Raw genomic sequence first — 282,891 nt, forward strand, 5'->3', positions numbered from 1 at the left:
TCCTTTTTGCATTAATTTAACTGTAAAAGTGCCCTTTTCCACTTTTAAACTACTTTAATGGTAGGCTTACGGCAATGCAGCTGCATTATATATGCAATTATATAATGCTCCATGGTTACTTGGGAATGCATATCTAAAAGTCAATCCCGTTCAAAGTAACCATTTATCTTACGAAAATAAATTGTAAAAAATAGGTAGGGAGCCGGATCCTATTCTTGGCACTTTTGATTCACTTCGGCAGTGGAGTTTTTTGAAAGCTACAAAGCTCATATTTGGTGACAGTATGCGTCGTACGGATGTGTTCCTTATTGCAAAGTTTCAGACAATTCGGCCGACAAAAACCCCCCATGCCAAAGTGAATCATGGAAGTGCCCAAGTAGCTCTGCACCCTAATTATAAAGCACATTTGTAAATCCACTGTGGGTGAGCCAAGAGCACCACCGTGAGCTTCAATGAATACAAAAAATGAACACGTTAGCACTGCCTTTTCTCAGTCGATGATGATGATTGTTTTCAAATCGTTCTAAATGATCAGTGAAATGCGATCAAAACAATCATCACTCGGAAAGAAAAAGCAATGCTAACTTGTTCAATTCATTCGTTTCCGGTACATGTGTCATGCATGATTTAACTATCATCAGGTTGCGATGCGGTGCTCGATCTTTGGGCATTTATTATAATTTATTGCCTTTAGCAACATGTAATCTGTTGATGGTCAATGAATTCATAAAAGTATTATGTTTGATTCCCGTTGAGGGGCTGTCCATTAATTATGTAAGGGTTTATGGGGGAGGGGGGGTTTGAGATTTCTTACGTGCCATACAATTTATTTTTAATTTTCATACAAAAAATCTTACCATGGGGGGGAGGGGGGTTGAAAAACCCCGAAAATTGTCTTACGTAATTAATGGATCGCCCCTGACTAGGGCCTGAAAAAAATAATACCAATGCATGTTTTATATACCATGTTGTCGTCGTCTTCCCTCTCCACGTTCTCCATTTCTCTCATCGGCTGCTGCTCGGATAGTGTCTGCTGCGGGTAGTCGGTGCTGCGGCTGCTGCTAGCGGAAGGCGATGTGTCGCTCGAGAAATCCGTTTCAAGAATGAGCCTCTGCTCAAAGTTCACCCGTATTTATATTCGCGTGGAATCCGTTTTCGCTTCCTATTGGTTGCTGAGTTCGACAAATGGCAGACCTTTTGCATAACAAGCATGCTATTGGGCAATGAATTTAACGAATGGCAGACAAGCAAACATGTGGGAATTTTCACAACGTTGGTAGAGAAAGATGATGCAATGAACTTAGGAATAGATTATCACTTAATGTATCGGCAATTTCTTTCATTCTGAAATATTTTCAGTTTCGTGTTTTTCTTAATGAAGGTGTGTAATTAGTGTCAACTATAATTTATATTTATTCCTCTCTTTCTACATGTCTTCCCACCTCTACACTTAATCGAAAATCGTATACAGAACCATATCATCAAATTTTCTCGGTTTTCGATAATTACGCTTGGGTCTTCCGCATGAAACTTCATCGGGTTTACATTGATCCTGGAGCAGGCTACCTTCTTCGGGCACTTCCGATGTTCCCTCTGAACGCCGATCACTCACGTTTTCCATCTCCTGATGCTCTTTGTGAAGCAAGTCTGCAGAAAATTAAAAAAAAAAAAATTGAGGATAAAGAACTACCCAAAACCACTCAAAACGTTTCTTCTTTTTTTTTTTACTTACCAAATGCCGTATTGTTTTCCAAACGTGAATCATCGTCGACATTTGTACCATCCATGATATCCTCGATTCTCTTCGCGTCTGCTACATTTCTGGCGAAAAGTATTCCTCGATCGCTGCGTACCACTATCTTTGCTCCATCTCTGGCTACAATTGTAAACCTCTCGCTGCCAAAGTTTGGGTCGGATTTGTATCGCTTCAACTGAGTTAAAAATACTCTGTCTCCCACGATTAAATCTGAAGATTTGGCACCACGTTTTGAGTCTGCGTATTGCTTGCTAATTAACATTGACATAGCATCTTTTTCGCTAATATCCTGCCGATCGAGTGTTTCGGATGCACCCGACCACATACACGGAAACGTGCCTCTGAACTTTCTTCCTACCAAAAGCTCGAAGGGGGTTACGCCCAACCTTGAAAGAGGTCTTACTTTGTTGTGCGCGTGTACGTAGTTATCAAGGGCCTGTCTCCAGTTCACGTTGTCTAGTTTGGCCGCCGCTAACGCCTTTTTAATGCCTTCGTTTTGCCTCTCAACAGCGCCGTTGGTCTGTGGACTCAGGGGAATTGACTTTCGAATTTTAATTCCTTTATCCTCCCATATCTTAACAAATTTGGAGCTTTGGAATGGGGGGCCGTTGTCACTTTGTATAATTAAGGGGTATCCCCAATTCAAGAAAACTTTGTTGAGTGCTGCGTTGGTAGTCTCTGCATCCATACATTTCATTTCAATAACGTGAAGGTAGCGTGAATACGTATCTACTATCACTAGAAACTCTCCAGTTCCAAAACTTTTATCCGTGAAAAAATCTATTTGCAGTATTTCCCACGGGCCGCTTGGAAGACTCCTACTACTCAGAGGTATGGGTCGATTCTTCTTAGACAATCTAAGACACGTTTCGCATTGTTTTAGACGAGCCTCTACGTCTTTGCTCAGCCGTGGCCACCAAAAGTAATCTCGCAAAATTCTTTTTGTGGAACCTACTCCAACATGCCCTTGATGAGCAGCATCAATTGCTTTTTGTCGAAGAGTGTCTGGGAGTACAATCTGTTCATTTCTATATACCAATGATCCAAAGACATGTAGCTCTTTTGATTGACATTCGAAACGTCGCAAATCAGTTTCCCAAAAACCAGTTTCGATGGAGCTTTTAACTCGAATTATTTCCTCGTTATCTTGTGCGTGAGATTCAATATCGTTCAATGAGATTTCCAGCATACCTGAATCCAGCAGAAACAGTAAATGTTTTTCGTTCATATCATCGAAGGATTCCGCTGTCTGAGATTTTTCAACCAGTCTGGAGAGTGCATCGGCCACGTTTGTTTTTCCCGGAACACGTTCAACGTCAAATTGGTATGGCTGGAGTCTCAGAGCCCAAGCTTCTGCTCTCGATACCGCTCTTTTGCCAATACGATGCAATCCTCCGAAAATGTACTCATTAGACTCTGCATCTGTTCTTACTGTGAAGTTTAAACTCATCAAGTACATAGAGAAACGCTCGGTTCCCCAAACCATAGCCAATGCCTCTCGTTGTGTCTGAGGATATCTTTGCTCCGTCTCCGATAATGCTTTGGAAGCACATCCAGTCACTCTGGGCACTGAATGTTCATCGAATTGCACAAGAACTGCACCCAAGCCATATGGAGAAGCGTCCACATATATTTCCGTTTTGTCGTCTTTGTTGAAATATCCCAATTTGGTAATCACGTTCAGTGCATCGTTTTTTAGATATTCAAATTCATCCGCGAGATCCTTATTCCAATAAAAATGGTCTGATTTTGCCAGTTCTCGAAGCCTTTGAGTTTTATCCGCTCGATTGTGAATGAAACGATCCACAAAGTTTATGAGTCCCAAAAAACTTTTCACTTCGCATATCGTTTCTGGATTTCGAAATCCTCTTATGGCTGCAATTTTGTCATCAGAAAGCATCCATCCTTTGGATGAAACCGTGTGTCCTATGAAATTCACGGACTGTTTACCGAAAACGCATTTCTCTTCGTTAATCTTGACATTATGATTTTTCAAGCATGCCATAACCTTTGCGAGGTTTTCATCATGTTCTGCCTTAGTTCTTCCGGACACCATAATATCGTCCAAATAATTAACGGTTCCTTTGCACCCGGCCAATACGATAGTTTGTAAAGCCTCCTGAAAGATGTCCGGTGCATTGCACAGGCCGAATGGAAGACGTCGGTATCGATAAATTTGATCACCAGCAAAAAAATTGGTGAGATGGCGCGAATCTTCATTAAGCTCCACATGGAAAAAAGCACTTGACAGATCAATAGTTGAAAACCACTGTGCTCCATGAAGCTCCAGTAGAATTGACTCGAAAGTCGGCATCTTAAATGGTGTTCGATAAATACACCGGTTAGGTCCCCGGAGGTCGGTCACTAAACGAATATCGTGTTTTCCTTTGGGAACAACTAGTAGCGATGAACAAAACGATCGATCCATATCGGTCGTCACCTTCTCAATTATTCCGGCACACAGCAGGTCGTTCAACTTCTTCTTAGTGAGATCTTTGTACACCGCCGGTATGTGTGTGTAAACATTACGTGAGGGCGGCATGGTCTTATCGTATCTCAATGATACCGGAGTTATGTTAAATTTCGGGAACTCCTTTTGCTGATCAAGCACGTGACAGCACAAATCGTTGTCGAGTTCACACTTCCAAGAGGAGTTCGCGCGAAGAGCATTAACTGCAACATCCAACCCCACTTCGAGAACACTGTATCTAAGGGCCGTATTAAATCCCAAAAGTGATCGTATTTCATCCACGACATAAAATTTTTCAATCGATACTGGTCTGTCTTCAGAGATAACTAGTTCAGCCGAAAAGTTAGCAATCACCTTGATTTCATTATCAGAAGCGTACGCTTTAAGACGCTTGTCCGTAGAATATTCCAACGCCAGAATGTTATCTCTGCCGTCAGTATTAGCTAGAATTCTCTCAAAATCCTTCTTTATGATGGTGTTGACTTGCGCTCCTGAATCAATGAAAAATTTCACGGGTGTTTTCGCCACATGAGTATCAATGTAAGCGATGCTTTCGGTAACGATTCTCTGAATATCGTGGGACGACTGCTTCGGAAGGAAATTATCAAATTGTATGGTTTTTTCGGCGGATTTTGAAGTTTGTTGAGCGATTTCCATTTCAGATGCAATAATCTGTTTTCTCTGTAATCAGTAAAAAAAAAATCAACAGTTCATTTATTTACTTCAAATTTTCCCAAAGAAAAAAAACAGCAAAAATAATCAATCAAGAAGAAACTTCTTCAATTTCTCGTACCTCATCTTTCCTATCTCCTACATCCTCGATAGCTGCGATCTTGGGACTGATCGCCTCCTCTTTGACAACGTTGTGACGCTTACGAGGTCCTGATTGCCACATCTGACCTGGCACTTCCGAACAAACTCGCGCAATATGCCCCTTAATTCCACAGTTGCGGCAAACTTTTGGAATCACCGGACACTGGTTAGCCTGATGGTAAACACTGCCGCAACGCCAACAGTTATTGGTAGGGGCATAGGATCGATTGTGCTGAAATCCTCGATTTGGTAATCCTCGACCCCGTCCTCGGTTTGATCCATGTCGACCTCTGAATCCGAAGCGCCAGTTTTCAGATAGGTTTGGACGATAGTTCTGCGTCTGTCTGGGAAATTCTCGAGGTTGTTGTGAAAGAGCTGCAATCGCTTTCGTTTCCTCGACTCTGTGACTCCGCTGGAATTCTTCCTCATTTGCTCTTTCGAGTTCTCTATCTCTTACGAGATCGATGAGGTCCTTCATCGATCCCTGTTTAACCCAATTTCGGTGAGCAAGAACTCGGACCCTAGCATCCATCGCGCCCTTTGTCATAACTCGTACAACGGCCTCCATTTCTTCTTCCTCGGTGTAATTACACAATTTGGCTGCGGTTCCCACACGCCTTACGAACTGAATGCTGGTTTCTGTAGGTGTTTGAGTCATATTCATTAGTTTGCCTCTCTGGGCAAGGATGTATGTCCGAGAACCAAAATATTCGTCCAGACGCTCCATAGCATTCGAGAAAGGACACGAGATTTCATTGGACATCCCTGGGTCTGACACCGTTGTTTGGTAAATTTCTCGCAACTTCGATCCCGCCTTAACTTTGAAAAGCCCGAACAATACGAGTTCATCAGTAACATTTATCAGCTTAATGGAAGAAACAAATGTGTCCTTCCAGTATTCGTAGGCACGTTTATCGATTTCGTCTTCTCCCTGCGATGGGGTGCATTCGGGTATATTGATCGTGCTCAATGTCCAGCTGCTCATAGTTGACAGCAAATTCGAATCGTTCCTTACAACCAGGGTTGCCACATTTCAATCTGTATTTTTTCTTCCAAATATCTGTATTTCTATATCCTAGAACAAAATATCTGTATTTTAAATCTGTATGCTTCAAAAATGAGCTAGAAGTAAAAATTAAGCAAGAAATTCATGAAAATACCAATCATTTGTAACTACATTGCGGAATTGTAACATCAAAGGTTAAATTATAAAGTTTTCAAAAATAAGAAATTTCATTTTACTCAAAAATCTGTATAAATCTGTATAATTTTGGCCAAATTCTGTATACAGAATCTGTATATCTGTATTGTAACAAAAAATCTGTAATCTGTATATACAGATTCTTGGTCACAAAATATTCGAGAAATTCTGTAAAATACAGATAAATCTGTATATGTGGCAACCCTGCTTACAACCGCAAGCTCATCGTGATTTTCTGACAACTTATCAACAGCCACAACATTGGAATGGTCCTCTTCACTGTCATCGTCATGACCATCGGGCATTGACTCTTCGAGCTGAGCCATACGCGCCCGCAAAGAATCGTTTTCTTCAAGAGCGGCACGCAATCGCTTCTTGATGGCGGTTTTCGTTTCTCTGAAATTAGATTCAAGAGAAAAAAAATAAGCTAGTCTAACCGTATAATCCAATGCTATCACACAGGTCCAGGTGGAAACAAAATGAGTTTCAATGCACTAAATGTATGCGTTCCGTTTTCTACGAAAATCGGACTACAATTGACAAATGAATATAGGTATTTTTTTTTTGCTCGTCGTGCTCGTCTTTTCTACCGAACACTTTTAGTAAAATACTCCGTCCTTTTCCACGGAAGTTTTCAACCACTGTATTGAAAAAGTATTCCGCCCATTTCCATCGGAATATAAAAATATGATCTCTCTCCGTCTATTTCCACCGGAGAGGCTTACGCACACGTTTAACGCTTGAATTGTAGTCGTCTATTTCCACCGAACACCAAGCACCAATCGACATCTATTCCGCCTATTTCAATCGGGATAGCAAAGCAAAATGATTTTTTTTTCGATTACAACCCAAGTAACCACATGCATTATATAATTGCCCCAATTTGATTTTAAATTAGCATCTGTATTACCAAGTTGCTTTTTATTAGCATATGTTTAGCAATGATACTTTAAAACTGCATTACAAAAGTGTCAAATCGTTGCATGTTTTTTAGTTGCATTAACATTGCATGATGGCATTAATGCTTCATCGCCCTAAAATTTGCATGCATTTATTGCACTATAAAACCCATAGCTAATGCTTTCAATGTTTATATTTAGCATAATAAAAAAATGAAAGAAAAAATAAAAATTATGATCATGTTCAAAACAAAAACGCTGAAGAACAGTTTCTCATACTAACATGACATTTGACATTATTTGTACAACCACTTCTAACGAACGAACTTGAAGCCAAAGCCGAACTAATCTGAAAATTAATTGACCCCTGCTTGCAGAAAAGTTCTGTAGAGCGCTTGTTGTGCACCCTCATTCATGTTTACGGCGGATCCAATTTTCGATCGAATCCTATTCCCTATTCGTTCGAATCCATGGCCCATTTGATTTTGCTGGCGTAAACGGGATAGCCAAATGGTTTGGCGATTTTGTATCGTGATTTTTCCGAAACATAGCAGATCGTAACAGGCTTAAACGGAGGCCTAATAATGGAGAAACCTATGGAAATCAATGGACCCGACATCACAATTTCAATTTGTTTGAACTTTCTTCTTTCTCTATTTTTTCTCAGAATAATAATTCTAACAACCCTTGTCTAAAGAACGTAACTAAAATAGTGTGTTTAGAACATCAGATTTCAGCAGCTCTTATGGCATCGAGGAACAGCGCACCAGAAATTCACTACATCGATCAGCATCACATCAGCAACCTGAGTTCGAATCCCGTTCCGAGCCTTACTTGAAGAACAATAAATACTTGCAGATCGAATAACGGCAGTGAGAGCATTTTTTGTTTATTTTGTTTTGGTTAACTTTAAGTGAGCACTTTCTAAAGCACATATACGTCATGCACTAAGTATGCATACTCAAAAGTTTTATTGAAGCTTGTGCTTTTATATTGCATTAGCAATGGCAGCAATCATGCCTGCATGTATTGCATTAAAACAACTATTGTGGGGCCTTTTTCAACTTTATTTGTACTTTATTGAGCTCTATAGGATAATATTACCCTAACTCATAATTTTATAGTGCAATGTAAAGTAGAAATAGTGTATTCATATAGGGCTTCACGGTTACTTGGGAACATTCCGTCCATTTCCATCGGAATTTGATTCGTGGCACTATCACACTTCATTGTTCTCTTCAACTCACCTCACGATGTGGATGACTGCGCCATTGTCGTCGTCTTCCGCTGCTCGGATAGTGTCTGCTGCGGGTAGTCGGTGCTGCGGCTGCTGCTAGCGGAAGGCGATGTGTCGCTCGAGAAATCCGTTTCAAGAATGAGCCTCTGCTCAAAGTTCACCCGTATCTATATTCGCGTGGAATCCGTTTTCGCTTCCTATTGGTTGCTGAGTTCGACAAATGGCAGACCTTTTGCATAACAAGCATGCTATTGGGCAATGAATTTAACGAATGGCAGACAAGCAAACATGTGGGAATTTTCACAACGTTGGTGGAGAAAGATGATGCAATGAACTTAGGAATAGATTATCACTTAATGTATCGGCAATTTCTTTCATTCTGAAATATTTTCAGTTTCGTGTTTTTCTTAATGAAGGTGTGTAATTAGTGTCAACTATAATTTATATTTATTCCTCTCTTTCTACACATGTATATTGAGAAAACTGTAATTTCTGGGTACAGCGGAGTACAAATTTGGATCAAACAATGTTAAAACTCACTTTGATCTTGTTAGCATGTTCGACAAACTTTAACATAATAGAATAGACCATTTCCGTCAGACCTTACCCCCTATTTTTATATTTTTCTTCGAAAGACGATTATTTTTAATGATTATTGACGCTTTCAGATCTAATTTATATGCACTCCTGATTTTATTGTAAATTTTTGAAAATTCTAGAATTTACCACATTTTGAGTAGTGCGGCACAGTTGTTTCAACCCTGTGGGTAAACAAAGTGGAGATTTTCCCACAACTTTCAAAACCCCTGCGCTGAGTGTTTGTAGATATGACGAAATGTCAATGTCAAATCAAGCACACGAGACGACACGACAAAATGGAGAAATCTGAGGTCCGATGGGCAAGCTTCGTTGTAAATGAAGCCCATCCTTTACTATTGTACTTATAACAAAAACTTTTACCGGAAGACGACTGCTAATAGACCGTTTTAAGCTTAGCAAGTGATGGAATTCTCCTTGGAAGCATTTCTGCAACGCTGCGGAACGTTTTCTACAAGAGGGGCATATTGGCCGGTTTGTTTTGAAACGTCAAGAATTGGACCGTTTGCAGATAACGTCTTGTACTCGCTTTAGAAGCTACCTGGCAAGAGAAAGTTGAAGGAAAGCATGATTAACTAAGTAAATAACACTTTGACACCAAAAACTGTATAAGTAATGGATTTGCCACTGCGATAGAGCAGTTTTTCCTTAGGGGGGCCTATACCTGTTTACCCTACCGTTTGATATCTGCTGCTTATGTCGTCAAGCTGTTCCGGAACCATATGACCAATGGATTATACATACTTCCCCATTTTACCACTCTCGTAGGTCTCCCCGAAAAATCTGCAAACGGTCCAATTCTTGACGTTTCAAAACAAACCGGCCAATATGCCCCTCTTGTAGAAAACGTTCCGCAGCGTTGCAGAAATGCTTCCAAGGAGAATTCCATCACTTGCTAAGCTTAAAACGGTCTATTAGCAGTCGTCTTCCGGTAAAAGTTTTTGTTATAAGTACAATAGTAAAGGATGGGCTTCATTTACAACGAAGCTTGCCCATCGGACCTCAGATTTCTCCATTTTGTCGTGTCGTCTCGTGTGCTTGATTTGACATTGACATTTCGTCATATCTACAAACACTCAGCGCAGGGGTTTTGAAAGTTGTGGGAAAATCTCCACTTTGTTTACCCACAGGGTTGAAACAACTGTGCCGCACTACTCAAAATGTGGTAAATTCTAGAATTTTCAAAAATTTACAATAAAATCAGAAGTGCATATAAATTAGATCTGAAAGCGTCAATAATCATTAAAAATAATCGTCTTTCGAAGAAAAATATAAAAATAGGGGGTAAGGTCTGACGGAAATGGTCTATTAGCTTTCAAATAGTGGTAATAGCAAGTGGTTTTGATTTTCCACATGCTAGTTATGAATTTTCAAACCTTGAAATAAGCCCAAAAACACATTTTCAACTTGAAGCATACTGAAATCTTTATCAAATGAGCTGAAAATTTGACCAGACATTGTTCTTAGCATGAAAATTCCGAATACTGCTTGACCGGTAATTTCCAGACATTTTTTTTAAATATGAACAGGTCTACTAGAGAGGTATTCTCAATTAGGACGAAACTACAAATCTACAAAATGTGAAAATTTAGAGGTATCCAGTTTTTTTTACATATTCTGATTCTACGTTAAAAACTGAGCCAGAAATCAAACTTTTAATTTTTTCCGTGACCCGGAACTATTCTTAAAACACGATTGAAATTAGTATGGAAATCACTTTTGATCAATTCTGCTCCTCGGTGAGTTTTACGGGATGAACTGTCATTATGTGAATTGAAATGTTATTGAGTTCACGGTGGTTTGCGAATACCCTTCAATGGGTAAAAATGTGTGTAAAAAGGAGTAAAATTTTACTCATTAATGGGTGAAAAAATAGTTGGAATCGAAAGAACAATCCTGAGCGACCATCATCAGCTGACGGAAGAGCCATTTCTCGAGCCGTTGAAGTTAATGTTAATAGTACAATCTTCCAGGAGGCCATGGCGCGCAAGTAAATACAATATTTTTAACGAATACCATATTCATTTTGAAATATTACAATTATATTATGATTATTCCAAATTTCTTTCATTTTTCCAGATCTTCAACAAAAAAATGGAAAAACCTGTGCAGGACGCTGTTAATGCTGTATGTGTCTTTTAATGTTAATGCTTGGATTTGATTCATATAAAACGGAAATAATAAATGTTTTATTATCATATATTTACTTTACATCACCAAATTTTCTTGTTTGAAACGCCTAGCTAAATATGTTTGCCAAAAAAGGGTATATTTTTACCCATTTTGTAGTACAGTCGACTTTTCTACAATGAGTAAGAAAATACCCATCCATTGACATAAACCGCATTTACCCGTTAAAGAGTAAACCGTGTTTACTCATTAAATGTGGAGAGGCACTTCTAGCGGAAATGGGTGAATTTTTACCCATTAAAGTGTATTCGCAAACCACCGTGTATAGATTGAAATATTTATTTATCATTTATAATATCAAAATCTAAATATTGAAGCGCAATAAAAATGTGTTATACTTACTTTATTACTTAAAAATGTACTCTTTCGATCAAGCTACAAAAACATTTTCATCGCTACACAATTGGGTCCTAAAATGTTTAATGAAATCTTGTTTTCATTTCATAACACGAAAGAGCATGTTACTGCAACTACTTTAGCAATTTTTCCCGCTCAAATAACGGATATATCATATTAGAACTTTAATTTAAAAATTGGATCCATAAATGAATCTTGACACTTAAGCCCCAAGCACAATGTGAGCGGCAGCGCGGTACAGCGGCAAAACGGCAAGCCCATCTTGAGCTACACTCTACTTGTCAAGTCAATGTTGAAAAGGATTTAGTCAACACTGGATTGATAAGTAAAGTATCGATCAAGATGGGCATGCCGTTTTGCCGTTGTACCGCGTTGCCGTTCACATTGTGCTTGAGGCCTTAAGATCATGTTTGACGTTCGCTTAGTCGACAAAAACACCACAGGAGTTTTAGTTTTAACACTGGGGTTGTTCCTATCTGACATTTCGGAAGGGACACGGAAAACAAAATACACCCAAAATTTGAGTTTAAGCCAAGGGGTGTGACAAAATCTAAAAAATGTTTTTTGGACTCAAACCAACGGAAAACATTACAAAATTGAGTAATCATGTGTTATTGGCCTTGGGCCCAGATAGCCGTAGCGGTAAACGCGCAGCTATTCAGCATGACCATGCTGAGGGTCGTGGGTTCGAATCCCGCTGGTCGAGGATCTTTTCGTAAAGGAAATTTTCTCGATTCCCAGGGCATATAGTATAATCGTACCTGCCACACGATATACACATGCAAAAATGGTCAATCGGCAAAGAAAGCTCTCAGTTAATAACTGTGGAAGTGCTCATAAGAACACTAATCTGAGAAGCAGGCTTTGTCCCAGTTGGGACGTAACGCCAGAAAGAAGAAGGAGTGTTATTGGCCTAAACTTAAGCGTTTGGCACTAAAATTAGGACAGGGCTTTAGGACCCTAGAATTTCATTTCGGTCAACTTAAATGACGAATTCAGCCGGTAAAATAGGGAGACTTACGGCTTCGGCACCTTGCGACTATTATTGGCAACCAAATTTCAAACGCCAAATACACAGTATTTTACTATCAAAACACACCAATAAAAACATTCAGATGATTCTTCGTTCTGTCAGCTACCCGCTAACGAGATTTCCGAGACGGAATGAACAATTGGGTCCTAAAATAATGAATGAAATCTTGTTTTTATTTAACGACACGAAAGAGCATGTTACTGCAACTATTTTAGCAATTTTTCCCGCTCAAATAACGGCTACATCATATTTAAACTTTAATCTTAAAATTGGGTCCATAAATGAACTTTGACACTTTTGATCATGTTTGGCATTCGCTTAATCGACAAAAACACCACAGGGCTTTTAGTTTTAACACTGGGGTTGTTCCTATTTGACATTTCGGAAGGGGCACGGAAAGCAAAATACACCCAAAATTTGAGTTTAAGCAGAGGAGTGTGACAAAATCTTAAAAAATGTTTTTTGGACTTAAACAAAAAGAAAAACATTAAAAAATTGAGTAAACATGTGTTTTTGGCCTAAACTTAAGCGTTCGGTACTAAAATTGGCACAGGGCTTTAGGACCCTATTTCCCCAAAGATGTCAGCAATTCAAAATCACAAGAGAAGCGCGACATCGGCTTAGGCTGCCGAGAATACGTAAGTTCCCCTTTTTTTACTGAAATCTTGTTCAATTTTGACAGATGAGCGACATTGACATATGAAAATTGACGAAAATCGGTAGTTTCCACAAATGACTGAGACTCGATAATCCATTTTACCAAAACAATCAGCAAACAAATATTTTTACTGAATTTCGGCAAAGTGCATTTATCAAAACCGAAATCACCATGTGCTCGAAATATGTTAAAACATTTTTGGAAAGAGGAAGAGCCCCTACATGTAAGTATTCACATAATTTATTGTATGATGGCATATATTTGTGCCTATAAATGATTCATGCAGACGAGTCAGCTCAGTTAACGTTATTTTTGTTACACTTTTAGCAATATTCCCGGGAACTTCTACTCCTCGCAATCGAAGTACAGCAAAAATGGTAGTGCTTATTTAAATGGAAAGCACGAAATTAAGTGGTTGTTGCAAAACATAATAATATATTAAATATATATAATTTTAATTTGAATAAATTTATTTTGATCATTGAAATTTATTTGTAGTTTGCTTCTTTTTATTCTTCTTCCAAACGAAAAATAACCATTTACCGCATTTCGGTAGTGGTGTACCGAGATTTTCAGTAATTGATTGCCGAGCTTTTCGTCAAATTTTGACAGCTGATTTGATTTCACATTTTCCTGTTCAATCGGCACTTTGAATTTTTAATAACATGAATGAGCATGTAACGGTAGGGAGATCCAAAATTAAAAAAATGTTTGAAAATCCAATCTTCTATATGTTTCATAGCATCCTTACCATAAAAATGGTGTTCTGTGAAATTTTCAGTTTTTTCGGTGGTGGTTTAAAGCAGAGAATATGATTATACTAGAGAAACGCAGAGAGGATTTTCACTTTGTTTATAAACAATATTTGCAATGACTATCAATAATTGAGGTCATTCAAACCATCTTTTAGTGTGCGTGTCATTCTGTGAGTCGCCATAAGAAACCAAGCTTATCAATGACGTCACTTTCGTATCGCTTTTCACTAACACACATCCATCGTCTCTTTTGCGTAACATCTCTCTGAGTCTCATTGAATTTGCTCGATTGGAACCACGTTTGGTGGTTCAATTGGAACCTTTGGTTTCAGAATCCGCGTTTCTCTATGGACCAATGCACGAGTTCACTAATTTGACGTTTGAGCGGTGCTGAATTCATCGGTTTCCATGGTCACATAAATAACACGGCACCGCTAAAACGTCAAATGGTGAACTCGTGCATCGATCCATATAAACAAATTCTCTGGTTTAACGGTGGCCCAAGGACAATATAGGTTTATATGGAAATTACTATGGAGACATGTTGTCGTTTCGTAAAATGGACTGTATATTTTCAAAACGTATCAAATTGAATTTGTTTTTTTTTTTTTCAATTAGCCCATTGCGTTTGGGCCAAGGGGTGGATCACTGATGCATCTGATAAATCAGAATAATTTCATGCATTGAAATGCATTTAAATGCACACTCAGCAAATTTTTAATTCATGGCTTGCTCCAGCTAACTGTTGTCCTTTTTGAAGTGTCAAACTTTATCTTCTATAAACTCAAGAGGAGCTGCCTCCTCACCCAAAACAGTTCCAAGAGGGACTAAAAAGTGGTTTTCAGCAAGTACCTTGTATCAGTTTTGGATACCGTCATTTGGATACCTAATTCTTTTTAAAAATCTTCAAATCCCCTCTTAGACAATAAGGCTGATGACAAGGTGGACCCTGGCTACGGGGGAGCGCGAAACACATTAGCAGATTGTTGGCGTGCTCAACGAGGAAGCAAACCTGTCCATGATAGTAATTAGTTTTCTTTTCGAAGCTTATAATTCCTACACGGCAGATTGAACGGGTAGCTGTATGTCTGTGTAGGATCAAAAAAGGCTGTGTTACGATATTTTTTTATAACGATTGTGGATTATGGAAGGATGATTGCAAGGCCATGAAATAAATTGAATTGACGAAGACTCGAACCTTTTTATTATAATATTTTTCACTTTACTAAACCACACCTCAATAACAACAGTTGTTCGGGATCTCCGGAAGACCCTGGATGTGGTCAATTTTTAAAGATTTTTATTTAGATTCGGATTGGAAGCATATACCTTTGGTTGATCGGATAGGATGTTCCAATCAATCCCGATTTTAAAGGGCACTGCTTTTATGAGAGCGAAGGACAATTTATTCCTGATAAGCTATTATTTTATCCCCTATATTGTTCGCCGTGATCTTCCTTGAACAAATGTACTATATCCTCAAAAATCAGATGCCCAATGGCTCAAAGATTCCTGAGCGTCATCAGTCGGGCTCCTATTTCCAATTTTATATATTTACAGTTTTAAACAGCTGCTTGATAACCTGAAACAAATAAAGTTTGCGATTAATTGCATAGTATCAGAGAAAGCTTGTTTTTGTTAGAAACAGTTTCCAGACTTCCACAACAAACAATGGCGCGTTGCTATATGGCAACAGCGGCCCGGATAAAAAATACAATACAAAAACAATATAACGTATTGAAACAGTACCATTCAATATATTGGAAATACAATACAGTATATTGGAAAATGACAATACAATTACAGTACAATATATTGTTTTGAACAGTTCACTGTATGGTGTATGAGATTTTTGCAATATAATGTATGGGTGGTTAAGTATCGTAACAATACAAATATAGATATTTTCTCATACAAACATTTTGAAAATACAATACGATATATTGTTCATGTATTGTCTTGATACGCAATTCGAGTATTGTTGTACAATACAAAAACAATTCAACAAACTGTATCATGGTTGCATTCGTCGTTACAGCTAATGTCACGTGTCCTCTAAAAAACTACTTATTTTTACTTTTTAAATATTTTCCCTCCAACATTTCTTGCTTTTTGAACTTGTTTTGTTTATTTCTTTCAGCAAAGCTACATAGAAAAAAGCAACAGTTGTTTTACGCGAAAATAGGAATTTGACCAAAATTGTAAGGTATAAAACCAATTAAAAACAATACAATGTTCTGTTACAATATATTATATTGTTTTTGAATTGTATATCAAAACATGAATAATATTGCTTCGACATTCAATTACAATACGCTGTATTGTATCCAATACGTTATATTGTACATTAATGGTTTATTCCATTCACTGAATGATATGTTTTTATCCGGGGGGCCAGGGCTAAGTTGATGTGAACGTCCAAAAAATGCATTTGATGCAAACAGATGTACATTCAATGTGCATTGAACAAGTGATCCACCCCTTGGTTTGGGCAGTAGAAGCATTAACCTAAGAATGCTAATGTCGCTGCTGTTCATGTTACCAACATCTAGTTTGCCACGAACTGACAGCGTGAGTACCGGTCATCAAAGTGTCAAATTAATTATAAAAATCAAAACAACGACATGGTATTGAACAAACTATGAAAAAACATAATTTTTTTTTTCTCAAATGAAGACTTCTGAGCTTTCGGGAAAATGCGATTAGTTTTCCAGCCTTTGAATTTCGGTCTTCCGATTTCGGCTCCGAATGCACGTGAATGGCGAGATGTAAGCCGTTTATTTGTGTCACAACATCCACCAGCAGTAACGCTCCGGTTACGCTCGGAATGACATATTTTGAAGATGAAAACGAAGAAGATGGTGAAAAACCGTCATCACGTCATCATTATGTCGTTTGTTCGCAGCTCGACTTCGACTTTCGAGCTCATTGAGCTCGATTCGTTTGCGCTGGCAGCCATTACAGTTTATCGTTAGCCATTGCAGTGAAAAGTTCGTGTCGTCCCGCATATCTGAAAGTGAAAAAGTGAAAATTTGCTGGAGAAACTATTCGAAACTTGATGAAAATTGTGCAAAATCTTACCGAAGGCGTAAGTAAAGCGTTTTATGTAGTTTTCGCTTGAATTATGCTTGTTTTTGGTCCATTTTCTTCGGATTTTCGGTCACCGAAATTTGCTCCCCTCTGATCTGGTGACACACCCAAGTTGAAAAGTGATGATGAAGTGAAAATTTAATTTGGACCACTTTCACAGCAAATCGGAAGCTTAACGCCACCATTCAAGTCTTTTTTTCTCCCGAAAAATGCCGATGATACCGTTGCGCCGTTTATTGCTGCTTTTGTCATTGCTGTGCTCAAATTAGTGATTTTTAGATGGAAAATTTTCTTCGTCGCACACGGGACGAAAAATCGATAATATCACCGATAGCGAGAAAGGTCACCGTTTTCAACGAATCGAAACTTGCGGAAATATTTTGTGCTGGAGAATAATAATTGAAACAAGCTAATACCAAATTATCAAGAAAACTTAAATTTAAACATAAAGTAACTCTTGTACTACTAACATGCATCTTCTGTCCGAATGATAAATAGTTTGGTTGCAGTGCCGCATACAAGAACGGTTACGTCATCATTTTGTGGCTATTTTTAGTTCATTACGGTGTTTTATGCTGTGTTTCTCCTTCTTCTTACCGTTGATTCGCTCCTCGCTTTGCGGCGGATGCGACAGTCAGCAGGACAGTGAAGTTGTTGTGGTTTTTGTTGATTGTAATGATCGTTGATGATGGGTGGTGCTGATGATTGCGTGGAGGAATGCGAAAGAGTGCTCGAAAAGCAGTCCATGGAAAACAATCATCGATCTTGAATGAGTGTTCGAAATCAATCACAGAGACGCATGGAAAAGGGAATGATTTTGTGCGTAATGATGATTGTAATTTTTGAATGGATGAAAACTTTCCAATGGACCAGTGCACGAGTTCACTATCTGACGTTTGAGCGGTGCCGTGTTATTTACGTAACCATGGCAACGAGTGAATTCGGCACCGCTGAAACGTCAAATTAGTGAACTCGTGCATTGATCCATTGGAGTGCAATGGACCGATGCACGAGTTCACTAATTTGACGTTTGAGCGGTGCCGTGTTATTTACGTGACCATGGCAACGAGTGAATTCGGCACCGCTCAAACGTCAAATTAGTGAACTCGTGCACTACTCCATGGACCAGTGCACGTGTTCACTAATTTGACGTTTGAGCGGTGCCGAATTCACTCGTTGCCATGGTCACGTAAATAACACGGCACCGCTCAAACGTCAAATAGTGAACTTGTGCATTTCTCCATAGCGAAAACGCTCTCTTAGTGGAGGTAGTGTGTTTTGCCTAATTTCGCACTAGTAAATGACATAGTGATGCATTTTTCTATGATGTACGACGCAAAAATGATACAAGCAATTGAATAATATCAAATAAATTTTATAGTAAAGTTATTTATAACAATTTGTTTTGCTAAAAAAAATTAAGCTTGTTTGTATATATCATAATGGGGCTCTGCACTGTTTTCATTTTGGAAGGAAATTTGACTTTTACTGGCCTTGTTGTTTACAAGATTTGTGAAGGAGTAAAAGAGAAAGAATGATTTTTGTGCAGAACCCCATAGTGGTGCAGCACTATCCATAGCAGGCCAACGAACCGGGAACAAGACGGGATTTTAAATCCACCTGGGAAAAGACAGGAAAACCGGGATTTTGAGATCACCGGGAACATCGTTTTGAAGGAACATCTACAAACCATAAGTTGTAGAAACCCGTTATGTTTGAATGAATTGTAATTCAGCATTTGTGAAATAAAATTTTTCATTTTAATGCTTTAAAATGTTCAATGATTAACTTTTTTACTTTATTATATTATGCTTCTTAAAAAATGTTTCACTTTTCTCACAACTTCGTCAACCATGTTTCGATATTTTTTTTTCAAAGTTTCCACTGGGTACTGTCAGGGATTGCATTTTGTTTTGAACTTTTCTCTAGCGATTCTTTTTAGAAGATTTTAACATTCAAACGTATTATGTTGGAAATTTTATTCAGTTATTGGACATTTATATCAGGCCCTTCATTAGCCGAGTGGTTACGGTTAGAGTCCGCGATTACAAAGCAATACTCCACTGCACTGTGACGTCACGCATCAATTTTGACAGGTACTGGTCCTGTTGTTTACAGTTTGGACTTAGTACTTTTTTCGAATCTTTCTTAATTTCGTGAGTTTGCTCCGAGGAGAGGTCCACTGCAGATACCCACGGATCGTATTATTCTATCTTCCTACCGTGGAAAATCGTCACCATCAGCATGCTGGTGATAGAAATGCGAAGATGAAAAAATTATGGAAAAAATGACTAAGTCCGAAACGTAAACCACAGGACCAGCAGTTGTCAAATAAGTGAGGTTAGGCCCGTCATATGCAACGATCTATACCATGCAGAAGATGTCTGGGTTCAATTCCCGGTCGGTCCAGGATCTTTTTGTAATGGAAATTTCCTTGACTTCCCTGGGCATAGAGTATCATCGTCAGTGCTGGGAATGGTAATAGTAGTAGGCTTGAATTTCGCGTGGGTCTTCCAGTACAGCAGTTCAAAAACGAGAATCTTTTCAAGTAGCCTATGTTGGGTGCATGAATTTTTTAGAACGTTAGTGTCATTAAAGGCACTAAATGCGGGAAATGCAGCGGGATATAGAACATTTTTCTACAGTAATTTTGGGTTGCCCTTAGCAAATTTTCAAAGACTTTGCCTACAGCAGCGATGGGCCTGAGTTTCACTGGCTACGCTGACTGTGATTGGCTTTGATTGGCTACTGTAGAGTGAATTTCAATATTTTCCCAGCCCTGATTATCGTACGTACCTGCCACACGATATACGAATGCGAAAATGGCAAGTTTGGCAAAGAAAGCTCTTAGTTAATAACTGTGGAGGTGCTCGTAAGAACACTAAGCTGAGAAGCAGGCTTTGTCCCAGTGAGAACGTAATGCCTAGAAGAAGAAGAAGACATTTATACCACAATTATTCGGGATATGTATTTTTGAAAACAATCCTTTATATATGAGAGTATCTAATATGTCATTATTTGACAAATCGACTAAGAGTTTAATAAATAAGATCGCGATAAATGTTTCTACTTATGTGGAAATCAAAGAATTGCGAAATTGAAGGACCCATGCCTTTTCTTTCTCACGCTTACTCGGAAGTACCCTTTAATGGGTACTTTCGTACCCATTTGCAACTAAAGTGGTTTAACCCATTTAATGAGTAAAGCCGATTTACTCATTAAAGGGTATTCGGCAGCAACTTCAAAACATGGGTATTTTTCACTCTTGATAGGTTTCGAAAAAAATAGTAAAAAAAACTTCATCTTTTGTCGATTTCGCCCTTTATTTAGGTAAAGTTTTTCAACAAATTATAAAAATGAAACTCAAACGAATGAAATTTTAATTATTATATTCATAGATTACACAATCATTATTTTATTAGTAGCGTGAAATGGTCTATTTACAGGACACTTTCCCGATACTCTTCCTCGCTAAGTGCAATCTTGTACATCGGAAATCGATTCCGGAAATTGTTGCGCCACATCCAAATTCGTTCTAGAATGAAAACGATGAAAATAATTACCCTTTGGCCAGAACAAAATCGTTCCAGAAACAACTTACCTTAAAAAATTATTTTAATATTTTTTGCCAGAAGGATTCAAATCCGAATTAACAATCCAAATACGAATAATTTCAAAATGGCGATACTGCTCGTCAAAGTATCATGCGTATTATATACCCATTATTGGTAAACGAATGGGAACTTCATTATGGGGATTAAGTACCGTAAAACGGGGTATCTTTGATAATGCGGGTAACTTTGATAGTGCGTAACCCACCACATACTAAACGAAATATCATAATTTCTGTTAATCGGTTATGCAAAACGAATGCAAAACTGAAGAATATTAGTATGACACTCCATATAAAAGCTGTTTTCATTTGAATCGAGACCATTTGAGGCTTTTTACACGAATATTAAAAATTGACACAATTTTAGCATTTTTGAAACGCTTACAAACAATCTGTTCTACGATCACTATTTGATGTACTTTTGAATAGTTGGCCACTTATATTTGGCAGCCTAGTTATCATAGAAATTGAATACGGTCTCAAATCTCTTAGCGAAAAGCATTTTCACAAACTGGGACCATTTTTGTAATCTAAGTCAAAAATTTCCATATAACGTTAAACGCCTATAGGTATGCAATGCCCTACAAATGTTCGTAATTCATTCAATTTTGTTCGATGCATACTCCATTATCAAAGTTACCCCAAAACAGAAAACCGACTTTCGATTATATGAAAAATTATATATCCATTCAAAATAAATCTTTAGGCAATCTATCAACATCAATCGATAGGTAGGATGCCAGTACTTGTTTTAAAAATATAAATTATAATTCTTTGAAACAGCATGCATAAATATTCAAGTTTTCTTCGAAAAAACTATCAAAGTTACCCCGTTTTACGGTACTCTTTTTATGACATTCGAAAAATACCCTTTTTTCTGACAATTCAGTACTGGTCATGAAAATGGGTACATGGAACTCATTTAATTGGTACTTCCGAGTTAGCGTGCTGGCGTTACCAGGGTGTCCATTGTCCATCCATCCGGGAAATCCTGGGATTACAAATGACCGGGAAAAATACAAGAAATACCCGGGAAGTTGGAGAATACACCGGGAATAGTAGTTTACGGAACAAGTTGCAGAATGATGATGTTTACAGCACGAGTCGTAAATTTATTCTACGAGGCTTGCCGAGTAGGATAATTACGACGAGTGCTGTAAAAATCGAGTTCTGCAACGAGTTACGTACAACATTTTTTGCAATTACGTAGAAGACCACTTGAGGATATCAAAAATTATATCGCAATGCATTCACCATTATTTTACAATTTCTGAAAAAATGTTGTGTTATGATTCATTACGCAACTCAAAACAGTTGCGTAATGAGAAAGTGTTGCGTAAAGAATCATTACTGCACTGGTTTCAGTTGCGTAATGACTATTCCCGCACTGCATACTTCAGTGCAGGAAAGTAGGCCGTTTTATGACAGATTGGCGTGCCTATTACGATGAAAAATTGCAAAAAATATGTATTTCAAGCATCAGACTTTTCGTTTGTTTCAATTTATTTTGGGGAAACTATAAAATTGTTCTAGAAGGTGTACGAAAGGCTGTTACTCGTACTTCGCATAATGATGAGTTGACAAAGAGAAAGTTAACGATTTGAATCTTTGAAGGGTAAACAAAAATCTAGAAGGGTACATATTGAGGGGTTCCTGGCAAGGTTCTTGACTAGATGCTTGTTAGCTATAGCTATTCATTTAGATTCATGACAACACTTTAATAAAATCTTAGCTGGAATCCTAACGGGAATCGAACCGAAAATTGATCAGTTTTTTCCGAGAGATCACTGAAATGGTAATTGCTTATAAGGCTTAAGTGCATTCTAGGAAAGATCATTGGCTGGTATTGCTTGAATTTTTAGTAGATTAGTAGCCGTAGCGGTAAACGCGCAGCTATTCAGCAAGACCAAGCTGAGGGTCGTGAGTTCGAATCCCATCGGTCGAGGATCTTTTCGGGTTGGAAATTTTCTCGACTTCCCAGGGCATAGAGTATCTTCGTACCTGCCACACGAAATACACATGCAAAAATGGTTATAGGCATAGTAAGCTCTCAGTTAATAACTGTGGAAGTGCTCATTAGAACACTAAGCTGAGAAGCAGGCTCTGTCCCAGTGGGGACGTAACACCAGAAAGAAGAAGAAGATGAAATCCTGGACTGGTTCATTAACGATCAACGCTCCGTCATCGTAATCATCGTCATCATCGAAACTTCAAAAGCAGTTTTTCTGTTCAAAACTAAAAATTATTCGATGAAAATGTGTTCAGTGTGTTTCGGTTGGAGAATAGAATACAGTGAACACATTTTCCTGTAAACATTCTTGATTTTGAACGAAAAAACTGCTTTTGAAAATTCCGAAATCAATGACGGATCCTGCCCCCTTAAGAACTCCTTATGATGATTACTAGTTTGACTAGTCCTTGAGGCCCTTGACGAGATTTTGTATGGATTTCTGCAGATTTACAGCGAGTTTCTTTAATAATCCCCAACAAATTTCTTGTTAGATTATTCATGAACTCATAGCAAGATATTTGTTGGATAACGAGCTCGTTTAGGTATTCAAGGCAAGCTTTTTTATAACATCTTAGATATAGGTGCAGAACCACTTGGGCACTTCCATGATTCACTTTGGCATGGGTGGTTTTTCTCAGCCGAATTGTCTGAAACTTTGCAGTAAGGAGCATTTCACTACGACGCATATTGTGGCCAAATATGAGCTATATAGCTTGCAAAAAAAACACTGCCGAAGTGAATCAAAAGTGCAAAGAATTGGGTCCGGCTCCCTATTGCTCGGAATATCCAAACTTGGGTTTATGTAAAAAGCCAGCCTCAGAGGAGATAAAATGTATATGGAGATGTCGTTTCTGTTTCCTTGAATCCAACATGGTCAAACACAGATCGAAAAATGAAGAGTTGCACCGTTTAGAGCAGGCCTGCCCAACCTTTTTGAACCGCGGGCCACATTTCAGCAATATTATTGCGCGGTGGGCCAAAACATTTCCATTTATTTTTTTAAATTACAATTCTTTAAAAAAAAAACAACAATAATTTCACTTAGTATTTTAATAATGATGATAAATGATGATCTTGTGAATGAGTTGTGTTCAAAATTATGTCAGTATTTAGTTCAGGAATCGCTGAAAATCCTGAACTTAATTATACATGTATATTAGAATCATGTTAAATAAATTTCAAGAATCCTACTCATAATTTTGTCACCATTCCGCCCTTCATTATTTAAAAATCATACCTAGGATTGTGAACGATTTCAGCGTGACATATGGCAAAACTCCAACACCCTCAGAATCTCCATTCTTAAATCATGTTATGGAATCTGCGAGATATGTGTCCAGGATTGTACATGAATCCTGTTGAGAATTATATCATAAATCCACACAGGATTATGTGGAAACACTGCCCAGCATTTTGTAAAAAAAATGGTTCAAAGGATTCTGATAAATTCTGCTAATGTTTTGGTGAGAATTAATAAGTTTTCTGGAACTTTTGTACTTTATTATGCAAGAATCAAGCCTTTTCGGTGATATTAAGCTTGATTGAAGTTCAGTCTTTCTTATCAAATATTGAAGAATGTCATGGCATAGTGTTGTTGAAATTTGAATTAAATTATTGTAATTATTAAAAGTATGATTTCTCATTGTGAACTTCAAATTGATTCTCACAAGCTAGATTTATGCGTAGAATAATTTTAACGATTATTAACTTCGAAGCAGAGTGCTACCAAACTTTCTAGTATTAACAATAACTAATAAATCACTAGTTGAAAAAGCTTTAACAATGTTGCCCCTCGTGTATGTCATGAATATTTTTCTTGAGATTGTATTCCAATCGGCAAAATTTGGGACAAACGATTATTGCGTGTTTTGCATTTGTTTCGGTAACAATTTGATTTACTGAATATTTCTTCTTCTTCTTGGCATTTACGTCCTCACTGGGACAGAGCCTGCTTCTCAGCGTAGTGTTCTTGTTAGCATTTCCACAGTTATTAACTGAGATCTTTCTTTGCCAAAGTTGCCATTTTCGCATTCGTATATCGTGTGGCAGGTACGATGATACTCTATGCCCAGGGAAGACAAGGAAATTTCCATTACGAAAAGATCCTGGACCGACCGGGATTCGAACCCAGACACCTTCAGCATGGCTTTGCTTTGTAGCCGCGGACTCTAACCACTCGGCTAAGGAAGGCCTGAATATTTGCAGAATATGATATTGCATCATTTCAATTATTATTGTCATCAACTAAATTTAGAAGATTTAAAAACTAATTAAATCATCATAATAGCTGAAATTATAAGCGTAAAATTCAATCGAAACTTTCAATAATGATCCTTGTTATGTTCTAACTTCAGAAAAGGAGTCTGCGGGCCGGATATAAGAAGAGTCTTCAAACTCGTACGTTTTGCAGTCCTGCAGGTGGATTCCGGCGCACATTTTCTTCGAAGAGAAGAAATTTTCTTCCATAATCCACCAGCAAGAAAATTTTCTTTTCTTCGAAGAAAATACGCACCGGAATTCGCCTACTGGTTTAAAAAGTACTGGATGTGACCAATCGGATTAATGTCCTGAAGAATAGACTATACTGAATCGCAAGTCAGTCCCATCTGTAAAAAGTAGGCATTTAGAAAATGGACTGTGAAGTTTCTAAATTCGTTTTCCATACGAATATTCAAAAAAATCCAGAGGATTTCATCACGATATCCTAACAAGAAAATAATAAGGATTATGAAAAAACGGTTCATTTTTGTATAACACGGTGCGGAAATCTGTAGTGGAACTGTGGTGCGGTTACTTTTCATTACGGGACAATTGAAGTCAGTAAAAGTTTATCGTACTTCGGTACCTAGTGCTACAGTGCATTACCGAACCAATGGTAATTTGAGGTTTTTAGACCGCCATGTTTATTTGTGCAGTCAAGAACTGCGATAAAGGAAACTGTCGCGCAGGTCGTGCATCGTTTAAGGCAAATAAGTCGAATAAATGTTACCTATCACAGATTAATCCAAATCGTTATTTTTACAAACAAAAGTTGATCCATCCAAGACGGAATTAGCGGCACCAGTTTTGTCCACTAGAAAGGGCGAATAGCTGCAAACGTCCCGCAGGACTGCGTAGAATTTGCAACTTGCTTAAAGGATGATTGTGGTTAACAGCGAAATTATATTGATAAGTTAACCTTCGGGCTGTTGTACATTGTACAACAGTTGTGATTTATATCATTTTGCAACAAAGGCCTTATTGGGCATGGACATTTTACTTTTGTTTTGCAGATATTTCAGGATCCTGACCATTTAGAACGATGGCGTCTTCGGCAAAGTTGTTTAGTAAGTTAAGGACTATCATTGTTCGAGCTAGTTGATTCAAATTTCTGCCACTAGGTGGCGCTAGTGAGCATGAAACTTTTGTTTGCAGATATCTCAGGAGCCTGACCACTTAGAAAGATGGTGGCAAAATTTTGAATCAAATAGTTCGAACAATGATTGTCCTTGAGTTACCGAACAACTTTGCCGAAGACGCCATCTTTCTAAGTGGCCAGGATCCTGAGATCTGCAAAACAAAAGTTTCATGCTCACTAGCACCGCCTAGTGGCAAAATCTCGAATTTCTTGTCTGGCCCTTGAGCTACTGAACAATTTTGTTTTTGATCGTCCTATCCAATTCTGACTGCCTGCAAATATGAGCAATGCGTTCGGTAAATGATTTCACAATATTTTGAGAGCTGCGTTTTGATTCAAATTACGGATTGTTCGGTTACTCTTAACTTTATCGAACGCTCAGCGGTTTAGACTTCGATAAAAAAATAATTGACAATATGCTAAAAAATACAAAAATTCATTGGGTATATTTGTTTTTTTTTAGTGAGGTGATCAGTTTTGTCCGTCACTGTTTCTCTTTCTTATCTAAAAGACTTTCTGTCGTGACCATGACAAAAAATTTGGATGATTAGAGCAATACTTTCGATCACGCCTTGGCATCTATTCAAAACAGCGGAGTTGTTTTTTCGTAGGTAATAAAAAATTCCAATTTCAATTTTTCATCACTTTCGAGCAACCGAGGGATGTGTATAAATTCCATTTAGCTTTCGTACTGTTCGTACTGCATTCTTTTAGGTAGTGTTAGTAATATCAAGAGCTCACCCCCTATCATTACATAATTTGAGGCCAAGAGAATGAAGCACACATTGGAGTGGGACACATGAGATGCGGTAAAACATGCTTATGATTACTAACGGATGGACGGCGGCAGAATGTTAATCAATCCAATTTACTTTTTTTTTTCAATTCGTAGTGGTTCTCGTAACACATTCCATTCCAGTCGGTTTACATATAATGTTGCCTACTTTCCCAGTAAAAGTACCTATGACGAATCAGAAATATTTCTTCCGTTATATTATAATGCGGAATCAAATGATTTGATTTATCGGTTAAGTCGATAAGATATGGAAGCCAACTTATGATAAATTGAACTCAAAAGCAAATGTTGCGTAATCTCGTTTGTAGTACATTATAGCAGCACACTCAGTATCAGTTGCTTTTTGACCTTTCATTGAGCTGAACATTTCACAAATCCTACGTTATAGGGACGAGTAACTTCATAGCTAAACTTGTACCATATACCTATTTCAAATGAATCTTTTTCAAGGTCACTCTTGAATGATTTAACGATTATCATTAATTATTGCAGCAAAATAATGCACAATGTTTTGAAGACTCCCACATTTTTAGAATATTTTTTAGGAATTTATACGCATTAGAGAACATTTAGGTGCTGGCGATGATGATTATCTCTGAACGTGATTGAAAGAAAATAGTGTTAGTTTTGACATTACATAGGTACTCTTAGTTTGGTTCCACTATGATCATCTGGAGCACTAACCAGAACAAAGCAGAAGTGCCTTTTGTAGTCGTATCAGGTTGCAACCGCAACCATGAAACGGTTTCTTATTGTATACAAAACAGAAATGAAGAACGCGCGTCGATCGGTATCATCGGCTCCCGGTGTAGTTTTGGTGTGTTTCTGGTCCTTAATCATGGATATTAGATTTTCAATCAACCCAAGAACAGCTCTGGTGTGGATCAAAAATCGAAGAAAATCATCATCGCCTTGCACTGTTTTCATAATTTCTTCAATAAAAATTAATAACACACGTTTGTAATTGGAATCAATTATCTCATGTGTTGGTGAATTACTAATATAAATCCGCTCTTGAAAATTTGTAACCTTAGAAGCATTTTGAAGTAAAAATTGATGCTTTTTTCTTCTTTTTCATTGTAGTTTGATTTTATAGCGTAAAATTACCATACTAGATCTTAATCACACGAACAAAATCCCTCATTTCCTACAAAAAATCGCGTATAGACAACGAAGTGACTAGCTGTAAATCTGACTGGCTACTTTCTCTCTTTCTCTCTCTTATTTTGCTGGCATCCTCAAAACAAATGCACCGTAAAGAACTAAAAATAACTACAGAGCTCTATCTGCAAAAAGCACACTATTGAAAATTTCAATAATGGCTCAACCAATCGGTACTACTGGGGGTGATAGTGGAGATTTAGATGAAAACCTGTTCATAAACCCGTCCGACGGCCTTCCGAATGAGCACCCGGCTTTGCCTAGTGCCTACGACTCGGACAACGAATCCAATCCAGTAGACGACGATCTGCTGGAAGATTTACCGACGTCAATTATCGTTACCAACATCCACTCTGAAGTATTTACCAGTGACGAGTTGAAAGCTCGTATGGAAGAGCTGTTCAAGACTTTTTCGGAGAATACCACATTTCAGTGGCTGAAAAGCTTTCGACGGCTACGGGTAAATTACGATACCGCCATTGCAGCAGCTAATGCTCGCATCCAGCTGCATCAATATCCCTTTGGAAATTCCATCATTACCTGCTACTTGGCCCAACCGGTGACTCCGGTTTCCAACACCAATCTTAAGCCTCCGGCTCCAGTCAAACAGTTTCTTATATCACCACCGGCATCCCCTCCAGCTGGCTGGGAACCGGCCGAAGAAAATGAGCCCCTGGTCAATCACGACCTGCTGGCCGCATTGGCCAGTTTGACCCCGGGAGAGATTCACGAAATTCACGCCCAATCCGAAAGTCATCCCGGTATTGTGCTACACACGGCTCACGGAGGTGCTGCAGACGACGAATTGAACAATCGGTCGTCCGGCGGAAGCAGCTTCGACGAGGATGACGATGGCAGTGGTATCCCACGTAAAGGTCGAATCGTACAAACCCGTTGTCCAGAGCGACAGAATTCCACCTAAAGCGGTACTTCGGGCGAAGCTCGACAGTTTAGATAATATTTGTGATTTTAATGATGTAACTTCTTTTGTTAGATGTTTTTAACGTTTAGTATCGTCCGATAGCAATGTTTTACTTTTGTTGGTGCAGCAGTTAGGTTAAATGTGTGTTAAAATAGTGCTCATGAGGAAGTTCATATTATTTTTGTAAATAATGAATCATTGTAAATAAACACAATTGTTTCGGTACTAATTTCATTCGGTTTGCTACAGTGATAAATGCCTTGATTATATCATATCGTGAAAATATTTTTTTGATTTATTCATCTTCTTCACGATTTCAGTTTCTATCAATTAAAAAAAAAGTTTGAAATGTTCTTACAAAAAAACCTATAACAAATTATCAACCCTATTCAATAAATTAGTTGAACACCGAAATTTAGAATCCATAATACGTAGATCACAAATACAGCAAATAAGTGGGTGTTGGTCGGTGGGCTTGAACAAATGTCCACAAATAAGTGCTAAATTGAAAGCATACACGTGTGGTGCTTTGAGCTTCCAAGATTCCATATATTCTAGTGGAAATTAAAGCAATGGATAAAAACTTATAGTTTCACAATTAAGTTGATACATATAAATTCATTCAACCCTAACTACTCATCAAGCTTGTATGACAAAGACAATAAAGATACGGAGCTTAAACATAGTTGAATCTATTCTATAGCTGAGGTTATTTGAATCGAATGTAATTTGCAATTATACCGTGTTGTTTTTCCATAAGGGCTTATCTGCATTCATCGATTTCTCTTCATCGTTGCTCTCTTTGCGCTATTGCCGCAAACTGATTATCTTTTCCTACCATATGTTTGTGCTGTAGGATGAAGAATCACTATATCTTGCTTCATTAACAAGAAATATTACAGATTTATCTAATTTAGCGAAGTTGTTAGCGAAAGAGAGGATCGATGAAGAGAAATCTCTCATGTCAGATAGGCCCTATTGAAGTAACAGCACAGATATGTCCAATATAAGCTTTCTTAATTATGTTACAAGAACCATTATATTTTTTGTATGATTGTTATCTAGCACCAAATTTGTAGTAAAAACTTACACAAATCAAACTAAAGTATACTTTAAAATGTGTTCAACAACTAGATTGTCCCAAAAAAGTTATAACCTTTCAATTTTTGATAGATGTAATTATCACCTTTTCTATTTAGTATTTTTATCAACAGGAATACAATATAATGAAGTTATTACGCAAATGTTGGGAAAGTGAGTTATTTTTGGGATTCAAAAAGAAGAATCTGAGTTAGGACAACACCGTATGTATTTTTTTCAAATTTGAGTGAATTTTAACTAGGATAAAATACTCATTTCGCACTTTTGTTTTTGTTTCTCTACTCATTTCTTTTTTTTCAATCGTCTTGTTACTTTTATGCTAATACATATTTGATAATAAAAGTGTCATACAACTTGTATGGAGTGATCAAGTGTTGGAAAGTTTATTGAGTCATGAAGTTATAAATGCAGTTTTGCATTCAGAAAACACAATGGATTGATGCTAAATTTGAACTTTTTTGACCACAAAAATCGTCCCGTGCATCAACACCCACTTGATTCGAACTGCGTTGGGAAAACTGTAGCTATAATCTGCCTAGTATAAAACTCTCATCTGAAACCTAATCTGGCAAGGCTGGCTGAAACCTATCCTTTATGTAATCGAAACGTAAGAAATCAAAGTGAGACTCGGTAGTTGTGAAAGGAATCTCGTACATGCGTCTAGAGCATTGTGTAAGCTTTAGTAATGAAAGAAATAAAGTAGAAACACCTTATAGGATGGCAAACTAAAACGAAAGTAAAATGAATTAATTTATAAGCGAAGTGTAGACGAAGAGATGCAATGGACAGTAAGTCGACTGTGACAAGTGAAAGTGGAAGAAACGGGAAATGAAGAATAACACTAAATGTGAAATCCTAATAAAGTTGTAACAAGTAAAATGCAAAAGACTATTTTTAGGAAAAAATCAATAGAGAATGAAACTGACAAGTGTTAATGAGTTTTAATTTATTGAACGATATATACCGTGTACTTGTCAATAAAATTTGAATAGATTTAATTCTCAGTTGTCTCAATCATTCCGCTTCGAAATGCAAACCTTTAGAAATAGACACTGGACGGCCTTACTGTACACTAGGTGCTTTCCATTTAGTGTGTGTCTCAGAGACGTGACTTTTCACGAGTTAGATAATAGAAAAGCACAGCAGTGGCAAAACAGCGAAAATGGCACCACCAAGTAGAATACAGTTGAAGACGGTTCAATTGTGTGCTTTATCGCTCTCCCCCTTAAAGACTCGAAAATCGGTTTTCTTACGATCCACTTTGCTTTTTCCAGGAGCAATAATTGTGTCGGACAAGAACATACACGTGCAGGAGAATTGAACGAAGCGAACTCGTTGATAATACAACACAACCAAACGAATATTGAATAGAGGTAAGTCTGTTTGCCTTGATAACATTTGCGTCTGACGGTGTTAATTCGAGCGATGAAGTCATCATTTAGTAGCATTCATTTTGCCAGCTCATATTTTTCTTCATTCTAGGCTAATCGTAAGTGAAAGGAAGACGACTGTCAAAAACTCTCGAGCATGGAACAGTTTACCCCCAAGGAGGTAAAAATCCTCGAAAGCGCTGAGGATATTCAAGAGCGCCGTGAACAGGTGCTCAACCGATACAATGAGTTCAAGGTCGAAACGCGCCACAAGCGCGAGAAGCTGGAAGATTCGCGTCGTTTCCAGTACTTTAAGCGTGACTCGGACGAGTTGGAAAGCTGGATCCACGAGAAATTGCAGGCCGCTTCGGAGGAGAGCTATCGCGATCCTACCAATTTGCAGGCCAAGATTCAGAAGCATCAGGCGTTCGAGGCTGAAGTTTCGGCCCATAGCAATGCGATCGTAGTATTGGACAACACCGGTCAGGAGATGATCAATCAGCACCACTTTGCCTCGGACACTATCCAACGTCGCTTGGATGAGTTGCACCGTTTGTGGGAATTGTTGCTGTCCCGTTTGGCCGAAAAGGGAATGAAATTGCAACAGGCTCTGGTCTTGGTGCAATTCTTGCGCCACTGCGAGGAGGTCATGTTCTGGATCAAGGACAAGGAAGCTTTTGTGACGGCCGATGAGTTCGGTCAAGATTTGGAACATGTCGAAGTCTTGCAACGTAAGTTTGACGAGTTCCAGAAGGACATGGCTTCGCAAGAGTATCGAGTTACTGAAGTCAACGAGTTGGCTGACAAGTTGCTCTCAAACGGACACCCTGAGCGTGAAACTATCACTCGCAAGAAGGAAGAATTGAACGAGGCTTGGCAACGCCTGAAGCAGCTGGCTATTCTGCGTCAGGAAAAGCTTTTCGGTGCCCATGAAATTCAACGTTTCAATCGCGATGCTGATGAAACCGTCGCTTGGATTGCTGAAAAAGACGTTGTTCTGTCGTCGGATGATTATGGACGTGACTTGGCTAGTGTTCAAGCTTTGCAACGCAAGCACGAAGGGGTAGAGCGCGACTTGGCTGCTCTGGAAGATAAGGTGGCCACTTTGGGAGCTGAAGCCGGTCGCTTATGTAGCATCCACGCCGATCATAGTGATCAAATTCGTGAGAAGCAAGCTGAAATTGCTGCCTACTGGCAATCATTGACTGCCAAGGCCAAGGAACGTAAGCAAAAACTGGATGAATCATATTTCTTGCACCGTTTCTTGGCTGATTTCCGCGATTTGGTTTCGTGGATCAACGGAATGAAGGCCATTATCTCGGCTGATGAACTTGCAAAGGATGTAGCTGGAGCTGAGGCTCTGCTTGAGCGTCACCAGGAGCACAAAGGAGAAATCGATGCCCGTGGAGATAGCTTCAAGGTTACAACCGAGGCTGGTCGTCAGCTTTTGGAACGGGAGCATTATGCCGCTGCTGAAGTGCAGGAAAAATTGGCTGCTCTAGAGAGCGATAAGAGTTCGCTTCTCGCGCTTTGGGAAGAACGTCGCATTTTGTATGAACAGTGCATGGATCTACAACTGTTCTATCGTGACACTGAGCAGGCAGATACTTGGATGGCCAAACAGGAAGCTTTCCTAGCCAATGAAGATCTAGGAGATTCGCTTGATTCCGTCGAAGCGCTGATTAAGAAGCACGAAGATTTCGAGAAAAGTTTGGCGGCCCAAGAGGAGAAGATCAAGGCTTTGGATGTTTTCGCTACAAAGCTCATCGATGGTCAGCATTACGCTGCTGACGATGTTGCCCAACGTCGTTCAATGTTGTTAGCTCGTCGATCAGCCTTGCTCGAGAAGTCTTCTGTACGCCGTCAACTGCTGGAGGATTCCAGTGCTTTGCAGCAATTTGAACGTGACTGCGATGAGACTAAAGGATGGATCAGCGAAAAGCTTAAATTTGCCACAGATGACAGCTATTTGGACCCAACCAATCTGAATGGAAAAGTTCAGAAACATACCAACTTTGAGCATGAATTAACGGCCAACAAGAGCCGCATTGAAGACATCACCACCAATGGTCAGAATTTAGTCGAGAAGGGACACTACGGTGCCGATCAAATCAACTCGCGCATGCAGGAGATTGTCACTTTGTGGGAATCTTTGGTTCAATCATCGGACAAAAAGGGCTGCAAATTGCAGGAAGCATCCCAACAGCAACAATTCAATCGCACCGTTGAAGATATTGAACTGTGGTTGAGCGAAGTGGAAGGCCAACTAATGTCCGAGGATTATGGCAAAGACCTGACCAGTGTCCAGAATTTGCAGAAGAAACATGGTTTGTTGGAGGCTGATGTCATGGCCCATCAAGATCGCATTGAAGGAATTAAAGTTGCAGCGAACAAGTTCGTCGAGAGTGGTCATTTCGATGCCGACAACATCCGTAATAAGGAATCTGCGCTGTCCAAGCGTTATGGAGCTCTGGCTACTCCGATGGCTGAACGAAAGCAGCGTTTGTTGGATTCCCTACAGGTGCAGCAACTGTTCCGTGATCTGGAAGACGAAGCTGCATGGATCCGTGAGAAGGAACCTGTCGCTGCATCCACCAACCGTGGCCGCGATTTAATCGGTGTTCAGAATTTGATTAAGAAGCATCAGGCCGTGTTGGCAGAAATCAACAATCATGAAAATCGCGTCGCCGGAGTCATCGCGAATGGCGAGCAAATGTTGACTGAGCAGCCTTTTGCCACCGAAGATATCAAATTGCGTTTGGATGCTGTTAAAGATCAATGGAATTCATTGAAGGAGAAGGCTAATCAACGGAAGCAAGATCTGGAAGATTCGTTGCAGGCCCACCAGTACTTTGCTGATGCTAACGAGGCGGAATCTTGGATGCGTGAGAAGGAACCTATCGTATCGAATCAAGATTACGGCAAGGACGAAGATTCGTCTGAAGCTTTGTTGAAGAAGCATGAAGCATTGGTGTCCGATTTGGAAGCTTTTGGTAACACCATTCAAGCTTTGCAAGAACAGGCCAAGAATTGTCGTCAGCAGGAAACACCAGTGGTGGACATTACCGGAAAGGAATGCGTCATGGCTCTGTATGATTATACCGAGAAATCTCCTCGTGAAGTTTCGATGAAGAAGGGGGACGTATTAACTCTTTTGAACTCGAACAACAAGGATTGGTGGAAGGTAGAGGTCAACGATCGTCAGGGATTCGTTCCGGCTGCATACATTAAGAAGATCGATCCTGGCCTAAGCGCCAGTCAACAGAATTTGGTTGATGGCCATTCAATTGCTAAGCGCCAGGCTCAAATCAACAGCCAGTACGATAACTTGCTTGCTTTGGCACGTGAACGACAGAACAAATTGAATGAAACCGTAAAGGCTTATGTTCTGGTACGTGAAGCTGCTGATTTGTCCGCTTGGATTCGCGACAAGGAAAGCCACGCTCAGATTAAGGATGTTGGCGAAGATCTGGAAGAAGTTGAAGTTATGCAGAAGAAGTTTGATGACTTCAATGATGATCTGAAGGCTAACGAAGTTCGTCTAGCTAAGTTGAACGAGATTGCCGTACAGCTGACTTCGCTAGGTCAAACCGAAGCAGCATTGAAGATCAAAACTCAAATTCAGACCTTGAACGAAGAGTGGACAGTTTTGCAGAATATTACCCAGGAAAGGGCTAGTCAACTTGGATCGGCTCATGAGGTTCAACGCTTCCATCGTGATGTAGATGAAACCAAGGATTGGATTGGCGAGAAGGACACAGCTTTGACGAATGACGATCTTGGTAAGGATCTGCGTGGCGTTCAGACCCTGCAACGCAAGCATGAAGGTTTGGAGCGTGATTTGGCAGCTCTACGAGACAAAATTCGTCAATTGGACGAAACTGCCAATCGCCTCATGCAATCCCACCCGGAAACCGCCGAGCAGACTTATGCCAAGCAGAAGGAAATCAACGAGGAATGGCAGCAGGTTGTTGCCAAAACTCAGCAACGCAAGGAGAAGCTGTTAGATTCTTATGATCTACAGCGGTTCCTGAGCGATTATCGCGATCTGATGGCTTGGATCAGCTCAATGATGGGCTTGGTCACGTCCGAAGAGTTGGCCAACGATGTCACCGGGGCTGAAGCTTTAATCGAAAGACATCAGGTAAGTTTTCATTTTTATGTTGGATGTGTATAGTTAATTCAATTTCAATTGTTCGATTCCAAAGCAAAAGAAGACAGTACTCTTTGATAAAAGCTCCATTTGTGATGTCTTCCAGATAGTTCTACTCATTTGTCAGTGTTCCCATTTGAGTGTGTGTGTCCCTACAAGTTTTTCGTTTGTTGAAATTTCACACACATCCACTCTGTTCAGTTTAGGTTTTTTTTTTTCTAAATAAACATTTTCGTTTTGTCTAGTCATAATATTATGTTAGGTAGATAATACCTGTATTACTTAATTTATTTGTAGTAAACATTTTCGAATACGATCCATTACAATGTTCTAAATTCTAAATTTCGATTTTCCGTAGAATCATCGTGCTGAAATTGATTTTCGTTACGGTATCCCGCAGGTATACGTTCGAGTAAAGATTAAGCTCTAAATTTGTCTAAAACCTCTTAATACTTAGTTGTTATTAACCCAAAAAACTGGAAAATGCCATTAATAGCTTCTGTTCGGATACGTTGTTTTCTAATCCAAGTTTGACTATTATCATTGTTTCGTAATAATTGGACGCCAAAATTATAGTACTCATATGTTGCGAAATTTGTCTCCGTTTGATTTAGTTTTTTCTGTTGTTGTAGAAATATTGGATAAAGCTAAATTTCTGATTTACATTGTTAAATGTTGAAACATTTGTATTTAACACAATCGAAAGCAAAACCTTTACTCGTCCACTTACAACTGGCAGCTTATACCATCTAAACAATCTATGGATTCACACTTACACATAATTTGAATCATTTTCGTGCGTTTCTGTTCCTTACTCGGTTGACTTTTTTCTAAGGAATCTCGTTTGGCATATAGGTAATACGGAGCAATAATTAATTATTTCCGACGATCAGAACCAATGCAGATTGAGAACGTGATAGCTCTATCAGATATTGACTTATCTGATTACCTTATGAAATTATCGAATAGTCTTTTTGGTTGAAAACGACTAGACGATTCAATAGAATATGGTCGAAACGACGCGTCGTCTTATTCAACTAAGGTAAATCGCCAAATGTTGAACGGTTAAGATAGACGTTTTTATGTTATTTGATTTTAATGGAAATCATGATAGAAAGGTTGCTAAAAAAAGCATTCAACACCGTAGGCGATTGTTTAACATTATTCCTGTTACATTTTTGGTAGATTGTATAACATTTTGCGGTAATCCACTTCGCGGTGTATCATTTCGCGGTTTGTCATGTCGCGGTACGACATTTCGCGGTTAGTACCATTTGGCGGCATGTCAATTCGCGGTCAGTACCATTTCGCGGTGTACCGTTTCGCGGTTTGAACCGAGATGTTTTATCTATCCTAATAGTGCAATTTGAAGGATTGCCTGTGTTCAAAAGAAGGGTAAATCACCGATGAAAATATTATTAGTGATAATGCCAACAATTTTCAGTGCAACTCGTAGGAAAAACCACACCGCGAAATGGTATAGATCGCAAAACGGCATACCGCGAAATGGTACTAACCGCAAGACGGTAAACCGCAAAATGATATCAACCGCAAAATGATACACCGCGAAATGATTGACCGCGGAATGGTTTACCGCGAAATGTCGGACAACCGTTGAACACATACATAACCCATCTTATCCTAATGTTGAACGATTGTCGCTGAAAGTTGACCGCTTTACTCCCGCGTTCATTTAACTTGCAAGTTCACGCTCCTCGTTGGTTGTGAGGACAGGGTATGGTCCGCGAAGCATTTTCCCTGACCACTCTGGGCTGAGACGGAAGTGAATCGTCCCCTTCGGCATTCCATAGACTTTAGCGGCTTCTCCTAATGTACATTATCTTCGACATTACAGCATCAATCGTGAGATTGAAGTTATACTCCGGATAAATCGGCAGCCGATGCGTAATTTCAATCATGATGTAAACAAACATGGTGATGGCATTGATGCCATAGTGAAGATAGTGAAATTCGAAAATTATTCAGGATATAGCCAGGGATACAATTAACTATACTTTACTGAATCGTGTTTTTCATCATTGCAACAGACACCATTATAGGATTATTTTTATGAATTTAATGTGCTAATTAAATTTATTGTGTCCAATAGTACAGATAACTTTCAGAATAATCTGTATAATTTATTGAAACTGTTTGAAAATGGTTCAATTTCCTGTTTTAACATGGTTTCATCAGATCGTTCTACATTTGGGTAGCGTTCAACAATTAGCGAATTACCCTAAATATGCTGTTAAAATAAGCGACTATCTTGTCGATAACTTCACCAACTGTACCAAACTGCATTATTTGTGTTCTGAGGTCAGCTATTTTAGAGGACTACCAGCATGAAGCCGTTTGGTATAACATGGAGATTAGTTTTGAAAACAAGAAGAGTAACTATGATGAATTCCCAATTATGCCAAATGGCTGTTACGCCAGATGCAATCATACCAAATGATCACTCAGAGCTTAAGCAGAGATATAACATAGACGTAACACTGACGAAATTTCCATCGACCACTCATTTAACGATCTTTTCAAATTCGCTGTTACAAATCTCTTAACCAGAGGCGCGCGCATTATTTTTCTTTACGTTTGATGTTTCACACTTCCACCATCTGCCGGTCTTGTTGCACATGCTCACCAGATGATGACGGTGTAAACTGGGCGATCGATTTCGAAGAAAATTGTTCTAAGTGTTACGTCTGTTTGTCTGTGGCATAACCCTCTAATATTCAACCCCGCCTTTAGATGGGGTACCCTTCAGAATTTTGTGTGTTTTTTCGTAGCTCGAAAATTAAAATGATTTTGTTTTTTGACTTAAACTTTGGCTGTTTACTCGCAAATCAGGAAAGTTTTTAATAACTTTTTAAATGATAATAAATCTTCGATCTGTTTAGTACTATACCATTTAATTCCACTAGAGTGTGTATCCTTTGACGACTCTAGTACACGACACTGAAGACGGCCTTACAGTTGAGGTCGAACTACGCGTATCTGTCAAAGGATGCAAACTCCAGTGGAATTAAATGGTATAGTACTAAATTCGTTTTTTTCATCTACTTAACTTTTTAAACATTTTTGTATTTTCGAAAAATGATTGAAAAATTCATTTTTTACAACCTACAAATGCTTGATTCTCATTCAATGTGTAATTTGGAAACTTTATATTTTTCCACTATCAACCTTTTTTTAAACAAAAGGGGGAAATCTGCAAACAAACCACTGAGAAGCTAACTCAGAGAGTGTGGGGATGCCGCACCAAAGACGACTCACTAAAACCAGCCTATGCACTGTACATGAGCCATTCTCACTGCATTGCTCAAATGGTGTACAGAGTGCACAGACATTATCCTTGGTCTCAGACCCTTATCTCTCCGGAACCACCTTACGTTATTTTTCGAGGAAGGGCCAGTGCATGTAGCACAACACATGTAGCAGAAGTAGTCTAGTCAAACTGCTTCTCCCAGTCGACTTAAACAATGTTATAAGGGACCAGCCTCGGCAGGGCTAATCCTCTGCAGCCAACTCTTGGTCGGCGTGCCATAGGCGCTGCAATTCTAACATAATGTGAGTGACAGCCGTAGTTACTGCATTCCAGCACTGGGCATCCGCTCACATTCTCTCTATTATATTGTCGGGGGACGTGTCTCCTCCGCATGTAGCGAGCATGCGATCTCTCACAACAATTAAACGGGGGCAATCGAACACGACATGCTCTGCTGTTTCTTCCACACCAGCACAATTAGGGCACGCAGGAGATTCTTAGTGCCCGAACCTATGCAGGTACTGCCTATAGCAACCATGTCCTGGCGTATTAAGATTTCAATATTCCAGGATTATATCAAAACACATTTTTGCAGTGTATACAAATTATGACGTTTTCATGTCCAAACGTAAACAGACAGTAGCTGTTAAAAGTTTCACTTTGATATAATCTACCAAAAAAATGTGAAACGATACAATTTCATACAAGTGTAGCCACAAATGTTTCTTATAATTTAAGTTAATTTAAGGGATCTAATTTATAATTCGCTTTTTTCATAAATGTAGGGTACAAAAATCGAACAGCAACAAAAATAAACTATAAACAACAAAACTTTCGGTCCTAGGAGGCCTTATAAAGATATGTAAACATGATGCTTTTAAGGCAAATGAGCGCACGAGAAGCAGCCACCAGATATGATGTACAGTCATCTCTCCATAACTCGATAGTGAAGGGACCATCGAGTTAGGGAGATATCGTGTTACAGAATACGAAACCAGTGCAAATATGCGATTCAAGGGACCATCGAGGTAGCCGTGAACACCGAATTTTACTATGGTTCTCTAATTAGATATTGAGATACGGAGATCGAGTAAGAGGGAGTTGACTGTACCTAAGAACACACTTCAACCAGAGGCGTCGCGTCCACATGTGCAGCATGTGCACTGCACAGGTGGCAACTTGTTCATCCTAACCACCTACAATTTGTACTACTTTTGAAGTATAATTCAATAATTCTATTAATAATATTAAATTTAGCCCATTTCGTTATCTCTATTATTGATAGTTTGTAACGCAATTTTCATCTGACAAAATATCTGTCGGTAAATTTTTCTATGCAAATTAAATGCAAAAGCTGTTTGATGCGATGCGCGATTTGTGACCACATTTTCTCTACGCGCTCAGCATGCTGCATGCTACGCAACATTTTGTTCAACGCTACACTTCGCTGCTGTGACGATGAAGACCAACGCGTGCACTCTCATCGGGAAACGCGCTGCCTTGTATCGTACACGCAATTCTGTATATGTGGTAGAAAGCTTTTTGAGCTACAGATGCAAGTTTGTAAGTTGCCAAAGCATCAACTCTGGCCGGTGCACAGTTCTTCTACATTACCAATTCGATCGGTGCTAGCGTGCGAATGGGAGAGATAAGAGAGAAATCAGTCTACTGGAGAGATCTATTTTGCTTGCTCTCTTTTGACCTTGGCGCCTTCAGCATCACCAAGCTTGTGGTGTGAAGTCAGGTGGATTTTTCGGGCGACTGACGGTAGGAACTTCCTACTAGGAAGTTTCTTCTCGTTTGGCACTCGCGCTGCTGTTTTTTTAACTAAACTGGTTAAAAATCTCGCTTTTCACATACAGCGCGGGGGTACTTGCAATGGTCAGTTAGATGGAAAACAGAAAATAAACTCAAGAGGGATGTATTTTAAAAGCGAGCATTTTTCAAAATGTATGCACTACACGATGCTACATCTTGAATTAACTATATGTATGGCGGCGCTCATTTTAAATCCACATACAGCGGCGGCGGTAACGCGCAATTCAAACGCAACGTCAAAATTGAAGTAGGCTAGGATTTTTTTTCGTTCTTCAAATATGCAAATGTTTCAAATTTGCTAAATCTGAAACATTTGGTGATTTTCATTATCACTGCGACGGTATATCGACATTTTCAGATAATCGCATTACGTGGATTTATCTTGCAGAGCACAATAAAGATATGTAAGCTATGATTGTAGTGTTGCAATATAAGCTAGAATCCATTGTTTTATAAGTCGTCACTGATGACCCACATAATTATAATATTCAATTTTACAATTTGCCCATAATGATGACTAATCATTAAAATTGAGAAAGTGTTGGTTGAGTTGATAAATCAAACAAAACAACCCGATTAGCACATAAAATCTTAAATATTTTGAATCAACTGAGAGAGCCAGTGGTTACACATTTTTATTAACTTTAAAAAATGGTTTGAATCCAATAATGCAAAAATAATATGACACTAAATTTGAAGTGCACAGGTTGATAATTAGACCACGCGACGCCTCTGACTTCAACCTTCAAACTGACGAAGAAATTGTGAAGAACTATAAACGCGTTGAATTCCCGAAGACATTTTCATCTGAATACGAGCAACCGCTTATCCAACATAGATTAATATGGCGCTAATCAAGAAGGAGTTTATGAAACTGGCCTATGATCTCGCTAATATGCTTCATACGCTGTACATCATGCAAAGATTGAACCCACAAGGCATGTGCTGACATACGAAGCACCCCTTGGCCTTTCTGTGGGTTTGGTGTACACTTTGATGGTGAAAATCATAGTGTCCGAGCATAGAGGACATAGTGTCCGGCCATAGAGGACACTTTTCAGTGCACACCTTTCTTGGTACATAATGTAATCCACCATAAAAATGAATTGTAAAGGTTTATTTTTGTTCTCATGTGAGTTTTAACTCAAAATAATATGAATTTTTTATACTGTACAAAAAAAAATTAACAGTAAAACTTATGTAGATTTTGAAATATTACCAAAAACAAAAAGTGTCCGGGCATAGAGGACTTCCCCCGTGCAAAAACAGAATGGGTTGTACAACGATTATTGATTGCAGCAACTCGGACGACTTCTCTTGGGACGCTATGGCACCCTTGGTCTTAGCCATTACCACTCTGTACGCGTCACCCCACGGACTCGAGTTGGCACTCTGGCATAGACTATTAAAGCATGCCCGTTTTGTGTCTTTTTATGTTCCTAATATGATTTAATAAGAGTGCTTCATGAAGCCCAAGCAGGACAGTTCGGTTTTGCGTCGTCCGATGGATTTTGCTCACGGTTTCGCGCGTGTTTTCGTCGCCGGAATTTTTTTTCCCCTGTTTTGGAGCGTCTTGTTGGGTAGGTATTTGGGAAGGCCCAAGCAAGACGGTTTGTTTTCGGGACGCCAAGAAGTTTTGCTGTCAATGTCAGTTTTGTGTTCAGTCGAGAATGGATTACCAACTGGTGAGTTCGTTTCATGCTTATGATAACACATTTTTTCTTGAAAGCGTAACTTTTATGTAATATTAAAACAAACTTTGTATGGTTCGTCACTATAAGTGTCGTCATTATGCTTTTTTCTTGTACTTTTTCAATATACATATATTTTTCTCTTTTTGACATTATTAAAAATTATCTTTTGAATTGTTCGACATTGTGAATGTTGACGTATTTTCTAAAACTTCTACCATATCGAGACAAAATGCACAGTAATACTCATATGTAATTTTCAAACAAACTATGTGTGGTTCGTCACTACATGTGTCGGCATTTTTTCTGTTTCGTATAAGTTAAAAAATATACATGTAATTTTCAGTTTTCGTCATTAATAAAAACGTCTTTTGAGTTGTTCGACATTATAGATGTTGACGTTTTTTTCCCAAAACTTCTCGAGACAAAAATACAAAACTAGCTTTAAATATAAGCACGGTGTGTTTCGTAGAACAAGTGTATTACAAAAAAATAGGTAAGTCTGAAACTTCTCCACAATAAAGTCTAGGTTTCTCGCGTTCATTTGCTGCTAAAACCAAAATAATCGGTCGGGGGGTCCAGAGTAATTTTTTTTTTTTTGATTTCGAGAGACTTGCACATACGTTTGAATTTGCCTATTTATGTGTTTATGTACATTGGGGCGGTTCAAAATTAAAAAATGTTTGAGAATTCAATCTCACATATGTTCCTTACTATCCTTACTATAAAAATAGTGTTCTGTGAAATTCGCAGCTTTCTAGGTGGTGATTTAAGATGGCCCAAAGACAATGTAGGTTTATATGGAAATTACTATGAAGAAATTTTGAGGTATGTTCCAAACACGCTTGTACTGTAATGTAAGTACAAACTTATTATCCCATTGTAAAAGCTCATTCTTGAAACCATAATAAAGAAATTTGCTGAAGAGAGAAATTCAATTCGACAGATAGCAGAAGAGATATCATGAGTTTGTTTGCTATTATTTAGCTTAACCCCTCTACCGGCCGCTTCATTTTTTCAGCACAAAAATATATTTGAATTGCGATACCTTTTTTGTTTCTCAATATTTTTCCACCATTTTTTCACAACTTCTCAAAAAACTCTTCTACTTTTGGAATCTATCGGTATTGACCATTGGTCAACTTGTTTTAAAAATAGTTCGGTGTTCCTTGGGGGACCGACACTTCCCATATTAAATTTCAATATGTGTAAGCCAGTATAAGTCTAAATGAGGCCTGTAGAGACTATATTCTGGTTGTAGTAATTATTTTGCACATCCCTAGACTGGCTAATCGAGTCTGTAGTCTGTGTGTTAAGTCATCGCTCAGTCTACTACCACTCTTGGATAAAAATACGGGGCAGTTAGTCGTTATTCGGTTGCCTGTCATTCAAGTCGTGGTTGGAAAAGGCTGGGGCTCGATTAGTTTGGTTTGTCATGGTTGGAGGTTCACATTTCAGAAGTGGGATTCGATTCGCACGATCATTTTGCGAATTACATAGGAAAGTGTAATTGTAAGTATGATATATGTTGCAGAAGTGGAAGGTTTATGACTAGATCGAGTTTACACGCTACATATTGGATTACAATCGGCACGCCATTCATTATGGGATTGTATTGTATGGGTAAGAAAAATGTGCAAATAATTGCGCATGTGTTGACTTCCGGTGAATCTGATAAGAGAAAATTCATAAACTATCACATGTGTTCATCGTGTTTTAATTGTCATTTATTTGTTTGTTGAAAAGTATGTGTGTTTGTGTGTGTGGCGGCCGCCCATGGATGTAATGAGACTATGGAGGAATGTGTGTGATGCAAAAACGTTAAGCGATGATTTATTGGTGAAATTTATTGAGTACCTTAGTTCGAAAATGCAAAAAGACGCCATTGCTAAAATATTTCGTCAGTCGATCGGACGCTTCGCGATTACTGTGCAAAATTAAATTGATAAAAAGTAGAGCTAGCAAAGAATACTCTTGTGTAGTGAACAAGATTTCTTCCGAAGAAAATTATTGTAAGTGTTTTATGAATTCGCCTCAGAACAAATCGCTTAAAGATAAATTCACTTCGATTGTTTTAGCCTGTCATCGGCCATTGTTAGCCAAAGCTTCTTGTTTTCTACGTATACGACAAATCAGTTACAGCTACTGGTAAGTCCTGAAAATGATTTTGCTTGGTTACCGTTAATAATCAATTATTTAAATAGTCAACATGAACCGTGTGCGTGTTGATTATGATCGTCATCCGAGACGAGTTAACCATCGAGACGAACAAGATGGAGGCCTCGCGATGCGCTCAAACGAGGTGGAGGCGATCATATCCGAATTCGATCCAGACACGAATCGTGGTCAATCCGCAGAAGAGTGGCTCAACGAAGTAGATTCCATGGCAGAGATCTTCGGATGGGACCCGAGACGGACACTATTGTATGCCCGCATGCGCCTCAAAGGGCCAGCAAAGTTTTGGTTTGATGGTCGTAAGCAAGAGCTTCGCACTTGGGAGCTCTTCAGAATGAGGTTATTGGAAAATTTCCCCACTGTCGTTGACACGGCTGGAATTCACAAAAAACTTCTCAACTTGAAACGAAAGCCAGACCAATCAGTGGAATCTTATTTTCACGAAACAGTCGCCTTGGGTCGGAAGATAAGACTGTCGGATGATTTGATCAAACACTATTTGATTAAAGGCCTTCCGTATGCTTCGACTCGTGCCGTCATGGCGCAGGATCCAGCCGTTACTCTGCCGCAGTTCCTGAATGCATTGATCCGGGTAGAACGAGCGACGAAGGATGGAGAAAGGCGAGATGCTGCTAACGCTGGACGATTTGGGATGAACAAGACAATCGGTCGAAAATCAATGGACGCCAGAGGGACTACAGATAACAGTCGAGTTGACACTGTTAACCAAAACAAGACTCCAGCCAGGTTCGTCGAGGAAGCTGACACAAACTCCGACAAGTCAGAAAAGACAGTGCTTTATTTGCCGATCTGAGGACCATCTCGTGCGCAAATGCCCTCAACGCAAGGATTTTCGTTCCGAGGTGGTACAGAACCGCGCCACCATGTAAACAATGTGGTTTACACAAAAATCGCTATCATCAAAGGATTTCAGCTTACTGCCTTCATTGACTTAGGTAGTGAGAGAACGCTTATGAAAGAACATATTGCGAGGACACTGGCGATTAATGTTGAATATGAGAGGTCACTGCTCAAAGGATTTGCTGGTGGTGTGTGCGTAACAGTTGGAGCTGTAACGGAAAATATCGAAATAGATGGAATCGTGAATGAACTGAGGATTCTAGTTGTTCCAGATGATGTAATGCAGTATGACATCCTAGTAGGGGATGATTTCTTCCGTAAAGCAGGCGTAAGTGTGTTGAAGACAGCAGATACACTGACCATCCAATGTGAGAAATCATCGATCGTTGAGAAAGTGAAATCCGGGAATACTGTTCGACCACCACTAACAATTGACGATCTGAATGTTGAACCGGCTTCACCCGAAAACGTAAAGTTACAACTGGTTGAACTGGTTAATCGTTATCGTAATTGTTTCGCATTGAACCTCAAGGAAATCGGTTACACGGATATCGAAACAATGCGCATCTCACTCAAGGAAGATAAGGTGGTAAGACATGTTCCCTATAGGGTTGCATACGGTCAGCGCAAATACTTGCAGAACGAAATAAAAGACCTTCTCGAGAACGACATTATAGAGGAGTCAACGTCTGAGTTTGCCAGCCCAGTAGTAATCGTACCAAAACGCACTGGTGGACATCGGATGTGCGTGGATTACCGTATGCTTAATGCCATCATCGAAAAGGAATATTTTCCCAGCAATCTCGTAGAAGAAGAGATCAACAATTTGAGTGGCAAACGTGTGTTCACATTGTTGGATATGATGAATGGTTACCTTCAAATCGGCGTTGCTGAGGACTCCCGCAAATACACCGCCTTCGTTACACCGGATGGTCAATATCAATTCAAGCGTGTGCCATTTGGTCTTTCCAACTCCGTCAGTGTATTTTGCCGAACGATGAGCAAAATCATTGAGCCATTGAAAGAAGAGGGTATTTCATTCTATTTCGACGACGTCCTGATTGCCACCAAGACGGAGGAAGAAAATTTGGCACTACTTGAACGCTTTCTTATCGAGGTTTCAAAATCAGGTATGACGCTTAAGGTGAGTAAATGCGAATTCTTCAAAACATCGTTAGAATATCTGGGACATGTCGTCACGGAGGGATGTGTATGTCCTGGAGAAACTAAAACTGAAGCCGTTGAGAAGTTTCCTGTTCCTGTTGATCCAAGAGGCGTTAGACAGTTTTTGGGTCTCACAGGATATTTTCGTCGCTTCGTACAAAATTACGGTCAAATAGCAGCAGGCTTACTGGTAAGGTTCCCTTTGTTTGGGGTGAAGTGGAGGAGAATGCATTCCAGAATCTGAAATTTGCATTAACTAGGCGGCCGGTTCTGGCTTTGTACAATCCCAGTCTTGAACATGAAGTTCATTGCGACGCGAGTAGCTTTGGGTTAGCAGGAATTCTCATACAGGTCAATGAGAAACACGAAGCTCAACCAGTAATGTATTTCAGTAGAGCTACAACCGATCCAGAATCCCGATACCACAGCTATGAATTAGAAGTTTTGGCCGTAGTTGAAAGTTTGAAAAAATTTCGCTACTACTTGCTTAACAAACACTTCACCGTTTACACAGACTGCCAGTCGCTAGCTTTAACGCGAGCTAAGAAAGAACTCAATCCTCGTATAGCTCGATGGTGGTTAACAATTCATGAGTTCTCTTTTGATTTGAAATTTCGATCTGGACGGCAAATGAATCATGTTGATAGTCTCAGCCGAAATGTAGTACGACCTACTGAAGAAACTGAACGAGTCATGGCGATAAATGTGGATAGCTTCGATTGGGTTGCTGCACTTCAACTACAAGATGGAAAAATCTGCAAGGTAAAAAAAATGTTAGAGGGATTATTGACACCCGAGAAGGATATCGTCAAGAACTATGAAGAGGTTAACGGTCGCATTTTTCGTATAACTCCAAATGGATTGAAATTTGTTGTGCCAACGAAAGTACGCTTCCATGTTGTGAAGTCGTTGCACGATGATATGGGGCATCCGGGTATAGAGAAAACGACCGAGTTGGTGAATCAGGACTTCTGGTTCGAAAATATGAATGCTTTCATAAGACAGTACGTAAAATGTTGCATTGAGTGCGCAGCGAACAAGCGGGGACTTGACGAAACGCGGATTACAATTCATACTCACCTGAAGCAACCTATTCCTTTCTGGGTAATCCATGCTGACTATTGTGGCCCTTTTCCTAAAAGTAAACGACAGAATACTCAGGTCCTCGGTATCATCGATGCCTTCACAAGATTCATTATTTTGCGCCCCACTAAAACTTGCAGTACAACTGGAGTGATTTCAGTACTGAAGGAAATTTCACAGTATTTTGGCACACCCAAGATTCTTGTGACCGACAGAGGAGCCGCATTCATGGCAAAGACGTTCGCCGAATTCTGTGAAGAACGAGATATTAAACATTTACCAGTAGCAGCGAAAACACCTAGAGGGAATGGACAAATAGAGAGGTGTTTCCAGTACGTAACTAATGCGTTGAAATGCTTTTCTACGGACACGGACGAACGTGATTGGGATTTGAATCTACCTGCTGTTCAGTGGGCTATGAATACTGTGGTAGATCTGGATGTTAATAAGCAGGCCGTGCCTCTGGTGCTAATTATTATCACTAAAGCTGTCAACGAAGAAGCTTCACATTGGCGACGAGTGAACCCAGTTTCGTTGGCGAAGGCTATCAGATTTTGGATTATATCTTGGTTTATACAGCGAGGAAGGGAGTAAGTGAAGAAAACAGCAGCAGTTGGACCATTACGATATATATTGCAAACGAGAATTCCTTCATTTGACGACACCAAATTCTTCTAATAAGATGTTTGTTTCAAAGGAAAAAGGCGCTATGTGTAAGTAAAAATTAAAAACTTCACCTTAGAAGGGAAGTTGCCTAAGCGGCGGATTCGATCCGTCGGGTCAGGCTGTCATAAAATAAGTTCACCTCAAAAGGGAACTTATAGTAATAAATGGCTCGCCTTAGAAGGGAGCAGCCGTAGCGACAGTTACGAACTGTCGGGTCCGGCGGAAAAGGAAACAGAGTGCTCGCCTTAGAAGGGGGCAACCGGGGCGGATACGATCCGTTGAGTCCGGTCAATATTGAAATGCTCGCCTTAGAAGGGAGCTGGCGTAGCGACAGTTTCGAACTGTCGGGTCCGGCGGAAATGCTTGCCTTAGAAGGAAGCAGCAGCCATAGCAACGAATACAATATGTTGGGCTCAGAGGAATCTGGAATGCTCGCCTTAGAAGGGAGCAACCGAAGCAACAGTTTCGAACTGTTGGGTCCGGTGGAAAGTCTAATGATCGCCTACAAGTGCGACAAGTACGATCCGTAGTATTCGGGGAAAATGTGAACGCTCACCTCACGTAGAGGCGTAGACAAATATAATCAGAACGGTTGGTTTTGGGAAAACCTTCCGTAGCAGCGGATGCAATCGGTTGGACCCAGAAACAAAAGGATGACAATTTTCACTTGGTTGACTCAAAAGTTAAGTAACTTCCTGAAACACATTGCAATGCAATCAATTTGAGCCAAGTAGTGCAAAAGATATTGAACACAGTTGACCAATGTTGTAAATACCGACTGACGGTAAGTGAAACATTGTTGCTTTAATTATCTGCTGAATTAATTGCTTTGATTAATACGGGAAAAGCACAACTTGTGTTAAACAAAAGGAGATGTGGTAGATCTGGATGTTAATAAGCAGGCCGTGCCTCTGGTGCTAATTATTATCACTAAAGCTGTCAACGAAGAAGCTTCACAAATACTATGAAAAATCGAACCACGGGAGAGAGTCCGCAAGTCTTACTGCTTGGTTACCGTCCACGAAATATATTGAGCAATAAGCTGCTTAATGCATTACGGGATGAATCCGATATCGTTGAGGATACCGAGCTGCTTCCAGAAATAAGACAAAAGGCTCTTGAAAGAATGACTCGCAACTCTAAACAACAAGCTGAACGGTATAACGCTTCTCACAAAGCTCCTCAGTCGTATAAAGAAGGTGATTTGGTTCTTCTGCGTTATGAGCCTCCAGCTGACGGTGGATCTCGGAAATTGATGCCGCGATACCGTGGCCCTTACGTGATCGATAAAGTTCTTGATGCCGACCGATATGTAGTCAAGGATACTCCTGCTACACAAGTAACGCAGAAAGCATTTGAATCGGTGTATGCAGCGGACAAGATCAAGTTGTGGGGTCATCCGCCAGAAGATGATTTTCCAGAAGTCTGTGAGGAAGACAACAGCGAAATCAACGGGGATTGAACCAGGTACAAACCTGCAGATAGTCAAAAAGTATATGATTATTAATTATTATTTGATAAACTTTATTCACAGCCACGAAGGAACAAGGATGCTAAAAGGTGTTGGAGAGTTCAACATAATTAAACGATTAATTTGTTATCGATTTGTTTTGAATTTAATAAAAAAAACTGTTTTTGTTCAAACGTTGGTTGCTTAGATTGAAAAAAAAAAAAAAATAATGCGGAAAGAACACGCTTGCTATACACAGGAGTGGTGTCTTGAGTTATGTGAAGAGTAGTTTTAGTTGGTGATGTCTTACCACGTGACATTTTGGAGGCCAAAGGCAACGGCTGATCAGTAACGGTTCTTTGTGAGTTGCTGTTAATTGGCTGTACTTCTATAAAATTATGCATAGTAACGGATCTTGTGAGTTACTAAGCATTGACAATGGAACGTGATGAATTGTCAATACGCTACAGAACAACTTTTAGGCAATAATCCGTAGAGCGTATCTCCGAGACGGAGATAAGCAGGATGGCCGAATGTAAGCCAGTATAAGTCTAAATGAGGCCTGTAGAGACTATATTCTGGTTGTAGTAATTATTTTGCACATCCCTAGACTGGCTAATCGAGTCTGTAGTCTGTGTGTTAAGTCATCGCTCAGTCTACTACCACTCTTGGATAAAAATACGGGGCAGTTAGTCGTTATTCGGTTGCCTGTCATTCAAGTCGTGGTTGGAAAAGGCTGGGGCTCGATTAGTTTGGTTTGTCATGGTTGGAGGTTCACATATGATGTTTTAAGAAGTTTTCAAGATCTCGTTACGGCTAGAGTGATACCAAAAACATAAAAGCTTATTGCTCAAAAACAGTTACACCGATTTATTTAATTTCTTCACAATAGACTTTCATCAAAGTTTAGTTTTGAAAAGCGAATAACCGAATATGAGAAAAAATCTGAAGCCAGAGATAATTACGAGAGTTATGGCTATGCGTCGGTCCCCCAAGGAATTTCGGAATATCTCCGAATATAGATGACCAATGCTCAAAACCGATACAGATTCTGAAAATAAGAGAGTTTTTTGAGAAGTTGTGGATTTTTTTTTTCAAAAATACTGAGAAACAAAAAAGTTATCGTGGTTTGAATATTTTGAAAAAATGAAGCTGCCGGTAGAGGGGTTAATATGGGGTTATAGTACTGCAAACAAGTACAAAAATCCCAAACCCATTTTAGCCTTATGATGTTAGTTTCTGATCTTTTCATAAGCACTGTGCCATAAAGAAAGTAACATAAAAAATATAAGATTTGAAACTTCTCAAATACCATTCAAATTAGCGTATTTTTCAGCACCATGGGGCAAGTATATTACAAGCCTTATAACAAGGTTTATCACATGCGAAGCCCTCTACTAGTTAATTCGAATAACTCAAATTGTGTTGTTTGAAAGGCGGATAAGTCACTTTTGTAACGAGTAAAAAGAGAAATCTCGCATAATTTATGATCTCGTCCCAGTTAACCATAGCTTGTTATTACTGAGCAAACGAATAGATTTACACTTTATTTCACAATGCTACGACGAAGAGAAGATCCTCCTCTGTCTCGCAGCGGTGACAGTATTTATTTTAGTCCGTTTATCTGCTTAATAACAACGAGCAACACACTCGGTTATCAATGGTTTTAAGGGTGAATATACATAGAAGCCAAACCTCGAATTTTCAAAAGCACAAGTCTAGAGAAGCAGACAACCGGTAACTCACTGGTCACTCACTGGTGGTGACTAATCAATAAAATGTGCAACGCAAAAGGTTGTCAGGTTCTCAAGATACAAATCTACAAACAAGCTTTTGAAAATTCGAGGTTTGATATCGATGCATCTTCACATATTAAAAATATTTTCAAATAACTTCTTACATCATTATGACCAATTTATGTACGATTTTCAAGGTTTTTCGTGGAAAATAACTAAAATAACGTTTGAGACAGTTTTGCAATTATGCGTATATCATATGTCATATATGCTTATTACAGCTCTTTTGAGCAAGAACAACTTTACCTTCCAAGCCAAGGTTTTCAAATGGTTTGATCTTGCAGTTTGTTCCGTATCTATGTTCAACGCAATGTGTGTCGGTAAAAAAAACACATATTCATGAATACTTCACACAAAATAAAAAATAATGTTCTGGACCCCCCGACCGATTATTTTGATTTTAGTCGCAAATGAAAGAGCAAAGTCTAATTGTTTTTAGTTCGAAATTTCAGACTTACCTATTTTTTTGTAATAAAGTTACTCCACAAAGACACCGTGATAAGTCGTATATTTCCCCCTTGTCCATGGATCGCATCACCAACCAGAGGTGACTCCCAGATCTTTTCCTCCCTCACTAATAAACACCCTTCCCGTGGTGATTGTGGAGATGCAGAGGTATTCTCGGTCTCTAGAAGCAGCAATCATTACACCCCAACATTCCTTCCCCATCCCAACTGACTGTAAAGACTTGGCCGGCGCCGTTATTGATCAATAATATTAGATCTGCTAAAATTGCACTTCGAGAGTAAGCGGAAACTCCCATCCCTTATTCATTTGGATCGTAGTGCAATTCTTACCAGTTCCGATCAATCACGGAGTAGCAACCATTGGCATGTACAATCAGTCTATGCTATGCTATGCTATGCTTTTTCTGTTCCTAATATGATTTAGTAAGTTGGGAAAGTAAAAGCAGTAGTTAAATTTTATGGTCGTGTGGTATCGTGTCCCACAAAGGAAAAAAAGGCAGTAAATATGTTCTATTACGGAAGGTATCTTTATGCTTAACGACTTAATGCCAAACGAGATCCATTTGTACCTGTTTCATGAATAGGGCATATACAAAAAAGCTATTCATTTCTTGACATGAGAGGAACTCACATTTGCGTACTCACACAACCGTTCAAAACGCTTTTCTCTTGAATAATTTCCGTTTGTCGCTTTCCACGCTTGGTTGTTCATATTCCTCATTATATCGTGGCGTTTTCCATTACAAAACCCAAAACCAAATCCATATATTTCTCACACCCGGTATGTGTTGTTCCGTTTTCATCCAATGTGTGCCATTAATTTCTGTTCCCGTATCCAGTAGACCACTGACGCAATACTAATATTTTGCTTTTCTCGTTTGACTCGTCTTATCGTCGTTTCTTGTCCTCCGTTCAAACAATCCGAATTAAACGAAAATTTAGGAACACCGTACCGAGGTAGATGCCCGCGCTGGAACCTTCGCTGCGTTCGATCAGTTTGGAGCTGAGCTGTTGCAGGCAAATCATTATGCGTCACCCGAAATTCAAGAGAAAATTGAAAACTTGGCCAAGGCACGTGAGGATTTGGAGCGTGCCTGGACTGCTCGTCGTCTGCAGTTGGACCAGAATCTGGATCTTCAGCTGTATCTGCGTGATTGCGAACAGGCTGAGAACTGGATGAGCGCCCGTGAAGCATTCCTGAATGCCGAAGAAGTCGACTCCAAGGGCGACAACGTGGAAGCATTGATTAAGAAGCACGAAGACTTTGACAAAGCTATCAACGGTCATGAGGAGAAAATTGCCGCCCTGCAGGTGCTGGCTGATCAATTGATTGCCCAGGAGCACTACGCAGGAAAATTAATCGACGACAAGCGTGCAGATGTGTTGGATCGTTGGCGTCACTTGAAGGAAGATTTGATTGAAAAACGATCTCGCTTGGGAGATGAGCAAACTCTACAGCAATTCTCACGTGATGCTGATGAAATCGAAAACTGGATTGCCGAGAAGCTGCAACTAGCCACGGAGGAAAGTTACAAGGACCCGGCCAATATTCAATCCAAGCATCAGAAGCACCAGGCTTTCGAAGCCGAATTGGCTGCTAATGCCGATCGTATTCAGAGCGTGTTGGCGATGGGAAGCAATTTGATCGATAAGAATCAATGCAGTGGGTCCGAAGATGCAGTTCAGAAGCGTTTGACACAGATCGCTGATCAGTGGGAATATCTGACCCAGAAAACAACGGAGAAATCCCTGAAGCTGAAGGAAGCTAACAAACAGCGCACTTATATTGCTGCTGTCAAGGATTTGGACTTCTGGTTGGGTGAAGTTGAGAGTCTTTTGACCTCAGAAGATGCTGGAAAAGATTTGGCTTCCGTCCAAAATCTTATGAAGAAGCACCAGCTGGTAGAGGCTGACATCCATGCCCATGAAGATCGCATCAAGGATATGAACGCCCAAGCCGACTCATTGGTCGAAAGTGGCCAATTTGACAGTGCAGGAATTCAAGAAAAGCGTCAGTCCATCAACGAGCGTTACGAACGTATTTGTAATTTGGCAGCACATCGCCAAGCTCGCTTGAACGAAGCCAACACTTTGCATCAATTCTTCCGTGACATTGCCGACGAGGAATCCTGGATTAAGGAAAAGAAATTGTTGGTTGGTTCGGATGATTATGGTCGCGATTTAACCGGTGTCCAAAATCTGAAAAAGAAGCACAAGCGTCTTGAGGCTGAGTTGGCTTCTCACGAGCCAGCAATTCAGGCTGTTCAGGAAGCTGGTGAAAAGTTGATGGATGTTTCGAATCTTGGTGTTCCAGAAATTGAGCAACGTCTGAAGGCTCTGAACCAAGCCTGGGCTGAATTGAAGAGCTTGGCTGCTACTCGTGGTCAGAAACTGGATGAATCTCTCATTTATCAACAATTCTTAGCTAAGGTTGAAGAAGAGGAAGCATGGATTACCGAGAAGCAACAACTGTTGTCGGTTGAAGATTATGGAGATTCGATGGCTGCTGTCCAGGGTCTTTTGAAGAAACATGACGCCTTCGAGACCGATTTCGCCGCTCATCGTGATCGTTGCGCTGACATTCATGACAATGGTCAAACTTTGGTGACCAATAATAATCATCACGCCGAAAGCATTTCGCAGCGCTGCACACAACTGGATAAGAAGTTGGAGAATCTGCAGGCGTTGGCTACTCGTCGCAAGAGCGCCCTTCTGGACAACTTTGCTTATCTTCAATTCATGTGGAAGGCCGATGTGGTTGAAAGTTGGATTGCCGATAAAGAAAATCACGTCAAATCGGAAGAGTTTGGACGTGATTTGTCTACTGTTCAAACATTGCTAACCAAACAGGAGACATTCGACGCTGGTAAGTACTTGTGCAATTTCAAATAGCAGATATTTTCTAATTGTTGCTTCTTTTTCATAAAAGGTCTCTCTGCATTCGAACATGAAGGAATCCATAATATCACTGCGTTGAAAGATCAACTAATTAACGCCAATCACGCCCAATCGGCCGCCATCCTCAAGCGCCACGAAGATGTGTTGACCCGCTGGCAGAAATTGCGCGCTGATTCGGAGGCTCGCAAGTATCGTCTATTGGCCATGCAGGAGCAGTTCCGTCAGATTGAAGATCTCTATCTGACGTTTGCCAAGAAGGCTTCCGCTTTCAACTCGTGGTTCGAAAACGCTGAAGAAGATCTCACCGATCCGGTGCGGTGCAATTCGATTGAGGAAATCAAGGCGCTGCGCGAAGCTCACGCCCAGTTCCAGGCATCGTTGTCATCAGCCCAGTATGACTTCCAAGCATTGGCCGATCTAGACCGTAAAATCAAGAGCTTCAACGTTGGTCCCAATCCGTACACGTGGTTCACAATGGAAGCTCTAGAAGACACCTGGCGTAATCTGCAAAAGATCATCGAAGAACGTGATGCTGAATTGGCAAAGGAAGTTCACCGTCAAGAAGAGAACGACAAGCTTCGCAAGGAATTCGCCAAACATGCCAACTTGTTCCACCAGTGGCTTACCGAAACAAGGTTAGTTGAGAGCTAAAAGCTTAACTTCTCCTTTTGTTGGATATTTTTTGATTCCCTTTTTCAATTTGTATTTTTTTTCTCGGGAAATATCTGATCCATAAACGATTCGCAACGTAATTAGATACAGCATTCTGGGATGGGACAAAAATGGGTAATGTTGGAATAATAAAGTGTTCGCCGAAGCAGCTCCTAATATTTAAAGCTATAAATGATAAACGCTGCGTAACAATAGCTGATATGCGATTTTCAAAAGTTTTCATAAGCTTTCGATAAATTTAATGATGCCTTCAAAACCCAAAATATGCTTATAAAGTGGGCTCCTAATATTTTTCTGCATTTTGTGTTCTATATTTAAATTGTCTTGTATTCATATTACTGAACTCTAAAAAATAATTGTTTGCAGAACATCTCTTATGGACGGATCCGGTTCGTTGGAGGAACAATTTGAAGCGCTTTGTCACAAAGCAAATGAAATTCGCGCTCGTCGTGGAGATCTGAAGAAGATTGAAGAGTTGGGTGCCACCTTGGAAGAGCACCTTATTTTGGATAACCGCTATACTGAACACTCAACTGTAGGCCTTGCACAACAGTGGGATCAGCTTGACCAACTTGCCATGCGCATGCAGCACAACCTGAGACAACAAATCCAAGCCCGCAATCAATCTGGCGTCTCGGAGGATTCACTCAAAGAATTCTCAATGATGTTCAAGCACTTCGACAAGGACAAGAGCGGCAAGCTCAACCACCAAGAATTCAAATCCTGTTTACGTGCCCTGGGTTACGATTTACCAATGGTGGAGGAAGGCCAGCCCGACCCGGAGTTCGAGGAAATTTTGAATGTGGTGGACCCGAACCGCGATGGACATGTTTCACTCCAGGAATACATAGCCTTTATGATCTCCAAGGAAACGGAGAACGTACAAAGCTACGAGGAAATCGAAAATGCTTTCCGCGCAATCACCGCCTCCGATCGTCCTTACGTCACCAAGGATGAACTTTATTCCGTATGTTTTTCTATTATTACTTCAAATAACGTTAATTCTCAACCAATCTTTGTACGTTTTTTAGAACCTCACCAAGGACATGGCAGATTACTGCGTACAGCGGATGAAACCGTTCAACGACCCGAAAACGGGCCATCCCATCACCGGTGCCCTCGATTATGTGGAGTTCACGCGAACTCTATTCCAAAATTAAACCTATTTCAAACATATAAACTTTTCAGCCAATAAAGAATGTATGTTCGTACTCGTATTAAGCGCAAGAAACCCAGTCGGCTTATTATATTGATTTTATTTTATTCTGCAATACATAATCCCATATTAAGGAAGTACTCACGAATGCACTTACCTCCGCTGATCGATCTAGAATGCTTTTCATGTTTCGCTTTTACCAATATAAAACGTTGAACTTTTCTAGATGTTAAGAAAAAGCACAAAAGTTTTCAGCTTAAAAACACATCTAACTCTTTATAATAATGTTCTGATCAATTTCTGGATACGAAGAAATTGGCTTTGAATATCGACATTCGCCGAAACATACCTGAAAACTTTTAAACGATCTACCGAAATAAAACGAAATCTTTAACGAACTGTTTGATGTTGAAAAAAAAGCAACCAATAAAAAATAGCAAATAAAAAGCATTTAGATTGATGAGCAACATTTTAGATTATGGCTAGCTATGTAGCAGCTTTGAAATATTTCAGATATTTATTATATAACCATATGCATTTCCTATCTATTTATTCGGAAATAAAATACGCATTAGCACGAATAGGGTTGTTTGTTCTCAATTCCTTAACTCCTCTTATCAGATTAAATGGATTAAACTGAAAGAACTTAATGATGAGGCGGGTTCCGTTCAAAGAGCTTACGGTGCGTAAAAGTCATCTAAGTCGAATGATATAATGAGTTGTACTCTGTGGATTTATCTGGTGTAATATAGTTTTCTCCAGCTCAAATCGTTAAAAATCCTCATTCATTAAAAAAAAACAATTATTTTTGAAGACAATTTGATAGAAAGGATCGCTAGATCAACATTACCCAATAAAGTACAGTGGGGGAAGTGTATCAACGAGGTAAGTAGATCATTTGAATACATTAAGTATAAATACCTTAAACGGATAAACCCCGTTAGACATAATAGCCGTTTGATATGCCATTTGAAATAACGTTCGTTTGGCACAATTTCGAACTGGCATAAACGCTGTTTGGCATAATTCTGGAAAGTTTAATCAAATTTATTCCATTACGCCCCTGAGGGGTGTCGACAAGCTGCTCGGGATTGATTTTGTGCAGATTTCTGCTTAATATTCTCACGCGGGCGGCTGCGTTTTGCATTTTGTGACAGGTTTAGCTCGTTCCGCGTTCTGTTCTTTTTTTTTAATTCAGCTGATGCAAATTACATTCGACATATGGTGCTCTGTCACGTGCAAATGTTCTGTACAAACATATTTTTCAAAGTGATAAAAATGTTTTTTTTTTCGGGGATTATGAAGATGATATGTGGAATTTTATCGATTTGAGCGCGTTTTGCTCGAATCGAATTCGTTTCACGTGACATATCTCCTGTGTTTGTTAAGTGTATTGATTTAAAAATTGAATGTGGATGCTCGTTTGGGGATGGATTATCAACTGCAGTATTTTGTTGATTTTTCTCGCGGTGCATGCATTTTGTTTGGCAAAGACTCAAACAAGCGTGTCCGTTTATGTTATTTAGTGTTCATTATTGGAGGAGCGACGGAGATCTGAGTGTGCTTCCGAAAACCCAAGCAAACGAGCTTGTTTTGTGCGTCACCGGAATGATTATCAATCTTGTCTAAGAGTCTAGGCTTAGTCCCAAATCTTTGACTATGATAACGAACGAGAAGGATGCAACCTTCATACAACGGTTTAGGACTGTACTGCCCATATTTGTCACATTCGACATTTTTGACAATTTCGGGTTAATACCGGGCAGAGTCATAAAACGACAAATACTTTCGATCCACTTACTGAAATCTGTGAGATTGTTCTAGAAAATACCTCTAGAAAAAAAAAATGTTTTAGAAAAAAATACCAAGTTGTTTTGTCACATTGGAAATTGTAACCGCATAACAGTCACATTGAGATTATACATGAGGCCCATAATGCAGTAGCAACGAAATTTCTATTAGAATTATTTTCTTACTATTCACCCAAGTAAGTTGTACAACATTTCAGCCTCAATTCAGCAATTTTGAATTCTTAGTGATTTTTTGAAATTTTAGTTTGCTCCCATACTGCAATAAAAAGCAAACTTGGTATCCCATTTACTCAATGCCTACTTTTGTCGAATGCTACAAATATGCAGTTATGGGCAGTGTACGACCTACGAATTTGTGCGAATTGCTTAATGCTAATGCTTAGGTTATCTGTTAAATGACAAACGGCATTATGTTGTTTAGCATTATGCCAAACGGGGTGGACAATGTTTTTAAGAGGACATTGTTATTGTTTTCGAACGATTCATTGCTTCGCTTAAGGGGGCAGGATCCGTCATTGATTTCGGAATTTTCAAAAGCAGTTTTTTCGTTCAAAATAAAAAAATACAGGAAAATGTGTTCACTGTATTTTATTCTCCAACCGAAACACAGTGAACACATTTTTATAGAATAATTTTTAGTTTTGAACAGAAAAACTACCTTTGAAGTTTCGATGATTACGATGACGTAGCGTTGATCGTTAAATTGAACTAGCGAGTAGTGTGTGGTATTTTTTATATATTTGATACAATCGTCAGAGCCTTATGGCGCCCTTGGCGAACCGTAATTTGAACGCTCCTTGTTCTAGGCTCTTCCTGTTTTACTGGTTGACGTAAAATTCCAGAAAATTTTCAAAGATTCATTTCAAAATGCTTTAGCGTTTCTTGTTAATATTGTTCATCGGAATTCTCAAAAAAAATGACATCATAAAGCTCCGATAATACTTAAATATTAGCTTACACTGATAAGGCTTGTGCAAGAAAGCATAACTCGATATTCAAAATTACTGTTTATATGGCCAGAGACGAATTTGAAGAAACCACTGGATTCACAGCCCAGAACCTCGCGTCGCGTCTTTTATGTGCCTCTTTTAAAGTTTCAATGAAATGCATACTCCCGAATATATTGTAGATATTGCTGATACTTTTGTTTCTCCATAAGTTTACAATACATTTGGCCAATGCTTGTTCCAAAAATCTCGATAAAGATATTGATTAGTCATATTTAGTTGGTTTAAAAACGAGGAGCAATCGCAAAACATATCCCAAAAAATCCTGATCAATTCCTTTAATTATCAAGAGTTTATCGAATATTTTTGCCATGAGCCATACAAGAAAGTTTTTAAAGAATGTTCATGAAAACAGCACATTGGATTTGTATAAACAAGTTTCAAAGTTAACGCAATAAATTTGTGTAAAATAGCTTAAGATTTTATATTCAGGAAATACTCATAATTTCAAAGAAGTTTCATTGAATAAATGAAATTGAGGATATAACAAGTTTTGTACAGATTAAAACATTTATCAATCAGTTTGTAGCATTTTGTCAAGAAATATAAAAAAATCTGTTGTTTCATAATACCCTATTCCATTTCTTATATTCTGTGATATTTTTTTAGGATTGAATCAATTTTTTCGTTAGGACTCTATCACTAAATCTTGCTTGACGTTCTGTGAGTACAAGATTAACTAATACCAAAGAATCTTGCTCAGAGTTCTGTCTGGAACTCGTCTAGTATTCTGTTATAATATGGGTTATTTGGGATTTTTAATTACTTTTTGTGGAAATTGTGTGCCGAGTTGTTTGAGAATCCTTCCAGAAATTCTGTGGAATCCTACTATTTTACTTATCAGATGTTATCTACATATTCATTTTGAGAATGTTTTATAGATGTTTTAAAAATAGGCACCGTGCATAAGCTTATTTATCATTGCTAGGGGCACAGATAGCCGTAGCGGTAAACGCACAGCTATTCAGCATGACCATGCTGAGGGTCGTGGGTTCGAATCCCGCTGGTCGAGGATCTTTTCGTAAAGGAAATTTTGTCGATTCCCAGTTTTATATCCTGTAAATAAAAATAAAATAATATGTTTATCAGTCCACAGTCCGGGAAGTCTCTCTTTCAGCTTACGGCAGCCACAAGGAAAATTTTTACATTCACGATGATTGCTTTGATCGAACTAGCGTAAAAAGCTGGATAGCTCAGAAATCCCGTAGGTACGAACAAGTAAAAGGTACCAGAGTCATAAGAAATATCACTTGAGATAGGTAGACATGACACCCAGGGCATAGAGTATCTTCGTACCTGCCACACGATATACACATGCAAAAATGGTCAATCGGCAAAGAAAGCTCTCAGTTAATAACTGGGGAAGTGCTCATAAGAACACTAATCTGAGAAGCAGGCTTTGTCCCAGTTGGGACGAAACCGCCAGAAAGAAGAAGAAGAAGATGGATAACTGTTTTCGAAATTATGGAATGAACTTTTAATGATAAGTATCTCAGAAATATCCTATTTACGCATCATTGAACACCTTATGAAATGCTTTGAAAATGTTTTGTTCAAAACGTTCCAGAAATAGTTTAAATCTATCATGTCATAAACATAAGCTTATAAATATATATAGTTATAATGACGTAACTTTGTCCGTGATGCAGTTCTGTATCGCTATTTGTTTATATCTATTATCGTTTTTTTTTTTTCTAGATTCGGTGGCTGCAGAAACGCCTTTACTAAATGTGCCTCTAAAAAAAATCCCAGGTGCCTCAAGCATTTTGGCGCCCCCTGAAACCCGGCGCCCTTGGCGGGTGCCAACCTGGCCAACCGCTCGCTACGGCACTGACAATCGTGCTTGAATGGGCATCTTCTTCTTCTTCTTGGCATTGACGTCCTCACTGGGGCAGAGCCTGCTTCTCAGCTTAGTGTTCTTATGAGCACTCCCACAGTTATTAACTGAGAGCTTTCTATGCCAAAGTTGCCATTTTCGCATTCGTATATCGTGTGGCAGGTACGATGATACTCTATGCCCAGGGAAGTCGAGAAACCGAAAAGATCCTGGACCGACCGGGAATCGAACCCAGACACCTTCAGCATGGCTTTGCTTTGTAGCCGCGGACTCTAACCACTCGGCTAAGGAAGGCCCCCTAATCTAATCTAATTTCCCGAAAGGGAACCACGTGATTATTGTGCTGAAATCGGATTCAGGTTAACTACTATGTTAATGAGTCCTCTCGTTGTGTAGGGGTAATGCGCCCTGTCTAGTGAACAGGGAGTCGTGAGTACGATTCTCACCAAGAAGACGTGTAACTTTGTCACAAATTTCACATCAATTCGTCCATTTAATCCAATTGCAAGGTAGCTATATGTAATGTTTAGTTTTAGGGTAGTGGTTAAACTTCCACTCGGCTGGTTAGCGTTAGCGTTAGCGTAGTTACGGTATACTTCGTAGATTGGATACTAACAATATTCATGTGTCATTTAATAATCTCATCCAGACTGCTTTCAGGAACAAGGCTGGGGAGTTAACCTTGGCCCAATCTTGAACAATATTACTAAAAGCATGAGTACTGATATTCCTGGCCACGCCCATCTTTAACGTAACTTGGGATAGGGGAAGGAAATGTTGATGCAGCACTTACTTAATGAGAGGCCACCGACTCAGCGACGCCCTCATAAGTGCTACGGAGGTAGGGGTTGGGAGGGGTATTAGGTCACGTCAGGATTCGCCTGAAAAGCTGGCGATGGACCCAGAGCATTTGTGGTTAAGTGTTAATTATTTAGTCTTTTGAATGCCGGCATTCAAAGAGGGAAACGAATTTTATAAATTACAGTTTAGTTGATTTCAGTTCCGGTAGTGGTTTTCTGCTCAGAAAATAGTAAAAAGCAGAATCGATCCCTCCAGGGTCATCGTATTGGGACGAAAAAAAATGCCGGTGTTGAATGCAAGTCATTTTCACGTAAGTAACAATCAATCCGCAAACGACCCAAAAAAAAAACCCTGACAAATTTTACGCCATGCGGCAGGCCCAAACGCGTTAATTCAACAATATACTGTACTTCGAATAAAAAAAAAAAAATCTAATTGCAACGCAAAACCAGCTTCGTAACTATGTAACTACCGACAGTTATTAAAGCATACACGAAATCCTATAAAACCGATAAATAATACCGGAATCCGAATCCGGAAACATTCCGTTCTCAACCACGTATGTAATCCCGTTCATAAAGGAACAAACTCACCAAATGCTCCTGGAAGATAACGCCGTGTGGAACTAATTGGGCTGTACGTATCACCACGGGAAGCTAATTTATAAAGTAGTACGCCGTTCTAGAGCCATCAACACAAACTTCTCCGACAATCATCACTTCGCACTTTTTCTTCAATCTAATTAATGCACAGTGCTTTTTGACACCAAAAGTCAATCTCCCGGAATCGCACTAAAAAGATGTTCCGATCAAACAAATAGTTCGTAAATGACCTTAAACTTCCACTCGGCTGGTTAGCCGTAAACTACGAATCATAATTAAAAGCATAAAGAGGTAATCATTACTCAAAAACAGTTGTACCAATTTGTTTCATCATAGTATTAATATAATATTGTCAATTGAAATAGTGACTATGCACAAAAGTGTGCTCCTTCCTAGCTAAGGCTTCTAAGCAGGGTTGAGAAAAAATCTGAAATTCATTCTACAGTAGCCAAGCAAAGCGAATCACAGTCAGCGAAGCCAGTGAAACTAACGCCCATCGCTGCTGTAGGCAAACAGCCTTGAAAATAGCAAAACACCCGTTGCTAAGGGCAACCTAAAATTACTGTAGAAAAATGTTCTATTTCCCGCTGCATTTCCCGCATTTAGAGCCTTTAATGACACTGACGATTTAGAAAATTCATACACCCAACATAGGTTACTTGATGAGATTCACGTTATTGAACTACTGTACTGGGATGACCACGTGAGTTTCTCGAAATTCAAGCCTACTACTATTACCAGTCCCAGCACTATGGTTCTAAGAGGTTCTAAGTATCGATTGCATTGAACGAAAGCTCAACAAGGAATGTGTGATACAGTCATCTCTCCCTTACGAGATATTGAAGGGACCATCGAGTTAGAGAGGTATCGAGTTACAGAACACAAAAGCAGTGCAACTGCGTTCCAAGGGACCATCGAGTTAGCCATGAAATCCAACTTTTACTATGGTTCTCTAACTCGAGAGAGTTAACTGTATAAAATCTAGAAACAGAAAAAGGTAATAAACATGTTGATGTAAAACGTAATTAGATAATAATAGGATCAATTTATTAGTCAAAACATGTAGAAATCTTTTATTACTACAATACAAAATATAAAGGCACTGCTCTGTATAAATGCACATTCGTTACGATCTACGTTTTACGTAGGTTTGATTTACCTGATGGTCGTCTTACTTGCGTGATTCGTCATTCATTTGTATTCATTATTCAGGGCACGGCCGATAATCATTCGGCGAACTTCTGAAGTGCCGGCACCAATTTCATACAATTTAGCATCACGCATGATGCGTCCCGTTGGATAGTCGTTGATGTAACCATTTCCACCCAAAATCTGAATCGCATCCAGCGCGACCTGGGTGGCTTTCTCCGCGCAGTATAGGATGACGCCGGCGCAATCCTTAGGGTTGGCTTTTCCCATATCACAAGATCTGGCTACCGAGTACAGATAAGCACGGCAAGCGTTCATCGTAGTATACATATCGGCCATTTTACCCTGGAGCAGCTGGAACTCACCGATGCGAGTGTTGAACTGCTTCCGACTATGAGCATACTCGAAGGCTACATCGCAGGCAGCTTGCATCAATCCGACTGGACCAGCGGCCAACACCAGTCTTTCGTAGTCCAAACCGGACATTAATACGTACACTCCTTTGTTCAATTGACCGAGCATGTTCTTCGCTGGGACTTTGACGTCTTCGAAGACTAGTTCACACGTTCCACTACCTCGAATACCAAGTTTATCCAGTTTCGGACCTCGCGAAAATCCAGGGCTGTCCCGTTCGACAATGAAGGCCGAAATTCCATGCTGGGGCTTAGCACTAAGATCGGTTTTGGCGTAAATGATGTAGGTATCGGCATCTGGTCCGTTAGTAATCCAGAACTTACTTCCATTCAATACGTAGTAATCGCCCTTCTTCTCAGCTTTCGTTTTCATTGAAACCACATCGCTGCCGGATCCAGCTTCAGACATGGCCAAAGCTCCGATGTGCTCCCCGGAGATCAATTTGGGAAGGTATTGCTGTTTCTGCTCTTCGGTTCCGTTTCGGTGGATTTGGTTGATGCACAGATTAGAATGTGCACCGTAAGACAACGAGATGGCTCCGGAGGCGCGAGAAATTTCCTCGTTGATGACACAATGGTCCAAATAGGTTCCACCTAGACCTCCGTATTCAGGCTTCACGGTTGGGCCAAGTAGTCCGAGATCACCCATTTTCTTCCAGAAATTGCGAAGGTCCCTGCAAAAAGTTAATATTGCATAAATAGTTTAGACTTTTGTTAATGAAGAATGTAGGAGATGCCATAATCATGGAGCTTAGCGAACGAAATCGAAGAATACTTATTTCAAAAATACTACCAAATAGGTAAATATCGGACAACTCATGCAAAGCTTTTCACTAAAATAACATATAAATAAACACAAAACTAATGTCTGATGTTCCAGAGATTGATATAAAATATCAAATACGATTGAAAGGACCTGTATTTCACACCTTTCTTTGAGACTTACATCCCAAGGAGGTGCGTTCCCACTGGGCTGGTAGCAGGTATCTTGTTACTGTTTTAATGCAAATCTATAAAAAGTCGGGGTAACAACCAAACTACTGTTTGACATTATAGCAATTGGAACTGGATTGGAGATTGTTATTAGAGATTAGATTTGATGAACTGAAGTACAAAGTTATAGAAAAATCATTTTTAAGAGTTTTTTAAGTTGAGATAACTATAGCATAGATATCAAATGATTCTTATTACACATCTACATATATCGATTGATTTTCTTATTTCGACATTGAATTCAACATAAATCAATCGTTTTTGGAATTGAAATGGAATTCCGAACAAAATCGAATGAATTACATTAGGTATGTAGGACATTGCATGCCTCTAGGCGTTTAACGTTATATGGAAATTTCTGACTTTGATTATAATACGGCATTGAAAAATGATTATCGCTAAGAGATATGAGACTAAAGTCAAATTCTCCTATTACTAGGCTATCATGTAAAAGTGACGCTTTACAGCATAATCAAATAGTGATCGTAGAATACAGTCGACTCTCCGCAACTCGATATTCTATAACTGGATATACCCTAAAACTCGATGGATTTTTCGGTCCCTTTAAATTCCCATACCTTGTGCTCTCCTTAAGTCAATATTTCCACTAAGGTGTGGCCCACTTAGAATTGGAACAAACATCTTTGGTTCTTACAACGACTCTAGTGGTCCAATTTAGAAGCTGAACCGTCCATGCGTGCTCTATAATAATAATAACATCACATGATTTTCGTTGCAGCTTAATTCAAACGCATTTCTGAGAAATTCAACATGGAAGAAGAGAGAAGGGAAATAATGGATCATTGAAGGTATAGTTTTTGTCAGTGCTCACCGCATCAAAACAAAGGCGCCACTGTATATATTATTTAACATTGGGGCAGCATTGCTGTTCTGTAAAACACACAAGCACAGACAAACAGACGTCACACTCCCATCGTTGTCCATCGACTACCTTTTTAACGGTTGATTCGAAAATATGGTAGGTGGCCAATCCGCCACCCGCAGCGCTCACATCGTTTTTGTTCGTGTTTGACGTTTGCTCAGTACCGCCATCTGTTGGCGCGTCGGCCAAACACACCGATTTTAGTATTGGGCGTACATGTCCTCGTGACTATGAATTCGATCGAGATTTGTTCTAAGTGTACGTCTGTTTGTCTGTGACACAAGGCTACGGTGGCGCTATCTATGCTTTCCATAGCGGCCGTTTTGATTATTTTAATAATCCATTGCGCACAAAAAATAGAAAAAAAAAACCGTCTTGATCAGGAATATAAATTGTAAAAGTGTTAGGTTTTTCAATAAATACTGTGTGGCTCATACTGAATAAGTACAAAGTAACTATTTTAACAGATCGCAAGCCACAAAGGAAGCGTCGGGCAGTTGCTGTGCACCGTCAGCTGTGGATTAAAATCAGGACTATTGATTCAAATCCAAACATCCAAACCGTGATATGGCCAAAGCCGAACTTTTTGCCGTGCAGTACCGTGCAATGGATTCGACTTCGGATATTGAAGCCTCCGATCACACCATGTCTGCAGACAACAAAATAGGGAACAAAATTAGAGAAATGTGGTCAAATTCCGTACCATGAAGTTGTTTGATCAAGTGTTAACGAAATTTAAGGATTTTTTCATGATAGGTGATACCCTCGTAATTGACCTCAACTCAGCCCAGTTAAGAGATTTTGGGCTATTATAAAGCGGAAGCTTAGAGCGAATCAAAGTATCGCCAAAACATCGACGAGCTATAAACTAAATGGGATGAACTTGTCAAAAATATGGATGAAAATAGTGTGCACAAATTAATTATTCTTCTTATTAGGGAAATGGACTGTTTCTTGTTTAGAGTTGAATAAATACTTGCAAGTTGTAGTAAATGTTAAAAAACATTAAGGTAAAAAATTTGTTAACGTGATATTGGGAGCATATCGATTTTTTTTTCAATAATAGTTTTTAAAATACTACCAACAAAAGAATATTGCTTTCTTACTGCAGAGTTCATCTATTTATTGGAAATACAGAAATTTGTTCCTTTGATTTTGTTTTATTTTTTGTGTCGGTATATTCTATAACTCGATATTTCTATAAGTCGATAGTCTCTTGAATATCGAGTTATGGAAATCGACTGTAGATTGTTTCTATGCGTTTCCAAAATGAAATCTTATTAATTTTATGTATTCGATTTTAAAGCTTCATATGTTCTTGATTTCAACGAAAATAGCTCTGACATGAAGTAACATAATATTACTCTTTTCCTTTGCATTTGTTTTGCTTGATTGATTAACAGAAAATCTGATATTTCGTTGAGAATGTTGTGGGCCTCTCGCTATTAATGTTACCCGCATTATTGCGATTTTTTTCACCACTTAGACTTTAGTGATTTGAATTTCGTCTTTCTCAGATTTCGCCTTCGATTTCGCTGCCCCTTTTCGATCACCGCCGCCCATGCAATTATCCTGATGTTCATGACAGATTTCTCCGGCCGGCTCAATGTTTACCATTTTTTCTTTGTTCTCGACTCACCAGCTGGTCTTGTGTACACAACAAAGCCAGCTGGTCCTCCGATGTTTACAGTCATCGTCATTGTTCTCATGCTCCAGCTGATCGTGTTCTCGTGTCAAAACCAGCTGGTAGTGACTGAAATCAAGGATGAAAGGTGGATGGTGTTCGAAAATGTACCAGAAGTACATTATTGGCAGCTTCTCAATTTCGTCATGAAAGTCTAATCATTCGTGAAAATTACAATATCAGAGTTGCACCGTTTTACAGTGCTGCAATTTTGTCCATCTTTTGGGATTTATCTTTTTTTAAATATTATAAAAGCCTTGAATGCAGACAAAAAAAAAAGTTATTTTAATGCTAAGCATTATTTTTTACATAAGAAGGTAAATCCCTTATGGGGTGAAATTTGTCAATCACTTGTCTCAACTAACCTTTTACAAAAATTGGCTTCTGAATTCGAATATGCTCCCTAAATGGCAGTTTTGAGCACAATTTTTTTTTGCGTGCGCAAACTTGCAGGTTGTTGCTGTAGAGATTATGTTGAACTTTTTCACATTTTAATTAAATACAAAAACACTTTTTTCCGGCATGTTTAAATCTTTGATTAGAACCAGAAGTTATTATAGCGTAATTTCAATATTCATACAATGGTTTCTAAAAATTATGGTTATAATATAAAATTTCAAGAATTTACATGTGACTTATGTTTTTTTCGCTTATTGGATGTGTTAAAACATTTTTTTTTATTATTTAGTGATAATTAAAAATTCGGGGAAACAACATTTGACATGAAGCCATTAAGGATAAAATAATTTACACGTTTCATGGACGTTTGGCATAATCATTGAAAACTGAGTTCAAGAAAAAATGTTGTGGGTACTACCCGCTTTCCTATTACCGTAATTTGACAATGCTGCTATGTTTCAGGCATTATTATTGCTAACACGTTGTAACACGTTGCTTTCTTACGTTGTAAAATAATGGTTTGGATTTTAGCTAATAACATTTTTATTGATAATTTTCCTTCTTTCCTACATAAATTTTTAGCATTATAACTGCTATCATTTTCATCGATGGTTACCCCTTTTGAACACAAGCTGTTCTTTTAAGTAGTAGGTACCATTTATTTTTCAATTTTCTTTGTATCATGCCAAATGTTTATTATGTCTAATGACCATTATGCGAAATGATCTTTATGCCAAACGACTTTATGCCAAAAGGGCTAGTTACAATAAATTAATTAAAATTCAATACAAGCAAATATCACCAGACCCATGAAATACGCTCGTAAATCTGCATTAATGCGACCTTTCAGTGTGTTTCAGCAGATGGCCAAGTTATATCAACTACACCAAAACCACAATTCATTTTGGACATCACTTGATTTATGCCTTATATTAAAGTGGCCAGGCTTCAATGCGGGACATAAGTTGTTAACCTTTGAAAATTATTGAAAAAAAAAATAACACAAAAAATATGATCAAATTTTTTTGTTGTAAGTTTTTGAAATCAATAAAAAAATTATTGGTAGCTACTTATATTTATGAATTTTTCTGCATTTTTGCTCAGAATTTCACATGTGTGTGCAAGATTGTGCTGCTTTTCAACGAGTTTCACTTCCCCAAAATGCCATGACCCTTTCCCCGAATGACCCGTTTCCACGGAAAGTGATACCGTTTTGTCTCAAATTCCGAACAGACTCATATTCCGCACACTCGGTTTTTGTATGGCGATTTGGTTGAAATGTTTCGCTGAAATATGTCATCAAATCGCCAGGAAATGGCAGTCAATTGCAATTCAATTTTAACGTTTTCCAATCTATTTTATACCTCAGGAGTAGTGATGATTCTCTAGTTTATGGCCAGTAGAACTAGCTCAGATGAATTTATTTGCAAAATTATTCATTCACATACGTTTTATTCGTGCTGTTCGGAATTTGAATCAAGGTGTTCGGAATATGAGACAAAATGAACACAGTGTTTGGCATTTGAAGCAAAATGTTAATCCAGACTTTTAGGGAAAAACAATACTAAACATGTTTAAAATAACAATTTTATCACCAAATCCAGCAGCTAACAGTTAGACTTTGTGAAGAAATTAAAATTTTCACAAATATCAGCTAATTTATGGCTATCAGATGCATTTGAAGTCATTGTTGGTCTTAAGTGTTCGGAATATGAGTCAAAACGGTACACGTTTTCAAATATTCTAGTGGGGTTTAAAACCGAATTTTAAAGGAGTTGCAATCAAATTTTGTGAGTTTTTCAAATAGCAACATTTTACACACTGAATCCTTGTAAGATTCTGTATTGTTTACAATCCAAGAAAGAGTGCCGGAATTGAGAAAACATTTTGAGAACAAAAAATGCATTGGTTTCTTATTCTAAGATTCTGAACAAAATCGTGAGATGTTTTTCAACAGTGTGATGAGAAGACTGTATCAAATCATAAGCTGAAAATATATAGAATCAAAAATGCGAAGATTCCATAATATTTTCAGCATTTGTATCGACTTTTCCTTAAGGTGGCCAAACTGCCCTACTTTTTCCTACATGATTTTTCCGTACATACAGAGGATAGATGAAATGATTGAGATAGGAAAAATATTGCCTAGTTTCAAATGCTTAACTTTATGGAAAATGAATGCAATTTCATGCATCCGGAAGCAGTCGACGGAAAATTTAGCCTATTTTCAGGAACTCGCTTGGCCATACATATTGGCCACCGGACACCGGATAGGCTCCGGATTTTCCGAGGTCATGTCAAAATTGCATTCTTTTCGCTTGTATTTTTGTGCGGTGTGAAGTTGCATGAATATGATTAGTCATGTTTGTATTTCCAATCACGTATATATTATCCGGAGCTATATCCAAGTGAGCATCAAACTTCAAGATAATGTTTCCAGCAGCATATTCAGAATCATTAGATGAACTGACCACTCTATAGTAGGTTCCAGGTGTCCCGTGCAATGTGGCCAATTCAAAACATGTCCGAAATTACATCAAATGGGTATAAAATATCAAGATTTTAGAAGAAGTTGCTTCTGAAAGTACTTTCAGAGCTACAGGCTGCCATGACCAACGTATAGTAGATTCGAGGTATCCCGATGGAAGTTGCAAATTTCGCACATGTACGGAATTATATTAATATGCGTAACAAACTTCAATATATTTTTTTAAATTCATGCTTCCGGAAGCAGTTTTAGAGTCACCGTCTACCATGAACAGTAGGTTCCATGTGCCTTGAAGGATGTGGAGAGTTTTCAGAACCACAAGATGCAATAATCTCTCTAAAGTAGATTCCAGGGGCCCCTAGAGAAGTGGACAATTCGGAACATGACCACATCTCCTGGGCCACTTGTCACCTGCTATACAGTGGTCTGACAGCTGGTGATTCTGGAAATGCTTCCGGGAGCGTCACCTTCGAAAATCTTAAAGTTTGATTGATATGATTCCAGACATGTTCTTAATTGGACACTTCCCCTAGGGCACCAGGAACCTACTATACAGTGGTCATAGAAATAAATTGATCTGTAAATGCTTCCAGAAGCTTCTTCTTGGCATTAACGTCCCCACTGGGACAGAGCCTGCTTCTCAGCTTAGTGTTCTTATGAGCACTTCCACAGTTATTAACTGAGAGCTTTCATTGCCAAAGTTGCCATTTTCGCATTCGTATATCGTGGGACAGGTACGATTATACTCTATGCCAAGGGAAGTCAAGGAAATTTGCATTACGAAAAGATCCTGGACCGATCGGGAATCGAACCCAGACACCTTCAGTATGGCTTTGCTTTGTAGTCGCGGACTCTATCCACTCTGCAAAGGAAGGCCCAGACAACCAGAAATCGCATGAAAGTTCACGTTACAACTCGTTTATTCATACTAATTACATCAAACCCGCAAAACACTGTGGATAAACTCGTCAGATTGATGAATTTCCTCGCATAAAACACTTCTTTTCTGAGTTCATTTGTATATTTTGTTTTGTCTCGTACACTCGTACAAAGTAAATCGAATCAATCCGTAGCAGCTGTCAAATCAACATTTGTTATCATACGTTAAGTCGCATAAGATCACAGGTTAGTTCGGTAGAATATTTATACACTCGCATTGTATGTTATTATTCATCACATAATATATGCACGCATATCGCCTCCACTTTTGTACGTAGAAGGCCTTTTCGCGACATCTTATAAGTGAAATTTTGCACATACAAAGCCTCCAGGTGATTTCGTTATACGTACATTTTGGTTGTCTGGGGGCCCAGAAGCATAGTTTATACCCATATTGATGTGTTTCCAGACATTTTTTGAATTGGCCACATCCCCCGGGGCACTTGAAACCTCCTATACAGTGACCATGGCAGTCAGTGTTGCTGAAAATGCTTCGGGAAGCATCACCTTTGATAATCTTGAAGTTCGATACCCATATTTATATTGTTCCGATCATGTGCCTAATTGGCCACATCCTACTACTCTAACTTGTTTACAATTCAGTCATTTTTCAAAGAGATTCGGAGGGTTGTTCAAAGACAACATTAAATAATCAAGCTTTTTTTAATTTAATCAAAAAAGTTGTAAATGATTGGTGTGTTATCAAAGTTTGCGTAACTTTTGAAAGTGAACAATTTTGTCGAATAAACCATTACCCCACAACTTACCGTTATTTAATTAAATTGAAAACTCTCTTTCATAACATCATAACAACTCTTTGAAAAATAACTGAAATTCAATTAATAAATCACGTACAAAATTACAGTTGTAGTTCGTCATTCAAATTTAAGACAAATAGTACTACCGAAAGCTAAGATATAGATTCCCAAAATTGGTAATTTTGTATAGACAACAGCATTTGGCTAGGTACCATCAGTGTACATTGACAAGATTCTCACAGAATTTTCAACGAATTCAATACATAATTTTGTAAAATCCGGGGCAAGATTACAACATAACGTTATATAACATTTTGCCAGAAAACTAAACGAATTAATAATAAAATTATGAGTAAGTTTGTTTGTAAATAATTTTAAGCATTTTTAAATATTGCTAGGTGGCATTTCAAAATGATTATTGAGTGAGATTCCTAAGGAAGCCTAGGAACGAAAAAGGTTGAACAGGATTCTAGCACTTTTCAGTTCATGCTAATAATATTAGGTTTGATTCTGACAGAATTCAAATTACGATTTTAAAAACAATCGTGGATGTTATTTTCACAGGATCCAAAATTTCTGGGGTAAATTCTTCAATATATTCTGGACTAGATTATTATATAATTTTGAAAGGGACTCTCACAATGTCCAGCAGAATGCTTAGCAGCAATTATCTTTTTAACGATTTCTTCAAACGAAATTTACTTCATTTATTGATTTTCGTCAGATTTTATGAACTTCATTTATTGATTTTCGTCAGACTGCATGGAAATATTTGTGTGTTTAAAAATGTGGCCCGCGACACAAAATTATTCCGGCGATGCGGCCCGTGGTTCAAAAAGGTTGGACAGGCCTGACTTAGATGCATTAACAAATGCAATTAAATATTTTTTGAAAGTTCTTTTTATTTCGCCGCTGATTTCCTATACTTGGGGCTACATTGTGACATAAAAATAGTATTGATCGACACAATAGTTATTTTATACTAAATATTTGAACACATAGCTTCCCTTAGATGAGCGGAATCTGGTGCACTAATGGTACTAACTGTTATATATTATTATACTTTTTCGCTTCAATTGCGAGTTTCGGTGCACTTATCTTGGGGTCAGCATTAACCTGGCGAAGAAGCTAACATTCAGCCGCTTCATTGAAAATTATCCTCAACGATGTTTTGGGTTTGTTTTTACTTCAATTGTCAGCGTATCGTCAATTGTAGCGATTTATTATACTCTACACTATAGTACGCCCTTTTCCAACAAATTTGGTAATTTTCAATTAGTTTTTGCCATTTTTGTGAGTTTTATCACAAGTTTTCTTATATCTGACTATGTCTGTTTATTTCGTGCCATTTTAATGAAAATACTGTAAAAACTAAACCGTTCTTATTTTTCCATAGCAGATCATGCTTGAATGTATGTGTGTGCGCGAGTTAAATAAATGAAATGAATGAAAACTGTATAATATTACCGTCGATGGGGGTGACAATGGGTCTAGGGGGTGAGATTGGGTCAAAACGGAAAAATATGTTTTGTGAAATATTTCAGCTAATAACGCTGATATTACTAAAATTAATAATTCATATGTTAGGGAACATATTATTACACATAATTCATAACAATATGCATTTTTAGAAATAGTAGTTTTTGTTTACTACATCAATAAACTTGCATGTTGAAACAAGATAAAATTTACAACAATAAATTTCTCCTGTACAAAGTATCACGGATGTACTCTAGCCTCTATCGTTGTATTAGTAGAATGTTGAAAGTCTTTTCATTACACATCACATGTATTTTCCGGAATCTGTTTGATTTTCCCACAAAAAAATCATTTTATTCGGTACGATGTCTAAAACATTGAAAATGGGGGTGAGATTGGGTCAAGCAAGAACGATAGTAAATGAAATTCCAAGTCCACTTTTTTGACATTTTACGGTGCCGGGTGTTCTCTTTTTTCATTAAGATGTGTTTATTCTTTCTAAATACAGCATCTCTGAAATATCAAACAAGTCTACTTGAGTATTCCGTGCATTGAATAACAATACAACGCATTTTGACAACTTCTCAAACCAGCAACTGTGTTTCGTGCGCAGCAACATCGTAAATTTTTATCAAAAGGGTGTTTTTTCCAAATTTGATTATTTATCAGTGTTTTCATATTATAGAAACATCTCACGGAAGTACAAATGAGTTGGATCGCTGAAATACTGGGATTATGACGTCAACTTCTGCCTGAAATTTATTGATCGTGGAATGTCGCACCGAAATTTAACTATTTGCGAAGGATTAAAATAATCACTGTTTCAGTACACCCTTGGGGAAACTAAATGGGCTTTATAGCAATGGGGATGAGGCTTTGAAGACAATTTGAGGGAAACACCAAGAAAATTTATATAAACATGACGAAAAATGTTGGGTTTACATTTTTTTTCTCATAGCTCTTCAATTTTCAGTATAATCTTTCTTTTAAGTGGGTTTATCATACTTGTGAAACATCTTAGATATCTTTTTGTCTTGTTTGCATCGTTTTTTTGTCAAGATTTTTCAGCTGTGAATGGTTTTGAAATCATATTTTCAAAAACAAGTTATTTCAATTACAGTGACCCAATGTCACCCCCTCTATGGGGTGAGATTGGGTCATTTTTCATTCACTTGTGGTGCCGCTGTGAATAAATATTTGTCTCTAATTTTTTGAACAGTTGTTAATGTACCATCAAAGTACATACACACCAGATTTGAAGTTTATTGGAATTAAATTGCGATAATTATTCAAAAAATAAATCGCACATATCCCTTTTTGACCCATTGTCACCCCCAACGACGGTACACAAAAAATCATGCATAACGACAGGGTGGACGAGTTTTACTGTGACCTTGTTATTGATTATTTTTACAAATTTAGAGCTTAATCCATTCTAATATAATATTTAATGACTTGAATTGCATACAATTATCAAGACCCTTGTCAAACTAACGTAACGAGCCATTGAATTTGAATTCTTGTTTTATACATGAATAGTACGAATTACTTGTCTGGTAATGTTCAAGGTGGACGATTTTCACTGTGACTCACTGTATATAAAAAATCATTTTTTTTTAAACAGTTCTGGATCAGCTAAGGGGTTCTTAGTATGCCTCACTGTGAGTTGTTAAAAATCAGCTTTAAAAATTTGAAAAATAAATCATAATTGCACAGGTATACATTAGATTCGAAAGCGTCAAAAAATAATAAAAAGGATGCTCTTGGAAAATCATAAAATCTTGGAAAGACTAAAACTTCCTTTTCAAGAAGGTTAAATTTACAATCCAGAAAAACTTGATACATACAGTCATCAAGAGTTGCATTGCGTAAAACAAGCCCAAGGATACTCACTTGAATTCATTTTGCTTATCTATTTCCTGAGCAAAGGGGGCCAATTCTTTCTGCGCAAAATTGAATACCGTCTGACGTAACTACAAATAAAAAAATCGATGCAAATGTGGCTCAATTTTTTGTTGGGTTATCTACGTCACTAATGCCGAATTTTGTTATTTACCTGTTGCTGCTCTTCGGTGAGTCCAAAAATCGTCTCATCGATCGGGTAGTGGGACATAGAACGACATCCCGCACCAGCCAGCGCACTTCCCTGAGGTCGCAGCCCCTTGGTCAGGAATTTTGCTGCAGTTGTTAAGTTGCGGATCGACATCGTTTCCTTGTTCTATCTGGCGCACGACTACGACAGCAACAACACACCCAGGGCCAGTCAACCTGGTCAAGCAGTTGCGATGGACGAAGTTATTACTTATGTGATAAGCAAAATGTGCGAGGATTGGAAACAAACACGTTTACGCTCACTTTCTATGCGTATCGAACAACCGGTAGGTAACTGGGTGTGTAGTGAAGTCGCCAGGCTGAAACGATGATCCATTAGCGCATGAACGTATACCACAATACAGAGACTTACTGTTGCTGTGGTGGTTTTGGAAGTTGTTTTGCAAAATTAATTTAAATATAGCAGCAATGCGAACAATAAAATTTGGTCAACGTTATTAAGTTATAATTTTCATAAAAAAACATGTAGCGACTTTCTACGTTATTAATAATTAAAGTTTGGCACATAAAGATACTCTGTTCTACTTCTTGTGTAATGTTATTTTAGTTCAAGTAGGTATCATTTTTTCCATTATGTTTAGTTTAGATCAACAATATTTTTATCAATATTTTTTTAAATGATGTTCATTTGGTCTTAATCATAAGGGTTGATAACAATTGTAGTATTTAAACGTGTACCGTTTTGTCTAAAATTCCTAGCAAACTCATATTTCGAACATGACGATTTGGTTGAAATGTTTCGCTGAAATATGACATCAAATTTTCAGGAAATTGCAGTCATGTATAATTCAATTTTTATTGTTTTTTAATCTGCTTTATACTCTAGGAGTTGTGATGATTATCTAGTTCGAAGTCATTAAAATCAGCACTGATTAATTTATTGGCAAAATTAGTCATTAGAATGCGATTTCTTCGTGCTTCGGAATTTGAATCAAGGTGTTCGGAATATGAGACAAAATGTTGCACACTTTTGCGTAAAAACGATGCTAAAATAAAATAAATGAACATTATTATCGGTACACACAACAACTAACAGTTGAGTTTCATAAAAAAAAACCTGAAATTTTCACAAATTACAGCTAATTTATGCCTATCAGATGCATTTGATGTCATTGATGACCTTAAGTGTTTGGAATATGAGTCGAAAAGGCACTTTTTTTTATTTTTTATTTTGTGTTTCATACCACTATTAAGTTGGTAAAACAAAATCAGGCTATTATTAACAATTCAAATTCTTTGCAAAGAAAGCTCTCAGTTAATAACTGTGAAAATGCTCATAGGAACACTAAGCTGATAAGCAGGCTCTGTCCCAGTGGGGACGTAATGCCAAGAGAGAAGAAGTAGAAAACGAAGAAAAAGACTAACAGTTCATATTTTCTTTAAAATACTTATTCAAACCTTCAGTTTTGGCTTAGACCTGCAAGCCAGATTTTATTGTGCACAGCCTTTCAAGTAAATTGATCTTTGGTACGGGGGTTCGACTACGTTACAGTTCAGTATGAAAAAACAATTAAGCTTTGGTCATATTTGAAGACCTAATTTCAGGATGGGACAAGAAAAAACAAAAATTGTATGGGGTAAAAATATTCGTCTCAGGGTAAAAAAGTTTGAGATATTAAATATTGATGTGTTTGATTAATGAAATCATGATCATCATCAAATTTTGATGTGTTTGATTAATGAATAAGCAATATATTTTTTCAGCAACTAAATAATAATGAAAAGCTGAAGAAGTGAATTAAGGCTTTGAGTTGGAAATGAGACCATTACATGGTGATGCTAGAAGGCAAATATTGACAAATCTTGATTACTTTTTCAAATCGAAGTAAGGTTTTGGGAAAATTAATAAAGAAGAATCATAATCAGTCTTCTAAAACTGTATTAAAATGAATCAGCTCTTTAACATTTTTTCGCCGTGTACATCGCTTAAATTTTGCATACAAAAGCTCGCGTTCATAAATTAGGTAGTTTCTATCATTTCCCACAAAAATATGACAAAACTGTCGCCACGCGTAATTGAAAAGCAAATTTCACCATGTCTTTTTTTATCGATATATGATATAGAAAGCTCTCTGCAAAATTTCAGTAAAAAATCTTTGTTTTTCGATTTCTGACATTTGTTTTTAGTTTATTGATTTTTTCGGTAGTTCAAAAACCCAGTCATTTTTATCGAACAGATTGAGTGTGTAGTCCAAAAATCCGACATAGTCGTTTCCTGCACTGCCTTGAACCTCCATGACTGTGCCCTTAGCACCGTTCAAATGTTTGTCGTAGTGCTGCTTCCATCTTTCAATCTCCTCACTTTAATCTTGTACATGCCAGCTCGCGGCATGAAGGAGGTGGAGTATGAAACAATGGAGTTGATGTTATATATTAGAGAAACGCAGATGTTTTATCACCAGCTCAGAGCACCCACAGTTTATAATAGAACTTCTGAGTTTCTCAAGCATATAACATCAGCTCCTTTGTTTCATATACACAATATTACGTAAATTACTCAGAAAAGAAAAGAGATCAACTAAATATATGAGAAAATTTCAAAGGTTCATGCTCAAATTATAAATTTGGGCTGAATAAGTACAGTGAGTGACAAAAGTTAGTAGCCAAATGTGGGTTTTCGATACAAAATGCTTTCTAGACAAAACATCAGGTTATTTGTAATTCGTCTTGGGTATTTTGTATAAAAAAAAAGAATACTAACGTTTGTCACTGGCTGTATGATTTACTTGTTATCATGGAATGCTCACGAAGATAAAGTTGTGGTGAATGATTGGTTGCGACAATAAATACAGTTTTATTTTAACAAAACAGAGGAGCTCTATTATTTTCTGATAATAAAAACTGTCGAATTTCAAGGTGTGTAAATGAACAAAAACAATAATATATATGAAAATATACCAAATTTTATTAGTTCATGAATTTTTAATTATGAAAAGTTGACCAAGCTTAATCGATTAAGTTTAATCGTATACGTATATACTGATAAATTGTCATTTTATTCGCTTAATATAAGGGCAAACTTAACCCATCAGTGAAATCCATAGTAGATATGAGTAGATACCATGATGTTGATGCGATATAGAATGTTTCGATTTGTCCGCAGTCAGCCTGTACAAATCAGCAATTTTAGGCGTTGATAGTGACAGAGAGCAGCTCTGATTGGTACAATGTTGTTTTAACTAAAAATGGCATCTCATATTTTTGAATTTTCAAATAATAGTTCTTATTTCTTCCAAATCAATCGCCAAGGAATTTTCGAAAACGTTCTCTTGATTGAGAATGCTTTCAAAATCCTGAGTAACTTCATTGTGAATTGGACTAGAGAGTCCTGAATTAAAATTGGGCGCGCTTTCATACTGCATAACAAGTTTTTAAGCTATTACGCAATCAGTTAGTAATAAATTGTTTACCTTTTTCAATGCCGAAATAATTTTTTTTTCAAATGTTTAGATATTTTCCAAAAGCGCTTAGAGCTAGGGTTCAATGGGTTACGTGCATGGACTGATTAGCTACTCACCACATAGTAACGCACTTGCGCTAGTGTCCATTTTGTTAACAACATATTACATTTCATTTGCCGTAGCAGTTCAGATTTTTTACAGGTGAGTTGATTTCACCTATGTATGTTGGAAAATTAAAGTTTTTTTAAATTTTACAATCAAGCCTCCATGCCAAACACTGTCGAATGCTTTTTCTATGTCTAGAAGAGCTAGACCAGTAGAATAGCCTTCAGTTTTGTTGGAACGGATCAAATTTGTTACACGTAAAAGTTAGGGGCCCAGATAGCCGTAGCGGTAAACGCGCAGCTATTCAGCACGACCATGCTGAGGGCCGTGGGTTCGAATCCCGCTGGTCTAGGATCTTTTCGTAATGGAAATTTTCTCGATTCCCAGGGCATAGAGTATCTTCGTATCTGCCACACGATATACGCATGCAAAAATGGTCAATCGGCAAAGAAAGCTCTCAGTTAATAACTGTGGAAGTGCTCATAAGAACACTAATCTGAGAAGCAGGCTTTGTCCCAGCTGGGACGTAACGCCAGAAAGAAGAAGAAGAAGAAAAGTTGATGAGTGGTCGAATGTCCATGGCGGAATCCGAACTGTTCATTGGCAAAAATTGAATTTTCGTTGATGTGGACCATCATTCTGTTCAAAATGACTAAACTAAAAATGATAAGCTACTTTCTGGAAGTTTCTTGATGAGGATGAAGAAAATTCCAGCATCGCCAGGAGCTTTCATATGTTTGATTTTTTGTAATATTAGTTCTCACTTCTTCCAAACCAGTCTCCCAGGTATTTTCGAAAACGTTCTCTTGATTGAGAATATTTTCGAAGTCCTGAGTAACTTGATTTTTAATTGTACTAGTAAGTCCTAAATAAAAATTGTGCGCGCTTTCAAACTGCATAGCAAGTTTTTGAGCTTTTTCGCAATTAGTTAGTAATAATTTGTTTTCCTCTTTCAATGCCGGTATTGGCTTCTGAGGTTTTTTCAAAATTATAGATAATTTCAAAAAGGGCTTAGAGCCAGGGTCCAATTGAGAAATCTTATTTTCTATATTTTTGTTTCTTAATTGTGCGAAACGTTTCTTGATTTCTTTCTGCAAATCCTGCCATACAATTTTCATAGCAGGATCGCAAGTGCGTTGAAATTGCCTTCTCCTCACGTTTTTAAGACGAATCAAGAGTTTAAGATCATCGTCTATAATCACGGATTCACATTTTGGAATTGCAATACTCCTGGCTTCAACAATGGAAGAGGAAAAACATGTAGGGCTATCGACGAAAACAGTTGATGTTTTATACGCCTATGATGATTGAAACTCCCTCACATGCCCCATCAAGTCGATCATTACGATAAACAAAAAAGTTAGGATTTCTTTTGAGTTTAGATCCAGGTTTCAAATACGTTTTAGAAATAACTGCTATATGCACGTTATTAGCTGTTAGAAAATTAAACAGCTGGTCCTTTCTACCATTCAGAGAACGAGCATTCCAATTTGAAATTTAAATTATTATTTGGATCCATTGGAAAAACGTAATCCATTAACAATTTGGTTAGTAAATTTTACACCAACTTGGACTGCTTCAGTCATAGTATGGGCTTTGAACATTGAATCAATCATTAGATTCAATTGTTCAGTTAGAACATTAAAATGAGAAAACTCCTGATGATAAACTGTGGACAAGAGCAAAGCAGGCAGTCCATTGAGTAATTGTATTTTCAAATTTTTTGTTCCTAATAAAACGTTTTAATTTTTTTTGTTTGCAGCTTCTACCATATAATTTTTATAGCAGGATCGCGAGTGCGTTGAAATTGCCTTCTCCTTACGTTTTTAAGACGGATCAAGAGTTTAAGATCGTTGTCTATAATCACGATTTCTTTAACCTTTGAGTTATTTCATTCAATTTGTCAAATGAAAGATTTTAATTCTAAAACATGATTTTCTATCGGCTGTTCTAAAACTCGGATGTGTAATAAGTATAAACAATCGATGAGCTGTATTCATTCGAGGCGTTTACTAAACTAGTTCTTTTTTTTCTAAGACATATTAATAAGATATTTGCTATTCCTTTCTCATAGAAAAATAAGACATTTAGTATCAATATGCCTAAGACTCCCAGCTTAGCAAGTGGAATTTTTTCATAATTTCACCCATAATTTATTCATCTTTACCACGCGTAATGAGTTAATTAATTTAAATATATTTTATTTCAAATAATCATTTTGAAAATAAATAAAAAAACGGATATGACTAAAATGTTGGGTCCTAAAAATCAAGATAAATTTAATTATTTTCAATTATTTATTTCTGAGTTATTAATGACAGTTTTGAAAAGATTTTTAAGTTCTCATAAACTTGCATGATCCGACTTCGGCAAAATGATTTTGTTTTGACGTCACCAAGCTCCATTTTATGCCATCACCAATACATCCTTTAAGTGGCATCACCTCGTACAAATATTTTCCATGTTCGAACGATGAACTATGTTTATGTTATCCTCCTCACTTGTCCTCAGCTTCTTCGGCTTACTGCCTGCACTAGTTTGACGGTTTATGCTTTGTTTCGGTATTAGTTACCTTCTAGTTTGTTTTAGTTCGCAAAGGCAAAAGTAGCAAAAAAGTGGCAAAGGTGCAGTTTTTGTAAAATTTTCCTCCCAGTTCCCATCATGGTTGAACAGCTAGATAGTCTAATTATTAAAAATGAACCATTCTATGCCGTTGAAGAGCCAGACCTTCTCAATGGCATAGGTAACAGCAACTTTTCGTTGGGGGATAGTGATCTACGTACGCTTTGCCTCAATAGATTAGGACTATGTGAGGAAACTGTGGCTCTATTGGAAGGTATAGAAAGCTCTGGTTCATTGTCGGAAATAAGATTTAAAAGGTTTTTCTATCTTACAGCCCAGCAAATCGATGTCGAATGCTTGAAGAAAATGCGATTTGAAGATGTAGATACCTTGTTTGATGGTCGTCCTCTGGGGCCAAAGATTCATTTGAGAGAAGCGCTTATATCATGGAGAATAGATATTGGTTTACCGATGAAGAGCTTGCGAATGATTTCTTACCGCAAGCGATCCGTAGATCAGCTTGATTCCAGACCGATAAAATATCCCAACAATGTTAGCTGTGATCCGATGGGGAATAGTTCTATGATGGTTGAAACACACAAATATCACAAACCAACATCTAATATTTCTTATAAGACTTTTGCATGGCCTATGACGGTGGAAGTTTTAAAGGATATTCTGAATAGTTGCAATGTTGGGAGAATGATTTTACATTCGGGAGAGCTGGGAAGTTTGGAAAAGTCCTTCCAAAGTCAGCTGACGGCGATAGTGATCGATTATCATATGGAGTTTGACACAAAAATTACAGCCATGCAGCTAGAAAACTATCAGAGATGCATCACGACGTTGTTCCCTCATGAAAATAAGGTAAAAAACTACATCTAAAACAAGATTTAATACAAAAACTGTATTGAAACATCACATGTTTCTAAAGAAAATGCAAGGTTTCATGTGATGAAACTTAACTTAACAGAATCTTACTATATTTGTATATGTAGTTAGTGTTACTATACAAACATTTGTATGGTTATCATACAGAATTGTATTAAGATCTTGCAAGTACTAGTTGAGTGAAGAAGTTTTCCAACTCGAAAGTTTTCTATGTAACAAAAGATGCATTATTCGTTTCAGAATACGTATCACATTCCTCGAGGACCTACAAGACGAAATCCCGGCGGCTCATTATACTCAAGGTTCATCAATCAAAAGATTAGCAAAAAAGCACTAGCTATCGGCAGTGGACTGGGGTCCCCTTACAACATGTGAACCTTAAGCTGAATGCTTTTTATTTAGTTGCTTACCGTGTAAGAAATAATGCATGTATGAGACGTTTTTCAACAGTTAAGTTAACATCCTTTATTGTATTCTTGAAATAAATATTTATTTGATGGAAACACTCAAATTTTGATTATGAAATCTGTATTGGGAATATATTTTAAGCATTCTCATAATAATAAATCTTCGAGCTGTTTAGTAGAATACCTATAAGTAGATGAAAAAACCGAATTTAGTACTATACCATTTAATTCCACTAGAGTTTGTATTCTTTGACAGATACGCGTATTTCGACCTCAACTGTAAGGCCGTCTTCAGTGTCGTGTACTAGACTCGACTCACATGTGTCGAGTCTAGTACAGGGCCGTACATTTTCATTTCATTGAAAGCATTTCCAGTACCCAACTGACTGATTCAAGCTTGCCTTTCAATTGAAACTCTACTGTTTCGTTTCAATCCGACAAACCTTTCCTTTCATCTCAGCAAGCGTAGTCTTTCATTTCTTTCTTGCTGCTTGTGCATCGCGCGTCGTCATAAATCAGAGCCTCACCGCAGCGAGCTGGTCTTTCAATTGATAGTCTCTAAATTTATGAGCTGATCAATTCAAATAAACGACGTGGTGGCCCGCATAGATTTTCTATCCTAATTTATTACTTAACATATGACATACATTACTATTGCAAAAGATAGGTAAAATTCAATTTCAAACATTTCAATGGGTTTCAATGAAACCAAAAGAAACGAAATTCTTACTCTTTCATTTCACCTCTTTTTGTTCGTTGCTTTCAATCGGGCAACGAAACGAATGAGTGTGGAACGAAGAACGAAGCGACGCAGTTGTTCGTCACCATCGAGACGACACAACCAAGCCTTCGTGTTTCACAAAATGCTTTCGAAAATGCACAGCCCTGGACTCTAGTACACGACACTGAAGACGGCCTTACAGTTGAGGTCGAAATACGCGTATCTGTCTAAGGATACAAACTCTAGTGGAATTAAATGGTATAGTACTAAATTCGGTTTTTTCATCTACTTACTCATTCTTATAAATTTTCAGGCTGACACCATGTTCAAATCCTTGTGTTGAAATAGAATTATATAGATGTCTGTCAAACAGGGATTGAATCCAGAAAAATTTGAGAGAATCTCTCACGTATCGCTTTCTGTAACTATCATAACATGCAGCACTTTTTGAGAGACTGTTTATCGTATACTGCTACAACTTTAATTAGATCGGGGGGATAGCAGTGCATGATAAAACCCCTCTTAACAAGCTCCAAACCTGGGGGGCACTATTGCTATCGAGAGTTCGGGGAGTGTTTATCGTGCCAGTAAAGTAAAACACCTAACCCCAACGGAAAACAAGGGAGAAAAATGGATTTTATCATCGCTCTCTCTTTGGGGCTCTTGTTTGCTGCTCCTACTTATCAGACTTGTTACAACTTGCGATACATAGTTCATCATAGACCGCTACAGATAGGATATTTTTTTTCGCTTGCTTTGATCGTGCTTCAAAATCAAAAGAGAGCGAATTCTGCAATGCCGGCTGTCAACAGATGAATGCTATATAATTTTCATGGAAATTACCATGTTTCAACACGGAAAATTTCACTACACACAATTCAAAAATAGATGGAATGATGGTCAATTTCACCCAAATCTATGGTGCTTATAATAGGCCTATTGACATTTCGATACCCATTTTTTCCATCTGTAAAGCCTTTTAACCACTGCTTCCATTATTTAGGAATACAGTCGAAGCTCGTTATAACGACAACTTTTATAGCGACAAAAGCTCTCTATAGCGACATTTTTCGGTCCCTTGAAAAATATTTCAATGTTATAGCTATTCTCTATAGTGACATTTCCCTATAACGACGGTCCCTTGCGATGTCGTTATAACAAGCTTCGACTGTATTGTGGTATGACCCATGTTTTATTCGGTGTTCATCAAATATCCTTTCACAATTGAGATGTGATAGACATTGGTTGATGTGTCACACTGTCCCAACTGGGCACAACTCGTTTTATAAAGTCTATTACCCTATTAGGACTACATTGCCAAATTTCCAAGGACTCTAATAACCCTTTTCCCAATGTTAACATTGATTGATTAAGCAGTGCTCCGCAGTTGCTGAGTAATTGCTCAGCAGTTTCGTTTTCAGCTTGACAAAGACGGCACTCAGATGATTGTATTTTTCCTATCTTTTTAAGATGATACTTACTTGGGCAGTGACCGGTCATCAGGCCAGTTATTACCCTAAGATTTCCTTTATAAAGATTCAGTATAGTCCGGGCTTTAGCTAGACTGGGTTTTATGAATCTTTTCGCTTGCTTGGATATATTCGTGGCGTTCCAATTGGATTCCACCTGGTAGGGAGGCACAGATACTACACACGAAATATGAATCAAAACTTTTCCAAATTGCAAGATAACTCCCGCTCATCAGCGACAATCAAGGAAAAATCGTTAGTTTTCTTTTGTTGTGTACCTTCAATCTTTCTGGACAAACATGGAAAAAGGACCATAGTTTTATGTGCATTTAATTTTCATTTTGATTGAAAAAAGTAAAAAGATGCGTGAATCAATACTTTATATTCGATCAAATTAAAAGGTGCTATCGTGACGTTGCTTTCGGGTGTGCAGGAATTGATTTTCAACCGATATATGTTTTGATCAATTACGCGATTTTATCATGTTTGTCCATTCTTTAAGATCCGGGCTCACAGTGACAGTTCGTGACAGCAGAATCTCGGCTCACTGTGACGTACATAAATTTTGTATAGGTTTCTCTATCCCAGGATTCCACCATGGACAATTTTTCAGTTTCATCCTGAGAGTTCACTCAGGAACACCACAGGGTCGACAAAGCTCGAAGCTGCACCTTGTGTTGCTAGATTGTCGGCTATTTCATTCCCCTCAATTCCACAATGGCCGGGCACCCAGTACAATTTAAGTTCGTTCCTATTGGTCAATTGCTTCAGAGAAAGAATGCATTCCCACACTAACTTTGATCTACACGTGAATGCCTTCAGAGCATTCAAAGCTGCATGACTGTCCGAGCAAATACAGATCTTTGCAAACCTATAGTTTCTTTTGAGATAAACATTTGTACAGTCAATGATGGCTTGTATTTCAGCTCGGAACACAGTGGGACTGCGCCCCATAGCGATTACCTTGCTGATACCAGGGCCGAAAACTCCAGCTTCGGTATTGTCGCCCATCTTTGACCCGGCTGTATAAAATAAAATAGAACTTGGACGTAAACTTGGCCCACCTGAATCCCAAATATAGCGGCTTGGTTTAACCACTTTGAAGTAACTTTCTAAGTTTGAAGTGAACATCATAGTTGGTCTTCGTTGTCATCCAATCTTCTATTGATTTCGATTCCTATAATAATAGCTCAAACCGAACCAGATATGCTGAGTAATTACCGACCCTTATTTTGATGTTAAATGTTTTGTAAGTAGTTCAATACATCAAAATAAACAGATTACTTTAAATCAGTGGTCCTCAACCTTTTTGAAGATGAGACCCCCTTTGTAGTTCTACAAACATTTCACGGACCTCTGAAAATGAGTATTCTTTAAATCAAAATTTATGAAAATGAAGGATTTGTTCATTACATAAGCAGCACTGAGTCAATTGAACTCAATGCTGTTAAAAATTGAAATTAAACTGAATTGATTGGCATTACTGCACTTCATCTAACATCTGCCTGATATATAATTAGGCTCACAAAAACAGCGTTATTCTCACTCAACCGGCAGATCAAATAACTCAACTTCCAGTACTATGCCACTTACTGAAATTTGAGGTAACGCACAAAAGTTCGATTTTTGTGTTGTTTAGCAATTTGCTCTCTGACAACAATAGAAGGGGCGAATGAAATAGGGAGAGAAGAATATCTCAAAAATAAGTTAAAAAATACTCAAACAGGTATGGGTTTTCCGTTTTCTCCGTGTAAAAAGTTTGTTAAAAAGCTTAAAAAATTACATATTTTTTATCTAGGTAATGTTTAATAGCTTCAAAACCATTCCCAAATGAGATAATCATTCCTGTTTCCAAACACTTTACCAATGTGCGTCCTTGACTTTTATATAGAGAGATACCAATAAAGTCCTTATCTTTTATATTTCAGTATCACTTCACACTTTTTTACTCTTATTATAAACAGTGGTTGTATATTTCATTATACTTTTAGCTTGTTGCATGCCAAAAGTATAATGTTTATACATTATACACTGTTTATAATAAGAGGAAGAACTCTCTGTAGATGATTCAAGATAAAATTTCGAAAATGAAGCTGAAGCTCCCTCCATGGTATAGTACTAATGAGTTACATAGAATATTCAATGTTGAGACATTAGAACAAATGTCGATTAAAATTATTAATAATTTTAGACAAAAATCGTTGCAAACTTCTATTGCCACGATAAATGCGTCATTTATCTAGGTTAAGTTAATTGAAAGCGTTTTATTCCTCTTATAAGCAGTTGAAATCAACTCACCTGTAAAATTTTTGAACTGCTACAGCAAATGAAATGTAATATGTAGTTAAAAAATGTCAATAAATGCTTAATATAGTTTTACCAAATTAGGAGGATAGTGTTTTCTAACACAGAACACATAGATATAAGAAATGTATGTTATGTTTGGAATGATACTAATGAAGAATTAACAAAAAAATATAATAAATATATTACAAATGTTTTAGTAACTAAGAAGAAATAGAGAGGGTATTCATTTAACACCCCACTTATTGTCAAAAAAGACATTTCCATAGAAATTACCACAAATCGAAAACTAGATAAAATTTGAAAAGTTTTTGTCTGCATTATGATCGCTTATTTGCTATGTCAAGTAGGTTACTCAATACTTATTACGTTTTCCAATATTTGTTTTGTAAATAATTGTTTTGAATTCATAAAATCCAAACGAAATTATTTTGAAACGTTTTCAATATTTAGAATCACCATACTTCATATTATCAGACACAATGTAGCTCATAATCCTCGGAACACATTTAGAATTTCAGATGACTGATGAACTGACCTTTAGTGTTTATGTCACTAGTCAAACTTGATAGAGAAATCCCTTTATACCCCACGTGCCCTTACACCTAATTTAACTATACATCCATTTTTTATAATCTACCGGTTCAAACATAGCGTATGTTGTTAAACAAAACTAAAACTCTGAGAAATACAATATACAGTCTGGTCACAAGCTTTGCATTGTTAATTCAATTTGTAATAATTGCATTTTGATTTAAATATTAAGGCTAAGCAGCCCGTCATTCGTTTTGGCAGCCATGTTGGTTTTGCAGTTCGCAATTTTAAAGTGATAAACTCAGTCTATATAAATAATATTGATTCAAAAAAGTATCACTACTTCCCGAGGAGGAAAGAATAACTCGCCATAACTTATGCATACCATATTTTGGTATCATGCCATAATTAGGTATTGTTCAGTTGTCAATACCTCATTTTAGTATTGTAATGGTTTTTGATAAAAATGTTTAAAACAATTAAAAATACTTCATTTTGGTATTCGATAGCTATCGAAGACTGCTGGAGGTATTGAACTACTATTGAAATATTTCACGTTTATATGAAAATCGATCATGTATTATTTAGGTATTACAATATCTGGTCCAATTATCAGCTTGGTATTTGTAGAATATGCAGAAGGTATTATTTGAGGTATTTCACTTCTTATGCAGGGCTCATTCATACCTCATTCAGGATGTAAGTATTGAAAATTATCTGGTATGGAATACCTCAATTTGGTATTGAGTAGTTATTTTCTTCTGCTCGGGTTGCGCTTATATGCAGAAAGTAAGCTGATATTTTTTTCAGTTATGTCAATGCAAACCCAAGTGATTTTCTTTAATTCGTAATCGAGAGACAAATTAACCACAATCATGAATGCCCAGTACAAATTTCAATGACGGCCTACTTCGCCATAAAGAAATTCCCAAAAAAAATTGCTCAATGTTACCCCGACGGTATGCATTCTTTTACCTAAGAATTTGCACAAATCTAGATTTGTGGAAGAACTCGATACAAGTTACGTTAATTTGATAAAGATCACTATTATCAAACATTAATATCATATCTAAAAGGCTATAACAAAGAAAATAAGACATTACAGAAGCGAATAAAAATTTGATTGTTGGGCTTGCAAAATATTCCCAAACATGAAACAACTAGGTATTATTTTTCAACTCTTATTCTGATGGTTTTATATTTTCATTACCATGCCGTTAAATCGTAAGATGAAGCGCTTCAGAGGAATTTACATTTACATTTCCAAGATAAGTGACGATACTAGTATTAGAACCTAAATTCAACAACTTGTGTTTCATTGAAAGTAATGACGCGACGATTATATCTTGCAAGAAATGCTACGTGATGCTACCCTTAAAAAAAGCATAAACAGATAGGTTCATCAAAGTTTGGTTGGGCGCCGTCTGTCGTAACAGTTTTGTAAGTTAGTCTCATACATTTGATACTGAAGATCAGAACTATTCCACGTGCATTACGTATCTGAGTCTACAAGAACCAATCTAAAGTTCTTTTTCCTGAACAAATATCTCTCGTTCTTGGAGTAATAGAAATATGAAACATTGGTTCACAATCACTCTGTTTGTGGCATCATTCGTCATAACAAAATCGCAGTTCAGTGGTAACGGTGTTAGTCATATTGAAGTGTCATCGACTTATGCGCTGTGGAATTCGTTCTAGATCCCTGTGGTGTCAACGAAGTGTTCCGTTTCTGTGGGCCACCGGTCAACTGTCAGCACAATTGTCCTCGCTTATTTCGTCAGAACGTGATGCCATGCATTCCGGGATGCCGAACTGGCTGTACCTGTAGGCCAGGGTACGTCCGAAATGCTCTCAATTTGTGCGTTCATCCTTCGGAATGCTTTATGAACAGACTTGTCGGAATGGTGGCCGATACTCCTTCTTCTTCATCACGCTTGTCGAGGACACCAATATACCCGTTAAGCAGTATACCGGCAAGATTTTTCGGGCTACGTTAATTATTCTGTGAAAATAGTAAACTCTGTGTATTACGTTACTAAATTTAGTTGTAAACGTGTTAACTGTTAACTGGAACTATTATTTCGGGTGAAATTGGTTTTTTTTCCCGTTTCCTGTTTTTTAATATAATGTCGACAATTTCAAACAACTGAATGCAGAAAAACGTTACCCACGATGGTGAACCTCATTGGCTTATGTACCGAAATTTGTTAACAAATGTGATTCCAGTGTTAAACATTATCTATTTCAGGGTGTAAATAATCACTTGTCAATGCGATTTTTGCTATTTTTTTTTTGATAAATCTGATTTCTTTTCAAAGATGATTAACGTTTCGTTGGCATCACAGACATTCCATTTTTTCTAGTTTATAGATGCCTAATGACGATTTTTAATTATTTCATTTTTATGAATGTCAGTTTTGTATAGAAATATTCACAGGTGAAGGTGTGTACAATATAGTAGATCATGGCAGTACTTAATAATCCGATGGTGATTAAGCCTTATGCAGATTTACTAAGTTTATTTTTGCAATTCAATAATCACATACATGAGTTGTAAGAATATTGATATAAAAATCTCCTTTTTTTCACGTTAAAATAACTTTTTCGAATTTATTTTGTAGAAACAGTGAAAAATTCGAATTTTGAAAAATATGTGTTCTGCATCTTGATACTTTCCTAACATATCGCTTCAATATCGAGTTAGGGAGAGTGAACTGTAGAAGTAGGAAGAATAAGCTAGATAAAAATCATTTCTTCCCATTAGGTATAAAATATAATTCTTATAAATGTTGAAATGCATTAGTCAAATATACAAATTTGAAAGTCATGGAGATCGTTAATGAACAATTTGAGTGCGGGATGTTTTGGGAATTCTAGACCCAACAATTTATCCTTTTGGTCGGACACTCACACTTCCCTAAACGCCACATAGTTTACGAATGGCCTCTACATATGAGGATGTCATTGAGAATCTAAACATGTACATCATCTTCTTCTTCTTGGCATTAACGTCCTCACTGGGACAGAGCCTGCTTCTCAGTTTAGTGTTCCTATGAGCACTTCCACAGTTATTAACTGAGGGCTTTCTTTGCCAAAGTTGCCATTTCCGCATTCGTTTATCGTGTGGCAGATACGATGATACTCTATACCCAGGAAAGTCAAGGAAATTTCCATTACGAAAAGATCCTGGACCGACCGGAATTCGAACCCAGACACCTTCAGCATGGCTGTGCTTTGTAGCCGCGGACTCTAACCACTCGGCTAAGGAAGGTCCCAACATGTACATTATGAGACACACAAAACTGATCACCAAAAATTAATTTTAAATCGGATACCTCATTATTCATTGATTTTTTTCCCAAGCTGAATGCTCGTACATTTCTCTTAGGGTAAAAGCACCGGTTTTGGCCAGCCTAAGAGAAAATATCAATAAAAATAAAATGGGAAGCCGTATTTATACTACAAATATGTCAAATACAAGCTTTCAATCCATATTATGTGTGTAAAATATCAAAACTGGCCTAAAACCATTTTTTCGCTTTGAAAATCCCGTTGGTCAATATGGGTCAACGGAACCAGTTTCGGCCATAGATTTAACTTCGGTGCCTAAATTGGCCAATTGCATTGATTTCTCATGAGAGTGGCCAAATTAGGAGTGCCCTGGCCACATTAGGTGTGTGGGAGTTGTAATTATAAGGAAAATGAATTGTTTTTCTTATGTTTTGAATCAATTTGGACGAGTAAATGAAAGTAGCTCTATCATATGAATGTGATCTACTGAACACAAGAAGTTTCATGCTGATTGGCTATGTAAAACGGTGTATAATCCACTATGGCTACAACTGGCGTATGGCCAAAACCGGTGCTTCTACCCTAGCACTGCTCATGAGATCTTGGGCGAGGCTTTGTCCATCTTCCTTACACAATTTCTCCCAGTTTTTCTTCAAAGCTTCATCGGTTTTGAATGTTTTCCGCTTTTCTTCAACTTTTTCTTAATTATCGCCCAAAACTTTTCTTTCTGGCGAAGTTCTGGTGTATTTGGCGGTTTCGCCTCCTTCGAGACCACATTAACGCCCTTCGCTTCGTACCAATCTATTACAGGATTGACGTAATGACACGAAGCGAGATCTGTGAGAGTGGAGGAAGGGCAGCAAGCGCTTCAGCAAGCATTCCTCTCGATAAATCTGCCCGTTTATGGTGACGGTTGTAAAGAACGGTTTGCTGTACCGTCCGCACTCGCAGATCGCCTGCCATAACAGGTACCGTAAAACGGGGTTACTTTGATAGTTTTTTCGAAGAAAACTTGAATATGTATGCATGTTGTTTCAAATAATTATAATTTACATTTTTAAAACAAGTACTGGCATCCTCACTATCGATTACAGTTGATACAGGTCCGTCCCACTCGGGCTCAGATTGGGTACCACTTCTAGTACTGCATTTGGTCCCTCGGTAGTGCAAAAGGTACCCAAGTTTAACAGATCGCAGTACACTTCTCATTCTATATTACCTTATGAGCCATAAAATTTTGGGCAACTACAAGAGACATGGAGGTCTTTAATTTGTCTTTGGTTGATAGATTGCCTAAAGATTTATTCTGAATGGGTGTATACTTTTTCATATAATCGAAAGTCGACTTTCTGTTTTGGGGTAACTTTGATAATGGAGTACAAATCGAACAAAATTGAATGAATTACGGAACATTTATAGGGCGCTGCATACCTCTAGGCGTTTAACGTTATATGGAAATTTCTTACTTAGATTACAAAAATGGCCCCAGTTTGTAAAAATGGTTTTCGCTAAGAGATTTGAGACCGAATTCATGTTCTACTATAACTAGGCTGTCAAGAATAAGTGAGGAACTCATTATGACTTCATCAAATAATGTTCGTAGAACAGATTGTTTGGGAGCGTTTCAAAAATGCAAAAATCACATCCTATTTTAATAGTTACATATAAATCCTCAAATGTACTTGATTCCAACGAAAACAGCTTTGAAATGAAGTGTCATACTAATACTATTTACTTTTGCATTCGTTTTGCTTAACTGTTCAACAGAAACTTTGTTCTTTTGTTTACAATGTGGTGGGTCTCGCACTATCAAAGTTACCCGCATTATCAAAGTTACCCCGTTTTACGGTACCTACCGTAATTTCGGGTGAAATTGGTCACTTTTCACGGTTTTTGTCTGACTTCTATAATGTTGACAATGTCAAACAACTGAATGCAGGAAAACAAGTATGAAGGTGAGCCTCATTGAATCAAGTATCGAAATTTTCCAACAAATGTAATTTTAATCCTAAAAAATACATATGTCTAAAATATAAAATCGGGAGATCTCATTTCGGGGTGAACTTGATCACTTATCAATGCCATTATTGTTAGTTTTCAAAACAACTTTACATAATAAATATGAGCTCCCTGAATCCGAATATACTTGCCAAATTCTTAACAATACAATATTTATAGAAATAATGAATGTTTAAATTTCAAGAATAACGCAGAAAACGCCTAAATGTATGCAATTGCCTAAGGAATTTCCTGATATATACCAGAAATTCAATTATTTCAACCAAATCAACGAATTGGTACGAGGTTTGGTTATGAAATCTAGTTTGGGGATATATCTTAAGTATACTCACAAACTTTCAGGATTATACCATGTCCAAATCCTTGTCTAGAACTAGAAGTTTATTGATGTTTTATCTATCTGTTTTATTGATGTTTTTCGGTGAACAAATAAAACATTGGGATGATCTCCCAGCTGGATTGGAAGGAGGTAGTTTCAGCTGTGGTGATTGATATGCGTCTGAAGATGGCCGAATTAGTGCAGTAGGCCGAAACCAAAAAAAAAAAAAAAAAAAAAAAAAAAAAATATATATATATATATATATATATATATATATATATATATATATATATATATATATATATATATATATATATATATATATATATATATATATATATATATATATATATATATATATATATATATATATATATATATATATATATATATATATATATATATATATATATATATATATATATATATATATATATATATATATAAGTTACAGACATAACCTCCCAGGCGGCCCGCCTGAAACAGCTAGAACAGCAACTTGTATCATCAAACTCTACCCTTGCCACGTTGGACCGGGCGTAATGCGAGAATCCAACACTGTCTCCAAGCAGACCGCTGGCAGTGCACCGGATGCAACCTGAGTATTGACGACGACGGACGGCGACGGCGATTCTTACATGGAATGCGGCGTTTGCAAAGTTCAAATATTTAGCTAGGTAGATTTCATTCAATTAGGAGGAAATAAATTAGTTCAGTTCAACCGCTCGACCAGGACAGTTCAGTTTTAGCCTTTTTTAAAAAAGCAAATGAGAAAGCCCGGCCCTTAAGTGGCGCAGTCGGTAGGATCCTGCAGTGATTTGAAAGTCAAGTGATTTTGTTCGCGTAGCATCGCCGAGGGAACATCGACGAAAAAAGGACAAACTCCAGCTTTCAACACAGGACGCAGGCTTTCCCGGACAACACTTACCAGCCCCAAAGCGAAGGAATATCGCGCCCCCCTTTCATCATCATACCAGTTGCGAAGGATTATCGCGACCAATCGTGGTGAGTAGTTTTTAATTTTTATTATTAATAATTAACGGAGAGATAATTGCTTTCTTGAAAAAAATAAAAGCTTTATCTACTCCAACAAAACTTAAATCATACTAATTCAGAGAGACGAGCCCGGTGCGCCGTAAGCGACTCTCTTCATATCACAAACCACACAGAATACTAACGTAAAACAATTCCAATCAATAAATAATAAAAAAAAATACACAGTGAATGTTAACGAGAAAAATGTCAGAAGAAATTCTTAACCAAATCGATGCTCTTGAAATAGAACAACAGAGACTGCAGATCGAAGCTCTCTCTACTCGCGCAAATTCCGACGAAACAGGTCCATCTCGAGTAAGGGCCCCGGTAAATTCAGCCCCTTTTTTCGACCCTTCGAAAGTGCCGGACGCTATAAAATTAATTGTCCCGTATCGTGGTGATAAAAAATCATTGGGCACTTGGATTGCCTCAGTAGACGAAAAAATTGAGTACGCGAAGACTCTTTGCCCTTCCACGGTAGAAGTCACCCAGGTGATGCCATTATGGACAAGCATCATTAGGGACAAGATAACAGAAGAAGCCAGTGAAGCCCTTGTTGCACGTCATACCCCATGCGAGTGGGATAATATTAAAAAAGTTCTAATGGAGTATTTCGGAGATAAGCGAGATTTATCCAGTCTCGTTACTCAAATTTGTTACCTAAAACAAGGTAATAGATCTATCACAGACTTTTATAATGAGTATCGGGAACTGCTTTCCGACATCGTTGCTAAATTAACCCTGGACCAAAATTTAAAAACCAGCATTCAAACTCTCTCCAAAAGCTATGAGGACATGATCCTCAATTCATTTACTGATGGATTAACTGAACCTTACTCCACTCTCGTAAGGACATCGTGCCCCACAACGCTTTTGCTTGCGTATCAGCGTGCACTCGACCAATTTAATGCCGCACAGCGTAAGAAGGAAAAATTCCCAAACATTCAGTATAACGCCCTTAGAACACCCGTGTATCAAAACACGAAATTCAACAATAATGTACCAAATACGAAATTCAACAATAATGCACAAAATCCCCACAACAAAAGTTATCGTCCTAATCCGCCGAACGGATTCCGACAACCAATCAATTACAGGCCCCAAATTCCTATTCAAAACAATAATCGCTACCAAAATGTCAAGTTTGAGCCCCCATCTTCATCAAACTTTAGGCAAAATAAACCAAACCAAGGTAACACCAATATCAATTGCCACGAGGATCAAAATGCGTGTGATCAAATTTTCCCAAATTCTGCTCCTTCTGATCAATACACAGAAGAGCCATACGAGGAAACATATGAAGAATACTACGACGACCCAAATTTTCAACCGGATTTAGGAGAAGGAAACGAAACGTAAATAATTTCCTCCCTTACATTATTATTCAAACACAAGCGGGACAGCTAAAATTCCTTATTGACACCGGTGCTAATAGAAACTACATCGACCCGGCTAAGATTACGTCAGAAGAAATCTTAGATTGCACACCTACATGTGTAAATAATATTAATGGCTCACACGAAATCAATCAGAAAATCAAACTAACCGTATTTCCTAACAAACCTCCTTTAGATTTAAAATTGTTCAAATTCCACCCATTCTTCGACGGTCTCATTGGGTACGAATCTCTTAGAGACTTCGGAGTAGAAATTTTGACTTCCACTAATACTCTAAAGCTTCCGGAATATTCTATCCAAATGTTACGAAAATATCCCGACTCATTCTCTGTATCTCTTAACGCACATGAGGAAGTTCCTGTTGTTTTAAACACAAACATCAATAGTGGTGATTTCTACATTGACCATCCCTTTCCCTTGACAGAGGATGTAATGGTTGTACCAGGGTTATACAGAGCTAACCATAACAAAGCTCAAGTCTTACTTAAAAATTGTTGCAATTTCTCCGTTAAATGTAGCCCAAATCTTTCAATCCTCTCTGAGCTAAATAATTTCGAAGAACTAAAATTTAAAAAAAATGACAAAAGAGAATTTATTATTGACCCGTCTCCGATTGACCCGAAACTAAAAAATCAACTTCGCATCGATCACCTCAATTCCGAAGAAAGAAATAAACTTCTCAACCTCATTTCCAAATTCCAAGGTGTTTTCTCCATCGAAGGTAATGACTTGACCTTTACAAACGTAGTCAAACACAGAATAGAAACGAAAGACGAAATTCCCACCCATGCAAAGAGTTATCGATACCCCTACTGCCACAAGCAGGAGGTTCAAAATCAAATTAATAAAATGTTAGCCGAAGGCATCATCCGACCTAGTACATCCCCATGGTGTTCACCAATTTGGATAGTACCAAAAAAAGCTGATGCCTCTGGAAAACAAAAGTGGCGTCTGGTCGTCGACTATCGTAAACTTAACGATAAAACGATAGACGACAGATATCCGTTGCCAAACATCACCGAGATCCTAGATAAACTCGGTAGATGTCAATATTTCACCACATTAGACCTGACTTCCGGCTTCCATCAGGTCGAGGTTCATCCGGCAGATGTACCGAAAACCGCATTTTGTGTGGAATATGGCTTATACGAATATCTTCGCATGCCATTTGGGCTAAAAAACGCGCCTGCCACCTTCCAGCGCGTCATGGATAATGTTTTAAGAGATTTAATAGGCAAGTGTTGTCTTGTTTACATGGACGACATCATTGTCTTTTCCACTTCCCTACAAGAGCACATGGAAAACTTAAATAAGATTTTCCAAGCTCTCCAGAATGTTAATTTGAAAATTCAACTCGATAAGAGTGAATTTTTAAAGAAAGAGGTTGCTTTTCTAGGTCACATTGTGACTGACCAAGGGGTTAAACCTAATCCCGACAAAATCATCGCCATCCAGAAATGGCCAATTCCAAGAAACCAGAAAGAACTAAAAGGCTTTCTGGGCATCCTAGGTTATTATAGACGGTTTGTACGTGATTTTTGCTAAGATCACGAAACCATTAACTGCCCAACTTCGTAAAGGAGAATCTGTTGAACATACGCCTTTATTCAAGAAAACCTTTGAAACCTGCAAAAGCTTGCTTACGCAAAGTAATATTTTGCAGTATCCTGATTTTGAAAAACCATTTGTGCTAACTACAGACGCTAGCAATTTTGCATTGGGAGCAGTGCTTTCGCAAGGTCCCATTGGCACAGATAGGCCTGTAGCTTATGCTTCAAGGACATTGACTAAGACCGAAGAAAATTATTCGGCAATTGAAAAAGAACTGTTGGCTATCGTATGGGCCACGCGATACTTTCGACCGTATCTTTTTGGCAGAAAGTTCACCCTCTTTACAGATCATCAACCTCTAACATATGCCCTCAATCTTAAGACACCAAACTCGAAGCTGGTTAAATGGAGGCTTCAATTATCTGAATATGATTTCGATATTAAACACCGCCCAGGAAAACAAAATGCAGTAGCGGATGCATTATCAAGAATCCCCGAAATTAATGTAAATGATGAATCATCAGATTCAAATTCGGTTCATTCGGCAGATACTGATGTGTCAGAATTTATCGAATGTACCGAGCGCCCCATTAACTTCTTTCATAACCAGATCATTCTCAAAATCGGTATCGAAAATTCTGAAACATATAAAGAAATATTTCCGAGAATTCATAGACGGGTTATAACAAAAATACATTTCGGTGTCCCAGCATTGATTCAAATATTTCGAGAATATATGGATCCCTCAAAACAAAACTGTATACTCTGTCCCGAAAGCTTAATGAATTCCATCCAAATTGTTTACAAAAATTACTTTAGTAGACATAAAACCTTCAAAGTGAAAATTTCCCAAAAATTGCTAATGGATGTAACCGATGTACATGAACAAGACTCACTCATAGAACAAACCCATGAAACCTCACATCGCGGAATCAGAGAAAATCATGCAGAAATTATCAGGCGATACTAGTTCCCCAACATGAAAAGAAAAATTCGAAAATTTCTCATCCTATGCCATGTTTGCAATAAGGCTAAGTATGAGAGAAGGCCATACAAGTTAAAACACGGAGAAACCCCCATTCCAAAGAAACCGCTAGATATCATACACGTTGACATCCTTATATCTCAACCGAACATATTTTTGTCAGTTGTCGATAAATTAACACGTTTTGGAACCCTTATCCCTGTAAAATCTAGAGCCATACCAGACATTAGAAAAGCCATACTCAAATATTTTGCGCTATATGGAACTCCTCAATTAATAGTCTCCGATAACGAACCGGCTATAAAGTCCATCGAATTAAGAGGACTGCTTGCAGAATTAAATGTTCAGCAATATTTTACACCCGTCGACCGAAGTGAAACTAATGGCATTGTAGAACGCTTCCATTCTACAATTGCCGAAATTTTCAAATGCAATAGACACAAGTATCAAAATGTCACAGTTAAGGAAATGTTTTTGATAGCCTGCACGTTGTACAACAATAGTATCCATTCCGCAACAAACCTAAAACCACGAGAAATATTTTACGGAATTCGAGATAATGAAGAAAGACCGTTAGACAGAGAAAAGATACTAGAAGCTCGGAATAAAATTTATGACGAAGCCATACATCAAATCTCACAAACCCAGCAAAAACAAAACGCACAGAGGAACCTAAACCGAGAAGATCCACCAACCCTAGAACCAGATCAATTAGCTTTCGTTAAACGACAAGGAGTGAAAAGTAAGAGACAAGATTTCTTTAATCCTGTTGTAGTCGCTGAAAACAGACAACAAACCTTTCTTGATGAGGATAACCGAAGGCTCCACAAAGGAAAAATACGAAGAATCCGGAAGTAGCTGCTGATTTATTTTGTATTTTATTCACGCTTTACTACTAATTGCATTTTTCAAGTAGAAATTAGTTCTATAATAATTCATTCGCATACTAACCCCGTTAAACATTATTATTATGCTATTTCGCATCCTATAGAACTGCCTTGCCTCAAACCTCTTGTATTCACCTATTCCCATAAAAATGTCATCATCGTATTCACGAAACTTCTTTATTTTAGGACGAGATCATGAAGGCCACCTTACTCATATGGTTAAGCATCTACACATTAATCATCTGCACATCACCAACAGAATCTGCTGCCAACATCCAAATAACCAACCTTAACAAGAATCCCGGCCTCCTAACATTGGACATAGGTAAAACATTTGTAAAAATTGGGAAACATCAAGTTTACCACATTATTGATTTAAAAAGATGTGAACCTATTTTTACAAAACTTGAAATTATCCTTCAAGGATTGCATAGCTTTCACAATTATACAGATATAACCAGAATGCTTGAGTCAAAATTTAACAATGCTCAAACCCTATTTCTGAATTTAATGCCAAGACATAGAAATAGAAGAGGATTGTTCAATTTTCTCGGCTCATCGATCAAGCAAATCACGGGAAATTTGGATAACAATGATTTGATCAAAATTTCAGAAAACATCAGAAAATTAGAATTGAACAACGAAATCCTAATTACGGAAAATAATCAACAAGTCAAAATCAACCATCAGCTAGAGGATAAAATCAATAGAATCATTAGCCAATTAGAAAGGGACCACAATCAGATTAGGAGCAGTTTAATTCAATCAAGGTTGAGTTCAGGCATAACAAAACATTTCTCTATTCTTCAAGACATCCTAAAACTCAACATTTTAATAGATAATGTAAACGAATACTTGAGAACCATTTTTGAGATAGCACAACTAGCAAAATTGAATGTAATCTCTAAGGACATCTTATCCCCTGATGAGTTAAAAATTGTACTAGAACAGTTTAGAATTCAAAAGCTAACCATAGAGAGTGTAGACCAAATTTATGATTTTTTAGATATTAGGAGTTTTTATAATGAAACCAAAATGATTTTTGTAATCGAAATTCCAATTCTTGACATTCCTGTTTATCAAACCTTCTTGCTAGAACCTTTAATTATCAAAAATAGGACGCTTAAAGTACCAGCAACCGTAGCAATCGCCAGCAACTCCAGCTTCTACTTTATCAACAAACCTTGCCAACAAATAGGACACAATCATGTCTGTAGCATGGAACATCTTCAGAACTCAACAAACGATGGATGTTTCTCGGAATTGCTGAACGGAAAACCTGCAAACTGCTTATTTAAGGAAATAAGCCAAATATCGGTGATAAAACCGATAACCCCAAACCATTTGGTCGTTAAACAAATCATCAATCAAGAAATTACTAGTTCTTGTGGAATTCAGAATAGATCTCTCTCTGGCACATTTTCAATCGAGTACCATAATTGTACCATCCACATTAACGGATTGGAATTTACCAATAAAGAATGGTACAGAACAGGTCAACTATTCATCGTTCCACTGGACGGCTTGAACATTCAAGTTAAGGACCTAGAGCCTGAGATGAGTTTCGAAAAATTCCACCTCACCAATAGACACCATTTGGATACTCTACGAAAAAGTACAAACTCCGCTGTTTTTACGTCATTGTCTTTATCAGGCATTAGCCTGCTTTTTGCAATAACAGCCATCATTTTCTTATTTCTGAGCAGGAAACTTATCATCCGTAAGAAGCAACGAGCCGAGTTAACCGTAAACGAGGACGTTTCGGACTTCAAGGAGGGGCCAGTTACAGACATAACCTCCCAGGCGGCCCGCCTGAAACAGCTAAAACAGCAACTTGTATCATCAAACTCTACCCTTGCCACGTTGGACCGGGCGTAATGCGAGAATCCAACACTGTCTCCAAGCAGACCGCTGGCAGTGCACCGGATGCAACCTGAGTATTGACGACGACGGACGGCGACGGCGATTCTTACATGGAATGCGGCGTTTGCAACAAAGTTCAAATATTTAGCTAGGTAGATTTCATTCAATTAGGAGGAAATAAATTAGTTCAGTTCAACCGCTCGACCAGGACAGTTCAGTTTAAGCCTTTTTTAAAAAAGCAAATGAGAAAGCCCGGCCCTTAACTTATATATATATATATATATATAATATATATATATATATATATATATATATATATATATATATATATATATATATATATATATATATATATATATATATATATATATATATATATATATATATATATATATATATATATATATATATATATATATATATATATATATATATATATATATATATATATATATATATATATATATATATATATATATATATATATATATATATATATATATATATATATATATATATATATATATATATATATATATATTTATATATATATATATATATATATATATATATATATATATATATATATATATATATATATATATATATATATATATATATATTATATATATATATATTTTTTTTTTTTTTTTTTTTTTTGAACATTTTTGAACGCAAAACACTTCACAACACACAATTTGAACATACTTACGATAAACAACGTTCATTCACTGCAGGTTACATTGATATTTGTGCTCCATTAGGAAGAAATAAAATCGAGTGACACAGTGATCAATTTCACCCGAATTTATGGTACTTCTTCGCGAATTTGGTCATTCTTTCTCTTTCCAGAATTTTTCCAGAACCTCCATGCGGGACGTACCGACAAAAAACTCGAGGCCGGGGATTTGTTTGGTGTCCACCTTGATGGATGTCTCGTCGTCTATGACGAGACAGTCTGGCTTGACCAGCCACTCACGGTACAGCTTCTGCGCACGCAATTTGGCCACCGTGTTTTGCTTGTCAGTCCGATTTTGCGCCTTCCTGACCTTAAAAATACGTAGCCCAGCCCGCTTATGGTTTGCTGGACGACCCACTTCAACGAATTGACCTTTTTGACGACGTCTCGGATGGAAAGGTTCGGATTACTCTTAAAGTACTGCGTTATCTTCCGCGCTTTCTCTGAGTACTCCGTTTTCGATGGTCATCGTCTACTAGAACATCTTCCCAACGCGGGACACGGTGGAATGGAGGATTCCAACCCTTTTACCGATCCACCTGTGTGACTGACCAGGACTAACGATCATCGTGCCTAAGATTTGCTGGCGTAGCTCTTCTTTAAATTATTTAAGTCATTACGCGTGGTAAAGATGGATAAATTATGGGTGAAATTATGGAACAAATACTTTTTTGTAATAATTTCACCATAATTTATCCATCTTTATCACACGTAATGAATAAATTAATTTAAAAACCATGCGGATTTGATTACCGAACAGCTTAATATAAGCGTCAATCTTGTTTCGAATGCATCTTGAAAACTACTTGACAGATCGCGATTTTGTACACATAAACACATAAATGTGTGCTTTTGAAAATATCTCAAGAGTTAAAATCGACATTAAGACCTGCTTGGTTTAAATCGTATAAAATGGCGAGGCCTAATAACCTGGGTAAAAGGTTAGCAAAATTTATGGAGAAAACATTTATGAACTCAAGAGCATAATTCAGGCTCTACATCTTTAACGTTTGAACCTGAGCCTACCTTGAGGCCGCAATTAGCTACATGGAGGCAACACTAGTTTAAGTTAAAATAAGTTACAAATTATTTTTTGTAAACGTCCCTCAAATACGCGCGCTCAAGGCCATGGTCCTGACGTACGGTTCTGCCAACTTTAAATTTAGTCCACCTGAATGAACGAAAATAAGGAATAATCAAGGTTAATTAAGGTCTGTTACAAAACTTATTCTTGCCATGTGCATTTTGATTTTGGGGTCTTAGAATTAACAGTAGTTGTAGGAACTATTTTCAATGTATTCGAACCCTCTGAGCAGAATCTCAAGAGACTCAAAAAAAATGGATATCTTTAACAGATACGCGTATTTCGACTACCAATTGCAGTCTTCTTCAGTGTCAGTTACTCGTATCCAGTAGAATAAGGTACTCCAATTTATTTTTTTGAGTTTCGTACAAGCTATTTCAAATTTGTATTTCTATGATAAATTCTTACCGCGGTTTTGGGGCCCCTAGCAGCTCGGGCCCGGAGGGGATTGCACCCACCACACCCTCGTAGCTGCTCTATTGCGTTGTGGTTGTAGAGACCATTCGTATTTTGGTCACATTGTTCACAATTCGGGAATCTTTCAGGCACCTGGTTCCGTGGCTATAAACGGATCAGTTATGAAACTAAGCTTACGACATATCAATCTTCAAGATTTTGAAATGGCCCGACTCATTGGGTCATTACTAGAACGTTTTAATTTATACTTTTTGCCAAACGATGTTCAAATAACGATTGATTTTACTTTAATTTCTCGGTGAAAATCAACAATATTTCACTTTTTTGTCTAAGTCGTAAGCGTACATACAATGTAAATTCGTACCGGAACAATCTGCATCGAAAACGGACTAACAATTGGAAAGTCGGATCATGGAACTGTAAGTCTCTCAATTTATTGGGATCATTCCTTGTTGTGCGCTTGAGCAAGTTAGTTCAGTTTTTTGCAGTCGGCAGCTTTTTTGGTTTTTTTATTTTTTCCACCGCCCGTGTGGGTTTTACCAATTGTGCCTCTAGTGCTTAAAACCGCGCGCATCGAAGGAAGCGAACCAGGTTGGCAAGGGTCAACGGGTATCGTTCCACCGATAATTGTTCCCCCGCGTACATCTGCTGCGAGGACGGCGAGACATATTTGCCTACCTACGACGTGGAAGGCTAGCTGCTGTGCCGTCATCAAACGGGAACGGATAAGTAGCAATTTTCTATACCTATCCATACTCTATTGAATTGCTTTCGCATCTCCCGAACAAACAGTTTTGAGTTCAAGGTTGTTTTTCGCTTCTCCTCTGTCTCTCTCCCGGTGCAAATTTGTTTGCAGGGTTAGGGGAAGTGTGTACAAAATAGTCCACTGACTGATTTTTTTTTCTTTTCAAAAGTTTTTTTTTTATTTTATTTTTTTTTTTTTTGCCTTTATAGGGGAGGTGTGTACAAAATAGTCCACTAATTGATTAATATTTTCCAATCGTTTTAATTTTTTTTTTTGTTTTTTTTTTCTCTACATTTTTTTATTATTATTGTTGATTCGGTTGCGGTTGGATTTTTTCCCGCATGGACGAATCGGATGGAGGCGATACGCCTCCTAAAGATCTTGTTGCTCGAACGCGGTTTTATCAACCGTCTTCGCCTGGGCCTTGGGTTGTCTATTTCCGGCGCAAAAATAAGATTTTGAACGTGCTCTCGATCTCTCGAGAGCTGACGCGTAAATATCCTGGGACCGTTATTCACCAAGTGAAGCAATCCAAGCTGCGTGTAACCGCACCTAGTTACAAAGCAGCGAATGAGATTGCTCAGCATGAGGCTTTTGCTGTGGAATACTTTACCTATATTCCTGCACGAGAAGTCGAGGTGGAAGGGAAAATCATCGACGCGAGTCTGACATGTGAAGACATTAAGACTGGCAAAGGTGTTTTTGATAACCGGTCAATTCCTGATGTGGCTATACTGGATTGCAAACAATTGCAATCAGTTTCCATGGAAGGAAATAAGAAAGTTTTTTCGCCGTCAGCCTCGTTTCGAGTAACTTTTCCTGGTTCCGTCCTCCCGAAATTTGTTTGCATTGATAGTGTTTTTTACCCAGTGCGTCTTTACGTGCCGAAGGTATTCAATTGTACCAACTGCAAGCAGCTTGGCCACAGTGCTAGCTTTTGCGACAACAAGCCCCGTTGTGGCAAATGCAACCAAGCTCATTTAGAAGATGCTTGCACACAGGAAGCTGAAAAATGCAGCTACTGTAGCAAGGATCTGCATGACTTGCAGAAATGCCCGGCATACAAAAAGCGCATTCGAAATGAGAGTCGCTCAATTGTGAAGCGCTCCAAGAAGACGTATGCGGAAATGGTGAAAGCTTTGAATCCGCCTGCAAAAGAGTCTTCATCAGCCATCCCAGTTGGTAACTCTTTTCAAGAGTTGTCTTCCGATGAAGCGAACGACGACGAAACCGATGGGGGAGATTCTTCGGAGGTACACGCACCCGGTAAAAGAAAGTCTCCATCTTCTCCGGGACTGCGCCGTAAGGTATTGAAATCTTCCCTCAGAAGTTTGCCTAATTCCAAAGGAGGTGGGGCAAATTTGAAAATCCCGAAGAAACAGGTCTTTGATGCTTCCGTGCCGTGTTGCAGCAAAGATCTGCCGCCCCCGCCTCCACAGATAAAATACACTTCGAAAAGAAGCTCTAGACAAGAAAGCAAAAGAAATGCTACTGAAGTCCCTCGCTCTTCCTCGAAAACGCCCCGGGCTAAGCGAGGACTGATAACTTTTACGGCCCTTGTGGATCGCATATGTAATGCTCTCGGAGTTTCAGACTCATTCAGAGGCATACTCGACCTTTTTCTCCCCGCAATAGAAGAATATCTCCGGGAATTGACTATCTCGTGGCCCCTCCTTGCTTCGTTCATATCTTTCGATGGCTAATTCATCAAGTGAGGTACAAGATATGATCACTGTGCTACAGTGGAACTGTCATAGTCTAAAACCTAAATTAGACACATTTAAGTTTTTGCTTCACAATTCCGATTGTGATATATTTGCACTCTGTGAAACATGGCTTTCTTCTGAAGATGATCTTAACTTCTACGACTTTAACATTATACGCCAGGATCGAGATGATAATTACGGGGGTGTGCTTTTAGGGATCAAAAAGTGCCATTCATTCTACAGAATCCCCATCCCGACTCATCCAGGCATAGAAATCGTTGCTTGCCAAATAAACGTAAAGGGTAAAGATCTTTGCGTAGCTTCTGTTTATATTCCTCCAAGAGTTTCAATAAACCGCCGTCATCTTTGGAATGCAGTCTCTATGCTCTCATTCCCGGTTTTAATACTGGGTGATATGAACTCCCATGGTACTGGGTGGGGCGAATCTTATGACGATTATAGAGCGGCTATTTTCTATGACTTATGCGACGATTTCAACTTGAACATTTTAAACACAGGTGAAGTGACACGTATTTCATCCGACGGCAAAGAAAGCCGCCTTGACCTGTCTTTGGGTTCAAGTTCACTATCATTCGATTGCATGTGGAAGGTTATCGATGATCCCCATGGTAGTGATCACTTGCCCATAATAACCTCTATCAACAATAATTGTGAAAGGTCAGAACAGTCAATTCAGGTTCCTTTTGACCTCACTAGGAATATAGATTGGCAAAAATTTGCATCAGCGGTAACTTTCGGTATCGAATCATTCAACACTCTCCCACCGTTGGATGAGTATCGATTCCTATCAGAATTGATTTATAAAAGTGCATTAGAATCCCAAAAGCAACGAGTTCCAAGTGCATCCTTCAAAAGACGACCAGCCACACCTGGTTGGGATGATGAATGCACTCAGTTGTATCGAGAAAAATCTAATGCCTTTAAAGCTTTTCGTAGATACGGTACCTCAGAACTTTATTTAGAGTACTCGAAGCTCGAAAAAAGACTGAAGAATCTTATTAAAGCGAAGAAGCGTAGCTATTGGCGACATTTCATCGATGGCCTCTCACGAGAAACTTCAATGACGACGCTTTGGAGAGTGGCTCGCAACATGCGAAACCGCTCATCCTCAAATGAGAGAGACGAATACTCCAATCGTTGGATATTCAACTTCGCAAAAAAGGTCTGTCCAGACTCAGTTCCAGCTCAACCGCCATTTTGGGAAACCCAGAGAGACGATGCGTTGGACAGACCATTCACTATGCTGGAATTTTCTATAGCTCTTCTTTCATCAAACAACTCCTCTCCGGGACGCGATATGATTAAGTACAATCTTCTTAAAAATCTCCCTGATATCGCTAAAAGACGGTTGCTTGACCTGTTCAACTCATTCATGGAACACAACATTGTTCCACCTGATTGGAGACAGGTCAAAGTAATAGCTATTCAAAAGCCTGGGAAACCAGCGTCTGATCATAATTCGTACCGCCCGATCGCTATGTTATCATGTTTAAGGAAATTGTTAGAAAAAATGATCCTATCCCGACTCGATCACTGGGTCGAATCAAACAACATGCTTTCCAGTACTCAATTTGGCTTTCGCAAGGGCAAAGGAACAAATGATTGTCTAGCGTTGCTTTCATCAGATATTCAACTAGCTTTTGCGGACAAGGAGCAATTGGCTTCGGTTTTCTTGGATATTAAGGGCGCTTTTGATTCAGTTTCCATAGAGATATTGTCAGAAAGCCTGCACAATAGTGGACTACCTGGAATATTGAATAATTTCTTGTACAATCTGTTGTCAGAAAAACACATGAGCTTCACTCTCGGTCAACTGACAACTTCCAGAATTAGCTATATGGGTCTTCCCCAAGGCTCATGTCTAAGTCCCTTGCTTTATAATTTTTATGTTAAAGATATTGACAACTGTTTGGAAGAACCATGCACGCTTAGACAACTTGCAGATGATGCTGTGGTCTCTATGAAGGGCCCACGAGCGGAAATCTTGCAAAGACCATTGCAAAATTCCCTTGATAATCTATCAACTTGGGCTAGAAATTTAGGGATCGAGTTTGCGCCGCAAAAAACTCAACTGGTTGTATTTTCAAGGAAGCGGAATCCTGCCCAACTAAAGCTTAAGCTTTTGGGAACAGACATCGACCAGTCTTTGACTTCGAAATACCTTGGGGTCTGGTTTGATTCAAAAGGCACTTGGCGAACCCATACTAGGTATTTAACGGAAAAATGCCAACAAAGGATCAATTTTCTACGAACAATTACCGGAACATGGTGGGGTGCTCACCCGGAAGACCTCATAAAACTCTATAAAACAACAATTCTCTCTGTTCTAGAGTACGGCTCTTTCTGTTTTCTCTCAGCAGCAAACTGCCACCTGATTAAATTGGAACGAGTTCAATATCGTTGTTTGCGTATCGCCTTAGGGTGTATGCACTCGACACATAATGCGAGCCTAGAGGTTCTGGCAGGGGTTTTACCACTACAGAACCGATTCTGGGAGCTCTCGCTAAGAATACTTATTAAGTGTGGAGTGAGCAACACACTCGTCATCGAAAACTTCGAAGAATTGCTTAAACTGAATACTCAGTCGAAATTCATGAGAGTTTATCTCTACTATATGTCATCTGACATTAGCCTTCCGTGTTATAACCCTCCACGTGTACGCTTCACCAATGATAGTTCCTCTGTTGAATACGATCTGTCCATGAAACAAGCTATTCATGGAATCCCAGATCAACTTCGATGTATAACGATTCCACGTATTTTTAACGCAAAGTACCAGAATGTCGATTCCTACAGGAGATATTTCACTGACGGGTCCCGTATCAATGGATCCACTGGCTTCGGTGTCTTCAATGAAAACTCTTCCGCCTTCCGAAAACTTCAGGAACCTTGCACGGTTTACGTTGCTGAGCTGGCAGCAATCAACTTCGCATTGGGGATGATCTCAAACATGCCCGCAGACCACTTCTTCATCTTTTCGGATAGCCTCAGTTCTATTGAGGCACTTCGATCGATGAAACATGTTAAGCATGCATCTTACTTTCTTACAAAAATAAGAGAGCAGATGTGTGCACTGGTCGAAAGATCATATAAGATTACCTTTGTATGGGTCCCCTCACATTGCTTAATTTATGGCAATGAGAAGGCGGACTCTCTCGCAAAGGTGGGCGCTGAGGAAGGTGAGATTTATGATAGACAAATTTCACACGATGAATTTTTTCATTTAGTACGTCAAAGTTCTCTTCACGGTTGGCAAAGCGATTGGCTAAATGGCCAACTGGGACGGTGGTTACATTCCATAATTCCTAAAGTTTCCTTGCGAGCGTGGTGGAAAGGTTTGGATGTAGGTCGAGATTTCATTCGCGTGATGTCAAGACTTATGTCCAACCATTACTCGCTAGGTACACATTTGCACAGGATTAACCTCGCGCTGAGCAATGTTTGTAATAGGTGTGGTTATGGTTATGATGACATCGATCACGTAGTTTGGAAATGCCCGGATATGGACGCCTCCAGAGCGCAACTTTTGGATACCCTTGCGGCCCGAGGTAGACAACCCTATGTTCCAGTTAGAGATGTGTTGGGCACCCGCGATTTCATTTATATGGTCGCAATTTACGATTTCCTCCGCTTGTCTTGTATAAAAGTTTAATTCTCTTGTGTTCTCTTCTCCAGTTTTTTTTTTTTCTGTGTTTTGTCCCCTGTATGTTGGATTGAGGATCCTGGCCATCCGGCAGACGAATACCGGCAAGAAATTGGTACCAACGCCACTACACGTTCAACGCAATACCACGATATACCTCCCGGATGTGCTGCAGAAAACCCTAAACCCAATCCTCACCATGTCCTTCCTTCCAAAAATTGTGACCATTAACCTCGAGTTGCCACGAGTACCCTGGCTCCATCCCATACTAATCTTAGTACAAAAAAGTGAATGATTTGTAAACAATACAAAAAATGAATTTCGGCTCCGTAAAGCGTTAAACGCGATTGAGCCTCAAATAAATGAAATAGAAAAAAAAAAAAAAAAAATTTATTGGGAAGTATCCGCATTCTTTCCGAATTATTGAGGGTCCGTAAGTTCGACATCGTAGCGCTGCAGGAGGTTTGCTGGAAAGGGATGGTTATACCATCTTACAGAGCTGCGGCAACAGACATGAGCTGCGACAACAGACATGAGCTGGGCACAGCTTTTATCGTGATTTTTTCTGTTTCTGTTAGGTATGAACCACTGCGACCAGTTTTCTTTGATCTTTTGTGGTAGACCCGTGTCCTTTGTTTAGTGCATGTCGTTATACTCCATTACTATTTAGAAATAATGAAGTAGTCATTTTTTATACAAATATCATTCTTTACCATTTTGCATAGAGCCTCTTTAGAAAAAGATACCGCTATTTATACCTTTTGGAGAAAACAGTTTGTCACCATTAAACTCTCAAAAGCGCGCCCCTTAATCAGGTTCGGCCACTAAGCTGGTTGAATGATGCTGATTTTGACCCTGCATCGGTACTCTAGCGTATCAAATTATTGTTTCTACTTATAAGGTTCAAAGTCGTTTTTTGAAACTGTGAACAAGTTTCATCCCATGAAACATTTAAATTCCTTGAAACAAAAATCTTATTTTAGAAGTTAAGAGGTCTGCTACTCCACTGATTCGGAATCGTTTCACTCCTAGATATCGAAAGATAAACTCTTGAACTCGGAAAGAAATTGTCTCATGAGTTGAAACCAAAATCAGATGCTGATTGAGCCATTTTTTCACTTCGACCTCCTCATTATCTAGGACAAATAGGTGGGTCTTAGTGCCTTGTTAATCTCTTATACTCTGCCGACCCTAACTCATAAGTATTCACAAGAACAGATACAACAAGAGTACAATATGGTAGATCTTACCCCGTAACGCACCTCGAAAAGGTGATCTACCCGCGTTACGGGCACGTGATGGGCGAAATAATGAGGTGCGTGATTAGGGTGGGGCTTATTTTCAAAAATCTTCCGTAATCAGGATTTACAAAGTGGAAAATGATCATCGGTCCCAAAATAACATCCTGTGAAAAAAATAGAATTTTTGGTGAAGGTTTAGAGGTGGTGCAGTTTTCCCATTTTAGTGAATTTTGAAAAATTTTGGTATGCTTTTCAGCTTGTTTTGGTGATTTTAGGAATCTTAAGGACAAAAAATCACCTCAAAATTGCAATCTTTCTACTCCTTTAGATGATATTTGACGTAATATATTTATGCATGCGATTTTTGGCCCTTGAATAGGTTACGCTGACTGATTACTATGAACCCGAATAAGCATATGAATAGCTGAGGAGGATTCCTATGTTAGTAGAATGGAACAAAGAGCAATGGAAGAATGAGAGAAAGAACAAAGAACACAGAAGAATGTAAGGTTGGGTGGGTTAAACAGGTGGGAGGGTGAAACTAGTGATATCTTTAGTGTAACTGAGGAATCTTGAAAAATTTTGATTTTACGCAAAGGAGAAAAGTTCCAGGTTATGGGTTCGATTTCCAGCCCCTCCACAAAAAATGCCCAGCCACCAGAAGACGCCGCACGGAGGACCGTGCATTGGGGAGCATATCCATCCTTCGTCAGTATCAGATGGTGACTGAGACAAACTGACCCTCTTCGAAGGGTTAATAATTTTTGATATTAAGGGTAGTTTAATATTACCTACTTCAGAAATATGTCGAGCAATTTTTCTTCAAGTAGGAAAAGAGCATCAATTTTTTACCCATCTCTAGTTCTGGACCCATGCAAACGATTTTAGATTACTCTTTATGGAAAAATTGCAGTAACGGCTAAAATGTCCTCAACTCCATGTGAAGCTTCATCATTATTCTCCTGGTAGGTATAGATAAATGCATGTCCATAAATACTCTTTACTGCTTTAGTTTAGTGATCGTTCGGTTGTTTTTTTCCCAGAATGTTGATAGCAATTTATCGAAAGGGACTGATGCAAAATATACATCCTAGATATTTGGTTTTATTCGAAAGGTTTTCAGCCTGAAGTGCTTTATCTCTTGCACCCTACAAAAGCTCGTGCACTTATTTGAATTTTGACTACTGATTTTTGCCTTATGCTGTTGTTTATAACATCGATTTCAAATACAGGTGTAGAACGATATATTGAACTTCAACTGCATTTGTTTGTCCGAAGTTGAAGTTTGAAGGTGTTGTGGCGAAAGTGAAGTATGAAGCTCAAACGCAAATAATTTCTGAAATGGCATCATAATCCAGAAATTCCTGTGGAAATTATAGGAGGAAGTGTTATTGCTAGAGAGCAGAAATCGTTTATGGATTTACCTAATAAGGATATATCGTGCGGGACCAAAATCCGTGCACCTAAGAAATGAATCTAAACCCAGTTGCTGTACAGACAGAGCGGACTAAGTGTCAAAAAGCAATAAACTGATTGTCCGATAGTAGTTTTTGGCAGTTCTATGGTGTCTGTATGTAGTGTCTTAGAATCTGATCATTAGACCACTATATTTTGACCGGTAGTCAAGATTTTCACTTGGTCCATTCTGACTGAACGCATTTTTGAATATTTCTGATCTTCAATGCCCTGACCCGCAAAACTTTAATTTTCAAGCCATCGTAATGCCACTGATTTTGGTATTGAAGATATGGAATGTTGAAGAATTTACTATACTGATGACGAAGGATATTGATAATCTGTTCATCTTAGAGATATGCACCCAGTTTGACCATGTTGACCATTGTTCAGTCAGAGTGAACCAAGTCATTTAACGGTAGTCTTTAGTTCAGTCGAAGTGAACCAAGTGCACATAATCCATCAAAAAATCATTCTATTAGAGGTTTAGATTATGTTTTTTCGGGATTATTACTTCACATTATATTGTTTGAAAGTAACACAATGATGTGTAGAAATATTGAACCAAAATTTTAACGAGTTTAAAAATTACAAAGTGTTAGACTTTAAACCCATTTTTCTCAAAATATGCAAAATGTCACTTGGTCCACTCTGATTCAACGCCGACTATATAATATCATCTCATACATTCAACCGAGATATTTTCACGGTTCCGCAGTTCATTCTAATATAATATCATCAGTTACACCCTCCCACCTGTTTAACCCAACCCACCTTACATTCTTCTGTGTTCTTTGCTCTTTCTCTCATTCTTCTTTGCTCTTTGTTCCATTCTACTAGCATAGGAATCCTTCTCAGCTATTCATATGCTTATTCGGGTTCATAGTAGGGTTTCAATGCCCCTTAGTAGCTGAGAATCATTCTAGACGCTTTTCCGCAATGATATCTCAGACGCATATACGTTTTGTGGAGTCTAATAACAAATTCAATGTCTTTACTTCATAGTACGTCTATGAAACATACAAAATCATTCGATTTGTCCAGCGAAATATGCATTGCAAAAACTGTTGTCCGAATGCCTATTATGGACCCTCCCGGGGTCCATAATAGGATTGTTTACAAATTTGACGTTGCGTATTATGGACCCTCCATTTGATTCCCATGTAATCCGGCTCGCTGCCGACGAGCCTATTATGGACCCACCTGGAAATGCGTATTATGGACCCTCTTGTGTGGTTTCATTTACAAAACTGTTCAAATATCTGTATTTATGCGTCTCAAACTAAATATTTTGCCTGAAACTGCTGACTAACAATGTAATCGAAGTTCCCCCGGTGGATTTTCATAGTAATAAAGTTGCTTTGAGTGTTAATTTTATGTTTTTCTGTAGGGGGTCCATAATACGCAAAGGGTCCATAACCGGCATCGACTCCCTAATCAGTCAGCGTAACCTATTCAAGGGCCAAAAATCGCATGCATAAATATATTACGTCAAATATCATCTAAAGGAGTGGAGATATTGCAATTTTGAGGTGATTTTTTGCCCTTAAGGGTCCTAAAATTACCAAAACAAGCTGAAAAGCATACCAATTTTTTTCTGAGTTCACTAAAATGGGAAAACTGCACTTACGCCCTATGCGCCACCTCTAAACCTTCACCAAAAATTCTCATTTTTTCACAGAATGTTATTTTGGGACCGATGATCATTTTCCACTTTGTAAATCCTGATTACGGAAGATTTTTGGAAATAAGCCCCACCCTACTGCAGCAAGTGTTGCCTTTAAATCCGTACACTTTTGAATCGAAATCCGGACAATTGTGTGTGCAAAAATCACTAAAATTATGTTAGATTTCAATTACATACCATATATCTTACAATTTGAAGTATTTATGCGACTCACAGTGCTTCAAATGCAGGAATGATGAGTGAAATTTGTATTTGAATTCCCTGCACTGCACTTCCTTACAGTTCAACGGTACTAATAAAAAATCACACAGTTTTTCCCCATAATCCGTTTCATTTTCATTCATGTTGCTTTATATAGTTGTTTTACTAGTTTTCCTTCACTATCACATTTTAAATATTTGTCCACTTCAATTTAACGAGGAGATATAATGTAATATCCGGATTTGAGACATTTGGTTATAATCCCGGACACCCTCTTTTCACACCCCGCAGTACACATTTACACCATATTCCATGACTGTAATGTTATTAAATAGAAAAATACTATCGTTTTATTTCTATTTGAGTTGAAATCACTTGAATATTAACGAAAATAAAATATATTTTTCACGGATAAACACTCGACGTGCGTTTGTCAACACTGCTACCGTGTTGAATAAAAATCCGGACGGGACCAATATCCGGACACTCAATTAATATTTATTGATTTACAGATGAAATTTAAAAATAATCTTGTTATATTGCCTCGTATCTTTAGATTTAAACTTATTTCGTCATTTCACGATAATTTTCCATCTAGTAAGCTTTGCCATAAACATATTAAAAATGAAAACAAATTCGCAACTTCAGTTTTGCTTTTTTCCTGCATCGCTCAAGTTCATATTGCGAAGTTTCCAATTGACTTATCAGAATTGATTCATTCACGAATGTGGGGATATATATTATTTTTACTGCTTGTTTGGTACAGAAAAGTGAATGTGATGATTAATTATATAATATGTTGTGAGAAAATAGTGATTCGGTAAGAAAACTTACTAAATCAAGAGCAAACAGACGTTGTCCGGTTTTGTGAGCCAGTGTTTCTCTAGCCGGACAAAAAATGATATCGCAATATATTTGAAGTGAAAAGCACTGTTTTTGAGGAATATATGAGAAAAATTAAAAGTTATGAATGAAAATTAATGTAATCAAGGATAAGACAATTGTTTTGCGCAGAAAAAGTGCTTATAATCGCCATTGTGTCTGTGGCGCTGCAACACATTTTTAGCATCGAACCACAAACAATGAATGCAGGTAAAAATTTTGTAATTAAAAATAAAGTTGTTAATTATAGTATATTATACAGCATAATGTTATACATAGAACATTACCGGAAAAATCATTTTCTAGTTGATTGTAATGAATTTGATATAGATATAATCAATATAAATAACGTTGTCTGGATTTTGATTCATGAGTGTCCGGCATATTGATTCATGTGTCCGGGTTTAAGGACAAGAATTGCTTAATTATTTTAACGATTCACATGCTATTTTGGCTATTTTTAATGATTTTTTCTTCGTTTTTGTGAAGATGTGATCCTAAACTAACTGTATAAAAATCTCACATTATTCATGTGACGTGAGAATTGAGCTCGAACATTTGGTGCATCTTAAGCTTCCGGATATTGATGCATCACGGTACCGAATGAAATTGCGCTGCGAAGAAATGACGTCCAGCCAAAGCAGCGTAACTTGTTTTCATTTTATGAATTATTTGGCAATGGTTACTAGATTAGAATAAACAGTAAAATGATCAGAAGTATCATAAATAGTTGATGTGATTAAAAACTGGCAGAACAACATTTAATTTTTCCTTTAATTTATAAACATTGTCAGAGTGTCCGGATATTGATACCATCCGGATTTTGATTCATCACGGTATTAGCAGATGCTAAATCTAAAAATTCATTCATTTTGAGTTGTTGTGTCCACTTCACGTTGAATCGTCAACGCAAAGACCTTAACCTAAGCCAACCACGATTTTTATGGGTTTCAAATGTTAAGAGTTAACCAGAAGAGCAATAACATCCCAAATTGGTTTAATTCCGATATGCCTAACGGTGATTGAGCCTTCAAATAATTAAAAAAAAAACTCCAAGCATTGTCAATCACATTGTCTCATTCCGGAAGTCTTCTAGGTACCTGATTTACTTGGAACAATTAATAGTCCACTTATTCCCCTTCCTTGTATGACAAAACCTTATGCCTCTAAACTAAACGATAGGTATTTTGTTTTCTTGTATAATGGTAACAATGGTTAGATTTCTGTAGAAATTTCATCAAAAAACAAGTTTTGATTGCTATTGAGGTTTTAAAGTCTCCCGAAAGAGAATAAGATTTCTGGCCGAAAATAGAAATTCAAACAAATTTATAAAAATGTACAGAGTAGATGCCACGAAGAAGGGAGTAAGCCATAGCATTGCATGACTCTAGATCAGTGATTCCCAAAGTGGGCGAATTCGCCCCCCGGGGGGCGATTTTTAAGCCCAAGGGGGCGAAAATTTGTAAAACAGAATTTGGGGGGCGAAAAATCCAGAAAGGGGGCGAAAAGGTTAACACGGGAGTATTTGAAAATAATTACTCATAATCTTTTAAGGACACACATCTGAAGGTTAATCAATTCAAAACTTAACTAATTCCAGGAATATTTTACCTTGGATCGATATGTTTCCAATCAGGGTAATTTTAAAATAATGATAGACTACACTTTATAATTGTCAAGCACAAGTTATGCATTCAGGTTTTTTAATATCATGTGAGTTTTAAGTATGGCCGGTACTTGAGATTTTCACAAGGTCGGATGATTAGCCACAGATAACATTTAAAACACAACATATTTTGAATGTACAAAACATGAATCTGAGAATTTTTAGAACTTTTTGCAAATGCCCAATATATTATATAAGGATTTTTTTCATGTGGGAACTCTGAGGTTAGGAAGCTAATGTTTCTTTCATTGGCATCCAGCTTTTTTACAGAAAAATAAAATCTACAGTGCCCATTTTGATGTTTTGGTTTCACGGTTTCTTATCATTTCTAATGGTACACATCAATTTCTTGTTGTTACAAAAAATATGAGTTGAAAAACATTATGGATTGTCATGTATTTGTTTGGTGTTTTTGGATTGAATAAAAAAAAAAATCGTTCCCAAAAACGTCAAACATTTATTAATCACAAATTCTGAAAATTATTGCAGTAATTTTAGGAATAAGAGATAAATCAGTATGAAACCACCATTAACAAATCATCCCTCAACTACGCCACAAGTAGGTGCCTATGCATATATTACACTCAATTAGTTCAAACTTGGCCGAACTTGTATCGAAAACTGATTCAATAGCCTGTAAAGCAAGCTAAATATTGTTAAAATTGCTTTATACATTGCATTTAGTAAATCATTCCTAACCATTTTGAGAAATCGATATGCAAGAAAATATTTTTAAATGTACATAATAGTTATTGTGGATATTGAATAGATTCTGTAGATATGCGAGTCGAAGACATTTTTTGATGTACAGCACTTAATAAAATAAAATATTGAAATCAAATATCAGGGGGGCGATTCCAGATAAATGTGGGCCTCAAGGGGGCGAAAGTTGAGAAAGTTTGGGAAGCACTGCTCTAGATGATCGAAATAGTCGAATAATTTAAATGCATAATTATTGACTTTTTCTCTGTAATGATGCGGATTTACGCTTTAAAAGTAGTTTGGAAGAAATTTCGGCATGAATTAAACATCAACTCATGGTTTTTAAACTTTGTTTTATTTAGATTTCGATACCTTTCTGGTCACAAAAAGCCTTCAATAGCTAATAGCTAACTTATCCTTTTTAACAAAATAATGCGTCACATATTCTCGAAACTTTCACTTTTCTGACTGCACCCTATGGTCGTCTCTTTCATTCGTGATTCTTCACAACAAATAATTTAACACGTTGTGTCATTATATGATTTCGATTGCTATCATTAGCTGTGATATAAATGAATTCTACGGTTGAAATAATGTAGTATTAACTAAAATTTCGATTACCTTTCCCCGCATCGGAGAAAACAGTTTCCTTCGGATGGGACAAAGTGTAACGAAAATTGACTAGAACATTCACTCGATGCCATTTTCCTAAGATTGCCTTGCGGAACAATGTGCTGTGATTTTCGAAATATAACAAAATTAGAAACTAGTGAAGCTCGTTGATAATCCTAATTAAAATATTTAATTGATTGTATAATATGTTTATCTGAGGTGAAATGACAACAAAAACATTTTTAACAATGTTACTTTATTTACAGTAGAAGCGTTCGTTACGTTGATTCTGGTTTTCATTTAACAGTGTAAATATTGCTTGTGGAAGCATTCCAATATTCTGTTTCTTTCTATCATTGCTGCCTTTTTCGTTAGTTTGGAGCCCTATACTTCATTTAGCCATAAAAGACAGCTCCAAATGGACAATACGAGTAGTAATATTTAAAAGCGTTTATTCTTCCTCTTATAGTTCTCGAGATATATAAAAAAAATGAAACAAAGTTTCTTTCATCTGCTCTGACCTATCCTAAAATGATAATTTAATAGAAATCAGGAATCCGACATTTACCTTCGCTAGGGGCGTTCAACTGATTTAATAGTCGGTTTCCATCATAACGTGATGCATTAAACGTTTGAAAGATCCACTCTGGTGGATCTTCTCGTTCGGTTCTCCCATCGAGTTGACGTGCTGAGCGAATTCTGGCTGGGGAGCTGGATGGGCCGCGGTTGGTTTCTAGGAAAAGACAGATCAGAAATTATTTCCAATTTTATGATTTTTGTTTTTACTTTTTTTTTAAAGAGACACTAAATTCACTTATGACATTCATTCTAAACATAAATCACACCACATTTCCTAATCTTCGTTATACACATAGGTATTTATATTTTTGTTTACTTTTCAAAATTTCGTATTGTTTTTAATCCGGGTTTTTAAATATTTTCAGTAGTGGGTGCAGAACTCACCTTTCCTGGTACCATACGATTTCCATGGAAGGCACGGGGCTGGACGGGCGTGGTCACTTCCTGAAGTCCCTCGCCAACTCCCTCCTGAAGGGCACGGTAGGTTTCGCTCTTGCTTGGATCAAAGACGACGGTTTTCTTGTAGCTGTTGTAGTATCGTTTGCGATCAAGGTTTTTTTTTAATGGTAATGGGTGGTTTCGTGTGTTTCAGGGTTCGGAATGAAGAGGGTTTGGTTTTGGAGGTTTCATAGTGGAGGGTGAAAAGTAGGAGGTGTATGATGACAGAATGCGCGTTGGGTTTACGCAGTCAGTAAACGAGAAAATGAACGTACAAAACAGAGAAAGAAAACAATTAAGATCAATTTTGTTTAGTGAAAATAGGTCACGAACTTGAACTATTTGTAACATGTCAAGATACACATAAAACAAGGTGGAAGCTTTGAATACGATTGCAACACACAGGGAATATTGATGGTTAGTCGGAAAATATGGTAGATCATAAATTGAAGTAAAAATAAAAACTTGTTTTTTGTTTACTGTTCAACAATTGTCAATTCATCTTAGCACTACAAATAAGTATTTTTCTTTCAATGAATACAAATTTTAAACATTAAATCTCATTTAGGCATTAGACTGGCCCTTAAACAAAAAAGTTGTAAAACTCAACGGGGCACCCTCTAGACATGTGCCTTAGGGTAAGAAAATAGGTCTTTCAAAATATCAACTCAATTGGTTGCGCCACCAGCTGGCGCATTCAATTCGAAGTTTGTATGAGATTTTCGTTTCAAATATATTGAAAATTGACCCTTGGTCACTGTTTCGTTCTGTGTACTAATTGATCGAGTTCAATTGGGCCCAGAATGACAAATACACTAGCTGATACCCTAATGAACATAAATGCAGAAGGTTGAATCTGGATTAAAGCTCATTTTCATTAACATTTCAGTTGTTGAAAGTAAGACTTAGATCAGAACTCCCGTACAGTCACATATATACATGCGTCTTGCGCAGCAGCTCGCCCAGCGTCATAGGTGGCTATGATGCACCTAGTGGTAACCATCATGCTATGTTGAAGAAATGCAGAGCTGTATTGCAGATCTACTTCAGATAGTTAAAACACCAACTTTATCACTTTTAATCATGATACAACCTTCTACAATATTATTCGCTATGGTATCAAGTAGAGTTTTTGACATTCTGGGTTCAATTGAACGCGATCAACAGTTTTCCTGAACCAAACAGTAGATGATGTACTGTTTTCCATATGTTTGAGCTGGGAATCCCATATTAACTTCAATTCAAATGCGCCAGCTCATGGAACGACCAAATGAGCTGAAATTTTCAGGAAGTCTTCCTCTAACCCTAAGGAATAATTCTGTGGGGTGCCCCGTGGAATTATACAACTTTATTTTTCTTCCATACTGAGATGGGCCAGTCTAATAGGCATAATATACACTTTTTTTTAAGTAAATATATTGACGAAACCATATCTTATTAGTCAACTAATGCATTTGCAATTAGAAACCCAAATTATGAAAATGTTCACTACTAGTCAACAAAGAATAAGTTATATGACTTAGTCAGAACGATTCTTAAACGAACTTAACCAGAACCATTGGCAAAGGAGTACTTTGTTCAAGTTATTCATTTCTCAAAAATTGATTCCAGAATTGTAGATTAGGAAAGGATTTATATGATGTGGTCAGTTTCAAACATTTGGCAAGATGAATATTTCTTAGTTAACATCGGTGTACCGTTTTAACAGATTCGTAACAAATCAAGAGCTGGCAGCTGGATGTACACTTCGGATACCTAATATCTCAGCAGTTTTACTGTCAATTTTACTGATATTTATTTACGTTTCTATTGACTTATAATTAATTATTACTTTTCGTAGATAAGCCAAACCTTCGACAAGAAATCTCCTGTGGTGAGGAAACATCGTTGTATAATTTTTCATTGAATTCCATCGATACATAACTATGATCAACATATTTCCTACTATAACATTGTTAACTCTCCTCCCCTACAATTTTGTATTTATTGGCAGAGAAATTGTCTAGTTAATTTTTAATGTTCCTACTGCAAAACGGGGTAACTTTGATAGCTGACGGAGGAAAGTCGCTATATTGCTGAACTTTGCAATGAAGGTTTTATTTTTTATATTTTTTGAAACAAAATGCTATTGATTACAGTTGAAAGATTTATCTACGATTAATTTTTAGGAAACCTGTTCGTGTATTTGAAAATATTTTTTTTAGTATTGCGATAAATTTAATAATGGGTGCAACAGACAGTATGTGCAAATACAGCCAGCTGTATTTTTTTTACAATTCCACAAAAAATTACAAATATTGCGTTTAAGGACAAAAGGTCGAAAGACAAAACGCCAAAAGGACAAAAGGTCGAAAGACCAAAAGGTCGAAAATGATTTGCTACACGGGAAAAAAATCTGTGGTAAAAATTGCCATTTTAGCAGAATACGCCCATTCTCGAAACTACCATGCTATTTCAGACCAATTTACTATGTTTATGGTATATCCCACCACATAACTGGTACATTAGACAGAAATAATTTACAACAATCTGATTTCGACTACAGACATGATATCAAGCGCATTTCGCGAGCGCTTAAGTTAACCCCCTTAAATTGTAGTTTTAGCCGCACAATTTTTTTGGCGTGTGGGTGAGAAATTATTATTATATCCATTATTGAAAAAAAAAATCGTCCTTTTGTTCCATTTTTGTTCTTCGACCTTTTGTCCTTTCGAACATTTATCCTTCGACCTTCTGGCATTTCAACCTTTTGACATAGATTCTTACGTAAAAGTATAAATCATTACATTCATTGGCATATCTGTGGAACCATAATTGGATGCATTTACAGAAGTAAAAGCATTTAGTACAAAATGGAGAACATCGTGAAATGAAGGCGTTACATACCTCTATGCGTTTCAGCCTCTTATGAAATAACTTTATTCATACAAAAAAAAAATATGCCAAAACAAAAAATATATGAATGTGGTTTCCTACGAGACAAGCAAACACACAACGGTTAGCACTCGTGGAAAAGATTGTGTTCAATTTGAACAATCTAAATCTTCAATTCCGCACCCCCTAGAGTATGCCTAGAAGTGTGCGGTCATTATTTCATCACGCTAAACATGTTATACATTTCATGTGACATAGAAAAAATCAACTGTTTCAAGAAATTGTTTAACTTGGTATTATTGTTGCGTAATATTTTCAGAACTTTTGTGAAATATATTTAGCTAACATACGGTAAGAAACTATTTGTTTCAGCTGATTCATTGAACTTATTGCCCTCATCAAATTGCAGAAACTTAGTGTGAAGCATTTTATGTGTGCACCTTGAAAATGGTTTCCAGCGATACAAGCAAACAAACAACGGTTAGCACTGGTGGATAAAAATGTGTTCAAATTGAACGACCAAAATGTGTAAGACCGCACCCCTCAGGTGTATGACCAACATAACGGCCTACTTTTCCTACCAAAATAAACAGTGCTGAAAAGTGCTAATTTTCAGCATTTTTTTCGGAGTGTGATCATGTGGGTTCTCTTTAAATGTGTATATGTGCTTATATAAATTATTCAGCTAAAACGGCATGTTTCGTAATAGCAAAAAATGTTGTATGCAACTCGTTACAAATTTCATTTTTTTAAACACTCGTTGTATTTATCCAAATCGGCAAGCGTCGTTGGATATATGCTGACTGTGCTGAAAAAATACAGCATTTTGAAATTTGTTGCACAGTTTTCCTGAATTTATAAAATCTTATAGATATTCAAAATACTGTATTTATTGTTCAATTTTGCGTATTTTAAAAGTCTAGAACACGTTTCAAAATTTTACCTAATTTTTTTTCATTTAAAAGAAGTAATGATTTTGACGTTTCTATGAAGTACTCTGAAATATTCCGCGTTGCAGAAACATGTCAAGCTATTGAAACTATTTCTATTCCAACATCGTTTAAAATTTTGCTCAAAAATGAAAATTAAGATTCAACATTATTTTCGAACAGCTATCATGAGAATTTCATGAGGAATGAGAACAATTTATTTTAGAATTCCTTGAAGAAACTCTGGAGAAATTTTAAAAGCAGCCAAGGAAATTTCATAATTTTCTGCAAAATCTCGCTTCTTGGTCACATAGCTAAGGTTCCGCGATGTGACCAAGTGATTCCTCAGTGACGTACGCGACAATAAGTCGTCAATGATCCTGAAGAATTTCTGGACTATCATTGTTCGAGCTAGTTGATTCAAAATTTTGACACCTGGTGGTGCTAGTGAGTATAAAGCATTTGTTTTGCAAATATCTCATGAGCCTGATCACTTAGAAAGATAGCGTTATCGGCAGAGTTGTTCAGTAGCTCAAATGCTTTTTTTTGTTTAATCCTTGAAGTTCGAGATTGGGTAAAATAATGATAGCCCCGAGCTTCTGAGCAACTTTGCCAAAGATGTCATATTTCTAAAAAGTCAGGATCCTAAATTATCCGCAAAACAAAAGTTTCATGCTCACAAGTACCGCTTGGCGGCACAATGTTTTCTTTTGGCGCGAATAATGATAGCCCTTGAGTTACTGAACTACTTTGCCGAAGACGCTATTTTTCTAAGTGGTCAGGCTCCTGAGATATCTGCAAAACAAAAGTTTCATTCTCACTAGCGCCGCCTAATGGCAAAATTTTGAATCAACTTGCTTTAACAATGATAGTTCTTAAATTACTGATCAACTTTGCCACAGACACCATCCTTTTAAATGGTCAGTGAGCTCATTATTATGCGACTTCTATTTACTTTTGTTGATTTTACCGCTTTATAAAGGGCCACACTGTAAGCTAAAACTGTCGAGTATTGTTCTTAAGAAGATTCTCGAGAATTACATTTTGGCTTGGTGTCGATAGATATCATTGTTGCAAAGTGATAGCATATAAATCACAACTGTTGTACAAAGTACAACAGCGCGACAGCCCGAAGGTTAACAGATATCCGTTGTTATTGGTAGGTTCATCAAACTGACTAAAATAAAATCGAAAACAATTTTTGAAACAATTTAGATGAGAAAAAAGATTTGAAATATTGTACATGTTTTTAGGAACTTACAAAAAAGTAGTTATGACCAACATAACGGCCTACTTTTCCTACCAAAATAAACAGTGCTGAAAAATGCTAATTTTCAGCACTCTTTTTGGAGTATGCTCATGTAGGTTCTCTTAAAATGTTTATTTGTTCTTATATACATAATTCAGCTAAAACGGCATGTTTCGTAATAGCAAAAAACGGTGTATGCAACTCGTTGCAAAACTCAATTTTTCCAACACTCGTTGTATTTATTCACATTGGCGAGCCTCGTTGGATAAATGTACAAATGTAAACAAGTGCTGAAAAGAAAACGTTATTTTGCAACTTGACCAATTTTTCTGAATTTGTCTCATGGTATACCAATTATATAGAATCATATTTCTCCACTTAACCCTTAAAAGCCCGAGACGGATCTTGAATTTTTAAATGACCATAGATCGGAGACTAATATATCAATTAATTCGAAATAAATTTAGAAGTAAATGCGGTTAGTTGGTCTTACAACATTTGGGAGAGACATCTCCCCTGGAGGGGTCAGGGTCTCTTGGTAACGGAAAAAAGCGTGATAGCACTTGTTCTGCTGAACAGTTTTACCGAAGACACCAACCTTCTAGCTAATAAGGATTTTGAGATACAGATGATTGATTGAAGGGGTCAGGGGGGGATGTCTCACCCAAGGATTGTAAGACCAACTAATCGCTAATGACTAATGACTTCAAAATTTATTTTAAATAATTTGATCTATTAATCTCCGAATTGTGTTCATTTAAACATTCAAGGTTCATCTCGGGCTTTAAGGGTTAACTAATTTTTGAAAATTTAATCGAGTCTGGATGGCTACTCGTACTATCAAAGTTGCACGCATTATCAAAGTTACCCTGTTCTTTGGTATTTAATTTTATAATCCCTATCTATAGAATTCATGGAAAAGTGAGAGAGATTCTAAAAAACCTTTTTCATCGTCAATTAAGACTAGTCCCTTTATGACAGTAAAATACATTCAACATTCAACAAGAAACAATAAAACAACAGATAAAACACAAAACTGTAGCTCTTAAAACTCACACAATTTTATTTATATAGGCAACATTGTAAATTTAGCGTAGTAAATCAGTCCGTGGTCGTGAGTAGTAAATTACACTAAACTAGCAATCATAACAAAAAACGATATGTATGTGTTCCTGTCTCAGCGTTTCGTTTCACGTTCGGCGCTTCGGTTGGGTTTGCAGGGTCCATATTTCAGCAAAAGCAAGCAATTCTGTTTGCGTAAGTAGGGTAGAAGCGTTTCCGTTTACGTTTTTGTTGTGGTAGTCTCTTCTTTCCGTAGGATTCTTTTCGCTTGTGGTTATTGTAAGAACTTGTGCAGGTTCAAAGTGTGTAAGTATTGGAGGGATCTGTAGTTGAACGACGCACAGCGAATAAGCTTATTGTGGATAAAAACGACTATTCGATTGATAGGTTAAATTGCAGTGGTGGTTCCGGAAGGATTGAAATAGATACAAGCATAAGATTAGAGAGCAAGAAAGAATGAGTTCCTCGCTTAACAATGATCAAAATAAGAGAAAGAGAGAAGTTAATGAGAAGAGTGCCGATGATCTTCCCGCTGCGCTTGATAGTAATAATCGCCAGGAAGTGGTGGGATTGGAGGTGGACTCATAGTCGGCTGCCTCGCTGACTGTTGCTGGAGAGATTGTGCCTGCTGTTGATGAGCGTATGGTGACGGCGATGAGTGACCAGATGAGTGAAGCGATGACGATGACGCGTACGATTGGAAGGGATATTTGTTCTGGTGTTGAGTTTCCTGATCGTGCCGCCGTTGTTCCTCCAGAATTTTTTGTTTTTGTTTCAGGAAAGAAAGATCAATGAAAATTCTAATATTAACAGTGCAGAAATGATCGCATTGCGGTGGGGGTGATTTTGATAGATGTGCCTCAGAGCTCTGAAAACCGTCTCCCCGAATCCATTTGACTCTCACCACATCAAGAAAGTGGCATTACCATATATTGGACGCCATTGTGACAACAATGCAATTCATTCAAACACTCAAGACGATGGTATCATGACTCTGCCATTCATGACTGAAAGAAAAACAATTTACCCGAATCTCGGCATTATTAGCACCATTGAGCTCCCCAGATTTCCGACATATAAATACTATGTTAGTACTTTACGAACCAAGGTGCAGAATGGGGATTTTTACAGCAAAGAGTGTTATTATAATCGAGTTCAACACAAACTTCGGTACAACAAGTTGCAATTTCCGATTGTAATATTTTTCAATTTCGAAAGAGCTTTGTGTAAGGAGTTGCAATCGTTGCGTAATGAGTTATTATCTCATGAGCACAATCCTAGAGAGCCAAAAAGCGTTCTACTTCGAAAATTTGATCGATTTATCAACATAAAAAAGTGAACAATCGATCAAGTTTTCAGTGTAAACGGATGTCTGGTTCTTGAGATTTGTGCTCTTCCAAATTTGAGTTGTAGCTTCGATGCATCTCCACCTTAATGACTCTGTACGTAATGTTCAACTCTGTGTGAAAGTAGGTTGTTCCGTGATTATTAAACAACATATTACTTTGAGAAACTGCAAATAAAACTACATTAGAAATTTTTCATGATAATAGACTATTTTTCATTATCAACCATCATTAAACGATTTCCTAGCTGCGCAAAGTTATGTACATTGTAAAATTTTATTACACAGTCAATTAATTATGTAACGCTAGATTATTAGGCAACTGATTTGAGTTGCTTAAAAATTTCACAACGATTTTCAGAAATTTCAAAAATACGTTGTACGCTATTGATGATGATGATTTCTAAAATCCTTAAACGACGTTTTACGAAATTGAAAAAATATTAAATTGATTTTTACAACACTTATTCTGCCCATAACTGCATATTTGTAACATTCGACAAAAGTAGGCATTGAGTAAATGTGATACCAAGTTTGCATTTTATTGCAGTATGGGAGGGAACTGATATTACAAAAAATCACTAAGAATTCAAAAGAGCTTATTTGAGGCTGAAATTTTGTACAACTCATATCGCTTATTGGGTGAACAGTCAGAAAAAAATTCTGATAGAAATTTCGTTGCCACTGCATTATGAGGCTCATGTATAATCTCAATGTGACTGTTATGCGGTTACAATTGCCAATGTGACAAAACAACTTGGTATTTTTTTCGAATTTTCTAGAACAATCTCACAGATTTTAGTAAGTGGATCGAAAGTATTTGTCATTTGATGACTTTCCCCGGTATTAACTCGAAATTGTCAAAAATGTCGAATGTGACTGTTATGCTGTTATGGGCAGTATTGTCTCGACATAACTAGTTAAATTTACAACCCGTGTTGTAAGAATCATCATTCTGCTCCTTGCTGCGTGAATTACTATTAAGACTTCTGACTAACATTATTGTTTTTTTTTCGTATTGGGAAACTATATCAAAATTATTATTATTATTATTATCTTTATTAAGGAGATTTTCAGCCCTATGGCTGGTTCATCTCCGTACGAGAGAATATCAAAATGAATAATTTAGAAAAATCGAAAAAAAAATAATAGAAGGCTCTTATGCCTCAAAATTGCAAGATATTCAATTTTAAACAGATTTGGTTTGCAATGGACATTTTCATTGCTGTAATTAATTCGAGTGGCATTGGGTGGAACAGCAATTCAGAGAAATGGGACACAACTGACTAGCAAATGCGGTAAGTTTATAAATTTTTGTTTCGCTTGTTGCAGTTCACATTGATGTGTTACGACATTGAAAGCCTTTTTCCTGTTGTAATTTGGAAAAGTTTATGGATGCAGTTTCTGTATTGTATGTTTGTAGGTGTACGCGTGTCTTCTAGAATGTAATGGTTTCAGTATGCGAAAAGAAGTTTTTTCGTATTTTTTTTAAATGTGTCAATTTTAATATCGGTTTGTCTGTTCGGTAAAGTACCGTATAGTATGCGTTTTGCTTTTGTTAGGTGTCGTGTTTAAAATCAGTAAACAAGGAAAGCGTTTGTCTCACTACAGATGCCAGCTACGTAAACATCCACAATTGGCGTTTCAAAGGAAGTAAACTCATGGCTTATTAGAAGTTAAGTAATTCGTCAGCGCTAAAACAATACAGCGTATTGCACTAATTTCTACTATACGTAATATTTTCTAGCTTTCTTTGATTTACCCTTCGATTTTTGTTGGCCGATGGCGACTTGTGAATCCGTTTGATCTGATTGTGTTGTATACAAAAATTTATAAATTTAATTTATGCGTATAATGGGTAGGTTGAGGCATTGGGATGGGATGAATGAGTGAAAAATAATATTGGTTCGTTGATTACGAACAAATATAATTTCTCAAACTCTGAATATCTGTAAAAGTTGACCAAATCATGTATTTAATAACTAAATAGTAAAGTAAATTCTAAAAATAATTCGACATAATTCTGTTTCTCATGTGTAATAGGTATCAGTCATACATCGTTGACAACCCTTCAAACAAAAATGTGACTGTCTATGAATAGACTCAGGTCCTTGAACTTTCGCATTCTTTGCATACCTGGGCAGTACGTCGATAGTAATTTTGAGCGTTTTCGGAAATAGCCTTTTCTTTTTTCGGGTTTGTTTTATTTTACATCGAGCACCCTTTGTGACGAAACTCACTGTGGATTGGAATAGAGTAGGTATAGGAATATACAATTAGCAATACATTGCTATTCTTAATGCGACAACTTTGACTTCTTCTTCTTTTTATAATTACGTCCTCACTGGGACAGAGCCTGCTTCTCAGCTTAGTGTTCTTGCCAAAGTTGCCATTTTCGCAACCGTATATCGTTTTGCAAGTACGATGATACTCTCTATGCCCAGGGAAGTCAAGAAGTTTCCATTGCAAAAAGATCCTGAACCAACCGAGAATCGAACACATACACCTTCAGCATGGCTTTTCTTTGTAGCCGCGGACTCTAACCATTCGGCTAAGGAAGACCAACTTCAACTTCTTATTTTCTTGACATTATTAATCACAAATTAAATATCGAAAACTGATACCTCACTGTTTTATCGTTAACCTGTGCGTCTGTGACCTATTTTTCATAACCAAATTTTCGTGATCTTTCGGCTCTAATGTTCCCAACTTTCAGGCAATTTCAATGAAATTTTGATACAATACCTCCTCCCCATGACAAAGTGAATCATGGAAGTGCCTAAGTAGCTCTTCACCTTATGATGCATATTAAGTAATACCTTGCAATGTAGAGTTAACTACAAGTACTTCCGGGATGTTCTGGAGCCGATTCCGGAATTTTGGGAAAGGACATCAATCCGATGATTGCAATCCCTATTAAAGATTAGATTCGGAAAAAATGCGATACTTTGTTTGGGTGTAACTTTTTATCGCGTAGGTAAAACATATTGAAACTTTGGGTAATACTAGCTTAGAGTGTTATGTTTATGTGGGCGAAATTTTATCGCGATCTGTCAAGTAGTTTTCAAGATGCATTCCAAACAAGAAGAACTACGCCAGCAAATCTTGGGGGCGGTGATCGATATTCCTGGTCAGTCGCACAGATGGATCGGCACAAGGCTTGGAATCCACCATTCCACCATGTCCCGCGTTGTGAAGATGTTCCAGGTGACGAAGACCATCGAGCGGCGCGCTGGAAGCGGCCGAAAACCGAAAACAGGATACCCAGAGAAGGCGTGGAAGATAAGGCAGTACTTTAACAATAACCGGAACTTTTCCATCCGAGACGTGGCCAAAAAGTCAATTTGTCGAAGTGGTTCGTCCAGCAGATAATGAAGCAGGCTGGGCTACGTGTTTTTAAGGTCAGGAAGGCGCCAAACCGGACTGACAAGCAAAACACGGTGGCCAAATTGCGTGCGCGGAAACAGTACCGTGAATGGCTGAACAAGCCAGGTTGTCTCGTCATGGACGACGAGGCATACATCAAGGCGGACACCAAACAAATCCCCGGCCTCGAGTTTTTTGTCGGTACGTCCCACATGGAGGTTCCGGAAGAGAAAGATGGACAAATTCGCGAAGAAATACCGGTAGTGGCAGGCGATCTGCAAGTGCGGACGGTACAGTAAGTCGTTCGTTACAACCGGCACCATAAACGGGCAGATTTCTCGAGAGGAATGCTTGCTGAAGCGTTTGCTGCCCTTCCTCCACTCTCACCGTGGTCTCACGCTATTCTGACTGGATCTCTTTTTGTGCCATTACACCAAGCCTGTAATGGATTCGTACGACACGAAGGGTGTTAATGTGGTCTCGAAGGAGGCGAACCCACCAAACACACCATAACTTCGTCCGGTCAAAAAGTTTTCGGCGATAATGAAGAAGAAGAAATAAAGAACCCGATAAAGCTTTGAAGAAAAACTGGGATTGTTAAGGAAGATGGGCAAAGCTTCACCCAAGATCTCATGAGCAGTGTTACAAGGTTAATTCACTTTGGCATGGAGGGTTTTTCTCGGCTTCAATACGATGCATATTGTAACATTCAAAAAAAGGCCACTGCCGAAGTGAATCAAAAGGGCCAAGAAAAGGACCCAGTTTCCTATCATGCAATACATCACTCTTCAAGTTTTTTTTTGCTGGGAGTATTATAAGAGCCGTATCCTATTCTTGGCTCTATTGATTCATTTGTACAGTGGGGGTTTTTAATAGCTACAGAGCTCATATTTGGCCAGAATATGCGTCGTACTAAAACGCTTCTTATTGCAAAGATTCAGACAACTTGGCCGAGAAAACTTCCCATAACAAAGTGAATCATGGAAGTGCCCTGGGAGGAAGTCACCGATACTACACACGAAATATAGAACAACTTTTGTTTGAACTGCAAGATAACTCCAGCTTGCCAACAACAATCAAGGCAGGCTTGGAGAAAACCGCTAGTTTTCTTTTGTTGTGTACTTTCGATCTTTCCTGACAAACATGGAAAACAGGGCCACAGTTTTCTATGCACTAAATATTAATTTTCACTGGAAAAAGTAAAACGATGTGTTTTTCAATGCTTCATATTCAATCAGTTGAAAGGTGCTTACGTGACATTACTTGCATTATGTGCATGAATTGATTTTCATTCAATTTTTGTCACTTTTGATGAAATGCGAAATTGTGTTTCAATCAGTTACGCGCTTTTTCCATGTTAGTCCAATGTTTGAGATCTGGGCTCACAGTGACAGTTCGTGACAGCGGAATCCCGGCTCACTATGACGTACAGAAATTTTGTATTGGTTTCTCCCTCCCAGGAAGTGCATAAGTAGCTCTGCGCCCTATGATACATATTGAGTAATTCCTTGCAATATATAGTTATCTACAAGTACTTGTGGGATGTTTTGGAACCGATTCCGGGACCCTGGAGATGGACATCCATCATATGCTTGCAATCCATTTCATGCAACACATCAATCTTCAAAGATTCTTGCCGGGATTTTAATATGATGAGTCTTTAATAAAAAATGAGTATAAAATGAAAAAAAAAAAAAAATGTTTCAACGAATTGATTTTTTTTATTAAAAAAATATCAATGAATATTGGTGCAGAGGCCCTGACATACGACGCAACTTAGTCGCAATGCTCTCACAAGAGCGTTGCGTTGTGCCGTCGTCCATCTACATACAATTCCGGATCCTCGTGGTCAACTGATTCATATCCTTGGCCCGTCAATTATTTTTGTACACTAAGGCAGTGAGGGAGTCGAAAAAAATCCTCAATGGGACGGCACTGGGGCAAGTTGGGTGGGTTCCTTTCTTTCGGCATGTACGGCGTTTCGTAAAACCGTACAACACGCTCGCGGACTGCTTGCTGTTTCGACGCCATCCTCGATTGGCTATCGAACTGTCAGCACCCGAGCAAAACAAAACATGTCACCCATTTTGAAGGAGTCCAGAGAGTGATTCTTTTGGATAGCAACAAAATTTACGCTTTTTTATTTTAATTACAGAAATGTATTGAAATCATTCTCATTTTTTTACTGAACACCCGTTTGGGTCCCGGGATCGGCTCTAGGATACCCCGGTAGTTCTTGTAGATGGCTCTATGCTGCATACAATTACTAAATATGCACTGTATTGAAAATCCTGAAGTTTTATGTATCAGTCATCTGTAAAAAGTAGGCATTGAAAAAAATGGACTGTTAAGTTTTCAAATTCGTTTTTTATACGAATATTCATAAATTTCCAAAGGATTAGAACATGCTTCAATCTTAATGACACTTTCACAACTTGCTTTTCACTACGGTATATTTCCGAGAAAAATATAAAGATGATCAAAACAAGGTTAATTTTTTTGTTCCACGGTGCGAAAGTCTGTAATGGGACTGATATGCGGTTACTTTTTATTATGGGACAGTTTGACTTGCTGTTTTTTTCCTAATTTTTCCGAACAAATCATATTATTTCATTAAAGGAGCTGAAAGAGCATTGGAAGATATGTTGAAAACTTGACTTGAACTCAATTTTGACGAAAATGCAGATGGGACTGACTTGCGATTCACGGCAGTATGAGTGTGTGAAAATTGGCCCATTTTCAACTCTTTTAGGAGTAATTGGGTCGAAGGAACTGGAGTATAGAGCAAAGTAAAAAAGTCTTTTCCAACTCAAGGTAGTAGCTAATTACGTAACAATAGCAATTTATTATTCGCATCACATCACATTCACAATTGATAACTTGATTGATAGTTAAAAATTTAATTTGATTTTTCAACGTTTTACCATTGAAATTGAAACCTGCATGAGAAATGGCTTTTATTTTCGAAACATTCCACGTAGAGGTCGTTCAATTTCGTCATCAATTTAAATTGTGAAATAAAGTTTCATAGTCAAACTAGTATTTGGTCAACTTTTTTTCAGATTTGAAGTGATTATGTGTTTTGGGCGTTTCAATGTAAATCTTTATAAAACGAATACTTACGGCACGGCTTGTGGCTGTGGCGCGGCTGCTCTGACGGTGGTTTCAATGTTGCTGTCCGAGTACAATCCAATCGGCGAGTTGAACTGCTTGTGCACTAGCTGTATCGTTTGTTCGGATTCGAAGTCGTAAAGCAAAAGATGAAACAAAAATGACAATTAGGTCAGCTGAAATGTGGAATCGTTCGATACTTTTTCTGTAGCTAACTGTAGTGGCGTACTAAGTCCGAGAGTACGACTACAAGTTACCGTGAATATAACGAAAAAGCAAAAGATAAAGTTCCAAACACACAGTAAATAAACATGGCTATTTTTTCGAAAAACATTAGAAACAATCATGAACCAAACTGTACGAAATTTGTGAAAACTGAAAGCGATGAAAACACAGCATAAAAGAGTACACCGGTTGCAGCGGTATAGTGTATGTAGAAAGAATGCAGTATAAATGTTTCCACGCACTCGTCGGTAGAGTGTCGTGGATTGGTTTTCCGTTTCTAATATGTTTTGGTTTGTAACACGTGGAAAAGCGCATATTTTGAACAGTTGCTTTGAGTATGGTACATAGTTGGAAGGAAGCAGTTGTGCAAAAAAGTAAACAAAATTCAAAAACTGAGCCCGCAACCGCCATTGCGGTACGAGTACAAAACAACCTTTGGACCACTCGGTGGTTCTTCTCCTACGACACGATGGATTATGGTCTCGGCGGCCTAGACTCGAGTAATCGACGATTTGAAGCGTGTATTTGGAAAAAGAATAAATTGAAATGCATTGTAGAGGTATGACTATCTTTGATTACGACGTGTTTCTGTAGAGGAAATATTTCGTGTTTTTTTTTCTGTTGGATTACCTTCTGTCTCATCAGTGAATCTGTGAAGTCATGTACCGGTGGTGCGCGCATTGCTGGGTTGGGGTGGTGTCTGAGGTAGGATTCTGTTGGTAGAACATCCTTTTTCGGTACTTTGGCACCGGGAAGGACTAGTGGAGTAGTACGATATGGCTGGAATGGGATTGAGTAAGAAAAAGAGAAAAACACAAAAAGAACACAAAAAAATTTTAATCACACATGTTTGATATTTCATTCTTCATGAAACTCGACAGCTGCTGAGGTGGCGTTGGTCACGAATTTCATGCTGAAATGGTGTGATGATTACGTAGGTACTACAAATTTTGCGAACAACATCAGCCAAGCATCAAAGTAGAGCAGTTTCTGTTCTGACAGGAACATTCACTTGATTCAATGAATCATCGACCCACTCGAAAATCATCTCGAGAATTTATATATTTTCAACTGGTGAAAAGCAGTGACGGAGTACTGGATCTATAACAATAAAATACGTGTTTTTGATGTGATGGGTTGTGACCTACTCTCCACTTTGGTTCAACGTCTATATTTATAGTAAAATACTCGGTATTCGAAAAAAGTTGAAAAACGTTTGAGTTATGATTAATGTTTTATCATCGTTGGATTTTTTATTTAATTTTTTAACAAGTGTTGGAAAACATTTAACATATATCGACGAGCTTTAAGCCAGGGTTCACCTAGAATGAATTTATTGCAGAGAAAAAGTAGATTTTGTAAGAAATTTGACAAGTATTTGAATGACAAGTTCATACACTTCTCCTAGCCAGCAAACTATCCAAATAGAATGTTAGAATACCGTTTTATTTTCAATTCCTAACAGACTTGTATATCGGAATTTAAATTTCATTTTGGGTTGTTGTTTAAATATCTCACAAAATTTACGTGAAGTTATGTTAATTGCAATTTAGTGTTGATGTCATAATTGACTGCAAATTCGACAACGTAGCATTTCAGAAGATTTGTTGAGAGAGATCAACGTTAAAAAAAACAATCTCGGACTAACTAATCGGCAGCTAGTAATGATAGCTGGTGACTTTGATGCATGGGTAGTGGACCCCACGCCGCTGCACTAACCAAAGAAGCCTACTATGGTTGGAATCTCTAGTCGCATTAAATAAGTTCTGGAAAATGTGGGTACAGTGAGCACCTTCTACAGAAATTGTGCGGAATCGATTATCGACGTAATGGTCTGTAGTTCTAACCTTATAGGAATCATGAACTGGCGCGTTGATGACGGTTATACTCATAGCGATTATCAAGCGATTCGCTATAGTATAATGATTAACGGATGCAGGGCAGTTCGTAGTAAATCGGCTCAAGTCCGAGGATGAAAAACAACGCGCTTCGACGGCGAAGTATTCACTTCAGTGAGGCGCAAATGGAACACTCGGGATCTAAACGTTGAAGAGCTAGTTGTTAGTTGCTTTCACGAACGTGTGATGCTATCAAGCCGCTGGTGTGCTGGTTGTGCGACTCAATTTCAAATCTTCGGACTAGACGAAGACAAACACACAGAAGCACAAAGAAAAGAACGCGGTGCAGCATTCAGATAGGCAAAGTTGGCTCTTGAAAAGAAAATCAAGAGTTGAAAACAATAGTCTATGGCAGAGTGCCAACTCGAATATGTGGTGTGACGCCTACAAAGTGGCTAAAACCAGAGGTGCCATGGCGCCCCAAGAGAAGTTGCCCGGGCTGTGATTTATAATCGATGTTCTCTTCCCGCAGCATTCCACAAGCCTATAACCCCGGGCGTCGTATGCCGCAGATGAAGGAGATTACGTGGCGAGGGTGACGAACGAAGAGTTAACAGAAGTTGTGAAACCATTCACGTCCAATAAGGCACCGGGATCTGATGGTATCCCGAATTGTGGATACTTACATGTTCAGAACCACGATGCAGCGCTGCATAGATGAAGAAATCTTTCCGGATGTATGGAAGCAACAGAAAATAGTAAAAAAGGCGGGAAAACTACCAGGTGACACGTCGGCGTATAGGTGCACGGGCCATCCAACAACCAGTTGGGATGCAGAAAAGGTTAATCTACTCTGGACGCTATCCAGTCATTCGTTCAGACAGTTGAGGTGGTATTCGAGCATGAAAGGAGTGGCATCCGTTACTGCACGGTTGTCACTCTGGATGTGAAGAATGCGTTTAACAGCGCAAACTGGGAAGCGATAGTCCACTCCACCGCCTCAAGGTACTTGTGCAGTGTTGTAAGCTTCTAGAAAGCTATTTTGAAGGAATGATTCTACTGTATGACACAGAGGAGGATCAGAAAAGCGATAGAATTACCGCGGGAGTACCTCAAGGTTCAATCCTGGGCTCGATATTATGGAATGCAATGTACAATGACGTACTGAGGCTGTGCTTTCCGACGGGTGTTGAGATTGTTGGCTTCGTCGATGACATCACCCTAGTGGTCTATGGCGAATCGATGGAGGAAGTAGAGTTGACAGCAGCGCACTCTGGGGGTGGAACATTTCACATATAGACCTTTCGCATAAGGACATTTCGCATACGGACGTTTCACATACGGACGTTTGACATAATCTTGTATGAAACTGATTTATGCGAAACGTCCATTATGCCAAACGTCCGTATGCGAAACGTCCTTATGCGAAACGTCTTTATGCGAAATGGGTCACCCCACGCACTCTATCTCCATAGTTGAGGAATGGATTGGCCCATAACAAGATTGAGATGGTGGTCAATAATCGCAAGTCCGAGCAGCTGGCGCTTCTCTCAGTAGGTGATTGCTTCGCCAGCTATGTGCTTAAGAGTAGCAAGCGCATACCGAACGGTAAAGAGGTCGTGTGCAACATAGTATATCAGCCCATCGGGCTCATCATCAAGGAAGATGTTCAATGCTTTAGCCAAAAAGGTTCCAGAGGAGTGTAAAGAAACAACGCGTGATAAGAGATAAAGCTTAGATATTGGCAGCAGGAATGGAATAATTTCAATAAAGGTAGATGGACACATCGGCTGATACCAATTGTTTTAAATTAAGTGAACTTTCACCTGACGCAGTTTCTGTCAGGAAATGGTTACTATATGCACTACCTTCATAGGTTAGAGCACTCAGAATCTCCAGCGTGCCCCAATTGTGTTGACAGAACAAAGAATCATCTGAAAGTTTTCATTGGTTTCTCGTGATAGAAACACTGTTAATTTGGCGTTTGAAAAACTTAGTTGCCGAAAATAGTCGAATGGTATCGAAGTCGTAAATTACCCTATGTGTAGTTTGATAACATGTAAAATATGCCGACTCTTAGACTCTTAGATAATTCTGAGTCATCCATATTTTGTAGAAAAATATTTTAAAGTACCGTTGTCATCATAAAAAGTGTGTTTCATAGATGACTCATTTAAAATAAAATCGTGAAACGAGCTCACCAGTTAAAAATTCATCCTGAGCAGACCACTTTCGCGTTAAGATATGAAGTCACTCTGGCAATGTGCGAAAATGGACTTGAATGCATGAGCAATCGTTCAGCAAATCACAAGCAAACTGATGGAAAAACTATCCTTTAGATCCGTGCGAAACCGAAGCCGTTTGTTCGAACTCTTCGAAGCCGTGCAAAACCGAACTCATTTGCTTGGGCTTCAACAAAGCCCTCCCTTTGTGCCGCGAGCCGAAATGTTTTAGCACTTTTGATTCACTTCGGCTTTGGGATTTTTTGAAACCTTCAGAGATCCTACTTGGTCACAATATGCGTCGTACTGAAACGCTTATTACTGTAAAGTTTCGGAAAGGTCGGCTGAGAAAAACTTCCCATGCCAAAGTAAATACCCTATTTTGTCTAACAATCCTCCAAAAATGCTGAAAAGACCAGGTCCCTATTATTATTCTTCTTCTACTTCTTTTTCTTCTTCTTATTTTTATTGGCATTACGTCTTCATTGGGACAGAGCCTGCTTCTCAGCCTAGTGTTGAATGAGCACTTCCACAGTTAAAAACTGAGAGCTTTCTTTGCCTTAGTTGCCATTTTCACATTCGTATATCATATGCCAGTTACAATAATACTCTCTATGCCCACCCAGACAACCAGAATGCACGTATAAAGAAATCATCTTTTGCGTTATGCGATGCTTATACACTGATAGGCAAAATAAAGTGCCCACCTTACCAGTTTTCGAATTTCTCTCATTGATTTGGTTCAAATTAAAGTTTACACACCTAAATCTTTTGTGATATTTTATTTTTGATGTTCTTTTAAAGTTGCACATACGAAATTTTGATTAAAAAAGAATTTTACTCAAAAAAATTAGAAAATCAATTTGTATTGAAAAAAAAGTAGTGACAAAAAAAAGTGCCCACTTCTTTCTTGGCCCCAGAAAAGATGATTTAAGAAAAATATAAAGCTATTTAATAGTTAATGTGTCCTCCTTTGGCCTTAAGGACTTGCTGGAGGCGCTTCGGCATGCTTTTCACCAGGTTTTGTAGGTGTTGTGGATCTAGTTCTTCCCAGGCGCGCTCCAAGGCTTCAAAATAATTATTTTTGTTGGTAACACCAGTTTTTTCAACTCTGGCATCGAGAATCGCCCACAAATTCTCGATGGGGTTCAGGTCTGGGCTTTGTGGAGGCCATTCCAGCGGTTTAATCTGACAAGACCGGAAGAAAGACTTGGTCTTCTTGGCAGTATGCTTCGGATCGTTGTTCTAGAGTAATATGAATTTCTCTTCAAGGCCCGCCTAGATCAGCGAAACCTCCAGATTTTCCCGCAAGATGTTAATGTAGGAATCTGCCGTCATTATTCCGTCGATTTTCACGAGGCTTCCTACTCCACTCCATGAAAAACATCCCCAGACCATCACATTTCATCACATCACACCTCCATGCGTCACCGTTCCTTGGATGTGGCGCTCTTGAAGCTCGAGCTGTCTAACCAAAAGCGGCGGGCTCGTGTGTGGTGCAGAGCGCCACATCCAAGAAACGGTGAAGCATGGAGGAGGAAATGTGATGGTCTGGGGATGTTTTTCATGGAGTGCAGTAGGAAGCCTCGTGAAAATCGACGGAATAATGACGGCAGATTCCTACATTAACATCTTGCGGGAAAATCTGGAGGTTTCGCTGATCTAGGCGGACCTTGAAGAGAAATTCATATTACTCTAGAACAACGACCCGAAGCATACTGCCAAGAAGACCAAGTCTTTCTTCCGCTCTTGTCAGATTAAACCGCTGGAATGGCCTCCACAAAGCCCAGACCTGAACCCCATCGAGAATTTGTGGGCGATTCTCGATGCCAGAGTTGAAAAAACTGGTGTTACCAACAAAAATAATTATTTTGAAGCCTTGGAGCGCGCCTGGGAAGAACTAGATCCACAACACCTACAAAACCTGGTGAAAAGCATGCCGAAGCGCCTCCAGCAAGTCCTTAAGGCCAAAGGAGGACACATTAACTATTAAATAGCTTTATATTTTTCTTAAATCATCTTTTCTGGGGCCAAGAAAGAAGTGGGCACTTTTTTTTGTCACTACTTTTTTTTCAATACAAATTGATTTTCTTTTTCTTTGAGTAAAATTCTTTTTTTTATCAAAATTTCGTAAGTGCAATTTTAAAAGAACATCAAAAATAAAATATCGATAAAGATTTAAGTGTGTTAACTTTAATTTGAACCAAATCAATGAGAGAAATTCGAAAACTGGTAAGGTGGGCACTTTATTTTGCCTATCAGTGTATGTGCAATGTTTCACGTATAAGAAACAAAACAGTCGAAAAGGCTTAGCGAATCATTGAATGTTCCAATTTGAAATCTCCCTAAAGAACAGTGAAAAAAAACGAATGGAACCATGCGCGTCATTGTTAGACTTCGCCGCCTGAATTTATTTTCGCTGAAAATGTTTACATGTCTATTCCCACCGAGATCGAGTTTTTATTTTTGTATTTTCCAACCGCTGACTGATGCAGTCTACAAAATACTAGTCTTGATTTGCTTTTTTTGCGATTGTTGGACAGGATCTGTGTCAATGTTAAATAATGGCGCAAAACCGAGTTTGTCATAAAGGAACAATTGTTGAACATGAAACGTTATGCACAACCAGATTGCTATGAAGTAAATTGTAAAATTTCTTATTACCTAATGCATACAATGTATGAAAAACACATGGGTGGATTTGTTTACCATTCCTTCGCGATATTTATTGGGAGTAATGCGTAACTACACAACACACCCACTGATCGCACTTCGCCACCACAGAGCACAATGGTCCGAAACCTCAAAAATCAAAGTTGTTTTATCCGAACAGTAATATTTTTCCTGACTTCACCAACATTTCTGTTGTTCAAATCCAAAGTTTGAAGCAGATTCATTGGAGTTTGAATTTTATACAGCTCCATGAGTGTACCGTGGACATGATTTTTCAAGAAAATAATATTTACGGCCCATTTTTCACAAGCTATTTATGAATTTAAAGAGAGCTCAAGCCGCAATGGTATTCAGAGAAATTTTCATTATATTCATACAAAGTGAATTACAGTTAATTTTGTTCAAAAAACATTATTTTTTATAAAAGTTCCCTAAGACATTAGTAGCCCACGAATGCCCGCGATGAGAATAGGTTCATTCAAAAGCTAAAAATAAGAGCTTTCAAGTAGGGTACAAATTATTTTGCGAAAACTTGCGATAGACCACTTTCAACGCGTTTGAAGGTGTACGGAGTGCAATTCTAATTAAATAATAATAATCCTGTAATACGCTAGTACGTGCATTGCAATCGCAGTAGCCATGAATAGCATGCATCCCGTCCCGAGAAGAAACAAAAAACTCGCTCCAATCTTTTTTTTATTTCTGGCGTTACGTCCCAACTGAGACAAAGCCTGCTTTTAAGCAGGCAGGTGTTCTTATGACAACTTCCGCACTTATTAACTAAGCACTTTCTTTGCCGATTGACCATTTTTGCGATGATACTTTATGCTCTGGCAAGTCGAGAAAATTTACTTTACCAAAAGACTCTCGACTGGTGGGATTCGAATCCACGATTTTAACATTGATAATTTTTTTGATTATTTTTTAAATATTTCGTTTAAAAATGCAAATGTTGCAAATTTTATATTTTTAAAATAAGTACTGCCACCCATAGCTCGTGACTATATACTGTATTTTGTTTTTGGAAAGATTTAAGCATGTTTAAAAAAATGTTTTAAGCGATTTTTCTATTTAGCTGATATGGGGTAACATTGATCACCTAAGTAAACAACGTTCGGTAATATTGAAAATGTCGTCACTAACTTAAGTCATGGCTCCCGAAGCCGAATATGAAGGCCAAACGCTTCCAAGTAATTTACTTTTTGAGTTATTCGAAAATTAAAATCACCTCGAACCACGGAATACGCCTGAAGGTAGGCAATTTCCTAAGGGAATTCTATATTCATAACAGTAATTCGTTATTGTTGCCTAAATGAGCATACATATGAAAGTTTTGGTAGCGGAATCGTTTCTGACGATGCCTTTTTTAGTAAGAACTGCATTTTTCTCGCTTATATCGTTTGCAGAACTTATGTAAGACATGAATCTTCGGTAGTGTCATTCTTACCCATTGAAATAATTGTTTCGAAAAGTTGACAAATTTACGCATAAGGTAAACGCAATTTTCGCAAAAATCTTCACTTTCATTAGCTCATGAATATAAGAAAGGGAAGCACCATTCATGATTTGGAAATGTTCCATCAATAAATGATAATACGAACTTTTTACGAGATAAGTCATTCCGATCAATGTTACCCCGCTGATCAATGATACCCCGGATTACGGTATACCTTAATTAAAGATTGTCTATACCTTTATTTGATAATATTAGGATATTGAACTACCTTGAATTTAAATTTGAGCTGTCACTAAATAAAATAACACAAATTATCTCGGCTTATTAAGATGGTTGAACGAAACTATTTCCTTCGACATGCAGCCTCCAGATAAAATGAAGCAAATTGGAAAAATCATTCCCTACGTGAACTTGCTTTAGCTGTTAAAACAAGAATGATAACAGACTGAAGCTAAAGATGACAATCATGCTGAAACTGATTAAATGGATGATACTTGCATAAGGGCAGGGTTAGATCTGAGATATTTATGGACAAATGTTTTCACATTTTTATTTCAGACGTCACATGAATTTCAACACATATTTTTGAGTGGTTTTTCCTATCACGAGTTCATCGTAGTTTTTTTTACAAATTTGAAAAATTGGCGCATTTAATAAATAAGGTGATCATTAAGACTAGATGAACATATTTACTTATGATGGTTTTTGTGGTGTAGAGCTTCCATATTTTTGGATGAATAATCAATATTTTTGTCAAAAAATGCGCTTTAGTTTAGTTGTTTTTACTATTGGAGTTATGCATAGAAAAATTACTCAAAAATATATTTTGAAATTCAAGTAATGCCTGGCATGTTGTGAAAATTTCATTTCAATTCGTCAATAAATAACTTCGAACCAGCCTGCCAAAGTTGACCATTTTGTATGGAAGATTGGAAAAGTTGAAAATGTATTGCGCAGTTCCCACCTTATTGGACCCCGCACTTCAGAAGTGCGGGCGGGGTCATAAGTGCGGAAACGTCAAACCCTTTGTTTTCGCCGTTGGACGTCAAGAAAAGGCAGTGAAGCGGTTTCGCGCCAACGAAAATTGTTTACGTTTTATCAAAAACATGTGCTCTCAGCAGGGTTGCTAGTTTGTTTGTTTCATTTGTTTCACGAAAACTTGCTTGTAAAACATTTGTAAAAGTATGTCAGCCATTTGAAATAGGCTTGTTCGATTATAATTAATTGTGACAATGATGCAGTCAAGTGCAAATCTGCATTTGGATAGAAAAACCAGTGTAATTTGTCGCGTAAATGTACATTTGAAGAACTTTCCATTTGCTTAGAAACATATTGGAACCACTGCTTGGTGACCTTCGAAGTGCGATACACAACTTTCCCAATAATCCATTTATCAAAGCAAAGCACAATATCGTCCAAACCTGAATATTCTAATTATCAGTCCAAAACAAGAAAAAATCGAAAACAAAAGTCCATAATAGTTCAATATGGCATAAAATATGTCAAATATATGATTTCAGCTATTTTAAAGAAAGTTTTAGGTTTTGTCCGACATTTGTTCTAGATCGAACCACTGTGCAGAGGTGAGTAAGAATCTGTTATGCGTGCTGTTTCGCCAGATTTTCCAGCAACAAGCCTCAGTATACAAATTGATTCGTAATCTATGAGTTATGTAGAGCTCGCCAAGAATGGTTTTGCTGTTGACGTAGTCTAATATTTGCCGAATCACGCCAAATTCCTTTAATAGTTGGGCAAACAGCGATTGTATGAAGCCCTGTAAGTTTTAGCGGATTTAATTTTGCTGCTGAATCGAATTGTATGAGATAATAAGTTCATGTTTGCCAAAATGAACGTCCCATCAGCTGCATCTCGAATTTTCCTTCGAGTGGCGGCAGTCTGCTTTTCCACCCCCGCTACTGAGCCAGCTGTGTTTGTTGAAAATTCCCATTCGGTTATTTTTATCGCACTGTCTACGGTCTATAGCCAGCAAATAATCTTCGTTGATCGCTATTTGCTGGTTATGTGGTAGGTTTGGATCTATCTCGGTGTTTGGCGGATCATTTGCTTGTCCTGTCCGTTCTATGTTTTTCATGCGTTGTTTACAGACGATCTCTGACAAGGCTTTTCCATTCTCACCAGATAATTCGTCGAAAGCAAAAGATAACTCCCACTGATGGCGGTTGATACTTGCTCCATGGTGGTCAGGTTTTTCTAAAAGAAAATGATGATTTATGAACCGGACGCGTTGGCTGTCGTTCGGTTTGGTCTCCGCGTCCCCGCGATTGACGTAGAAGAACAATTTTTAATTGGAGGTCGAGATTTTTGCGCGCTTGTTGGAGAAAACTCAATTGATCATCACTCAACAGTTCTGCTTTCAATTAGGCACGCGAGTTGTAGTGAATTTAGTCATTAGGTTTTGTGTTAGCACTAGGTCATTCGTTTAACGCTTAGCAGCTTTAGAAAATATTCTCTTAAATACGGTTTCTTCAACACCGTTTAGGCCTTCATAAATCAAGTTTAAACATATTAGTAAACTTTGTTTACGGCCTAAGTATTCACCTTCGCCCTTAACGCCCTTAATTCGACCCTTAAAGCTCAACTGCCAGAACTGTTATGTTAAATATTATCAATAATCACCGAAAACTTGTTCAAACAAATACGTTAAAGATTTTGCAAGGAATTCGTAATAAAAACTTCAGATAATTGAAATACGCCAAGGATGGTTAAGTCGTCATCTGATGGTTACTGTAAGACTAATTGTTTGATGTGAATCGCTTTACCGGAACTGGCTAATAAATTTGATTATGGAATTTCCCGTCCAGAGTTTTGTCATGGGTACTCCAAATCTATCTATCTAATCTCACATCTTCTTCTTGATCTTACTGACGTTACGTCCCAACTGGAATAGAGCCTACTTCTCAGCTTCTGAGGGTTGTCTTAGCTGAATGACCATTTTTTGCATGTATATATCTCTGAAAGCAGATCACTCTAGTTGTTGTTGTTGTTGTTTGATGAGGGGAACACAAGAGTCATTCGTCTCTTAGATCAATCTAGTGATTTATTCGTTTATGGCAAAATTTGCTGAAATACCATCATTTCACTCCCAGCAAGAAAGTAAAGTTTTAAGCGTGTTCAAAATGCGACAAGTTAACTAAAGAAACTATATTTGTATAATAAGAAGCTAAATCATGTGTTTTTATCGCATTCTAGTGTATACATTTTATTCTCAATGGTCGTTTTCTTGAAAAATCTCATACTTTTAAAATCATGTACGCATATTTATCAATCTACAGAAAATTGTAATCGTTTTTCTCCAAATATTTCAGTTGGTAATCTCAGTATAACATATTTCGAAAATTATATGTAGAAAATAAAATCGATTTTATTGAAGCAGTGTTGCCAATTTTGATGATTATCATTGTTCTTTAAAAGGTCTTCTAAAAATGAGTTTTCTGATATCTGGAAAATTGTTGCTCTAAAATAACTTGATATTTTCCTGTAGGCTTCCGAAGAACAAGCCTTTTAAGATAAAAAATAAACAGATTGTCGAATTTTCCAGCCAATTTTTAACAATCATTGATTTTGAAACCTTCAAAAAACGACTTTTCAAAGCGTTGTTCCTTGTTTGGGTGAAATTTTATTATTTTGGAGACATTTATATTATCACAATATTGTGTAATATTAGTCAAACGATGTACAGAAAACCATTTGCGATTTCATAGTTAAATTAGAAAGATACAGCATGCACAAGGTGTCCATTTTATAAATTAAACAGTCCTTATGTGAGATAGGGTCAAATTACTCCTTGGCCCTGATATAGCGTGAAAATTTCGATTGATGTTTTACAGGACGTTAAGTTGCAGCAGATCTACAGGAGACAAAGTTGTTGATGCAGCTTGATAATTCCGATTGATGTCAATCAGGACGTTGAGATGCACCTGATCTACATGGAATAAGGCCAAATTCTTCCAGGGCGTAGATAAATCTTGGAATTTTAAATTGATATTCTAGAGGGCGTTAGGATGCGCCTAATTATTTTTTGGGGGCGTTCACACAGCTTGGAATTTTCGTTTGATGTTCTACAGGGCGTTAAGAAGTACTTGATCTACGTGAGTCAAGGTAAAATTACTCCAAATACAACTTGACAATTCCGATTGATGGAATTCAGGGCGTTGAAATGCACTTGATCCACACGAAAAAAGGTAAAAATACTCCACGGAGTAGGCACAGCTCGGAAATTTGAATTGATTTTTCTACAAGGCGTTAATATGTTCTTAATCACGCAAAGATCAATATGGAGTAAAGTCAAATCACTCCAGGGCGTTGATACAGCTTGCAAATTAGATTGAAGTTATACAGGGCGTTGAGATGCCCATTGATCTACATGAAATAATGTCAAATTGGCATTGACACAGCTTGCAATTTTCAATTGATGTCCTACTCGGTTCGACCGAAACGAGTGAACTTTTATGGCATATAATGCGCATAATTGGAGCGTGGCATATCATGGATGTTTACAGCACGATCCTGTGAGATTACGTGACATACAGCACATTTTTTCATGATATCAGACTTAAATTTACATGCCTCCATGTTTACATTGCATAAATGAAGTTTACATGACGTGTAATTTTTATTATTTTAAACAGTTTACGGGGCGTTAAAATGCAACTGATCTACATAGGATAAGGACAAATTATTTCAAGGCGTTAATAAAGCATAGAATTTTCAATTGATGTCCTACATAGCATTAAAATGTACTTGATCTACGTGAGACGTGAGACAGCTTTCCATTTATGTTATATAGGGCATTGAGATGCATCTGATTTACGTGGAGTAAGGTCTAAGGCGTTGATATAGCTTGGAATTTTCAATCTTAGTCCTACAGGGCGTTAAGATGCATCTGACCTTCATAGGATAAGATCAAAATATTTCTGGGCGTTGATACAGCTTGCAAATTCAAATTGATGTCCAACAGGGCGTTGAGATGTACTTGATCTAAGTAAAACAAGGTCAAATTACTTCTAGGCTTTGGTACAGCTTGACAATTTTGATTGATGACAAACAGTACGTTAAGATGCACCTGATCTACATAGGGTAAAGTCAAATTACTCCAGAGCGTTGGTAAAGTATTGATTTATGTCTTATAGGGCGTTAGTTTGTGGCTGATTTCTCAAACCTCTATCAGATTACCAACATTTTTCATGAATTCGGGTAAAAATCTGAGAGAAGATTCTTAATTGTCGATTCTTAAAAGTACGACTGAGCATGACGAGAGGGCAGATTATTACTAATGTATCTTTACAAAAGTTCATGTTTAAAAACATGGACTGAGGAATATGAGAAAAATCGTAAAACTTTTCCTAGGGGAAATCAAAAAATGAATTCCAAATCTTGAAAAAATAACTAGTGAAATCTCTCAGAATTGATTGAAGAAATTTTTGCAGGAATTTTCATATGATCCTTTTGTTGAATACCTTGATTAATGCCTAGAATAACGCTGGAAAATGTAGGGAATAATGACAGGAAAAATTCTTACACAAATTTCCATGAAATTGTTTGAAAAAACTCCAAAGGTATTTCAGAAGAAATTCCTAAGATAGTATCTTAGTGCTGTTTTTGGCAAATTACTTTGAAGAATCCTTGGAGCATTTTTGAAAGCAATCTCTGCCTAAGACAACGCTTGGAGATCTAACTAGCGAAATTACCTATCGAATCCTTGAACTGTCTATCATAATTCCTTCTACAATCTTAATAGTTTCTGGTGAAATTGATCAAAATAATTCATATTCATAAAGAACTCAGTGTGGTGTAAATTTAAATAAAATCTATAACAAAAATAGTAAAATCTCTGGACAAGTTCTTCATGGAGCTCTAAGAGGTACAATAAACATTTGTTTTATTAGTCTAAAGTTGAATTCATTTAGTATTTCCTGAGAAAATGTCATGGAAAGGAATTTTTGGATACATCTTTGAAGGAGTTTATAAATCTCCAGTAAGTTATCGGGAACAGTTTCCAAAGAAATACAAGATTTAAAAGATTTTCATCCATAGGTTGGTTCATCTCTAGTCTATAGAAATATTTAGAGAAATAACCAAATATGTATAAAGGAAAAATGAATGAATTTTACTAGGAATAAAACAAGCTCTTGTGATTCCTAAACTATATTTTTCCAGAAAAGGAATCTCAAAAATATGTGGAAGAATTATCGAAGGTGTCAAGACTAAACTAGAAGAAACCCCCTTGAACTTCCCGGTAAGTTCTTTGCTAAATACTTTGAAGCGATTTTTGGAGCAATTCCTTGTATTTTGTAAAAATTTCTGGCAGAGATACGTTCCATAAAAATACTTTGAGTTATTGCTGGCGACTCGTAAGAGAAATTCGATTTACTCCGAGGAAAGATTTCTGAAAAAAAAAACCCTGGAGTGATTTTCTAAGAAATCACTTGAAAAATCGAAAGAAAAGCGTTTAGAGGAATCCTATCTGGAGATTCTGGAGAATATGTAGAGCTATAAAGTAATAATTTATTCTCAAATTCTTTGATGTATTCTTCAAGGGATTCCTGAATGAAGTCGTTTTAAGATTACTTGGCATAAACCTCTTGATTCCATATTTTTTTTGGTAAAAACTACTCTTTTAGTTCCAACCCAAAGTAGCAATGCGTAAACATCTACACCATTTCATAGTGTACTTCATTTTTATCACTTGGAATCCAGATCCTTACTTGGAAAGAAATTTGTGCTTCATCGTAATTCTCATTTTTCTGTGCAAAATGGATGAAAGATGGCGATCGGTTTCGGTACTGGTACATGGTGGCCATATCCTAGGATCTGTTGCAGTCACTCAACAACGACAACCCTTAATACAATTCAATCACAGCACTTGTTTTGAGCACGGTTTTGAACTTTCTAGCACACTGTTTCTTCCCCCAAGAGATGAAAAATGCTTTCACTCGCGCCCGTTATAATCCAAAGAATATCTGGTCAAACCGTTTCGCTAAGGATCCCGAAAGCAACTGACCGGTCAGATTCCGGCGTGGAGATATTTTTGCAGTTGACCAAACCGCGTCTTGATTTTCACTCCACCGAAACGCCCGTGGCGATGTTTCTGGCAAGCGTTGGTGGTGGTAGTTGAATTTTCTCCTTATACTCACAAAAATGTAAGAAAAATTACCGAAGCCGCGAATTCCTGTGTCTCGCCTACAGTAACAGAGTGTCTATGGGGGGAGGAAGAGATTGAGTTCGGAAGAGGTTCGGGGCACTATTTACACATTTAACTTTTTGGTTCTCGCATGATTGCGTGGGTGCCGAGAGGGTAGCGGGAAAATGTAGAAATCTTTTTCCACCTCGTCCATCTGACGCTAGGCCCTATAAACGGTGGATACCAGACGCACGAATACTTGCGCCAATTGAATTTGGATATCGGAATATGAAAATGTTGCCCGCGCTGTTTTTCCACAGACCACAGACTTGAACGGCAAACGCTTGTTTGTGATGACCTTCAGGGTTACCAGATGTGTACGATTGTAGGCGTATAGCGTAGTTTACAACTATGTCGTATATACGACTCATTTTTAATATTATATATGACACTTAACGTTGTTTAAAGAGTGCTCTCTGAGTTACAGTTTGGGGTCAATTTGAACCTTATTTCAGGACACGGTCGTGTTCTGGAATTCAAAAAATCTTACAAAACAACTTCGTTTGTCGAATTCTTTATAGATCAAAATGGCAAACTTAATTTTGTTGGCTACATTTTTCATAGACTTTTGTTTTATAATTCAAATAAATTTGAACTAAGTTGAAAAGGCTGTATGTTGCGATGAGGTTTTTTTTACTTCCAGATAATGGGGATTTCATAGAGGCTGTGAGAAATGACCCTGACTGAATCTTCCACATCAGGAGACTTCAATAATCATAATTTTTCTACCATAAAATTATTGCTTGTTTTAGAACAAAATAGTTTTTAGATCAAATATTTTCTATGGCAAACTTAATTTCTGTCCAACTAGAGCAATGCAGAAAGATGTTGATATTCATTGAACGGTTACCCTTTCTTGATATTTACGGCTTCGTAAGGGGCCTTCCGTAGCCGAGTGGTTAGAGTCCGCGACTACAAAGCAAGGATCTTTTCGTAAAGGAAATTTCCTTGACTTCCCTGGGCATAGAGTATCATCGTACCTGCCACACGATATACGAATGTGAAAATGGCAACTTTGGCAAAGAAAGCTCTCAGTTAATAACTGTGGAAGTGCTCATAAGAACACTAAACTGAGAAGCCGGCTCTGTCCCAGTAGGGACGTTAATGCCAAAAAGAAGAAGAAGAAGAAGTATACGGCTTCGTCACGATTCGACTATTATCGAAAATCAAAATCAAAACACCAAAATCACAGTACTTTTCAATCGAAAACCCACCAAACCCACCTCATTAAGATCATTCTTTGTTCTGTCAACTTTCCTCTAACGAGATTTCTAAGACTGAACAAACTATTTCGCCAGAGATGTCATCAATTGAAATTAATACGTATCAAAATGCGGCTGATTTGGAGCTGCCGAACAGATTTGCCTGCAGTTCTTATGGAAAAGCTGCCTTACAAAACGAGGCTATTAAAAATAGTCACACTGGCATGAAATATTCGAAAAGATGCAGAAACATTTCCAAAAAGATTTTTTTTTTATTTTAGAAGGAGTCGTAACGAAATAACTAAACATGTTGATCTAAAAGGGTCTACAAAATTATCGAGGACTTGGTGCGCTTTACTTGCTCTGAAAATATATTTCACCTCTTTGAACAGAGTGTACATGTGTTGTTTCAAGATTATCACCCACAGTTTAAGAACTCAAAGTAGCCTAGCGGTAGCACACTTAAAATACTTTCGAGTTCGAATCCTAGTAACTTATGTTTTCTGTTATTGTTTATCAAATCAAAAAAATCAATCCATTTTTTCTTCAGTCTTAACAAATAAAGTAATTCATAGCTGGATTAATGTACAAGTATAATTTTATACCATTTACATTAGGTATAAACATCATGCAATAATGGAACGTGAACTGGTCCAGCCGAAGTGTACCACATGTGAATGGTGTATGGTTTTTTTTATCACCACATTTTTGTAATACAGCCACCAGAGAAAATGTACCATTAGTGGTCATTGGCGTAAATAAGGGGGGCCAGTAGTGAAGGGAACTCACATATGTGGTTTTACTGCAGGTTTGATAAAATCTTGAAAGACTAGCTACATAGGATTTTCTGTAAGTCACACTAACATTAGAAATGTATGCATGTAAAATCACAAAATATCCTATAATTTCTCTTGACTTGCATCTATTCCAATCTTCTCATAAGAAAAAACTGGTGGTTTTTCAAGAATGAGCTCAAGCGTTTTTCAGTTAACATTCATAATTTAAAAATTATTGGATTTATTTTTCGAGTTTTTAGTAGCCCAAAAGTGAACAAGCCATCATTGAAAAGTATTGAATACATGAACAAAGTACCGTCCGTCTTGCTTATTTCAAACAGCTGTTTCCGTACGAATTTGATGTCGACAGCTTCATCTGTTCATCTGATATTGGGGCCTTCTTTAGCCGAGTGGTTAGAGTCCGCGGCTACAAAGCAAAGCCATGCTGAAGGTCGAACCTAGACACCCACCCGGTCGGTCCAGGATCTTTTCGTAATGGAAATTTCCTTGACTTCCCTGGGCATAGAGTATCATCGTACCTGCCACACGATATACGAATGCGAAAATGGCAACTTTGGCAAAGAAAGCTCTCAGTTAATAACTGTGGAAGTGCTCATAAGAACACTAAGCTGAGAAGCAGGCTCTGTCCCAGTGAGGACGTTAATGCCAAAAAGAAGAAGAAGCTTCATCTGAAAAAAAGTATCAATCCTTTGATTTGATGATAGCTATGCAGCTTGAGCATGTTATTATTTTTTCAACTGTAGTTTAACTTAACATAAAAGGTTATGTTCAAATTTGAAATATATATATTTTTAAAGAGAGTCATTCTATTTTCATAATTATTTATTCCAGTGAATCTGTATAGTCCTGTATCTTTTTGTTAATAGTTATAATTCATTCCTCCAACAATTCAACACCTATTTTGGAAAAATTGATCTGTCAAACATTGACTCGCTAAGAATGTTTTTTAACTCATTAATTCTAGACATTTTAACTCAATTGACTACTTTTAGATTTAATAATTACTCGTAGCATAGAGAGCCATTTTTGGTATTTTTTAAGTGAATCAAAAGTGCCAAAAATTAGATTCTCTCAGCCCAATATGTAGGGCTCAGAAATAGTTAGCAAAGTTTCAGCAAAGGCAAAGAAAATCCCTGCATACCAAAGTGAATTATGAAGGTGCCCACGATGAAATTGTGACAGGTAAACTAGACAGAATTGTTGAAGAGTTTTATTGTCGTATTAATGTAATGAAATAGATCACTCGATAGATTTATTATCTTGGCTTACATAAAATAATCATTAGACAAGAATACCGTCGATAAGATGAGCATGTTGTTTGATAGTTTCAGTTTACCACGGTATACACAACAAGGTAAGCTATTACCATGTGTAAACAACGATTTTCAATAAAAACATGTGTCGTCATTCCTATCGCCAAGCATGGGGCTAGAAGGATAGTAAAAGAGAGCAGGCTTTGCTTTTTCTTGTACTCCTTCGAGATTGCGATAGGAATGACGTCATTTGGTAGTGACGTCATTTTTCGGAATATAATACCTTGTTTCTTTTTATCGTGCAGTTTTCGACTTATATTTCGCTGCATTATATGCGACCGAAGCGAAAACACAAAAATTTTTTTTTTTTTTATATTTTGAGATGCAGTGAGGACATTAATTGAACTTATATGAATACTAAAATGTACAATGGCGGTTATTGAAAATAGATTGTCAATTCTTTGTTAAATTGAAATTACCAGGAATTCTGGGATTTCCGGTAAACATAAAATTTCTTCCCGGAAACCGGGAATCTCTTGAAATCATAATTCCCGGAAAATTATTCCCGAGATTGATAACCCTAGCAAAATGAAAAATGAATTGATAATGCGGGACCCTCAATATTCTAAACGAATAACATTGTTTTTGTTAATAAGTTGAACGAAATGAATTCAAAGACAAAAAATATCAGTAAAGCACTCAATGACAGAGAAATTTTCATTGGTTTGGTACCGTGATTCGGGGTGTAGTTGATCAGTGGGGAGAAGTTGATCATTTCCGTACCCGAATGTGTAAACTGGCAAGAGAGCTATGATCCGTTTTCTATTATCACAATATCTGGAATATCGCATTACGTAATAGCTGCTCTTGATGTTTCTAAATTCGGTTCACCGTTCTAGATTGTTATGCCATGAAAAAACATATTTTAAAGGAAATGTTCGATAAACTGATGCAGGGTTTTACTCCAAACATTCGACTATTGTCAAGGCTATATAAAGACACCATTTCTGTTGGGTGGTCTCCTTTTGGAGTGACATATCTCTGTGATTACACGTCCGATTGAAACTCTCTATGGCGCATTCAAAAGACAATGAGTAAGCATTTTTCTAAAAACAATTTTTGAATCTTGTTTACTTAGTTTTTACATAAAGTTGAGACATTTTTCAAAAAACACACTGAAAAAACATGGCTGATTTCCTCAGCAATGGATCGACCAAAATTTTAAATCAATGTTTCATTAGAATCGTAATCTTATATTTTTTGAATACTATATTTTGGCGGAAAAAATAAAAAAACTTTTTAAAGTCAATGAAACAGTCGAGTAGTGTTTGATCCTTCGACCTTGACACTTGCTCCTGCGGGAGCGGGTGATGAGGGCAGGATCAAACATGTCGAGCGTCGGTAGTGAAGCGGCGAAAAAGTGATCGGTTCGTTAGTAGTGTTTGATCCTTCGACCTTGACGCTTGCTCCTGCGGGAGCGGGTGATGAGGGCAGGATCAAACATGTCGCGCGTCGGTAGTGAAGCGGTGAAAAAGTGATCGGTTCGTTAGTAGTGTTTGATCCTTCGACCTTGACGCTTGCTCCTGCGGGAGCGGGTGATGAGGGCAGGATCAAACATGTCGAGCGTCGGTAGTGAAGCGGCGAAAAAGTGATCGGTTCGTTAGTAGTGTTTGATCCTTCGACCTTGACACTTGCTCCTGCGGGAGCGGGTGATGAGGGCAGGATCAAACATGTCGCGCGTCATTCGCTCAGAGAAATGAAAAAGCGCCGCGGATCGCTAGTAGTGTTTGATCTATTGATCGCGTCGCTTGCTCTTGCGTGGGCGAGTGACGAACACTTGTTCGGCGTTTAATGCGATTATCGAATTATTTCGCGAATCCGGTTAGGCGTGATTATATCATGGATCGCATCACCAAACATTGGTGACTCCCAGATCTTTACCTTATCCCACTAACTCAATATCCTCTCCATGACAACCGTGGAGATGCAGAGGTGATCTTGGTCTCTAGTAACAACGGTAGTCACACTAACATTCCTTCCCTTCCCCGATGACCGTAAGGACGTGGCCGGCGCCGTTATTGACTTTTTAATTTGAGCTCTCGATTTGTGCACATTGAAGAATGGTAAGCTAATCCCAAGCCCCATTCATTAATTCCCTGTGCAACTTCGATTGTTCTGGTCAATCACGGAGTAGCAACTACGAATTGTACGGTCATCTATGCTTATGCTTATGCTTATGCTTTTTAAAGTCAATGAAACAGTCATTCGAGTCATCATGCAAAAGCTTGGGTTCACCCCTCAGTATGCACAGTGGTTCCATTTGTTCAAAGAAGTGGTCATAAATCATTTTACTCAATATCCGATGATAAATACCATCAGAAGTTGGCAAATTAATTATTTTTGACTGTTAAAACTTCATCGAAGTTGATGTCGTTATTGATATCGCTTCAAAATTTTTAATTAGGATGTGGAGATCATATTGCGAATGCTCTGTTATATGAATTATTATATGTGCAAAAAACTGACTTGCAATCATCTTTCTTTCCGTGTCAAAGATTAACAAAAGTATTTGATATTTTATTGATAAGTACCAGTAAATCTATGGATTGAAAGTAATATATTAGGATTATTAATGTCGAACTTGAGAAAATTCCCCTCACAGAGTTGCTTCACATGCTCAGAAGCCTACTTTTTAGTATGTGGATGTAAAAATATAATGAACACTTTTCTAAGTGCCGAACATGTACATATCAAACAAATACTTGACATACTTATTAATTGATAATGCCAATTTCACATTAAATCTTTACCAAAACCAAATAACGAACATGTCAGTTAATGTGATTAACCTTAAGTTTCAAATATTCAGGAGCTATTAATCTAAGTAGCATTGATACACAGCTTGACTTTGTTCAAAAAATGATCGAAATAATTAGTTTTGCTTAAAATCTGAACTCCCTTGCGCCTATAGTTAACCTATTGTTCCTATAGTAGCACTACTGAGAGAAACTATTTTTATTATACAAAATAATTGATGAAATAAGAACTTTTTTTACATCAAACGAAAGCTTTTAATCCACACTGTGTAGGAAAAATATAAAAGTTTTGTAAAAATACGATTTTGATAAGTATTTTGCCAACGCCGTGATGTTAGTGCTACTATAGGAACAGGAATTAGAAATAGTGCTATTATAGGCACATGTATTCCTATAGTGGCACACGCGATAATAAATACAAACATTTGAGTTTTCGTAGTTTTCATATTTTCCCACAAAACCAAGATAAAAAGCTTTCAGATGATGTAAAAATAATGACGCTAGCGTTATTTTTCGATTTTATACGATTTTTTGTTCTTAGCTATGCGGCTATTGGTACATCGACCCTAATGAATTATTTGGTAATATTTTGTTGCTTCTTAATATTTTTTATTCTCACAATTTAATTTTTTTAGCGCTGTATATAAAGATGCTGGAATGTCGTTGAATATCTTGTTTTGAGGCTCAAAATAAATACAAGAACAATTTCATGTCATTCCTCCCACATCTTGAGAAGTCATATCATACATGTTAGAATGGCTGTTGTACAAATACTAATGTAATAGGATTTTATTGTCTCAGCGCTCTCACTAAAACTACTTGTTAAATCAATATACAATGTTGCATGTGCATTCATATCGAATTGATGTATGAGTAGTGAAAAATTAATTATTTTGTATATTCATTCCAGTTAGTTATGGGGGCGGACCTGGTGTAGTGGTTAGAACACACGCCTCTCACGCCGAGGACCTGGGATCGAATCCCATCCCCGAGATAGTCACTAAAAAATTTTCAGTGACGACTTCCTTCGGAAGGGAAGTAAAGCCGTTGGTCCCGAGATGAACTAGCCCAGGGCTAAAAATCTCGTTAATAAAGATAGACAGACAGTCCAGTTAGTTACAAATATACTGGTATGTAATCAATTCTATGAATATTTTTACCATTGCCTTTATTGGTAAAAACTCTCAACTTTGAAGGCACGTTGCTAACTTATTTGCAAATATTTGCAGCTAGAACCTGCACAGGTTCATTTTCCTACTTAAACATGATCATTTGGTGGCGGAAGTTTGATTAAATGTGATTAATAACATATTTAAAAACGTACTTCAAATAAAGTGATGTAGATACTAAGTGAGTATATTTCTATCGTCATTACTCACATGAATACTGACTCCTAGATGTCAAATAACACTCTGAAACGTATCGGAAGTGATAGTTATACATCTGTACTAATGTTCTGTAATCTTAACTGATTAAAAAATCAATTGATTCTGATTTGCGAAGACAATGAACGAAGTGCTGAAATTGCTTAATTTTTAACTTATTTTTCACATATATAATATATACATATATTATGAAAAATATACTCAATCATTCATAGCCTTACTATGCATATCATACAGGAACGTCTATAATATTCCTGTTTTTACATTCTTGAGATCATAATTGATCCATGAAAAGGTAAAGGAATGACAACCAAGACATTGTGTTTTTCGATTTATGACCTATGAGCGGTACCACTGTGGTATGGTGTAACGTGCAAAAGTTTGGGTTCACCTGAAGTTACTTAAAACGCAACTTTTGCACGAGAGTACATATAAACTTTTCTCAATAGTAAAATGTATTGCGTTCACAACTGCTTACAATTGGTTACACAAGGTCTGCATTCTTTTGAAGTGCCCTTACTCAGTCGAAACTGCCATCAACAAGTAGAACATTTGTTATGAATTCTGGCCGTTGCATTTTCCTTTCGAGTATATGACTCAAGTAAATCTGGCTGTAAAATAACCGCCTTTTACAGGCGCAGCAAACTGCCACCCCCGCTTGGCCACGAAAATGAATGCGCTACTGACCGACGACGGCCAGAAACCACTAACGTCATCCGTCGCTGTTCCGCAACGTAGATATCTTTTGGCAACTTTTACGCTTGCTGCTCGGCTCTGATCCAACTCGTAACACCAAATGGACAAATGGGAGAAATATGTTTTTATTATCCATTTTTGTGTGCATTTTCAGCTTGTTTATATACAGAAAAACGAAGTCAGCTGCAAGGATTGACCCTATCAATTTCTCTCCCACTGTTGTTCCGAATTTCAGCTTGTTATTTATATGTTAGATTGGTAGGATCTTGTTCCAAAATCAAGATACTCTATATTCAATTAATTTTGCTAGACACTTACATATATTTGTCCAGCGAGCATTCGCTTGTGAAAAATTTGTGTCACATCGTATCGTTAGAAGGAAACGGCTCAATCTCCTTCGGAAAAAGTGTGACCCCATTCGTTATATTTCGGGCATTTGGCTATATTTAACCATGCGAAAAGTGCGACAAATAGATATAAAACCATCCTAGTGGCTAAAATTATACGCCCGCTGTCTGAATAAATAAAACAAACTGACGACCGACGATGACGCCGACGGGCGGTCAGTCCAAGAGTTTGACCAGCGGTTTTGATAGAGCAACGTGATACGTTTGGGAAATGGTAGTCGTATTTTTGTCTTTTCGAAAATTTGTAAACATTCAGGATGTGATTGGTCGGTGCTTCTTTAATGTAATAGTATGGTATATCCGTTTTATATAAAATGATTTGGAAAAGACGCTTCCGAAAAACCTAGGGTGTCGCACAGTGGCGCATGATCGGAAAAAGACACAATCCAGCGTAACGCGACACCACGACTAAACGGTATTCTTAGAAATATGTTTTGTGACCATGTGAACAAACAAGTGTCAAACTTTGCCTGCTCAATGTACTTGAAGTTGTGAAATTATTTTGAAAATTAACATTATAAATAAACCCAACCAAACTTTAATAACAAAAAGGTAACATGTTGAGTAATTCGTTTACTAGCATATAACAACATAATTTGTTTTCATTGTGATTGAATGAGTGTACAACATAACGAACGTGATAACCAACATTTATACTAGTGATGAAATAAGAATATCTTATTGTATTGCCATATAAGAAAATGACTGATGACAAGTTTGTTATACATGCAATGTATCTCATTGATAATTCATTTAATTATCAATTAATTATGAAGTTCGAATTATGATAACAAACATTTGACATCATTTGCTTGTCGATGACATAACAAGATTCTTTCGATTGATAACAAAAAATAACAAACATAATGCATGAGAAAATATCTTGTTATTGTTGGAATTTGGGAAAATTAGTTAAGAGGATTATGATATCTTCTTCTCGGAGAATATACATATTTAATCAATATTTTATACACTGTAATTCCATTTTACACATGAACTGTTTGACGGTGGCAAAGTTAATTTATTGCTTCAATTGTCTTTTGAAATTTGTCTTTAAGTTAGTCTCAGCTTTAAATTGACATATAAGCAAGGCGGTGAGCAAAACAATTAAATCAGATACTTTTTTCTTGCAAGTATGACAGAGAAGAGCTCTTTTTCATATCAGAACAATAGACATTCATTAATTCAATATTGTATTCACTAAATTCCAAAAAGTGTTTATTATGACCGATGCCTTTTTACTAGACTTGTTTTCGACTAAAATTTCTACCTCATTTTATTGACATTCGATATCACCACGTTTGAATGCATTACGTCGTATTAATAACAAACTTGAAAACTATTTGAAGGGAACTGAAAAGTATTGCCACCTTTTTCATATATAAATATTTTATTAGTCTAGTCTATTCTATTTATATGAAAAAGATGGTTGTTCTGAATTTAGATAACTCAAATATATCAAAATATATATCCAGCAAAATTTGACATATGGTATGAAATGTATCGTATTAAGGAGCATATAATTTTGCAAAAACTTTCAACTTTTCGAGTAAAGTTATGTTAAAAAATATGATAGTTTTACAATATTTTGTTCAAACATTAAAATATTGAAATAAATACGAATTTGTTTTTTCGTACAGTACATGCATGCTATCGAATTTAAATTAATTTATCGACGCATAATGTTTAAAATTAAACATTTTGCGGTTTTGACGTAAAAAGTATGAAAAACGTAAAATTTAAGTGATTTACACATGTTTTACCATAACTTTGTTATTTGAAGTCCTAGAACTTTGGTGTCTTTGACAACTTGTGGTATTTTTACACGTTCTAAAACTTTTCTGACGACGCGAAAGCTCTATAAAAAAGTTTGCAGCGCAGCACCACCTTTACGGCGAAATTTCTAACTAATTTTAATTATTACATTAAAAAACAAATAAATCCCAGATAAGTCTTCTTTGACACTTTCTTTTTCAAATGAGAACGAATTCGGTAAAGTCTGGTCTGGACATTGTTGTAGAAGTGACAATTTGAAACAACTTTATCAAAGACACAATCTTTTTATCTCTCATACTTTTTTAACAATTGAATGTCACGTTTTTAAACACAATATAAGTGATTCATAAATTACTTCTTTTTAAAGGGGTATTTTAGGTCCACATACCTGCTTCCGGCTCAAAATGGCACAGACAATCCTTACAAGTTATGAAAGTTCCATATCTCTTTATTCGGTAGGTGAAAAAAACTTTTGTTTATAAGAGCCTGTTGATGCTGTCAAATCGACCGATAAATTCTTTGCTTCAAGAGATAAACAGTTGTGATATTCAACGAAAACACGTGTTTTATTATTTTAAACAATAAGGTTTTTACGAACTTTTTCTTACAGTTTTGTGCACATTTTATTGAAAATCTTATAAATCATTAAACGCGTGTTTTTGCTGAACATAAAAACCCTCTATGTCTTTAAGTAAAAATGATGATGGTCGGCTTGAGTTTCACCAGGCATATTTGTTTGAAAGTGAAAATGCATGGAAAGACTCGTATAGACAAAAGTTTTTGTAACCTGTGGAAAGAAGAAACTTCTTACCCATTATTCCGAAGTACATTACCCCGAATCAGTGAAGCGTATAGTACATTTTTTATGCTATTGTCGCATCACTGTTACATTCACATGCAGGAGGTTTCAAAACATTCATTTGTGACATTCGGGTTGCTACTGATATATTCTTACTGCAGCCATGAATGTATCACCTGACATGGATAAGAGTAGCGTACCATTCTTTTCAGCCTACCATGAACGTTATGCTGTTGTGCATAACGGGAGTGCAAAATAAATGTAAAAACAGTTACGACGCAGCTTTAATCGTAAAAAGCACCTTCTCGCGTTTGTTTCTGATCCAAGTTGCCACTTGATCACAGCTCTGAACTTACATAGGCTTGCACTAATAACAGGAACACTGTTTCTTTAGTGGAGGTATGTTTAAAGAATGGTTCCTTTAGTGGCACAAACCATTGATTTCTTTTGGGACCCTCCACTATGGGTACATATGCACCACTGTAGGTACAAAAGAGCAAACTTTTTAAGCAAAATAATTGTTTTAAATAGTTTTACGGTTGAATTTCATAGATGTTATTCGATTACTTGCATCATTTTCACATCGTACATCATAGAAAAATATAACCTAATCATTTATTAGTGCGAAACATGCCTAAACACACTACCTGCACTATTGGAGCTACCTCCACTAAGGGAGCGTTTGCCCTATGGTTGTTTTTTTAGGTTTACTTCTACTATCTTTATTCGTGGTCATTTATGGGGGAGGAAGGGAGAAGAGTTTGTCTGGACAAAGATCACGATGAACAATTTTTTTTGTATAGACGAAAGACCACGATGGAGAGGGCTCTAATAGTAAAAAATAGTCATGGTTTATGGACAGCCCTCAAGCTAGTGCAAGCAGCCGCAAAGGTAAATAGAAAAAAAATCAATCGGTGCCATCGGTACACATTGTGAGTGCACATTATTAAAATATATGTTGACGTCTACTACAGCAATTCAATACAACCGTGATACATTTAAAGCTGAGTAAAAAAAAGTCACAGTCGCGAGTGACTTTTATTTTCAATATCGCATGAATGTTTTTGTTGCATGCAGGTAGTAGTAGTCAATGTGTGAATGTCACACTCCCTACAGTTTTTGACGGTACATTTTCGTTCACTGCCCCGAATGATATTTCCCCAAAAGTAGCAAGGTGGCGCAAGCGACTTGAAGGTGAATTATCAAGTTATGAAAAGTTATGAGTGAAGTCTTCATAACTTGTTTAGTTCTAGCTCTTAGCAACATTGTCTTCAAAATTATTTTTTGAAAAGTTTGTAGAAATTCAAATAACATCAAAACTAGTTTTAGTTGAAAGTACCTTCCTCTAAATTTTTCCTCTTTTTACTTAAAAATTCGTCTTTGATTGATCACAGCTTCATGAGTACCAGTGTCTGAATATTTCAATATACAGTCAACATCGCCGATCCTCAGTAGGATCCGTCATCGTTGAATTCTTCTTTGTGTGAATGTTTTTTTGACAATACATGCACGAATCTGGTAGAACGTGCATTCAGTTTTTCAGTTTTTCAGTTTTCCCCCACTGATTCTCATCCACCTACTAACAGCAAATTCAATTCCGCTAGTGAAAAAAAATCATTTCCTTCAGAATACCCCACAAAAACATTCGCAAATTGCAAAAGTTGTATTATTTATTAAAAGACAATCATGATTCATCAACTGGAGGCATCACATTGCCGTTTTCTTGAACCAGTAATATAAAATTCATGTGTATTTTTTTATATTCAATTTTCAATATTCAGTGCCTCTAGGTGAAATTGAATTTTGAAATGACACCAACAGTGGGTGAAACTGAATGTGTGCGTGTGTTGCACCCACTCTCTTTCTCGTCGCATTCGCACTCGAAGTCAGGTTGGCTTCTTGCTAGCGGAGTTTGTTTTTGTTCGTTTTCGCACTGATCGGGTATCATTCGGCTGAATTTTTACGACACTGATGAGTACTCATCCGATTCCATATCTTTTTACTTGCTTTTGAATTAAATTTAGTAGTTTTCAAACTGTAAATAATTAAAATTGTTTTGACTTAGTTATTTAACAAAAACGACTCAAAAACATGAATTTTCAATTGAATAAATTAAATTTCTTCGATTTTTTGTTGCTTTATTCGCCAAAAATCATATTTTGACTGTTTAACTGCAGTTTTTAAAGCATCTTGTTATAACAATGATTTGAATAGTGCATAGGGAGCCGGATCCTATTCTTGGCACTTTAAATTCACTTTGGAAGTGGAATTTTTTTGAAAGCTACAAAGCTCATATAAGGCCACAATATGCATCGCATCGAAGTGATTATTTTTGCAAAGTTTCAGACAAATCGGTCGAGAAAAAAACCTATGCCAAAATGAATCATGGAAGTGCCCAAGTAGCTCTGCACCACAGAACAGATAGGAAAGATGACAACAAAAACAGCTGCCAAAATTAACGCGAACACTAGCGCACCTGGTGGCGGCGGGCAAGCTTTTTACACAGTAAATTGCTCGAAAAATGTACAGAATTAGACAAGAAAACTCGTCTAAGGAGCCTATTTTGTAAATCGAGTAGATTCATGTGACTCGTCTGTATTCATTGTCGATCAAAGCAAGCATGCATATTTCAGATGTCACCCGTCGACTCCCATAGTAATGCAGTCACATATAGTGACAACTGTCGAAAAACTCGAGTGACAGAGCCGCGTCGAGCGAAATTTTTGGTCGACAGTGACTCCAATCGATTCGTTTTTGATCGACTCGACTTATAAAATAGACCCCTAAATCTTTTTTTTTTAAGATTTCTACTCCAAGGTTGTTGAAAAAAGGTAGTCTTCAAAAAGATGTGAAAATTTTATTAAATATAACGGTAACGAAAAATGGATTAGCATTTTCTCCTTGTTTCAGTAATCAGATCGTACAATAGTTTATTTAAATGCATTTCAATATGAATGAGATAAATGTTTGTTGAATGGTCAAGTTTGTAGGTCAAGGTCTCGGCTTCTAGTGCTCCGATGACCTTGAAATTTTAATCGCAATTCACAGATAACTTTAAATTTACTTAGCTAGAAATTCACATCTTTTTACACACATTTTTTAGTAATCGCAAACATCGAATTTTGCCAAAAAAAACGTCAAGTTTCAGTTTCAAAATATTTTAAAAACTAAAAACTATGTGTTATATTGCTCTAAATCTGTTCATTTAAAAATTATCGCTTATTCAAAATATTGCCATTTTTTTGTCTAAACTTGAGTTTTGTGATAACTCAAAAGTTTGTTTATGATATGTTGGTGATTTCCAACAGAGAAAATTTCAAGTTATTTACAAGCTGCGGTGAAAACTTCTGGTCAAACTAAGCACTAAGAGCATGGATCCAATTGATCATTTTGTAAGTGAAAACGGCCAATGCGTAAATGTTATACTGCACATATGTAAGGAAATAATGTCATGCAATTTTCTTACAATATTCCAGACTTATATGTATTTATTTTTCTTAAACATCATTGAGTGTATTAAGTGATCATACAAATCGAACATAGTTATGCATTCCCAGAAGTTCTTTGCATCTTTCTTTTCTTCAATAAGCAATCGAAGAACAGGGGGTAAACTATTTACAGTAAAGAACGATTTCCTAAAAACTTACATTTCTATAATAAGTCGTATAATAGCTTTAAAAGGCTAAAAAGGTGGATAAGGAATTTAAAGATCTGATAAAGAGAAGTTTTTTATGTACAAAATCCTCTGAATCTTAGAAAAAAAAACATCTAGAAAACTTTTGAATTGCAAACACCCCAAGCGTTCGTGAGATAATAAATTCAATATCATATTGTCGATACAAAATTTAGAGCAAGACAAACAAGCCAGAAAAACGTCCAACTTGAAGCTAAACGATTAGAATATTTTAATGGAACCTCGACTCAAAATAATAAATAATTTCCAAAATCAAAAGTCAGGAGTTTGCTGAGATTTAGACATAAGTTCTCCTGATTTGTCACGTTCCTTGTAATTTTGTGGGACTTTCTAAATTTCACGTTGAAGGCCAAATTTTGCGTACTTCGCGGTTCTGGCAAATTTACATTGTCCCTAATTTTCTAATGTTGTCTCTTGATCTAGTTCATCCATGTTAATTTCAGTAAATTCACGCAATTTTTTTTTCCTGGAATATTTATAACATACAAGCAATAGCTCTCCGTTTATAATAAAAAAATCAACCATCTCGGTTTTATAGTTTGCACGCTCAACAAGTGCAATTAAGACAACTAATCCATCCGACGTGATTCCGCACTTCGACCCGAATTATTTAAGAAATTCTTGGGAATAAAGGACCAAAGATTAGTTAAAATTCCATCAAATAACAACAACTCTTATTTTTTTCTGATGTTGTAGAACGCAACTCTGGTTTTACACCGGAATTCCTCAAACGTCAGCCATTGTATTCTGGCTGGATAGCGGATCTGATGCGCTTTACAACGTGCCATGTTGGGCGCTAAGGATGGGGACTTGGAGACAAATCTATTTTATGCATTCCGAACTGTGGTGCCAAAGCAGAGTAGAATAGTATTAAAGCTCAAGACTCCATCATTCAATCATCAGCAATCATCGAAAACTAAAAACCAGTTTTTTAGCACAAATGTTAAGTGAACCTCACGAACATCTATCATTGCATTACAGATAGTAAGCGCAATGCAATGATAGATTTTCATGAACATTGTTTCAGTTTTGAGCAAAAAAACTGGTTTTGAAAATTAGCAAAACGATGATGGTTATTTTCCTCTTAATTTAATTCAAGGAAATTAAATAACATAACACCACGGCAAATTAATCAACCTTGCACTCGTCTAAAAATTTGCACATCAGACGGAAGTTTTTGCCTTATTTGCATCATAACAATCCTTTGGTAGAAAGCAATAAACAAAATTCGATACCTACATTAGAATGGGGCTCTGCACAAAATAAACAAAAAAGGGGCATATGATTGAAATTAGCGTTATTTTTTCCGATTTGAGTTTAATAACAAGTTCATTCACAGTGCTCCAAGGGGGCGAGGGATGTTAGTAGTTGTTGCTTCAACTCGAAAACTACAGTCGCATATAAAGGACCTTCCAGTTATCACACCATTTTGCTAACACATCCCTAAAGAAACCCAAAAGGACGTCAAAAGACAAAAATCATCGGAAAAATGTTCATGTTTGCAATTCAAAGCGCTGCCAAATGTTTTGATTCAGGTGCACTGCAAGGCTTACTATGCTAGAATCAACGGTGCTGACATAACGTCAAGGAAATTATACGAGCGAGGCAGATCATTTTAGACGAAATAAACGTCAATACCCTGCACTGTAAATTTCAGTGGGGCAAACTATGTTTTGTTCGCCTACTCCTCTCCACATTTTCTTGTACTCTAGCCGAAAATTACTTTTTGTTCTAGGATGGCTATCTGTTCTGTGTCTGCACCCTATATTAAAAAAATCTACAATTTTATTGTTATAAGATTTATGACAAAATGCTTTCAAATTTTTTCAAGGTTTTGACAAATGAGAAAAACCAGTTTCAGCCTACACTCCCGTGCATAAGTTTGGGTTCACCCCCTAAAATTCATGCAAAAGTGTTCAGTCCATATCTCTGTCTTCACACGTCCAATTGAAACTCTCTAAGCCGCATTCGAAAGGCAAAGAGCTATTCTTACTTCGTATGTATTTTTCCAAAAACATTCTTTGAACTTTGTATACTAAATTTTTACTTAAAGTTGTGACATTTTCCAAAAAAAACACACTTAAAAATCATATCTAATTTCCTCAGCATTGGATCGACCAAATCAAAGTGTCCTTAGAATTGTAATCTTATATTCTTTGAAGAGACCCCACAAAATTTTGGCGGAAAAATCTGGAAAGTATTAAAAATCAATGAAACAGTCAGTCAAGTCATCGTGCAAAAGTTTGGGTTCACCCTTCAGTATGGTGTATCGTGCAAAAGTTTGGGTTCACCTGAACTTACTTAAATCTTTGAAATCTCAAACCAATCATGTACGCGCCATTATTTGCGCTCAAAAAAGCTTTAAACTATTAAAATCGGTTGAAAAATGGCAGAGATATTAACAAAAATGATGTGCGTGCGGCTCAGGTGAACCCAAACTTTTGCACGATTTGCATCACACTGTGGAGTAAACCCAAACTTTTGCACGATGGCTGACTGTTTTATTGATTTTGAATACTTTCCAGATTTTTCCGCCAAAATTTCGTGGGGTCTCTTCAAAGAATATAAGTTTACGATTCTAATGACACTTTGATTTACAATTTTGGTCGATCCAATGCTGAGGAATTTTGATATGAACTTTCAGTGTGTTTTTTGAAAAATGTCACAACTTTAAGTAAAAATTTAGTATACAAAATTCAAAAAATGTTTTTGGAAAAATACATACGAAGTAAGTTATTCTTTGCCTTTCGAATGCGGCTTAAAGAGTTTCATTTGGACGTGTAATCACAGAGATATAGACAGAACACTTTTGTATGTTTTTGAGGGGGTGAACCCAAACTTTTGCACGGGAGTGTAAGTATTAAAAAAATGCCTCATAAGCATGTAAAAAGACTTGGAATCGATTGAGTATTCATGAAGCTCTGGTGAACAAAGATGTTTTTTTTTTAGTAAAATGAGGAAAAATTCGGAGAAAACTATTTTTAACTAAAACTGGTCAGGTTCAGAATGATGTCTGTCGTTTTTGTAATATGGGAACGCGAAACGACGGATCATCTGCTCTGCAGTTGTAGTGCATTATACAAGCGCAGATCCAAATTTCTAAACGGGGGTTATTTACAACCAAGTGAAATTTAGACTGGAAATCCCAGTAAGGTTGTAGGTTTTATTAACTCTTTTTTGCCTGACTGGGAAAAGACGCGTCAAAGTGCTTAAGCTGTTCACATGATTCATGATGGACAGTTTTAGTTCCTTCAATGATGCGAATAGTAAAAAGGGACATGCCACAAATGTTCAATCCAATGGACGCAGTGGCTTAACCTTCCAAAAAAAGCCTAGTTTTGAATTTAGACAAATTTGATATTCTACAAACTTTTCATAAATTTAATTATGAAGAGAGTGAACTCCATAGTTGGTTGGAAAATAACAAAGTTATGAAGACTTCGCTGAAGGTCATATTTCATAACTTGAAAATTCACCCTCAAGTCACTTGAGCCACCTCTAAATCTTAAGATTCTTTACTCAAAATTTAAAGTATCACTTTTTATGCGATTTGAATTCAGAAGAGCACACGAATTTTTGGTTTTGAAAAATAAGCCACATCCTACTGTGTACCTTAAATTCGGGTGAAATTAATCGATACGGTGAAATTGATCACCATATCACACGATATTATTTCTTATTTATAGAGCACCAATATCTATCTTATTTTTAGTAAATGAACGCTGTTTGCCTTGACTTGTCGAATTGTATGTTGTGAAGATTTTTGTATTCAAAAATGTATATTTCTATGAAAATAATCTAAAATTTCCGAATCGTGTTCGGTGTGGTATGGGCAGACGTCTATAAACTTCTAGTTTCAAACTATGTTTTGGAGATGGTGTTAATCTGAATGTTTGTGAGGATGCCTATAAGACATTATCGAAATTCATACAATTTCATTATCTTGAAACTATTAAATTGTTGTCAGATATCTGGAGATTCCTTTGGAAATTGCATACATTTAGGTGTTTTCTGCGATATTCTTGAAATTTGATTTTATTATTTCCATAAATCAGGCAGCCCAAATTAAGTTTATAAAGTTGTTTTCAAACCTAACAATAATCGTGTTGACAAGTGATCAATTTCACCCCAAAATGGGATTTATATTCTAGAAATGATTATCAGCACTAAAATCATATTTGTTGAATTCGGCACCTGGGCCAACAAGGCTCAACGTCGTACTTGTTTTCCTGCATTCAGTTGATATGCATTGACAATATTATAGAAAATATACATAAAAAACAGTGGAAAATGACCAATGTCACCCGAAATTATGGTACCCCTTAATGAAAGAGTAATATAAGAGTAATATTTGATGATATGTTCAGCAAAAATACAGGTTTTTGCGTGACAAACAATTTTGTTGAAAACACAACAATTGTTGAAATTCTTGGAAAAAAGTTATAACCAAAATTGTGATTTTAATGGGTGATCACCATACAACGGCATAGATCTAAAAAAGAAACATTGTGTCTTAGATAAAGTTGTTTTAAATTGCTATTTCTACAAAATTGTTGAAGCTTCCAAATGTCTATTCGAATTTTACGAAAACAGCTTGTTTATTTCACTGCTAGGTGGGTTGATAACAAACCTTTTTGCATCAAAAGGTGCGCTTTGATATACCAGGAAATTCCCCGAACAAACTATGCCGCGAAAAACAAAGGAATGGGCGATAAAAAGCGCATGAAATCGACAAAATAAAACAGTGGAGCATGACTATAAATTGGAAGAACATGTTAAATAATTAGTGGCGTAATTCGATCCGTTTGACTAAAACAAATCTCAAAATTTAGTTTTTAATAAGCATGCTATATTACATATATGGCATTTTGAGGAGGCGCGGTAAATGGCTGGGCATGGCGTACCATTGGTACCTCGCGTACCTGCAGGAATAAAAAATACCCCTTTGTGCGGTCCTTAGCCTCTTGCCCAGCAACTCCTATCCCTACCTCCTCGTGGTACTGGCCGGGGTACGAGTAACCTTGGGGAAGATCGGGTAACCAACCCCCGGTGGGAACTTTGGTCGTATGCTGACAGAGAAGGGGGGGTTTGCTTTTGCTTTTGCTTCTGCAAACCTTGAGCGTCTGTACTCCATGTTAGGAGCGGCTCACAACAGCGTCTGTTCCCCATGTCAGGGGCGGCTGATCATCGTCCGAGTGCCAGAGAACGACTCTAAGCTAAACTGCGCACTATGGCCCTCCGAACATTTAGGGGGAATGGTCCTCCGGAAATCTAGGGGGTTGGTGTCAGGCCCTGCAAGCCAACTGTAAAAACACATCAGCACAGGAACGTCAACGAGAGCATACGGACCGGAACAATTGGCAAAGATCACAGCGGCGTAAATGGACTAGTGATTGGAAACTCGGTACGTGGAACTGCAAATCTCTCAACTTCATTGGAAGTACTCGCATACTCTCCGATGTACTGAAGACCCGTGGTTTCGACATCGTAGCGCTGCAGGAGGTGTGCTGGACAGGAGCATTGGTGCGAACGTTTAGATGTAACCATACCATCCACCAGAGCTGTGGGAACACACGCGAGCTGGGAACAGCTTTCATAATAATGGGTGATATTCATAGCCGCGTGATCGGGTGGAGGCCGATCAATGAACAAATGTGCATGTTAAAGAATCAAAGGCCGATTCTTTAACTTCAGGATAATCAACGTGCATAGCCCACACTCCGGAAGCACTGATGATGACAAGGACGCATTTTACGCGCAGCTCGAACGCGCTGCCCAAGCCACGACGTCAAGATCATCATAGGAGATTTGAACGCTCAGGTTGGCCAGGAGGAGGCGTTCAGACCGACGATTGGAAAGTTCGATTGGAACCCACCGGCTGACGAACGAGAACGGCCTACGACTGATAGATTTTGCCGCCTCCAAGAAAATGACCATTCGTAGCACAGCCTCCCGTATCGGTACACCTGGAGATCACGACGCTCGCCCCGGTACAATCTCATCAAATCAAAGCAGCCATTAATGACGCTGCCGAAAGCGTTGTCCGATATGTGGAACGGAGCTCAAGATACGATTGGTTCGACGAGGAGTGCCAGGAGGTTTTAGAGGAGAAGAATGCAGCGCGAGCTGCAATGCTGCAGCATGGTACGCGGCAAAACGTGGAACGATACAGACTGAAGCGGAAACAGCAAACCCGCCTATTCCGGGACAAAAAGCGCCGCCTGGAAGAGGTGGAATGCCACAGGCACAGAAGGTCAGGACAGCGAAGGCGATGGCTACGTCAGCGCAGCGGACAGCGGAAACCAACCAGCTCCCACGATGGGGGAAGTTAAGGATGCCATTCAACAGCTCAAGAACAACAAGGCCGCTGGCAAGGATGGTATCGGAGCCGAACTCATCAAGATGGGCCCGGACATGTTGGCCGCTTGTCTGCATCGGCTGATAGGCGGCGAAGGATGAACCACGAGCTCGCTCAACTCTACGACGAACCCAGTATCGTGAAGGTAGCTAAAGCTGGAAGGATACGCTGGGCAGGGCATGTTGCAAGAATGCCGGACAACAACCCTGTAAAGATGGTGTTCGCTACGAATCCGGTCGAAACAAGAAGGCGTGGGGCGTAGCGAGCTAGGTGGATTGACCAGGTACACCAGGACCTGGAGAGTGTGGGTCACATTCGAGGATGGAGAGAAGCGGCCATGAACTGAGTGAATTGGCGAAATATTGTTGGCGAGGTTTTATCAAGATAATTGATGTAAAGCCAAATAAGCATAAACATTTTGAGGATGTTATACGCCACAGAAATTAGACTAAATTCTTTGCAGCAATATTTAAATGTTTTTGTGAAATATTTTGAGAATGTTTTCATCACAGCTGTAAAATGTTTGGATGGTGGAGCGAATAATCTGGATTTTTGTCACATGGTAGAGTAATTGAACTTGATGTTTAGATAAAATTATGTAAACTACATTACAATGATGTATTTTGAAGATTATGTACTTTCGATTACGTTTATGGTGGTCAGAACTATCTGAAATTCAATCACACAGTGTGGTAACTGAACCTGGTATATGGGGAAAAAAATATTCGATCGTTTCGATGCATTATTTTATGAATTACTTTTCGGAAAAGTTGTAGAAGACCTTAATATCTTCCGAATAGGGGACCGAAAAATCCGTACATCATAAAACAAAGTTTTTGTAAGTCTACATTTACTCTGCACACACTCTTTTCTGTCTTCTTAATTAAACTGACAATTTACAAAAAAAATCATTTAATTCTTTGGAGCACTTTCTTCTGCAAGTAATTGTTTTTGTTTTGCCCACATTTAGCCCATTTTTCATAGTATTTAACAATTTTTCCAAAACTATAGTTGATGTACCTTGAGAAACTCTATGCACAGGGAAATTTTCATTTTCATTACGAAAAGGTTCTGGACATTTCATTTTCATTATGAAAAGGTTCATTTTTTCATTACGAAAAGGTTCTGGACCAACCGGGAATCGAATCTTTAGCATGGCTTGCTTTGTGGCTGCGGACGCTAATCATTTGGCAAAGGAAGGCCTCAAAATTGCTAACTACATCACCTGAATAAAATATGAAACTTTTGAGAGTTTGATCGACTTTTGTTTGCCACTATATTGTGTCGTTTTCGCTTTGAGGCATGGAGACGGTCGGTAACGGACATGGTCAAAAGACACGGCTAGTAATATTCTGTCGCTCCAATTGAGAACCCTTCAATGAACTTGGATAGGTCTTCCAACTGCATGACTAGAATATAATTAGTTTAATTCATCTTCAAATTCGAATTCCTATGGGCAATGTGGTTTATTTTTGTCATCATGGAAGCCTTTTAAGGTCGTGAGCTGTGGGTAATAGGAATTTAGCGGAATTTGGAGCAAGTGTGCCATAGGGATACGTAGCTACCTCAACATCAACATCAACGAGTAAATGTTTGTTTTTTTTCTCTTTGACAAAGGTGAAACATGGCTGTCGCAATGGCCGACTTAAACAACGAATGCACGTTGTCAAACTTACTTTTTAAATTTTTATGTTCCCTTATAAGTTTGAATACAATAAATGAAAATTGATATCATTTTCATTGAGTTTTATTAATTTTTGTATAAGCAATCAAAAATCAGAGGCTCATAATATTGGATGTTTTTAAAAAGCGAGGTACAGTCAACTCTCCACATCTCGATATCTCTCCCTCGATGATTGCTTCGGTCCCTTCATTCTGCATACGATTTCTCTCTCCATATCTCGACATCCTCCTTATCTCGATATCTCCATATCTCGATGTGTTCCTGTTGATTGTTTGTTCCCAATTTTCTCTCTATATTTCGATTTGAACATTATCACAGGTTACTAGTCCATGAGATTTAAGTAGACCATGAGATTTAAGTGATTCAGAACAATTTGGAAACTCGATGTGATGTTTGTTTGTTTATTATTTTCCTAGTAACGGAGTGATCAATCTAGTGTTCATTAAATAAATGTTCTTTGTCTCGATCTCTCCCTATTCGATGGTCCCTTCGATATCGAGTAGGGAGAGGCGACTGTATAAGGTATCTAGGTATATTATAACCAGATTTTCCTAATGCACGATGCACCTGCAGCAGTCCAAATGTGTAAGTTGATGTGGAATTTGAACGAAGAAAAAAGATTTACATGCGAAATGTTTGTTTGAAATCTGTACTTCTTGGTGCAAGTGTGCCACCTGTTTGGTAATATAAATCTGTTGAACTTTTAAAAATGAAAATTCCAGAATGCTAATAGTGAACCAAAATCAAGCATTGGTAATGTTTTTTTTTGTTACAAATTTTGTACATTAACATGTTTTCTAGTGTTGAGCCCTTTGTCAAAAAAAATCTTTTGCAGCTGAATAGCTTGAGCATCTCATTCGCCGTCTACAATCATTTTTCGTTATTCCAATTTGTAAAATTACATACATACCCTGAACAAAAGTTCGTAATTAATATGGAAGCAGCACTTCGATTTTGTGAAATAAAAAAGCAAAATATAATTTTTTTATAATAATTTGGTGCTGACCCAGTCGAACACTGCAAACGTTTTAATTTAATGGTTTATTTTGTATAAAACGTAGATAAAAATAACAATAGCAGAAGAAGGCAAACTTATTTGGTAAGTAATTCAAATAAAAAATAAATAAATTTTTATTTTACGTGTTTCCTAATTTGAAATTCAGTCGATGTCAGTCTTGTTTTATATGGGTGGCACGCTGGCCCCATAGTGTTGAAAAAATACGTTATTTTAAGAATTCAGAATCTCTAAAACTACTATTTAAAATTTCTTTTAATTTGAATGACACAATGCTTATAAGAATATGCAAAATTAACATCATGATACAGTGATACCTCCATGAGTCGATGTTCCATGACTCGATATCGACTCATGGAACCATACTAAAAACAAAATTTCATGGTTACTATGATAGTCTCTAGAAGCAGCTTTCAAAAGGATTGGTGTTCCATGACTCGATATTTCCATGAGTCGATGGTCCCTTCAATATCGACTCATGGAGGTTTCACTGTATTAAATATGTGAATTTTATAAGCTCACCACAAAGCTAGATAATAAATTGCTTAAGGTGGCACACTTGCCCCAAATTCCTCTAACACTGCAGTAGAACCATCACAAAACAGAAAGTAGCATCAAACGCAACTGAGTCACGGTGCCCTTGAATACAGTGCATCCTGCACGGTCAACACTCTACGTTTGACGGGTGGTTGGGAAAATGAAAATGAGAAGGTGTTGGCCCATGTCCCGGATTGCATCGCATTGTGAAGGCGTGTAAAGCCGTGACAAATTGTGTCCTGGTGGTTTCACTTGACCGTACATGTGCGGTCCCGTTCTTTTCACGGCAGATTTTCGTCGGAAGGTTATGAAGGTCACCGGTGTAATAAATTTGAAACACGATTGTGTTGTTTCTGTTTTCACTATCATTAGCTAGACGGAGGCGGTAAGCTGTAAAGGATAGCCACGGTCAAGAGAAATGTTTATTTGTGCGCGCTACTAATGGATCACTGTTGAAGGGAAACGGATAGCTGTTAGTTCAATTGGTCATGGTCTTAAGTGTAGAAGTCTTTTAAGATGATTTATTTTGATACTTTGTATGATAATTTCGTGATCCCAAACTTTTGTACGATACACCATACTGAGGGGTAAACCCAAACTTTTGCACGATGATTTGAATGACTGTTTTATTGATTTCAAATTGTTTTTAAATTTTTCTGTCAAAATCTCGTGAGTGATTTTCAAATAATATAAGATTACAATTCTTATTACACATTGATTTTAAATTTTGGTCGATCCAATACTGAGGAAATTAACCATGTTTTTTCAATGTGTTTTTCTAAAAATGTCTCAACTTTAAGTAAAAATTTAGTTCACAAAAGTCAAAACAAGTTTTTGGAAAATACTTAAGTAAGATTAATCCTTAGCCTTTCGAATGCGTTATAGAGAGTTTCAGTTGGACGTGTAATCACAGAGATATACATGAAACAGTTTTGTATGTTTTGAGGGGGTGAACCCAAACTTTTACACGGGAGTGTAGCTGGAAATTGTGTCAGACGATATTAAATTAATTTTTAGGTGCACGGTGCTAGTTCCCTTGTTTGACAGGCTTCCGAAAAGCTTTCAACTCCAATATCGGAAAATTAAGTAATCACTGGCCATCTGGTTTCATATATTTCTTAGTAGATTATCACGGAGTTAGCACTCGCTGAAATAACATCGACAACAAGATTTTTTTCTTTTTGTATTTTTACGATAAATCACAACTTACGAATACATTGTATGAAATATGAAAATCAGCACAGAATTCTTGATTTTTGGTCGAACTTCTAACAGCATTGCATGTAGCTTTCTTTTAAATAAAAACCCGGGCAAGATGCAAGATTTCGGAAGGAACTTATGAACTGATATGGGCCTGAGCAAATTCTCCTCCGATTCTTGGATCAGATTAACGCCGAATCTTAGGAGCTAGAATGTTCAGCAGCTATTATCTGTATTATATTTTTTAACATTATTCTTACTGAATCTTGCTCGATATTACCAAATTGTTAGAATCGCTTGATTTTTGAAAAAAAAAAAAAAAAAAATATAAACTCACTTCACCATACTATATTGTTAGGTACTGTGATTTGGCCCACAGTTCTAAACATTTTTGCATAATAAATTATTTTCACGAAGCCGTCCTGTAATGACTCTATAATATTAAAAAAAATCGGCAAATTGTGACTTATTCGGCCTAGCAAGTCTTGAGTAGGGTGAGTATGGGCTAGATATGTCACCTAAGTAAAGGATCCCACGGTGTCTATGGCTGTTGAACTTTATAGGATTCTTAAGATTCTTCGGGAAAGTTTAGACACTTTACCCTTTACCTTTCTGTTGAAGGTAATTTTTCCATTTTTGTGGATAACAATTGCCGAAAAATGTGAGTTTATAACAAAACAAACGACGAATTCGGACATGAGACACAAGTCTAGAAACCGCGAAAAATTGAAATTGTGCTAGACAGTTATTTTTTACGTGACGTACTTTATGAATGCTCTCTTAGTACAATGGAACCTCATAAGAGTCATATTAACAAAACTGAAAGAGGTTTTTTTTCGCTTGAAGTATCTGTTTACACATACAAAATTTGATTGATTTTATTAATAACTAGTACTTTCGGCAAACTTCGTCTTGCCATCAAGTAGGTTGTTGAAAGACTCTTTGAAAAACTTCTATACAAAATGACAGATTAGTTTTCAGTCGATTTTCCAGCTACTCCGGAGAATTATTCAAAACGTTCCCTTCACACAAACACGTCGGAACACTTGACGAATGCAATAGTGAAAGAATCATGTAAGTCCATTAGCCCGTTCTTTAGTCATTTCGTGACATAGGTTCCATTTTTATTTATATAGAAGATAGAAGATAGAAGATAAAGAAATTTACTATATCTATGTTTGATATCACGTAAATATGCCACATTGTCTAAAAGACTCCCGATGGATTGCATATCATTGATGTTTGCGTTACATGTCTTCAAAGCCGATTTAGATTCCGGGGGTCCGGGCTGGGCAAAGTTGGGATTATCCCTGGAGTTCTCTCGAGAGCTTTTTAAAAAGTTCCTCGTATATTTTTTATGAAAAATCAGGATTTTTTCAAGAGTTCCCATAAAAAAATAATATAAAAAATGTACCTCAAGTGATATTATTTGACGAAGAAATTACATATTTATATTGATATTTATTTTATAAAGAAATTACATATAAAACTTATCGCATCAATTTATCCATGAAAGTTTTCTGTGATTACTCTCGGAAAAGGTGTAATTATTTTTCTCAGAGTCCCTCCAAAGATGCACTAAAATTATCTGCAGAATTCAAACAAGATTTCTCAACATATAATATCTTGGATTAAAAAATTTCTTCGAAGGATATCAGAAAAAAAATCTGAAAGAATCCTTGAAGAACTTCTTGAGAGAATATGTGGAGTATTTGTTAAAGGATTTTTAACAAAAATTTCGGAGTATTCTTTAAAAATTTTATATAGATATCTTCAGTAGAAATTCTGGACGAATTCTTCCAAATTATACTTAAAAGGACTCCAAAAATAGCTGCTAAGAAATTCATTGTTACTATTCCTGGAGAAAACGTGAAGACATTCTTTTATGAATCTATGAAGAATTTTTTGTGATCTGAAAGAAGCTTTAATTTTAAAAGAATCTTAGAAGGTAAACCATGAAGAATTTCTGTTGAAGATTCTAAAAGATATTTTAGAATTTTTCTTAGAGGTATCTCTGAAAGAACTCTTGATGAAATCCACTGGAACATTTGTAGATTTTGTTACATAAACGAACCCTCGTTGAGTATGGCATAGAACCACTACAATATTTTAGAAATGGACTCAATAATGCCATTTTTGGTGTAAAATGAAGCCGAAATTCTCGGTTTTGCGTAGAAATATCTCTTTTTCAACTATAGGATATCGGGTCGATATCGATATTCTCAAATCCGATATATCGCCGACACTGATATTGAATCAATATGATACCGCTGATACTGATAAATACTAATCGTGCACAGCCCTACTTCAATCTTCTTTCAATCTGTTATTTTCAAATGCGTTCAATGAACCCGTTACTCAGCCAACAAAAACCAAGAACCTAGACGTGCTACGAATTCCACTTTGTTCATTGTAAAATTTTACATTTTTTTAATAAAAGAAATAGGAGAGTACATAGATGTCCGTCATAGTTTAACTTTTCGTGCAAAAAAAGATCCACATGTTGATTATAATGATTGCTTTGTGTGAAATTTGAAAATGAACTTTTCAAGTAGCTCTTGATGGGAAAATTATTCATTAGTCATTTTGTTCAATTGTCCGTTCTTATGATCAATATCAGCGCACAGTGGCGCACAGTAAAAAAAAATGAAGTTTGCAAATTCCTTCTCTGATATTTTTTCTTGATTTCTTCAGTATTGAATAATAATTCCCGAAAGTAACAGATCGGTGTATATTTCGATTTTCTACAGCATGTGACCTGAAGAGAAGTCAGCTGAAATTGACCCTTTGATTTTTTCAAATAGAAATCATTACAAATTTGACGTTTCCTATTATGGATCCTCTATCTGATTCCCATGTAATCTGACTCGCTGCCGACGTGCCTATTATGGATCCTCTTGCGTGTTTAATTTACAAAACTGTTCACATTTCTGTATTTATGCACCTTAGACCAAATATTTTGCCTGAAATTGCTGACTAACAATGCAATCGAAGTTTCCCCGGTGGATTTTCTTATGAATAAGGTTGCTTTGAGTGTTAATTTTATGTTTTTCTGTAGGACCCCTACGCAAAAATAAAACGCAAAGGGTCCATAACCGGCATCGACTCCCTACATTTCTCAGATGAAAACTTAGATTCGACAATAGATAGCTACAAAGGATAAAGCGGCTCCATTGACGCTCTCATTCTCACCATTAACGACCAACAAAAACCTCGCCAAAATGTATGCAATACAAGTACAGTACCAAGCTGGAAGCTTTCAACCGCATGCTATTCGAGCTAACCACATTTAACTTTTTAGTAGTGATTACCCGACAGAGATTTCCTAACATACAATGTACTGCTGCTAGTTATAAGGTAAATGTAATGTTGACAAAAGGTAAAAGAATAACAAATTTACTGGATTTTCAAACATTGCACATTTTTGAAACCTGTTTTCTTAAATATGGTTCCTTTCTCTTCCCTAAAACATAGTGAAGAAAACTTTGCCTACTCGAATAGCAGCGGAAATAGAGAACGCGCGCAAGATGGCGGAAAACCCCACCACCCCGTTGTAACTGGAAACTCAACAAATTTAATAAATCTTAACTTTGAAACAGTGCCGCAAGTGGATTTCTCGTAAGACTTCCCCTTCTTGGCGGATGCCTAGCGCTCATATTAGAAAATAGTTGCGCGATGGCGCGGTGGTTTCGAGAAAAACGAACGATGTCAGGCTTCCTCCAGGAAAGTGCTTGATGCAGCGCTCTGATGTGTGGGTAAAAGTCGTTCGCTCGTAGAAATAATATATTCGAATATAATTAGTTTTCAGTCGCGCGGTTTCAACGATGGAGGTTACGATGGATACGGGGATGGGGAGTCCTTAGCGAACTTTTTCGCCTACAAAGTTAAGCTTCTTTGCCGGATGAATATTGTTCCGTGTTTTCGAAATGTTAATCCGGTGCACAGCGGAACGTGCTTGGTGGCTCAAAAGAACTTATTATTCGGTTGAGTTTTTGGAATAGCATTATAGAACTTTTCCTGATCATGGTTTTCTGTTTAAATTTTATATCTTTCAAATCCAGTTTAGAATTACATTTTGCAAAGTTAGTCTGATAGATATATATTTATTAATAATTTGTAGGATTAGTTCTTTTGCTTTCTGACCGAGTAATTTTTGAACACCCCAGTAGCTATAATATCCTTTCAATTGAAGCTTTAAGGCTTCCCATCTGTGGCAATAGTTGTTTATACACCGAAGATAATGTTTTTCTCCTCTAGACACAACTTGGCAGCTGCTACAATTGCTACTAAAGTCTACATTTTGAGTTTTCCGTTTACTACTCTTCACTATGGGTTGAGTTTTCTTAGCGGTAGATAATAATATGAATCTCAGCGACAATTCATCATGCATAAATTTACATCTAAATTGTGCTTCAAAATTTTAGTCCGCTATTCACATGTTATTAGTTTCTTGATTCTTACATTTATCCTTTAACTGGTTCTAGGAAAGTTTGCTTCAGCAAAATAAATTTATAACGGCCCTCTCCGTTCACGTGTATTTTATGATAATGAAGATATTTGATGCAAACACTTTTCACCACTCTTCGTACGGTTCTCCTTGTGTATATCGTGGTTTTCTATCCACTAGAGAGAAGATCCATCCGCTCGCTGTGGTGGCATAGAGTATAAAGCTTCTTCGATGAATGTCCCTACCCTCTTCAGCTATACACAGTTAAGAAGGATGGCAACTCATCATCAGCACGCGCGCATCCTTTCGAATCCCTATCGCAATTACACCGAAATTCGCTTCCAACCAGAGTGATGAAGATTGTTTGCTCCTGGAGGAAGAATTTGTCTTCCAGTGCTTTGCACATACGTTAGGTAGGCAGTTAAAAAAGGACATTTTGTTCCCTCTCGTGGTGGGGTGTTCTTCGACGGTACTGTAGAGAGATTTATCCCTCACGTTTAATAAGTTCTGGCTTCCTCGTATCCTTTATGGTATGATATTCCCCCTATCTACAGAATCATTGTAGCATCCCACTTTCTTAGTACGTGCCTTTTGGCGTGTGCTCGAGTTCGAAGAATAAATTTGATTAGAAAAGTAGATGGCAACGGGTATGCCATTTAATTTATTCATGAAAGCACCGCCAATTGCAGTACGGATTAAAGGAGAGAAACGTATTTTGAAATCAATCTAGAGAATACTTAGGATTGTAGTTTTTATTTTCATCTGTATCTAGAATTTCATAGAGATTAAGGAATAAACCATCCTTAAATAAGTTAGAAGAAAAATATACATTAGCGCGGTTCAAAATTCAAAACAGTTAGAAAATCCTGTCTCCCATATCTTCCTAACAATCTTCAGCATTTTGTGAAATTTTCAGCTTTTTCGATGATTATTTAAAGGTGGCCAAAGACATAGTAGGTTTATATGTGAATTACTATGTAGAAATTTTGAAAAATTTTCCCTACACGTTAGTACTGGAATGTAAGTACAAACTTATCATCTCAAAGTGAAAACTAATTCTTCAAACCCTAATTAAGAGAGTTGCTGAAGAAAACAAAACAATCCGATAGATGGGAGAAGAGATATCCATAAATTTGTTTGCTATTATTTAGCTCAGGGCTGTCCAACGTACGGCCTGCGGAGAGTTCGAAGATTCTTCTCATATTTGGCCCGTTGAATATTCTATCAACCCGATGTTATAATATCTTCTTCTACGGAGATATTTGTTGGCACTCATCTAAACCAAACATAGACAATGCAATTGCAAATCAGTTTCGCGCAGGTGACAATTCATCGTTTCTTAGAGCTACCGTCCTCGATTGGCTACATAACAAGTATCCCAGTCACGAAAAACGCTACACCGATGGGTCACTCTCGAACATTGGCGTCGGTTTGGGAGTTTCAGAGTCCCACATTTCACTAAGCCTTAGTCTTCTTTCTACATGCTCCGTTTTTTTTTCCGCGGAAGCCGCTGCTATTTTCATAGAAGCCACCATACATCCGACCGACCAGTATTAATCCTTACAGATTCAGCAAGCGTGGTTTCTGCCTTGCAATCTGAAAGGCCCACACATCCATGGATTCAGGGGACGCTGGAGAATTCTCTGCCGAACACAACTTACGCATGGATTCCCGGACATTGTAGGATACCCGGAAATGTAGCTGCCGATAACCTCGCCGGGACTGGTCATTCTTCTCCTCGTTTCGAAGAAACGGTTCCTTTCGATGATGTGAAAAGATGGATTTCGAAAACCTTCAAGAACGTATGGAGTACTGAATGGGCTCAGTCTTACTCTCCGCACCTGCGAAAAATCAAACTCTCAACCGAAAACTGGGTCGATTGTCCTCTTCTCCACGATCAACGAGTCATCTCCCATTTAAGGTGAAGATGCATCGAAGCCAAACCTCAAATTTTCAAGAGCACAAATCTAGAGAACTAAACATCCATTCAAGCTGAAAACTTAATCGATTGGTCACCACCAGCGTGTGACCAATCGTTTACGTTTTCAGCTCGAACCGCTGTATGGTTCTCTAGATTTGTGCTCTTGAAAATTTGAGGTTTGGCTTCGATGCATATTCACCTTAAGAACCGAGCATACACGGGTTTCTCATAACATGGATGGACGTGGTCTTTTCAAACGGATGTGCTCAATCTGCGGCGTTCAGAACTCCGTCGAGCACTTTATATGTACATGTCTGCAATACGAATCAGCCCGGAGATCCTTCGGAATTTGTGTCAGAAATTGTTTTTCATACAAAACAACGTCTACTTTATGATTCGTATAGGGCCATGAAACGTCGAAAAACACAAAGACTTTTACTACGTCGTTCTTTGAGATAACGTAAAAAATACGTCGTATTTTTATATTTACACGGGTTTTACGTCCTCCTTTAAAATACAGGTCGAACTCGATTATCCGGAGACTTGATTATCCGGCGACTCGATTATCCGGAATTTTAGACTCGATTATCCGGAGTATGTTTTTCGATATTTTTGTTTTTCAGATTTTATGCATAAATTTGAGATAATTTAGTATTGCAATATACAATATGAATGGTTTACCAGTTTTGGAAGTAGGTAAGAAAAAGGGAATTTAAAAAATAGTTTTTCGGTGTATGCTAGTCAACATTTTATTTTGTCCAGGGCTCTAATCTGCCATGAATCGCAAGTCCAACTGCATTTTCATCAAAATTTAGTTGAGTATAGTTCTCAATATATCTTCCAATGCTCTTCCAGCTGCAGTAATGAGATAATAAAATTTATTCGAAAAAAAAAATAAGAAAAAACAGCCAGTCAAATTGAATGAAAAGTAACCGCATATCAGTCCCACTACAGATTTCCGCACTGTGTAACACAAAAATGAACCGTGTTTTGAGCATCATCATATTTTTCTCGGAAAGATATCGTAATGAAAAGCTAATTGTGAAAGTTTCATTAATATTTGAATAAGTTCCAATCTCCTGGAATTTTTTGAATATTCGTATGGAAAACGAGTTTGAAAATTTCATAGCCCATTTTCTCAATGTCTACTTTTTACAGGTGATACTGACTTGAGATTCACGGCAGTAATGTTCCTAGAAATAACTTCTGGCTACGCCATATAAATAAAACAACGAAAAACAGATAATATTTTTGTTCTTTTTTAGCAGATTTTCTGTTTTCTTTCAGTGATTCGATTATCCGGAGTGAAAAAAAAATCGATAGCTGGATAATCTAGTCCGAACTGTAACGCTATTTTTACGCGGTACATTGGCCGATGTAGCTAAACCTTAGAGTATTTGGCATTTTCGACCTAAAAATTAAATACTCATTCATAGATAACCTCTTTGACATAAAAAACAATGAGGGACCCAAATGCAAGAGGTATAAGTATCATTCTGGTCAGTTTTGAGTTGAGCATACTAAAAAAATCGATTGTTATAAGTTTTACTGTACGTCCACACTATTTTTTCCTTGATTTTTCTGGCGTTTTAGCTACCAGTTTGATTTTTCTATTTCCGTTTAAATAAATAACTTGGTTTAGCCCTAGAAAATGAAATCCGGGAGTGGCGGGGGATTTGCATCAACTTCAAGTACTAATTTAGTAAGTATTTGTAATACTGTGAATTTGACGTTTCAATTTTGGTTGAAGAGATCTGAGAGCATTTTTTGCATGATTAGCGTGACGGTCGTATTTTGGACCCCCTAAGGAAGTGATTTTTTTTTTGTCCCAATTAATTAATTGCACAGCGTAACCAAGTCAAAGAACACGCCACAATGTAGAGAAAAACTTCCTCTTCGAGATAAAAATGCCCATACGCTCATGTAGGATCCAAAAAACATCGAAAATACTTGAATTGTGAAGCATTGCTTTTCATTATTTCGGACCCTCAAAGTATATGTTTTGGACACCAGGCATTTTTTTTATCGTTTGGCGACAAAGTCCACGATACTCGTTGTATGATATGCTTGCCCATAGTCTAATCAATCGATTGACAATGGAATACCGAAGTTCAGAAATTTAAACAAAGTTTTTGTTTACATTTGAATAATTTCTGACGGCTTCAATTTCTGTGTGTAACGTGTTGTAACGGCTGCATGGATAAACCGATTAAATTAAATTAATTTCAGATAAAATTTACACATTTTCTATGTACAAACGGTTGATGCTAGTGCACGGATAAAAATCTGATCCCCACACCATGATTTACAAATCATGAAATTCATAAATTGGTTAGGTCATAATATCAGGGTCACAAATCATGGTTCCTGGAGTCATAATCATGATTCCTCATAAGCGTAACATCCAGTGTGAAAACACTAAGCGGCGCACTTTGCTTCATCTCATTCGTACCGATCACACTAAATTCAAGATGACGAAGTGGTTGAGTGGTAGAGTACGTGGCTCACGATCGGAAGGTTCATGGCTCGAATCTCAATGTATGCTGTTTTTAACTTTTTTTTATTTTGTCGATCATAAACGGATGCGCGACTCAGCATTTTTGGCATTTGAATCATGATTCCGAGCAATCAGCTACAAAAACCTAACGCGTGTGTTGTGTTACGGCAATCTGACTCATGATATCATGAGTCCAAATCATGGTGTATTTTCATAAGACGAAAACACGCTGGAATCATGATATCATGAGTCATAATCTTGTTTTTGGATTCTGATTTCTACCCGTGTGCAAAATAGTCCTATCTTTTCTAATGACATGCGAATTGAGTTGGTTTTTCGATTCAAACTGGGTTTCAGGAGATTTAATTTTTAAACCAACTTTTAACTTGTTGAAATCACTTGCAGGATTCTATTCGGTAGTGATCGTAATTATGCAAATCATTGTTTCGAAAAGTTGAAAACAATACATTGGAACAAAACTTTTTATTTGTGAACCCCTAATATTCATAAGGCTATGAATATAAGCAAAAAAGGGCCATTCATGTATTGAAAATGTTGCAACGAAAAATATTTATTCAAACTCTTTACAAGGAGAGTAATTTCAAACAATTGAAACATTTCGTGTGAAATGAACGAAAAAGCTTGTAGGTCCCAAAATAAGTTGAAGAGAATTGAAAATACATCCATGCTACTCCGCTCGCGTTTCACCGTGCTGTCGTTTTGTAATACTCATTGTCACAAAACACTATTGAATTCATACACACAGGCATTCATGGCGAACTGCTCAACAATTTGTTTCAACAATTATGATCCGTGGTGTTCGAAGTATCACATAGAATAAAACATACTTCTTATGATCTAATTGTATGCACACACACACACACACACACACACACACACACAATGAAGCCAATTTTCAGAATGATTCAATTTCCAAAATGTCATCTGAAGATGGGAACAGAAATTTAGACCACCATTCTTCGCATTGATGAAGGTCGACAACAGACCTTCGAAATGCACTCCCGTTACCTGATTAGTTAGAGCCTCGCTGGCTTCATCATAGTTTGGCATCACTGGAGGATATGGAGTCTTTGGTAGTTGATAAGCACCGCTAGCATCCAGCTGTGGGAAGACCGTGTGGGGTAATGTCTCCATAGGATGCTCCAGAGCAGCAGCGTAAGCCTGTGGTCCATGGGGAAGAGGCGATGTCACTCTACGATAGAAAAATACAAATTTCAGAAACTAAGATGGTTGAGTACAAATTGGCATTACCTTGGCAACAAGCTGGATGGATCTGGCGGAGGGAAGTTCTGATGCTGGTGAGGCTTCTGCTGTTGCTGTGGCACTGGGCTCAATGGCTGAGGAGCATAGGCTGGTGGAACGGGGCTCATCGCTGGACTATACGCCGGAGCTCCATATCCATTTGGTTCGTGAGCACTCTGATGCAGAGCGACCTTATCATCGCGACGGATTGTGATTTTAATCTGATTGCCGGCAGTACGGAAAAGATTCTGCGCATCGTTGTGGGTCAGATCACGTGCATCGTACTGATCGATTTTGGTAATGATATCGCCACGTAGCAATTCCTTCTGAGCTGGGCTGTTCACTTGAACCTAAAAGTAGAGGGGGAACGAGAAGACAGTGCTAACTTAGTGATATTGTTCGGACGTTGAAAAAAGGGCAATGTTGATGGATCAGGAACAAACAACCACAACCTGTTTTGAAACGACCCCTTGGAAGTCATTTGAATCCTACTTCTTGCTTATAATACAGTAGGTACGAGAAAGAAACCTTGAGAGTTTTGATTGGAAATACAAGTTATTCTGTTACGGTACATACTTTGATTCCCACGGGTACCCTTTTGGCTGGTTTCCTATTTTCTCATTATTATTATCGTTTATTAAAAAAAAACTTGTTTGTTGAGAACTTTAGATTATTTGATGTCCATTTGTATTGCAGTTTGTGCAACCAAATTGCCACAATGATGATGCCAGATTGAAATACTTTTATATCTGTTTAGTTTCGAAGCATTTCATATTTTCCTCTTTTATTGTAAAATAAGTTTATCAAAAAATATGTTTGCCAAATTTGATGCAATTGATTTTCGTATTCGAGCCTACACAAGTGTGACCGAATAATAAAGCTGAAGATTCATATTTAATATTCTCAAATTGGATATCGCAGCAAATGTCCATATTGTTCATCTATCAGCGGGATCGGTTCGACAAAACTAATTATCGATAACGTTTTTCTTGGGCACAGTACTGTCATTCTAATGGTATGGCATCGTAAAGTGACAACATTTAATCATATCAGATACAATGTTAGACATTCTTACGTGTTTTTACGTATACCCGCAGGCTTATACACAAGAGTCAGACCGCGATGATGTGATCTAGTTAAATTCACAAGGTCACTCATTTTCGTTTCGGATTTGGACGGATGCTTCAAGTAATTAGTATGTAGTGAGAGTCATCCATCTTAATCGACTAATGAATCGCTCAAAGCATAACGTAGCCTCGTCACCCAAAAAATACTAATGAAAGTGACAGTGATGGGTGTCTGTCTCACCAGAGGAAGGAAGTGCCACATCAAATTAATGGAATTTATCATGATGCAATAACTTGTCAGACAGAAGCAATTCAATGCCAATATCGATAGCTAAATGTTAGATGCACTTGGGTAAACATAGAGAGAACACTCAAAGTGACCATCACTCTAACTTCCCCAACGCTGATATGGTCAGCAATGACGCTGATGATGATGGCGATGGGGTAAGTTAGAAGTGCATTTTTCGGTGGGTGCCGGCCAAATTTTTCCCATTCCCGCTAACGATACCAAAATAAAACGAGTGAAGTTTCGTTTTCATGCTCACACGGGCGTCAACTCGCGGGAAAATAAAGTTAAGGGAATACGGGGTGATATGCACCTTCTAAGGGAAAAAACAATAATAAATGTGAATATAATCTAAAACGCTATTCTTGAGTTTGGGTTTTTCGACATAATTTGATGGTTTCATAGCAACGATTCAGTAAGACGCATTTCGCCCCACGTCATTCACTCCCAAGGTTGCCAAAATCGTTTTTTTTGTGATATTTTTCTTGTGGAAATTGTTTTTTTTTCATGTTGTGTTGAAATTGATATAGATATCGTTTGAATCTATCGAATTTAACTAACTTTTATTATCTCGAAGATATTGCGGTGGCACGTTTTACCCCGACGGAGCATTTAACACCTAATCCCCCTAAAGCCAGAATAAGCATGTTCGTTTGGCGGCTTTTATATCTCATTCTACGGTTCCGAAGATGCGTCGGAGATTGAAATTTTCGAGTGGAAACAACGCTGAAAATCGTCACATTTAATAATAAGCCATTGAAACCGAGAAAAAAATAGCCTTCAAACGAACGTAAAATTGACAAACAGACTATTTTGTTCTGCGTTGATAGACCTTGACGTATATTTTGTCTGTATGTGCTCACACTTTGTATGCTATTTCTAGTTTACATATTTGTCCGTTGTATAACAAACATATGCGCTCTTCTCGGACGCTATCGCGTCAGACTGTCGATGCTTGTCAGGAAAACTGGCAGGAGGGATAAGCGTAACGCTTGAAAGGCAATGTGATAGTTTGGCCGTATTCGATCGAATTTTTCCTCGCTCTAGAAGTCTAGAATGTCAAGGTTAATATTTTATAAAAAGATAACAACTAGAAAAAAAAGCGGATTTCTGGCGCAGAACAATATTTGTACTGTTTAGCTACGTATTGGCAGATTTGCTTCAAAATACAATACAGCAATACGTCGATATAACGTATTTTAAAATAACATAATTTTTATTAAATATAACGTCAATATTTTGCTTCCATTGTTAAGCAGTTCAAAACCAAGTCATAACAATGTCGGTGCTTACTATCACTGAATATAGTTGAAATCCGATAACTAGTAAGTATAAGTAGGGTCTTAAACCTTGGGAAGCATTTCCCGGAAAATGAGATTTCCTGTGATTCTTGTTTCCTGAAAATATTTTTTTCCCCGGGATTCCCGTACTTCCAGGATGTTCTATTCCTATTGAAGAATTGTCCCTTCATATTCGAACAATAGTCATCGTACAATTTATTTTACATTTCATATTAATCAATGTCCATGCCAGTTTCAAAAATATGATTCAATTTGGTGTTTATTTGTTTGTGTTTTGCTCGAAATCAAAAAGTTAGTTTAAACGACATGCATATCCAAGAAAAATTATATGCGTGAGATGATAAAGGATTTCTTGCGTTTTTTTTCGTGGATTGAGAAAGCTATTAGAATCATAATAAATTTTGTTTAATGTAATTAAAGTACACACTTGAATAGACTTTATGAGTTCGGTAAACGAAATCACCGAAACCGATTTGTAATTCATAAAAATACAGATGTTTCGGTAAATGGCTTCTTCTGACGGTGGCAATCCGCGCGACGACTGGAAGGTTAACAAAATTACTGATTGTTGGACAATAATAAGTAATCAACAGTTGTCCCCTATCATAAAATGCACGTATTCACAAATTTCAGCAACACATATGCATCTTATAAAGAAAGATATCTTGAAAACGACGATTTCAATCATTTAGTTAGAGTTAGTTTGCTCGCTTTAGAGCAGCCTTTGCCTGTTTATTATACAAATACTAATCAGAGAGGCGACGAAAAATAAGCGAGGAAGATGCGATACAACTGAGGAAAATTCCATTAAAAAAGAGTGCCATCACAACTCCGCGAGGCCTGTTTTCATCGGACGGGTCACTCGAGAGTTCTTTTAAAGTATGAGTAATGGTGAGCATAGAAGCAAGAGAGAAAGAGTATCAGAAAAAATCCTTGCATTTCGATGCACTCTCACTCGAACCGTTTGAGGATTCGTGATGTGAATTTTGGGTTTAATTTGAACTCCTCAGTAAAACCTCGAAAGCATACCATTTTTGCATCGCAAAGGAGTCTCTGCCAAGCCTGCATAGAACAGATAAAACGTGAGATTACCAGTCGTCTCTGAGTGATATAATTGTTTTCAATAATATATTTGTTGAAACGTTCAGTTCAAATGTAGATACGCATGGAATTATTTTCTAATTACTTATGCACAACATTCATCTGATTGGGCTTGTCTCGAGATCGCCAAAATTAAATTGTGTTCTGGAGACTATTCATGTTAAAGATAGGGTTTAATTTTACACAAATATAGCCTGAGTTTATTTTTTATTGCTTTTGAATTTTAGATTGTGCCAGAATTTTTTTTCCAGGATATTTTGAAGTTTATCCACAATCTTTTAGTAAGAAATTCGCCACATTGTTATCTACAATCGAAATTTTCTTCCGATTCATTCCTCAGATTTGTTATAAAGGGCCTTCCTTAGCTGAGTGGTTAGAGTCCGCGGCTACTAAGCAAAGCCATGCTGAAGGTGTCTGAGTTCGATTCCTGAACGGTCCAGGATCTTTTCGTAATGGAAATTTCCTTGATTTCCCTGGGCATAGAGTATCATCGTACCTGCCACACGATATACGAATGCAAAAATGGCAACTTTGGCAAAGAAAGCTCTCAGTTAATAACTGTGGCAGTGCTCATAAGAACACTAAGCTGAGTAGTAGACTCTGTCCCAGTGAGGAAGTTAATGTCAAGAAGAAGAAGATTTGTTATAAATGCTTCTAGTAGGGTACCAATTGTGGATTACCTAAGAAAAACATTTATACCAGAATTAGGAAAAGTCCTAAAAAAATCTTTTGGCATCAATCGTAAGATTTCAACCTAAAAATATAAATACGGGTGAAAAAACATGTGTTGAGCGTCAAATTGCTTGTGCCACTACACGTGTTCTACAGGGTGTCCGTAAATTATCCGAACAGCAAAATATGAAAAAGTTGATCTCGTATTGAAAACAATAATAAAATCAATGTCAATGTACCATTTCAAATACATCTATATGTTAACACAAAATACAACTTTAAATAATTTCGAAATTGTTGTTTCTTACTGAGACAGGCAAATTTGAATTTTTCTGGGGCGTTTTTCCTGAGGGCCGCTAAGTCATACTAGAGATGTTTTGTTCCTAAAACGTAAAAGAGATGAATCCAAATGTCTTATTATTATTTGAAGTAACTTTCAGTTTAGTGGCTTCAAGTTAGACTGGAAATACAAAATTATACGGTTCAATTCCAATGAGTTCTATGGACATTTCTCTGCCGTCATAGAGCTCGAAAAACATCTCCCCTTAAGACACCTCAACACATTTGGCTTGGTTTCACAAATATTTGAACTCGGAAATGTGTCAAACTTATTGCCCAATAATATAATAGGTTGCCCAATAATATAAAGGTGAAGGTACGGGTAATTTGCGGACACCCTGTAGTAGTTGCACTAGTGCTCCAGTAGTAGGTAATCATACAAGGAATTCAAACAAAATAGTTAATTTTTACATATGTTATCTTTTTTCTCTTGGAGCAGCAACTAAAATCTTTCGAACGAAGCATAAATATCATAAAAGCATAATATATCATAAAATCATCTCTGAAACCTTTCTGCATTTCCTATCTATTCACTAAAAATAGCGCATAGCTTAATCTACTGGTACAATACTCTCATTGGTCCCGGCACCTCAATTCGTTTTGTTCCTTTATGACAATCAAGTATTATCCTGGGCAGATAACTATTAAGAAATATTTCAAATTACTGCACAGAATGTACACTATCCGTCATTAATACTGACTCGCTTGAATGAGTATTGCAACACTCAGCTGAAGTTTGAATCACACTGAAAAGTTGAGCATCACCTCAAAACAGGAACAAAAAAAGCAAAACAAAAAAGGTTCGCAATTTTACCACTAGGTGGCGCTAGTAACCGTGTAAATTGAGCATTCTAAACATGTTCTATCTTGTGCTCCACATGAGACCAAATTGTTGACCATTCGGATGTCCTTAACTTTCTGAACAACTTTGCAAAAACTCCAACTTTCTACATTTTCAATTTTACATGCTTACTAGCGCCAACTAGTAGCAAAATTTAGAATCAAACTGGCTGTCTTCTGGATGTCTTTGGCTTTCTTTACAACTTTGCTGAAGACTTGAACATTCTCGATCACAAGATAGAACTCTCATGAAAAAATGCTCAATTTTACATAGACCTAGCGGTGAAATGGCAAACCAAACTGTTTGTTTCCAGATGAGTTCGTATTTGTGACGGCTAGTGTATGATCATTTTTTTAATAATTTTGGTCTCGAAAGTCACTATTACTATGCTGTCTTAGAGACGTTCCAGCCTGGGGCTGAAAGTCTCTCTAATAAAGATAAAAAATAATAATATGCTTGCTGACCCAAGTAACCACCAGCCCGCTATTACGTCTTTTTAACCTTATACAGTTATTACACGGCTTATATAGGGCATGACGGCTGTATTATAGACCTACATAAAAAAGCAGGGCGAATTAAAGTGCTGTTTGGTTACTTGGGGACGGCTACCAGCTATGGAATTCTATAAGAATTTCTTCATGGGTTTCACCAGGATTTTTTTTTCAGGAAAAATCTCTAAATATTGAAACAGTTGTTATCGCTGTCAACAAGAAATCCCACTAACCCATCTTCTCTGGTGTAACTCCTTAACGATTCCAACAGGCATGTTTCCAAAGATACTTATTTTTTGTATTTATTTATGAGGCTTTAAACTTGATTAGCCAGTTCATTCGCCTCAATTCCAAAGATGCTTTCACTAAATCTTTTATAAATTTCATCAGTAATTCCGCCAAAAGTGTTTATAAGAATTCAATTTTTCAAAAAAATTGAGCAAATATTCGTCCAGGAATTTCTCCAAACAGTCCATCAGGGATTTTTCAAATACTTTCGCCCAGATTATGCTCAGCAACTGTTTTTCAAATCATTCTCTTCCTAGGATTTTGAGTTTCTCCAGTGGTTACTTCACAGGTATGACTAAGAATACTACTGGGTGCTTGATCGCGATTTGCATTAGGCAGCGTCCATTTATTACGTTACGCTAAAATTGGAAATTTTTGGCACCCTCCCCCCTCCGTAACGCTTTTTGTATGAAAAATTTCAAATTTTTGTATGAGCCGTAACGCTTGAGCCTACTCCCCCTCCTCCTCGAGCGTTACGTAAATTGTGGATGCCGCCTTACTTCAAGATTCTAAATGGATTCAACAAAGTTCCTTCTGAGACACCCTCATTTTTTCTGGCGTTCTTGTAGTAATTTGTCCAGAGATCTTATCGTGAATAATTGCAGGGATTTTCCCATCAATTTTTCCAGTGGCAGTAATTATTCTTGAAAATCCTCCATGAATTAATCCAAAAAAATATTAAGGAGTTTTCGAAAGACTTGAAAAAAAAATGTAAAAAAACCCTCTTGACATTTGTTGATGAATTTATAAGCAGATTGTCCTAAGGATATTATGTGGAAGGAAATTGTGCACTAGGAGTTGGAGGAAATTCTACACGAGGCGTGTTCAGAAAGCACTCAATTGAATAAAGACTTTATTCAGAAATATTTCCAAAAACTGGTATCCTGCCAGGTATCCAACCAATTATTCGTTCAGGTTGCTTCTAGACAGATAAAACTTATGAATTTTACACCTAATGTAAGTATAAGAATGTGTATATTTATATTACATTTCATTTAATTTCACACGAAAGTATTGCTTGTATGGATTATTGTACACAAGCTGCATGCTGAGATTAATCTGTAATTTTTAAATCGAATGGACATGTGTAAACATGTGTAAAGGAACACCTAAATATTGTGCACACAATGTAACTAGAATGGTCTACAAATGTTTGACACGAAATACCAATACAGTTAAAAATAATGAAGATTACACGTCATGTAAACTTCATATATGCGATGTAAACATGAAGCCATGTAAAATTAGTTTGAAAACATTTAAATTTGTGTTACATGCTACTTAATCTCACAGAACCCTGCTGTATTACATGAAATATCACTGAAGTTTACATGACATGTCAGGTCAATATCCATGACATACCACGCTCCAATTATGTGCATTATATATCACCGAAAATTACACGTCAAAATCAAATCAAAAATTGAAAGAGCATGAAAAAATATTAAGGTGTTGCAAACACAAATATGGCAAACTGTGCAAACAAACAAAAAGCAAAGAAAAAGCAGGAATCTTGGTTGGGATCCTGAAACTATACATATTTCATTTGAAACAAGTCCCTTATCTCATTTGTACTGAGTGCTATCTTATGCATTCAGAAAAGTTTTTGCTGTCTCTGCCACACAAAAGGTCTTGCTAATTTCCAAGAAGCATTAACGCTTATTTGTTCCGTACATTCTACAAACACAGATAAGGACCAAGACGAGACTTTCTTCAAAAGTCTGTCTGGTAAAACTCCTTGATAGAGTTTTTCGAGTACAAAAGTGCCCACATTGGTTGCATTTTATAATTTATTTTACGACGAGCGACTTCTTCTGACTTTTTAGCAACCGAGATAAAAGAAATTCGCCGTACCCAAGCAGAGCGTCAGACGAGGGTAAGAAGCAATTTCACAATCTAACCCAAGTAGTTTCGCCTCCCAAGGAGAAACTTTTCTTGCATATAAATTACCACGGAGAAGATGTCACCCAACCCGTACCGAGAAGCTCAGTTCAAAAGAAGACGACTTTTCGGGAAAACATTTTTAATTAATGCGACAACCTTAATTAGATTTTCATTTATATTAAATTTTGGAGATAATTTATTATTGCAGACAACGAACACGTCTTGCGTTGAAAGGAAAATCCCCAGACACATAAAGGGTAGGTCTTAGCATCACCTTACGACCCCACCTCGCAACAAATCTCGGTCGGTTGTAGCTTATCAAAAAACTACAGCAGTGTATAGTATACAATATGACTACGAGCTCTAGCGAACCCTCGTCTTTTTCGTTTCGGTAATTTTCTTTCCTTACAGGGCATAGGCGTTTTCTGAAGATGGGAATAAAAAAATCCAATTGTTTGCAGAGATTTTTAAATTATTAATTACCATTGAATTTCTAAAGAATTTCTTTAGAAACTGTATTATTCAGAATTACGTAGGGCTATCGGATTTTGAGATAAATAGTTTTGAATTTTTCGTCGAAAATTACACTTTTGATAAACCGTTATAATTTATAAACCCGTGATTGGAAAAATCACTCAAAAATATATGTTGAAATTCAAGTTATATCTGATGTTCTGTGAAAATTTCATTCAAATCGGACGATAAATAACTGAGATCTAGCTTACCAAAGTTGGTTATTTTGTATGGAAAATCGAAAAAGTTGCAAATGTTTTGTCCAATACTGTATATTTTGGACCCCCCTGGGCCATTTTCCTGCAAATTTCCCAGTTTAAATCGAGAGACCAACTCAATTTGCATGCCATTTGGAAAGATAGGACTATTCCGCACTTGCATGAACCGTTTGTACATAGAAAATGTGTTTATTTTATCTGAAATTAATTTAATTTAATTGGTACATTCATGCAACCGTTACAACACGTTACACACAGAAATTGAAGCCGTCAGAAATTTTTCAAATGTAAACAAAAACATTTTTCAAATGTCTGAACTAAAAGCGTAGAATTTCTTCGGTTTTCCATTGTCAATCGAATGATTAGATTAGGCAAGCATATTATACAAAAAGTGTTGTGGACTTTGACGCCAAACGATAAAAAAATGCCGGGGGTCCAAAATATATACTTTGAGGGTCTAAAATGTATTGGTGTGTCGAAAATGATCAAAAACCGTGCTTCACAATTTAATTATTTTCGACGTTTTTTGGATCCTACATGACGGTAAGGGCATTTTTATCTCGTAGATGAAGTTTTTCTCTACATTTTGGCATGTTCTTTGACTTGGTTACGCTTTGCAATTAATTGATTAGGGCAAACAGCTAAAATCACTTCCTTAGGAGGTCCAAAATACGACCGTTACCCTATGGTTGGTCTGCTTGAAATTGGTTTATTGAATATTGAATTTGGGAAGGAAGGATTTGAAATCATTTAATATAACAAAGAGAGCCGAAATGAAATTTGTGATGTAGCACAGTAAGAGATAGGGTGATTTACGGTTTTGACACCTTCGACTAATATCGTTAACTAAAATAGAAACGATGGATTCGCAGAACATTTCCATCAAAATACTTGATTGAATACATTAATTCTTTGTTCTGTTAATACATCGATACATAGGGGGGTCTGTAGCCTTGAGGTTACGCTTTCGCTTCATAAGCGGAAAGTCATGGGTTCGATTCCCAGCCCCTCCACAAAAAAAAACCGTCCAGCCACCAGAAGACGCCTCATGAAGGACCGTGCTTTCGGGAGCACATCCATCCTCCGTCAGTATCAGATGGTGACTGAGACAAACTGACCCTCTTCGCAGGCAGCTAGCCTCACTAACAACAGAGCTCTCTCCTACCTGCTCGGTGTGAGAGTAAAAGAGTAGGACAGAGTGAAAATAATATGTAAATATAGATAAGTTAAAAATAGATCTGTATCGGTAAAGAAGAAGCTACAGATCAGCTGATTCCGGCACAGTAGTGGCCACGAGCACAGTGCCTTTGAAAAAAAAAAAAAAAAATACATCGATACATTGATTCTTTGAATTCTAAATGACGTTGATATTGGATTGCCGATAATATAGCTAAGGAATAATCCGTATTTATTATGGGATGGTTGCCAAAGAAACTGAGGCTGCCGACATTGGTTATACTCACATGAAAAGTTAAGTATGGGAGATCATGAATCAGATGAAGTATGATGGAAGGAGCAGTGACGATTTTGTTGGTTGGTACGTTGGTACCAGGCATATTATGATGAACTAGAATTTGTTTACAAACAGGAGACGTTTGTCAAGAGCGGATGGCGTTAAATCAAAGACAAATTAAAGACCTCCATGTCCCTTGCACTTTCCCAAAATATTATGGCTCATAAGGTAATCTAGAATGCCGTGAAAAGTGTACTGCGATCTGTCAAACTTGGGTACCTTTTGCACTACCGAGGGACCAAATGCAGTACTAGAAGTGGTACCCAATCTGAGCCCCAGTGGGACGGACCTGGTTAAATTGTATGTGACATTACATGGCACAGCTATTAGATTGCGGATTGAACGTGGCTAGTGCACTGCACAGCGTGGCTCTTAGAGAGCGTAACAATAAGTGGCTGGTGCATTGCACAGCGTTGCTCTTCGGGAGCGGATAAGGCGGCATCCATAAATTACGTAACGCTCTAGGGGGAGGGGGGGAGTAGGCTCAAGCGTTACGACTCATACAAAAATTTAAAATTTTTCATACAAAAAGCGTTACGGAGGAGGGGGGGAGGCATTCGAAAATTTCCAATTTTAGCGTTACATAATTAATGGACGCTGCCTAAAAAAATAAGCTTTTGCACAGCGTAGCTCCCGGAGAGCGAAATAAAAGTGGCTGGTGCATCGCACAGCGTTGCTCTTCGAAAGCGTATTGAAGAAACTGGTGCATAGCACAGTATTGCTTTTCGAGAGGGTATTAAAAAGACTGGTGCATTGCACAGTATTGCTCTTCGAGAGCGTATCATGAAGACTGGTGCATTGCACAGTGTTGCTCTTCGAGAGCGTATCATAATGATTGGTGCATTGCACAGTGTTGCTCTTCGAGAGCGTACGTTAAAAAAAAGTTAATGAGTTGCACATATTGCTTTTCTAGAGCATAGAAAAGAAGGAGTTAGCGTATTACACAGTGCTGATCGTTATGAACGCAATGTAAACACGTTTAACGTAGAAAATACTTCTGTCGGAGAGAAAGAATGTTTTAAAGACAGAGAAGAGTCATATATTCTTTGTCATTACATTTAGGGGAAGGGATGGTAGAATGAACACCTTAAGGAAATCATCTTGTTTCTGATAGAAAAACGAGGAATTTGCATAGTTCTTTCGCACAATATCAAAAATAGGGATGTAATCTATAGCAGCGACATGGATTCAAACTAAAATAGATAAATTTTCACATATTTTCATCACTATCAAAAAGCGATGCAAATGTTTATTTTACCTGCACTATGTGGGTAAAATGAACAGCTGTGTGTGGTAAAATGAACATCATGCAAAAAACGTGAGCAAAACAAATATTTCTGAAAATTTTCATTGCCCCGCCGAAAGTACATCCATTAAAGATGGTAAACCATTCAAAAAGAATTCTAAAGGTATCAGATTTGACATCATATCATAACGATATTCAACTGACTGGACAGAGCTTGCTGCTCAATTAGTGTTCTATGAGATCATTCACATTTATTAACAGAGATTGCTAGAGTTATTTGTTTTGCAAATCGTAATGTAATGATACATCATGCTAGGAAGTCAAGGAAATTTACATTACGAAAATATCCTGGATCATCCAGGAATTGAATCCAGACTGTGGATGTTTCCGCAAGGCTAAAGAAGGCCCAGTCAGAAAATTTCAACAGAAACAAAAAGAGGTGCACAGTTTGTTCCAATTTATCTCAGCATTCCTTGTAGCTGCCCATGAGAATTCATGGAAGTATAGTTTCTTATCGATGTCATTACTCCTTTCTTGCCAATACCTTACATACCCTGTATTTACATAAAACGCTGATAAAACTCCTTCACCATGCTTCGCTTCGTTCCTTGAGAAAACATTACTTAAATATTTGGAAATCGCTTTGCCGAGCGATCCTTCTGCAACCGATTCTCGCTCCAGTCGTTAAAAGCGTTTCTATCTCCATTCCTGGAAAGGGAACTCAGTCCCGTGCAGCGTGTGGAAGGCGAAACGAACGCGTAATTATAATCATCAGAGGAGACCCTTGTAAAACCGAGTAAGAAACGTCGGTAATAAAGGCGGCAAGACACTGTGTGGTTTACGTCGGAAAAATATTCGAGATGCTGAGATTTTAGTCGAAACTGGGAAGGGATGGGGGAAAAACTTCTTACAAAACGATTCCTTCGTGGGTCGTTTGATTCTGCTCGTGTCGCTAAATTTTCATTCCCTCATTCCAGCTAGTTTTCAGCAGCATGAAAACCACTCCCTTGGATTTTTTCGATGCCACCACCACTATTTACCCTACTTTGCTATACTGTCTACTGACGCAAGGGGTGGGGTTCAGTTGTATTAACATATTATCTATACGCGGCAGGGATATTATGCGTAATTGTATTCGTGTTTGGTTGCGCGTCCCGTCACAGGATGTAGATAAAGGGTTTTGACAGGAACCAAATTTAAATCGAGGATGATAGAAGATATGCACCAAAAGTGGAAAGGTTTCCTCTGACAAAAGCAAAAGGTAGTGATATGCTTATGATAGGACTTTCATATTATTAATTATTGAAAACCCGTTTCATGTGGGATTATGCAACAAAATAGAGCTGGTATCGAAAAGTAATTTGAGAAATATATAACATAATCTCAAACATTATTGATTTATACCATATTTAGGTTGACATGGGAATGACAATAGATTAAAACATGTTGTATGGCAAACCACCAAATTTTACGAAAGTAAATTAAATACAATGAAATAAAAAGATAGTGCCTCTATCCAGAAAAAAAATACAAATATTCGTCTTCTCTCTGAGCTAGTTGGGCCAAAATATCGTTCTCTTCAATTACACTGCGTAGCACAAATGACATTTCTGCTTGTCTCAAGTTCTTCTTCTTGGCATAACGTCCTCACTGGGACAGAGCTTGCTTCTCAGCTTAGTGTTCTTATGAGCACTTCCACAGTTATTGTCATAGTTATAGTTATAGTTATGATACTATATGCCCAGGGAAATCAAAGGGAAATCTATTACGAAAAGATCCTGGACCGACCGAGAATTGAACCTACACCTTCAGCATGGCTTTGCTTTATAGCCGCGGACTCTAACCACACGGCTAAGAAAGGCCCGATTAAATTATGTGTCTATAATAAATTTTGGGTCCCTGAATATGATGTCGTTCTCAGAATTGCGTCACAATTTTTAGCTACAGGTCGACAAAGTTGTATAAAACACTGGTTTAATTAATGTTTACATGAAATTTAAAGAATGATTTATCAATCTTTTTCGTGATCTAATCCAGCAAGCATGCACAAACTTTCAGGTTTATACTTTGTTCAAATCCTTGCTTATAAATAGATGTTCATAGGTGTTTGTCAATACTGCACCGTGCAAGATTTTGAAATTTTACGTTATTTTCATAGTAATACACATTCTCTAACGCAAAAAACTTCACAACACACAATTCGACAATAATTACTACAAGCAACGTTCATTTGCTGCAGCTTACATTGATATTTGTGCTCCATTACGAATAAATAAAATCGTGTGATACGATGATCAATTTCCCCCTTCTGATCAATTACACCCGATTTTACGGTACAATACTTTTCCAAATCACCAAAAATAACTTTTGAGCATCGAAAGTATTATGAAATTTGTTGATAAGTATTTTTATACACATGAAATTTGAATCCTGTGACAAATTAAGAAAATAATTGCCATACAAACTGGCAAACTTACAAGCTAGCTGGCGGATATTGTCAATTTTTGTATTTCCTACAGCCAATGTCTCAAAAACTCAAATATTTTTGAAAACAGAAATTGATTCAGCAATTCCTAATAAAGTAAATACAGTCGCCTCTCCACATATTGATATCGAAGCGACCATCGAATAGAGAGAGATCGAGTTATGGAACATTAATTTAATGAACACTAGATTGAAAATCACTCCGTTACTAGGAAAATAATTAACAAACAAACTTCACTTCGATTTTCCAAATTGTTCTGAATCATTTAGATATGGTCTAGTAACCGTTGATAATGTTGATATCGACATATGGAGAGAAATTTGGGAACAAAAAATCGACAGGAACACATCGAGATATGGAGAGAGAAATCGTATGCAGAATGAAGGGACCAAAGTAATCATCGACATAGGGAGAGATATCGAGATGTAGAACATCGAGATGTGGAGAGCCGACTGTAGTGGAATTTTGGTGCTTGAGACAAACACGTGTTCCGCAGTTTCATTAAGTAAATTTAAATGATTGGATGTAAATGTTTGATGGGGGTTTTGACTCAAAATTTTGATTGGCCCACATTTGGGGTTTCAAACCTTCTAATAGGATTATCGTGATCTCCATCCGATTATGGCTGAAAGACTTCATTTTAAAATATAAGGTACCTTATATTTTTAATTCGGATTCGTAAAGTTCTTGAAATGCGCATATTTTAGTCTGCTTGAACATTATTTTTTATCTGAATAATTGCTCGGGTGAAATTCACAAGGAAAATAAATTTTAAATATGTTTAGGGTAAAGGATTTACATATTTTTTAATATTTTAACCTGTGGTCTTCAGTACAAAACCCCGTAGTGGAGCAAATAATGGAAGCGGTTTTTTAAATAGATATAAAAAATGAAGAAATGTCCCAGAGATGATTATTATGCTTTATTAAAAAGATTTTAGTTGCAGCTACGAGGGAAAAATGTTTAACCTTTGTAAAATTTTATAATTTTGTGTAAAATTCCTTTTATCATTCCCGAACGTCTACTACTGGAGCACTAGCGCAACTACTGAAATACGTGTACGAATAGTGGCTCAAGCGATTTTATGCTCAAAAAATAATTTTACCACTCTTTTTATATTTTCCCATATAGTAGAGGTTGAAATCTTTCTGTTGAAGATCTCTGTAAAGGCTTTTCGTTATTAAGTTACGATTTTTTATTGCTTAGCTAATGGCACCGGCACCCTAGTGGTGTAAGAAAACGACAATGTGCTGCCTCCAGTTAATGAATCATGATTGTCTTTTTAGAAAAAAAAATACAACTTTTGTACCGTTTTGACTCATATTCCGAACACTTAAGGCCAACAGTGACTTCAAATGTATCTGGTGCGCATAAATTTGCTTGTATTTGTGAAAATTTTAATTTCTTCACAAAGTCCAACTGTTAGATGTTGGATGAGCCAATAAAAATGTTTATTTAAAATTGTTAAGTATTGATTTTAGGTGAAAGTATAGAACATCATTTTGATTCAAATGCGTTCAAACTGTGTTCATTCTGTCCCATATTCCAAACACATTGATTCAAATTCCGAACAGCACGAATAAATCGCATTCGAATGAATAATTTCGCAAATAAATTTATCAAAGCTAGTTATACTGGCCTCGAACTAGTTGCGGATGCTTTTGTACGGTATTCTGTTGGATATGATTTTTTCTCAAGCGAAATTGAATTTGCTGTCACCGAATGTCAGTACGTTGATGAGAATCCGTGTATAAAAAGTAATTTAAAACTGATTGCACATTCTATCAGATTCGTGTATGTGTTAAAAAAAAAAAAACATTCACAAGAAGAAGAAATCAACGATGACGGATCCTACTGAGGGTCGGCGTTGTTGACTATATATTGAAATATGCAGATACTGCTTCTATGCTCACTCTCACTTACACTTTAAAATAACTCTCGAGTGACCCGTTCCGAACAAAACAGGCCTCGGAAAGTTATTATGGCACTCTTTTTTGATGGAATTTTCTTTCATTGTGGCTTTTGTCGCATATTCCTCGCTCATTTTTCGTTGCCGCTCTGCTAAGTATTTTTTCGCCTTCTCACAAAGAGGCAAAGACAGCACGACGCTCTCAAAGAGCATGCTACCAAACTCTGGTGATGTTGAGGAGTATTATCAAGCCTGAGATTAACATGCAACTCGTTTCAAATTAATTAAAAAAAAAAAATAAAAAATAAAAAAACAGACGAGCAAACCGTCTGTATCATAAACAATTCGTTTGGTCGCTAGCCTGCATGAGGTGTAGTTTTCAATTCAAAAAGGATGTACTACAGTCTTCCAAATCAAACGATTGTTTATAGAAGTTTGACTACTTGACCAATATGATCAAAACCTCTTAAACAAATTACCATTATGTCTCGATTTTCAAACAGATATATTGCGAATACTGTGTGGCACAAATCTCCCAACTGATGGGGAACTTGCTTTTGGAGCCGGCCTTCGGAATACTACCGCAAAATTGGTACTACGCTTGCACTTACTACCAAACTAGTAAAGTGCAAACATCAATTTATTTCTAAACTGTTTTCTGTCAATTTTAAATCGAATACTATTAATTATTTCAACTTATGGTAAACATTTCAATTCTAATTGAATGAATCATAGAGAAAAAAGCATTTTTTTTATTAATAAATACAAATATTTGGGACATGATACACTTCCCCGTTCTTTTTAATGTAGTGTAAGTAAATTTATATTAATAAAAAGTTGTTTTCCTTTAACTTTTTTAATACCTAGCTTACATTTGGCAAAATACCAGGATTTAAAACAAACCAAATTGTATGGTGTTTTAAGTAGGATGATAGAAAGAAAGCATATTATGTTAATTCTATTGTTGGAAGCAACATTTCGCACGTTATTTGACCATAACAATTGTCAAACAGGGTAACTTGCAAAAATCTTCAACTTCAAAGCTATATGGATGAACAATTTCATAACTCAGATGAGACAAAACCATTTGGTACTCTAATCGCCACGTAAAGCATACCACGCGATATTAATTTTATCAGTATTTGGTTTTCTGGGATCAGGAGAGACGAAAAATATACATTTTTAATGTTACCCCTGATTTGGGGTTACATGCAACATACAGTGCTACCTGAAGAACACTTTTGAAAACTTATGATCAATGAATAATTTTCTGCAGTAAAAGACTGATAATAATCAGAAACGGGCTACTCTCCTCTTAGCAAACTAATTATTATTGTTTGAATTATGGGTATTAAACAAATTCGATTGAAAACTCCATTGGCATTGCACAGGGGGAAATTCTAGCATATCCAAAGTCTTGACAGTAATTAGAAACGTTTCAATGCAACTTTTTCACAAATGCAATGGTATTTAGGTTATACTTCACATTACTTATTTTTTTGAACATATTTAAATCAAAACGACATACAAGTCGGACTCGATTATCCGGAGTATCGATTTTTGTTTCACTCCGGATAATCAAATCCTCCGGATAATCGAATCACTAAGAAAAAGAATTAAATCTTTGACAAAAGAACTTAAATATTATCTTTTTTCGTTATTTTATTTATATGATGCGGTAGCGTAGCCAGAAATTTTTCTAGAAATAGTAGGGGTTTTTCACAAGAAATAAAATTTTGACCGGCATACACAAAAAACCACTTTTTCAAACCCTCCCTTTCCTTAAATACGTTCTTAACTGCGAAACCATTGATATTGCAATACCAAATTATCTCAGATTTATGCATGAAAATTGAAAAACAAGAACATCAAAAAACAAACTCCGGATAATCGAGTCTAAAATTCCGGATAATCGAATCCCGGATAATCGAGTCCCCGGATAATCGAGTCTCCGGATAATCGAGTCCGACCTGTATCACATATTGATATGTATGTCTTAAAATTGTCTCTGTTGGTGTTTTCACATAACTTTCATCATATTTCATGCATAAAGTTCCCAATGTTTATACAGGTTTTTCAAAATTTTTCATTGTTTTTATGAAGAAAATAAATCTAATAATTATGCGATTCATGTAAATTTTCTAATATTTAGAACCAAACGGCATTTAATTGATTAAGGTACAAAAGTTTCATTGAGACTGAACAAATATATGTTCAATTTTGCCTTTTCATGTGTTTTCGATGAATCTTCTATCTATCAATCTATCTATCTTATATAAATAAAAATGGAGTGGTGTTTGTATGTCACAAAATGGCTTACAATCGGGTAAACCTATGTGAATGATAATTTCTCAGTTTTGTTCCCCTTGGGTTCCGAAGTGTTTGTATGTATAAAAATCTCAAGATATTCACCGGAAAAGTAGGAGAAAACGAGAGTGAACGGAATTGTAACTTTATATGGGACGATACATAGCGTCAACAGCCTACTTGATGGCAAGACGAAGTTTGCCGGGACCACTAGTATCAAATAATTGAGATCAAAATTGCTGTTGCAAGTTACCCCACAAGGGTAGTCAAAAACTTTTTTGAATTTTTATAGTGTTTAAGCATCAAATTATCAAAACATTTATATTGTCAATATGTACACTACTAAGTACTGTAATGAAGGATCAAGTATAAGTCCTGAAAAAATACAATAGTACCGTTTACAAGAAGACGTAAAATCTGCATTTCAGCTCTAAAAATAGGAGATGCTAAACTATCCTTATCTCTAAGTGCCAAATTTTTAGGTGTTATATTAGATAGTAAGCTTGCTTGGAATAAGCATATACCATGACCCCACAGTTATGGATCAAATAGTGTGGAGTCCATCTTATAAAATTCAATATAACGACATGGAAAACGTAAAATTGTAATTTAAAAGCACAAATTGAATCGTTACAAATTGGAACTTTGGTTAGTAAACTGTTTTGAGTGTAATATTCAGGATTGCATAAAAATTAAAAATTGTATCGGTTTCTGAAAACCATATTATGGATCAATAGGGTCCTAAAATGTTTAATGAAATCTTGTTTTCATTTCATAACACGAAAGAGCATGTTACTGCAACTACTTTAGCAATTTTTCCGGCTCAAATAACGGATATATCATATTAAAACTTTAATTTAAAAATTGGATCCATAAATGAACCTTGACACTTGAGATCATGTTTGACGTTCGCTTAGTCGACAAAAATACCACAGGGGTTTTAGTTTTAACACTGGAGTTGTTCCTATCTGACATTTCGGAAGGGATACGGAAAACAAAATACACCCAAAATTTGAGTTTAAACCAAGGGGTGTGACAAAATCTATAAAAACATAAAAAAATGTTTTTTTTGTACTTAAACAAATGAAAAGCATTTAAAAATTGAGTAAACATGTGTTTTTGGCCTAAACTTAAGTGTTTGGCACTAAAATTGGGACAGGGATTTTGGACCCTATTTTCATATTATGGATCAAATTGTGACATATTGCGGATCAGTGTGCAAAATCAAGAGATTTTTAATTAAATGCATCTGTATTGCATGATTTGGCGATAGTTAACAATGTGTCACATATTACTGCAAAAAATAGCAGTGTTAGAGCTGGAAACAAGGGTAAAATGCCTTTTTTGTGATACTGAATTATAGTAACTGAGACATGAACTGTTTTCGCTCTACACCAAGTTTTCCACCCATTTTTCTCTGCTAAAAAATGAAACTTACAAACCTTGATGTTTTATTAGTTATATCCTTAGTGCTATTGTCTTAAAATGTCGAATCCAATGCTTAAAATAGCAGAAATCTACATTCTTTGGAAGTGATCCATAACCGTGGTAAACAATCATTTCCTGGTCCATATTATGGATCACTAGTTAGAAGTGGTAATATTAGCTATTTAGAATCAACAATCAAGAAAAATATTTTCCAAAGATAAATTCATACTAAATCAAAGCGAGCGAGCATGTTTTATGCTATAACATTTGAATTTTACCACCTATGGGAGCTTATGAATGCTGACGACACTTCTTACAGAAAACGACCATATGATGATAGATTTGTGGTGCCAACTAAACATTTGTCAAATATACCGTTATTTAGCGGTTAAATGTTATGCTTAACATTACAAATGGTAGAAGACAAATAGTGTAACATGAGAAAAATATGTTTTACGTCAACGTTTATGTTTTGAGTGAGTTTTCCGATGTTGAATGCTAAAGTGATCCGTCACTGTGGGTGATCCGTACCCAGTCAACATTTTGGTTGGTATAACTTTTGTTATACATCATTCTATATTAATCAATTCAATCGTATAGAATGCACGAAAAGGCTATATACCTACCAAAGTGGAGGCTATATGCGTACTTGGCACGACTTTTTCGGACTTTCTGCGATCAGATATACGATGCCACAAAATTTGGATGAAAATAAAAACAAAAGTTTCCAGCGAGTCTCGAACACGGGACCTCTGGATCAGGAATCGAGCACTTTACCACTGTTCCACCAAGGGTTACTTATCCGATGGGTGATTATTTGCCAATGTTAATACATGTTTCATGTACAGCGACCCATCGTCAGCAGATAGACAAAGTTTGGGTGGCAATTTTTGCTAAGTTATTGCGATTTCATACGATGTTTACTGGATTGATATATGATCTGTCAGTTTATATAACATAACGTGATTCTATGTTTATTTATTTATTAATTAATTTATTTATTTATTTATTTATTTATTTATTTAGTGGTGTATTCATCTGACAATATTGTGTGTCTTAATGAATCTATAGTTAGAGTATAAACGTCATTATTAAATAAAATCTATGTTATGATACATTTGATTGAAAATGTTCATCATTGATCGAATTGGCTCGTTCGAATCGTAGGCGTGGAGTCGTCGTGGTAAGCGAAAGAAATCATTGGAGCGGAGCGTATATGCTGGCACGTTTATATCTAACGATCCCAGTAAGTTAGGAGCATCAAGTTTCCTAGTCAGGACCTTCGAGATGAACACAGCCTTGGCATTTTCTCTGCGTAGTTGTAATGGTTCGATTTGCAGAAGCTGGCATCTAGCTTCGTACGGAGGCAGGTTCACAGCATCATTCCAAGGGAGCAACCGTAAAGCAAATCTTAAGAATTTGCGCTGCACAGCTGCACAATAGAGGATGATTCCAGTATAGGACGGACCAGACCTACATACAATGATTTAAGAGTGTATGGGTCGCGAAATTCCTTCGTTATTTTGGACATAAATCCTAGTTGACGACGAGCTTTTTTCACGATTTCCTCGTAATGATACTTAAAGGTGAATTCGGTGTCAAGAATAACGCCCAGGTCACGTATAAAGTCAACTCTCGAAAGAAATTCTTCACCGAACGCATACCTGAACATGATCGGTTGTTTCTTACGATGGAAACTAATGATAGAGCATTTAGGAACACTGAGTGTCATTTTGTTTGCCCCACACCACTCAATAAGCCGGTCAAGAAGCGATTGTAACTCGTAACAGTCAGAAATGTGCTCAATAATCTTGTAAATCTTCATATCATCGGCGTAAAGTATGCAGAAGTCTTCACCGAGAACTAAGACGACATCATTGATGAAAAGGGAAAACAATAATGGGCCAAGGTTACTCCCTTGAGGTACACCTGAACCGTTCGAGAACCAGCTGGAGACAGATGAGCCAATTTTGACTGCGAGTTTCCTGTCACACAGGTATGATTTGAACCAAGCTACGAGCTGAACAGAAACACCAAGCTTCTCTAGCTTTGTCAGTAAAATCGAATGGCTAACACGATCGAAAGCTGTTGCACTATTTACGACATGTTTTGTTGTCAACACAGATTGTCGTTTATGAATCGTATTGGGGATTTATATACAAGTTGTATTGACATTGATAACGCTTAATATGACATCTTGTGCAATTCTGATTTTGATTGCATGAATATGTGATTTTGGGTGCACATTCTTATACGATACGTGGTTCACTGGGTAACGCCATTCGGCCAAATGACCCGTTCGGCCAAATGGCATTCGGCCAAACGGCATTCGGCCAAACGGCATTCGGCCAAACGGCGTTCGGCCAAATTAAAGGTATTTTGAATTCAAGGCAGGATTAGTGAGGTTTCTGAGCAAATTCGATAAGAAGAACTGTATATTTGGCTTTTTGGAAGTCCTCGCCGCTCCACTAGCGTGCGAAATAAAAAAGGTTCTCAACAGAAGGACACAGTCATCAATCGTTTATGCACATTCAGGCTTCTTATTTTACAAAATAAAATACTTTAAAGAATCTTGAATGGGAATAAGATCAATCAGCAATCATTCACCAACATATTGGTACGGTAACCGTACTACGGTTATTAGCAATGAGCAACAGCAATCACACATTATACGAACTCCATTTTCAATTTGGGTAAGGATTTACCAGCTCCTATCCCGTTGAATCTAATCCATTTCTCTCTTAGGTACAGCATAGCATAAATTTTACACATGCAATTTAATTTAATATATATGCTCTAGCATTATAAAAAAAATGAACAACAACGAAAAAACAAATTGTAATGCATCCACGAGAAAAAAAACTCAAGTGACATTTCTCTGTGTCCCAAGGGAATATTTCATATGAAATATTTCATTTCAATGAATACGCAGTTTACTTTTTACGCAACTTTAAGTGAATACCCCTATTGTTTTATTTTTTTGTAACTCAAATCAAAGCGACATACATCAAATTTCTAAGCAATATATCGAAAAGGTTTTTAAGACCCTGCTTGCTGGTATTATGACAGATGACAAGGATAGATCTGCATTGATTAGAAAAGTAAAGATAGCATCGTGCATTGAGCTAACAATAAAGACAACAAAATCCACGTTCGTTTCCGCCTGTCTATTCAAATATGAGATCCAGTTTAAGCTTTTTACACATTTTGAATTTGGGAAATTTGTAAGAAAAAAACTGTATCGACTAGCTGCATGGCAAAGCTTAAATAAACCATGCATCTGTGCTTTCCACTTCTGCGTTGCAGTAGCAGTATTTTGTGTCAATGAGAGTATTGACCAAGGTTCAGTTGCAAGCACTTATTTGTCACACGTTTCTTGGCATTATTTTGTGATGCAACCAGATTCAAATGTAAACAGCTTTTATTACCAGTAGGATTACCAAATATTTATTTTATTTTTAAAAATGTGTTTGTTCTTTCCATTTCATTCTGCCATAACTATACCGACATGGTCAATAGATTGCCTAGTTGGCACTCAATACCAAAAAAAGCGATGATAATAATATTTCGGCTCAAAACAGTATAACAGTTTTTTGGCTTGTGTCCTGCTGCTCGGTCAATCATCCTGAACCAATTCTTGCCAAACTTGGGAAATATTGAACAAAAATGAGTTTAAAAAAAAAGCTCGGTTAGCCTGATATAAATTACAATGCAGTCATGCATTGGTTGAATAAGCGCAGCTGATTTTGTCATTGCTTCCTCTCGACTTTCGAACTCGGTGCAGTACATGCGCAGGGGGTTTTGTACGGGCAGCATTTTGAAAATGCGCGTTTTCTTCTGGTTTGCCATCACCTTCAAAAACAAAAAAGACATGCACAATGCAACGAATGTCATGAACGTATTACGCCATATTGTCAGTCGAAATGCCCATCAAACAACATTGTTTGCTTCCAATATCTGCGGTTAATGTCACTTTGAGAGATGGGATGATGACGCATGTCTCGAAATTTCTCGACCTACCCGGGTGATAATCAGCGGAGCGTTGAGATCGGTTCCACCGACCAACCGAATTCCCCATGCAACCTGGGGAGAACTGCGCTGCAACGTAACCAGGAAATTGTGCGGCTTAGGACTCATGGCTTTTATTCACTAGGGTTTAGTACACGACTGTTTCCGGAATATATGAGAAAGGTCAACGATTCAAAACGTACAAATCTTCCAACTTATAACACCACAAATAAGCAATTTTCCACTTTGACGAACTTTGAGCAACTATTTCCTTCTACAGCCTAAAATATCACAGCTTTGCTTAGATTTTCTCTTATATCACTCAAGGATTTCGTTGAGTATTTCACCTTCCTGTCTGCTTCCAGTATATTTTCCTTTCGTTTTAGTTTCCACTGAAATTCTAATAACTCATAACAAATTTGCAATCACTTAACACAATTTCGCTTCTTGTCGGATGTTCAAATAAAGTTCCAAATCGGACCGAAAAGTCGTAACGTAATGATTTTCCACCGTTTTCCCGTTTGTACCCCTGTGTATTCGCGCGGGAGACCGTGATCTGATCGTCGTCCGAGGAAAAAAGCACCGTATGTGAGTGCGGGCAGAAAATCTCTTTAGATCTTCTCTCGACCCAGAGCACCGAAGAATTTGAACGACGAGATACACTCAAAAGCACCCAGCGACGAAGTCGAGGAGCTGTGCGCAAGCATACTAGAGCAGGGGCTTTCATGCTATTTGTGTAATAGGGAGTTTGATGCAATTTTGAAAAGATTGAAAATATGAACTTGTTTCAAAAACGATAGTTAACATTCGCAATCCTAAACCTTACAGGAAAATAATAATAAATATCACCTAAAAATCGTTTGGTTCGTAAATTCAGAGCATCGCGTATTAGTATTTCACGTACCTGAAGGAATGAAAGGGTCTTTGTGTGGTCCTTAGTCTCCTGCCCGGGGTACGAGCAACCTTAGGTAAGATCGGGTAACCAACCTCAGTGTAAACTTTTGGTCGTATGCTGACAGGGAAATGGGGGGGGGAGTTGCTTCTGTAAACATGGAGCGTCTGTACTCCATAGTTGGAGCGGCTCAAAACAGCGTCTGTTTTCCATGTCAGGGACGGCTGATCATCGTCTGAGTGCCAGAGAAGGACTCTAAGCTAAACTGTGCACTATAGACCTCAGCATTGGCGTAGCTAGGATTTTTTTCTGGATGGGGCCTAGGGGGGGCTAGCAAAATACTTGTTTTTCAGAAGTAATGTCGGTCGCAAAAAACAAGATTTTTACAAATTTCGTAACGTTTGAACAGATTGTATTGATTTTATTTATTTGTTGTTTTAACTCATTTAGCGGCACATCAGTGATATTTGTAAATTTAAATTTTTGCTACGGAAAAGTTTCATTTTTTTGTAATGCAGTGAAAAATTCTTCAAGAATTCTTGCAAATAATTTTTTATGAATGTCTTTTGTGATATTTTTTCAAACTTTTCAAGTATTCAACCATATGCTTTAAAGAGATTCCTCTAAGAACTCCTACGGGATTTTCTTCATGAATTACTTTCGTACTTTTGAGTGCTTTCTCCATTTAACTAATTTTCAATGAGCTCGTCCTTGGATTCCCGCGGAAAATCTTTCTCAGACTTTCTGATCTCACCAGAAATTTTCTAGAAGAATCTTTATTGAATTCCTTGAAAAAAAAAATCGAGAATTCCCTCAGAGATTGCATTAGAAATCATTGTAATCATTTCATATGAAAGGTCCTCTATGTACTTATCTTATCTTATATAAATAAAAATGGAATGGTATTTTAAAAAAAAAACATCAGATTTACTAAGATTTTGCAATTCATTCTTGAACTCCTCAAAAAAATTCTCAAAAAAATTATATCAAGTATTCTTTCTGGTTATCAGGATTTTACCAATCGTTTAAAAAATTTTCAACTCTCCATTTTTGTGTTCAAAAACTACTCCAGGTATGTATATCTCAATATATTTTAGGGATTGCTTTACAAATTCCTCTATGAATCACTTCATATCAGATTTCTGCAAACAAAGGTTTGAAAGAACTTTGTTTGCATTTTTTTTAAATAAATGTAGCTCAGGGATCATGTACAAATTACGTCACGCTGCAAGGGGGGAGGGAGTCGGGCCAAGCGTGACAAGCCTTACAAAATTTTCGGAGGACTCATACAAAAAGTTTGACAAGAAGGGGGATCGCAGCAGGCTGTGCGCGCGGGTGGCTGATCCTGTTATTTGCTGTTTTGTTTATATCCGACCCGTGTAATTTTTGATTCTGCTGGTGAAGTGTTTAAACGGCTTTTGGTGCTACGCCACCCGGAGGATAATGCGAAGAAAGAGGTTATTTGTGAAGTGATTTCTGTAGTGAGTTTTGTAGCTGGTGATATGCAATTTTTAACTCGCAAGTGAAATACAAAGCTTCTGAGATCACGTGGGTGGCTTTGTTGTTGTGTGTGTCGTCAAGGTTCGTTTTTCGACCCCGCGATATTTCGGCCAGTGAATAATTGTCTGGTAATGCTCTGCCACCCGCCGTATATATTGAAGGAAAAGTTGTTTTGTGAAATGGTATTTGCGTATGCTTTTCATTACAAAGTAATAATAGTGTATGTGAAAATTGTAAATGCAATGGCGTGTGACAGATGTTAAAATAAAAAAGTAGTGGATGTTGAGAAAATGTAATGTGTTGTTCTACGTTGGCTAAATATTTGCACCCCATAGACGAATTGGATGGTGGTTTCCATGGTGATGACAGCGCCGCCGACTTGGACGAATTTGGTGAGATTGATCTGATTGTGATTGTTGCTTTTATAAACTAAATACGTGCCAATTCCGAAAAGTATATTTCAGAATTTGGAAGTATGTTTGTATTATCATTATCCATTTGATAACGGTAATACATACATGCGGGGCTTATTGTAAGTGAAGGTGACTTCTGAATGGACGTGTCTCTCCAGCCATTCTGAAATGGGTCACTGAATCTGCAATAGAGCTATCACCTTTAAACTCCTTAACTAAAGCTATCTGCAAAAGCAAAGCAGCATTGCAGAAAGGTTTTTTCCATAATATCACTGCCGGACAGCGGGTGTTAGTTGTAATAGTTTGACAAATGGGGAGGGGGCGAAAAAGTTGAAATTTAGCGTGACATAATTTGTTTACCATCCCTTAAATAAACTTCGGAAAAAAATACTTAATTCTTGTCGAAAAAATCAAAAATTAAACTGTAAATTCCTGAAACTGGTGACAATGTACCTCACAGAATAGCTTAAGTGGTCCTTGTAGGATTTATTACAAAAATTCTTGTTCCTTTTTCTTCGCCTTTTATAAGAAAATATGACTAGTGTTATAACGGATGGAATTTTTACTGGAAGTATTTGTAACTAAAATCTTAGATAATATTCTGTATGAACTCCGAAGTTTTATGATATTGTGAACATATTGATGTGGAACCCTTTTTTCCCTACCTTTAGAAAATCCAAACAAACTTTATCGATTATTTTGTAGTACTGTAGAAGTTTAACTCGGAAATATTGCCAATATTTTTTAAGAATATTACCGAAGATGTATTGTGATGCTAAATCTTAGAGGAAACTTTTGCATTATTTTGAAAAAAATTTAAGGAATTCCTAAAAAGGTTTCCGAAATCAAGAAGCATATGTATAAGAATTATGCAATTTTTCAAAACTCCTATAATTTATCTATTTTTAGATTATTCAAAATGTTGCTTTTTGGAGTATGGAAAGATTTTGTTCAAAGTTCCTCAAAAAACCATGCGAAGGACAGAGAAACAACAAAATATTTAAGCAGGCGGTAACAATGAAAGATTATTTAAAAAAGTTAAAATCTCTCAAATAAATTCAAAAATAAAACAATAAATCAACAAAGTTCCATTACAATCTTCCTACGAAATTATTAATGAAATCTATCCTTCCTTAAATTCTGGTTTTCTAGAATTCTGCAAAAAAAAAAAAACACTAGGAAATCCGTCCTCGTATCGCACAAAAATTCAAACCAAGAATGTGGATTCTGCCAATAATTGGTAAAATTATTTCTAGAGTAGTGTTTCAAAGAAGATCAATACATATGTCTTTATGAATGTCTTAAGGTGAAGATGAATCGAAGCCAAAGTTCAAATTTTCAAGAGCACGGATCTGGAGAACCAAACATCCATTTGAGCTGAACACCTAATCGATTGGTCACCACCAGCTAGTGACCAATCGATTAAGTTCTCAGCTCAATCGAATGTTTGGTTTTCCAGATCCGTGCTCTGGAAAATTTGAACTTTGGCTTCGATTCATCTTCACCTTAATAAATCCTCTTTCTCTTCCTAGAATTTTGCTACATGTTTCTTCACAGACTCCTATGGTAATTTCGGAAACTAAAATTTTCCAGGGTTTTTTCAACAAATTTTCTCTGAAGATTCGAAAGCAAGAGACGTTTCAATAACAAGCTTTTTCCCAATTCTTGAAAATTTCTAAAAATTCCAATTCTTGAAAATTTCTAAAAAAAATTATAAAAGAATTTTTGACCTAATTTGTGATGTATTTTGGAAATATTTCTTAATGACTTTTGATGAACTTCGCGGAATAAATTGTAATTGTTTTTTAGGAAAACTATTTACAGAAAATCACAGAAGAATTTCTAGTAGAACTTTCAGCGAAATATGTCACTAATAGATTTGACAGAATCAATAATTTTTTGGAGAAATTGCGAGAGAAAACAGAACTTTTGAAAGATCTTCTAGGCATTTTTTTTTTAATCCGAGAACATATTCTGGAATCAATTTGCTAATGAAAAGTAGACATAGAATGAATGAATGTCCACCAGGAGGAATTTGCTTTCAAAGTTTAAACAAATCCCACATATTATTTGACTGATTTCCATGAGATTTGCCGCCTCCAAGAACATGGTGATTCGTAACACCTATTTCTAGCACGGCCTCCCGTATCGGCACACCAGATCACCTCAGCAGAGAGAATCGCAAATCGACCACGTTTTGATCAATGTACGGCTCTTCTCCGACATAACCGACGTCAGAACCTATCGTGGCACTAACAATGATTCCGACAAGACACCTACACGTTAATGCTTCCAGTGGACGATTTTGTCCTTTGAAGGAAGCACCACACTAGACAACGGACTAGCATGCAACGCCTAGTAGCACAATCGGAGAATGTTCCTGACGAAAAGTTTTCCGGACTGAAGCGGGAATCGAACCCACACTCCTTGACACGATGTGGCTAAATGCTTGGCAAAACTAACCGCACGGCCACGAAGCCCACAACTACCTAGTGATGGTAAAACTAGCCGTTATCAACGACGTACGGTACTGACGCCCGACTCGGTACAATATAGCGCGACTTCTCCTTTCAGTAACAACCTGATGTAGCAAATGCGTACGAGCAGCATGATGAGGCAGCGTTGCCGGATGAGGGCGTTGGGGCCCTTCTTGAGGCCTGCTGGAGGAAAGTCAAAGTAGCCATCAACGACGCTGCTGAAAGCATTGTCGGATACGTGGAATGGAGTTCAAGAAACGATTGGCTGCAAGGTGCTAGCGGAATTGTATAGGGATAAGGATGGGAACATGTATAAGGACGGATGTGAGGTGATCGAAATGTAGAAGCAGCACTAGGATGAACGCCTGAATGGCGCATAGACCATAGGCGTAGAGGATCAGGACAGCGAAGGTGTTGGCTACACCAGCACAGCGGAGAGTGGAAACCAACCAGCTATCATGATGAGGGAAGTTAAGGCCCAAGTTAAAATGGAGCAAATGTCAAAAATGAAAAAAGCAGTTTTTGCCCTTGAAATCAAAAAATCGAAAAAAAAATCACAGCCTTTTTATTTTGCAAATAAAACAGCTGTGAGTCTTTTTTTCGATTTGTCGATTTTAACGGCGAAAAGTGCTTTTTCACTTTTGACATTTGCTCCATTTTTACTTGGGCTTTAAGTATGACGTGCAACAGCTCAAGAACAACAAAGCCAATGGCAAGGATGGTATCGGTGCTGAACCAACCGAGATAGGCCCGGAGAGGATGGCCGCCTGTATGCATTGCCCGATAGTCAGAATCTGAGAGACCGAAAAGCTACAGGATTCCACTCCTCCTTTATATGTCCTATCTACAAAAAGCATGGCAGACTGGAGTGTGAAAACTACCGCGCAATTATTATCCGACTTGTCATCTCCAAAGTTTTCATGCAGATTTAGACAACGGACCAGATCTTTTCCATGCGGAAAATCGTCCAAAAATGCCGTAAGTAATAGTTCCCAACGCACCATGAACCGTGAGCTTATAAATATATGGGTCTAAATTATTTTGGATCTCTGTTCTCCCCTTCAATATTTTTGACTTGTTAACTTTGAAGAAAATTAATATTTGTATCAGCCTTACATACTTTATATCCTGGAAAGTTTCTAAATCTTTATGTTTGGTCATAAATGCTAGTGCAGGGCTCATAAATTATAACACCGACGAGTCGTTTAACAGTTCTAGATTAGCACTATTAGCCCGATTTGGTACCGCGCATTATATGATCTGAGAGTCCCTGCGTTGATTGTTTGGATGGTGTAGATTTTCTTATTTTAATCACCGGGAAAGTCACTCACTGAGCGGATAAGTTAGTTTACTTCAACTGTGGTGCGCTTCAGCTGTGAGAGCACCATGCATCCATCACACGATCGCTAGCACCTTATAACTCAAGGGTTGTTGATGATTCGCATTTAGGTTGAATGATGGTAATCATCATCATCATGACTATCATCGTTGTTCGTCAGCTTTTGTCAAATTGAGTCAGCTAAATTTTCCCGAGCGGTGGGAGAGCGAGAGAGCGGTGGATGTTTTGAAGATGAAAAATACGACGATCGGTTGCCAGCAGTTAGTGGATCACCTAGGACGATCAGGCAACCAACAAGGGAGGGGATGACCGTGTAAACACCGACGATGATCGTAGTCTGAATCTTGAAAACGATTTTCGAGGACAGGCGATTTTTATAACTTGACGGGGGAATGAGAGATGTTTCCATGATTTAAGATGTTTATCAAGGTGAGAAAGTTTCCCAATCCGGCTTCGTTGTTCTAATTCTGAGACGTTTGATTTGGCTGAACGATTTTGAGATTGGTGCATAGTTGGTAGAGATAATTGAAAAATCTTATGATTAAATTATTAATGTAGTAAAAGCCGATATCAAGTTGTAAAGAGTTAACAAATTATGATATGTCGAATTTAAAATACTTGATAAAAAAGAGTAAATCAAATTTTTTTACTAACCAATTGTAAAAAGTCAATTTCAAACTTGTCTCTAGAAATAATCTGAACTACAAAATTTGTTATACAACAAACTATCCTACACCATGCTCCATATCTTTGATATTATCTTAATATTCGATATTCTTTGAATACATATTCAAATTATACTCAAAATGCACACTCTGAAATCATGTGATTTTACGTCTTTTGGATGCACATAAAAGAAGCGAGCCGAATGACGTGAAGTTATGTCACATTTCAAATACCATAGCGTCTGATTCCGGAAATACCTATCATAGTGATATCGTTTTGGTGTCCATTAACGTGTAAAAATACATTTTTTGTTCAATACACCTTCAAGGACACATTTAAAAGTGTTTTAAGCGAGGAAATTCATCAATCTGACTAGTTTATCCACGGTGTTTTGCGAGTTTGATGTAATTAGTATGAATAAACGAGTTATAACGTGAACTTTCATGCGATTTCTGGTTGTCTGGGTGTTCCTATCAAGCCCCATAATAATATTTGGTTATGAAATAGAAAAAAAAATTATGACTTTTTCAATATGAGCATTATCTATGTGTTACATTTGTTCATTTAAGAACCAAAATAAAACATATCGAAGAGAAATTTTCTTTTCTGAGGTACGAAATGCCGATATTCACTATAAGATATTCTAACACATGATATAAGTTATTAAAACATATTCAGTATTCGCAGATATAACTTTTAAGATATTGCTATTCAAAAATGTACGTTACTGTTCGAATTACTGGATTTTATTGCAAAAATCATAAGAAGTTGAATATTTCATACATTTATTTAAGCTAAAGTGGCCCTATTCACTTATAAATTATGCAATCTAAAACAACTGAACGATGTTATGAAAGACTTGATTAATCATACAGAACATTTATACTCAGTTTCAAATGTTGCATGTTTGAGTTTTAACAGGTGTACGAATATGAACTTGTGTGAACTCTGGACACGAAATCAAAGGTTTTTCTATTAATTCAAATATGGGTGTAATTGGAAACAGTCTATGATCTTAAACATTGATAAAATATTTTTAATTCGATTAATCAAGTGATTGTTTTAAGCTTTGTACGTACCGTAAAACGGGGTAACTTTGATGATGCGGATAACTTTGATAGTGCGAGACCCACAAGATACTCAACGAAATAACAAAGTTTCTGTTAATCAGTTAAGCAAAACAAATGCATAAGTAAAGAGTATTATAATCTGATCTACGATCACTATTTGATGAAGCCATAATGAATTCGTCACTTATCACTGACGGCTGTAGTAGAACATGAATTTGGTCTCAAATCTCTTAACGAATATCATTTTTACAAACTGAGACCATTTTGTAATCGAAGTCAGAAATTTCCATATAGCGTTAAACGCTTAGAAGTATACAACGCCCTATAAATATCCCGTAATTAATTCAGTTTTGTTCGACTATCAATGTTACCCCAAAACCAGAAAACTTTCGATTATATGAAAAATTATACATCCATTCAGAATAAATCTTTTGGCAATCTATCAACTGCAATCGATATTTAAGATACCAGTACATACTTGTTTTAAAAATATAAATTATGATTATATGAAACAGCATGTATAAATATTCAAGTTTTCTTTGAAAAAAACTATCAAAGTTACCCCGTTTTACGGTATATGAATTTAAATCACTGATAATCCTTTGCAATGTACAAATGATTGAAAGATCGTTTTAAGTTGTGATTAAGATATTCGCATATGTTTGATAGTCCTTATGAATTCGTCAAATTGGTTCTTATTTGAAAGCATTATTTCATAATAATATTTGTACTATGAAAACAGGCTGACGTCCGACTGGCTTGTTGGGAAAAATAAACCAAAAGATATCATATGCATTCCGATTTTTCTCTGACCTCATCACCTACCAGCACCCTTCTGCTAACACACCATTTGATCTACTCCTCAGAGTTTTCTTTTTCTCAGAAAACGTTGCCCCTCTCTCGTGAGAGTATTCTCATACACCTTCACTTCTATGACTGACCATCATTCTCAGTAGCATGATGGCTATCATTGCAGATTGTGTTTTTGTAATGATTATTTTCCAAGGGAAATCCGTTGCCATTGAATGTATTGATACATTCGTTGCAATTTCCTTCATTTAGGTTGTGACTTTCTAGAAATAATATGGCTTTATTTAAATGAACAAATTATGTACCAATTGCTTAGAACTCTAATGAGTTGGATTCAAATTCATAATTTTCATGATCATGACTGATAGTTTGTGTTATTTCATCGATGATCAATTTCTTCCTCTGAGAATCAGATCCAAACCGAATCTAATTATACTCGTAGGTTTATTTTGATTGACTTGCTAAGCACTTGCATTGAGTTTTAGAACTATGTATAGCATTGTTACAAACGGTGTTTCTGAATTACTTATGTTTCCGAATATTAACAAAAAATCGCCCCAAATTTCCACACTTTAACATTAGCACAAGCAGAAATAGTTTAACGGCGGAAAATTTTCCACAACTTAATGATTATGATCACCATTTAAAATGGTAACTACAAAAACGACCTATATCTTATCTACAAACGCAGGCGATTAGGACACTCTTTCGTTCTTAGGCGCTGAAAATTTTGCGTCTGACTTGTGGGACGAAGGCGAGACCACAACGACGACGGAGACAGAAAATAGTTTTACTAAGGTTTTGACCACCTGTTTCCAACTTGAGATGCTTCTTCGTTAGACAGCCAACGTCTGCCACTTTCTTGGTGCATCATTGCGCACAGGGCAGTGATTCATTGAAATTTGTTTTCCAAATGATTCGAGCGTAACGGCTATTAGACTGATGTGTTTTCTTCTAGTCTTCATTTTTAGAAATCTGTGAGCAATCTGGGTTTGTGTCAGATTGACATGTGGCCACAAGAAACTTTGTTTTGATTTTTAGTGTATCCGAATGAAGACTGATTGACTCGTCAGATCCGGTCTATCAGAAATTGTATGTTTTACATACCTACGTCTGTTTGTTTGGATACATGTACATACAATTTTATGTGTTTGCTGGTTTCTATTCCCGAGTTTGACATTTGTTTCCAGATCATGTTTTTCTTAACTTCTTTTACTTATTACTTCAGAAATTACCAATGAAGTCACTACAGACTGATATAGTTAAAGATTCCTACGAATAAGGATATGAAACTTAATATTCGATATATTTGAAAAAAAAAAGACATTTTCAGCCCAAAGGAGGACAGGAGGGCACATTGTCAAAAAGAAGGACATATTCTCACAAAGAACACTATTTGGTTAGCGTATACTAAGCTTTATATCACTCAGAACCTTTTATCATAATCCTAGTAATTTCAAAACTTTTCTAGCTTGTTTTCTCAGAGTTCAGCATTACCATACTACGGCACATGCTCACAATGAGCAGTAATGGCAGCTGATTACAGTTTCCAAAATGGTTACTTCCCGTTAGCATCATGCTATACATATTTGTATTCCGGAAAGCAGCATAGCAGAGGGTGACATCGCACCCTAATTTTATAGGCATCGAACGCAACCACACCACCACACGCTGCGGGGGTTGAAATCTCGTCTCCTTTACCTACATACACCAAACATGCAGCTACGCAGCTGCCTGTGCATGTCATTATGGATCCTGCCATTTTCCGTTTTGCGAGCGCGCACATTTTCAGCTATGAACATGCATTGGTGCATTGTTTACTGGTTTTCTAAGAATATGTTATTGCAATATCACGAAGGCATAAATTATGAAACTGTGTTGATTTCCCTTGTTTTGCTGAAAAGTGTTACATTTGTGTCATATTCCTGAGTTTTGCAACTCTCCAAATAAAGTTTATTAACAAAAAACGTTCAAAAGCAGCCCCATTGCTGTCTTGAAGAACACATTTTTACGCTATTAGGCATTTTGTTTTTTATTGATTCGTCTGACATTATTACGTACATATACATCTAAGATATACACAAGTTATATCGAAATATATCCACTATTCTTACAGTTGGATTTATAAAAGTTGAAGAATATCGAAATAGTGTCAAAAGAAGCCTGATGATAATTTAAGTTTTAGGTTGTCATTGAACATCCATCTCTTACGAGGATTGATTGTATTTTTAAATTTCGTTCCAATATTTATAATACAATACAAATTGTCATTATTTTAACCCTAAGAAGAAACGGATTTATCTGCTTTGTTCCTATTCCAAACATCATTCATATTCATAAATTCATAAATCAGTATTCATAAATTTATAAATCAGTGAAAAATGAAAAAAAAAAAAAAATTGAAAAATATTTTAAGTATTTACGCATGATCATATTATCATTTTCAAAACAATATTTAAAATTAAATTATGAGAGTTCAAATCAAATTGATGGACTAACTTTCAATGAAATCAAAAATAATAAAACTATATCAATTCTCATTGACGGTTCTTATACGTGATTGGTTGTACGTTCTGAACAGCCATTTAAGAATGAACAGAAGAGCACACATTGTAGGTAAGACAATTCCACTTGAAGATGACTGGTGAGAATGATATTCTCACGGAAGACCTCCCCAAGAAAGCGTTGGGGATTGTTGTTTCTGGTGGCTACTGAAATTCTGTATAGCAGCGCTGAGGTGATATCATATATAATGGTGACTCTGGCGTTGATGGTGTTGTAAAGTAATCGGAATACGCCAAGTTGACCTATATTTAGCAAATAGTCGGTCGTTGTGCGGATTGTCGCGAGTCTCGCACGTATATATTGTATTGATTTGATCTTAAAGCATCCGGTACATATTGTAATTAGGTGTAGGGTAGATGTACCAATAGTGGAGGTACTAAGCGCGATTGAACTTCATTTAACCGCCATAATTCAAGAAGCACAATTAATGCACATGTTGATGTTGTAACGGGAAGTAACGACCATTGACTTAATGAGAAAAATGATTTCATCGTAGTAATCCACGGCATGTCAGTGAAAAATAATACCTCCACTATTGGTACACTGTTCCTTTAGTTGCGGTATATTTTTAATTTGTGTTCCTATAGTTGCGGTATCCGTTGTTTTCTTATGGGATCCTCCACTATAGGAACACTTTACCGTAACTATTGGTACAAGCAAGAACAGTTTTAGCTAATTTAGTGATTTTTCATCAGTTTTCAGACAATTTTGACGTTCTTTTCAACTATTCCGTATCAACAAGCCAATACGTCGATTGGCAGTGTCGTTTCTGTGGCTAATGCAATAAAATCAGTGAAAACGCAGCGAAACGCAACTACCGCAACTATAGGAACACCCACAACTAAGGGAACACTTACCCTATGTACTAGTTTGTTCATTTATATCCTCCGGTGTTGTTTTACTTCTCTTTATTTTTTTTAAATTCTCTATGACTTACTCACGACTCTATGACACTACCCCGAACGCCACTACCCCGAACGCCATTACCCCGAAAGCCATTACCCCGAATGGGTAATTACCTCGAACGCCACTACCCCGAATGGGTCACTACCCCGAACGCTATTACCCCGAACGCCATTACCCCGAATGCATGACATTTTGAGACTTATTCTAGTTAGAGAGTGGGTGGATAATTGTACGATTCCTTATGAGTATTTAACGAGTTTGGCTCAACAATGTAGATTTCAAGTATTAGAAGAGAAAAAAGCAGCTAGTCTTTCAACAAATAATTTTTACATACTAAGTTTTGTTTGGATTTGTCCTCTAATTTTGGTGAGATTCTTACAGCCACATTACAATACTCTGAAGAACAGCCTTTTTTGAAAAGAAGGGAGAATTTGTTATGAAAAGGATAGCTAGCGTAGGTGTACCAGTTATGGACATAATGGTTCCCTATTTCGCCATACACTTCTTCTTCTTTCTGGCATTACGTCCCCACTGGGACAGAGCCTGCTTCTCAGCTTAGTGTTCTTATGAGCACTTCCACAGTTATTAACTGAGAGCTTACTGTGCCAATGACCATTTTTGCATGCGTATATCGTGTGGCAGGTACGAAGATACTTTATGCCCTGGGAAGCGAGAAAATTTCCAACCCGAAAAGATCCTCGACCGGTGGGATTCGAACCCACGACCCTCAGCTTGGTCTTGCTGAATAGCTGCGCGTTTACCGCTACGGCTGTCTGGGCCGCCATACACGATAATTTGATTATCTTAAAATTTTGAATCTTTTTGTGTTTAAGTAGTTTCATATCAAATATATCTTGATGTTAAAAAATTTGAAAATATTCCTAACATGAAAGTTTTCAAGATAACATAAATGGCCAAATAGGAAACCACTATAGCCATAATTGCTACTTTTTTCCTATAATATGCACAAAACTAGGAAGTAGTAAAGTCTTTCATTGGATGTAGGTATCCTCTTTCCTTCTATTTTTGAAGGTGTCGGGCTACTAGCATTAAGATTTTCTTAAAGATTTTGTTTTGTAAACGATGGTGATGGAAGATCACCCTGAGATAGGCGCTGCAAGTGTTGCTCTATGGAACCCGCTTAAAGACCAACCTGATAGATAACCGTTCCGCTATGGTAAGAAAACGTTAATACACTTCAAAAATGGCGGTCTCTGATTGCCGCTACAGTAAAAACTTTCGTTGGTTTGTGGGACCATTAATTCGAATTTCTGTTGTCTCTCACAAAACATTTTTTTTATTCAAGATTTATGAAGAATCGATGATGGCAGAAAAGTGGTGAGCAAATCCATAAGTGACCTGTCTATTTCAATACAAGAAAATAAAAGAAAGGGAAAATTTCTGATTAGAATTATGACAGGATTCACTTTAGTGAATGCCTTTAGGATATATTCCTTTGAAAAAAGCTGTTCTATATGGAAATATTAGCGACTAGCTTATCGAACGAAAACTTGAAAGAACAGCCTATTTAAGAAAGAAGGGCAAATTTCTGGAGAAATATTTGCAGCTATGACGTGAATGATCACTGTAACAACGTGATGCTATGGCACAATATATATTTGTTAAGAACAAAAAATGAAATATGAACATCACCAAGAAGTCCAAATACCGGTGATCACGAAGCTGTTCAGCAAGACCACATTGTGGGTTATTAGTTCGAATTACAGCCCATACACAATATGTAGAACTCCCATACAAGAAATGGTACGAGGAGGTGGGTAGGCGTCAAAAATGGCAATTTTTGGCGTTATGAAATTTGTGAATGAACCCTTGAACTGCGATAGTACCCACTGAGCAAAGAAACAGGCACTATCTGAGAAGAAGATAGTTGCCAACAAGATATTTCGAAAGAATATTTGACATATAAAAGTAGGAAAAATATATGATGAACATTTTACCGACGATTTTTACGCGCTATTAATTACCAGTTTTCATTAGAGACGCATTTTTGCTCGCAAAACAAGATACTGAACTGTATCTCATACCATTCGGGGTAATGGCTCATTCGGGGTAGTGGCGTTCGGGGTAATGACTCATTCGGGGTAATGGCTTTCGGGGTAGTGGCGATCGGGGTAATGGCGTTCGGGGTAATGACCCATTCGGGGTAGTGGCGTTCGGGGTAGTGGCGTTCGGGGTAATGGCGTTCGGGGTAATGGGATGGAGCCCTTACTCACATTTAGGATAAATCTTGAGAAGGTGTTACTTGAGGTTATCAAAACGATATCAATGGTAAGATTTGTTTTTGGTGCAATTTTCGGAAGAAGAATAGAAAATTTGGCATAGTTGTTTAGCTAGGCAAGAATACCTGACCAAATACCGAATCTACCCTTGATCCATCGAACATTTTTCAAAATTCTATCTAAACTTTGTTTGAGTGTTTATGCAAGTTTCGCGCTTTTATTCATGTTCCGTTGAGAATACCACAAAATAATACTGGCAACCTACATGGAGTCACAAATCAACCCAATTTTGACTTCTTCTGACTCAATTTGGCTTTTCCGTGGGATCATAAGGTAGCGTAACTAGGAGCAAGTGTGCCACCTTAAGCAAATTGTTCTCTTACTTTGCCTAAAGCTTATAAAATCCACCAATTTTGCCTCATGATGTTAGTTTCACATCTTTTCATAACCACTGTGCCATTTACAAAGAAAATATCTTCAAAAAGTATTAGTTTTGGAGCTTCTCAAATATCATCCAAAATAACCTATTTTTCGACACTCATGGGGCATGTGTGCCACCCATATGGGGCAAGACGCCACCGAATGAACATCGCATGTAATTCTACTTGTAATTAAATTTTCTTAATTTCCTATTAATATTACTTACAAAGCAGACGCTAATCGATAGTTTAAAAATAATTTTTAGTTTACCTTAATAGGAGGATTCTTTATAACAAGGTTTAAAACAAGCGTAACTTTCTATTACTCAATTCGATTAACTAAAATAGTTAGTTTTTTCTCCATTCTATATAATATATGTATTACGGCGAATATGTATAATAAGGACTGTTCATTTTATAAAGTGCCCAACTAACATTTAGTGCAAATGTAAACATGCTCTAGGCCCTCTTTATACGGCTTTATGCTGAGTAAAGGCGCTGTACATACGAACGAAAGCTTCTATGCGATCCTTTTACCAACAAATCTGGCGAATCTACTCAGCTACTTTTAAGCTGTGTTGGCAGCTCTTATTCATACCGATCATTGCTCTATCTCGACAGTTATACGATAAGTAGCTGTGTAACATCTTCGGAAGGCGCTTTCTCAACCATTTCGCAACTGTTGAATAATTATTATACAGCTTCGCTGTATTATCGATTAAATATTATTTTCAAGCTGTTTCACAGCTTCCGGAATTCATATCATAAGTATCTGAATTTAATGTTCCCAACGTTACCTGCCACCGCTTGGAATCGAACTCACGATCTCTGCATCCACAAGTCTCGACGCTGTCCTTGTTGCCACCACAGTCTATATCTAAAAGCAAAGAAAACACACCGTTTTGTTCTACATCGAAAACGGTTCACACAATATTTTATCATGATCGTAAAAGATGCCATAGCCGCGCTTACACCACTTCATCAGGCTGTAAAAGGGTGCGAAACGTCAAAAGCAATGTTTACATCCAACAAGCTGAGTAGATGCGTCACAAGTTGTTGTTTTACAGCATATTGCTGTATGCTCGCTGTATAACTAACGACAAAGCGCTTCTTAAATATATATTGAGCAGCATAACAAATCATATTGTATAGAAGCAGCCGGATGGATGATAGCGAGTTTTATTTCACATCATTAGGTTGCTATCTTTTACGGTGTTGAGTTTTTCTCATTTTTATGAACAAATTGTTTGTTTGTATCTTTTACTATATTACTAAAGATAAAGCTTTAAAAAATCTATTATATTCCACCATTCTCTGACATTAGGTAACTTAGTGATTTATTCATTTATGGTCAAATTTGTTGATACACCATCCTTTCACTCCCAGCAAAAGAGAAAAGTAAAAAGCGTTTTCAAAATTGGTTTAGATTACTAAAGAAACTATATTTGTGAAAAATAAAATCGATTTTATTAGGGGGAGATCCCCCAGTGCCGGACAGCACCCAATACCGGACAAAGTCGAAGCATTGAGAAATCATGGTCCAATCAAGATGGTGTATTAGTAGAAAAGAAAGCTATTATGTAGACTAATTTTTGCGTAGAATAACACATCCTTGAAATACGCATGCCTTTTTAAAAAAGTAGAAAAGATTGAAAATCTTTAAAAAAAAATACGTATCCTCTTAATTTTGAGCCTATTTAGTAATTATTTTGAATATGAAAAAATACTTTGGATCACGCAAGCATGATCGAAAATAATCCTTATTTCATAGTATGAATGTATTTTGTATCATAATTGAACTAAATATGGAAAAATTACAATTTTCGATAAGCACCTCCTGTCCCTCAGTTTCGGACAGCTTGATTTGTTCTATGATATCTTTGTGATAATTGCGTCAGTGTCTCAAAATACTTTCATTTTTCATGGGTTCCGTCGATCATGGTATCAAACATGCAATAAAATTAAGAAGAATAAACATTCAGAACAACATCGTAAAATGTGCTATTTTTCATCATATATGGAAGTGGTTTTTGATAGGCATCTTGCAAACTAAGAAAAACTCAAATTATTCTTGTACATGTTTCAAATGCATTGAATTGGTAATTATAAACTATTCCTATAGTGTACACATTCAATGATGTTCAAATTTGCAGAATTCGAGGCATTTCCAGATCGTGTCCGGTAATGGGTGCCACCTTTCAAGATCTATCAATTTGGTACTAAAATACATCATCAAAATGCAATGTCAAAATTCATATTTATATTTTCAAATTTATTTTTCTACACTATAAAAATGATAAAATTTATCATAAATGGCTAACACAAGCCCATAAAATTAATATTTTTCGAATTATGAATTAAGTGGCTTAAGTGTCCGGTACTGGGGGATCTTCCCCTACAGTTATTTTTTTATTAACACTATATTAGCACTTCCGTCAGGACGAACTTTTAACCAAAAAAGTCTAATCATAGCAGTTCCTTTCAAATTTTAAATATTTTCCTCTATAAAATATAGGGGAAAATGATTTTATGATATCTGTAAAATTGTTGCTCGAAAAATTACTTGATTTTTTCCATCAGGCTTCTGATTGATGATGCTTTTTAAAAACAAGCCTTTTATGAAATGAAAAAATATAAATTGTCGAATTTTCCAGCCAATTTCTAACAATCATTGATTTTGATGCCTTCCAAAAATCGACCGTTCTAATCGTTGTTCCATATTCGTGTGAAATTTAATTATTTTTGAGATTTTTTATTATCACAACATTGTACAAAACTAGTCGAACGATGTACAGAAAACCGATTGAAATTTCATTGATAAATTAAAAAGTTACAGCATGCACAAAGTGTCCACTTTATAAAATGAACAGTCCTTATTACACTTGATCAGTGTTAAATAACGGTAAAATATTGATGTAGATAGGGGAATTTACGTATTCTCGGCATTCTAAGCCGATGCCGCGCTACTTTTGTAATTTTCTTGGACATCAGCAGACAAATTCCGCATTTGTCTGTTTACATTTATGCGTAGCTCAATCCTCTATCGATTCATACTGACAGACTTGTCAAAATGCTTTTGGAAACGTTTTTACAACGCTGCAAACATCCCTTGTCAGTGTGACTATTGTCGGCAGCCTCATTCACTTCGCCAACTTTCTCATTAGGCATTTAACGGCGAAATTCTCTCTCTTTCACTCTCCAACAAAGCCCGAAGGAGGGAAAGAGAGCGATTTTCTGATGACGTCACCGTGCATTGGGCAATAAGAGCTGCTGGTGGATCTCTTCGGCAGCTCCAAATCAGTCGCATTTTGAGGCGTGTTCATTTGAATTATGACATTTCTGGCGATATTGTTTGTTCAGTCTCGGAAATCTCGTCAGCGGGAAGCGGGCAAAACAAAGAATCATCTGAATGTTTTCATTGATGTGTTTTGATAGAAAAATACTGTGTATTTGGCGTTTGAAATTTGGTTGCCGATAATAGTCGAATGGTGCCGAAGCCGTAAGTCTCCCTTTGTACCGTTTTACTTAATAACCCGAAAAATATGTTATTATTGAATATTTTGAGAAAAAATCACTTAGGGGGCAAAAATGTCAGTTATTCCTCTACAATACTTCAGAAACCACTACTGGTGCCTCATTTATTATTATGATTTTGTTGGTAATGTTTACTTTTTTATAAATTTCACTCCAACAATTTTTGTTTACCAAATAAGTGGCTCACTTGCCCCAATAAGTATAGATTTCAACTAAACTGGATTTCATAAATAAAACTAAATGCGTTTTTCGTTCAAATGCCACAATAACTTACACATTTGAATAGTTTCACAATATACAGTACGTTAGAAAAATCTGTTAACAATTTACCTTTTACCTTTTATAAAAATCCACTCAAATTTGGTTGTCTTTGCAAAAGTCGATGTAAATACGTGAAAAATAGAGCAGTTTTCATCATATTTTGATCATTGTATTGTGAACTATAAGGAAACATATTGTTAAGCTCAAACAGAAAATATATAATGTAGTTTTTATAAAAAGCAGGGGTGTCACACTTGCCCCAAAGTCCGCTAGTTTTCGTTTGACAACTGCGAAGAGAAAACAACTCTTTGCAAAAAAATTTCCCCTGCGTTAGCTTTAGAAGTCTCTGCAGTGGGTTTAAACAACTTAAAGTTAGATATACTCGGAAAAACTCCATTGAACTTCGACGCTGAGTCGGTGCGTTTCTCTCTCAGTTCCTGATAACATTACTGTTGCGAGAGAGGCAAAACAACTAAACCGTGGTTAAAAACTAAATGCAGCATACTCAAATTTGAGTTTAAAGAACTTATTTTTGGGAAGTCCGATTTCTCCGTGTAAAGGATCAGCTATACAGAAGTGGATGCATTGAACAACATGAGAGTAGTTGTGAGCTACGTTGTCGATTTTCAACTTTTAATTTCGGAGCAGTTTACGTGATTTTAAAGATTTTGTTTGTTGTTAAAATAGCGATCAAACTTTCCTTTGCAGCAGAATGTTATAAAGTAGACTGGCTGAAAATTGTGTGCTGTGGCTGAAGAACGTGCTCGAGAAGTGTTGTGAGAGAGTGTTTGTTTGGAAAATTGAAGAAAAAGCAGTGCAGTGCGATAAAAGCTATATTGCATTTTTTCATTTGTATATTGTGAAAAACCTATGCAATTTGGTGGTGTGGTAAGTGATACATTATTTTGCTGACAGTGTTAACTAATTCGCATTGAATCTAAAAATGCCACAAAAAAGTTATTTTTTAAGTCGATTTTTCGATTCTAACGGCTAAAACTGCATTTTCACTTTTGATATTTGCTACATGACGGCAACAAATATCCAGAAGAAAGATGTTGTCGACAATTAATCTTAAAATGTAGTTACTTATAGCTATTAAAAAGCAATTGATCGTGGTATAACCGTTTCGCACTTCGCACGGTTGCAATTTTCTCCTATGTAAAATAAGAAAAACGAATAATTTTCAACCAATTTTTCCTTTTTTATCTTTTTATAAAATAAGGCTGATCAGTTTCAGCTTTTGGAGAATCGAATTGAGAAGGAATATTTGTTTGCTTATTTGTGATGCATCATACAGTTATTGATCGAATCTATACACTTAGAAAAAATGATGTAAATTTGTCAAGTAGATGAAATTTACGTCTTGTGTAATATTAGTTTTTCGTAGTGTGTCTAAATTTTCAAGAATCCATCATCGTTATCACCATCATGATCATTTAAACTTCAAAAGTTGTTTTTTTTCTGTAGAAAACAAATATTTTAAGATAAAAATATGTTCACCGCACTCTTAAAAATTATGTATATTACTGTGGACGTAATTCACATTATGGCTGTTTAACACGTGACTTAAATGATAAAATGACATAAAAATGTGATCCATCCAAATGTAATTTTACATGTAAAAGGACATGGAAGCGATGCCGTTATGGTCGTAAATTGCCGAATAGGATACTATCATATTTTAAATGTGACACGAATTTACGTTTTTTGGCTCGCTTCCTCAATGTACATTAGACTGGCCCTTAAACAAAAAAGTTGTAAAACTTAACGGGGCACCCCCTAGATATGAGCCTTAGGGTAAGAAAAACGCTCTCTTAAAATTACAACTCAATTGGTTGCTCCACCAGCTGGCGCAATCGTTATGAAGTTTGTATGGGATATTCGTCTCAAATATATTGAAAATTGACCCTATGTCACTGTTTCGTTCCGTATACTAATAGTTCGCGTTCAAATAAGCCCAGAGTGACAAATACACTAGTTGATACCCTAATGAACATAATTGCAGAAGGTTGTATCTGGATTCAATCTCATTTTCATTACTTTTTCAGTTGTTGAAAGTTAGGCTTAGATCAGCACTCCCGTACAGTCACTTATATGCATGCGACATGTGCCTCAGCTCGCCCAGCGTCATAGGTGGCTATGATGCGCTTAGTGGTTACCTCCAAGCTATGTTGAAGAAATACAAGCAGTATTGCATGATATACTTCAGATGGTTAAAACACCAATTTTATTAATTTTGATCGTGGTACAATCTTCTACAATATTCTTCGCTATTATATCAAGTAGTGTTTTTGACATTCTGGGTCCAATTGAACGCGATCATCAATTTTCCTGAACCAAACAGTAGATGATGTGCTGTTGCTCATATGTTTGAGCTGAAAATCCCATATTAACTTCAATTCAAATGCGCCAGCTCATGGAACGAACAAATGAGCTGAATTTTTCAAAAAGGCTTCCTCTAACCTCAAGAAATAATCCTGGGGGGTGCCCCGTGGAATCATACAACTTAATTTTTCTCCCATACTGAGCTGGGCCAGTCTAATGTACATCCAAAATACGTAAAATCGCACGATTTTTTGGGAGTGTGTTGTACCGTCAAGCTACCATTCACCGTGCATTTAAGAAAAATTTGCACTTTAAAACATTATATAACTTTTCCAAATAATTTGAAGCGCACTAGAATACCACTACGTAGCGTGCAATTATATAATAATTCAGGGAAAAATCTAAAACTAGTGGTGCATAACAAAAAATGACTCAAAAATTATGTTTGAAAATGTAATGTTAAGGTCGCCTCGTACCGTTCTACGTCACCATTTACCGTGCACACTAGTGCACCATTCACCGTGCGTATAGTTTTCGTCATGATTCAATTTTGTATCTCGAAGAAACGTTGTTGATGGTGCAACTATGTTGCTAGTAGTGTGCGCACTCATTTTTAAGAGTATTCAAATCATCATTTACAATAAAAACCATAAAAAAAAAAATTAAAATTGTCTAAATCATTATTTTTTCATTAAAACCGTTATAGGAGGTTTGACTGTATTGTCCAAATTATTCCATATTCACTCAAAAACTAAATATGAAGTAGTTTAATGACAACATAACAATAAATCTAATATTACCGAATAGTTTCATGCCTTTTACACTAATGCACGGTAAAAGGAACCATTTATATTGAAAAGGGTCAATTTACCGTGCATTTGGGTTTCGACTGAAACAAAATAAAAAATTCTAATTTGCATAAAATCTTATTGCTCATAAGATGAAATACATCTTACCAATAGTATCCACAGTGAAAACTTGTTGAAATTAAAAAAAAATCATACTCTATCGTTAAAATGAAAAAAATATGATTTTTTGGCGTTTCTACTAAGAGTGTTGAAAAATATCATTATCAAACAGAATTCACATGATTTTGACTACATAAACTAGGTTTTTCAAAATGCTTTGTGACAAAACCTACTTCATTTCATCAGTTCTATCTTATTTTGCTGACGAAAGAATAATTTGTGAAAATTGTATGAATATTCTGTACGAATTTGTATATGTGCACGGTAAATGGAGGCCGCACGGTGACTGGTGACTTAACGGTACACTAGAAAATAGTAGATATATTTTCATGACAGGTTAAAATTCATTTAAAATTGAAAAATAAATTTTGCACTCATTATATTGATATAATAGAAAATATTCAAGAATAACAAAGTTGTAATAAGTTTACATAGTCATATTGAACAGTTTTAAAGCGCAAATGACGTAATTCTCCATCACGTTGAATATCGTTACTTTTCAGTAACATAGAACGTTGTTTGAATGCATATAATTTTTTACATCGAGTATTTTGTTTAGCATGGAATTTACGTTATCTATAACATTTTTTTTTGTAGTGCGTAGATCTCAAAGAAGAGGTGATAATTTTTATGGAAGTTTACTTAAAAAATGTGACTAGAATTACGTATTGTTCCATATTACGTATCATGAATGTTGTCCAAGTTTAAAAATTTTCATTGCATATAAATGCTGAACAAAAGTCCACATTATTTATTTTTTAAGGTGAACATTAATTGAATATGTTAACATTGAACATAACATGTTGCCACCCACTATAACACCACTTTTTTAATTAATGGATGTAAGATATTTTTTTTAGGATTTTTTAAAGCATTTTCCCCCCAGAGTAAGACTTTTTTTTGTATGGAAATGAAAAAAAAATGAATACCTCGTAAGAAATCTAAGACACCCCCCTCCCTTCCCCATAACCTCCTACATAATTAATAGACGGTACCGAGAGAGAAACCGATACGAAATTTCTGTACGTCAAGGTGAACCGAGATTCTGCAGTCACGAACTTTCACTGTGAGCCGGAATCATAAACAATGGACAATCATTATAAAATTGATCAAAACATAATTTTGAATTTCATTAAAGGTGACAAAATTTGAATGCACATTCAAAAGTAATGTCTGCATTGATTGTCGTTGTCAAAGTTTGAAAAAAAAATCATATTTCATCACTACCCATGACTACTGTGCCTCCCTCCCAGGCCATGAACCACCCAAACCAGGCTCAGCACAGTGCTCTACGCACGCTGGCCAAATATAAACCATGAACGTTGACAAACAGACGTAACACTTAGAACAAAACGTGATCAAAATCATAGTCACGTAGGCTAAAATCATTGTGTTTGAGTTTGACCGATGAGCCAATAGGTGGTGGTAGTGTGTTAACGTCAAAATCGAACAAAAACAATGTGCGCGCTGCAGGTGGCCTTTCCATATATTAGAATCAACCGTTAACCGGACATTGAACAGAGTGTAACGTCTGTTTGTCTGTGGTATTATGTTAACAACATTACTTGTAATTGTTACATACAAAGGTATTATTGTCGATAAGAATTCTTCAACATATTAAAAAAACTTATGGTAGAAAAATGTTAATACACGGCTAATGGTATGTAGAACGCTTGTAAATTCGGACAAAAAAATATTTCAAGTCAAAAATGCAATAATTTTTGAGTTAAAATATCCGAATTTACTAGCGTTTCACTTACCATTAGCCGCGTATTTACATTTTTCTCCTCTCTTCTTTCCGTCAGAAAGAGTTGCCATCAATAGGTATTTGAATTGTACGGGCAATTATTACAGGGGGAACCGTACCAAAATCGAAACCCATTTTCAAGAAAATCATTAGAACGTTGTTAGATCATCATCATGGAACTTAATGATAGCCAGACTTTTGAACGGTCCATTTAGAAGCAGATTTCCGTAAGATAGGACTATGCGATAAATCTATAGACCCGTCATATTAATTGTGACAGACGATCCACACACTTTTCATTGCTGAAATGATGTTTTATAAGCTTTATTTATACTATTTGTATACACAGGCAACCCAAAAGCAATAATCACATAAGTGACCATTATCCAAGATCTGGACAAATCCTCAAAATAGTATGAGAATAAAAAATACAATACATTTCATTAGAAACGAATTTACGAGGTCTAGCTGTCATGAAACCTAATGATTTTTATGATATGTATGGGCAGTTAATACTTACATAACAGTTCCATTTATAAAGGAAATCTCATATTAAATGGGAGTGTTATACGAGTATGGGCAGTTAACATAACAAATCAATTTATCTTTTAAGCCCAAGCATCAAATTTGACAATATGAAAATGACTCAAAATTATATTTCTTGCATGACAAGGCATCTTATATCAAATGATTGAATACATTCAAAAGGGCACACAGAAATAGGGACGTTGCGCCAGAAAGAAGAAGAAGAAATTGCTTTATCGATTTTTCAGGATGTGTGAAAATAACAGACACGGTGTATTGGCCTCTCCTTAGCTTTCGATTTAAAAAAGGGCCAATATACATCATCTACACTGACGTGAATAGCAAGTCAGTCCCATCTGTAAAAAGTAGGCATTGAGAAAATGGGCTGTGAAGTTTCCAAACTCGTTTTCAATACGAATATTCAAAAAATTCCGGAGGATTCGAACATGTTCCAATCTTAATGAAACTTTCACGACTTGCTTTTCACTACGATATCTTTCTGAGAAAAATATTAAGAATTTCAAAATACGGTTAATTTTTGTGTTACAAAGAGCGGAAATCTGTAGTGCGACTGATATGCGGTTACTTCTCATTATGGGACAATTTGACTTGCTGTTTTTTTCTATTTTTTTCGAACAAATCTTATTATCTCATAAGGGCAGCTTAAAGAGCATTGGAAGGTTTGTTGAAAACTGAACTCAACTCAATTTTGACGAAAATGCAGATGAGACTGACTTGCGATTAACGGCAGTTCAGTCGTAGGCTGCACAACTCTGTAACTTTTTGAAGAAAGCTGTGTTTAGCCATCCTATAACTAGTTGTCGGTAGTAGTAAACAAACGTCAAAATCGAACAAATACGACACAAGCGCCATAAGTGAGCCGTTGGCCAACTATCAAAAATTAGAATTGGGTACTATTTATTGATGGAAACAATGTTAATGAGTGTTACGTCTGTTTGTTTGTGGTATCGGCGTATCCATATCATCCATATTTTAGATTTGTTGCTGGAACAAACTTTTAAGATGGTGGAGAATTTTTTAATTATGCTAAGGATTGCGTAAATTCTACTTGATCGATGATGCACACATGAATTTTGCAATACCGAATTATATTGAAAATAAGATATTTAAATTGAAAAAAACTACTATAATAAAATTATTTTCAAACTAAACGAAAATTATATTCCCCTATTCATTAATCATCTCAATCGAACTGTGCCAAATATAGTTACTCTTGTCGGCATCGACCATTCCAGGGAACGTTCAGTGAATTATTGATTGGACCACACTTGAACGTTTTCCCATTGAAGGTCACTCTTGGACGTGGCACGGGCCAGTGGACGGGGATGAAGTAGATATTTCTCAAGGAAACCGGGTTAATTTTCAATGTCAAACCTGAATACCAACATCAAATGTCTGGATCGATCTGGTTGAAACACTACCAAGGAAAGGGAAGGCGCCCACCATCAGCATCATTGAAATGCCAACATGGCGAAGATGGCGACCGGCCAAAATAGCTAACAGTAGTGCAATGATGATAATTGTGTGTGGAACTGTGTGTGTTCAAGAGGAAATATCGAAAGGAACATATGGTGTTAGATATTGCATGGCACACGACTAATGTGTGAACACATCTGTCTCTTGACGGATGCTTGGAAAGGTCGACCTGAAACTGGAAGACATCGTCTTTCTATCCTCACAAAATGTGGGCATATCCATGCACATCTTGGCGAATACTTGAAATGCTTAAACTGTGACGTAACTCACGGAAGAAAATTCCAGTGTGTGTATGGCACACATGCATTTCCATAAAATCTGCACTGAGTGGAATTTAATTGGAGGAAATTTCATTCCGGGCTGATTTGGAACGATAACAGGAAATCTATGTGGTGCCGTTTTCGGCAACGTATGATGGAAGATTCAATTATTACGACAACGACTTTCCGCCATTACGAACGGAACATCGTCCCAAGTGTCATTTTTACTCATCGTCGTTGATGTCGAGCTGTTAAATAGCGCGCGGTCTGACAGTTTTAAACAACTGGCACTGGGAACTTCGGGAGCGTCCCATTCTCAGATCCCAACAGAACCATACATTGGATCAGGTTAGTCCAGTTTCTTCCGATCGGGATGGATACGTGGAAGGTACCGTAGATTAACCTGTAAGGTCAAATTCCGGTACGTACTGTCCGGTTTTCGGGCTCGGTTATTATTGTATTCGTTTTTGGGACGAATTCATCCCAAAATTAAAATTCAAGAAAAGAACAAGTTCGATTCCAATCGGGCATGGGAAAAGGAACTAGATCGATTGCCAGGACGTCCTTGCCGAAATCCCTTCCAGAAATCAAGTGAATCGAACTGGTTTGTGAAGATGTTGATTTGTATGTCTACCCTTTTCTGGAAGGCGATGTACATTTTACCCTAATTGAATTAAGAAGTGTTTCTGGAATGTGTTTTTTTTTCTCAAGCATGCAATGAAAGTGCACCCTCTTGCAATACATAATAATTTGAAACATTTAGAAGGGTGCGTTGGGTCGCGTGTATCATATGCAAATTAGTCGAAAAAGTTATGCGCTAAAACCTAAACCGCTGTCCTTTCACGTGAGATGGAAAAGGTGAAATCAAATGAAGCTTTTGGTAATGGGAAAGGTAAGGTCTTGTTTGTTGCATACATTTTGGCGATTTTTAATGGACTTGTGTCGACAGCTGATGAAGATCGTATTTGACTTATTCAACACTCGATTCAGTTGCAAAACGTTTGTTAAAAACTTCAAATTCTGTGAAAAAAAATACAGAGGGACAAAATACCATTCTTCAAACCACCTTCTCCCAATATTTCTGACAAAAATTGTTTAGGAACCTAACACTTAATGGGAGGTATGCATTTCAACAGAAAAGTAATCGCCTATCTCAATGCGTGGGATGCCAGATGTTGGGGGCCCAGATAGCCGTAGCGGTAAACGCGCAGCTATTCAGCAAGACCAAGCTGAGGGTCGTGGGTTCGAATCCCACCAGTCGAGGATCTTTTCGGGTTGGAAATTTTCTCGACATCCCAGAGAGTATCTTCGTACCTGCCACACGATATACGCATGCTAAAATGGTCATTGGCAAAGCAAGCTCTCAGTTAATAACTGTGGAAGTGCTCATAAGAACACTAAGCTGAGAAGCAGGCTCTGTCCCAGTGGGGATGAAACGCCCGAAAGAAGAAGAAGATGCGTGGGAAATTTCTTACAAGAAATGCTCAAGGAAAGCATTTTTCTTTGATCGCAGTAAACAGTTTTGCATTTTTCCTGCGTCGTTCAAGTTCTTGTTATGAAGTTTCCGATAAACTTTTCAGACTTGGTTTATTTGCGAATGTGTGAATAATTATTCGTTGAACTGCTTGTTTGGTTTAAAGTAGTGAATGTGACGATAGATTGTAAACTATATTGCGGAATAAAGTGATTTGGTGTAAAAACCAACTAGGGTGGCTGATCCAGTGGTAGTGGTTTTTTTTTCAATGGGGAAATCTGCAAACAGATCCCCTGAGAAGGTAACTCAGGGAATGCGGGGATGACGCACCAACGACGACCCGCTAAAACCAGTCTATGCACTGTGCTTGAGCAATTCTTTTTTTTTCAGTTCAATAGAGTTTTGATGATTTTAGTCATAAAAACCTTAAATTCCACGAGTGAAAATTTACATCAGATGAGAAAACGGAGAGGCGTACTTTGTTTTTGTTTACTTTTCCAGTTTTTGACAGTTCTAGATCGCGCTAGAGTTATCGAAATAGTACCTTAGTCTGAGGATCAAGGATGGTGCTATGTTTTGCATAGATTTATAGCATAATTACCGTAAAACACAAACCTGTTCATATTACTCCCCCTGTTCATTTTACCCACAGTTTCCCTACACATGCAGAAATGGTCATTGGCATAGTAAGCTCTCAGTTAATAACTGTGGAAGTGCTAATAAAAACACTAAGCTGAGAAGCAGACTTTGTCCCAGTGGGGACGTAACGCCAGAAAGAAGAAGAAGAAGACTGGCGTTTATAACCGATCACTAGATTATTTTTCCCTCATATGACATTAGAAGGGAAATTTTTCATTTGAAACAATTCATTGCTGAAGATACGCATTATTTCAGCTTTACGCGAGTTTAAGTGCCCGAGCAAAGTCGAATAACAACCGCATAACATAGTGATAACAAGATGTACATCATGATTTCCTTTTGTTATTTTTTGACTCTTGTTATCAACGAATTTTGAGCTGTCAGAACGAGGTACCACCGACGGGTGAATGACGTCAAATGTTTGTTATCATAACTCGATCTTTATAACTAATTGATAACATAATCAGTTATCAATGAGGGATCAATGGCAGGATAACAAAACTTGTTATCAATGTGTTACAAATGATAACACAATGATATATTTATTTGTTATCTTTAGTATGAACTATTGTTATCACGTTTGTTATGTTGCCTGCTCATTCAACCAAAATGAAAACAAACTATGTTATCGAATGCTTGTTATCGGATAACAAAACTTGTTATTATTTTGCTACCCAACTTTGCTCGGGTGAATACCCCTATTATATATTCATTGGTTTTAAAATTATCATTGATTGAGTTTTACAAATTAAATTCGTCACAGTCCTTATTTTCAGTAAAATTTACCCTCATAATGGGCTTCATGGGCCATGCTTGTAGTAAGATACAACATTTTCAATATTATTGATCTTTGTTTACATGGGTCATCTATGTTGCCCCTTATCAGCTAAATCGAAAATATCATAAAACTTTTTCTAATCATATATGAAACTATCACATATCAAAATACAGTACCGTAAAACGGGGTAGCTTTGATAATTTATTTCGAAGAAAACTTGAATATTTATGCATGCTGTTTCAAAGATTTTTGATTTTTATTTTTAAAACAAGTACTGGCATCCTAGCTATCGATTGCAGTTAATAGATTGCCGAAAGATTTATTTTGAATGGATATATAATTTTTCATATAATCGAAAGTCGGCTTTCTGTTGCGGGGTAACTTTGATAATGGAGCATAAATCAAACAAAATTGAATGAATGGGGCGATATTCAAAACTGAAAAGGCAATAGATGGCTCTTTTTCAGTGTTTATTTTGATCTTAATCGCTAAAAGTTGGCGCCAGTTGCAAAAAGTACAGACAACAACCCTTCGAACATTCAGTTTATCTGTGCTGGCCGCCTAGCGGCGACACTGATGTGTGTATTCTTTCACTGATCGCGTTACGCTAGATTCTCAAATTTCTCAAACTTAAAACACAAGCGCATGGAAGAATGGTAGTCGGTGAACTGTCAAAACGTATGGGAAATAATGAAAAACGTAAATTACTTGCAATTAGGAAACTGGATCAAAAAAATAGTGATTAGAAATCAAGTGTAAAGTGAATACATAACTTTTTGTGTTTAGTTCATCTTCCATTGTGCTTCCTTTGCTTCAGGATTTCGTTTTTACTACCACTGAAAAATAGTCATCTATTGCCTTTTCAGTTTTGAATATCGCCCTATTTCTGACTTAGATTACAAAAATGGTCAGTGTGTAAAAATGGTTCTTGCTAAGAAATTTGAGTCCATATTCAAGTTCTATTATAACTAGGCTGTCAAATACAAGTGACGAACTATTTAAAACTACATCAAATAGTGATTGCAGAACAGGTTGTTTGTAAACGTTTCGAAATTGATAAAGTTGCATCAATTTTCAATATTCGTATATTAAGTCTCAAACGTTCTCGATTCAAATGAAAACAGCTCTGACATGAAGTTTCATACAAATATTCTTTGCTTTTGCTTTCGTTTTGCTTAACTGATTAACAGATATTATCTTATTTCGTTTTATCAAAGATACCCCGTTTTACGCATTATCAAAGTTACCCCGTTTTACGGTATATAGTCTTGAGCGATGGGTTCGATTCCAGTACCTACTTGTTTTAAAAACATAAATCTTGCAACTTTTGAATTTCTGTTTTATTGTCTGTCTTCATTAATTTGATTTTTAACTCTGGGCTAGTTCATCTCGGAACCAACGGTTTTTTTCCCTTTCGATGGAAATCGTCACTATATCTCTTACGCCAGTGACTATCTTGGGGATAGAAGTCGATCCCGGGTCCTCGGCGTGAAAAGCATGTATTCTAATCAGGTCAATTTTATCCCGGATTACGGTAGGTACCTAAGTTGACAAGCAATTATGTTTTCCATGGTTTTTGTTTACTTTCATTCCCTACAATGATGTCAATACATTTAATGTGTTTGATTTGAATCTTTGATTTGATTGGCATAAGAACATTTACACTTAATTTCGTCTATAAAATCAGAATATCAGGGTCCAGATATTCGTAGCGGTAAACGCGCAGCTATTCAGCATGACCATGCTGAGGGTCGTGGGTTTTAATCCCACTAGTCGAGGATCTTTTCGTAAAGCAAATTTTCTCGATTCCCAGGGCATAGAGTATTGCTGTGTGCGTTTGAAATGCAAATATCTTTGCTAGGTTGGCGGTGATATGGATCATGATTGCTAAGTGTCCTCTGATTAGTTTGTGTTACCGCATTTGGAACGCATTCGAGCAAGATTTGCACGTCAAACGCAAACAGCAATATTTTCGTACCTGCCACACGATGTACATATGCAAAAATAGTCAATCGACAAAGAAAGCTCTCAGTTAATAACTGTGGAATTACTCATAAGAACACCAATCTGAGAAGCAGGCTCTATAACAGTTGGAACGTAACGCCAGAAAGAAGAAGAAGAATATCAGAAAAATTAAAAATTGTCAAGAGGTAATAAAATATTAAGATATTATTACTTTATATTATATTTGTTATGCAAATTTGTGTAAAACAATAAAGTGCCGGTAATATCCACGCTTGAAAATTGTACTGTATACATCGATATTACATTAAAGAAGACTTCATTAATGTTTCACGCTCCGTCATCGTAATCATCGTCACCATCGAAACTTCAACAGCAGTTTTTATGTTAAAAACTGAAATTTTTTCGACGAAAATGTGTTCACTGTGTTTCGCTAGGAGAATAGAATACAGTGAACACATTTTCATGTGAACTTTTGATTATGAACGACAAAACTGATTTTAAAAATTGTGAAATTGATGACGGATCCTGCCCCCTTAAGACTATCTAAATCTAAAGCAAATTAATTCTGATTATGTTACTTTTATGAACGAATATCTGATGCCATAATAAATAATTTGTTCTGTCCAAAAATCCGTATATCACATTTGATTACAAAAATCACAAAATTGGCTTGTTGAAGTGATAATTGATTTATTGGAATTTTTCCAAATAATTTCCCTGATACCTCATCAACGATGTTTATATATTTGGCACAACAAAGTCGTATAATCCGCCGATCCGGTAAATCCAATTTTTCAAGTGCAACCCCTATTACTGTGCTACTCAACATCACGTGGCATGGACTGATCATTCCGTTGTGTAGTGCATGAGTTGGTGTATTTTTATAAATAAATTTTAGATCGATCATCTGTTGGCGGCAAGAGGGAAACATTTTGTGAGAAATTTTTCTGACAAATGCTCGTCACGACTGAAGAGGCGCCCAACCGGAACGAACATGGATCATTTGTTTTCACAGTGTGACGCAAATTCGGCCGTAATTGACGAGTTCTGTCGTGTCGCGCTTCAAATATGTAATAATTTTATTTTCATATCGAGCAAATCAATTATTGTACTCAGAATACATCAATAGAAAAAAAAAACAACTCAAATTATTCTGGTTGATCCTGTTCTCAACGATATTGGCAGCGTCCTCAAAACGTAAGGTGTGATTCATAAAAAGCATGTTTAGTTGTCTACCTTGCCATTCACTGTCTTTTCTCCGAACAGATGTCCTTACACATAGAAAACCACCTGTTTTGATCAAATCACTCCCACAGGGAATTTCACCCAGTTTTAGCTTTTCTTCAACACCGCCAAATTTGATATTCTATTTATGCAATCAGTGACACTCACCTCCTCACTGAATGAGACTCGCTTCTTTCTGTATGGTAGATCAAAAGCCCTGGACCTTGGGACTCTCCAAAAAGCGGGACGCTCGTAATATTTCTGTTCGTATTCCATATTTGTTTTTAGCACTTTGCAATCCAAGCGACGAACACAACAGTTCAACAGGTAGTTCTACGGATTAAGGTACAAACGACGACACACCTAAAAATGAAACTAAATTGAACTTGAACTTCTTATGAAGAGCACGGCAAAACGTGTATGTGTGGAGGCATATGAACTAACTTCGTTACGAGATTTGCCTCCGGCTGTAAAAATTTTTGGGGGTCTACCGTTCTCGACACTTACAGTGACACTATTCGACCACGACTTTAACGTTTCGATTCGTGTTTTCCCCGAGAGTCAGCCAAGTTCAACTTGCGCGCGCGTTTTCCCCCCAGAGATGGAAGGGAAAATATTTTTCGTTTAAAATAAATCAGAGTCCGGTTAACGACGCCTGACGATGGACGACGGGTGGTAGGCAACAGAAAACAACGGCGAAATGCCTCATGCGATAATCTTTTCGCCGCGGCGTTTTGGTTTACCATGGTCAGTTTGTTTGTAGAACAGGATGGACGTATGATGCCCTCCGACTTTGCAAATTATACCCAAAATACGCAGGCGCGCGCCTCAAGTGCGGTTTGGAAAAGTTCTCAATGAATTTCGGTAGTAAATATGCGCAAGTCTAATGACGCAGCGTCTTCCATTGAAGCAACCGTAAATGAGGGAAGAAGTGATCTCGCGCATTTGGTTCTGGTTAGTGATCTGTTCCGAATTGAGCTAACATTATTCAATGTGTCAATGCGGTCCTGCGAAAGAAACTGAATCTGCCGAATTGTTGATATTAATTGATTTGTTTACTTCGGATAACCAAAATTTATGACTTGTTGTATAATTGACATGGTGAAAGATTTTTAACTTATCTCTTCGTTTGCCCAAATTTACGGGCCAGTGTTTTACCCAAACATGAAGATGAACGGAATTCTATAACGGTGTTTTGCAAAGTTTTCGGCCTGAGGCTGTTGCCTCTCTGATCTACTAGGGAGCCGGATCCTATTCTTGGCACTTTTGATTCACTTTGGCGGTGGGATTTTTTGAATGCTACTGAGCTAATATTTAGTCACAATATGCGCCATACTGAAGTGCTTCGTATTGCAAAGTATCAGACGATCCGGCCGAGAAAAACGTCCCATGCCAAAGTGAATCATGGAAGTGCCCAAGTAGCTCTGCACCCTATATGGTATCATTTCGGGGAGGATCTAATGCACATTGCACTATAACAGAATTAAGCTTGAGCTTGAGAGAAGCTACTTTTTACAATTTCTTATCGTAATAGGCTGTTTTCATCACGCCAATCTGTCATGAAACGGCCTACTTTCTTGCGCTGAAGTATGCAGTGCGGGAATAGTCATTACGTAACTGAAACCAGTGCTGTAATGGTTTAGTACGCAATGCTTTCTCATTACGCAACTGTTTTGAGTTATGATTCATTACACAACAATTTTTCAGAAATTGTAAAATAATGGTGAATGCAACTCGTTGCAGAACTCGATTTCCACAGCACTCGTCGTAATTATCCTACTCGGCAAACCTCGTAGGATAAATTTAAGACTTGTTCTATAAACTACTGTTTCCTGGCTGACTTTAACAGTGTTACAGGGAACCAGCCTCGACTGGGCTAGCCCTGTGCTACCAACTCTTGGTCAGCACGCCTGAAATTCCTGTCCGCCTGTCTTATTTCGTGATCTTTTGCCTCTAATTTACGATTTCAATGAAATTTTGACACAAATGTATGCAAATGAACCTATTTTGTATTCAATGGCTCAATTTGCATTGTATTATACTGCCGTGAATCGTAAGTAAGTCCCATCTGCATTTTCGTTAAAATTGAGTAGAGTTCAGTTTTCAATATCTCTTCCAATGCTCTTTCAGCTGCACTAATGAAATAAAATGATTTGTTCTGAAAAAATAGGAAAAATTAGCAAGCCAAATTGTCCCATATGTGATTACTATATCAGTCCCACTACAGACTTTCGCACCGTGATACACAAAAATGTAACTTTTTTTGATCATCTCTATATTTTTCTCGGAAAGATATCGTAGTGAAAAGTAAGTTGTGAAAGTTACATTAAGATTGGAACATGTTACAATTCTCTGATTTTTTTTTGAATATTCGTATGAAAAACAAGCTTGCCCGTTTTCTCATTCATTTCGATTCATGGCAGCATACTCCCGGCGAAAAATGTTGAATCTTGATGTGTCACATGATATGGTTTGAGCTGATCAAGTTTTGGTCACCCAAAGATGCCCCACTAACGGTTGTGCTACTTTTCCCCAAATGTCGTTTTCCCGAACGCCAATTCTTCGAATGCCAGTTGTTCGAATACCCCGTTCCCCCGAAGTTTTTTGTACTCATTAAATGTTCACCACAATATAAGTCGAAAAATCTACAAAAGCCTATCGTCTATCGAAAGCATTTCTTTTTGTTCTTAAAATTGGTAAAATTTTCTAATAACTGGTTTTACTCATATCTCACTGACCGACAACTACACAGCGTAACAAAAACGACATTGTTGCGTGTCTCAAGGATCAAATTATGTGTCTCTAGTCGTTTTGGGGTTGCTGAATCTGATGCCGTTCTCAGAAATGTTCCAGCACGTCACAATTATAGGTCGCCAAAGTTGTATAAAACAGTGGTATTATTGATGTTTACATAAAATTTAAGGCATAATTTATCTTTTTTTTGTGATATAATGCACTAAGCATGCAAAATAGGCCCTGAATTTCAATTTAGATATAATTTGGTTGGAATTGCACGATTAAATTTAGATTAAACCGATTTTTTCAACATGCTTGCTGTCTCCATACAAAATTCTTCGTTTCTTCTATATGGGAAAGACAATATTTTTGAAAACCATCAAAATATAACTTTCCCGCGTCGAAAGTATTATGAACATTATTGATAAGTATTGTTATACACATAAAGTTCAAATTCTTTGGCAAATTAGGCAAATAAATTTCCTTACAAGCTGACAAACTTGCATGCAAGTTGGCTAAAATACCGTAAATTCGGGTGAAATTGATCGGTATGGTGAAATTGATCACCGTGTTACACGATTTTATTTCTTACTAATAGAGCACTGATATCAATGTTAACTGTAGTAAACGAACGTTGGTAGTCTTAGCAATGGTCAAATAGTGTGTTGTGAAGATTTAGGAGTTGAAGAATGCTTATTTCTATGAAAATAATGTGAAAATGCAGAATCATGTAAGGTGTGGTATTGACAGACTTCCATAAACTTCTAGTTCTAAACAAGGATATGAACATGGTGTCAGCGTGAAAGTTTTTGAGGATGCTTAAAATGTTTCCCCAAAACAGATTTTATAATCGAAATTCGTACCGATTCGCTCACTGTTGAGTGTCATGTACCTGGCGATATTTCCTCCATCGACCGTTCTGTCCTTCCCCCCATGCGAAGTGTGACAGCGACGGTGTGACAGAGATAGAAGAGCGAGTAAAGAGAAGAAACAATTTTTTTCATTTCCCATTCCACATGTAACCTTACTGAAATAAAGACGCGGTTATACAATCAGTTTTTACTTTTCGATCGGTGCGCGTATTCCGAAGTTTCTTTCCGCCGGTTATCATCGGTTAAGTGTGTCGGAATTCCCTGCAGAACCTGTCCGCTCGTACCGGGTTCTGTCCCACAGGTTATCGGCCCAGGAATCCGTCGAAAAGTGGTGAAGTGATTTTCTTCCGGACATTGCGTTCCAGCGTGGATTGGTGGCGTCCATTTTGTTTGGCTGTTCGGCTGCTCAGATCAACGCGTTCCTTTGTGGTGGTGCGATCCGTTATTCGCCGCGTGTGCTGAGAGCAGTAGTGCTGTTGTGTTTGGCTGTGTTCGCTTCGGCGCTTGTGCTGACTGGTTCGTGTTCGTTTTCGGTGCGAAAGCTTTTTTTCGATGCTGCTCGATCGATTGGTGCGTGCGAACAATTGAGTCGGTGGAAAATACTTTCGATGCGGTTGAAAGTTATTGTGCGCGAGTGAATAGGAAGAAAATGTCCGAGAACAAGTTTCTGTTCGCACGTCTGGGTAATCAAAATTACCAGACATGGAAGCTGCGTATGGAAATGCTTCTAAAACGGGAAGACCTCTGGTCTGTGGTGGCTGACGTAAAGCCTGAGCCCGTAACCGCAGTTTGGACAAGGTCAGACCAAAAGTGCCATGCAACAGTTGTGCTTTATCTCGAAGACAGTCAGTTGTGTTTGATTAAAGATGCCGAGTCGGCGAAAGACGTGTGGAATAAGTTGAAAACATACCACGAAAAAGCTACAATGACATCTCGCGTCTCGTTGTTGAAGAAGATATGTAGCCTTAACTTGTGTGAAAGTGGGGATGTTGAAAAACATTTGATTGAGCTGGAGGAGTTATTCGACCGACTCGCGTGTGCCGGACAAGCTCTGGAAGACCCGTTAAAAATCGCGATGATGCTCAGAAGCCTCCCGGATTCGTATAGCGGCCTAGTGACGGCGCTTGAAAGCCGGCCGGAGGCTGATTTGACAATGCCGTTTGTCAAACAACGACTGTTGGATGAATACCAACGAAGAGCGGAACGAAGTGTTGATACGGGTGAAAAAGTGATGAAAATGCAATCCAAAGGGCAGAAGAAGAGGTTATGTTACCACTGCCAGAAGCCCGGACATTTCCGGAAGGATTGCCGGTTGTTGCTGCAGCAGCAGCAGCAGCAGTCAAAGAAAAGTGAAGAAGTTCCGAAAAGTGGCAAGCAGGAAAAGAAGAAGAAAAGCGATGCGAAGCAGGTTGCAGAAAGTGATTCTCAGTTGTGTTTCACGGTTGCGAATGTCCGGCATCGGAGCTGCTGGTATATCGACAGCGGCTGCTCTAGCCACATGTCGAATGATCGCTCGTTCTTCGTGAAACTGGATGCAAGCGTCAGAACGGAAGTGGTTCTGGCCGATGGTTCCACGACGAAGGCCGATGGCATCGGTGAAGGATTTGTGGACTGTGTGAATAGTGAAGGAAATGTGAAGAAGATCCTGTTCAAGGATGTATTATACATTCCAAAACTGGACAGCGCTTTGTTGTCGGTGCGAAGGCTGACACAAAGAGGCTGCAAAGTGAACTTTTCTGGATCTAACTGTGACATAATGAGTGCAAGTGGTGAAAAAGTGGCTCTTGGCGAGTTGTACGGAAATCTGTTTGTTTTGAAAACGGTGGAGTACGTGAAGCTGAGCAAAGAGATTCGACACCTGCCGAACTGCCAACACACGTGGCATCGGCGGTTTGGCCACCGTGACCCGGCGGCCGTGGAGCGGATTCAAACGGAGCAGCTCGGCGTTGGATTACAGTTGAAGGACTGTGGTTTGAGACAAGTATGCGAACACTGTCTCGCAGGTAAATCCTCTCGTATTCCATTTCCCAAAATCTCCCAGAATAGAGCCAATAGCATTCTTGAACTGGTTTACACAGACGTTTGTGGACCCATGTCCACAGTTACTCCTGGTGGTGCTCGATATTTGATGACCCTCATCGACGACTATAGTCGTTACACGGTCGTTTGCTTGCTTCGACATAAATCTGACGCCGCCAGTTGTATAAAGCGATTCGTAGCCCATGTGAAAACGAAATTTGGCAAGACACCTTGCGTTATCCGTTCCGACGGAGGTGGGGAGTATGTTAACGAGGAACTTAAGACTTTCTATGAGCAAGAAGGTATACGATCTCAGTTAACAGCGGCATACTCCCCACAGCAGAACGGCGTCGCCGAACGGAAAAACCGTTCACTGCAAGAAATGGCGACATGTTTGCTCGCTGACGCTGGGCTCGATAAAAAGTTTTGGGGTGAGGCAGTATCAACCGCTGCTTACCTTCAAAATAGACTTCCCTCTCGTTCGGTTGACACAACGCCTTTCGAAAAGTGGTTTGGCTTCAAACCCATTCTAAGCCATTTGAAGGTATTCGGGAGCACCGCATATGTGCATATCCCTGATGTAAAGAGGGTAAAGTTAGATAACAAGGCTGAGAAACTTGTATTTGTTGGCTATTGCGAAGACCGCAAAGCATATCGCTTCCTCAATCCGGTGAAGAATAGCATTGTAATCAGCCGAGATGCTCGGTTTATCGAGTTAGGTAATGGTTCTCTCATGGAGGCATCCACCGAAGATCCAATCGTTGAAAGTTTCGGGGATGATACCTGGTTCAAATCTCAAGAAGAAGTAGCTGCTACTCAGGAGGAGGATAACCGCCCAGCCGGCGAGGAACCATTGGACAACGATGTTGACTCTGACGACGAGTTCTACGGATTTGAGGAAGCAGAAGCGTCAGCTGAGGAGGAGAATGTCGAGCAAGAAACTTCGAGCCGAGAGATTCCAAGGGAACAAAGGAGTACGAGGGGTAATCTGCCTGTCAGACTTCGAGACTACATTATGGATGTCGCAAAGGTGATTGAACAGGAGCCGCTTAGTTACGAAGAAGCTGTTCGTGGACCAGAGCAAGATCTGTGGAAAGCGGCGATGAGAGAGGAGTATGATTCGCTTATGAAGAACAACACCTGGAGTCTCGTCGAGTTACCCAACGGCCGTAAGCCCGTCGGCTGTAAATGGGTTTACAAACGAAAGGAGGACGTCTGTGGCAACGTGTCGAAGTTCAAAGCGCGCCTTGTCGCTCAGGGCTTCTCTCAGCAAGCTGGCGTGGATTATGACGCCGTGTTTGCGCCGGTTGCTACCCAACCGACCTTCAGGATTCTGTTAACAGTGGCGGGTTATAAGCGAATGACTGTACGGCACCTAGACGTCAAGAGTGCTTACCTGCATGGACAACTACAAGAAGAAATATACATGCAGCAGCCGAAAGGATTTACGGTTCGTGGCAAGAAGCACCTCGTCTGCAGGCTTCATCGATGTTTGTATGGCTTGAAGCAAGGAGCCAAAGTCTGGAATGACACAATCAGTGCAATACTGGGAGAACTGGGTTTCGAGCAAGGTAGATCGGATGCGTGTTTGTTTACCAAGAAGCTAGAGAGTGGTGAGCTGGTGTACGTCTTGATCTACGTCGACGACATGATTGTTGCGAGTGTCTCGGAAGCGGAAGTCGACAAAGTTGAGAAACTGTTGAAGAAAAGAATTAGTTTGTCGTCTCTAGGAGAAGTCTCCCATTTCCTTGGGATTCGTGTTACAAAAGACAAGGATGGTTTCTACGCTTTGGATCAGCAAACCTACGTTGCGAAAGTTGCAAGCCGCTTCAAGCTGGATAAAGCTAAAGGATCGAAAGTGCCGATGGACGTTGGCTACTACCGGAGTCGTGAAGGAAGCAAACTGCTCTCAAGCAACAGTGACTATCGAAGTTTGGTTGGTGCATTGTTATACGTGGCGGTTAATACGCGGCCGGACGTGGCAGCGTGTGTTTCGATTTTGAGCCGGAAAATAAGTGAACCGTCAGAAGTAGATTGGACGGAACTAAAGCGAGTCGTCCGTTATCTACTCCTAACCAGTGATTACAAGTTGAGACTATCAGTGAATAGACAAGAACGGATGGTGCTACTTGGCTATAGCGACGCAGACTGGGGTGGTGACCCAACCGACCGAAAGTCCGTTACCGGATACGTATTTCAGCTGAACCAATCGTCAATTTGTTGGGCCAGTCGTAAGCAGACCGCAATATCCCTTTCAAGCATGGAGGCCGAATATGTGGCCCTCTCCGAGGCATGCAAGGAACTTGTTTGGCTCCGCAGACTGTTGGAAGAAATTGGAGTTAAGCAGAATGGGCCAACTACGGTCTATGAAGATAACACCAGTTGCATCGAATTCGTTGGAGTAGATCGTCAATCCAGGCGGTCCAAACATATTGACACGAGGATTTTCTACGCCAGAAACCTCTGTGAGCAAGGCGTTGTTTCGGTGCAGTATTGTTCGTCTGAGTCTATGATAGCTGATGTATTGACAAAGCCCCTCGGTGCAGCGAAGCAGCGACGGTTTGCCGAGATGCTGGGCCTGGTTAACAGTGGTCAATGAGTTGCAGATCAACATTGCAAATATCGAGGAGGAGTGTTGAGTGTCATGTACCTGGCGATATTTCCTCCATCGACCGTTCTGTCCTTCCCACCATGCGAAGTGTGACAGCGACGGTGTGACAGAGATAGAAGAGCGAGTAAAGAGAAGAAACAATTTTTTTCATTTCCCATTCCACATGTAACCTTACTGAAATAAAGACGCGGTTATACAATCAGTTTTTACTTTTCGATCGGTGCGCGTATTCCGAAGTTTCTTTCCGCCGGTTATCATCGGTTAAGTGTGTCGGAATTCCCTGCAGAACCTGTCCGCTCGTACCGGGTTCTGTCCCACACTCACTTGGTTAAAATAATAGAATTTCTATTAGTTAGTTCGAAATGCCTTTAGAAATTGCCTACATTTAGGCGTTTTACGCGGTAGTTTTGAAATTTAATTATCAATTATCTACGATAATATTGCATTGTTAAGAATTTGGCAAGCATATTCGGACGGGGTTGGTGGTCTGATGGCTACCGCTTCTGCTTCACAAGCAGAAGGTCATGGGTTCAATCCCAGGCCCGTCCCTCAAAAACCAGACGTGCTATGATATTTCTAAAAACGGCAATGGATTCTGCAACCCTTAATTGAGTGAATAGCGGTATTTTGGTGCTTGAAACAAAAACGTGTTCTACAGTGCTATAGGAGATTGTCTTTCAACCAGTTTTCTTGTGTCATACGGAATCCCACAGGGCAGTCATTTGGGACCTCTCGTATTTTTTCCCTATTTCGATGATGTACACTACCCACCATAAGTATGGAATCGCGTATTGCAACACTCATACTGAATATTGCAGCACCTTGAAAAGTTTAGCATCACCTAAAATTAATATTATCTCGTGGTTCTGAGGTGCTAGATCAATGTATTTTTGAGGACATCTACAAAAATGCGCATTCGAGCTCCTGCGATTTTTTGTTTTTGTTGAAAAAGCTTTTATCACTGGATTTCGGGTGATGCTAAACATAAAAGTGCTGCAATACTCAGTATTGCAACGATTCCATACTTTTGGTGGGTAGTGTACATACGGTCGTTAAAGGCCTATGCATTATCTTATGCAGATGACCTTAAGATTTATCTGAAAATTTGATCTAGTTATTTCTTCAGAGGCAACTTGATGCTTTGGCTTGTTGGCGTACGTTAAATCGGATGGTGATCAACCCGGCAAAATGTTCCGTCATAACATTCACGCGAAAGAAACAGCCAGTCGTATTCAATTATGAGCTGCTTGAAATGACTGTCGAACGTGTAAACCACGTAAAGGATTTGGGCGTGATTTTTAATTCGCAATTAAAATAAAACCAGCATATTTCTTACATTGTCGATAGAGCTTCCAGAGCGCTATAGGTATTATGTTCAGAATCGACAACAACTTTAAGGATGTGTCGCTCAAGGGTGGAGGGCGGCTGTCAACTGGGAGTAAAATTGAAAAGCCGCCAACCTAAGTCCAGAACCAGTTTTAAGGCTTAACGCGGAAAAGTGAAAATCATTCTTCGCATAATTACAGGTAATCAATGCGCTTGAAATAAAATGTTTGCCAGCAGTTATTTGCTACGTGCTACTGCAGTGCGCTGTTGGTAATTTAATCAGAAAATTCTGCTAAATTCCCAAAAAAGATGTTTGCGAGAAAATTGATTACGCCGTCACCATTGTTTGGTCGTTATTTTGTATGGTTGTTTACATTTTAGAACCAGCGACACGTCGGGGTAGCAATAAAGAGCCGCCAGTTCCACCCTTGGTGTCGCTATGTTGCTCGATCGTAAGATTCCGCTAGAGTATAAGGCAATCCATGAGACAGTAGGGCAGTTCAAAATTTAATAATGTTCGAGAATCCAATCTCCCATATGTTCTTTATCATCCTTACCATAAAATAAGTGTTCTGTAAAATTTTCACCATTCTAGGTGGTGATTTAAAGGTGGCCCAAAGACAATGTAGGTTTATATGGAAATTACTATGGAGTAATTTTGAGATATGTTCCAAACACACTAGTACTGTAATGTAAGTACAAACTTATTATCCCATAGTAAAAACTCATTCTCCAAACCATAATAAAGAAATTTGCATTTGGTAAGGAGCATATGGGAGATTGGATTTTCAAACATTTTTAAAATTTGAATCGCCCTAATGAGACAGCTGCGATCAGCTGGTTTTTTTTGTTTACCATGTGCTTTTGACGTTTCGCGATCGGAGTGACTTTTCGATTACAACACGCTCGTTCAGATCTACTCAAAAGTGAGTAGATTTCGACTCACTTTGGAACAAAGTGGAACTGTTCAAAAGTGAGTAAAGCCAGTGTTACTCACTTTAGAGTAACACTGTCAAATGTCAAAGTTAGAGTAACACTTACTCACTTCGTTTAATCTGAAATTTGCGAAAGTGAGTAGATGTCACTCACTTCAGAAATAATATTTCGGGAAATAAATTTATTATTTGTATTTATAAATAGAATCAGAAAAAAATATTCGAAAGGAATAACATTTATTTCATTATTTCATACATAAATATATGAAAAGTACATGATAAGTAATAAAATTGTGATATTTATGTCTAAACTTTCGCTTCTCTATAACGGATCCCCGAAGTATATAAATCTCTGGGAGATCAATTTACGATGACGTCACGCGGCAACTTCCAGCGGGAAGATAACCTAAGTGTTTGCAGTAAACTGCGGGCCGTGTTTACCAAAAATGAACGATTTCGCTGCGCATTCTTCCTCTCAATGTTCATCCGGTGAAATTCTCTCACTGGATTTTGATCCGGATGTTTGCCCGAGCCAGTAGCATTTCCGGAAAGACTAAAAAGAATTGATGATTAGGGAAAGTGTACCAGTCATGGCCATAGTGGTTCCCTATTTGGCCATATTTAAAATTTTTATAACTTTTACATTTTAAATCTTTTTGAATGTATTATCATCAAGGTTAATCTTAAATCTAATTGCTACAACACACAAAAATTTTCAGAAACTGAAAACATTTGATTATTTAAATTATTTAAACGTATGGCGAAATAGGGAACCACTATGTCCATAACTGGTACACCTACCCTAGTTCAATAAAAAAGTATGACGGTAAAACTTACTGTATATTAAGTTTATTCTTGCGGTTGTTCGATCAATACCATGACTTGGTAACCTTAAAAAAATCCGATCTCGCTTCACTTGATATCGGGATTAATAATAACAGTAACAATAATTCATCTATTGCACAACTTGCATGATTCGTTATAGGTAATTCTACAGATTTTAAGCACTGTTTTACTAGTATAATACATATTCTTACAACGATATTTACTTCGCAACTTGGAAGCCGAAATTTTCACAAGTATTTAACAGTTCCAAAGTGAGTCAAATATGTTAGTGTTTACTCAAAAGTGAGTAAGGTCGTTTTCTTTCATGAGTGCGTAACAAGTTACTCACTTTGATAAAATAAAACTACTCACTTTTGACAGCTATTATGAAAGTTCAAAAGGGAGTCAAAGTTACTCTCTTTTGAGTAGATTTGAACGAGCGTGAAAGGAAAATGTAAAGCTCCGATAACACTCGCATGATTTGTTTACTCTTTCATTTCGGTTGCATTCACACTTTTAGCTGTCAGTCCTATCACGAAAAGTCCTCATGGATAGCCTTAATTAAGGCATGGCACGGCATAAAAATTAACAAGGCTGGCTCTTTACTGATGTAAATATCAAGTTTGATTGTAAACATGTGACGTCACTTCTATCGTACCATATACCTTCCGGACCACTAGATCATTTTTCTCGCAAATTTGTTCGAGGAGGATAGGAATGACGTTGTCAAGTAGCTGTCAGTTTTCGGAATATATCACCTTCTTAATGTAGTACACCGTGGTCCATGGTATGAGCCATTTTACGAAGCAGGTCAAATGACAGGAGACCTGGGATTTTTCAATCATCGCCGTCAGTTATGGCGATGATGATGGTTGATGACTGTGCGCATTTCAAGCGTAGCTTTTCATACAGGCGAAAACTTAAATGGAGAAAAAATATTAAAATATTTCTGATCACAAAAATGCCTTTTTATGTGAAATATAGGTGAAAAAGAGGTAGCTGATACAATAACTAGGTGTAAAGTTGCAGTAACAAACATTTTTGGAGCTCTTTTTTGTCATTTTCTTCATGTCCTCGTTTGGTAAGATGAGGCGTTGTTAAAAATCACGCTGGATTTAATCCCAGGTCTCCTGTCAATTGACGCCGTTTCGGCGATCAGCTGTTCCGAAACGTCTCGTTTGGTAAGATGAGGCGTTATGAGCCATTTTACGAGACGTTTCGGAACAGCTGATCGCCGAAACGGCGTCAATTGACAGGAGACCTGGGATTAAATCCAGCGTGATTTTCAACAACGCCTCATCTTACCAAACGAGGACATGGAGAAAATGACAAAAATGAGATCCAAAAATGTTCGTTACTGCAACATTACACCTAGTTATTGAATCAGCTACCTCTTTGTTACCCATATTGCACATAAAAAAGCACTTTTGTGATCAGAAATATTTTAATAATTTTTCTCCATTTAAGTTTTCGCCTGGATGAAAAGCTACGCTAGAAATGCGCACAGTCATCAACCATCATCATCGCGAAAACTGACGACGATGATTGAAAAATCCCAGGTCTCCTGTCATTTGACCAGGCTTCGTAAAATGGCTTATTGAAAATCACGCTGAATTTAATCCCAGGTCTCCTGTCAATTGACGCCGTTGCGGCGATCAGCTGTTCCGAAACGTCTCGTAAAATGGCTCATAGCAACGGGGTAGACCGAATAGAGTCAATCCAATGCCGTTTTCTTCACTTTGCGATACGTAGGTTGCCATGGAGAGACCCGTATCGACTTCCATGCTACGAAAACCGTTGCCAACTGATCAACCTCGATCCTTTGCGAGTCCGTAGGAATGTCGATAGAGTCTTAGTTTTGCCGTGTTTAACCGAGTGGCTACTGAATTTTCCTTCCACGAAACTGTTGTGTTCGCTGACGAAGATACCTGATTTTTCCTGTTCTTTTTTATTGTTTTATTTTTAATTTGTGATTGTAATTCTATATCGATCGTTAGCATTTTTAACGTCATTGCGGCAACATTGGGCTTTGTGGCCGTGCGCTTAGTGTCACCAAGGCATTTAGCCGTGTTGGGCATCGTGCCAAGGAGTGTGGGTTCGATACCCGCATCTGGCCGTAAAATTTTTCGAGAGCAATGTTTTCCGACTGTGCCACTGGGCGTTGCATGCTAGTCCGTTGTCTAGTGTGGTGTTTCCTTCAAAAGGCAAATTGCCCACTGGAAGCATATAGATACCTAGTTATTGAAGCGACCGAAAAATCCATAGAGTTATAGAGTATATCGAGTTATAGATTATCGAGTTGAGGAGACTCGACTGTATAACAATAAACATTAAATATATGTACCGTCGTTGGAGGTGAGATTGGGTCAAAAAAGGATATATGCGAATTTATTATTGAATAACTATTGCAATTTGACTCCTACAAACTTCAAATTTGGTGTGTATGTACTAGACTGGCCCTTAAACAAACAAGTTGTAAAACTCAACGGGGCACCCCCTAGTTATGAGTCTTAAGGTAAGGACCAGCTTTGAGCAACTTTGATAGTACATTAACAACTGCTCAAAAAGTTAAAGAACAACATGTATCCACTACGCCACTACAAGTGAATGAAAAATTACTCAATCTCACCCCATAAAGGTGACATAACGTCTCTGCAATTGAAATAAATTGTTTTTGAGAATATGATTGCAAAACCATTCACAGCTGAAAAAATATTGATGAAATACGATGCAAACAAGACGAAAAGACTTCTTAGATGTTTCACAAGTATGATTAACTCACTTATTATTTTATTTATTTATTTGGTTTTACATCAATTAGCTTGATAAAGCCTCGCCAATAATATTTCGTCAATTCACTCGATTCATGGCCGCTTCTCTCTATCCTCGACTGCGACTCCCGCTCTCTAGGTCCTGGTGCACCTGGTCAATCCACCTAGCTCGCTGCGCCCCACGCCTTCTTGTTCCGACCGGATTCTTAGCAAACACCATCTTTACAGGGCTGTTGTCCGGCATTCTTGCAATATGTCCTGCCCAGCGTATCCTTCCAGCTTTAACTACCCACAGGATACTGGGTTCGCCATAGAGTTGAGCGAGCTCGCGGTTCATGCTTCGCCGGCACACGCCGTCTTCCTGCACACCGCCGAAGATCGTCCTTAGCATTCGGCGTTCGAAAACCCCAAGAGCTTGCAAGTCCTCCTCGAGCATAGTCCACATCTCATGCCCGTAGAGGACTTCCGGTCTTATGAGCGTTTTGTACATCATGCATTTGGTGCGGCGGTGAATCTTTTTTGACCGCAGTTTCTTCTGGAGCCCATAGTAGGCCCGGCTTCCACTGATGATGCGCCTTCGTATTTCCCGACTAAAATTGTTGTCAGCCGTCAGCAAGGATCCGAGATAGACGAACTCGTCCACCACCTCGAAGGTATCTCCGTCTATCGTGACACTGCTTCCTAGGCGGGCACTGTCGCGCTCAGTTCCGCCAACCAGCATGTACTTTGTTTTCGACGCATTCACTACCAGTCCGACTCTATTTGCTTCGCGTTTCAGGTGGGTGAACAAATCTGCCACCGTGTCAAATTTTCTGCCAATAATATCCATGTCGTCCACGAAGCAAATAAATTGTCAGGATCTCGTTGTTTGCACACCGTTCATCAATCTTGTGAGCTTCCCGCGAAAGCTGTTCTCGTCTATGATCTTCCATAGCTCTACGCGGTCAATATTGTTGTATGCCACCTTAAAATCGATGAACAGATGGTGCGTAGGGACCTGGTACTCACGGTAGTTCTGGAGGATTTGCCGCACGGAAAAGATCTGGTTCGTTGTCGAGTGGCCGTCGATGAAACCTGCTTGATAGCTTCCCTGAATTCGTTTGCTATAGGTGATAGACGACGGAAGAGAATCTGGGATAGCACTTTGTAGGTGGCGTTTAGAATAGTGATTGCACGATAATTTTCACACTCCAGTTTGTCGCCCTTTTTGTAGATAGAGCATATAAAGCATTGCCTCCACTCCTACGGTAGCTGTTCCGTTTCTCAGATTCTGATTATCAGCTGACGCAGTCAAGCGGCCAACTCCATCTTTTGGCATTGCATCTCTTCCTGGTGGCGCTTTTTGTTCCGGAATAGGTGGGTTTGCTGTTTCCACTTCAGTCTGTATCGTTCCACGCACTCCTCGTCAAACCAATCGTTTCTTGAGCTCCGTTCCACATATCCGACAATGCTTTCGGCAGCGTCTTTAATGGCTGCTTTGACTGTCCTCCAGCAGTCCTCAAGAGGGCCCTATCGAGCAAACTCTCATCCGGCTACGCTGCCTCAAGATGCTGCGCGTACGCATTGGCGACATCCGGTCGCGCTAGATTGTACCGAGGCGGGCATCGGTACCGTCATCGTTGATGACGAATATAGTTTTGGGCGCAGTTTCACCATCACCATGTAGTGGTCGGCGTCAATGTTAGCGCCACGATAGGTTCTGACGTCGGTTATGTCGGAGAAGTGCCGTCCATCGATCAAAACGTGGTCGATTTGCGTTTCTGTCTGCTGAGGTGATCTCCAGGTGTACCGATACGGGTGGCTGTGCTTGAAATAGGTGCTACGAATGGCCATATTCTTGAAAGTGGCAAAATCTATCAGTCGTAGGCCGTTCTCGTTTGTCAACTTGTGGGCGCTGAACTTTCCAATCGTCGGTCTGAACTCCTCCTCCTAGCCAACATGAGCGTTCAAATCTCGTATGATGATCTTGACGTCGGTTGTACTCGCGTTCGAGCTGCGCGTAAAATTCGTCCTTGTCATCATCAGTGCTTCCGAAGTGTGGGTTTTGCAAGTTGATGATGCTGAAGATGAAGAAGCGGCCTTTAATTCGCAACTTGCACATTTTTTCGTTGATCGGCCACCACCCGATCACGCGCCTTTGCATATCACTATTAAAGCTGTTCCCAGCTCATGTGTTTTGCCGCAGCTCTGGTAGATGGTATGATTACCTCTAAACGTTCGCACCATCGAACCTGTCCAGCACACCTCCTGCAGCGCACTGTGTCTTATTTTCTCAATTTCATGCGCTTCTTGAATTGCGCCCAAAACGGTTAATTTTAGCGATATAGTTTGTTCGGAGAAGTTTCTTGGTATATTAAGGCGCAACTTTTGACGAAAAATGTTTGGTGATCAATCCACCTAGCAGTGAGATAGAAAAACTATTTTTGCAAAACATTTAGATAGACATATGGTGTCTTCGGCAAAGTTGTAGAGTTGGCAATTTGAAACAACTTTGTCGAAGACACGATTTTTCTATCTCTAATACTTATATTTTGAGATATATGCCATTGAATGTGATCAGCCCCTAAAAATCATACTTTTTATCATAACTTTTTTCCAAGATTTTTAACATTTTTTGTGTTTTTTACAAAGTTTGCTAGATAAAATTATAGACACGGAATTAAAAAAATTAAGAATTTTTGAGATCCTCCCGACTATTATGAGTTTTCAACGTAGTTGAATTTTTTTCAAATATGTATTAATCTTCAGCGGAACATAGCACATACAGCCGTAGCGAATAGTAATCTTGGAGTCGCTTGGAGTTGTCGACAACGCTTTATTGTAATGAATATGTTAATTCAATAAATGAATGAATATATGGAAAATTAAACTACGCAATAAATCAATGACATTGACTGTAATCGATTTTTGGTAATCATACTCATGAAAGGAATTGTTTCGGATATTAAAAAGAGAACGGATGAATTTCATTATTTTTCATCTTATTATTTCAATCATGTTTTGCTACAGCAGCGTGATGGTGGTTTAAATGAGAGCGTCAAAAAGTTCGACACAATTCACCCTCTGCGGGTGCCTCTTTCAATTGATCGCAAAAACTGAAGTTGATACTTTTTTTTATGAATTCATGTTCTCGTTTACCGTAAGATGACCTTACTCGTAAATCGTGCCAAGCCGGCTGAAGTGAAAATAAACGACACGTTTTAATTTCCACTTTCGCCTCGCAGTGACAACAACTGTGGATATTAAAAAAAAGCTAGAATGGATTAATTTCAGCTCGGTGTGTTGTTTTTAACTGTTTGTAGGTGAATCATGTCTCTTCTTCTATAAATAGCGTTGCAATTTGAACTCACGCTGCGGCAGTGGTGATGTGTTTCAGTATAACGGTGTTCTCTTCTAACGTACAATAATAATTAACACTATTATAATATTATCATAAATTATAGTTTTTCTTCTTTTTCTAAGATGATGAGATGCTAAATGATATAGGAGTGTAGGAAGGGATACTTTTTGAGGGAAAGGAAGTAGGATAAGTCTTGTATATCATCAGCCTTTTGACCTCGCTAGCCTACTGCCTTACTGGTACTGGGTGTAGTCAGGTCGGGGCTTCTGAGGCTGCTGCTGAAGACGGTGCTGCTGCTGAGGTTGCTGCTGCTGGTGGATTTGGTGGGACTGCTGCTGGTATTCCGGGATTGGTTTGGGGGTCTTGACGACGATGTCTGTTGGCTGACGGCTGACTTCGGCCTTAAAGCCCTCCTTCGGATCGGCGGTGTAGGTAACGGTACGGATGAATCCGTCAGAGTCGACGACCGAGTAGCTGCCCTTGATTACGTTGCCGTCGCGCTGTTCCTTGCGGTTTTGGTAGTTGGTGAACTCGTCGTCCTTGACGTCAAAACCGAACTGGTAGGATGGGTTGGGCTGTGGTGGAGATAGGACAATGGAATGAAAGTTATTGGTATTGGTTGTAGTTTTGTTCCAAATGATTTGTAGACATTATCGTATATACTCATCAGACCTATTACATCAAGCTAAACCCAATAACAAGTCAATGTGGAAATTCAGTAATTCTTAAACAAAGAGCACTTGTCAAATACCCTCTAATACTTCGAAAAGCTTTCAAAGTATTTTAAGCATTGAAACATATTACATCGCTCATCAGTAATTTGACTTGTCCCCAACAAGTTAGAATAGTGAACGGGGTAAAATATATCACGCGATATAAATGGGTAACCATAATTTCAAGAGAATCAAAGTGAGAACCCTTCATATAAAGCCAGTTGGCAGTAATACCGTGCGCCGAAGAGCGAGCGAACATAGTAATAAATCTGCTGCCCTGGAGTGCTTAATCGGTTCACCTTTCTTCGCGTGAGGCGCTTAACTTTGATCCGTCTCTATACGTTGTCTCTGCATTTAATGTGCATTTTGTGTTTTATTGTCCAACTGGGCACAATGCGGTGCTGGTGCAGAGTGCATTATGTCACAGCACAGCGCGCGCAAATCATGCAAAACACATCTGTTTTGGATTGGCACTGGTTGTCTGCAAGCTGCTCTGTCAGACCGATGTGGTGGCTTACATAACAGCACCGGTTGATGTTTAACCATGTAATTAATATCGCAGATTTCCTCGTATAATTGCACACTTTAAGTGGCAATCTTAGAGGCAAGGAGGCCAATAAAATGCAGCACAGTACTGCCCGGTGACTAATAAAGTGTTGAGCATATCTTTTCTCTGTTGGTGTTAGGCTAATAAACGTTCCTTGAATCGCCATACGATGTTGCTTTGTCTTACCGAAGAATGGTAAAGTAGGGAGCTGGATCTTATTCTTAGCACTTTTGATTCAGTTCTAGGTAGTTAGTAGGTAGACTGTTTTCTGTTCTTCTTTTGCATAATGAATGATTGATTGTAAACAGTTCCTAGTCAATTAGTTAGGGAGTAATTTGTTGAACAATTTTGAGTGGTTCACGCAATGCCCTTTTCTGATATAAAACGAATCTATGCGAGATATAAATGTGACAAGGGTGCATTTAGGGTGTATCACAGTAGAGCTTTGTACTTTCCAATTGGAAGCGATCGATTCTCGCTTTCAATAGGATACTATTGGACTCTCGAATAAGCTTTTATTTGCGTTCTTGTTAGAAACATTACGATGTAGTATTTGTTCAAGAAGCTTAAAACTGCGCAGTTGCTTGTGTAATTTTAACACAGCCTGCCATCACAAAAGGACGTTCAAAGTGTTTTGTTTATTTGATATAGGGCAGGCTGGGTGGATTTGATCCCCAGGGGAATTTGAGGTAATTATAAAATGATGACAAACTTCAAATTTTCATTTAAGAGAATTTGACAACCGTTCGCGATGAAAATTTATTCGATTGCTTGCTTGCTGGTAGTGACCAATTGTTAAAGTTTTCAACGCTGAGCGTTGTTTAGTTCCCAAGACTTGTGCTCATTAAAATACGAGGCGTACCATCGATTTCAAATCATCTTAACCCCACTTTTTCTATGAAATTTAAAACAGTTACGTTGCTAGCAATGTTGTGCAATACTCCTTATAATAGTATTTGATGAGCAGTTAACGGCTTGGAAAAATCTACTCAACTTGATTTTATTTGAAAATATAATTGACCCTCAAATTATTATGCAGATTTTTCATCTGAAGTGCCATAAACTTCTATTCAAATTTAATTTATTAGAATTTTGAAAAAATGAGTTAGCTTTGCTTGGCTTAGGTGCATGGCAAACAGTGAAATCAAGTATCCCCAATTGTAAGAGTATTTTTAGAGCAGTTGGCCATTATCCCATTTTGAAACAGGTGGATTTCATTTGAATTATAATTAAATAATATTTCTCTGAACGTAATTACCCAATCTTTATACAACACAATTACCAATATTCTACGTGTTTTATCAGAGAAACTGAGCCCATGACCTTACGACCCGCCTATAAAGCAGAAGTGTAGCCAACTACGCTACATAAATAAGATGTTTGGGACTGAAATTTTTGGTACAAATAAGAGTAAAGTAATACTAAGTGATAGAATCGCCTAGTGTATTTCAAAGATTATATGTCAACTATAAAGTACAAATAATTTTTAAAAAGATTTTCCCGTCTTGATACTTTATTTTGGCGATGACGGCTAGAACAAGAAAGGGTGCTGTTGAATATTAGCTGTTTGAATGAATAATTACGTTGGAATTAAATCTGCTATAATAGTGAAAGTACAATCCATTGTAGTTATAGGGAAAACACCATCTTCCTTCTGTTTAGGCAGGAAAGGCTAGGTCATAACTTGTTTTCAGAATATTTGACACGGATTTAACTAAAAAATCTTTAAAAAAAAAACAAAATAAAACATCAGTAGGTATTCCTGAAGAAACAATTTTATCAAATTCTCTACCAAATTCGCTTTTAATTTCACTATCAACTTCAATTGCAATTGCAAGTTCTTGCAGAAGTTTCATTATAAATTTATTCAAGAGTTTGGAAACTTATATATCTTGTAATAATTAAGTTGGCACTGGCTACACAATACACGAGTGAAAAGAAAAATAAAATACTTCAAATTTTCCTGTAGAAATTTCCATAACTTTCTGTCAAAAACCGTCAAAAAACACCATATGAAACCAGAAATTTGTCAATAACTGCGTCGAAAATCATGGATGCGACTTCAAAAAACATTGCAGCAGAAATTCATAAGACATTTATCTGAAATTCTTTTATGCGAAATTCATGATTTTTTTAAAGAAATATGCTAACAGTTCTCGAAATATATAAAAAAAATCAGGAATCCCCGAAAGGCGAAACTTATGTGTTATTTGTTGGAGAAACTTCAAAGATAATCTTAAAAAAAATGCTGCACAGCGCGATAAATGCATGAAGATGCGGGACAAAATTCAAAACTGGAAGATCAAGCCATTTCAGCACCTTGGTATGGAAGGGGAAGTTGCTTCTGGTCAAAATACCTATAATTTGCATAAACAACATATGATATACGCAAAATCGCAAAACTGTCTCAAATGCCAATTTCATTAATTTCCATGAAAAACCATGCAAGTTGTACTTAAATTGTTCATAATGATCTTATAATCTTTTACTCGTAGCTGCAAAAGTGACTCATACGGTTTTAGACTAAGAATCACATTTTTGTAAATTTTTAATTAATTTTTAATGAAATTACAACTACATTTAAAAGTTGTTTGGTTAAACATAAACTTGCTTAGATTTAATGTCTGGTTGAGCCTAGACCTCATATCGTTGCAGAATTTTTTGATTTTTCATCACCAAACCACCCATTTTCATACTTGTATTAGTTAAGCAGTGGCATGAAGTTGCAGTTGTATCTATCAGACCTTTTAGAGGACACTCTAAGAAAGAAATCTGTGCATGATTCATAGTGGAACTTGGTGAACCATTTTGAATTGATAACCAAAGTTACAAGTTAGTATTTCAAAAGATTTATTTCATATCTATTTCAACGTGCTGATTCCTCGAATTCAAGACCAATATTGGTATCCTTGTCTCATCTATTATAATTTACCAACCTTCAGCCATATCTAGATTTTGATTGAATATATAAGTTTCAACTCTCTCCGTACTAGTTCAAAAGAATGCTGAAAACATGCGACAAAATTCAGTTTTTTAGCTTCTTTTACAACTATCCCTTTTGACGCTTGTTTCGATCGTTTCGCATAGCTGACCAATACTTGATTTGATCCGCTAATGAAATAACTTGAAATTTGATTATTGTCTATGAAGCAATGCACCGTGCGTTGGAGTAATCTGTGCGAAAGTTGCTGGATGAATTTCTACTAGAGTGAATCAAGTACTTCCTGCATCAAACCCGGGTAGAATTAGAAACCGCGGATCATTTTTGTTTTTCAAAGATATAACGGATTCGAGATCGTGTGGTTACTGTTGTCAGACAGTTAAGCTCGTCGTGTCATGTCCATGTCTTATTTATTTCTTAGCTCTCGAATCACATATAAGACTTACTGTGGTCAACGATCCATGCTCATAAAGTCACTCATACACTTTGTGTTAAACATTCCAGGGTATTCCCTTCGGTATTCCTGAAGTTTCTATGTATCCATAATTTTGACGTTTGCTGTGTTTTGAGCTTGCTGTGTTTTTACAGGTCCAGGAATATTTCAATACTTGGGAAGTGAACCATTCTATTAATTTCTTCATAATATTTTTCTATGCTAAGGCTAAATTTGCTCTTGCTTACAGTACCAAAATGACCTTAGTTATGTTGAGGATCTCTATTGTAAAAATTTAAAGAAATGTTTTCTGGTGAGGTAGGTTTAAATGCAATGAACCAGTTCTAGAACTTCCATTGATTATTTTCCACTAAATATTTGGATGATTTTATGAGAATAAGTAGAGGAACTAATATGAAAATTGTGAAAGAGTTCTTAGATAAATCATTAGAGATATCGCTTGGCGAAATATTTCGAGGTATCTCAGAAAGACGTCTCAAAAGAATCTATGAAGAAGTTAATGTGGAAGTTATAGAAAAATCTCTCACAACGTTAACAATTGATCTCAAGAAACATTTTCGGAACAATTTCAAGAGATATCAATAAATTCGCGATGAACACATTTTTTTTTCATTGGACTATTGACTCTTATGGTAGTTGAGACTTTTCCAAGTAGCTAGGCACTTCCATAATTCACTTTGGCATGGAAGAGTTCTTGGCTGAATTGTTCACAACTTGCAAAGCACTTCAGTGTGATCAGTATAACTAATTTTGTGGCCAAATGTGAGCTAAGTAGCCTAAAAACCCTATCGATGGGAACCGAAAGTGCCAAGAATAGAATACCAGGCTTGGGAAGCAACAGCAGCATCACCTACCATCAGGCGTTGCGCTGCCAACGGTTCACACACTGCTTGAATGTTTTTGTCTCGAGGTGAATGATTTATTTATTTATTTATTTCAAATAATTGAAATCTATTAGCGCTAAAAGCAAGACCACAATCATTTCGTTGCGATACATATAAACAAGTTCAATTTCATGCTGCCTTTATCGAGCAAAATGCAAAACCCCGAAAACCGGAAAAATCGTGTCACCACCGTGCTCGAGTCATTTCGCATTCGGGTTTAAAAAAACGTTGGGAAGAAGAAGATTACAGATTTGAAGAGTTGTGACATTTTTTTTTTGTTTTGAACGGTCATGGTTTGCTTTGGTTTTAGATGGTCGTGTAGAAAAATGTGAATGTTTGCTACAGTACATGTCCCATCCCTGCCCTACACATTTTAAATTCGTCATATACAAAATTGAAACAGATAAATACTGGGAATGATGTGCAGAGATTTAAGATACAATGATAGAAACATACCAAACACATTTCGGACAAATGAAAGTGTTAGGAAACACCATCAATTGCCATGAAAACTAAATCGATTTGAATTGCATCAATCACCCCTTGGAATAAATCCAATCAATAGGCGGTGAATCGATTCTAGCCGCCTCTGAAGCAACATTGTGTACCAATTTGCTATGATGTTACACGCAATTTGCTTCACATTTTCAATTTTATCCATCGAAACCACGCCGGTTATGATCATCGCAGCGCATCAAACATATAGGTAGGTATTTCGCAAGCATATCTCCTCGAGCGCTTTTTCCTTATTTCTTTTCACACGCTCCCAATTGGCTTATGCGAGCGCGCGTCTTAATGCGTTGTGCATATATGTAAGATGTTCGCTTCGTACCTCAATGCATCTATGGCTTGACCGTGGTCAGTATCGCAAATTGGACATGTGGTCCGTGTCGTTACGGTGCATTTCATTACCAAATTTGAAAAGGGTTTTCGCAGCTCATTATTACTGATTTTATTGTTGCTGTTGGAAGCATTTTTGGTAGGGTAGAATTACCGGTTTTGGCCATAGTGACAATTTTAGCCATAGTGGATAATACACCGTTCTACACAGAATGAATGGAACGAAACATTCAGTGTGTTTCAGTGTGTTCTAACACATTTACATGAAAGAGCTACATAAATTTATTCGTCCAAATTGATTGAAAAACTAAAGGAAGGAAATTAATTTTCAGTTCCGGTATTTTTCATACATAATATGGATTACAAGCTTTCATTTGGCGTATTTGCAGTAGATGTAGGGATTTCCATATATGAAAAAAAAATCTTTTAGGCTGGCTAAAATTGGTGTTTCTGCCCTAAATTTCCTTATCCACTAATTTTGGGTCCTCGGAAAAAGAAGATGACGTCAAAATGCTGACAACTCGTGCATTGCGAAGATAAATTTTGGAAATCTTGTTGCATTTTTCGAGAAGTAACTATTTTCATGATTGAAAAACTGTGCTGGTAATACCGTATGATTCCGAAAATGAGTTTAGTTGTTGATACATATGTAAGCTTATACAATATTGAAAAAACACTCAAAGTAATGACTCAAAGCTGACTTTTCCAACAGTATTGTGTTGTATAGTACCACAGGGTTCAAAGTCTGGAATACCGTTTTCAAAAACCAGTGATCAATTTCTTTTGTTTCATTCAAAAAGCCCTGCATAACTGTAGTCTATTTTGGGACTGAATCCATGACATTTCTCATGCTTGTTTGATAGAGTCATAAAAAGCAATACCGGATTGAATCTGCCTCCTTAACTCGATCGAGGCTGTTTGCATAATACAACCAAACGAGTGTAACTTTGATGACCATTACCGTGGCCACTAGTACTGAGGGTCAATGTACAAGTCTAAGCCAACTGACCACACTTGGATCATCGTTTATGGTGTTTATGCTCGTGTACGTAACATAGTCAACTTGATCTCGATCGCTTCCAAGCCCAACTGGTTTAGTGATCAGATGATTGGTTGCATCGCCACCATCTAGGCACTATCCATAGGTGGTATGCGGACGGAAGCGAACTGCAGTGAAGTGATACTTACGTCATAGTCTTCTTCGTCTTCGAGGTGCTTCTGGCCTCCCGTGGCTTGGCCTAGTCCTTGGTACTGCTGGGCTGGACGGGGCTTCGATACCTTAATCTGCTTGGGTTGAGCGAACTGCTGCTGTTCCTGGACGTATTGGATCTACGGGGTGGATGAAAGTTGGCAAAGAAACGGAAAATGTGTAAGTTTTGGTAAAAAAAAACAATAATGTTATTTGCATTATTTGGCGTGTGTAAGCGGTTTTAACTGAGTAGCTTTGTCGAGTGGTGGGAAGAATAGAAATTGTTATTAGAGTAGACGTAAGAAAAGTTGCATTTGTTTCGTGCATAGTAGCGTCTGTGTTGTAGCTGTTATACTGTAAAATATATTAGTTATAGATTGGAACATTTTCGATAGTTTTTGCAACGGGCAATTATAGTTCTCGAATATTTTTATTGTGTTCAAACATGCTCAATAATTAGAACGTTGGAGTTGGAAACTTTTGGATTTACATTATTAAGTTCTTTATTAATATTATTAGGTTTTAAATAATATTTTAAATGGATGTTTTAAAAACAATATACACATCTGAAAAAAATTTCAATTTGGTAAACTTAATAATTTTGTAAAATACCATGTTGAGTTAAAATAATTGTTTGTCTATTATTTCGAAATAAAAATATAGTAATTTTTGCATGTCCTTTAACCGTTTAATTCTAAAAAACTATAAGTTTTACACAATTAAAAATTTTGAGAAGCTTAAGAATATCAGCTTAATCTGAGTATAAGAAGCTAAGATACAGGCCTTAAGCATACTTGTTTTGTCAACTTGAATGCAAGTTTTCTAGTTAGCGCAATTTTTAAAATGTTTAGTAATTGTTAGAGGCATTGGAAAAGTATTGTATTTTATCAAGTGCAAGCAAGTAATGATGAATTTTATATCAAAATTCAATTTGGCTTTCAAAATAACCCAAACTGTACTTTTGTTTGTTGTCTGGACTAAAAAAATATCAAAATTTGGAAAATAAAATCTTACAGTTGGATTTTGGATTATCAAATAAAACTTGGGACAAAACTCAAAATCCGATTTCATTGTTGAGGGATAAATCTAAAATATTTGTAATTGATAGCGAAAAATTTCGAAAACAATTTGTGTGGGACTGATTTGAAAACGGTAAGAACTATTATCGAGGAATTCAAAAATGTGTTTTTTTTTTCAATTCTCATCAAGAGAATTTCCGAAAGTAGCTTAACGTTTTTATTCAATATATTCAACAAATGTTTTCAGTTGTAAAATTTCTCTGAAAAATGGAAAAATGCCAAGGTCGTGTCAACTTTAATACTGGATAATGTTTGATGCAGTGAACCTTTTGAAAAGGTTATTTTGAGCAGAACGATTGTTCACATCAAGGAATACTCAATTTTTGCCGAATAGTTCAGATACCGACATGGACATACTATAACTCATGCCAAAACCTTAAAAGAAAAACCTTAGAGACTACAAATACACTAGAAACTAATAATTGGATCCAAGGCTTTGGTTGGTATATGATTAAATACCGTCGTTGGGGGTGACAATGGGTCAAAAAGGGATGTGTACTAATTATTTATTGAATAACTATTGCAATTTAACTCCAATAAACTTCAAATTTGGTGTGTATGTACTTTGAGGGTACATTAACAACTGTTCAAAACATTTATTCATCGCGGCACCACAAGTGAATGAAAAATGACCCAATCTCACCCCATAGAGGGGGTGACATTGGGTCACTGTAATTGAAATAACTTGTTTTTGATAATATGGCTGCAGAACCATTCACAGCTGAAGAATATTGATGAAATACGATGCAAACAAGATGAAAAGATATCTAAGATGTTTCACAAGTATGATGAACCCATTTAAAAGAACGATTATACCAAACAATTGAAGAGCTATGAAAAAAATATGTAAACACAACATTCATCGTCAAGTTTACATAAATTTTCTATTTTTTTCCCTCGAATTGTCTTTAAAGTCTCATCCCCATTGCCATGAAGCCTATTGAGTTTCCCCAAAAGTGTACTGAAACAGTGATTATTTTAATTCTTCGCAAATAGTTAAATTTCGGAGCGACACTCCACGATCAATACATTTCAGGCAGATGTTGATGTCATAATCACGATATTTCAGTGTTCCAACTCATTTGTACTTCCAGGAGATGTTTCTATAATATGAAAACACTGATAAATAATTAAATAAAAAAAACAATCCATTTGATAAAATTTTACGATGTTGCTGCGCACGAAACACAGTTGCTGGATTGAGAAGTTGTCAAAATGCGTTGCATTGTGATTCAATGTACGGAATCCTCAAGTAGACTATTTTGATGTTTCAGAATAAACACATCTTAATGAAAAAGAGGACTACCGGAACCGTAAAATGTCAAAAAAGTGGACTTGCAATTTCATTTACTGTCGTTCTTGCTTGACCCAATCTCACCCCCATTTTTGATGTTTTAGACACCGCACCGAAAAAAATAAATTTTTTGTCGAAAAATCAAATACATTCCGGAAAATACGTGTGAAGTGTAATGAAAAGACTTAAAACCTTCTACTAATATAACGGTAGAGGTTAAAATACATGCGTGATACTTTGCACAGGAGAAATTTAATGTTGTAAATTTTATCTAATTTCAACATACAAGTTTATTGATATAGTAAACAAAAACTAGTATTTCTAAAAACATATGAATTATTAATTTTAGTAATATCACCGTTATAAGCTGAAATATTTCATAAATCATATTTTTCCGTTTTGACCCCATCTTACCCCCCAGACCCATTGTCACCCCCATCGACGGTACCTGCCAATTAACTGAATTAAAGATCCAGCGTTTTTATATCATTTTGGATATTTTTTCATATATTCTTCTATTACCTCTTAGTTATTTTATTTAAAAATATAATCTGTTCATCATTCAATCAATTTCAAATATTGAAAACTCTTCAACGTTTAACCATTCTTCTAATCAATGTTTAATCATTCTTCCAGGCACTCTTCTTTGAAGTTTAAATGACTGTGGATACTGCTCTACGTATAAACCAGTGATCCTCAGCCTAACTGATTATGCGGGCCACTGTGGTGCTTACAGAGTTTGGTGCGGGCCGCATGTATAAGGCACCGTCCAAAAATAACGTAAAGCTCAAAAGGGGGGGGGGGTATGTTGATATCCACACACGTTACGATTCACACAAAACTATGATAATTTTTCATGCATATCGCGTCACGGAGAGGGGAAAGGGATGTCAAATTTCCAATTTTAGTATAACGTAACAAATGTATGCTGCCTCAAGAAAGTTCAGAAAAATATCAATAGTTAGAAGATTTAAGATTTATCAAAACATGGCGAAAACAATTCAATTCAAACATTAAAGAATTTGAATTCGATTTTCAAAATATAAAACAAAAGTTCCCTGAACTTGGAGAAACTTGAAAATTTTAGAAAGTTTGACTAAGATTCAGCTAACAAAATTGCTTGACAATCAACCGCTTTCAATCAACTGAGACAAATTTAAAGAAACATCTGTTAAACAACCAGATCCGCCCCTGAATCATTAAACATTATACATCTAAAATGTGCTTTCATTGCCGGTTCAGCCTTTGCAAACATTATGATTCTTAGAAAGCTATGAAGTTTTCTATCATACTATTTCCTCTTCTTTGGAGCTGATACTAAGGGAATCGTTGTTCAGATATACTTGATAGTTGAGAAAATTCAGATGGTTTTATTTCAATACCTGATAATCATTCAATTATTTTACATGTAGGATTGTCCATCCATGTCATCCTGAAATCTAATCGTGCGGGCCACATTACACTAACGTTTAAGATCAGTTCGCGGGCCACACGAAACCTGTCTGGGGGCCGCATGCGGCCCGCGGGCCGCAGTTTGGTGCCCACTGGTATAAACCAAGCTAGATTTTGATTTTTTTTACTACAGTGCTTTCGACCTTGGGTGGGTTCACCTCTTTGATAAACCAAGCTTAAAAAAATGGATTTTTGTTGAATCTTCTTTGTTATTACAAACAAAAATAAGTTTTTATTGATTACACTAATTTTATGTTTTATTCACATTTTTTCACATGATTTTATATCTGTTTGATGAGCAAAACTTTTTTTTGATACCAAAATTTCATAAATACAAACTGATCAAATTGGTCAAACACATTCTGTTCTATCCAGGATTATACAGAACTTCCAAAACATTCTTGCCAAGGTATTGATCAAATCAGGAGAATAATTCTCTCAAAATCATGGACAAGATTTTCACTAGGTGGGTTTCTGGTAGAATTTTGTGCAGGAAACGTAGAAAATCTTGGACAGTGTTCTCCAGTACCTGATTTTCTAAAAATATCCTCCGTCAAATTCTGAGCATAATTCTCAAAAAGTTTTTGGAGGGATTCTAACTGAAAACGGGATGCCCAGAGGCTATAATGTGTTTTTAAATTAAAAAAGAAGAATTTTTTTACTGATCGACATCTGTATGATTTGCACTTAGAAAAAGTATAAAACAGTTCTGAAAATTTTGACTTAATTTGACCTAATTCCAAAGCTTTAGGTAGAATTCCAAAATAGTTTTCTGTATACAATCTAAGCTATCATATCATTTTTCACCTATGGTTTTCCAGTTTTGACTAAATTAAGAATGCTTTCTGTAATATGACACCCTTTTTCAGTAGAATCTTCTATTGATTGTTTCGATTCTAGCTATTGCAATTACATTGTTGTAGGTAAGCACATAATTGTGCAAAATCTAAGAAAATTATACCGAAGTTCACATAACAGCTGTATCTCACTTAAAATTGAAATGCACATAAAAGAGTATAACAAATTTCCAGTTTAGTCCATTAATCGTGTACTTTCTGTCGTCTCAACAACTGTTAAGACAAGTGTCGTGCTTCTGGAGTCAGGATAACGTGCGGTTCCTTGTGGTGTGTGCGTTATGACTATTGTAGTCAAGCGTTAGCTAAAGCAAAGCACTGTACTTCCTGCGTTATGCATTTCCGTTTCACACTCACTTGCTGTGGCTGGTATTGAGGCTGATATTGCCTAACCTGTTGTGGCTGCTGGTACTGCCTCTGAATCTGTGGGAAATTATAATAGATTGACAAAACCGTTTCGCACCATCTGCATATTTTTACAAGTCCAGGACCAACGTCCATTGTGTGATTTCACTTCACTTCACATGATCACTTGTATCAAACTTTCATTAGATAGCGTACACGTCACCAAACCTCACCTGATCCTGTTGGTGGACATATTGTGGAACGTGTTGCTGTTCCTGGGCTCCCTGTTCGTAGATCGGTGTCGCATCGGCACGGGCCTGGGCTGAACCTCCTTGGGCACCGGCCTGAGCCGCAATCTGTTGGTAATACTGACGCAGGTAGGCAGGATCTATGGCTTGCTGTGGGAAGGCGACCGTAAGTCCTGCGCACAGGACCGAAATTAGCACTATCGCACGCATTTTTTTTCCTTTTCTGGTTATTCAGCGGGATCTAAACTAATATTCTTCGATTTGTCACACACGTGTACCCACAACTAAACACACTATCACTGCCCGTTGTAAAGAGTCCTTTCGTATTTTGGGGAAACACCAAATCAATTCACACGATCACGATTCTACTTGCAGCTGCTCAACCACACACAGTAAGATCCACAGTGAGCTACAGCTGGAATGGGCAATTCGATTTATATACTACCCGGGGGGAGTTGCTGCGTTTCGGTTCGTTTCAGGTGGGGCTCGAAATGTGGGCTCTGTGAAAATTTCGCTCAATTCGATGCTCTGCCGTTGCATCGAAGCCGGTGGCTCAGTTCAGCTCGGCGGGCTCAGATCGGTCGTTAAGCTCGTGCACGTTGGCCCGGGTTTCCCTTTCTCATAAATCGAAGTAGAAGCACACTGCGCGCGGGCGATTATGGAGAGCCACATGTGGCGCGTCGTGTCGTGATCCAATTTGCAGAAGCAAGTTTGACCTCGTCGATCACTATTCGGTTCTGCAGACGGATTCTTGCCTGGGTTACTAAACCATTCCTGCTAAGTAAGAAAGATGATCGTTGCTCATCTATGATTTATAAAAATATAATGAGAGCAGTTTTGCTTAGAAATTTGACTACCGTTTTGATTCATATTACGGACACTTAAGGCCTCAGTGAAGTATAACCCAGCTTGGACCATACAAAATAAATCATTCTGTATGATTTATTAGCGTTATCGAGCGTCGGAAGCCCTTAGCTTTCGGATGGTGGGTAAAGTATACGCGTCCGCAACTTGAATAATTTTAAATAAATCAAAACGTGTGGCCTTTTCATGATTCTTATTCCGGACGCTCCCTCATTTTTGCCTCATTTTCCGGACGCTTTGATTCGAATTACGGACAGCTCATGATAATCATTAATGCAACAGTCAAATCATCAATTGAAATCGTCAAACCACCTAAGAGACGTCTAAGGTAGTTAGGCATTATAAATTTGGAATGATACTTATGGAAAAAACCTAATAAAACGAGCCTCGAAAATGAGAACTTTTGGACGGCGAAAATTGAAACATTTCGTGTGAAATGTTTCCCATACAAACGAGAGTGTCCGGAATTTGAAGCTGTCCGTAATATGAATCAAAACGGTACCTTTAAGAAAAATGTGATGTTTTTAAACGCAGTTGAGTAGAATGGAAATGTGTAGTAGAAACATTTGAAGATAGTGTTGTAAACACTAAGTATAAATCGCAGAATCCTGTATAATAAACCACCGAACTTAAACTGCAAACAACAAAAATACAGATTTTTCAGTGAAATCTACTATTTTACCGCCAAACTTTGTGAAATATACTATTTTACCGAAAAAAAAAACATACGTGCAAAAAACAAATTTACTGTAACCTTGTGAAATACTAATTAACAGTTCGGTTACAGTTCACCGAACTGCTCTGAAATCATTTGGTCGATGTTTAGTCAGACTGGACCAAGTGCTTTTTAATGACTTCAGGAAAACGTACTCCAAGCATCTGAAATATCAAAATATATGCGTTATTTGCCGGTATATTGAAATCTAGCTATTTAATGAAACATCTGTGTTAAAACTCCATCTGAAAATCATAATTAATGGAGTTCTTGACAGAACTTTTCAAGGCCAAAATATCATCTAGTTCGGTCTGTCTAACCACGGACCATTTAACACCCGCTTTGACAGGCATGAGCAAGGAGCTTGCTTATGCTTGTTTATGTTTTTGTATACCGTTTTGATTCATATTACGGACAGCTTCAAATTCCGGACACACTACTTTGTATGAGAAACATTTCACACGAAATGTTTCAATTTTTGCCGTTCGAAAGTTCTCAATTTCAAGGCTCGTTCTAGTAAGCTTTATCCATAAATATCTTTGGAAATTTCTAATGCCCAACTACCTTAGATGTCTCTTTAGTGGTTTGACGATTTCAATTGATGATTTGACTGTTCCATTAATGATTATCATGAGCTGTCCGGAATTTAAATCAAAGTGTCCGGAATATGGGGCAAAAGTGAGGAAGCGTCCGGAATAAGAATCATGGAAAGCCCACACATTTTGATTTATTTAAAATTACCGTTTTGATTCATATTACGGACAGCTTCAAATTCCGGACACTCTACTTTGTATGGGAAACATTTCACGCGAAATGTTTCAATTTTTGCTGTTCAAAAGTTCTCAATTTCAGGGCTCGTTTTAGTAAACTTTTTCCATAAATATCTTTGAAAATTTATAATGCCCAACTACCTTAGATGTCTCTTTGGTGGTTCAACGATTTCGATTGATGATTTGACTTTTCCATTAATGATTATCATGAGCTGTCCGGAATTCGATTCAAAGTGTCCGGAATATGAGGCAAAAGTGAGGAAGCGTCCGGAATAAGAATCATGAAAAGGCCACACATTTTGATTTCTTTAAAATTATTGAAGTTGCGGAAGCGTATTCTTCACCCACCGTTCGAAAGTAAAGGGCTTCCGACGCTCGATAACGCTAAGGAATCATACAGAATGATTTTTTTTGTATGCTCTATGCTGGGTTATATTTCCCTGAGTCCTTAAGTGTCCGTAATATGAATCAAAACGGTACTATTAACAAAGTTTGTAAGCTGGCTTAGTGGTAGCAAGCCTACTTCCTGATTGGTTAGTCGAGAATTCGATTGCTGGTAGGACCATTTTCTAGTTTTTCTCTATGATTTAGTTTATTGATTTTTCACCTTTCCTTCAGCTGTTGAGGTTACGGTGATACTTCACCGTTATCCGCAATTTTTTAAGGTATGTATATAGTGCAATTTTAATAGCGAGAAAGGCTTTTTTTTCAAGACAGTACTGGAATAGTTTAGGCACTATTTTACGATACGGCTTAGGACATTGAGGGATGGGATTTTTTGGCTTATTTGGCAAGAAATTTGCGTTGGAAATGTTTAACATGATAGGTAACAGAAACCTACATATAACATATCTAGGTAGGACAGTCAAGATCAGTTGTGCTACACATAGTTCTACGAAAAACAAAAATTAAAGATAGGAATAAAATAAAAAAAACAAATTGAACTATCGAAACATAGGTGAATTTGCAAAAATATATTAAAATTATCATGAAAACAAAAAATCTCAATTGTTACTTGAGTTATTTAACTTTGATATGTGTATGTACTCTGTACAAATGCAAGTTTGATCTGTCTCGTAATCATCTTAAAAAAGGTTATAAAATTGAAATATGAATTAATCAAAATTATACAGTTAAGGACATATAGGAAGGAATCCCTGTCATGGCAGGAAAAATGGCTTCCTCACATATACAAATACATTTGACGGTGTTCCACATTTTTTTTTCAAATTATTTCACTTACCTATAATTAATTACTCCCAAATTGCTAAAGGGACATCCGAACACTGCTACCTTACAATTTTCATAGTTTAGTAACTAGTAACTAGTCAAATTTTCACGAATCGTGCTCATTGTCAACACGAGCGGCGAACGCACAATTATATCATTTTCGTCACACGTAGGCCATCGTATTTAGTTTACTTTCATTACTTGTTTATTAAAGAACACTTTATAGTTGATTTCTGAAGTAACCAACTTAAAACTTTGCGAAACCGTGCTCAAAACAATCACCCAATTACAACTTTTCGCTTTTTCTATTTCTCTAATTCTGGGTCAGCTGATCGCTTGCAGTGCTGCCAGGATGTTGATGCAATATTTTTCAGTCGAAGTGAAAAAGATTCAAACTGATGCAATGATTACTGGCAACGACGTATTATTAATTATCACTTCACTATTACTAGCAGTTGCGAGAATATTTCTTGTGTACTACTACTTGCACACACACATTTACGGATTCAACGGAGTTTCACCTTAAGGAACAGAGGTAGCAACACAGCTTACCATTGTCAATGTACAATTTTGAGAACTATAATCAAAGTAATGTCAATGGCGCTGGTCACGTCCTCATGGTCATCCAGGAATGAAAGGAATATTAGTGTGACGTCCATTCCCAAGTAGCACCGGTAACAAATGCACTATTTAAAAAAAAAAAATAATGCAAATGGTAATGTATTGCATTTTAGATAATTTGTAACATATATTATAAACGATTATCAGTTTTGGTTACTAAGCCGTTATATTTTAACTAAAGTTTATTTGGCATTACATACACACTGTGGACGTAATTCTTGTTTTGACTGAATTGCACATGACGTAAGTGATAGAACGACACAAACACGTGCCGTTGAATATGTATCAAACAAAAAAAATAAATGAAATATTACATATAAAAGAACACAAAATTGGTGGAACTGTGATCAACATTTTCCGAATCAGACACTCACGTATTTAAAATTCGAGGCATATTTACCTCATTCGGCTCGCTTCTTTTATGTCCATCCAAAAGACGTGAAATCAAATGATTTTTTGGGAGTGTGTAGGTGTTGCATTTCGCCTCGTACGTAGCGAAGCCTAGAGCTGTCAAAATAAAGGTGAATATTTGGTTGCACAGAAACAAATAAACACAGAACTTTGCCATTTTATAATCTGTTGTTGATTTTGTAGATTTTTTTCCTGTGTTCAATTAAAACTGGTGAATTCACAATTTGCAGTCTCTCAAACAACTTTTCAATTTTTGTCATCTTCTTAGACAATGTGCTCTATAAGATCACATTGCTTCTTAGAGTGGCTGTTTTCAAACAGTCATTCGGAAGTGTATATTGTTGCAGATACAAATAAATGGCGATTTATGATAGGCAATTAAGAAAAAAATAATTGCGGGACACAAAAAACGTGATTTTAGAATCACAATCTTCAGAAACCATAAAATACAAATAAAAAACACTGCCGATTTGGAAAAACAGCGTTTCGATTTTTAATGACAGTTCAATTTTGAATTATTCGATTTTTCACGAGCGCGTTAATTTGGAGCAAGTAAAATGATTGATTCCAAAACAAATTCAAACGTGCATGTTGAATTTAAGATGTACCGTAAAACGGGGTATTTTTGATAATGCGGGTAACTTTGATAATGTGGGACCCGCAATATACCAAACGAAACAACATCAATTCTGCTAATCAGTTAAGCGAAACGAATACAAAAGTTATGAGTATTTGTATGACACTTCATAATTGGTTTCAAATCTATTAGCGAAAAATAGTTATACTTATTAATAATTCAATAGATTTCCTTTCAGAGATACAATTTTATAGACATTACTATAAACGTATAATAGTGTTGATCATGTTTGTCTTGACTGAAAACATTTTTAAAGTGATATTTTCTATAAGCTACGTATATTAATACCTACCTTGGTACATTATTCATTAATCTAATTCAGGTTCTCTATTAACATTCTCTAATCCAGTTCTAACTACAATGATGTCAAACAGAAGTTTGTTTGTGGATTGCCATGTGTTCATCTATCAAAGTTACCCCAATACCGAAAACTGACTTGAAAATCTTATGAAAAATTATAAGTGCATTATAAAAGAATCGTTATGCAACCTTTCATCTGCAATCGATAATTGAGATGTACTGTTATCTTAAAATATAACATAAAAATTCTAAAATCAGTATTCAGAAATATTCGGATTTTCTTCCGAAAAACTATTAAAGTTACCCCGTTTTACGGTACTTGTGAAAAAATACGCATTCAAAGGTTGTACGTATAACTTTAGCTGATATATAATTCTAAAATGATTGTTCGGTTTAAAAACTGCTAGAATGAAACAATCAGTTCAACGCTGTTTCTATTATATTGTTACAGAAAAAGCCATGTGTAACCAACAAATTGCATATCAGTTGCTAGTAACTTTCTTATGTACCAGAAAGTTACATAAAATTAGACATTTTGCGTTTTTCGGTTATACAGCAGTATTTCTTTCATGTAGCAATATACCCTTTATAACAGTTGAATATGTTAATCAGCTGTTGCTGTTACTTACTTGTAACAATATGTACTGTTTCGGTTGCTACTAGAGAACGAGATCATATCTGCATATCCATGGTTTTCACAGAAAGGAGTTTTGAAAGTGGGACGGTTCAAAAGCTACATGATCAGGATTCATCTTTGCAAGTAATGCGATTCATGTAGCCCTAGTTCAAAAAGTTATCTGTTCTTCCATCGACATTTTCAATGTCGAAATATTCATAGGTTATTTTCAGTAGGTGCAACATGTACGTGTATACGTGTATATAAATTTTTAATATAACAGGAATAAGGGCAATTATTCCGACACTCATAGTGACGAACCATTCATAACGATTAAATAAATGTAACATTGCCATGATACAAAGTTGTGGTATCACAAGCATGAAACGAGCTCACCACCGAAAAAAAAAAAAATTTCACAACGGCGGCGCGAAAACAAATCCGCTTGCTAGGGCTTTAAGAAGCGCACTCTTTTACCAAGTGCACTACCGATAAAATGCGAAAATGCGGAAAAAATGCCATCCGGGAGACGCAGAGAAAAAACGAACCCGCTTGGTTGGAGCTTACCAAGCGCACTTCCAAATATTTTGATGCATCTCGATAGAGGCAAAGTGCTTAAAACCACATGCAAAAAAACAAAAGATAAAATATTGGTCGCAGTATATATGTTCCGAACAGAAAAAAGCTCTGTTCGATTCCCTTAGAAATGCCTATTACCTCTTACAATAAACTCTGTAGATTTTTTTATTGAAATTCCGAAAAACTGATCATATTATATATCCAGTCGTGCAGGGTGACTTTGGGTCACAATTTTTACAACAAACTCAAACTAGTATCATGAACACAATGTGTTAATTTTCAAGAATACGTTATAAATAGCTTCTGAATGGTCATGAATTAGTTTTCTGAGACCCATACTAGCCATGAGATGCATCGAAAAGGGCGGTCAAAGTTACTCCCTAGACCCAATGCCACCCCGCAAGGCAGACCTCAGACGTACAAACGTTAAACTTAAAACAATTTCCTTTACAACTCATCGCCCACTTCACGCAGTCATCATCTGATGACCATGTTGCACGAAAAACGATTATATGCAACATAATCTGTAGATGACGCTAATGAGAAACATTAAACACAAATGAAAACGATGCGCGCGGTTCTGGTTTTAAGTAAGATATGAAACCTAAGAAATTTAAATTGGTCGTTCAAAGGGTAGTCGATGAAATTTTCGGCATTGTTACGTCTGTTTGCTTGTGCATATACTTTGCAACTGGATTAAATGGACAAATTGAAATTAAATTTGCGAAAAAGTAACACGTCTTCTTGGAGGGAATCGAACATCGGACTCCCTGTTCGCTAGATAGGGCGCATTATTCCTACGCCACGAGAGGACCCATGGACGTAGTAGTTAACTTGAATTCGATCTCATCTCAACAATCACGTAGTCCTCTTTCGCAAGCCTTAGATGCCCATCAAAACACAACGCTTTCTGTTGTATATGCAATGCCTAGGCAAGAGCGTTACCCTTAGCCGTATCTAGCGAACAGGGAGTCGTGAGTTCGATTCTCCCTGAGAAGACGTGTAACTTTTTCGCTAATTTAATTTTAACTAGTCAATTTAATCCAATTAAAAAGTAGGTATATGTTATGTTTAGTTTTTCGGTAGTTGTTAAAACATCCACTCGGCTGGTTAGTCGTAAACGATAAATCATAATTAAAAAGTATGCATATTCCTTGCTTAATTCCCAGACAATGTATGATAACATTTCCACCAGTGTTTTATGGCATTAATCATAGAGAACAATATGAAGAAATCTCCTTCAGAAATTCCTTAAAACTATACCTGCGAGTTTGTTCAAGATATTCAAGCTTGTTTCAAGCCATTTCGGAAAAAAAATGTTAAACTTCAGCAAAGAACTCAAAAATCCAGAAAAAAAACTACAAAATTTCACAGTTCACCTATTTGTTTATTATATTGAAGAAATTAATCATACTAGAATACAGAGTAGAAGACAAATTTATTTCCTCTTTACTACGTGTACGAATCATCTCAATAAAGATAATCCAAATAATAGATTTGTGTTCCTTATGCCTTTTAACTCCACTCTTATTACTTATCTTTGACAAATATTCATGCAGCGTCAGTTACACGTATCCACTCAGTGGATATGAAGTACCGTAATTTCGGGTGAAATTGATAATTTTTCACGGGTTTTCTAGTCTGTTTTCTATAATAATGACAATGCCAAACAATTGAATGTAGGAAAACAAGTACCAAGGCGAGCCTCATTGGCTCATGTACCGAAATATGCTAACAAATGTCACTTTAGTGCAGAGAAATATCTCCAAAATAAAAAATCTGGGGCATTAATTTCGGGGTGAAATTGATCACTTGTCAATGTGATTATTGTTAGTATTCAAAACAACTCTACATAATAAATTTGAGCTCGCTGAATCCGAATATGCTTGCAAAATTCTTAACAATACATTATTTATAGAAATAATGTATAGTTAAACTTCATGAATTACACGGAAAACGCCTAAATGTATGCAATTTCCTAAGGAATTTCGTGATATCTAACAGAAATTTGATTACTTCAACCAAATGATCCTATTGGTACGAATTTTGCTGATGAAATCTGGTTTGGGGATATATCTCAAGCATCCTCACAAACTTTCAGGTTTATACTATGTTCAAATCCTTGTTTAGAACTAGAAGTTCATGGACGTTTGTCAATAATGCACTGTACATGATTTTTAATTTTTCATTATTTTTCATTATTTTTCATAGAAATAAACCTTATTTAACGTAAAAAACTTCACAACACACAATTCGACAATAATTACGGCAAACAACGTTCATTCACTGCAGGTTACAATAGATATTTGTGGTCCAGTAGGAAGAAATAAAATCATGTGACACGATGATCAATTTCACCCTACTGATCAATTTCATCCGATTTTACGGTACTGACACTGATGAAGGCAACAAGTGGTAGTCGAAATACGCGTTATTGTCAAAGATACACAGTTGGGTGTAGAGTTTGCATTCCCGGGAACATTTCCCGGGAATTGAGATTTCCCGGGATTCCCGTTTCCCGGGAAATGATTTTCTGTTTCCCATATTTTCCGGGATTTCCATATTTCCCCGGTAGCTCTATATAAAAAAAGAGTTTACTATCTATTTTCAAACAAAAACCATCGCAAAATTTACTTTTCATATAATTTTAACCAATGAACTCACTACATCACTAGTTATATTTCGATGCTGTTTTTTTTGTTTTTTCGTAATAAAATAATTGTTCATAAAATGGATATCGTTTTTGACGAAAGAGTATATACTATATAAGATAAAGGAATTTTCGAAGGATATTTTCTATGGATTGAGTAGGCATATAAAGATTTTATGGATGTTCAATTTTCAATATAAAGACCTTAGTTGGATTTTATTCAAAACTTCATACGATTTATCAACAATAAATTCCACGTGGACTTTTGTTTAATGCCTTGTTGTTTTGAAACCTAGCGTTTGAAATGAAGTTAACATTGTTTTATAAAAGTATGAATAAATTAGTCACAAAGAAGAGAAATAACCAACACATTTACTGGTACAAAATAATATAGGGTCTATGTAAATGTTGACTTTTGAAGCCGCATAGCTAAGAACAAATATTCAAATAAAATCGAAAGATAAACCCAGATGCATTTACTGCATCTAAAAGCATTTTATCTCAGTTTTGTAAAAAAAAAAACATAAAAAATAGGAAAACTCAAACTTTTGTATTTATTGTTGCTTATGCTACTATAGGAACACAAATACAAATCAAAACCGTATTTTTACAAAACTTTTACATTTTTCCTTTAAAGTGTGGATCAAAAGCTTTCGATTGATATAAAAAAATAGTTTAATCAATTATTTTGTTCTATGACAAATATTTTCTCTTAGTAGTGCTTATTAATGAACAAAAGGTTTGCTATATATGCAAGGGAGCTTAAAATATAACCAAAACTATATTTCGATAATTTTTTTTTTAACAAGATCGATTTGTGTATCAATGGTACTTAGATAAATAATTCCTTAGATACATGTCAAAAAATATTTTGCAACGGCCATAAAAAGCCACTTGTGCGACTATAGGGGACTGTCTACTAATGGAACACTGACCCTACACGGAATACGAATAATTTGATAATGAAAATTCCACCAAATTGGCTTTATTTTCACATTCTTTAGAATTTCCCGGGATCCCGGGATTTCCCGGGAAATGGTAATTTTATTTCCCGTTTCCCGGGACATCAAATACTGGGAAATTTGGAAACTCTAGTTAGTCAAATCTACTTTTTTGATTAAATTTATTGGTTTGGACAAATTTATGTAGGGTAAGTGTTCCCTTAGTTGTTGGTGTTCCTATAGTTGCGGTAGTGCCGTTTTCACTGATTTCATTGCATTACCCACAGAACCGACACTGCCAATCGACGTATTGGCTTGTTGATACACGGAATAGTTGAAAACAGCATCCAAATTGCTTGAAAACTGATGAAAAATTACTAAATTTGGTAAAATTGTTCTTGCTTGTACCAATAGTTGCGGTGAAGTGTTTCTATAGTGGAGGATTCCATAAGAAAACAACGGATACCGCAACTATAGGAACACAAATTAAAAATATACCGCAACTAAAGGAACAGTGTACCAATAATGGAGGTATTATTTTTCACTGACATGCCGTGGATTATTACGATGAAATCATTTTTCTCGTTAAATCAATGGTCGTTACTTCCCGTTACAACATCAACATGTGCATTAATTGCGCTTCTTGAATTAAGGCGGTTAAATGAAGTTCATTCGCGCTTAGTACTTCCACTATTGGTATATCTACCCTATTAGAATAAATTTAGGAGTTTCCGAGAGCGCGGTTTAGTCTACTTTTTCCTTATTTAACTAAACTGCAGAAAGGAAAGAAATGTTGACATAAAAGGACTAACAATGAAGTTTCATAAATTAATAAGCGTCTTCAAGGCGAAGATGAATCTAGACCTTGGAATTCGAGAGCCGGACAGCTGTTCACAATGTGAACATGATCAATTGCTCATCGACAAGTAGTGAT

At 37.3% G+C, this 282,891-nt stretch overlaps 6 protein-coding genes across 16 annotated transcripts; 3 read left to right on the forward strand and 3 right to left on the reverse strand.

Moving 5' to 3' along the window:
• The first annotated feature begins 16,926 nt into the window (after positions 1 to 16,926).
• Positions 16,927 to 31,055, forward strand: LOC5566098 (protein sarah). 2 transcript variants are annotated; one of them, XM_021843521.1, is made up of 2 exons: positions 16,927 to 17,054; positions 28,134 to 31,055. In XM_021843521.1, the coding sequence occupies exon 2, from the start codon at positions 28,192 to 28,194 to the stop codon at positions 28,954 to 28,956; it is 765 nt and encodes a 254-aa protein (XP_021699213.1). In that variant the 5' UTR covers positions 16,927 to 17,054; positions 28,134 to 28,191; the 3' UTR covers positions 28,957 to 31,055. The 2 variants fall into 2 exon arrangements, with proteins under 2 accessions (XP_021699213.1, XP_021699212.1); XM_021843520.1 differs by lacking the exon at positions 16,927 to 17,054 and adding an exon at positions 26,277 to 26,688.
• On the forward strand, positions 16,927 to 57,326 carry LOC5566099 (spectrin alpha chain). Of its 4 annotated transcripts, XM_021843517.1 has the most exons (9): positions 16,927 to 17,054; positions 31,332 to 31,430; positions 31,540 to 35,571; positions 35,939 to 35,980; positions 52,962 to 54,885; positions 54,949 to 55,552; positions 55,674 to 55,703; positions 55,956 to 56,556; positions 56,621 to 57,326. In XM_021843517.1, the coding sequence occupies exons 3-9, from the start codon at positions 31,585 to 31,587 to the stop codon at positions 56,747 to 56,749; spliced, it is 7,317 nt and encodes a 2,438-aa protein (XP_021699209.1). In that variant the 5' UTR covers positions 16,927 to 17,054; positions 31,332 to 31,430; positions 31,540 to 31,584; the 3' UTR covers positions 56,750 to 57,326. The 4 variants fall into 4 exon arrangements, with proteins under 4 accessions (XP_021699209.1, XP_021699210.1, XP_021699211.1 ...); XM_021843518.1 differs by lacking the exon at positions 55,674 to 55,703; XM_021843519.1 differs by lacking the exon at positions 35,939 to 35,980.
• Positions 57,327 to 63,828: 6,502 nt separating this feature from the next.
• On the reverse strand, positions 63,829 to 76,306 carry LOC5577139 (isovaleryl-CoA dehydrogenase, mitochondrial). The gene is made up of 3 exons (XM_001663177.2): positions 76,045 to 76,306; positions 75,882 to 75,961; positions 63,829 to 65,039 (listed from the first exon to the last, which is right to left on the reverse strand). Exons 1-3 carry the CDS (start codon positions 76,192 to 76,194, stop codon positions 63,995 to 63,997), a joined length of 1,275 nt encoding a protein of 424 aa, XP_001663227.2. The 5' UTR covers positions 76,195 to 76,306; the 3' UTR covers positions 63,829 to 63,994.
• A 5,687-nt stretch (positions 76,307 to 81,993) lies between these two features.
• On the forward strand, positions 81,994 to 83,570 carry LOC5577150. The gene is made up of 3 exons (XM_001663178.2): positions 81,994 to 82,442; positions 82,503 to 83,035; positions 83,300 to 83,570. Exons 1-3 carry the CDS (start codon positions 82,268 to 82,270, stop codon positions 83,432 to 83,434), a joined length of 843 nt encoding a protein of 280 aa, XP_001663228.2. The 5' UTR covers positions 81,994 to 82,267; the 3' UTR covers positions 83,435 to 83,570.
• A 34,796-nt stretch (positions 83,571 to 118,366) lies between these two features.
• Positions 118,367 to 241,913, reverse strand: LOC5566151 (PDZ and LIM domain protein 7). 6 transcript variants are annotated; one of them, XM_021843523.1, is made up of 10 exons: positions 241,793 to 241,913; positions 241,517 to 241,711; positions 184,967 to 185,307; positions 184,724 to 184,907; positions 134,451 to 134,600; positions 134,254 to 134,310; positions 133,608 to 133,705; positions 128,881 to 128,925; positions 119,606 to 119,747; positions 118,367 to 119,375 (listed from the first exon to the last, which is right to left on the reverse strand). In XM_021843523.1, exons 2-10 carry the CDS (start codon positions 241,622 to 241,624, stop codon positions 119,235 to 119,237), a joined length of 1,266 nt encoding a protein of 421 aa, XP_021699215.1. In that variant the 5' UTR covers positions 241,625 to 241,711; positions 241,793 to 241,913; the 3' UTR covers positions 118,367 to 119,234. The 6 variants fall into 6 exon arrangements, with proteins under 6 accessions (XP_021699215.1, XP_021699217.1, XP_021699216.1 ...); XM_021843525.1 differs by having other exon boundaries at positions 241,856 to 241,870; XM_021843524.1 differs by having other exon boundaries at positions 241,517 to 241,723; positions 241,793 to 241,814.
• A 16,502-nt stretch (positions 241,914 to 258,415) lies between these two features.
• LOC5577142 (kinesin-related protein 6) lies at positions 258,416 to 272,181 on the reverse strand. 2 transcript variants are annotated; one of them, XM_001663182.2, is made up of 4 exons: positions 271,609 to 272,181; positions 271,388 to 271,453; positions 266,351 to 266,491; positions 258,416 to 259,358 (listed from the first exon to the last, which is right to left on the reverse strand). In XM_001663182.2, the coding sequence occupies exons 1-4, from the start codon at positions 271,831 to 271,833 to the stop codon at positions 259,017 to 259,019; spliced, it is 774 nt and encodes a 257-aa protein (XP_001663232.1). In that variant the 5' UTR covers positions 271,834 to 272,181; the 3' UTR covers positions 258,416 to 259,016. The 2 variants fall into 2 exon arrangements, with proteins under 2 accessions (XP_001663232.1, XP_001663233.1); XM_001663183.2 differs by lacking the exon at positions 271,388 to 271,453 and having other exon boundaries at positions 271,609 to 272,034.
• Positions 272,182 to 282,891: the final 10,710 nt, after the last annotated feature.

This window comes from Aedes aegypti, chromosome 2 (assembly GCF_002204515.2).
Source record: "Aedes aegypti strain LVP_AGWG chromosome 2, AaegL5.0 Primary Assembly, whole genome shotgun sequence".
Taxonomy (NCBI): domain Eukaryota; kingdom Metazoa; phylum Arthropoda; class Insecta; order Diptera; family Culicidae; genus Aedes; species Aedes aegypti.

Excerpts from the sequence above, each read along its gene's own strand:
- LOC5566151 (XM_021843522.1), bottom strand. The coding sequence starts at position 208,983 with ATGAGTCCTAAGCCGCACAATTTCCTGGTTACGTTGCAGCGCAGTTCT. Across the intron at positions 184,908-184,966 it reads CCATCCAGCTTGTTGCCAAG|AGTGACATCGCCTCTTCCCC; the intron begins GTAATGCCAATT and ends TTTCTATCGTAG. Across the intron at positions 134,601-184,723 it reads GCGAGGCTCTAACTAATCAG|CCATATCGTACTACTCCACT; the intron begins GTAACGGGAGTG and ends ATCCCATTCCAG.
- LOC5577142 (XM_001663182.2), bottom strand. The coding sequence starts at position 271,833 with ATGCGTGCGATAGTGCTAATTTCGGTCCTGTGCGCAGGACTTACGGTC. Across the intron at positions 271,454-271,608 it reads ATGTCCACCAACAGGATCAG|ATTCAGAGGCAGTACCAGCA; the intron begins GTGAGGTTTGGT and ends AATTTCCCACAG. Across the intron at positions 259,359-266,350 it reads AAGACGAAGAAGACTATGAC|CCCAACCCATCCTACCAGTT; the intron begins GTAAGTATCACT and ends TCTCCACCACAG.
- LOC5577139 (XM_001663177.2), bottom strand. The coding sequence starts at position 76,194 with ATGTCGATCCGCAACTTAACAACTGCAGCAAAATTCCTGACCAAGGGG. Across the intron at positions 75,962-76,044 it reads TCACCGAAGAGCAGCAACAG|TTACGTCAGACGGTATTCAA; the intron begins GTAAATAACAAA and ends TTTTATTTGTAG. Across the intron at positions 65,040-75,881 it reads GATAAGCAAAATGAATTCAA|GGACCTTCGCAATTTCTGGA; the intron begins GTGAGTATCCTT and ends AACTTTTTGCAG.
- LOC5566099 (XM_021843517.1), top strand. The coding sequence starts at position 31,585 with ATGGAACAGTTTACCCCCAAGGAGGTAAAAATCCTCGAAAGCGCTGAG. Across the intron at positions 55,553-55,673 it reads CAGTGGCTTACCGAAACAAG|ATACAGCATTCTGGGATGGG; the intron begins GTTAGTTGAGAG and ends CAACGTAATTAG. Across the intron at positions 55,704-55,955 it reads CTGGGATGGGACAAAAATGG|AACATCTCTTATGGACGGAT; the intron begins GTAATGTTGGAA and ends AATTGTTTGCAG.
- LOC5577150 (XM_001663178.2), top strand. The coding sequence starts at position 82,268 with ATGGTTGAACAGCTAGATAGTCTAATTATTAAAAATGAACCATTCTAT. Across the intron at positions 82,443-82,502 it reads AACTGTGGCTCTATTGGAAG|CCCAGCAAATCGATGTCGAA; the intron begins GTATAGAAAGCT and ends TCTATCTTACAG. Across the intron at positions 83,036-83,299 it reads TGTTCCCTCATGAAAATAAG|AATACGTATCACATTCCTCG; the intron begins GTAAAAAACTAC and ends TATTCGTTTCAG.
- LOC5566098 (XM_021843520.1), top strand. The coding sequence starts at position 26,621 with ATGATTAGAGCAATACTTTCGATCACGCCTTGGCATCTATTCAAAACA. Across the intron at positions 26,689-28,133 it reads GCGGAGTTGTTTTTTCGTAG|AACTAAAAATAACTACAGAG; the intron begins GTAATAAAAAAT and ends TGCACCGTAAAG.